At 41.5% G+C, this 250,104-nt stretch overlaps 1 protein-coding gene and 1 long non-coding RNA gene across 5 annotated transcripts; both read right to left on the bottom strand.

The window, feature by feature from the left end:
* Window positions 1-11,775: 11,775 nt before the first annotated feature.
* On the bottom strand, window positions 11,776-215,406 carry KANK1 (KN motif and ankyrin repeat domains 1). 4 transcript variants are annotated; one of them, XM_047767722.1, is made up of 13 exons: window positions 215,354-215,406; window positions 144,091-144,216; window positions 74,231-74,350; window positions 38,668-41,340; window positions 25,215-25,412; window positions 24,444-24,552; window positions 23,046-23,288; window positions 21,302-21,389; window positions 18,832-19,051; window positions 16,346-16,488; window positions 15,542-15,742; window positions 13,366-13,464; window positions 11,776-12,805 (listed from the first exon to the last, which is right to left on the bottom strand). In XM_047767722.1, the coding sequence occupies exons 3-13, from the start codon at window positions 74,265-74,267 to the stop codon at window positions 12,743-12,745; spliced, it is 4,074 nt and encodes a 1,357-aa protein (XP_047623678.1). In that variant the 5' UTR covers window positions 74,268-74,350; window positions 144,091-144,216; window positions 215,354-215,406; the 3' UTR covers window positions 11,776-12,742. The 4 variants fall into 4 exon arrangements, with proteins under 4 accessions (XP_047623678.1, XP_047623679.1, XP_047623682.1 ...); XM_047767723.1 differs by lacking the exon at window positions 23,046-23,288; XM_047767726.1 differs by lacking the exons at window positions 74,231-74,350; window positions 144,091-144,216; window positions 215,354-215,406 and adding an exon at window positions 63,547-63,847.
* Window positions 215,407-219,967: 4,561 nt separating this feature from the next.
* Window positions 219,968-242,097, bottom strand: LOC125120037 (uncharacterized). Its single transcript, XR_007133235.1, has 3 exons — window positions 241,103-242,097; window positions 237,990-238,104; window positions 219,968-220,444 (listed from the first exon to the last, which is right to left on the bottom strand). It is a non-coding gene; the product is annotated as an uncharacterized LOC125120037 (long non-coding RNA).
* Between the last annotated feature and the right edge of the window lie 8,007 nt (window positions 242,098-250,104).

Raw genomic sequence — 250,104 nt, forward strand, 5'->3', positions numbered from 1 at the left:
ACTTTCCCTCTAGCACATTCATGCCCTTTGTTTCCTTCATGATACAGCTCTGGATAAATCTTCCCAGCCTTCCTACCTTCCCTTGGCTCTACCTTCGGGTGTCCTTTTTCAGGTGCCTGTTGCACTGTAACTCGCTTTAAAAAAAAAAAATTGTGTGTAGCTGTTTGTTACCTATGTTGTTACCTTTCGGACAAGGAAGGACTGTACCCTCTCCAGCTTTTGTGCTACCCTTTCCCCACCTCCAAGTCCCTAACTCAGAATGAGTCGAAATGGGTGAATGAAGATGATTCCTCGCAGGATTCCTTGCCTTGAGGAACCACGACTATGGGGACTCATTTGCATGATGTCTGGACTTGCATTTTGCAAACTTTTAAAACTTCTACTCTATTACAAACACATATTACCTTGTGAGCCAGCACCTCCCCTACAAATATATATGTAAAATTCATGAAATTATAGGTACTATTACTATTCATGGTACAATCTGAGATTTCTGACTTTTTTTTGCGTTTTAGGGCCTCACTTCCATAGGGCATATGGAAGTTTCTAATTAGGGATCAAATCAGAGCTGCAGCTGCCAACCTACACCACAGTTCATGGCAACAATGGATCTTTAACCCACTGAGTGGGGCCATGGATTGAACTCACGTCCTTAAGCATACGAATCGGGTTTGTTTCCGCTGAGACACCAAGGGAACTCCTGATTTATCTGATTTTAAAAGTGCTTATTATTGCGCTGATTTTACAACCCCTGAATGGTCTAAAAAACATTGAGGGTTTTTTTAGTGGCTTATGCTTGGGTGTCCACTAGAGGGAGCTGATAGGTCAGGTTGCACAGAGCAATTAAGCTTGGTGGGCTCAGACCAAGTGGAGGGATCAGTCTTGGCCTTGCTGGGGACCTCAGGATGTCTCCACAAGCTCTCACACCCCTTAACAAGGCCCCTCACAGAGGGACTAACAGTGCTCATTCAAGTTTCATTTAATTGAACAAACATCTACTTTGTTGATTTAGCTGCATGAACTTTTCCTTGTTCCCACTCTCCGGGGTGTGTCATTTAAACGTGCTGCATGCTGGTTGTCAGATTTCTGGCTTGGCACTCAGATCTCCTTCCTCCTGGAGCAGCACAGAGCTTCTCTCTTCCCTTTTTGCACAGCTGCCCTTCAGATGTGTCACTATCTTGAGACTTGCCATGAACACCCTGTCTCACTGTGCGGGTTCTAAACCACACCCTGTGCCAGACACCCTCCCCTCACTCAGCACATGAGGCTTGTTCTGCTCACCATTTTGGTTGTAGGGAAAGTGGAGTCCCTAGAAGGAAACTAAAGAAGCAGAGAAGCCTGGCCCTGGTGATCCTAGAACCCACACACAGAGAAAATCTCTCTGGTACCTGAGGACACCCAGCTTTGCTTGGGCTCTCTCCCTGATACAGATGTAAGAAGATGTCCATTTTGCTCCAGCACAGCTTCCGTGTCTGTCTGCAGCATCTGGTCTGAAGCCATGGGCCAGCAAGGGTTCAGCCTTCCTCTGGGAGCATCAGGAGGGTCAGGCCTCAGGCAGGTTAGCAGCATCATCTCCAGTACTTCTCACAGTGTTTGATAGTTAACATGGTTCTTATTCTTGTTCTTCCTATTAGGATGTGTCTCATGCTTGACTGGTGATGGCAGCAGTCTGCTTCACCTTCTCAGTGGCACCAGGAATGAATGCCTCAGTATTTTGAGAAGACTCAGAAGACCGCTTATATCCAGAGCAAGCCAGAAGGGTTAAAATCCAGTTAAGCAATGAGGAATTCCTTTCACTTCATTAGCAAGTGGTAAAGCTCTGCTCTGCCAACTGGCTCATCCCCAACCTCACTATTCACCCCCTGGGTGGCACAACCCGTGTCCATGCTCCATGTGACATGTCAGGCTATGGTCAGCTCTCAAAGAGTGTGGGGGATGCCTGTGAGTGCTCAGAGACTGGGCCAGATTTACTTGGTAAGGCTGCTTCAGAGCAATTTCATGGACAAGAATTCAGAAATGATTATGGCGCCTTTCCCCATTAGCCATAGGAAGAAGTCGTGGCCTGGGGTGAGAACGCTTGCCAGTGAAGCGCTGAAGGGGACTCCAATGTGACCGGTGCCAATCCCCTCTCAGATTCTGCCAGGAGGAAATCAAAGGCTGTGGAGATCAAATCCTCTCCTGCTTTCTGATGCTCGCTCCTCAGTAAAAACAATCTAGTTGCTCCCTTAATTGTTTCACCCTGATTCTTTTCAAAAATATTTACCCCTAGCACCCAAGACTCTTTTCTGACAACACTCTTTCCTTCCAGCTGCTTTTGGGCTGCCCCGCCCACACCACGATTTCCAACATGCTACAATTATCTGTCCCCTGCTGAAGTTCACAGTCGCTGGATGCTAAGTGGCAGATAACTCTAGTTACGGCTCCCCTGTGGCAACGATCTGGGTAGTGATGATGATATGCTGAGCACTGACATACGGCCTCCACCATGAAAACTTTCTGCAAGTATCAGCCACAAAAAAAGACCCGATTTACCACCTCACCCCTTTACCTCAGGTATTTAAGGAGGGTAACAGAAGTATGTCTCTTAGGCAACCCCCAAATCCTGTCCACAAATATTACCGGGGGAGGATCTCACCTTGAAAGATTTATTGCATTTTATGGCTCCAAAGCCAAACACGCGTGGCTTTTTGCTTCTTCTCACAAAAGAGGCAGGAATTGTTTTTCAATCTCCTTGAATCTGGGCTGGTGTTGTGACTTTCTTAGGCTGAAAGAATGCCATGGAAATGATGACATGTCAATTCTGACCCTAAGCTTCAAGAAGGCTTGTCTACTTATTCTTCTTGAATCTTTGTTGCAGCCTTTAGACCATGCTTGGGCAATCCAACTGGAAGTTCAGAGGCATGTAGAACAGACCTTAATTGTTTCAGTTGTCCTGCCAAAGCCAGCCTCGATCATCTGACAGCAGGGGGTCAAGGTCGGCAGAACCACCTCAGTGACTGCTTGGACATGTGAGCGGGAACTAACTGATTATTGCTTAGGCCACTGATGCTCTAAGGGCTGTGTGTTAAACAGCATTTTCACAGCCATAGATAACTGATTCATCCACTTAGAAATTACAGAGTGGGGAGTTCCCGTCGTGGCGCAGTGGTTAACGAATCCGACTAGGAACCATGAGGTTGCAGGTTCGGTCCCTGCCCTTGCTCAGTGGGTGAACGATCCGGCGTTGCCGTGAGCTGTGGTGTAGGTTGCAGACGCGGCTCGGATCCTGCGTTGCTGTGGCTCTGGCGTAGGCCGGTGGCTACAGCTCCTATTCGACTCCTAGCCTGGGAACCTCCATATGCCGCGGGAGCGGCCCAGGAAATAGCAACAACAACAACAACAACAAAAAAAGGCAAAAGACAAAAAAAAAAAAGAAATTACAGAGTGATGGACCCCTTGAAGAATTAGTAGAAGCAACTTTCACCTCCAAATAAAAAGGGTTCCTGTAGATCGCTTCTTTATTTGCACTGATTGCCTAGAGGTGAATATCTTTTATTGGTTGTCAACTTTAGATGAATTTACTATATTTGTGGAAGCCAGAGAATGAACACAAGCAGTAAAAAAGTCATCCTTTATTAGGCATCAAATAAGCAGAGGTGGAGAAGTAAAGAGTGACACCTTTCTATATTTCCTTAGACTTCAGACAACATGGGATCTCCTTACCCAAATGGGGTGGAATGTTTATAGCAGTTAGTAATTCTCATGTTGACATCTACATGCTAAGGTCAGCATATGTACAGATCACTGAAAAGTAATCTTTGTAAGCCATTGGTGGGTAATGACTGTGCTTAGCTTCTAATTTCAGGGTGGATTAGAAGCACGTATAAGAATCTGACCAAACATTCATGAATCCAAGTCTGCTGTGCTCTAGCAAATTGTAGGCTTACTGGCCTCCTGAGCTGGGGTCCCAACACTCTGGCACATGAAGATAAATAGAAGTACTCTGTCCAACCTTTCTAAACATCACACAGACCAGAACATATAGCAGGGTTTTTAAGATAGACACCAAGCTTCTGGCTATTTGATCATACTTTTGGTCATATATTCTGACATTGATGGAGTGAGGCATATGGAGGAACTTCATTAATATTCTTTGGTCATTCAAGGCCTGCCATCAGTCATTGTCACCAAGTGTACTTTCTGAGAGTGAGTCTTGTCTCTCAGAGATTAATTTATAGATGGGGAGGATATAAACAAGTTGCCCCCAGTTTCTCAATGAAACACTGATTTTTCCTCCCTCTTCTTACTCATCTTCGGTCTATGACCCCGGAGCTATGAACAGGCACTGTGTGCGTTTAGGCAGGGAGATCCCTCAAGTAGGTTCCTGGTACCATGGGCCCTTGTGGTCGTCCCTCACAGATGCCTCTGTCTCTCAGACCTTGGTGTGAATGTCTAGGCCACTGTCCGGGCTCTGTAAAGGGAATCCGTTGTATGTTTCTGCCCAGTGGCATAATCAGAACAGAGATGGAATTCAGAGGCAGCAGCTGACAGAGGGCAACGCAGCACACTGGCTCCTCCATGCCTGGCTGAGGTTTTGGGAGGAGATGACGGTTTTTCAATGAGCATTCATGAGGGAGTGAGCCAACACAAAGAGACACTCAGTGGCATTAGCATAAATAAAGATTTCTTTCTAAGCATAATGTGTGGGTCATTTTTCTTACAAGACTGCTGTGATTCAAGTCAAGTCCTCTGACTAAATTCTAAAACCCAATTCTGGATGAATACAGGGTTTGTAAACACTTGATATTATGACACAAGCTGAAGAAACAAAAAGTTGCCATTAGACCATCACAGGTTTATAGAATTCAGTTTTTAAATTGGGGAGCAAAGGTTCCACAGGGAACAGGCTAACTTGTAAGGCTTAGTCACTGGAAATGGCAAACAAAGAAAAACCCACAAAGATTAAAGAGCACAGACACTTAGAATTCCCATCCAGGAGGTATTGTGGCTGAGACAAGGCAAAGTACACTCATAATACTCCTTCCCTGAGCAGTGTTTTCAAAGTGTGGTCTCCAGACCAGCAGCATCAGCACCACTCAGGAACCTGGAAATGCCAATTTGGGGGCCACTATAAGACAACTGTATCAGAAACTCTGGGTGAGGCCCAGCAATCCGTGTGGTCACAATCCCTCCTGGGGATTCTGAGGTGTGCTCAAGTTTAAGAACAAGTTTATAAAATACAATCTGTCTCACGAGATACATAGGAAAGGGCTTTCCTGCCCAAAGAGGTTGAGCCCTTAACACCTGAAGGTACTAAGTAGTGGATTACCTTCTCTCCCATGCATCTAGGGTGGTATTGGTACTTACCATCCTTGAGGAAACTAAGAATCACTCAAATAATTTTCTGTGTTCTGCGGCTGATCTCCAATGACAGTGTCCTGGCTGTCCATACATCAGCTACTAAGCCACTGGGCTAGAGCAGCTCCCACTTCCTGGAACCAATTTATCAATAAAGAAAACCTAAGTCATGCTGTGGTAACAAATCACAATCAAACTTACCTATCTTAGTGTAATAAAGGTTTATTTCTTGCTCATAATACACCTGTAACACAGGTGGACAACAGAACTCTACCCCACAGTCCCTTGGGGACCCAGGCCGACTTCCATTTCAACATTTGATTCCACGATCAACATGGAATAGGGGTGGGTGGGGGACATGGTGCATTGCACACTGTTTTTTTTTTTTTGCTTTCCAGGGCCACAGGTGTGGCATATGTAAGTTCCCAGGCTAGGGGTGGAATTGAGCTGCAGCTGCTGGCCTACACCACAGCCATAGCCACTCGGGATCTGAGCTGCTTCTGTGACCTACACCACAGCTCACGGCAATGCTGGATCCCTGATCCACTGAGCAAGGCCAGGGATTGAACCTGCATCCTCATGGATACTAGTCAGATTCGTTTCCGCTGAGCCATGGTAGGAACTCCCCGCGCACTGGCTGTTAAAGCTCCCATCTAGAATGGATATATGTCCTGTCACTTCCACTGATGCTTCAGAGACAAAGTAAGTCACATGGTCAAGCCTAACTTTCAAAGTGGGCAGGTACGCAGAAGAAGAATCACGAGGATCTGAAAACTCCTATCCCAAGTTATGTTTTGGCCACAATACCCATTGTGTGCAAAGCTGTATATTAACACCAAAGAACTGGTAGGGCTTAGAGTTCCCAATTTTCCCTTCACTATCTCTTTGTTCCTACTGACCTTCAAATCAACAAAGTCTACACATTTTTCCAAGCTTCCCCCCCCCTTTTCTTTTTTAGCTGCCCCATGGCCTATGGAGTTCCCAGATGAAGGATCAGATCCAAGCCACAGTTACAACCTACACTGTAGCTATGGCAATGCTGGGCCAGGGATCAAACCTACATCTCAGCACTGCAGAGACACTGTCGATCCAGTTGTGCCACAGTGGGAACTCTCCCAAGAAGATCTTCTTTCATCAAATGTTTTCAATTTTTAATGAAAAAATACTGAAGTTAGTATACCCAGGGCAAGTGGCCCAATCATGAGTATACAAAGTCTGACAAATGACCACAAAATGAACATAACAGTGCAGCTTCCTCAAGGCTAGGAGAGAGACAGGGTGTAGTGGGATGGGTCAGGGGTGAACTCTCTGAACTCTCAGGGACTCACCCTAATTAACGAATATTGCTTTTAGTACCTGTTTATTTAAGCACACTCAGTATTTCATAACAGAGTGGATGGAATCAGAGCCAGAATCTCCTTGTTGCCTGACACAGAAGTAAGTGGCTCGCCCAGCTGGCATGGGTCTGCGATGGTCAACCTTCACAATGCTGAGCTGCCTGACACCACGTGTGGCTCAGGTGTGTTCTCACCTCTTACAGCCTCACCCTGCCAAGTGGTGCTGGGGCTGGGTTAACTGGATCTTTCTGGGTTGGGGAATGGGGAACAAATGTAAAAGCTTCTACCAGATACCACACTGGCAATTGGTCTTAAGAATACTTGTTTTTTGGTTTGTTTTTCATTTTTGGCTGCTCCTCGACATATGGAACTCCTGAGCCAGGGATCGGATCCGAGCCACACTTTCAACCCAAGCTGCAACTGCAGCAACACTGGATCCTTAACCCACTGTGCCGGGCCAGAGATCAAACCTGTATCCCAGTGCTCCCAAGATGCTGCCAATCCTGCTGCGCCACAGTGGGAGCTCCAAAAATATTTCTTTTGCAGCTTCCATTATCTGAAAATCAGGGATAAGGGTCCCATTTGCTCGCCTATGAAATAATCAATGGTCTTAATGGAGAAGCAGTGGGCAACTGGTCTCCTAAAATGTCAGTGCTTCCCCAAACGACCTCAAAATTAGACATATCTGAACAAACATGCGCCCATAAAATGTGGTATTTTGCTTTCCAGCTTCTCTAGAAAACCCTCGCCAGAACTCAGTCCAGACATTTTAGGGACACCATTCAAGGGCTGGCTAACTCCATCTTTCACACTCACAGAGCTGACTGTGATGTCCCCACTCCTCCCCACAGAATACGGCCATGACTTCATGGGGAGGACAGGCACGTGTGTTCAGCTCTGGACACTATGACCAGCTGTTCAGCTGTATATCCCTGGTGGTAATCATCTTCATCAAAATGTACTTTAAACATATTTTTATGATCCACCTTCTTCTAAATTACAGTTATGCTGTATAAGAATAGAGTAAACATATGATCAGTAATTTCCTTATGGCAGAAAGTAGCACCAAATTGTGGCTGGCTAAGGCCCAGGGCTTTAGAAGAGTTGTGCTTTTAGCAAAAAAGAAAACAGAAAACGGTCTTTATTCCAAAGCCAAAGCAACAGGTCATGACCTTCTTCTTCCTGTGCAGTCATAGTCTTGCTTCATGAGGAAGTGGGGAAGGAAATGATTAACTTAGGAAAACACTCCAAGAGCTGCCTGCTCAACCACTGCCACTTACCTTTGGAGCCACCCCTCCTCCATCCCCTAAACACAGAAATTATCCAGGGTGGCCATGGTCCCTTGCCTTCTGGAAATGACTACTCCAGGAGATGCAGAACTGTCACCAAACATGGAAAACTGCCACACAGGGGATATATACACCAAAGATAAAAGATTTAATGCAGTGTTCTTGTATTGCTATAGCTCTCCCCACGCCACCTGACTTGTCTGGAAAAGAACAGAGGGGTTGCATCTCATTATTCATAATCCAGGAATAATAACATTCTCAGTGTGAACCAAAGGCCACATTAAGAAATACCTGGGATGCGGAGTTCCCGTCTTGGCGCAGTGGTTAACGAATCCGACTAGGAACCATGAGGTTGCGGGTTCGATCCCTGGCCTTGCTCAGTGGGTTAAAGATCTGGTGTCACCGTGAGCTGTGGTGTAGGTCGCAGACGTGGCTTGGATCCCACACTGCTGTGGCTCTGGCGTAGGTCGGCGGCTACAGCTCTGATTGGACCCCTAGCCTGGGAACCTCCATATGCCGAGGGTGCGGCCCTAGAAAAGGCCAAAAAAAAAAAAAAAGAAAAAAAAGAAATATATAAAAAAGAAATATCTGGGATGCTTGTTAACAATGCAGAGTCCCACACCTAAGGAATCAGAATCCTCAGGGTGGGGCCCAGAATTTGCATTTTTCACCAGCTCCATCGGGAAATTCCTTTGCACACTATGAAGGGGAAAGCTCACACACACAAAAAATTATCTCTATGTTCAGCAGGCTTCCCCCACCCCAAAAGGACCCATTAGGACTTAAAGAAATGTTATGCTACTTTCTCTGAGGGAAAAATAGCAGTTGTCTTACTTGACTCTATTTGCAAGGCTGTTACATATCTGCAGTATTTCATGGTCACAAAAGTCTGGGGTAAAATTGTTCTCATTAGTGTATCGGTATCTTACAGTAAGAGGCCCAATACTTCATGTATCTGGGGACCAGTGTTAGAAACAAGGTCCCCTCCCTCATAGTAAGTACAGGATTTAGTCCACTTAGTCATAACGGTGGCAGGACAAGTCATTTTTTTTTTTTCCTAAGCCCTTGAAATTTTATTATTATTTTTTAATAGTTATTTCCCCAATACAATTTTTTTTCCTATTGTACAGCATGGTGACCTGGTTACCCCTACAAGTACACACTCTATTTTCTCACATTATCATGCTCCATCATAAATGACTAGACATAGTTCCCAGTGCTACACAGCAGGATCTCATTGCTAATCCATTCCAAAGGCAGTAGTTTGTATCTATTAACCCCAAGCTCCCCAACCACCCCCACTCCCTCCCCGTTGGCAACCACAAGTCTCTTCCCCAAGTCCATGATTTTCTTTTCTGTGGAAAGGTTCATTTGTGCCTTATATTAGATTCCAGATATAAGTGATATCATATGGTATTTGTCTTTCTCTTTCTGATTTATTTCCCTCAGGATGAGAGTCTCTAGTTCCATCCATGTTGCTGCAAATGGCATTCTTTCTTTTTTTATGGCTGAGTAGTATTCCTGTGTGTGTGTGTGTGTGTGTGTACACACACACACATCTTCCTAATCCAGTCGTCTGTTAATGGACATTTGGGTTGTTTCCATGTCTTGACTATTATGAATAGAGCTGCAACGAACATGCGGGTGCATGTATCTTTTTAAAGGAAAGTTTTGTCCAGATATATGCCCAAGAGTGGGATTGCTGGGTCATACGGTAGTTGTATATATAGTTTTCTGAGGTACCTCCATACTGATCTCCATAGTGGTTGTACTAGCTTACATTCCCTTTTCTCCACACCCCCTCTAGCATTTGTTATTTGTGGACTTAATAATGATGGCCATTCTGACTGGTGTGAGGTGGTATCTCGTGGTAGTTTTGATTTGCATTTCTCTAATACTCAGGGATGCTGAGCAATTTTTCATGTGCTTGTTGGCCATCTGCGCATCTTCCTTGGAAAAATGTCTATGCAGGTCTTTTGCCTATTTTTCCATTGGGTTGTTGGCTTTTTTGCTGTTGAGTTGTGTAAGTTGCTTGTATATTCTAGAGATTAAGCCCTTGTCAGTTGCATCATTTAAAACTATCTTCTCCCATTCTGTAAGTTGTCTTTTTGTTTTCTTTTTGGTTTCCTTTGCTGTGCAAAAGTTTTACTTTCAAAGTTGTCTCAAAATTCCCATTGTTCTATTCCTCTTGTCTTGGGGTAAATTCTGGCCTTTAAGTTCTAAACTTTCAGGACAAGGATGTGTGGGAAATTGGCTGTCAGGTAAAGGTTTAGGTTTCTCCTCACTTAAGCTGGAAGATAAACTTAGGAGTCTCCAGTCCCATGCTGGCCTCACTTGGGGACCTTGCCCAAGCATCCTGCCACAAATCCCTTTATGGACTGGTGCCTCAATAAATCGCAGCTGTACCAATGGGGAGAGTCAGGCTGGTTTATATAGTGTGCCAAGATCCCAAGATAAAAAGCATTCTAAGTGCCCAGAGTTAGCAGAGCAAACAGGGCACAAGCCAGCATATGTTACCCAGGAGTTCGCTCCTTCAATATCTCATTCCACAATAAAATAAGCACTCATATATCTTTTGTAAAACTTAGTACAAGAAATCTGAAATGCAGCCCACAGATGTAGAAATTCCTTTCTTCCTGCATGGACAATATGAATGCCTTCCTTTCTCAAATGGAACAATGAAAATTCCCAGGACTGCAAGCCACCTAGGATACAGCCCTCCCTGCTCAAAAGGCATGTCATGCCATTAAGGTGCAGAAAACTCACAGCCCACTTTTCTTCAAACACAAACTCTTCTACTTGAATTTATTGTGCTATTTCTCTGAAGGAACTTGGGTTTGAATAACTACGAGAAATGAAATTTAGCTCAAATCCCAGAGCTAGCAGACTTGTCCTGGGAGGGAAAGAGACACTCATGAGACCAGGAAGCTGTAACCTCACTTTCACGGTTCAAGGAAGAACACAGCCCCTCTGCCCCAGAGACCTCTCTGCCCCAGAGGCCCCGACACAGTACTGGGGGAGCATCTGTTACTGCCCCAGGGGGGGCCTGAATTACAGCACTCTTTCCTCAGTTTCTGTAAGTTCTCTAATACGCAAAGCTCTAAGCCCATGACACAGGGGTTCCTGTGCCAACACTGTGATGACTGTTGGGAAAATCTATTCTCTGGCCTTTTTCTTGAGTTCCATAATGAATGAATAAATGAAAGAAGGAAGGAGAGGAAAAAAGGAAAGAAAGGTTTACAAAAAGCATCAGTGACATTTCTCCAATGCACCCAGCTTTCACAAACAGCCTGGTTAAAATTCACCACCAGCAACCATGCCAAAACAACCAGTTTGCATTTTGACTGCCATGCTTCTTCATTTTATGAGATGGACTCAATCGAAAACAGGTGCTGTTGGTCCAACAGCATGCTGAAATACAGTCTGTCCAGCTTCATCTTTCCTTTCTCATCACTGTAGGTTTCAACCAGTCATCCAGAAGCTGTCCCGGCCCCGAACCCCCATTTAAACCCAAAGACCACACCTTAGAAGAGTCAGCTCACTGGAGCTAACTTGGAGGTTACCTGTCTGATGAACTGTTTGCCTAATGAGGTCTTAAATTTCAGGCTCACGATGTGCAACCTAAGTAATGAGCAGAGCTGGAAACAGAGTAGTGCTTTCAGAAGTAAGTCTCCTCTTGCTGGAACCCAAGATTATCGGACCAGGCACCCACACTCCCTGCATGCTCCATCCATCAGCTTTTGCTGCCCCTGCTCTAAGGCAATAGGATTGGGGCAGACAGCTGTCAGAGGGGAAGCAGGGACAAGCAAAAGTGCTTAATGAAATTTTATTTTGAAAATATGGCAAGAGTCTAAGGCACTTCAAACATTTAAATACATATAAGACCAAAGTAAATGTGACGTGGGATAAAGGAGTCCATAAATATGTGGAGAACTATACTATGTTTCTCTAGAGGCAAATATGTAGCCAATTCCTCTAACACAATTCAACCTTTATCATTAGATACACAGTTGTGCAATTATTAATAAAAATATGGTAATGTTACAGGTCATTCTTCATGTATTTAATTATTATGGAATATAAAAGTTGAAAATACTGTGTCAATTTTATATAGATACCCTTTATATAAAAAGTCACATAATACACCCACCTAGATAAAACCAACTGAAAAGACTTCCTTTTTTAAGTTTTATACTGTCTGAGAGTTCCATCTTTTATTTTTAAACCAGAAACCTACCAGCCCAGGCCCAATTCACTGATGATCAAAGTCATCTCCACTTCCTTACTTGAAAATAATAAAGACAAAAGAGAAAGCAACAAAACCATCCTGGAATGGAATTTTCAAAGAGTTTTCCAATGGTTCCACATTTAGTAAATATAAATATTTGTGAGAACATTTAAAAACACCATGTCAATGAGAACCTGACACTTCTCAGCAGCGGTGGGGGTGTGGGGTGGAGAGGAGAGAAGGAATAGAAGTTGCCCACTCAGGTCAGGTTACAACTTCCTACAACTGTACATAACGGAGCAGGAGCAGAGACTTGACAGCAAGTGTGCCCTACAGAGGGAAGATGGCCAGAAGGGAGGTGGTGTGTGCCCAGCCAGCAATCTCCTGCTGGCTCAGCTTCCACTGTGACAGCTCTAGCCTTCAGCCCTTGGCTTTATGTGTTGTTTGCTGGTAAGCTCAGGCACCATATACATTCAGTATCTGTCACCCCAACAGGAACAATTAGCAGCTAAACGGTGGTGGCATATAAATGGACGGCTATTTGCACACAATCAATCAAATGAACCTCGGTGGGTGGGACCAGGAGATGTCTTCCTTCCAAGCCTTGGGGTGCCCTAGAGACCAGGAAAGGAAAAAAATGGGGTTAATGACTGACCTCAGGCAGATATGTCCTCTGTGATAAAGGAACTCCATCTACCATAGCTGATTTCCACCCTGAGCCAGAGCAAGGGGAGCCAGAATGCAGAACATAGGTCCACAAGTGGGAGTAGCCCTGGAGCCAGCTGGACTCTGAGGGCCACGTCCAGCTGGCCTGGGAGGCTGACTTGGGCTAAGAGTGGACTCTGGGACCACAGGCTGCTGCTCACTGTCGGAGGAAAAATGCCAGGAGGCGATGTGTATTCAAAGGCTCAGGATGTGCCATTTGGATAATTCTGTCCAGAATAAATCCTTCATGTGAGGATGTGAGGCCCAGCAGGCATCCTGCCTCTGCTATGCTAACCTTAGCACTCCTGTTCTTCTGGGTGGGGCAAAAGTGAAGAACCCTTAAGTTCTATGCCAAAACTGTTCAGAATAACCACAAAAACCTGCACCTCCTTCAACTCCCCGAGGAAGGGGGTTTCACTAATCTGGTGGCTTTGGGTCTGTTTACAAATGCCAGGTGCACCGCACTGACCGGAGACTGGGCTTTCGCGAAGTTGACGTGGGCGTACAGCAGAACGGCAATGTCCTTGTGTCCTGCTTCCAGGGCTATTGAGAGCGCGGTGCTGCCATCCTTAGGAGGAGATGAAAAGAACAAGCCAGACTGGGTTTCTCCAACTTCCAGGCAGACAAAAGGTAACAACACAATACCTTCCAGTAGCTGATAAGATTCCACAATCTAGCCGTTTGTTCAGTCCTTTAGGACCCTATTTTGGACCTCGAGGTGCTAAGCCTGAAGGACACAAGGATGACAGAGGGCCAGCCCCAGCCTGCCCTGGGTCAAGAGGAGAATCACCCCATTGTCTTTGTTGCTGCCTCACTATGCTTGGTGTGAGCCTATGCACTGAGGAGCCACAAAAACAGGCTGTGCTTGAAGATGCTCATGCTACCATCCTGCCCACCAGCAGGGGGCAGCAGGCGACAGTGGGGGTAGAAACACTTTTTTTTTCCTTATAATTACAAATGAGCAGTCATGTAGCCTGGTGTATGTTTTGACGACCTGCAATTTGCCAAAGATCTCGACCTTCCTCTTGGGGAGGGAAGTGATACTTCCGCCTTGACCACCCTTGAAGAATGTTAGGCGTTCACATCTATCCATAAGCACTGAATGAATCCTGCTGCCTTGCAGAAAAGTATCTTATGGAAATATGAGGGGAAATGCTAAATATGGGAAAGAAACTTTTTCAGATAAATGCTTGGTTTCCAATAAAATGCAAGAATTTACATGGATGTAAGATTCATTAAGACAAAAAATAGCATGTTGTGCATCCACTATATCTCAATCAAAAGTAATAATATTTTTTAAAAGAGACAAAAAAACCAAGAACAATGTATTTTGTCTAGTTTTAGAATAAGGGTTTCCTTCTAGTCACCAGCAGCAGGAAACAATCTGTGTGTGATTTGAACCTGATGGTCTTCCCTCCCACTCTGAACTCTGGGAGTCACCTTTCTTCCGGAAGCCAGCTGGATGCCCTCCTGCTCCTTTACAGATAAGGAAGTGGACAGTAGGCCAAGGGGACCAGATTTCTGGAAGTGACTATGGCTCAATGGCCTCTTACTGCTAGATCTAAAGCTGTTCTTTGCTGAGAGCAGAAGTGAAAGCAAACAAACAAACACATGGCACAGGAAACCCAGACTGTTCTTAAGCAAAGACAGGTTGGAAGCTGGCCCTCTGCCACAGCAGAAGAGAACGGAATATGGTACAACCACAGCTCCTAGGCTACTAAGGGTGGGGATGGGGTCACTGCAACTGCAGAAGCCAGTCAGTCCTTCATGCCAGTAAATACCTGTACTGATTTGCTCTTCCTACTGGCGTGGGCCCACTGGGATCTGAAGTTTAGTGCAAAGGAGGATGCTTCCCCTCTAACCTTTTAGTGTTTTGGAATGATGGAAGCTGTTCTGGTCCACACCTATGCCCTACAGAGATAAATTTTCAAAAGCAGAACCAACCCAGCCAGACCTCTGGGACCTTTGGATTTTGAACCACGTCACTACCCAAAGGTTAGTTCCTGTGCCCTGGCTTATCAAGACCCATCCCCTTTGGTTTGGAGATAGCCAGAGCAGCAGCTTTCCTTAGAGTGTTGTCTAGTCAAGGGGTTATCTGGGGCTGGGACAGCCTGGGAAGTGGAAGAGGAAGGAGAGTAGAGTGATGATGGGCACAGCCCGAGAAGCAATGGGATGATGTGCCTAAAAGAAGCCAAGATAGTCCAGACGCCCTAGCTGATGAAATGTCACAGATTATTCTGATGGGCCCACATGAAGGGTTTCCAAAGGGACCAGGGGCCTCACCCTTTCTCCCTAATTATTGTACCCAGAAGTTGCTGACACTGAATTTCACTGTCTTGCAAATCTGTTTATCCCCTTCAGTACCTGTTCTCATACATGGCATCACCTTCTTCCTTTTATGATTTTAGGATGAGACCTATTTATTTCCCACCCTTCACTCTAGTTCATGGGAGTATTATTTGGCACACAGTAAATGCTGTCAAGTTGGGCTGTGAAGGTAAGTGGCCTGGATGGCAGTGCAAATTCTTGAGGAAAATAAAGAAGTATCTGCTCTCTCCCTGTCAAGCGGGACTCACAGAAACCATCCCCTCCAACCCTGGGCTCCTGCAGGCCCCTAGCACAGAGGCCCAACAGAGACAGCTTACGTTGTCCTCCAGGTGGCCATTGCAGCCCGGCTGGGCCAGCAGCAGCTTGACAATCTCCACGTGGCCATGCTCACTAGCACACATCAGGGCGGTGGAACCCTCGTCATCCTGGATGTTGACGTCAGCCCCACAGGCCAGCAGGCCCTTCACCATATCTATCCGCCCATGACTGACTGCCAGCATGAGGGCTGTCTGTCCTGCCTGTGGGAAGAAACAACAGAGGACTTCAAAAGCACATGCTGGGCTGGCAGGGTGACCTGCAGTGGGGGCTGGGCCAGGGGAAGGGAGGAAGGAGAGTAATGACAGAAGAAAACGTGGACAGGGAACTACTTGGGGCTGGGTGATGGCAGGCATTGAGAAATGAGTTTCTCATGAGCAGGGCTAACCAGCAAGTCAGCAAAGTAATGAGTCAATTTTTCCCTTTAGCTTGGAGGATCTGGAACATATGGAGCAGGAAAGTTCAGAAAATGGTCACAACGGTGAACACATCTGGATGAGGGGCACTGTGCCTGGTATGAAGATACAACACACAGAGGCAGTCCGGAAGCAGTAGCCACCAGGAAGACTGGGGGCGGGGGTGTTCCCTGCCACTTACACTGCCCTACGGTATACACTCCTCCAAACAGAGGCAAGGCAAGGAGAAGGAGGGAGACACTGCCAATGTGAAGTTAAGCCACTGTTCCACTGGTGTGTCCGGTCACCCAGGACCCACGGGCAGCTGCTTATGATGGCAGCGTGGCGGGGGTACCTGTGCAGGTCAGAGCCAAGTTGGCCAGCACATGCCCTGCAAGCACGCACACTCACCTGGCTGGCTTTGGCGTTCACGTCCCCACAGCCAAAGAGTTCTTCCACAACTTGCATGTCCTTCTCTGCTTCCACGGCGGCGAGGGCTGCCAGCATGATGGGGGTGTACCCTGCCTTGTTCTGGTGATCCACGTTACACACATCTGCAAAGACATGCGTCTCTTTAGGGAGGTGCCATCTCCTCACGGCATCAGGTGTGTCCGTGAACTGAAGGGATGGGGTGAGGAAAAGCCCCGTGAAATGGTCTCAGGTTGTCAAAGTCCCAGAAGGGAATGGGAGGGGTGTTTTCATACCAAACCAAAGAAAATATTTTTTTCTACTTCATGAGAAATGAGAGCAAGGTTTTACAGCACCTCTTCTTTGTGACTGGTGGTTGAATCACAACAGCTTGGAGGTCCGGGGCAGGGGGGCTGTTCTAAGTAATAGTTGCTTTGAAGAATAAACAATAATGTGTGTCTAGAAAATCACCGTTTTGAAATGAAGGAGGTGGTGAGAGCTACAAAGGAAAGGAGGATTTGTAAAGAGTTATGCAGGGAACACTGAAGATGGCGTTTCCCACTCATAAACCACTGCTCACTCTGAGACCCTGAGTCTGCTGCTCTGACTCGTCTGGGGCCCTTGGGAGTAGAATGCCAGTCACATGACACCCAGCTCCAGGAACTGGTCTGAGAGCAACTGCAGTTCTGTCCCTCAGAAACTGCCAGGGACTCCCAGACCCAATAAACCAGCCCTTTTCTAGTCCTAAAATTCTTCAGCAGTCTTCAGGGCCTAAATTATCCTCTAGGCATTCAAAAATTCCTCCAGAACTTTCCAATAAAATGAAAGGAATGGAGACTGCAGGAAAGAAGCTTTTTATGTGTAAGCAGATAGGATTAAAATGCTTACACCGTTTCCATCCTCAGGGGTGAGAAGAGAAGGCCACTGTGGAAACTGCTCCTGAGTGCTAAAACAGCTGCACACTAGGGGTACAATGGCATTTACAACAGTGCATATTGTTTGATGTACAAAAGGAAAAAAAAAAGCTGTCTGGTGGAGAAGCAGGTGAGCAGATATGCTCTTTGAGGCTTCTAGGTTATCTTTGGCATTCGGTTCTTTGCCGAGGCTGCTAATATCCTAGATTCACAAACTTGCTTCATGCAGCTATAATCTCAGTCTATAATGGGGAGCAGTAGCAAGTGAAGTAAATCCAGAAATGTAATTAACCAAAGGCATCCAACAATCATTTGATCATTAAAATCATTGAGTTTACTAAAATAGCTTGTCCATGCCAATTTTCCAAGGATAGATGAAAACTGTTACTTTCAGGATCAGTCCTGAAATCTTGTCCTTAGCTTTCCTGGACAGTATCCACTTTTCTCTTTAAACAGTAACTCAGGCTGACGGTATCACCAGCTCTGTTTATAGTCTGGAAAGTCTGAAGGGAAGGAGGCTTGGAATTCCTTTCTTTAAGATGGAAACAGTTTTATCCTAACATGGCCTCTAACTGGGAGTAAGCAAACTTCGGGAAAAAAAAGTATGTTTGCTTTCTCTGCATTAACCCAACACTCCCAAAACAGAGCAGAGAAAAACCGGACAGTTGGGTCAAGAAGTGGTATGGAAAAACTGGACAATTTTTTGCATTTTCTAAATCAGATGTTTACATTGTGTTCTCGTTAATTAGACCAGAGTACTATGAATTCTGTACCAGTCTCATAAAGTAAAAATACGTATTTCAAAATAAATAAAAGTGATTTAGGGACTAAGTGTATCACTGGCGGTTCCATCTGAACAAAAAGCTAAAAGCTCACTATTTCTCAAGGAGGCCCTTCTATGTACCAGCCCCTTGCTCCGTGTTTAATGCATTCATTGACTATATACTGGACTGGCAAGTTTCAATTATAACCAAGGATGTCCACTGTTCTCATAACTATGGTTCAGATGTAAGAACAACACTTTTTCTGTTTCTCTATGCTGACTCCCCAGGAACAGGGTAAATTTGGGTGGGAATAGTGGTGACTCTACCACAGTGTTACAGTGGCTTTGCCTGGTCCTCATATGGACCAACTGTGCAGCTCTGCAAGGCAGCTGGTGGAGGGGACTTGGTGCAAGGACAAACAAAGCAGACCACAAACACTAGAGCTACGCCTCTGGTCCAAGGGGTAGAATTCCGCCTGAACCCACCAAGCCTGCACGATTCAGCTCCGGAGGGAATGTGCGTCACCGTTTGTTACCAGGGATACACCTCACTTGAACGCAGTTGAATCACAGCCAAGACTATCCTCAACACCTCCTTGCAAGACAGATCTGGAAACGGTGTCACCCAGTTCCGTTTAAACGTCAAGCCTCCTATGAGTGACTCAAGAACACGATTGCTGCCACATCATGGGGACAAGCAATGAGAAGGATTTTAGGAGGGTCCCTGAACTGAGGAGTGGGCCAACCAGCTCCCTGGAGATGAGTCACAGCCTCGAGCACCGTGAGAGTGGAGACCGGGACCACCAACGCACCAGCATCCAAGAGCAGCTTGACGATCTCAAAGTTGGAGTGGGACACGCTGTAGTGGAGGGCGGTGTTGCCATTGCCATCTGCCATGTTGATGATGTGGCGGAGAACATCTGGGGAGATGGCCTCGAAGGCGGCGATGTAGTCCCCCACCATGGCCGGGATGGCTGACTTCTGACTGGACACACGGAACCACTCATGCTGGAGAGTGTTCAGACAGAACCTCTGCCAAAACACCAAGCAATCAGCCATGAGTTCTTCTATTTATAGACCCTTCTGAGGCCTCGTTGAAGGCCCAGGAAACCAGGCCTTTTATAGTCAAAGTGCATGCAGTAAGAATTCACTCTTAAAAAACAACTAATGAAACCCAGAGCCCTCAGAGAAGCCTCAAACTCCACACTGAAATATCCCTCCTGATTTTAAAACACTCGTGTATTCTAACTTCTATAAACAGGACATATAGCACTGTGCAAGAGTCATACCACTGCCAGAGGTTTCAATTCTGGCTCTGCTAATGATGAGCTGTACAATGCTCTGGAAGATACTTATTATGTACCCCAGTTTCCTCATCTGCAAAATGGGGATAATGAAAATACCCTCCCTTTACAGTGTTTGTGATGAAGACAAATTAGGCAATACATGTGCACCACGTAGGCACATACTGAAGACCGGGGCCACCAACGCACCAGCATCCAAGAGCAGCTTGATGATCTCAAGGTATAATAATACTGAATTATTATTATGTAGGTATGCTAGCCTTTAAATGATTTTCACAGTACTCAGGACATGAGAAATTACTTAATACACTTAATTGTGCTGCTTCCTTCCTATCCAGACAAACCTCAACTTCTTCAACATTTCCACAGCACTAGGTTGGGAGACATACCCATGTAGGTGACCCAATTTCTACTCCAAGTTCGGGTTAAACCTAGTGGGAAATATTAACACTGCAATGACCTTTCCCGGTTTTACTATTGTGACCAAGGCATAGACAGGCACTCAGTCTATACTGATGGAGTTCAATATGTAGTTTCATGTCCCTCCAGGCCAGGGATTTCATTTAGTATTTTCTTCTGTAAACATCATGGTCATGCTCCTTTTTTAGCACAGTATTTGAATGTCAAGACTCAGCTGACTCTGATAAATTTGTTCCTATAGCCATATAAACAAATATGAGAAGACAGCTTAATTTTTAAAAAAAAGAAGCTATGTAATAAGGTAATATGATTTATCCAGGATAAACAAAACATGGACCAGTATCTAAGGTAAGTAAATTCTAATTCCAGCACTAACTAGTAGTTGACCCTCCAGAGAAGACTTATAATCTTTAGGGCCTCAGTTAAAACAGGAGGGACCAGAATAGACTGGCTTCATGGACACACGCCCCCACACTCCTCATGCTGATGACAACCACCACCAATTACTCCTCAGACTGTGTTTGCTGTATGAGGAAAACTACTTGCCTTTCCAGCATTAAATAATTCCATAGTCCCTTCTAGTCCTAACATTTTGGTGATATAACATTGTAATCTTGTGAGACCTATGAATGAACTTTCTCACTAGCTGTGGAATTAAGTTATTCAGCATAAAACTAGAAATCAGCAGAACCTGTAAACCAACTGTAATGGAAAAAAAATAAAAAATCATTAAAAAAGAAAAAAAACCTTCATAGTAAAGCTATTGCTAACATGCAAAGATGTGAATGTACGTTAATATCTAAAATAACATGGGATGCTACACTTTCTCAATGCACTGAATAGAGCTGTCAAGGAGAAGATCTGTCAGACCTGGGAAAGAAGCCACCTATCTAAATGTCACCAATAAATGGAATAGTGAAAGACTTGGTGATGACATCAGATTCACCATTGCCATGGAAACATTTAACGGTCCTATGTTGTGCTATTCATGTCACCTAAGGCAACTATCAACTTCTTTGCTGTTTGCTTCTGAATCTCTCAAACTGTGAGAAGATGACAAGTGCAGTTATTTCTAGGTTTAAAAATAGTGACTGCCTGCATTCCACATCAGAACATAATATGTAGTTTCATAACTGAAAGGAATGCTGACCTCAGCCCAGATAGGTTTCTTTTTAAAAACATAGGCTAACTTAAAAAACAAAAAATTCCCGGATTCTGCTCCCTGGATCACAAAGTTCTGCAAGCAGCAGAAGATGTAGAAAGATAATGAATGATTGAAATTAGCCCTCCTTTCCACAGGCAAGTAGATGCCTTGCAGATGCTCAACCCCCAAGGAAGTACAGGGTGGATAAAGGGTGTCTGAAGTCGGATCCAGGGAAGCATTCATGGTGTGGTCCAGCGAGCAGGACAGAGGAGGTTCTCTCTGCCCACACACGCTAGGAATAGTTTGGGGAAAAGCATGCAGACAACAATAGCTCAAGCACAGGCTAGAGATGCCTTAACAATGGTGTCCACTCAGGCACTCTGCACAGGGACAGTGTCTGTAGGTCAGACTTACCATATCCTTGCTGGTCAAAGCTTTGGGGTCATTTATATTATTTTTCAGTAAGTTGCATGCAGACAACATCTTTTCACTTAATTCATATCTAAAAGGGGGGAAAAAAAAAAAGAAAGAAAGCTCATGACTGGCCACAAAGGGAAAGGCATGTTTACCTCAAACTCTATCATCCTTTACAAGCCAAGAGGCTCTAAGTCAACCTCGGCAGGTGGTGGTGGTGCTAGGTACTTGCCTGGTGAAATCCAGGCAGCTGAGGATTGATGCTACCATATAGAGTCAAGGCCTCCAGCCAGAACTCAGGTCTATTCATGAGAGGAGATTTTGGCTCTACCACTTTAGCCCATGTGACCACCTCATGGAATAACATGTGGATATTTTCCACTCTTTTTGTTCTAAGGTTTTTTTTTTTTTTTTTTTTGCTTTTTTTTAAAGGCTGCACCTGTGGCATATGGAGGTTCCCAGGCTAGGGGTCGAATTGGAGACTGTAGCTGGTGGACTACACCACAGCTGCAGGAACACCAGATCCAAGCTGTGTCTGTGACCAACACCACAACTCATGGCAACACTGGATCCCCCAACCCACTGAGTGAGGCCAGGGATCAAATCTGCATCCTCATAAATACTAGTCAGGTTTGTTGTCACTGAGCCACAAAGGGAACTCCCTGTTCTAAGTTCTTAAAAATATTTCTACTGTTGAGGGGTTGAGGAGGTCAGAATTACCCCATACCTGTTATGCTATTAAAACCACATCTGAAATCACATTTGGTGACTCAGGAAGTGTTTGTTTAACTGACATGAAAATATAAGCTTAAAAGTCAGATGACATATGGCAGATAAATTATACTTTAATAAAGCTGTTAAAAAACCAACAGATGTCAAGATATTAAACCATTTGAAAATACTTGGAAATATAAACTAAAGATACTTACCTTGTGCTAATGCAGTTAAACATTCATTTGCCAAATTAAATAGAGATGACTTTTCTGAAATGTTTTATTTATACTTCATATGGTTGAAAAACTATACTGAAATTCCATCTGTTCTACTCTCTCCTGTTTTATAAGCATTGACTCCATATTTGCTAAGTCTTTAAGACTGACTACATTTTTAGGTACGTCATTCAGCCAACCAAAGTGTTTATTTGATATTTCAGCTGCTGTTTATGATGGTCCCAAATCCACTCTTGTGGTGTTTCTAGTCACTCAGTGAGCAACAAAATATGGGCACATGACTGATTACATCATTCTTACAGTTAAATGTGGTCTTCAGTTGAGGCCAAAAACAGTTCCTCTCACACACAATGATCCTATAATAACAGTACTGACACCTGTAGGAGGATAAATGGCTAATGGTAAAATCTAAAACTTTAAAATGTGAAATGTGCTATTCACAAAAACTTCTAACAGGCCTTTAGGTTCAAACAATGGCAACTTTTGTGGTGCTTAATAGTTATGCAGATGGTGACTCCACGTAAAAAATTAGATTGCAAATCGTTAAAGAAACAAACGTGAACAGATAGCAAGCCCTTCTTTTTGCTACCCATAAGAGATCTAGTTCCACACTAGCACTTCTTAGCATCATGACAAGATATACATACCTCTGAGGAACAGGTAAAGTTTAGCTCTCCTTTGGAAATCAGAAAAGACCAAACTAAGATACAAGTGTACAATCTCCTAACCAGTCAATTCTACTGCCAAAGTACATCAAACGTGGGAAGGGGGAGGGAAGGGGGGGTGTACCACACCTCTCTCTGATTTCCACCTTCTCAGGTTCACATTCTGGAACCTGCATTTCATCTTCCACCCTGGTGGACTTGAAACCTTCCACATTAACTGCACGCTGCCCTTCCGCCATTCCCCGAGTGACTCCGTCCTCCTCTTCCTCCTCCTCTTCCTCAGGAGGACAGTCAGGGACATCACACTCGTCATCTGACTCGGAAGAAGAGCTTTCCTCTGAGCTGGAATCATCACTTGAAGTTGTTTCATACCTAGGTGGCAATTGGGAGTTCAGGAGATGCGAGGTGTGCCCGTAAAGACTCAGGGACAGAAATTGTTATGAAGGGAAAGCTGTTAACTGACCCTAGAAATTTCACCAGTGGTTTTAACCCTATACTTAGAAGTTTGTTGTAAGATCTATAGAGAAGTCTGGTGGTTTTAATGGGTCTCACTTAAAAAGGATAACCTAGGTTGTCAATTGGTAACCTCGTAGAAAAAAAAAATATGTATGTAGGTACATAGAACCTCTGGCTTAGTATAAATCAAAGGAAACTTATATTATGGAAACCAGGTCTGCAGTTGTTCATTTTTCCTATTCCTTTTCTTCCCCCTTTTTCATTCTTCCTATTTTGATCTATTAACTCTCCTAGGGTCAAGACAAACAGATTATGTAAGTAACCAACAGTTCCTCTGGTACATAGCCTCCAAAATGTGGGACACATTATCCAATAAAATTTTAAAGATTTGGTAAACAGGCACCACTGAGTTAAATCATCATGGTATACTTTACTATAGATATTATCTCAACTAACTGCTCTACAGCCTTCTTGGCGAGGCCAGGTGTCAATTAATAGATTTACTGCTTTGATTCAACTGTAGGAGGATGAACAGGCTTAACCATTTACCTGGGCCAATTAAAAGAGAAGGAATACACATTCTATTTAGAAAGTAAAGAACTGATGGCATGGTGAGGTTACTCTTCAGGTAAAAGACCTTACTATTTGGTTTGTCAACATGGAGAGCTAAGCAAAAACAACCCATTGTGAAGGAATGGATGGCTACCCCTGGCCCATGGAATGATGCTCTCAGTCTCTTTGTGGCTGAGGTCTGACACAGCTTAAGGACCAGCTGTCCAACAGTGCAGGGAGCCTGCCGTCTCCTGCTTTTGTTGAAGGCCATTTGTTTTAGATCAGAGGTGAGAAGATGTAAACTACTCAGCTTCATCAGGTATCCTTTCGAGAGAGAAATATCCTCAAAGACAGCAAGAAGAGAGGAGAGAAGCCCAAATGCACCTTTCTGAGGAGGCAATCTTCGGTTACCCAGATGCGGCAGCAACCCAGACTAGGCATCTTTAAATATGACTTGAGTAGGCAGGAAGCAAAGGAAACAGACCATGTATAAACATGAGTACCACCATCTGTCCTTACCCTCCATTAATGCCAACAAACTGAAGATTCTTTTTCGCTCCATTTGAATCTTTGTTGGCATCTTTCTTCTTCATGATGGACTTCAGTGTACTTTCGTTATTTGTACATACTGTGGAAAAGTGAATCACGGTGGTCAAAATTAATATAACTCATACCCATAGAAGTGAACAGATACTCTTTCTTAATCTACATTTTTTTATTCATGTAAATATAAATCCTGGCATGTATATATGAGAAATTTTCTCAAAATCCATTGGAAGTTGTGTGTATGCAAAAAAAAAAAAATTCAAAGTCCTATTAATAATGTCTGTTAAATGGAAAAAAAATCCATTAGTCCTTCCAGACACAAAAAAAGCAGGGACAACTACCATCTATAATCAGGCTTTACTGTTTATAAAGTAATGTCATGTCTCACTTGTTCCTCAAAAACCATCTAGGCACTACAATAGGGATTATCATTAATCTTTTTTTTTTTTTTTCCATTGAGATAACCTGGAAAAAATTTATGCTTGCCAGACTGTGAAAAAGTGAAATGCTGTTCAAAATATTTTATAATTTGCAACATCAGGTGAGTTTTCTTAAGGGGACTTCATGGCTTTCTTTGATAATCAAAGTTATTACAGGCCTACCTTCCTAACAACCGTGTAATCATTCTTCCAGGACAATTTATAAGGCACACTGGTATTAGACTGGAAGGTATTAGACTGGAAGGCTGACAACTCTGGTCCTAGAATCCTGATGCTGAGAAAGGCTGTGAGTGGAGAAAATTACCATAGAGGCCAGCGGCTATCTGGTCATCTGTCAGGTTCACTGCAGACAACGTGGTTTCCTGAGGGGGGAAGGTATCCTGGCCGCTGATGGGCTTCCCTTCCGTGGTCCCCACCTCTTGCTCATGCTGGGATGTCTGGGGGTTTAATGGTCCTCTTGATTGAAGGCTTCCACACTTACAGGTATATTCCAAATTACTGCCTATCAGGAAGGAGAAGGGTGTAGAAGTATATGATGCTAGAACCAAATACAATGGACTAAACGGTTTAAAAAAAAAAAAAAGTTGCCTGCAACTCATTTTCTCAAGTTCTTTTCTGGTGTTTTCTTTTTGAATACGTGGCACTACTATCCAAAGCCGTCCAAAATAAAACACACAAGGCCTTCTTGACTCTAATCCCTTCCCTTTATGACCCCATTTGAAGGGGTCATTCTAACTCCACAGTGCCTCTCTTCCCTCTGTTCTGGTGCCACCACCGAGCTTGGTCTGGGCCACCAGCGTAGCATCCTGTCTGCCCCTTTCTCTTCACCATTTCACCCTCTCCCACGGTGCTGCAGAACAGAACACCCACTCAGCTCAAATCCCATCCTTAACTCCAGCTAAAACAAAACCTCAAAAACCTAAAAAGTTCCCCACCACTCTGGTAACGTAGCCTATGCCGCTCAGCCAGATACGTTACACCACCTGCCATGTGGCACCAACTTATCTCCCCAAGTTTATCTGCCACTACACCTGTGGTCCTTTTTGGGGTGGGGACTGCATCCAATATGTGGAACCCACACTGTAGAAAGTGGGGTCTCCTCTTCTAATAGCATGTCCACCCCGCTTACCCTCCTCACCCTCCCACCACTCCTCTTCTGAGCCTTCTCTCATCTCCCTACCTGAAATCCACTCTCCTTTCTTTGAAAGCTCACAGCCCATCTTTAAGACTCTCTTACAAGATCTATAGTACAAAGTGCTAGCTGATTTTTGTGATTCTCTTAGATTCCTTTCTTGTCCATAAACATTTTGAGGGCACCACACATTTCTAATTGACTTTGTTTCTCTCACATCTTAGATACTGCTTTTGCATACATTAGGTACTTAATAGGTCCTCACTGATAAGGCAGAAAAATTCCATTAAGTAGTATATGATAATGCATATAACAGAATTTTCAATGTGGTTGATATGGAAAGACCTTTATACTCTATGGTTAAATGAGAAAAACATAAAATTCTATGTATGGTATGATTCTATATGTACATATACATATATACATACATTACATATATGCTATCTGGAAGCTATGGTAATTTAAACTGTTCTCTGTATTTGCCATTTTTTTCCTATAGCGAATATTAACTGTTCAAAATCGCTTAAAAGGAATTAAAAAATTCTTTGACTTAGCAATTTGCTTTCTAGAAGTTTTACCTTAAGGATGCACAAAAAGATATAAAAGGAGGTTCACTGTTTTCATGTGTAAAAAAAGAGGCAAATACCACAGAGTGCCAACAAGAAACTGGTGAAATAAGCTCTGGTACACTTACACAAAATAATTTAATTTGGCCATTAGAAATGTTGATATAGGTTATAATTACATATATATATAATGTGAGTACTCTATTTATTAACATTGAAAAATGAGCATAATGTGTTGTGAGTTTTTAAAATAGAAAATAAACCTATTTTTTAAAATAATTATAGTGCTAAGTTTACGTATCTGTTAAGGATATAAAATAAAGCTGTTTAACAATGTTTTCCTAAAGCTAGAGAATTACAGGTTGTTATATTTTTTCTTGTGTATCTATTATTTCCTAAATTATGTATTATAAACATAATAATACAAATAAAAAATTTAAATCTACCCACAATGCCATGTGATAAGAATTTGATCACAACTTTCTTTTAAAGTAAAGCTTTGAAATCCATTATATTTTGAGAAGAAAATGAATTCAAGTACTGATTGTATTTTGAGGCAATCAGAAGTAAAAGATGATAAACTCAAAAACTGTTCTCTTCAAGTCCATTGTTTATAAGCATCGCCTGGGATGTTTGCTAAAATGAAGATTTCCAGGCACTTGCTGACAGAAAATCATTTTGAGGGTCTGGGTTGGGGGCCCAGTGATGTGCATTTCTGACACCCCTCACTGACTCCCGTATACAAGACTCTGGTGCAGATGACCCACTTTGGAAACTACCGGTTTAAAATAACGAAATAACTACTGGTTTAAAAAAGGACTTTTCTTGTGGCTAATAGCATAACTACTTGGCATTGCTTCTAGAGTGGCTGTGGTTTGACCCCTAGCTTGAGAACTTCCATATACCACAGAAAAAGAATAAAAAAAAAAAAAATCACACCCACACCCACACACACACACCCCCCCCCCACACACACACAAAAGGTGAATGGAGGCAAAAAGTTCAAAGTGAGGCATCAGACATCATTTAAATTTTAATGTATTTCCAAGCTAAGGCTTTTGAAGGCCAAGGACATGCCTGAGGTCACAAAGCTGGACTGGAACATACCTTTCCTAATTCCGTGAATGGTACTTTGTCCACTAATCAACAGCACAGCACTCCCTCCTCTGGATCTTTAGCTACCGGAACTGCTGGGTGATTCCTTCACAAAACCACTGCCCTCCTCAGCACACACAGAAAGTACTGAATGCAGCCCTCCAAATAACCTTCAATGCCCCCATGACCTGCTGTGACCCCTAATAGCAAATAGGAAGCATCTCAAGTGCCTTGGCCTTACTTTAAGTAAACAAAGCAGGGCATTTGTCTTCATTCCTTCTTCTCTAGCTCCATTCATCATTATGTTGAAATTACTGCAGTAACCTCCAAAGAGTCTCAATAGTTAATCACTCCAAGTGCCAGAACACTTCCTAGAAAACACTTTCCCTAAGCACTTTCCATTCAAGAACCAATTGTGATTTTTTAAAATGCAAATACAGTAATAGTTTTTATTGTTATTGAACAGTTAAACATCCACAAAAGTAGATGAGTATAATAAATCCCTCTGTTCCCATCACTGGCTTTTCAATAATGATCACCAATCTGGTTTCACCTATACTTTCTCCACCCACTCACACTTGGATTAGTTTGAAGCAAAAGCTAGAGATACTATCATTTCATCCATAAATATTTTAGTGTATATTCTTAAAACAAAGAACTCTAAAAATAATTACAAATTGGAGTTCCCATCGTGGCACAGTGGTTAACAAATCTGACTAGGAACCATGAGGTTTCGGGTTCGATCCCAGCCTCACCCAGTGGGTTAAGGATCTGGCGTTGCTGTGAGCTGTGGTGTAGGTTGCAGACAAGGCTTGGATCCCACGTTGCTGTGGCTCTGGCTTAGGCCAGCGGCTACAGCTCTGATTAGACCCCTAGCCTGGGAACCTCCATATGCCGCTGGAGTGGCCCTAGAAAAGGCAAGACAAAAAAAAAAATTTACAAATCTAACACTATCGAAGCTTAAAAAAGATAATTTAAAATTATTGCTTATCTGGTCAGTATTCAAATTTCTCCAACTATCTCTTAAGAATTTTTAAGAGTGTTTGAATCAGAACCCTAATCTTATGTTTCCATTTGTTGCTACAGTTTTAAGTTATTTATTTATTTATTTGTTTTTTAGGGCCGATCCCATGGCATATAGAGTTCCCAGGCTAGGGGTTGGAGAGGAGCTACAACTGCCGGCCTATGCCACAGCCACAGCTGTGTCTGCGATGCACACCACAGCTCACGGCAACGCTGGAGCGGGGCTAGGGATTGAACTCCCATCCTCATGTATACTAATTGGATTCATTTCCACTGAACCATGACAGATTTACTCTACGTTTTATGTCTTAATCCAAAGGTTCTCTTTCCTTATAAAAAGAGCTTTAAAAGATAATTTTAAATTGAAACATAATTTATAAAGAATAAAATGAATAGACTTTAAGTGCAGAATTTGATGAAATTTGGTAAATGTACACATCTGTTAGCACCTCCTAATTCAGATAAAGTATTTCTAATGACCCAGTAAATCCACACTCTCCACCTCCTGCCCTTTTCTTTCTTTCTTTAGGTTTTTATTTTTTCTATTATAGTTTATTTACATTGTTCTGTCAATTTCTGTGTACCTTTTCTTTTTCTTTTTTTTGCTTTTTAGGGCCGCACCCATGGCATATGGAGGTGCCCAGCCTAGGGGTTGAATCAGAGCTGTAGCTGCAGGCCTATGCGACAGCCACAGCAACATGGGTTCTGAGCCACATCTGCAATCTACACCAAAGCTCATGGCAACGTCAGATCCCTGACCCATTGAACAAGGCCAGGGATCGAACCCACATCCACATGGATGCTAGTTGGATTCATTTCCACTGCACCACAACAGGAACTCCCCTCCTGCCCTTCTCAAGATAATCTCCCCACCAGAGGCAATCATTCTTCTTCCCCAAAACTTAGTTTTATAAATTAGGGCTTTTTAAAGCTTCTCTCACCAAGGTCCACTCTCTCAAGCAGGCATGTGAGGGTCCTTCATAGGGACAGGATTGCTTCTTCTTGCCTTGGGTAGTGCTCAAATACTTCTACTCTCTACTGACTCAGAGTGGGTTGGTGACTTAATTGCTCTCACCACTATGCCTGTCTTACGAGACTGTCCTATAGGCCTAGAATTCCAGCTTCCTTTATAACAGTAGAATTCTACCCATTCTCAAGGCGTGGCACCATTTCTATTTACTCTGTGGTATTTTTATATGATACCAATTCCCCCTCACTGTTCCGCAGCACTCAATGAACAGGCCAGAATATACTCTCCCCTCCACTGGGTCTCATGTGTGTCCCCTCTGTGAGGATATAAGCTCTTGGACCCTCCGTGCTACATTCTTTTTTCTTTTTTTTTTTAAGGGCCACACTTGAGGCACATGGACATTCCCTTCCCAGGCTAGGGGTCAAATTAGAGTTACAGCTGCCAGCCATGGCCACAGCAACACAGGATCTGAGCCCATGCCTGCAACCTACACCACAGCTCATGGCAATGACGGATCCTGACCCACTGAGTGAGGCTAGGGATCAGGCCCCACATCCTCATGGATCCTAGTCGGGTTCGTTTCCGCTGTGTCACAAAGGGAACTCCCCCATGCTACAGTTTTATCTGGAGTCATTCTCAGTGCTCTGATCAGTGTTGGACAGTGGAAAGCCTTCAGTAAGTGCCTGTGTAACTCCATAGAAAGTCACAGGGATTCTGTCAAGACTAACCAGCAAGGCAAAGAACAATTCCAAATGTTAGGCTCGTTCTCATTCAATGTATCAGAGGGAATTTGTCACCTTTATTGCCAGAAAATGTCTTTTGGATGGTGGTGAAATTTTGACTGCTCTTGAGTGACCCAGAAACAACTGTCTGAACTTGATAAAGACCCACTATGGTTAGAGGGCACACATAAGATGACACATGCACCAGCCTAAGCCTCCGACAAGTGACAGCTGTGTTCAAGGGAAACACAGGCAAAGTGCAGTCAAGAAAGCCAGAAATAAAATGGCCAACAAGGGAGTTCCTCTTATGGTGCAGCAGAAATGAATCTGACTAGTAACCATGAGGTTTTGGGTTTGATCCCTGGCCATGCTCAGAGGGCTAAGGATCCGGTGTTGCCATGAGCTGCGGTGTACGTTGCAGACACGGATCCCACATTGCTGGGGCACAGACCAGCAGCTGTAGCTCCAATTAGACCCCTATCCTGGGAACCTTCATATGCCTAAAAACAAAACAAAACAAAAATGGCCAACACAATTCAAAAGTCTCAATCCTGGCTGCCCTTTAGAGCGACCTGAGTTGGGGGGTGATGCTTTCAAATACAGATATAATAAACAATCCGCAGGTGGGACCAAGTATTAGTAGTTTTTAAAAGCTCTGCAAGCGATTCTAATATGCTGGGATGAAGAACCAGTGAATTAAATTAACCCATCAAAAATTTGCTGAAAACAATGTAAAACTTGACTGCCATAAAAAAGAGTTTAGACTTCCCTCTGATTTCACTCCATCAACTGGCACCATGTGAATTAATTATTAGGAATTTACTGGTAGTTTGGTTAGCAGCCCTAGACCACTAATGGCAGAAATCCTTAACAAACAGTAAATGCTCCACAAACAATAAGCATAAAAATAAGAATAATCACCAAACACCTTCAGGATTCTGGCACTCTGCTCAAAAGTCCCACCTGGGGGGCAATGGTTTCTGAAGGCACCACTGGGGAGAGAGTAATGGGGGAGTGGGCAACTGTGCAGTCTTCCAACATTAATTCAAACTTACAATGACCATAAATGCCAATAAAGCATGAGCTTTATTTTACGACTTGACCAGATTAGTGATACTAAAAGACAGCAAATGATAGAAATCTCAGTGTTCTGGAAAATAAGAGCACCCTTGAAGTATTACTTCTAATTCTAAAGTACATTGAGCATTTAATATATGGATAATTATACTGCTAGCTAAGGCAAACTATAATGAAAAATAACTTAAAAGGAAAATCTCATGTGTTTGACTTTAGAAATGTTAAAGGAAAAACATGATAAAGCAAACTAGTTTATATTTAAAAAAAAAAAAAAATCAGGGAGTTCCCGTCATGGCACAGCCGAAATGAATCCGACTAGGAACCACGAGGTTGCGGGTTTGATCCCTGGCCTTGCTCAGTGGGTTAAGGATCTGGCGTTGCTGTGAGCTGTGGTGTAGGTTGCAGACGTGGATTGGATCTGGCTTTGCTGTGGCTCTGGCCTAGGCCAGCGGCTACAACTCCGATTAGACCCCTAGCCTGGGAACCTCCATATTCCATGGATGCGGCCCTAAAAAGACAAAAAAAAAAAAAAAAAGAAGTCAATGAAAAATAGAGCTGGAGTTTTCAAAGAGATCACCTTCTCCAGTTTCCTCCGTGATACTTATCCATCCAGAATGGGTATTAGTTGTTGGTATATAGTGATGTGTTTCTAAATTTGTCAGAAAATAGACTTTTAAAAAAATTGATTAAAATGGATTTTAAAAGTTGTTCTGTTTATGTACCACAACTCTTGTGGCATGTTAACTCATATTTTTATATATAATGCCAGTGCTTTCTGAAAACACAGTGATGAACAGTGTGGCCAGCTAATTAACTATGTTGTGACAAATTTTCAGTTAAACATTGACTTTTATCTTGAAAGAACATCTAGCTTACTTGTCAAAAAAAGGTAGGACTGAAATTTCTGAGTCATAATGGAGACCATTCAATCATTCAGGCATTTTCCCAAAGTATATAAGATCAAAGGGGTCCAAAGTATATAAAACTACTTCTAGTTTTTCCATAAGGAAAAGGGCTTGAGCACAAGTTCACCCCTTTCAGCCCACATGCTGGTTTGGGGAACAGATAGAGATTATTCATAAAGGATCATCTTCTTTATTTGTATATATTACTTTTAGGGGCAAAGTATACAGCTTTGATGGAGGAGAGAGGACAATCCCTGTCTGTTTGTAGGCTCACCTCTCAGAACCCTGCCTGAATATCAATGCATGTGGCCACCAACATCAAGTCACTAAATGGTAAGAGCCACGGTGTAATAATTTCTAGGGCCATTTTACTATTTCCCTGGGAACATAGCAGACAGCTGTCCTGAATGTATCTAAAGTGTACTTAGAAATTAAAATGCTAGTGTGGATTAAGAATCAGATTCTCCCTCACCCAAACCCCACCCACATTTAATTATACACCATCCCAGGACTTGACCCAGAAAACCCGCACTGACAGGCTGCATAAACTCAACTTGGGCTAAGCAGATATGCTCTGCGTTCTTCCAGATAAAGCTAAGGTTGTCCTCTCCACGCTGAGCTCGTCTCCTCCCTAAATGTAAGAAAGCTTAGACTGCAGCTGAATTCTTCAAGCACTTTTATTTTCATATTATTTAGTGGCTAATATATACCCTCATAGGTTACCATTCATACTTCTGGTATATGTGTCTTGGCTTCCCAACTGGACTGCAAATTTTTCAGGGCTTATACCATTTTATACCTCTGTTTCGCACCCACACTTTGCATATAGTTGACAATGAATGCATAGCTATTAAGGGACCTGAAGAGAGACGGGGAAAGAGCAGACTTTAAACGTCTTTACTGAGGTATGAACGACTCGCTGACTGTAGGAAAAACAGTTGTAACCATCTTTCGATACCAACAATTCCCTTTATTGTTTATGACTGGACATCCAGAAACTGAAAGCCATTTCTGTCCTCAAAAACCACCCATCTCCATGCCTTCTCCAGAAATACTTTAGAGATTCATTCAAAGTGTCAAAGTAAACTTGCATCTTTCCCCAAAGTACAGACATTTATTTTACAACACTCATTTAAAATGATAAAGCATTGGTTTAAAAAGGAAGATTTTCAAACAAGATTTTCATTCAACTGAAGGGCTCGCAAAGGTGGTGGACAGATTTTAAATCTTTGTAAAAGATGTTCCTCAGGGCTGAAGTGTTTTCCCCCAAGGTCTGGAACAGATGCCCCAGGTCTGTAATCAGTCTCTGAGGATCAACTATATTTTTTGAGAATCCTATAAAAAATGTGCACTTCCTTCACAAAAATTCCAAACAGAAAACGGTCCATGAAGCTGTGGAGCCCAGGTGAATAAGACTTGCTTCGAGGCTGTTTATTCCAACACTATTTCCTTGAAACAGGGCCTGAGAGTGCCTATTAAGTGGTTGGTGGTAGCAGTGGGTGGCAGCAGAAAACCCATGACTTGTGGAAAAGTTTCCCAGATGAATCTGATGGGCAGCCTGGTTAAGAGTTACTTTTATAGAATAATTCTGCTGAAAGGACCCTAAGCAAGACAAATCTAATCCCACCCTCTCATGACACAGGAGGACACAGCAGCCCAAACTCCCCTAAAGTGTTACAGCAAGTTCCTGGGCAGCCAGTACGGGAAGTCAGCATTTCTAACCTCCTGGTCAACAGACTTTCAATGACTTCATGCCATCATATACTCCAGGGTTCCACAAACATTTGGTTTGGATTATTCGATGCTCTTGTAGCACTTATTGAAAGAAAAATTTTGAATTTAATAAAAGGTACTAGGACAAGTAAACAGTATATGATTTGAACTAAGAAAACAAACTAGAAATGGTATTTTGTAGCAAGGACTCTTTTCCCTGCTTTTGCTTTGACTCGGACCTCTGTCTACAAAATTGCTTTCACAGTCATGGGAATGACTTCAAGTTCATAAATTTTTTTAAGCAAACCCAAGACAAGAGTGCAAATATGGAAGCTGATTTAAAAAGCAGTTCTTTTATTTGAGTATGAGTGATGAGTTTTATATAAATCATGTGGCAGGCAGTTAAGTTCCACTGTTACAGATAGTTTTGTTTGTTATTTGCTCAGAGACAGTTATATATTTTTAGAGTGTTTGTAATGGCAAATCATTTGTCTAGAATTTTCTCTCTCCTCTGTCCTCTTTCCAGAGGGGAAAAGGAAAAGAAAAAAAGAAATATTGATCCACTCCTCAAACCAAAACAATCCAACTGATTTACAGAAAGAATAAACATTTCTATCCCCGAGGTTTCTGTGAGGACAGAAACTTACTTCCTCTTAATTTTTTAAGTCAATGAAGAAAATATTAAATATATGAAATTACCAGGAATTAAAAAGTACTTGACAGATCACCTTTGGTCTCCACCAAACTCCAGCTGCATCACAACTCTGACATTATCTCTCTCTTTTTTTTTTGTCTTCTTTTTGCCATTTCTTGGGCTGCTCCTGCGGCATATGGAGGTTCCCAGGCTAGGGGTCGAATCGCAGCTATAGCCGCTGGCCTACGACAGAGCCACAGCAATGCAGGATCCGAGCCACGTCTGCAACCTACACCACAGCTCACAGCAACGCTGGATCCTTAACCCACTGAGCAAGGCCAGGGATCGAACCTGCAACCTCATGGTTCCCAGTCAGATTCGTTAACCACTGCGCTACCACGGGAATTCCGTGACATTATCTCTTACGTTCTGAAAAAATGTTTGTGATGTTTCACGGGAAAAAAACATAGGAGAGTAAGTATGATTCAAAATATTGTCCAAAAAGAATGTCTCTGAAATATAGCCCCTCACATTCATACATACCAAACACACAAGGGGTCACACCATGAGCACATGAGGGGGGCTCTCAGAATTTTATGTTCTTATGAACTATTAATTTGTTATGAGCATGTATTCCAGTTACAACAACAAGAAACTGAAAAGAGGTGTTAGGTATTATTATTATTATGCTGCTAAAAATAATGCTCTTTTGCATACTAAAAAGTGATACCCTCAAATCTTCAACCCTAGGAAGAGTGACGAGAATTCTCTGGGTTGAGTACTAACACACACCTAATTTAATTTGAGGTGTGGTTTTCAGCTTTGACACAGATTCCCAAAGAATCTGAATTGAAAATTTATTCTACTCCTTTTGTGCTTTCCCATTTTTATCTTTGTATTTCTTTACCTTGACAAAACTGTTAGCTAGGGAGGTGTAATAATTAGGTGGTGGGGGAAGCCAGAGTCATGAAGATAAAAATTTGCATTAAAAACACAAAACTGGAGTTCCCGCTGTGGCTCAGTGAGTTAAGAACTTGACTAGTAAATCCATGAGGATGTGGGTTATATCCCTGGCGTTGCTGTGAGCTGTGGTGTAGGTTGCAGACATGGCTCAGATTCTGTGTGGCTGTGGCAGCAGCTGCAGTTGTAATTCAACCCCTAGCCTGGGAACTTCCATATGCCCTGGGTGTGGCGCAGAAAAAAAAAAAAAAAAAAAAAAAAAAGCAAACACACACAACTCCCTGTGGCATTTTTGTCTGGCAATTTGCTCTAGATCTACAGCTCCATTTCTTGCAGTATGAAAAACAGTTAACAGCAATGACAGCCAGCATTTTTTGAGCATTTATACTCTGTGCTGCAGATTATTCCAAATGCTTTACTCACATTAACTCACAAAATCTTCCTTTCAACCCTGTGAGGGAACAAAGACAACCTGTCCTAGTGCCAGAGAAGGAATTCGAACCCAGAATACCGACCTAGTCTGGTGCCCAAACTTAAATTTTTAAACTAAAATACTAGGTTCACATAAGGGATCATGTATATGCTCTTTTTGGTGACGTCGAATTCACACTTCCTACCATTTGATTTGGGGAAGAAAGTCTGAAATGAATACCTTCCCAGACTGCACTTCCTTTCGGCACACACACAAGTGTATTCTAGATTGTATGTGAGCACTCTTCCTCACTGCACAGCGTGCGCAGTGAGCCGGAGTGCCTTCTGACACATCTTCACCCCTTACAGCCCACAGAGGTTGACAGTCTTTACTGTATGAAGCTACTTCCCTTTCCAGCCCATAGAAAAGACACCAGATCACACAAGTTCAATGCCCTGGGTTGAGTTCCTAACCTAATTCCTTCACTAGAACTTTAAAGCAAAATACAAATATGATGAGAATTACAGGGATACGTTAAAGTTGTTCTTGCAAGCCCTGAGAGGGAGCTGCCACTATGATCAAATAAGTGCTACGAAAAATATTTATACTTTTGTCCATGAATACCGTAGGTCTTGTTCATTTTAGCTGATGAATTAGGTGTTCATTTGCAGGGTCAGATCTGAACAGTGATGTCTGGAATGTCAGTGTGACTGGAAATAGACCAAAAAACATTGTAACACAGCCAGGCAAAACCTCATCCCTGGTCTTGATGCTCAGGGTGTCAGGCGGAATTACTCCAAGGGCACAGCTGAATATTTTTGGCAAGAATGTGAAATAGAAACCCTGGTTTGGGGAGGAGGGAGGAAGACTGACAGGAAAATGCTCTTACAACGGATGATCCACAGGACCATCTGTGTCTGGAGGTATTTAAGACTTTCGTTTTGACTTCAACATCTGACATCATGATGTTTAAAAAGAAGTGGAAAGACATATTATTAGTTACTTAAGACCCTGCATCAGTCCATACAAACCTTTTAATCCTCTTTACTCTAAAATGACTCCCCTGTACATTTATTAGACTCCTTTGATTCCAAAAGGCAAAAATCTGTCACACATCAGCTGTCACGCTCATGTTCATTTTTTTCTTCCACAACAAGCCATCTGTTCCACAGCACAGTTACTAAAAACTAACACTAATTCAGGTTTGCAGGTGAAACCGTGGAATATATAAAAATAATCTATTTGTCTTTTTTTTTTTTTTAAACCATTGCCCTTTTGGCTATCTGTAAAGGGAAACAAAGTAGTTGAAATTTTTGTTTGTTCACTTAAAGCCTCTATGGTATGTTTTCAGATGAAATTAAATTTAATGCATACTATACCAATCATGTGAAACATTTTAATTCATCTTAGGTGTAGCATTTGGTCAGAGTAGAGAGTTTTTAGTAGCTTTCCAAACCTCATAGTTCCTTACATCAACAAAAGAAACGGCACTGGACACGCTAGAAGCACCACCTCAAGGATGACAAAAGCCACTCTGCTCACTGCAGGTTAAGGATGAACACACTGACAACCTGACAGGATGAACATCCTCTGAATGCCCATTTCACAATGAAGTATAAAGAAAGGTGACCCTCCTTCCTCAGGTGGAAAGCCAGGAATGGAATCCAATTGTAGGATAATATGCTCAATAGAACCACATGCAACTGATAACAAGGGAACTCATTTTAGTGAGGCTCTTGGGAAACGGCACGTGTCACCAAATTTTCTACGTTAATTTTTCCATTATTTGTCTCAATTTCAAGAAAAGCAGGGGTGAACAGGAATCCCAATGAATAAGGGAAAATAGAAGAAAATTTAAAATGTAAGCACCTAACAAAATGAACAGTGGGAAAGAGCTCCCTTCCCTCAGAGCTCTGGCTCAGGGACCCTAATCAGAGAGGCCTTCCTGGACCACACCATCTCCAACAGGCCCCACCTTTCCACCACCACCCACTGTTCCTCGCAGTGGTGTTCTCCTCACAGCATACATCACCTCCTGACATTTTAGGTACACTGTTTACTGTCTGTGCCCCAACTGGAATGTAAGCACCATGAGAACAGGCACCTATACTTATGCTTGAAACGGAGCAGGAATTTAATCATTAGTTGCTGAGCTAACTGATTAGAAACACTCCTACCAGTATTCTGATTGATAATATACTGGTCATTGTGGTTACAAACAGTGCAGCAATTTTTTTTGCAGGCCTTCCTGTAAAAAATGAGCAGGTAAATAACTGAAAGAATCTACTGAAGCAGCAGCCCCAGAAAACAGTTCCAACACTAGTTTCTTCTATGAGCCTTAGTCCCTAGCCAGCACCAATGAAACTATCAGACAATGAGAATCAGGCAAACTACTTATGGATTTAGAGTCTTAGTTTTCGCCTACCCATTACCATTCTAGAGCTTTCTCCAGGGCTCCAGAAAAATGGCTCCAGGGGTTTGAAAACAATCTCTACCTCCTAGATTTCCACTGGGCCCATCCTTCCTCACCCTCAGGAGTGCCACCTACCTGTGACCTTACCCAGGCTGGTTTTCAGGAAGTCAGGGGGCCTGAGCTCTTCAGCGCTTGCAGATTTCATGACAGAGTTGATGGATGACAGGGTGCTGATGAGCTGGGAGTTGAGGGAGCCAATCTGCGAGTGAGGTTCCCCAAAAGCCTCTGCCAATTCACTATAGTTCTCAGCCAGCAACGCCTGCTGTTCTGCCAGCAACTTCTGGACACGTTCGATGTAATGATCCAAGCCTGTCCCCGTTCCCGGCAGAGCCTGGGGCTGGAAGCTCTCCACCAACTCTCCTACAGGTTCATCCCCAACACCTACACTCCTCCGGCCGCCTGTCAGCCGCACCGTCAACTGGGGAGGACCACAAGCTATGGTCCTCATTTTGAGACCAACTAGGTAGTTGTCGTTAATACTGATCTGCCCCACGCCAGACTCTTTGGTCTTTACAGCTGACGGTCTGTCAAACCCAGCATTGCCAGACAGCACCGTTCCAACTCCAATGGACCGTGTCTTGGCGGAGCTGATGTCCTTGACGCGGCCTTCTCCGATGGCCACCGTCCGCATCTCCACAGTCCAGGTGCTGGTCTGCTTGTCTAAGGTGCTGAGGGAAGTGTTGGTGCAGGAATCTATAAGGGTGGCCGTCTCAGTGTTGGTGAACTGGTTCACCTGTTCTAGAGCTGTACTGGTGTGCTGGCTCATAGTACGAGGCACTGCCATGACAGCAGCCTCCACCTGGCTGACAGCCTCCGTGTTCACACTCCGGGAGGTGCACTCCTTTGGAGAGGAGACAGTCACATCGACGGAACAGTCTCCACAGCCGATGGAGCGCACTTCTTTGAGATTCAGGTTGGTCTTGAGGAGTGCCAGGTCGTTCACGGACTCCTCTGTGTTGCTGCCTGTTTCACAGACACTGATGTCCACACCCACGCTCTTGTCGCACATCTCCACAGACCGCCCAGAACATCGGTCCTGCGTTTCCACCCTTTCCTTAACAATCCACCAACTCATGGGCAGCTCAGGCCCCACCACTTTATCCTCACAATCGGGCTGGCAGGAGATGCCCAAGCTATTTGTCTGTATGCAGGTCCCCACACATGTGTCAACCACGTCCACGTGACTGCCAGCCATCTGGTCTCTCGTCAGTACCACCGCCTCCACCATCTTGCTGAAAACAAGTGGCTGGGCCATCACGGCTTTGTCAACTTTTTTCCTCGATCCAGCAGCTTGCAGCTCTTGCTTGAGTTTAGTCATCTCCCGGTCATGGGTGGTTTCTTTCAGCTGCACTTCCAGGCGGTAGATCTTTTCCTTTAAGGCTTCTATGGTTTGCTGCTGTAGCTCAATTTCCTTGTCAGCTTCAGTGGTCACTCCAAGCATGGCCTCTGTCACGCTGACCCCAGAATTCCTTGTCTCGGTGACTGTCCCTACAGAGGCATCCTTACAAGACCTGGCACCCCTGTGATACACGACAATGTCGTCCATGTTCTCGTTGGCGCCCACAGCCACAGACCGGCACTCTCGAGGTCGACACTCCCCGTTCTCCCTGACCTCTGAGGAAGCCTCATAGCTGCTATCCTGGATCTTCTGCTCCAGGGCTTGCATGTCTGCTGTGAGCTGCCGGAACTCCTTTATCCTCTGTGTGCTCTGCTCCACACTCTCCATCTCTTCCTCCTCATAGTCAATGTATAACTCCCCACCACTTCTCCTGGTCCTGGAGAGCTGTTCTAGCTGGGATGCGTTCCCAGCACTGTAGGAACGCTTTCTCACACCACAGACATCATTCTGGGATGCAGCTCTTTGGTTTTTCAGCTGTGAAGCCAACTGCCTTTTCTCCTCTTGCAAGACAGAGATCTTTACCTGGAGCACGGGGATGGTTCGCACCTGCTCTTCTAGCTCCTTCAGGCGTTTCAGGGCAATGGCCATCTGCTCACGGATGTGCTGCAGGTGCATGGGGCTCACGTTGGTCACTGGAGTGGAGATCCCTGAGCTCAGAGGGCTGTGGCGGATGGAGCTCCCCATGGAGGAAGTGGTGGCAGGAGCTGGGGCATAGCCACCATAATCCCCGTTGCCTTGGTATCCGTTCTGAAGCTGGTACACGTTGTTATTGTGGTTTCCAGAACCCATAAAGGAGGAGAGGGAGCTCGTGGAGCCCATGCCTCCGAAACTGGCCAGCCTGGGCCTTCGGAACTCACCAGGTGCCACCTGCATGGTGACTCTCTCCTGTTCAAGTCTTCTCCGGGTCTCCATCAGAGTCTTGGTGACATGAAGGTTGTGCTTTGGGAGTTGTGGCGAGGGTGGTGGCAGTTGTCGACTTTCTGGGATGGTAAGAAAAGTGGGTGAGGTTTCCAGAGGGGCAAGTGGCCTTGGGACTGGAGTTGATGTAACTTGGCTTCTGGCTAGGAGGAAGCTGGGGCACTGCTTGTTGTCATCACTGTTGGACGATGAGAGGGATTCCGTGGAAGTCCATACACCTTGCTGACTAGGTGTGGCCCTGATTTCTGGGCATGGCACTGATGGCTTTCGTCTCTTCTGGATGTTCACTTTCCTGATGGTGTTTCCTTTCTGTATGTCATCTACGTATTTGAGGAAATCTAAGTCTAGTTGATAACCATAGGGAGTCTCCACAAAATAAGGATCTTTCTGTTCCCTGCCATGATCTCCATTCAGAACGTCATCTGCTTTTCCTAAGAGAGAGAGAAGAAAATATTAACATCATCTGTTTTTCCTAAGAAATAGAGTATTATAATGTCACACATAATGGTAAAAACTAATATTTGTGTATGTTGCAGTGTGATGAGCAGATTTATGACATACAAGTTTACAACCTATGTTCTAATCCTGAATCTACAACTTAGCAACTGTGTGGGAGAGTTAATACACTTCTAGGAACTTCAGTTTCCCCTGAGTAAAAATGGAAATACAAGCATTTAAATCAAAACGTTGTTAGATGAATGCAAAGAGAAAATGATTTTTAAGAGACAGACATATAATAATTCCATACTAAATACTTCATTTTTTAAAAGAATGCATGAAAAAGACTTGAAAGCATTTTCAAATAGATAATTTCTTTTGTTGTCTACAGTCCCTTGAAGTGTAGATAACAGTCATTAGGATTCTTTTTTCATAAAGTGTACTCTGAGGCACAAAAAACAAAAAGTTTTAAAATAACACACCAAGTCAGCGCAGGTCCAGGAAGCCTGGACAGGAGTTCTCCCACCTACTGCTCTTTGGCAGACCACCCAGCCTCTTCTTTTGGCCACCTCGAGACATATGGAGTTCCTGGACCAGGGATCAGATCTGAGTCACAGTTGTGACCTATACCACAGTTGTGGCAACACCAGATCCTTAAGCCACTGTGCCAGCCTGGGATTGATCTGTGTCCCAGCACTCTGGAGACGCCACTGATCCCCTTGTGCCTCAGTGGGAACGCCCACCCAGGCTTTCTAAATGGGGGGGAGACACCAGCTGGAAGACAGACTTCAACTATACTTTGTGTCCCCCCTCTCCTTTTTTTTTTTGGCTTTTTTAGGGCTGCACCCATGGATATGGAGGTTCCTAGGCTAGGGGTTAAACTGAAGCTAAGGCTGCTGGCCTATGCCACAGCCATAGCAACGGCAGATCTGAGCTGCATATGCGACCCACACCACAGCTCACGGCAACACCAGATCCTTAACCCACTGAGCAAGGCCAGGGATGGAACCTGCAACCTCACAGTTCCTAGTCAGATTCTTTTCTGCTGCGCCACAACGGGAACTCGTGTGTCTTCCCTTTTAAAAACAAAACCAAACTCTATCCCACCAGAGGAAAACTGTTCCCCTCTTTGACTTCTGGACAAAACATTCACTATTCCAAGAATACCATTTTGCATCTCTGATGGATCCAAACAGATGCAAAGGAGAATGAAAATAAAGGCAAACCTATCCTCCAAATACTGGATCATGTGGCATTCAGTAAATGCTACTTTTGACTAAACCAAACATTTAGAAAAGGAAACAAGAACCTTTTAAGGCACAGATCTTGCTGCTGACCTGAGTTGTGCATTTCAATTTGAAAACCAAAGTCATTTTTGTTTGTTTAAATTGTAGGATTAAGTAATGTGTTTTCCTAGAGTCATAATAACAAGTCTGCATTTGGGAGCTATGCTAAGAACCCCTAAGTAATAAGGGAAAATGCAAGCTATCTGTACCCCTGCCACTATCCTAGGTATAAAAACCCACCTGATTGCTGTCAAGGTCCAGGTCCTTCCAGCAATTTTGGCTGCTGGCTTGTGCTTCCCACCCTCAACAGTGCTAAATGCAACACGTGATAGTGTGAACACTGAGTAAATCTTTCGCCTCCATCCCCCCTCTTCCCTCCAAAATGTTGGAAAGAAAAGTACAAAAAAAAAAAAAAGCCAAGTAGAGGAATAAAAAGGTTATGTATTCATCATGTCCTCATTTAAAACATTAAATCATTCTAGCTGTTAGAATTTGGGCACTAGATTTCAATTCTAAACCACGTGGGAAAAGAATTCTATTTCAAAGAGGTGCTCAGCACCACTCATTTTCTAGTCTAAGGGCGAGCCGATGAGCGCTGCACAAAAACTTGTGCTCATGGTAACAGAACGTGTCCTCCCTTCTTTCCTTTTAACTCCACAAGGACAACACACTCACTCAAAATATGCGGCCAGACCTGTTTCCAGTGCTGTCTGAAATTCCACAAGCAAAGGAAAACTGCAGCTTTCACCCGTGCGGGTTGATTCTATGCTGGGTCGATCAAATCCTCCCGGCCAGTGTTCCAGTCGCCTGCCTGCTGGCGCACGCCTCGGGGATCAGTCCTGCCCGAGGCCCCGCCACCCGCCCGCCACCCCCGGCCGGACACCTACCTTGCGCCCGCAGTATACCCTTCCGCCCTCCCCGTTGCCTGCACTCCAGCTCCCGGGCCCAGGCTCTCTACCTCCGCAGGGAAGGAGGTTGGACATTCGGGGAAACTTGGCCGGCAGCCACGCACACACGCCATAGGCTGGGTCCTCACCAATGAGGTCTCCGCCACGCTGACCCCACCCCCGCACACTCAGCCGCTAGGCATCTCCCGCTTTCTGCCTGCAAACAGGAAGCCGGGAGCTTTTGAAAATGTGTGTTCTTCTTGCCAGTTTTGCCAGGAGTCAAAATAAAGCCAGCAGTTTAAACGTCTCCACAGAGAGGCTCTGTGTTTGCTGCACCAGTCCCTTCTTCATGAAAGAGTGTGTGTTCTCGTGTGGAAACTAAGCGGCCTCAGCCCCTGGTCACCTGAGGAAGTTGGAGGCACAATCCACCCCTCTGTTCCCCGCAGGTTCTCACAGCCCTGCCGCATGGGTTCCAGAGCAGGCAGGAAACTTTCCCAGTTCGGCTCAAAACCAGCAAGGAGTTGTCCTTTAATAGGAATCTCAGCCGAGCCTTTGCCATTAACGACGATTTCTTTAAAAAATTTTTGTTGAGAAGCACCTTTTTCCAGTTACAAAAGTAGTACATGCGTGTTAAAAATCACTATGCTGCACACCTGAAACTAACATACTATAAAGCAACTACAAATTTTAAGAAAGAATGTTATGTACAGATCATTTAAAGAAAAAAAATATACTCCCATCTCACCATCTAGTGGCAATTGTTAATATTTTGGTGTAGCTCTTAGGTTTTTCTGCGTATTTTCCCGCTTAGGCATTTTCAGTGGGAAAGGTTAATTTTAGTTTATTTATCTTCAAAAATTTTTTAAAGAATGCATTAACAACAGGATTTAAAACGCAAATAAAACACATCACATTTTTCAGTGAAACTCCACTGGCCCATCTTTAGTTATTTCTGAAGTTCACAAAAGGCACAGGTCATGCTGAATTATTCTAAAGTGAACTCTGGACTTTTAAATCTGGGAATCTGGAGAGGTTAGAATTTAACTATGGTAAGCTTGATTATTTCCTAATATCACTTGAATCACACTGTCCTAAGAACTTCTAACTGAAATTTCATTCTAACTAAAAAAGCAAGATACTTTCTCAATGTGTCATTTTTATAATTATCCACAGTACAAATTATTCTACAGCTAAATTAGTGTCATAATTATTTTATCTTTGGTTTCTAGGGTACCTTTATATACACTGACACAAATAAGGCACTTATAGGGCCCTGACTTTTATACATGTTTGTCTTTCCTCTTTATACTAGACTGTATCTTGAGAGCAACTAATTTAATTTTCAAAAGTCCCTTCTTTGCTCTCCCTCCCAAACACACACGAGTTAACAAGATGCTGTGAACAAAGATGTTTTAAAATGTTTACTAAAGGAATAACAATACACAGTATGTACATAAAACTTTGAAAAATATCTAGGAGTTCCTGTTGTGGCTTATAAGGTTAAGGATCCAACACTGTCTCTATGAGGATGCGGGTTCAATCCCTGGCCTTGTCTAGTAGGTTAAGGATCCAGTGTTGCCACAAGCTGTGGTGAAGACCACAGCTGCAGCTCTAATTCGACCCCGCCCAGGAACTTCCATGTGCCACAGGTGTGGCCACACAAAGGAAAAAAAAAAAAAAGTATATATATATATATATATATATATATAAAGAAAAACATCTAAATATTCTGTAGACTGAAGTTGCTTATTCTATATTAGCATTTCTTACATAATGCTATTTCAGTGATTATCTTTATATTACATAATAGGTGATTTTAATGTTCTTTACATTTTTATAAATTTTACAATATGTAGATAATCATCTTTAAAAAATAGGATTACAGGAAGTCACTGTTTTGCAAGAAAAAAGAATGTACTGAAATAAACTCCAAGAAAGCTTATTTGACAGGGAGATGGATGGGGCAGCCATAGCAACTATATGTTCCTCAGTATATGTTACCATGTTCCTCCACCTCATAGAACTCCCTATATTTAACTTGGCAAATATAAACCCCATAACTTCCCAGCCTACTTTGCCTTTTGTATAGCCATAAGCAGATATGTCATGCAGCAACCCTCTCCCTTAAAAGACAGGAATAGTTGTTTGACATCCTTTCTTGCTTGTTCCTTCCTCCATCCTGCTGCCTGGAATACAGATGTGATGACTGGAACACGAGCTGCTATCTTGGACTGTGAAATCACACTTAAGGATGGAGGAACAGATATTAGAAGGAACCTGGAACTCTAAGAGCTTTGTGGATCAGAGAATTACACTATTCCTGGAAAGCCTACTTCTACATATCTGTGTAAATAAGAGAGAAACTTCTATTTTGCTTAGCTAATGTTTATTTTGGGTCTCTGTTACTTGGAGCTAAACTGAATTCTAGTAGATACACCACTCTCTTCCCAGTGTCGTCTTCTCCCCAACAAAAAATATTAAGACCAGATCTTGTAAAGAAAAATGTTTAATGATAACAAGGACATGTTATATTAAAACCTTTTTATTACAAAAAAAGTTGATAAATTCAAGAATACTTAAGGAAGCATAAAAACAATAGTTAAAAAAATCTTTAAGTGTCTTATAAAGGAGACTCTTAACTGCCTAAAAGGCCTTTTTGGACTAAAGAGCTATGCCTGCTTATACAAAGCCAAAATCCACTGGTTATATCTGCAACTGGAATCTGGAAAGTAACAGCTCTCAATGAAATAGTCTGGAATCAGAGGCCTGTCCCTGGTGTTTACAAGAATTTTCTGAATGTCTGGAAATCCAGTGGTAGAGATTGTTCCTGGCACCACCTCTACCTTCATCATATAGCATTTATTGAAAGCTTAATTGGGTGCAGAAAATGGTCCTAGTCAGTGGAAAGAGTAGGAGGAATTTATAAGAAATAAAACGAGGTACAGTCTAGCTATGAAATAAATGCCAAACACCCTAATCGTAACACTAATTTGGGTCAGCTACAAAGGCATATTATTGACAAGAACAATCTGATGGTATATGAATAAATGATCAAAACAGGATGGAGTTAACCAGGAGATGAGGTTTGGAGACAAGGTAAGTGATCACAGAGTGAAATGGAAAGAGAGGTAGATGGTGGAGAAGAGTGAGGGCAGAGCCTGCTGGTGCAGCTCAAGGAAAGACAAGATTAGGAGAAGGAGGATGACTGGGGACAGAAGAGGACACCAGACTGGGTCCTGGAACAGAAGAATCTTGTCCACTTAGTCACTGACAGACTGCATGCAGGTCCTGTGCTTGTGGCTAAGAGGCTCAACAAGGATCATCTTGACAGCTGTGTGCAGATTAGTCCGAGGTAGGGAAAGAGAGTAAATTCAAGGGGACAAGTTAAAATGTAATAAAACCCAAGTGTGACGTGAAGACCAAATTAAAAAATTATTCCTATATTTAATGTATATTTATAATCAATATTGATTTTTGAAAAACAATCTTAGGGGAGTTCCCACTGTAGCTCAGCAGTAACAAACCCAAATAACATCCATGAGGTTGTGGGTTCAACCCCTGGCCCTGCTCAGTGGGTTAAGGCGCAGGCGTTGCCGTGAACTGTGTGTGGTGACCACACACACGGATCAGATCTGGCATTGCTGTGGCATAGGCCTGCAGGTGTAGTTTTGATTTGACCCACAGCCTGGGAACTTCCATATGCCATGGGTGTGGCCCAAAAAATAAAAATAAAAAACAATCTTACTAATACCTTCTCTTCCTCCCTGACCCCCTTCACTTACTATTTTCTAGATACTATTCTAGGAGCTGGAGACGCAATGTGAACAAAGGAGACAAAGCTGCTGTTCCCACAACACTCTCAATCTATGGGGACGGGGGCGGGGGGGAGGTAAGTTGTGCATGGAACAATAAATAAAATGCAAGGCAGAAGTGAAGCAAAGAGGTAGAACTCCCAGAATTTATACCAATGTTCAAGCTGAGGGGACAAGCTTCTAACAGTGGTCCACATGGCTTCACAGGTTGCTATCATCTCTGGGCCAACCTACTTCCTGAACACCAGGGGTCAGAGTCCCTCTTCCCTCTCCTCTTTTGCAACCAGGTTTGTACAGTTTGCAATTTGGGGTAACCAAACACCAAATGTGACAGCACTAACTAGAGATAACCCAAGCCCAGACCAAATTCCCATGGGTTTGGGGAAAAGCTGAAATCAACAAAGTGACAGTGATTCTACTCTTTATTTGCATATTTGCAACATATAAAACAAGTGCTCTGTGGAGTTCCTGTGGTGGCTCAGTGGTAATTAACCCAACTAGGATCCATGAGGCAGGTTTGATTCCTGGCCTCTCTCCGTGGGCTAAGGATCCGGCATTGTCGTGAGCTGTGGTATAGGTCACAGACTCAGCTAGGATCCCAGGTTGCTGTGGCTGTGCCTGTGCCTGTGGTGTAGGCCGGCAGCTACAGCTCTGGCTTGACCCTTAGCCTGGAAATTTCCACATGCTGCGGGTGCAGCCCTAAAAGGCAAAACAAAACAAAAAACAAGTGCTCTGTGACAATGCTAGTGAACAATCTGAAATTTTCCTTATAATTTTGCTGCATTAACAAAGTGAAATGGAGATGTGGATATTTCAAAGACCATTTCATTTAGATTTATAAAATATTATATGGTTTTTAACTTTTCAAGGAAACAACTTGATGTCCCAATAATATTTGGTTTGGAGAAATAAAAAAAATTAATGTACTGGCCAGGAGATAGAAGATTAGATAGTAAGAAACTAGTCTGGGAATACTAACCTGCTAGTGTTGCTTCTCACCTGAGGGTGATTTTGCCCTCAGGGGATATTTGGCAAAGTCTGGGGACATTTTTGGTTATCATGACTAGAAGAAGGGGTGCTATTGGCATCTAGTGGGCAGAGGCCAGGGATGCTGCTCGGCATCCTACAATGCACACAGCACGGTCTCAGCTTCCCCAACAAAGAATTATCCAGTCTGAAATGTCAATACAGCTGGCCCTCTGTATCTGCAGACGCAGAACCCACAGATACAGAGGGTCAACTGTACTTATGTCATTTTATATAAGGGACTTGAGTATCCATGGATTTTGATATCCCTGGGGGTCCTGGAAGCAATGCCCCGTGGATACTGATGGCAGACTGTGGTATTCAGGTAGAGGCTACCTATGCTAAAGGCAGTGAGCTAAGCTTCACATATAACAACTGAGAATTTGGCCATGTAAGCTGTGGTCTTCACGTCTTCTGATTCTCAGTAGGACCACAGCATCATGCATAAGTAACAGGGTGATAAACATGCCACTTTTGAGTCAGAAAACACTAAATACCTTTCTACAACCCCTACCAGAGTGAGGCATTCTTTAATATGAGCAAAACACACTGCAAGTTTCTGAAATAATGTGTCCTGGTGGACTTTTAAGTGGGCAAAATTTTGATATTATTACCCTATTAATTAGGATACAATGACCTCTTTGTTCTGGTTTCACTACTGCATACTCTAGGCCAATTACTGACTAATGGCGCCATGAAAAATAACTGTGCTCATGTGCCACGACTTCTACACACACTTCACGTGTTTATCTTCACCAGATAGTCTACCTGACTATTGAAACTGAGAAACTCTGATTCCCATTACTGCATTGTCCCCTCTCACATGAAGCATGAAGATTTTGCTGGAAGAACTGAGTCAGACCCCAAGAAACACATAATTAAACACAGATTCCCATATTTAAAAGCGGCAGAGCACAAGAAGCATCCTGCTGTTAGAAGCAGTTTAAAAGAGTCAACATCAGCCATGGCTGACAGGCAGGGAAGAAAAGCAGTAGGATCAACTCAGAGATGAACTTCAGGAGAGATTAGTTCTCATGAAGTTAATTACTCAGAGTATGAAAGTGAGTTAGCAAGTCAACTTTTCCCAGCATGGAGCAGGGGATGAAGAAGACAATCAAGTGGAACAGGTCCTTCTGAACAGGTTTGACAGGAAAGTTCTCCTGAAGACACTATGCATTAAGACTGAGACCCAAGGAGTGCCTATACCAAATCTACATGGGAAACCCCATGTGTTAGAGAACACACCATCAAAAGGATAACAGTGTGTTTTCCAAGAATGTATAGGAGATGAGACTTTTCTCTCGCTCTTTCATTTACCAAAGAGTTATTTTTAAACCTGCTCTTTCCCCCTCCCAGATAAGAAATCCATCCAATCATTCATTCAAAAGATGAGCAGCTCTGAGATGTTAAGGCCTGTTCTACAAGGCCTGGTCTGTGGAGTTTATACTACCCATCCAATTTCACCTAGACTTCTTTTCAGGTTGCAGCTGTTTTAAATAGCTACCCAAATACTTTGTGCAAATAAAATGACAACATGAAAGAAAGCAAAAGTCCATGCCAGAGGTTCATGGGAAATACCAGGACAACTGACACGTCATATGAAGCATAACTCAATTTTATAGGCTTGGTTTGTTTATGTGGCTAAGTTACAATACGGTGTTTCTCATATCCGAAACTCTTCGTAACGCCTTTTGGCTTCTCTCCCTAAATCTTCAGATTTCCTCTCACAGCTGATTTTATCTCTGCTTTTTTAACGTCCCCAAAGACATCAGTCTACACACCACCCCTATGCCTCCCACTGTCTCCCATCACTGATGCTTTTCATACTGGCCCCACGTTCTAGGTCTTCCTGTTCCCACTCCCCAGAGAGGGAATGGTGACCTAGGGAAGGTGCAATTGTCAGACTGAAAGATGGATTTATTCTTTCATTCAGTAAGTATTTATTAGGAACCTACCATGTGGCAAAAACTGCTGGGAGCAAAGCAAAATGGAAAGAGAGCCTACCTGGGTAAAAACACTTGTGAACTACAGGAGACAAAGGAGGCATAAATAAATGACAACTGTGCTAAGTGCTGTGAGAATAAAATACAGGAGGTATACTAGGACAGAGCAGGGACCCCAGTTGGGCTGGGCGTAGGGCGTGTCCTCGCAGGGTGCTGCATTTGAGGAGTCTAGTGGGACAGGTGTGTGTGTGTGTGTCTGTGTGTATAGAGGAGGGTGTTTGGTGGGGAGACTGGGATGGGAGAAATTCTAGGCAGAAAAAAACAGGATAGGCAAAACCTGTCACTTTTAGGAACTGAAAAGAACTTTAAGTGATAAAGAAAACCCAAAGTGAGGCAGAGAGGGGTCCAAGCCCCAGTCACACAAGCCCTGGGAATCAGGTTTGTGGTTCTCAAATGCATCAGCAAGCAGCTATTCAGGAGTTTAAACACGGGAGTGAAATGGTAAGATTTGCATCTCGGCAAGACTGTTCTGGCTGGATACTGGAGCATGTATTAACATTCTCTTCAGCGTCCTCCGTTAGGTTTTCCATGCATTGTTCTAGCCCCCCTCAAATTTTTCTTGTGGTACTGCACATTCCTTTGCATCGTGTGAGTTTTATTACTTCAGCTAGACAATAAGCACCAAAACAGTGCTAAAACCACCAGAACTTAGAGCCTGCTTGCATTTGGGGGCTGCCTGTGGCCTACATCTTCCCCTTAAACTGATCAGGAGGAAACTGAGAAGGCCACATCTCAGCTCCTCTGGGCTGAGCTAGAGACTGGGGGTTTTTGTACTCATCCTCTGGGGCTCTATCCATGACCTCATTCTGCAAAAAAAAAAAAAAAAAAGAAAAGAAAAGAAAAGAAAAAAAAAAGGAAAATATTTTTCTTTAAACCAATGGATGACTTACTGCAGAGAAAAATGAAGGGATTTCCTTTGCAGAAGGTCATTAAAGTATGATAAATCTAATCTGGGAGGGACAGGTGTGGCATGAGTGAGGACAGGAAGAAAGAAGAGAGGAGATTTTAGAAGAGTGCCAATTCTGGTTTAGCAAGTTGAGACGCAGAATGCAAACATGCTCCCTACTTGAAACTAGAATGGATATGGCAGGGACTGAAAATGTCTGTGAAACAAGGACAATGTTGACCCTGGCAGCCCAGCAAGTATCTGTGGACAAGAGAGGAAAAGACGGGTGGTGTGCCATTGCCAACCCTTAGTGCTCCCAGCCCCTATTTCTCTGCCCATGCTGACCAGGGCCGAGTCACCCAAGGGAAGACTAAATAAGGCAGGGGATATGGTCTGGGAGAACATAAGCAACACACTCTGAAAATTTAAGACTTTGACCCATTACATGCTCTCTGACAAGCTGAATTTCAGATGGGCATGCCTCTCGTCACCTGAGTGTTTCTGTCCGTCTGCCTGACAAAAATCTTGCTCAGGTGACCCCTATTGCCTAAGGTGCATACAACATCTAGAACTCAGATACTAGGTACTACCTACAAGTTATTCATCTAAGTTGTCAGCACATATTAGATTAGCTATTTAAGAACAGGGTGAGGGGTCTATGTGGCTCAAAAACTCTCTTCTGGGTTCCACTGTCCAAACCTAGGATAACTTACGGCATCAAAATAATATGATTAATGTTACTAGCAGATTAAAATCTACTGAATAAAATCAGGTATTTGTGAGTCTACAATGCTATAAGAAATATACAGGAGAATGGATATATGTATATGTATAACATTTACTTTGCTGTACACCTGAAACTAACACAATTTTGTAAGTAAAGTATACTCCAATAAAATTTAAAAAAAAAGAAATACAGGAGAGTATCAATCTTTATTTCAATAAAGAAAGAAAGAATTATGGATCTAGAAAATCATCATTTAAAAACTATCATAACAGTAGTTGATTCAGGCAGGAATCATCAATGGATGCTAAGCCTAGTGTGCAGAGACTTCCTACTAAAGAACAGGAAGTGTGTTCTTTAGTAGGTGTGTCATCAGAACACCTCCCACCAAATACTTATCAGTCACAAAGATAAAAATGGTGATGCTGCAGTGCAGAAAGCCGACCGAGAACTGTGGGGACCAGGTGGTCAAGGCTACCATCAAATGCCCCTGAGGTCATGCCCTGAGAAGAGCACGGAATTATCTATGTGAGGTTTCTGCCTAGAAGGCTTGGCCTGAATCTGAGAATGTCAATTGATCCTACCTGAAAGATATCCTACAGAATGATGGGTCTCTCTTTTTAAAACTATTAATGTAATCAAAGAAAGGAAAGGCTGAGAACTGTTCCAGATTGAAGGAGACCAAAGACACATGACAAATGCATGTCTCCACACACACACACATGCACACACTCATGCAGAAAGAGACAGAGCAACTATGATAAAATATTAACCCCTGGGGAATCTAAAGCAGGAATGAAAGTTCTTTTGTAAATTATTCTACATTTAAAATTACTGGGGTTCCCGTCATGGCTCAGTGGTTAACGAATCCATCTAGGAACCATGACGTTGTGAGAGTTCGATCCCTGGCCTCGCTCAGTGGGTTAAGGATCCGGCATTGCCGTGAACTATGGTGTAGGTCACAGACGTGGCTCGGATCCTGCGGTGCTGTGGCTCTGGCATAGGCTAGCGGCTAGAGCTCCGATTAGACCCCTAGCCTGGGAACCTCCATATGCTGCGAGTACGGCCCTGAAAAAAAGACAAAAATAAAAAAATAAAAAATAAAACAAATTAAAAAATAAGATTATTTCAAAATACATTATATAGATATAGATGATAATAACACTCCTTTACATGAGCCACCAGTGTCTCTGGGGTATATGAGAGCAGTCAGCCAGTCACCAGGGAGCACAGCCAACACTCCACTGTTGCTCCTATGCAAATAAAGTGGCCTGCTTTTTATCAGGGGTAATGTCTCTGCTCTCCAATATGACATATTCTTTGAGGAATTTTACATTTGTTTGAGGTATCCCTGGAAACCTGCAGAGCTTCTCAATTATTAATCTTGCATATTGGTTGCCAGGAGCCCCATTATAGAAAATAAAGTCCAGAAGTTCCTTTCTGTGGCATTAAAAGTCTTCAAAAATTTTGGGCATTCCTGTCATGGCTCAGTGGTTGACAAACCCAACTAGTATCCATGAGGATGCGGGTTTGATCCCTGGCCTTGCTCAGTGGGTTAAGGATCTGGCATTGCTGTGACTGTGGTGTAGGCTGGCAGCTACAGCTCCGAATGGACTCCTAGCCTGGGAACCTCCATATGCCATGCCTCGGGTTTGGCCCTAAAGAATGACACAAGAAAAAAAAAAATCAAACAAGTTTGCTAAATTCTTGAGATTTTGGCATCTGCTGGATGAGGATGATGCTGGCCAGGCTGGCAAGGGACATACAGGGGTATGTGTGTGTACCCTGGGGCTCAGGTGAGTCGAGTACAGGTGCTGGTTCTGTGTACAAGAAGACCTAGTCCGGCATCAGTTATGCATAGGAAGGAGGTAAAATAGAACAAAAGCAAAAGCAGAGAGACATCCCCAATCTTTAAAAGTATATTACGACCAAGTTAAAATATATCCTTCTCACAATGAGAGGACAAAGGTGGGCACTGATCAGTCTGAACAATCTCATCCTTCTACCTCTACTGACGTGCCATGAGTGGAGCTTTCTTTTTTTCTTTTTATGGCTGCACCTGCAGCACATGACAGTTCCCAGGCTATGGATCGAGTCAAAGCTACAGCTGCAGGCCTATGCCACGGTCACAGCAACGTGGGATCCAAGCCATGTCTCTGACCTACACCACAGCTCACGACAACAGCGGATCCTTAACCCACAGAGCCAGGGCAGGGATCAAACCCACATCCTCATGAATATTAGTCAGGTTTGTAACCTGCTGAACTACAACAGGAATTCCCAAGAGTGGAGCTTTCTTTAACATACTGTGCAGAGACGTGTGCTTTAGAGCCACTGAATGCATTTCCATGCAGCCATCCAGAATGGTTTGCCTAAACTGGGGGGACAGTGTAACTTTCTCTAAAACAAGTACAGCAACCATAAATATTTCCTAGTTCACAGTCATGCAACAGGCAGCAAGGGTCTAGAATCACACACCCAGAGACAAGGTTTGTACACATAAAATGAGGGGGTTGGTGGCACTCGATGATTTCCAAAGAGTGTATCCAGACTATGACTCTTCCACTACATTTCACACAAAATTTCATAACATCACATGCTATGTGACCAGTGAAGAAACAAATTAATTGGAGGAGCTGTCAGATCAGATGAGCTCCAGCAGACAGAACCTGGGCCTTGCTCTCTGCCCACTCCATGTGGCAGCATGTTCCAGCTTCATCATAACAAATGGCACAAACGAACATCCCCAAATGCAGCCTCCCTCTAAGATACATCAGTCCCACCCTGGGCAGGTCTTAGGTGTCCGGAAGCCAAGCTTCTAGAGAGCGGTGAGAGAGGAGGCAGTGGAAAGGGCTGCAGTTCCTGGGAGTGGAAAGGGCGATGTCTTAATAAAGGCCACACTGTAGTAAGGAGACATGTGACATTACAGAGGCCCGGGGATCACACAGTGACCCTCTTCTCCAGCACTCAGTGTCAACTGTAAGATGCAGTGACTCCACCCGAAATCTGTCTTGTAACAGTCAAGACCCCACGGGCACTTCAGCACTGGCTCTCACCAACCTCGGTGGTGCCGCTTTCTAATGTCCCGGCTAATTTTTTTTTTTTTTTTTTTGTCTTTTTGCTATTTCTTTGGGCCGCTCCCACGGCATATGGAGATTCCCAGGCTAGGGGTTGAATCGGAGCTGTAGCCACCGGCCTACACCAGAGCCACAGCAACGCGGGATCCGAGCCGCGTCTGCAACCTACACCACAGCTCACGGCAACGCCGGATCGTTAACCCACTGAGCAAGGGCAGGGACCGAACCCGCAACCTCATGGTTCCTAGTCGGATTCGTTAGCCACTGCGCCACGACGGGAACTCCCCCTGTCCTGTCTAATTCAAAGACTGAATGCTGAACGAGAGCCTAAATGTGTCAGGCATGCACAGAAGGGAACTAGCTTGGGGACTAAATGCTGTTTTCCAAACCTTCCTCAAAAAATAACAGTTGCTCTAAGTGTGCATAGGAAATATGCCAGTTCAAAGGGTTATTTTGTGAAAAGCAGAGAAGTAGCATAAGCTAGGACTTTGGGACAGAAAGGGCTCTTCTAACAGAACATTACAGGATTTTTTTCTTTTGGGTGAGGGTGGGGGGCTATAGTAATCGTATGAATCCCAGGCCTGATTTTGCTTTACAGTATTTACTTAAGAAAAAGAAACTGGCTTTTAGGCACACTGAGCAGCTCCCCAGTTAGAAAAACAGAGCTGCAAACAAATGACCAAAAATGGATTTACCAACAAGAAAGGAGATTCTGGGATTTAAGAGAGCCATAAACTCGAAAACTCAAACTTTAGCATATACATACAACCTCTCGCTCCCTTGACAATGACGTCTTTATGCTAGAGTCGCAACTAAAGCTGACACTGTCACTGAACCAAAAATCCAGGACTGAGTTATTCTTTCCAGCCTGTAAGAAAAGCAAATATTTTTCATAACATACAGAGCTTGAGTTTATATTTCGCCACCCCCACCCAAACGTCACACTCTCATCTATTTTTCTTTTTTTGGGCTTTCTTACTTACCCACCCAGAAACAAAATAACTGTGATTTTCAGCGAGCAGGAAGCCAAGTCTCGGCCCGCTTCCCGCAGCATTAAAGGGCCTGCACACATTCGCAGGCAAAGAGCCCAGGAGCTGCTGCAGAGCATTTATTTATACCCATTTGGAATTTCCTGACCAACTAACGGCCTGCTGGCCACAGGAGTTTAATTCCAGGACTATTGGCGGGGTCAATGAGACAGCAAAAACTACGGAGAATGAAACTGCTAGAAAGGATCTTAACACGGAGGTGAAGACAGACCTCCCCTAGACCCAGTTTCTCAAACAATCTATGCCCAGATTTCTTAGACACATGAAATGCTAACCTAGAAATGCAGCTGTAAACCTGCTAATTCTTGGAAGAACACAGAGAGGGAGCAAATGTTTCCTTATTCTTCCTGCTGACTTCTTTGCTCCCCCAAACCCTCCACTGCTGGCTGAGAAAAGCTCCCTGTTACACTCTAAGCCATAGCACAGGGATGACCTATGAAGGAAATGATTCAGTGTTATGCTGGGCCGGAGGCGAGTGATTCCTTTTCTTGGTTTCTTCTTATTTACTGCAAAATGTAATTTGAAGGCTAAAAACACTCCCATTTGTAAACCACAGACCCAAACCTTTTTTTTTTCTTCTTCCCAGAGTTCCTTAAACATTTTATCCCAAGTAGATCATGTGACTTTCAAAAACACAGAATTAGCTCCCAAACAAGTGCATTCTGTTTTAGAGGGATAACATCTTTGCGCAACTTTATGCTTCTATTTTAAAAATTTAGTAACAATGATACGTCCCTCTAATGGTTTTAATTTCTCACCTAAAACAAGAGGAGGAAAAAAAGGTTCTGTAAAACCTGTTCTTCCCCTGTGGGGAATATATTGGGTAGATGTGACTGACTCCAGTGGAACAAGATTTATTGAATTCTTATCTACAGGGCAAACAAGCAAAGCCAGTTTTAAACAGTAAAATGGAGATTAACAAAGATTAGGGATAACTTTAAATGGCCTGCTTTGTAAAATTTCAAACAAGGGACAGCTACATGGAAAGCAGCAGTGTTTCCCAAGAATCCCCTGGTTTTGTAGAGTCTGACTAGTTCGCCTTAGTGCTGGCATATGCCCTGCCTCGCTCCACTTACCTTTTCATTTTGTCCTCTGCTCTACACTGCTGAATGCTTTAGAAGGAACTATCTTTGAAACAGACATTTTCCTATGTGAAGCTACATGATTAAATTGTCAAGACAATGTGGAATTCTTTGGGGCTTGTTTTATACCAAAGAAATAAACTGCTTTTTTTTTTTTTTTTTTTTTTTTTAGGGCTGCACCCACGGCATATGGAAATTCCCAGGCTAGGGGTCTAACTGGAGCTATAGCTGCTGGCCTACACCACAGCCACAGCAATGTGGGATCTGAGCTGCATCTTCGACCTAAGCTACAGCTCACAGAAACACCGGATCCCAGGGACTGAACCTGCAACCTCATGGTTCCTAGTCAGATTCATTTCCGCTGTGCCACAAAGGGAACTCCATAAATAAACTGATTCAAAGGGAAGTAACAAACTAATCTGAAGTGCCAAAAACTTCACTTTCTCAAGTGAGATACAGAGTTTGAAAAATTCCAAATAATTTACTCACTACCACCTACATTAGATAAGAGATCTGAGTTAGAATGTTTTTTTCCCTTGTTTGGGGATTAAAAAAAAAAACCTTTATGGAGATATTTAGGTACCATAAAATATACTCATTTTAAGTGTACAGTTTGAGTTTTAATGTCTACAGTTGTGCATCCACAATCCACTTTTAGAAAACATCCATCATTCTAAAAATTCCATTGAGCTTCTTTTATCATTTGCTTTCAAGGGAGAAATTCTTTTCTCTGTATATTCAAAAAAATTCTGGTTATTATTTAGCCCTATTATGATATTGCGAACCAAGTATCAATATCAAAAGACTTGTTCTTAATGATTAAAGTGAGGAAAGCATATGAATGTAGTGTTCCTTAATCCTGATAAAAAGTACAACAAATATATTTTATAAAATTGTGTTCTGGTAAGACTATATAGCTTATTCTGTAAAGCAGTTGAAAGTAATTTTTTTTTTTTTTTTTTTTTTGCTTTTTAGGGCCATACCCGCAGCATATGGAGGATCCCAGGCTAGGAGTCAAATTGGAGCTACGGCTGCCAGCCTACGCCACAGCCACAGCAATGCAGGATCCGAGCCATGTCTGCAACTTACAACACAGGTCACAGCAACGCCAGATCCTTAACCCACTGAGCAAAGCCAGGGATTGAACCTGCAACCTCACAGTTCCTAGTCGGATTCGTTTCTGCTGTGACACGACGGGAACTCCGGTAATTCTTTTTTACGTGTGCTTCTATGAAGGCAAGATCTTAAAGGAAAAATCATTTACTCAAATAAATTTCTAGTCCTTTATCAAGGATGACAAGGGTTGGGATGAGAGAAGAAGTAAAAATAGGAGCTCCTTCTGCCTGGAAAGTGTCAGTCACAAAGGTTCCCACTGGGAGGAGAAAGACACCTGTCTGCCTTTACTCTTCATTAATTTATATCAAAATCTACTGCCAAATGAGATCTGGGAGGATGAAGATGTACTGAAGGCTTTTCCTCTGATAGGTGGGGAGTAGATAGGAAAGGTGACTCCCCATGAGAAGAGAAATGGTCTGGAAACAAAGGCTTCTGTGACACCAGGCTGGTGGACAGTGCACCACAGTCCTCTCTAGGACAGGGGCTGCAGGACTTTGAGACTGCAACCAAGCTATCTGAACCCACAATTCTCCTGATGCTTACGCAACAGGGTAACTCCATCAAGACGCTTTCCTCAGCTGGCCTAAACCCTAGTCTAGAAATTAAAGTTTTATAAAGTGGTTAAATGATGTAGTGAGTGGTAACAGTGAATTACATTATGGACTTCTTAAGGTGCATATTTCCTGACATACCCTGAATTTACCTTCCTTTCCCAGTGTGCTCCTCTTCTCCTTGTACCAATTTCTTTACACCCCTCCAGTCTCAAAGATACAGCACAGTCACATCTGAGTTATCAGTCTCACAATGGCCTCCTTGCCTTCATCTCTCCCTACTATCCACTGCACACCATTCTTTGGGACTGTCCTGTTCCGAGCGCTTCATGCATTTAATCTTCAAAACAACCCTGTGAGTTACATATGATTACTGGACTTTAGGGATGAAGCTTATGTCATCTATGCTGCTGCTGCTCTACTGCTACTGCTTTCAACAGCTATGTTAATACTACACAGCAATGGAAAACTGCTCACCAGGTATATTCTTCCAGGTAGCCCTTAAAGCTCAAAGAAAGTTGGGGAGGGGAAGGGAGCTGACATTTCTCAACGATGGGGAGGAGAAAGAGCATGCTACTTCAGTGCTTTTGCTTCTACCATTTCTTCTCCTCTGGTGTCCCCGCTCAACCTTTGCAGACAAAATTGTTCCAGTCTGCAAGGACCAGATAAAATAACAGTTCTGTCAGAAGCTGCCCCTTATCCTTCCTCTGGGCACCTCTTCCATCCAGGCTCTCAGTGCAGCGTGTCTCCCCTCTGTCTGATTTTTGCACATATCTGACATCCCTACAAACTTAGAGGAGCCCTGTCCTCTTCACCTCAACAAGCCCTGTGCCCCCACCCCCACACGTGCTCAGGGCCCATTCACTCATTGTGATTCCCTCCAGAGGAGCCACACTCCAAGTGTTTGTTTCCCTTTCAAGAGCTTTATGAAAATGTCAAGGACTCTGAGCCCATGCCCTCATTTTACAGCTGAGGCAGGACTGGACCAGAGGGGTGGTGGTGCTACCATCACCTTTGCCATTCAAGGGGAAGATGCCAAGGCTGGGACCTGCCAGATCAGTATCCCCATGCCACAACGTCCCCACCCTGCTGCACAATCATACCACCTAGGGCTCTTTCCGAAAATGCTGAGTCACCCCCCTCCATTCCAACCCCAGTGAGTCAGAATCTCCTGGGGTGGGGACAGGGACATCAGCATTTTTCAAAGCTTCCCAGGTGAGTTTATGCCACATCCAGGGATGAGAACCTCAGCTCCAAACCAAGCAAAATCTGCAACTCTAAGGGTGTTCTTCATTTTGGTTTAAAGGAAACTGACAGCCAAACTGGGGCAGCCCCTTAGGCAGTTCAAGAGTGGCCTCAAAGTGTTGATCTTAAGTTCAAAAACCTTTAGAGTTCAGGTTAATAATGGAAAAGAAGGGGTTCAGAGGGATTTTGGGGAGACCAGAAGGCACCTGTCCTCTACAGCTGACTGTGACCCTGTGGAAATACATCCCCAGTGATCCACATCTTCTGACTTTCTGAGAGAAGCTGAAGAAATTAGTATTTTCTGTATGAAATTACCTAATGTAAAAAGCTTGGCAATTAATTCAAATTAAAACAAAACTTTGGGTGGTTGGTCAGTCAAAGAAAACTGACACACTCTCAAGACTCAGTATGACACCAAGCTAGGACTTCATGGTATCCATTTGGGATCCAGTTTCTTTCCTGTTTCTATCCTTTTCCTTTTCCCATTTTCCAGGTGGCTAACTCTCCCCCTCCCCATTTAAAATTGCTAGAATCCTTGTTGAAACAAATTGAAGACAAAGACAACAGCCAAAACAATAGCCTAGGATCCCTACTGCCATTTCTCTCACAGGTAATCTTAATGTGCAAAACCCTACCTGTAAGTCTTCATCTTAAAAAGAGACAGGTGGAGGAGTTCCCACGGTGTCTCAGCAGTGAGGAACCTGACTGGGATCTATGAGGATGTGGGTTTGATCCCTGGCCTCATTCAGTGGGTTACACCACAGCTCCCAGAGTTGCCATGAGCTGTGGTGCAGGTGGCAGACACGGCTCAGATCTTGCACTGCTGTGTCTGTGGCATAGGCCCACAGCTGCAGCTCCAATTCAGCCCCTAGGCTGGGAATTTCCATATGCCTGGTGCGGCCCTTTAAAAAAAAGAGAGAGAGAGAGAAAGACAGGTTGAAAGCAGGTTGGTCTGCTCATGGAGGGTATGCTCTATTTCTGCTGTGTTTTGAGACTTCCCCTCAACCCCTAAAGGATTCAAATACCTCATCATGCTAGGTTACCAATCCTTTCCTCTCAGACTTGTGATGGAAGGTGACACCAAAAGCTGGGTGTCTAAGAACTGCAGGGAGAGAGAAAAATGGGTGCAATTCCTGTGCTCACCACCAGGGCTCCTTCTCCATCCACCTCCCTCACAGTCCTAAGGGCTGACAGGACTGGAAGGGGATTACAAGGACAGGACAGGTCGGGCAAGGGCTTACAGCTCTTTCTCATCATGTTAGGCGTGGACAGCATTGGGTGCTGGAAGGTGACTCCTCCTTTACCTCCTTGGATTAGGAAGATCTGCACCTAAAACTTAATACTAGGGGAGATTGTCCAAGGAGAGGCCACAACATGAAATTTCAGGGCGTGCCTCAGCGGGGGTGTGAGATTCCAGTTGGGAGCATGAAATTAGGAAGAGGAGGCTAATGAAGGATGAGCCTAAGTTAAAAGGCCAGAAAGAACCCTCTTTCTTTGTTAAATCTTACTCAACAAAGTGCATTTCCCCAAACACATTTAAGGCTCCGTCCCATTAAGGAGTCACAGTGAATTTCTACACATCGGGCTTTCCTTATGGTCTGGGTTTTCTCATGATTATTACACTAGAGACTTTCTCACAATATATTTTCATCTGACATTTGAAATCAACACTTTAAAAAGCCAAATGACAGAATGAATTGCGGCAGGAAACAAAGGGAATTAAAACTTTAAATGAGATTACCACAGAGACCATAAAGGCTGTATGTGATGACACAAGAAAGAGTTTATTTTCTCCCATCTGAAAGGGGTGACAGATCTGTAGAGACGTCCCCCCAAAAAAACTGTGGGAGAGAGGGAAGGTAGACCAACAACCATGCTCCTGCATTGGAGGGTATCAGCTTGGGTTCTCATCCAGTTTCCACCAGTTCACCAAACCAGATAAAAAGCATGGGGCCTGATTGGAGCTCCACCTCCTCTCTCTGCTTGGGTTGTTAATAAGCAGAGAAGTGAGCAAAGAGGCCATGGGAGCTAGAAAGTACTTTCCAAAAGGCTTCTGACAATACTTCTCCCTGGCTAACCACAATGTACCTGGTCTCCTCTCCCCAGAACCCAGGACGTTTAACAGACAATAACATTTTAAGCCTACCTTAAAGACAGAGAAAAAACAGATACTACAACTGCCACTTGGTTGTGAAATAAGAGGACAAAGAAAGCAAGGGAGTGTGTGTGACAGAGTGAAAGCTACCTCTTCATGTAGGGAAAATATCCAGGTGAACAGGCTGGGAAAAAAATTGCCAAGGGTATGACAACTTAAGATTAGCCCCTGGCAGGGCTCAATTCAACCCCACAGATTCCTAAGCAGGTACTGTCCCAGTATCTTGCTCTGTATCAGATGCCCGACGTTCTGATAGCACCAAGGAGATGTGCTATAAACATTTGTTCATTGAACAGTGAGTCTGTTGGTTATGCTGGATACTACACAAGCCATGATGGGCATACCAAGATGAAGATGACATGAATCCTGTCTCTTTACACCTCAGAGCTTAACAGATTAGTGTGACACACAGCCACAACTCTTACATGAAAGCAAGTGAGAGCAACTATTTAACAGAATACAAAGCTCTGTGGAAGAAGGGGCAAATTCCCATTGGCAGTACCTGAGAACACTGGTTGAGAGACGTAAGAGAGGAAGCAGGACTTGATGCATAAGAAGGGCTCATATAAACAGATATGGGAAAGACATCAGGTCAAGAGAACAGTATTTTGGGCAGAGCCACTAAGAGGCGATGGGGCGGGTAGAACTAGGGAGCAGGAGCTGGGGTGGTGGAGAAGCCTCCCAATTCTTTCACAACTCTTGGGACAGAGCTGATCTCTTACTACCTGGAGCCATGGAGGGCTGGCAAGGCCAACCATGATTTTAGCAAGCATCACAACTGAAAAAATAGAAATAGATTGTGATTTCTGTCAAAATAAGGCCAAAAACAAAAGCTCAGAGTAAAAAGCAGAAAATAGAGATTAAAGTTAGTGAAAGCTAAAATGTTTGGAGAGAGAGAAAACATAACAAAAGTACAGAAAGCTCAATGATCTTTAATCTTGCCAGCCTTCCTCAGCAAAACAAAAATTACCAAGTAATGACAATAAGGCAAAAACAGACCAAATTCAACAGAACCTCAGGTTTAGTCCTTACATAAAGAAGGGAAACAGCTGCCCTGCTGCCAAATAAATTTTTATTTTGCCCTTTAAAAGTGAGGTACTGAATGAATGAACTCACTGAATTGCATTATTCCTGAATTTTGTATGGTTCCTTCTGATAGTCCAAAAGCCACACCCTGATTTAAATTCACCACTATTTGGAAAGCCTACTTTTTTTTTTTTAATCATCAAAGTGTCCAGAGGAGAGAAAACCAAATGAAAATGCCCCGGAAGAAAAGCCCCCAGCTCTAAACCCCCTTTACCTTTCTGGAAGCTTTCCTGTCTTGGGGTTCTTCATTTAAAACCGGTATCTTGAGGAGGTGTTAGTTTCATCAGCTGTTTTCTAGAGCCCACATAATGTCCCAGCACCCCCTTCAGAAAATCCACAGGTCCTTGGCTGCGTGTGTGAGACGCATGGGCGTGTAGAAGGCAAAGCTCCGGGCCTGCTGGGATTCCTTACAGGACAGGCTGACAGGTAACCAACCACACAGCTTCTGCTATGATTTGACCATTTCCCCTCACACCACCAAACAGCTGTCCCCGCGGCAGATCTGAAAGCTGTGTAAAGCGTGGTGCTAATGGAAAAATTGGGTGGCAAAGGGCTTCAGTGTTTTGCAATTTTTTCCTGTAAGCTGCATTGTTGGAATGGTTTAACATGCAAACCATTCCCTCCCTCCCCTTCTGGCCTCCAGACTTCCAGGTCTCCACCCTGCTGTGCTATAAAAATCAGTACATCATCGGGCTGACTCACCACCTGAAGAGGTGGAGTACTAGCTAGGGGACTTGCAGCATTAAGCCAGCAGGTACTTCTGCCTCCTCTGCCAGGACATGGGAAGAAAAATAAGTTTTTGTCCTCCCAGTTGGAGGGAACATGCCAAATGGGCTGCCTCGGAAAACATTTCCTGCTTTGAATAAAGCAAGCCAGTCCATCAATGTGAAATACTATGGAAAAGGTAATAAACCAGCCATCCCTTGGTGGGTATAGTGACTTAGATGAGGGGGAATACTGGGAACAGAGGAAGAGTGAACTTTTTTCTGTTCTTTTTTTCTTTTCTTTTTTTTTTTTTTAGTTAGAAGAAAGTAGGAAATGATGTACATGATGAATGTTTTAAAGCTATTACACAGTTGAGCTTATGAATTATTAGAAATATCATCTCTCTCTCCATCTTTTCTATTTCTTTTTTTTTTTTTCCTGTCTTCTTAGGTCCATACTCATGGCACACGGAGGTTCCCAGGCTAGGGGTCAAATCAGAGCTACAGCTGCCGGTCTACACCATAACCACAGCAATGCAGAATTCAAGCAGCATCTGCAACCTACTCTGCAGCTCACAGCAATGATGGATCCTTAACCACTGATCGAGACCAGGTATCGAACCTGCAACCTCATGGTTACTTAGTTGGTTCCCACTGCACCACAACGAGAACTCCCTCCATCTTTTCTATTTCTAATCTGGAACTATTCTCCCCTCGTCTTCTAGGAGATCCTTAAATGTGCTTGCTGAACAGAAACACTTGAAATGCCTTGGCCTAACAGCTGGTTCAAGAAAAAGGCTACTCACAAAGTGGGAAGGGAAAGGAAATTAGGCAGGATAAGCTGAATCAATGTTTTCACAAAATTATTTGCAAAGCTGATGGAATTCATCAACTAAGCTAAATATTGAGACTAAATTCAGAAAATCCCATGCCTTTCACTTGATTCTATCTAACAAAGATCATGTCCAAAATGCAAAAGATGCCTCCAAGAAAGAACTGTGCCAAATCATTAAAATCACAAAAAAGGAGCCAAGATAAACTTGGTACTTGTGACAATTAATAGCAAATTGCTTCCATAAACTATTGCTCTAGTACCGGCTCCTTTAAATAAAGGTTTATATGGTAGAATGTAGCCATGTCCACAACCTCTGATCCCGCTGAGAGAAATGTCATGGACAAGTCATGCAAATATGGCTTGTCACAAACGAGACAAAGTAAGAGTACAAAGATTTAACTTTCAGGCTAAAAACAAATCCCATGAATACAACAATGTGCCTCTTGGCCCAGTTCTCTCTCATGTCTCTAGTTTTGCTATTCATTCTGTCATGTAGAAAGGCCTGGTGAATGTTACAGACTATTATTTAATCTGAATTTTCAGCTATGGCTTTCTCTAAGACCTACTAGAATTAGAAATCTGGTCACTGTAAAAAAAATTCCTTAAAATAGCTACATGCTTATTTTTAAGTTATGAGATCACTTGTCCATATGGAACTACCAGCTGAGATCACTAATGCTATATATACACATGGGCTGCATATTTTAAACACTTCTCTTGTTTTCAGACTTCACAATGAACTTCAGCCCAAAAGCGGAACCAGGCTTATCCTAAAACATGAACATACTTTTCCAAAAGTATATGGAAATGAGTAAATCAGTTACAGCACACTCCAGAAATATCTAACAGGGCAGCCAAGACAGGAAAGAGAGAATCATTATTTTATTATCATTATTATTTTTTGACTTAGAACTTCTACAACTGTTTGAATGAATCTTATCAAGTCTGATTTCCTGGTTGGACTTTCTTTGAGGTTTTCAGACTTTTAGAAAAATCTACTCTAGGCCATTTTTAAATATGTTGCCAGAAAAGAGCAAGGATGTATTATCTTTGTGAGTTTGAGAACTATGGTAATTATAGAAAAGGATCCCAAAGCAGAGACTGTGAGTTTTAGTCACTCATTTTCCTCCAAGCCCATTCAAACTTTTCTCAGAAATTACACAGAGGAGATGAACAGGAATTATCCGGGACACAGGAAGAAGGAAGCTAATGGGCTCTATTAGCCCACCCAAAGTTTTTCCAGAAAGAGGGGAAGTGCATAATCAGAAACAAATGCCAATACTCACGATGGAAGTCTGCGGCTGAGCAGGGAACAGACTGTTCAGACCCTTGCAGGAAGGGCTGTTATAGTCCTTTGCCTCACCATGCAGTCTCAGAAGGATGGCAACAGCTTAAGTCCCTAACATAGCAAATCTTCCTGTTCAGTTTTTATTTTGTGCTTTTTCTTTTTTGTTGGCACCCACAGAGTATTTGGGCAGAAATGGACAAGTGAAGGGTATTCTTGCCCAGCATCCGGGACACGCGGGAACCCGGATTCTACCCTCCCTCCACCCAAGTAGGCTGGTACTCCCTTGGAGATAAGTCATCCTTCCCGGGCTTAGCTGGAGAGCTAATCGCCCGTCTGAAATCTGATGCTTAACCCATTAGGACTTGCTCAGGGTTTGAAGCAAAAAGCTTACAAGGTGAAGCTGGCTACAGGTTAAAACCAAAGCCTTGAAAGTTTGTAAAACAGGCAAGCCCTGACAAGGGAGCCACTCTTCAGAACCTCTTGGGGGCTGGATGAATTCTGGGGTTCTGATTAACCAGACAAGCAAGACTCCAAAACCCAGGGTCTCCTGTTTGTGGGTGGTCTTGGCATTTTAACGGTTATGAAATTCAAATGTAAATATTTCTTACTTAAAAAATAACTATCTTCTCAAACACCATCACTGCAAGAAAATAAACTATTTCATTTATAAACTTCAGTGTGAAATTAGCCTTCAATAAACCAGCTTCATTTAAAGTTGAAATGCATAATCTAATTAAATCTAGTTATTAAACACATCAAATAATAGGATGAAACTGCATGATATACTAAAAATACATTATATATTCATATATATGTATACACACACACATACATGGAATTAGAATATATTTGTTAATTTGGCTCTGTGAAACAATTCACACCAAGAAAAAAAAATAACCCTGTTGAGAAGGTCATGTTATTTGTAATCATTCTACTTTTGGGTCTTATGCAGTTTTCTGAAATATTTACTTTCTTCTTGATCGGTTTAATTACAACATTTCTGAATTTTAATGGCAACAGAATGCCTTGAACAAAGGAAAAAGACTCAATATTCGACCTCTGGCTTAGCCTTGATGGCAAGTTGTATTCTGCCATCCGCAAGTAAGGAAGGGAGGTTGAACAGGAGAAATTCAAAAAGACCCTTGCTAGCTCTTACCTACATTTTTATGTTAGCCAACTAACATAGCACTTATGGGAAAATGCAAAGCACAAATAGGAACACACATTTAATCCTCTTGCAGAATGCATCAGGAGACCCTGGAAGGTCACAGCGGGTATCCATGAATTAAAGCAGCCCCAGTTTCTAATCAGCTCACCCTCTGCCTTTGCAGTAATGCAAATGCAGAGGTCAGGTCTAAGACTCACCATCATGAACATACCACCTCTGCCATGCTCCATGACCCTCTTTGCAGATGCTCAGAAAACACCAGGCTGGCTCCAGCCAGACCAGTCAGTGCAAACTGGTCTTGTACTTGACAAACAGCACGTAATTCCTGCTGTCAGGCTAACCGCAGTGGGCTCAGAGTTCTGTTTGAGAAATGCTCCTGCCCAGAAAAAATATTTACACAACAGAGAGTGGGCTGCACTACACTGCAGCCTTCTACCTGCTCTGCCACGAGTCTTTGGCTCTGTCTGATTGACCAGGTCTTATCAGTGGCCTTTGTACCTCATTTAAGATCAGCATGGAGACAAAACCTGTAGCCAAATAACTGACAAGGGTAACAAGATGTTATGAAAGTTATTATATGAATTTAAAATGACAACCAAATATTTAATGTAGTTCAATAAGCATATTAAATGAGTAAAGATGTATTTGTCTGGAAAAATATATGTATATTTAGGCTATGAAAAAGAACAGCCAGAGGGGGAAAAACTACAATGAACTAGCAAAGGCAAGTATTAGAAATGAAATAGTGATGGCAAGCATAAAAAGTCACTCCCTAATGCTCATATATCTATTTCATTTAACTGTCAGACACGAGGCAGTAATTCAATTCTTTTCCCAACATCATAGCATCCAACAGAGCCTGGCACAAAACACCTGAGCAGGTGTTTATTAGGTCACGATAGAGACAGCAGAACAAGAAGGATGGTGATTTCCCCTGATATCTGACCAGCACTTTCAGTCTTAAAAAGCATTTTTACGGTTATTGTTTTATATTTTCTTCACAACAATCCTGTGAAGAAGGTAGGACAGGTATTATTATCTCTATCTGACATATAACCCACTTGTTAATTTGGCTTCTAAAGAAACTCTAAGCTCTAATTAAAGTTTCACAATATTAATTAGTGTTTACAGAGGTATCAATCAGTGCACCCAGTTTACAACATGATGCAGAAACTTGGGAAAAAGCAAACTATCCCTATCCCTAAATTCTGCAGAAATACAGCAATTTTCCTAACCAGTGACCCCAATTTATTTCCTACATAGCTATATAAAAAAAAGAGAACAGTCAGTTATGAGCAATTTATGATGCTTGCTACATTAACAAATGACATTAGGGCACTCTTATTTAGTAAGACCATAATAAAATGTTTTAAATTAATGAAAACAAAACTGGACCAGTCAACAGAAGCAGGATGAAGGATCTGTGAAAAAGATAAAACGGTGACAAACAATGGATAATGAGGGGATGGGCAAAAAGAAGGAAGATTCAATCTGGAAGGAGTTCAAAGGGAAGGCTGCCAGATTTAGCAAATAAAAATAGGGGACATCCAATTAAACTTGAATTTCAAATAAACAAAGAATACTTTTATGGTATAAGAATGACCTCTATTTTATCTAGATACTCTGTTCACAAGACTTCGACTTCACTAGAATGTAAGATCCTTGAAAGCAGGGATTTTTGTCTGTGTTGTTCACTGTCTATTCCCAATGTGCTTGGCACGTTGCAGGTGCTCAGTAATATCTGCCCTGTACTAGTAAAGTTTATTTCTTAAGCTTAGATGGCATGTACATGGGTGCTTATACTATAACCTTTATATATTTTGTATGTCTGAAATGTATAGTAACAAATTTTACAAATTACAGCATTAACTAACTGTTCTTATTTTAAAATCAGTACCTTTTACCCAAGCTAGCTAAAGGACTTAATGGGGAAGTCGGAGTGTAAAAGGACTTGTGAATGCTCCTTTACCCAGTTTAAACTCTAAACAGGGATATGAATATGTGGTGATCAGTCTTCAGATATGTTTTGCAGCCAAGAGCACAGTTTAATTAGGCGGTTCTTTTCTTGCCTATTTTCTTTGGCATCTGCTTATTCCTAAAACCATGAAAAACGTTTCTTGTGCCAGGGCCCTGACTCCACCATCAGGTATGATTGCTTTTCAGGTTCAATGGAGCCCAAAGCAGTGATTTTTCAGGGAGTGAGGGAGGGGTAGGGAGACCCCTTTTGGGCATAATACATCTAGGGGAAGTATAGTTTAAAAAAGCATATTTAACATTATACTTTATTTTTGGAAAATTAAAAAAACCCATATAATTTATTCCACATTTAAAACTTTAGTTACTAAACTATCCAAATAATGTAGCTTTTTCTCATGGGAAAGATCAGTAATTAGCCTTCGTTAGCTGCCATAAAGCCTTCTTTATCCCATCTTAAGCCATGCCTATAAATGCTCTCCTGTTAATTACATTTCAAAAAGTATATTTATAACTTGCACACTTTTGCACTGAGATTGGCTTTTTTGTTTTAAACAATGGGCAACTATTTGTTTTATAATACAGAATGACAAAAATATATATATATAATGAATATTTGTATAATTTCAGCCACATGAAATATATAAAATTTAAAGGCTATATATGGAAAATTAGCAAAACACTTATTTTTGGGTGGTTGGAGTACCAGTAATTCTTTATTTTTTGGAAAATGCTAAACTTCTATATTACAAAATTTTCTCTAATAAGTATCTTACATATGTATATATATACATGTATATATATTATATAATGTATATATTTATGTCTGTATATATACACATGTATTTATACACATATATGCATATATAAAATTAAAGTAATTCTACATGACTGAGCCTCTAATCAGATTTACTTACAGGCTTACAGAGGTCACGGTGACTAGAGTAAACAAAAACCTTCCTTTTCCTGGTCCAGACACCTGTCTGCAATAACAATTCATACTCTGACACCCCAGAAGTCACAAATCAGAGGGCTTTTCTTTTGCTTTCAGACTCCGTGCTCAGACCTGTTAGGCAAGACACCAGGTGAGGAAGAAAGGTTCTAACTGTATCATCAGACTTCAGGAACAAAGAGAAAAGGGATACTTGAGGACAAGTCAAGTTGGAAAAGGAATGAGGGGCACTTGGGGTATCTAAACCCTTGCAGAGCCAAGGAAGGGTTCCAAGGCACCAAGGACTTCAAGCCCCCCTTCCTGTGGGTGTGTGATAGGAATTGAGGGCAGGAAAGGGAAGGGAGATCATAGCATCAGAGGAGATTGAAACCTGCCACAACACTCAAGAAATTTCACCATGTTTCAGTCTCTCCCCTTATAAAATATTTGATATTATCAAATATTACAAGAAAGTAATAATCCTGACTTCCTCCTTCACTGAAGAAAGTTAGTGAGCCATCATATAGGGATGAAAGTGGTGGTGATAATCGTATGATACTCTCATAGGATTACTGTGATGACTAAGTATGACGATGCAGGAAGGCATCTTGGTAATAGTAAGTGTTCATTAAATGTTAGGTACTGTCATTCATATTCTATTCCTGACAGCAGACCTGAGCAGAATATATAAATGTCCAGAGAAGCTGAACAGGAGAAAGGACAGGAAAAAGAAGGAACAGAGTAAGTAAGGTCAGTTGTCCCAGAATAAACTACTGGGTTTATCTGGTTTGGTCTGAGGGAGGCTATAGCATCTTGCTAGAGATGATGTCTGCAGCTGGGATTGCTGAAAATGGAGAAAGTCATGCATGGACTGGGTGAGCCCACGACAGAGGTTTGTTTTCAGCTGCTGTTGTTATACAGTTTACGCAGCACATGTATGCATGTTCCTGGTGCTCTCATTGGTTCTAATCCTGCAGGTGGGTGTATTTACTGATATTTTACACATGGAAGAATAGTCCTGACCCATAATTCATGGTTAGTGCTGGAGCTGGGACCCTAATTCAGGTCTCCTGACTTCAATCCCACATTCTCTCCATTATCCAGTGCTCAGAGCCAGCAGAGCAAGGACTTTGGAATCAAGGGCTCCATGAGAATTCCCACACACAATTACTGCTTACAAACATTATCCTATTCAGCAGGTAACTCAAAAGAGTAATGAACACTTGGAGTACAATTTTGGACAGGTTGTCATTTCCTATCATATACTGTCTCAGATTTTCTCTGCATTTGTTCTACAAGTGTCTCCAAAATCTTAATAAGCAATATTAGAATAGATATGCATACTATATAGGTCTCTAACATAACCAAAGTAGGAATTAGAATACAAGTCTTGGAAGTTCCCATGTGAAATAGGGGGTTAAGAATCCAAATTGGAAAGGAAGAAGTAAAACTATCACTATTTGCAGATGACATGACACTATACCTAGAGAATCCTAAAGACTCTACCAGAAAACTGTAAGAGCTCATCAATGAATTTGGCAAAGTCACAGGATACAAAATTAATATACAGAAATGGACTGCATTTCTATATACTAACAATGAAAGATGAGAAAGAGAAGTTAGGGAAGCAATCTCATTTACCACTGCATCCAAAACAATGAAATACTTAGGAGTAAACCTACCTAAAGAAACAAAAGACCTGTACTCAGAAAATTATAAGACACCGATGAAAGAAATCAAAGATAACACAAATAGATGGAAAGACATAACATGCTCTTGGATTGGAAGAATCAGTCTTACCAAAATGACTATACTACTCAAGGCAATCTACAGATTCAATGCAATCCCTATCATTACCAAGGACATTTTTGACAGAACTCAAACAAAATATTTTAAAGTTTGTTTGGAAGCACAAAAGACCCAGAATAGCCAAAGAGACATCCTTAAAAAGAAAAATGGAGCTGGAGGAATCAGGCTCCTGGACTTCAGACTATACTACAAAGAAACAGTCATCAAAACCGTATGGTACTGGCACAAAGACAGACATATAGATCAGCAGAACAGGAGAGAAATCACAGAATTAAACCCACGCACCTATAGCCAACTAATCTATGACAAAAGAGGCAAGAATATACAATGGAGAAAGGACAGCTTGTTCAATAAGTGGTGCTGGGAAAACTGGACAGCCACATGGAAAAGAATGAAATTAGAACACTCCCTAACACCATACACAAAAATAAACTCCAAATGGATTAAAGACCTAGACATAAGACTCTTAGAGGAAAACATAGGCCAAACAGTCTCCAACATAAACGACAGCAACATCTTCTCAGATCCACCTCTTAGAGTAATGACAGTAACAAAAACAAACAAATGGGACTTAATTAAACTTAAAAGTTTCTGCACAGCAAAGGAAACCCTAAACAAAACGAAGAGACAACCCACAGAATGGGAGAAAATATTTGCAAATGAATCGACTGACAAAGGACTAATCACCAAAATTTATAAACACCTTCTGTAGCTCAATACCAAAAAAACAAACAACCCCATCAAAAAATGGGCAAAAGATCTCAACAGACAATTCTCCAAAGAGGACATACAGATGGCCAAAAAAACACACGAAAAGATGTTCAGCGTCACTCCTTATTAGAGAAATGCAAATCAAAACCACTCTGAGGTACCACCTTACACCAGCCAGAATGGCCATCATCAAAAAGTCTACAAACAATAAGTGCTGGAAAGGGTGTGGAGAAAAAGGAACCCTAGTACACTGTTGGTGCAACCACTGTGGAAAACAGTATGGCGATTCCTCAGAAAACTAAAAATAGAACTACCATTGGATCCAGCAATCCCACTCCTGGGCATCTATCCAGAGAAAACCAGGACTCACAAAGACACATGTACTCCGATGTTCACTGCAGCACTATTTGCAATAGCCAAGACATGGAAACAACCTAAATGCCCATTGACAGAGGAGTGGATCAAGAAGATGTGGTACATATACACAATGGAATATTACTCCGCCATTAAGAGGAAAGAAATACCGGCATTTTTAGCAACATGGATGGACCTAGAAATTATCATGCTGAGTGAAATCAGTCAGACAATGAGACACCAACATCAAATGCTTTCACTGACATGTAGAATCTGAAAAATGGACACAATGAACTTCTTTGCAGAACAGATACTGACTCACAGACTTTGAAAAACTTATGGTTTCCAAAGGAGACAGTTTGGGGGGTGGGGGGATGTGCTGGGGGTGTGGGATGGAAATCCTATAAAATTGGATTGGGATGATCATTGTACAACTATAAATGTAATAAATTGAGTAATAATAATAAAAAAAAGAATCCAGTGTTGCTGCAGCTGCAGCACAGGTTGCAACTGCAGTGTAGGTTCAACCTCTGTCCTAGGAACATCTACATGATACAGGTGCGGCAAAAAAAAAAAAAAAAAGAATACGTCTTTATGATTCACAATATGGCTTGTTGCATATTCTTTTCTCTGAGAAAGTTACTTTAGTGAATAACCTTTCTTCTTCCCTCTCTTTCCCACTGTTGAGCAAAGTTAAAAGCTGCTTGGGAGTGGATACAAGGAATTGATTTTAAGCATTTAAACTCATTTCCTTTCTCATGGTTTAATCCCTCATAAAGAAGTGCAAGAGGAGTATATATTATATCTGCATCAGCATTCAGGATTTTACATTTATCTTTTAACACTCCAATAAAATTGACTTAGGTAATAATTTACCTAACTGATTTTTGTACATAAAGACTACGAAGATTAAAAACAAACAAAAAAAAGAGGACTCTAAAGATTAAAGCAAATTTTCTAAGAGATTAAAACAAAACTTCAATGGACAGAAAAATGCTTTGAAATCCTGGTTATCTAGAGGCAACTTGCTATTATTTATCCATTATTAAAAAAGAAATAAATGACTTTGAGCAAAGACAAACAGATAGACACATACACACACACATTCCAGAGCATGGAGTTACCTGAGGCACAGCCGTTAACCTTTGTGGTGTGAGCCATGTTGGCTTGAATCCAATGACAGATCCAGAAAGGAGTGAGGAGTCATGCAAATTTTATGCATCAAGTTCCCAAACGCATTCAACCTGAAACAATAAAGAGAGCCCCATCAAAATGGGTCATTTAAAAATATGTACAACATTAAATCTTAGGCCTCTGTTTACAAAAACGACTGCTAACAGAGAGAGCAAATTGGAAGTGGGGGGAGACAGCCTGTGGATTTAGGGGGTGACTACCTTGGACCTGGCCACTTGGTGTTAAGAGAGGGACACGCCCCCAGATGGTACACCTGTGGACAGGCGTTGAAAGCAGGGCTCCAGGAACAATACTCCTATGGGAGACAGAACTGCTCCAGAAACGTGACTTGTTAAGGAAGGTGGCCTTCAAAGACAAATGTGTATCAGTCTGTAGCATTTCATAAAGTATTCTGAGTTTTTAAATTTATCGTTCTTTCCAGATATTGGTTCAAAAGTTTCATTTACTCAATTACAATTTCAAAGCAGTTGTTGCACCAAATGTTCATGTTTTTTATTTTTTAATTAAAAATTTTTTTTTGCTTTTTAGGGCTGCAACTGCGGCATATGCAAGTTCCCAGGCTAGGGGTTGAATCGGAGCTACAGCTGCTGTCCTACACCACAGCCACAGCAATACAGGATCTGAGCTGTGTTTGGGACCTACACCACAGCTCACGGCAACACCGGATCTTTAACCCACTGAGCAAGGCCAGGGATCAAACCTGAATCCTTATGGATCCTAGTCAGGTTCATTACCCCTGAGCCAAGACAGGAACTCCTGTTCATATTTTTTAAAAGACTGACTTCATGTGAATTCTTTTGCAATATCTCAAGTTTTTCACTGAACAGTCTTAAAACATAAATCTGATCCAGACAGCCCCCCCTTTTATTTTATTTTATTTTATTTATGTATTTATTTATCTTTTTAGGGCTGCACATGCAGTATAAGGAAGTTCTCAGGCTAGGGGTTGAATTGAAGCTGTAGCTGCTGGCCTAGGCCACAGCAGCCAGATCCGAGCTCTATCTGTGACCTCCATCACAGCTGATGGCAACGTCAGATGCTTAACTCACTGAGTGGAGCCAGGGATCAAACCAGAGTCCTCCTGGACACTAGTCAGGTTTATCACCACTGAACCACAACAGGAACTCCCAAACAGTCCCTTTCTTTAAAAAAAATCTTCAATATCTCCCATTTTTCTGTTGGATAAACTTCAAATGACATAGCATGACATATGGTTTTGAAAGATTAGGGGTTTCATTAGGTAACATATTTCTTACTTTATATTGATTCTCTAATTAAAAATTAACTGAGATTATTACAAGATGACATTCCACCATCACAAAATTTAAAGTAAAAAAAACAGGAAAAAAGGCAGAAAAAAAACCCACTGCTCCAAACTTTGCTTCTTCAAAATGCCTTTTGAAAAATGCTGACAAGGAAAGCAAACAATAGTACAGACAGAAATATTCCATTTTTCCAATGTGTCTAAATTCTCACTCTACACCAACAAAATCCAAAGAAATGGAGCTTTACAAATTCCAAGATGAGAAATAGTGTTAATTCAGAAAACCACATGAGTTCCCACCAAGAGGAAGATGCTAACATAGTAACATATCCATTTACCCTGGATTCTAATGCTGCATTGACATGATTTAAAAGCTTTTAATAATACAGCAAAATTCTCAAAGTACATTAATACAAAAATTGTATTCTGCCATAACCTAACCTTGTTAAAAATATGTATGTACATATTTACACATCTGGTCAAAAAATGAGAACTAAATACACCAAAATGTTCATTGTGGTTGTCCTTCAGTGATGCAGTTATGGATGTTTTTAGCTCCTTCATTACTTTCATAATAATAATTATTAGAAAAAGAAACATATACTTCCTGTCAACTTTGGTTTTATTTGCTTTAAAACGCACTGGAGAAAGAAAAAATATTTTTAAAATTCTCTGTAAAAGGAAACTATCAGGCCACGGTCATGGAGATTATAAGTCAGAAATATAAGCAAATAAAAAAGGAAGGAAGAGGAACCGGCTGATTGCTTTGATCACAACAGAGTAAGAATTTCTTGCTGCTTAGCGAGGGAAATTTTCTTCAGTGTTTGAATGGGTTTGCACTATGGTTCAAAGCTAACTACTGCAGCTCAGTGCAGATTCTAAAGGACCAGTTTTCCACAGGCTGCTTCTGAAAGGCATGCTTCTTTGCATGGCTTTTCCAGCTACAGTGACTACTGCTCAGCTTACCCGCAGAGACCTGATTCTCAACCTCCCACGGAAGGCCTCCCAGCTCCCTACTGGTCCCCAGTTTCTGTTTGGCAGCATACCAGGAGGACGGGATGGCTCTAATTTCTCTGACTCCGTGGCAATCACCTGACATTTTGTTGGAAACAGACACTGTTTCAGGTCCATAGCACTGAACTTAGTAAGAGCTAGCCGAATCAAAAGGCAGGCTTTAGGGATATAGTGAGCGTTATGTCTAACAAATGTAACTTGGTTAAGAAAAAAAGCTGGGGACTGGGAAAACTGATGAAGAAGGAGAGAGGTGACAAGGGGGCAAAAGAAAGAAGCCCAGCTTCTAGAATTATTTAACCAATTATACTTTTAAAATCCAACAACAATAAAACCTAAGCAAAAACTGTTTACTGGCCCCCATCTAGCACTATATGTTTGTATTCTTGCTTCACAATGGCTTGTAAATACCATCATTTAAACCCCTGAGGGCAAACAGAAGACAAGAAGAAACAAGCTGCTTGTGTTATGGGTGAATGAAGTATGTGTCAAGGTATCTGGATGGAGATGTGCCCAGAATCTTCCTAGTCAAGCTTCATAAACTTCAGTCCAAGGTCCTCATCTATTATTGAACCTCTTTTACTTGGCAGAAGATCTTTACCTCAGATCCAAATTGGTATCTCCTACCCTCCCCCAAACTGAATAATAAAATCAAAATGAGGAGGAAGCCTAAAATTAGGAAGCACAGTCATATCACTGGTAAAATACCAAGACATGCCTGTCACTGGGTGTGGATTCTGGCAGTATCTGTGCAAAAACAACAGTTTTATGTTGTGTATCGATTTTTCCCAGTTATTGTTCATGCCTGACAGGTGGCCTCAAACTGTGAGGACTCAGTCTTCTTGATGATATGCAGATTCTTATGTCATTGCATTGTATAAAACAGAAAAGGTCTGGTGGTGATCCATTCTCTATTGCAAATCAATAAACTGCTTCTTTTCCCTGTCAGAGAAGATTGCAAACTAGTAAATCTTAAGTGTACAATGGTGGCTTAGTTTTGCTTGCTAAGAAAAAGCACTTCTTTGAAAGGATTTCGGAAAATACATTAATAGAGAAAATAAAGAATTTATCTTCTTGTCTATTTCAAGAGACTGATCTGCATGGAAGAACATTTTAGCAGCTCCCAAATATAGTGCAGAGAATAATATAGACACTGCATGAATTAATCCCATAGATACATCAGCTTAATACAAAACAGCTATGAAAAAGAGCTCACTAGGTCTTTTCTCAGAACACATTGATGAAAACAAATAACTGAAACTAAAATCTGATGTGCACTCTAGGCCATCACTGCCAAGCAATCAAAAGCCTCTGCCTTGATTGGAACCAAGATAATAATGGTGACAATATGGATGGGATGACAATGTTGGTGATAGCTAGTGTTTATAGAGCACTCAACTGCTATTAGTTACTGAAATCTAAAATGTCACCTACTCTAAGATGCACTGTTATTTTAAGTATCACTGATTTTAAAAAAGATGTTAATTAAATAGTAATAAAGTGCTTCTTAAAATTACATTGATTGTACGATACATTCTCACTTCAGAAATGTTAAAATGTGCATCTTGGAATTGGCAAAATTATGTCACCTTCAAGGCACTTTTAAAACCACTTAATTCAACGTCACAAGAACTCTGTGAAGTACTAAAATTCTCTCTTCCCATTTTACAGATAGGAAACTGAGGGACTGGGAGATTAAGAATTTGCTGAGGTCATACACTGATGAGGGAAAGAGCTACATTTAAAGCTAAGCAATTCAGCTCTCTAGCTTATGTTCCAGGTCCTGCAATTAGTGATTTAGAATGAGGACACTATTGTTTAATAAATAAGAACTTACAGGCATAAGTGAGCGAGGTCCCTTTCAAAGGGTCACCTAAGGGATGTATATGCTTATTGCAAGGGTTCTTTGCTCAAATCCATTTTAGGTAGAAAGTTATGTTTCAGAATTTCATGTAATATTGGGTTTAAAGCAATTGTTCTTCCCACTTTCTTCCTTGAGATGACATTTTTAGAGCTTGAGGAGGTGCTCATACAAGACACGGGGAGAATCTCGGCACTTATCCATCACTCTCTTCCCAACTCCACAGGATATTAATCAGCTTGATTATCAACCTTGCTCCTTAGACTTTGTCATGAATGTCACCTGACTCTTTCAAAAAATTTAGTACTGAAAACTTTTTCTGCCACTGAGGACAGGTGGGAGACTCTGAATGGAACTGAAGCAGTCTCCAAAATGGACAGCAATAGGACAGTGTAACTGGAACAAGAACACTGCGGCTCAAAATGACAATTATGAAAAGGGAAACAAAATTCTGATGCGCAAGTTCTGGAATGTCTTTTATAACATACAGTATTTCCTCTTTGCTTAATTAAAATTTAAAAAGCAGTATAAAGAACTTGACTTAAAACGTGAAAAAGAAAAAACGTGCACAAAATTATCATGTACTATCTCATAATCCTAATATTGTCACTGTTTACCACCTGAGGCTATTTCTTTTCAATACAATGCCTATATGTATATTTTAGTTACCTTAACAAGTTTTAAAAACCTACAACATCCTAGGATTGGTACCATCTACTATTTTGTTTCTATTTTACAGACATAAGATAAAGTATTAGGCTATTCCCAGAAGCTTACACACCAGTGCTGGAAGCAGACAGAGACACAGTTACAGGAGAAAGCACTAGAACAGCAGTATATGCACTGCTCCACTCCAATTCACAGTAAGGTAGTTTTACTTTGCTCCAAACGGGTGAGAGTAGCTGAAAATGCATTGACAAGAAGTCAGCTGACCTGAGTCTTAAAGGATGAATGTTTTTCAGGGCAAGAAAGGTGGAAGGGCATTCTGCACATGCAGAGGCAGGAGACAAGAAAGTGCTTGGCAAGTAGCACTGAGGCTAGGGTTTATAGGAAGGCATAGTTGTAAATGAAGGGACCTGCCTGAGAGAAGAATGACACAAGGAGACCAGGAAGTAAAGAGAAATCTAAAGGAAGCAGATTCTACCAAAACCAAACTGAAAAACATACATGTACACGGACACAGAAATATCTTTCCCTATAAAAAAAATGTGAAGCTCATTTCTTTCTTTAAATAAGTCAGTCTTTCAGTCATCCAAAAATCTGTTTATTGTATACCATCTATGATTGTCCACATAGTTCTGTCAAGAATTTAATTAAAAGTATGTTTGAGTGCAAACCCTGGCCACAATCCATCATGAGATTATCTTCCAGTGATTTCTAATATTGGATCCTACCACAGGATTGTGGGGTAATGTTTACTGGGCCTTGGTTATTTTGCAACCAAATTACCCAATTATGACCTAACCTTAGCTGGCCTCCCCAAATATAGGTGATAATTTTCCTGGTATGAGTGGGTCTATAGGTGGAAGGAAATCTCAATTATCAATCAAGAATTAAATTAGAATCTTACCTGAATTTATAATATAGAAAAAAGGTTGGGATTTTCCCATTAGAAAAATTTTACCTATATTTATTCAGTTATATTTGCAAACTTATTCCATGGGGTAACATATTTAAGAGGCTGTGGGAGGTACTTCTATCACGGGAACAAATTAAAATGCAGAAAATAAAGAGAAAACATGGAAAAACAAACAATAAATTCATTCATTCAACCAATGAGTATCCGTGATTTGCCAGGCACTGTTTTTGGCACTAAAGATGCAGCAATGAACATGGCAGACACTTTCCACTCCCACATGCTCCCCAAATAATCTAACTAGAGATCTGTGCTTTGGGCCTAAAAATAATTTAGGTTCATAAGGTTTCTTAATAGATTAGCTGTTCTAAATGACAATTCCTTATCTTTTGTGCCTTATTTGAAAAGAGTTCCTATGGGTACCCAAGTGGGTGTGGATACATCCAGCCCTCTCAAAGACCCTCCCCGCCCACCCACATCCACTCTACATCATGGAAGTACATCGGTGTCTTTCCAAGAGTGTGCATCAGGCAATGCCACCATGAAGAGGTTAAAACCATCTTGGAATCTGCAAACGCTTTCAGAACCCTGCATGGCTCTGCTCCATCTGGGTTGCTAGGAACCACCCAGCTTCCTCAACACTTACAAAACAACTGATGCTGGCAAATTTTATTTCTAGGAAATTTTCTGTGATGAAAGTTAATCAGATCGTAAACTAGGCTGAAACCAGGTAATCTTCTGCAAAAAAAAGAGGTAAAAGACAGTCTGCAAAAGAGCAGATTAATGAAAATTAGAATTACTAAAGTTTTTTAAGTTTACCACTTTTACATTTTATGTTGACTTTGGAAGAAAGTAATGTTATGATGCAGCATAGGCACATGAAATAGTATTTCCTGACTTGCGTTGGTTTGCCTCTAATGGGTTTAGGGAAAACAGGCCACAGCAGAAACCTGAAACTTGATTTTACAACTATGTCTGTAGTAGACAAGTCTTGCTCTTACTTAGCAAGCATCTCTCCTGGTCATAGTTTATGAGATAAAATATCAGTGATTTTGCCTATTCAAATATAAAGGAACCAAATCAGCCACAGATGTAAGAGAATTCGTTTGGTATAGTTTGAAAGGCTTTTTGTTCCATTTCCTGTTGAAACTACTTTAAATGTACAGTTCTCATTATTTTAGCGCTGTAGAGACATTTTCCCTTTAGTTCCTCCATGACTGGATTCTTGTGATAGTCTCTGTGATTAACTCTTAAACTGTTAATAACAAGTTCAAGGGTGCCTGGGCCAAGTAAAGGCGGATCTTGACACTTCTTAGGTTCTTAACCTCCAAAGAATGGGTCTCAAACTGTTGTTTGCAGACCAGCAGTATCAGCAGATCTTCAGGGAACTTCTCAGAAATGCAAAATATCAGGCCACCCTAGCCCTATTGAATCAGGAACTCTGGGGGTGGTCCCCAGCAGTTTGGTTTTTAACAAGCCTTCAAGATGACTCCAGTACAGGCCAAAGGTTCTCAAAATCACTGCCTTAAAAGATGGGATAATGGGGGGAAAATTATGTCCCCAAGGCTGCAAAAGCCAGGAATGTCCTCTGATTTTAAGAAAATTTATTACCCAGTAATTTAGAAGACATCCCCCATAATGCCTGACCATTTTCCATTCACTTATTCAAAAAAAGACTGTGAGGGAGTTCCTGTGGTGGCTCAATGGAAATGAATCTGACTAGCATCCATGAGGACGCAGGTTTGATCCCTGGCCTCGTTCAGTGGGTTAAGGATCCAGTGTTGCCATGAGCTGGGGTGTAGGTCGCAGACTTGGCTGAGATACAGCATTGCTGTGGCTGTGGTGAAGGCTGGCAGCTGTAGCTCCAGTGAGACCCCGAGTCTGGAAACCTCCATATGTCATGTGCGCCACCCTAAAAAGCAAAAATAAATAAATAAATAAATAAAGGGACCTTCATCAAAATTCGAAGTGTTTTTTTTCCTTACTTTTATTAATTAAAAGAATGTCCCAAAGGCTTTGGGGCAGGAAAATTTTTATCTGTTGAGTTTATTAAGAGAGGGAAAAAGCAAACTGGGCTGAGAGGAAGAGTGAGCAAACGCTAGATTATGAGATTTGCTGGGCCTTGTTGGTCATAGTAAAGAAAATGAGCTTTATTCTAAGTGCTGAGTAAAGTCATGAGGGTTTTAAAGCCAACGAGTAACATAAATAATCTTATTTTAAGTGGTTTGCTTAGGCTTTTAATCATCTTTAAGGAAAGGAAGGTTGGGGCTTCTTTAGCTATATTATTATGGGGAAAGGACACTGGACCTCCCGGAAATGGTTTATTCAGATAAGCCCTTTGATTTTACTTTTCGAAAAAATTTACTTTCTACTCTTTAGCACAGAAAGGCTCAGCTGTGCCAACCAAACAGAAACTTGCCAGATGTGCTCATGTTTTCCCCAGAAGACACAAGTTCTTAAAGAGAAACTTAAAAGAGGTCAAGTGCCTAGCTCAGGAGGTAGTTTATAATTTGCTGCCTGATAGAAATTCCCAAAACGTTAAACTCTGTTTTCAATATAGCATATGTATGTCAAATGAAAATGGTTATAGGAAAAGCTATAACCAGAATCCAAATCCAGCAGTTTAAAAAGACAGAACGTTCCACTGTACCCCAACCATATTCAAGTTCAAGCTGCCCTTAACATGTCATACAAGCTATTCCAGTCCTGAATGCTGCTTTACTCAGTTAAAACAAATCTTGTTTATGCTTTTATTTTTTTAATACAGACTCAGAACATTCTCTGCTATTTTACTGTCTTGGGCTTTCCAGCTGGGACACGCACACTGCTTTCATGACTGTGCAAAAATCCAGCTGATATTCCTCTACCCACGCTAGGGGCCAAACACTAGGAAAGGGGGTGGTGGCATTGGCTTCTGCCTTGGAGATTTTGTGTTAAGATGGGAAATGACTGAGAACACTCGTTTCCTGCTGGCATCCCACTCCACTGAGGGATGCTTTGGATAAGAGCAATATGGTGACAACTAGGTCACGCCCAGGAGGGAAATTTGACCCCTGGTCAGCATGGGAACGGAGGACCCCTAGGGTCATTCCCACCAATTTCAAATGGGCAAAGTCCACAGAAGTGTCCTCTGAGGGCCATCAATCAGCCAACACTGCTGCCATGTTCAGCTGGGAAATCCAACAGGCCGAGAGAAGCTGCTGTTGCAGCTTGAACTGAAATCCCTCCCTCCTCACTCAAGGTGCCTATTCCTTGCCCCACTTTTTCCTTCTCCCTTCTAAAAATCTCTGACAGTAATGTTTCAACTCTACTACGCTAGGAAAAGTGCCAGAGCATGGAACATGTCAGAGAGAAGGCTCTACCCCTCACCCAGACAGAAAGGTTGAGCTCAAGCCAGAACAGAGGCTGAAGCCATGTCCCAAGAGGACTGGCTCAGAGAGCACACAGTCTGGAAGCACTATGGAGCCAAATGCCATCAGCTCCTGAAGTGAAGGCCTCAGGGCATTACTGAACGTCCAGGCTGGGCAGTAACGACTAGTGGACAGGGTCTGAGGCGATGAGGAAGCTACAGGGCAAGATCCCCCTTCAGAAAGACAGCAAAGACTGAGATCCAGACATAAGGGGAAAAAGGCCTGTTAGTACAAGTCCATGATACTAAGGCAAAACTAACTTACCAACATTTATTTGAAACTATAGTTGGAGGTATGGAGAAGCAAAAGTAAAAATTTCTAGCCATCAAGGGAAGATAAATGTTCATTAACGGCAAAATATCTACTATTTCTGGTTTAAAATGTCTAACTGACATCTATGCTTTTATTCATTCCATAATTTTTTTTAAAAAAAAATAAAATTTTCATGGCTGGGCATTTACAACTGTTGGTTAAGCCCCTTGCTCCTCCAAGTGTGGTACCCAGGTCAATAGCGGCATCTGTGAGACTTAAGAAAGTAGAATCTTGGGCCCGACTATAGACACACTGAATCACAATCTGCATCCCAAGAAGAAGCCCAGGTGATGAGTACACAGGTTGAAGTGGGAGAGGCACTGGCTTAGTCTTGTTTTCCCCATCAGGCCTTATGCTTCTCAACAGGTTATCTTCTATCCTGAGGGACCCATAGCAGTGGTTTACAACCTCGGTGGATCACTGGAATTACTGGCCAGGTCCAAGCACAGACCAATGAAATTACTCTCTGGGGTTGGGACCCAGGCAGAAGTTTGTTTTGGCCTCATCTACAGCATGTGGAAGTTCCCAAGCAGGGATCAAACCCATGCCACAGCAGCGACCCAAGCTGCTGTAGTGACAATGCCAGATCTTTAACCTTCTGTGCCACAGGAGAACTCCAGAAGTATTTTTTAAGGCTCCATTAGAAGATTCCAATGGCTATGTTTGAGTCATTGGTCTATTCCAGGGGTTCTCAGAGTGTGATCCCTGGATAAACCACATTACCACGGAACTTGACAGAAATACATTTCTTTCTTCCTTCCCCACTTCCCTCCTTTCAGCCTTCTCTCCCTGCCCCTACCCCCTACCCCCACCCCCAACACACACACACACACACACACACACACCCAGACTGAGACTATGCTTATAAAAAGAGAAATTGGTAAAACCTCAGAAAGTTCTCAGAAGGCAAACCTTCTGGTACCTCTTTAACACAATTTATTTAGCACCTAAAATAAAAATATTTATATTTTATAAATAAGGCCTAAAACTCATTTTGCAATGAAAATGAAAGCCTGGTAGAGACATGCCTAGGGACTAAGGGAGTCATTGGGTCAAAGCGTGCATGGGTGAGGAGACTGTGAGTCAGAGTGGTAGGTAAATTCTACTGTTCCATGGTGATTGCAGGGTTTACCTGATAGCAATAGCGTTTCCCCAAATCTGATAATGCAGCATCCCAAGACTCTCCCCAGAGATTCTGAGTCAGTGAGTCTGGTACGGAGTTGGAATTTATATTTTTTCACATTTATCTCCAAGTGATTCTTGTTATCAGAAAAGTTTGGAAAACACACTGCCTTATAGGACCTCTACTCCCTAGGTCACTGTTTCTCAAAGTGTGGCCCTGGACCAGTTGTGCCAGGATCACCTGGGAACTAGAAATACATATCCCTGGGTCCCACCCTGAACCAATGAATCAGAAACCCCTCAGGTGGGCCCAGTGGTCAGTGTGTTCATAGGTCCTCCAGCCAATTTGAAAACCAGGGCACTAGATTATTTCCAAAACTCACTTACATTTTAAGTGGAAATGACCTGCTCTTATTCAAACATCTAGCTTTTGGTGAGAAGTATAAAGAAATCCTGGCCTCATCCTGGGCCTCACCTGGTCTTTCTTATGGAAGGAACCGTCCTCTTGCAAAGAACAGTGTGAAAGAACACACTAAAGACACTCTTTGGTTGTAATCATAAATTACTTGCATGGATGGAACAGAGTAGAGCACACTGCCAAGATGAAAGCAGTTGCACCAGTATGGTAGGAATTTTATTTAGAAATATCATAAACTTTTACTTTTATTGATAAGTTAATCTAACAGCAATAGGAAACAAAGACAACATTAATGTGATGTCTAATGTGATGAGGTGTCTGGATCTTCCCAGTTCCTGTCCTTTCTCTCTCCCCATAGTACTGTTTTGTCAAGAAATCTTTACCACAATGGTATGAAAATCAGTGCATAGTTTCAGTCTGTCCAAATGCAACACAATTACTTGAAAACACAAGGAATACAAGACAAAGAACATTCACAACAGTGACAGGTTTCAGAGGGTTCCTGAACCCTCCCCCAATAAAATGCAAAGTTTTGTGGCCTCTAGCAAACCCATATTGTTAAAGAGAGATTTTTCTGCTTTATGAGGTATCCCAAAGAGGCCAGGACCCAAGCAAAGTCAGGAACCTCAGAATTTTCCCATATTTCACAGGACACAGATCCGGAAAAAGGCCTAACAATTTAATGTTTTAATTTGATAGAGAAAACCCAGTCCCTTATCTGGAAATCTCTTCTTCTCTGGTGTTTAAGGCCGCTTGTGAGAACTGTCATCCATAACAGCAGAATTCAGTGAAAAGCAAAAGAGCCGCCCAAGACTAAGAGTCTGGGAATTGCATTTTCATTGCAACTTGGCCTGGAACTACCTCCAGGGCTCTGGGAAAGTTCCTTAAACACTCTGGGCCCCTAGTTCTTCATAGCTGGACTAGGACAGCCCTAATGACACCACCAGGCCTGACAGACATTCAGCAAGTCTGTTCTTCTAAATCCTGGGCTCAAGGGGCAGATGAGGCTCCCTGGTGCTAATGTTGCCCAATAGAGGAAGACCATAAGGGACCTTGAGTAAGGTCAGCAGGACAGAGATGGTGCCTCACAAGTCCCAAAAGCACCTCCTGGCACAGCACTGACCAGTCAGAGAGTTCCCACCACTCACATCAAAGACACACTGAAAGAGCCGGGCTCTTGCTTCTCCTCCAACTCAGCTCCCAGAGTGGCTGCTTTTTTGCTGAACCTTCCAAATTATCTTTCCCCTCTCCATATAACTACTAAATTTTCAACAATAAAAGAAGTGTAAAGAGAGAAAGTGAAAAGTCAGCTATAATTCCACTAATGCTGACAATTTTGTAGGCAGCTTCCCAAATCTTCCCCGTGCTTATATACACGTGTACCCATATAAATATCTTCCAAATGTTATTAACACTATAGTCATTGTTTTAATACCTACATCTGTTCTTTTAATGTGTGCATAGTGTTCCCTTTCATATTTGTGCTTTATTTCATTTGACCTCTGTTTATTATTGAATATTTAGATTCTTTCCAATGTTTTCATATTATAAACTCTTTGAGAAACATACTTTTACATAAAGCTTTGTGTACTTGTCCAATAATTTGCTGTGGAAGAATTACAAAAAGTGGATTTATGAGATGAAAAGACAGTTTGATTGCAAATCAACTATACTTCAACTAAAAAAAAAAAAAGATAGAGTCTGCACATTCTGATGGATACTGTCAGGTTGCCCCGCAGAAAGGTGCCAATTTAAACTCTCCCCAAAACCCCATGGGAGCGCCAATGAAACTGGACTCCTGTGCCTTCTTTCATTGTTTTTACTATAGCAAACACGCCCTCAAGACAATGTATCTCTTTGAACATAATTAATATGTTTTCACTAAATTTGAACTTAATAATAGCAATTTTAGTTGCTCAACATGGGATTCTATGTTCATTCCTTCATCTTTGGCTCAGAGTAATTTATATTGCATAAAACTCAACTCCTGGAAGGACAAATACCATGTGGTATCATTTATATGTGGAATCTAAAACATAGCACAAATGAACCTATCTACAAAAGAGGAACAGACTCATAGACATGGGGAACAGACTTATGGTTACCAAGGGGAAGGGAGGATGGAGTGGGGTGGACTGGGAGCTTGGGGTTAGTAGATGTAAACTATGACAATTACAATGGATAAGCAATGAGGCCCTACTGTATAGCATGGTATCCAATTTCCTGAGATAGACTATGATGGAAAATAATATTTAAAAAAGAATGTGTATATATATACATATACACATACATATATATACATCCATACACACACAGACATATATATGACTGAGTCACTTTGCTGTACAGCAGAAATTGGCACATTATAGATCAACTATACTTTAATTTTAAAATATATATTTAGGAGTTCCCATCGTGGCTCAGTGGTTAACAAACTCGACTAGCATCCATGAGGACACAGGTTTGATTCCTGGCCTGGCTCAGTGGGTTAAGGATCCGGTGCTGCTGTGAGCCGTGGTGTAGGCCAGCAGCTACAGCTCCGATTGGACCCCTAGCCTGGGAACCTCCATATGCCGCAGGTGCAGCCCTAGAAAGACAAATAAAACATTGTTTCTGGTTAAGTTTATAGAAAAAAAACCACTTCTCTTTTGCAAAAGTCTGAGGATGAGTAACCCCTGACTGACTCAGAGTACTTCTTGACCTACTGCATGATAGGAGGCTTGATGTGTAACCAACTAGTCAGAACAGAGACATGAATAAATTCCAGACTTCTGTTCTAAGAGGAAGGGGTGATGGGGTTGAGAGAACACTTAGTGGAGTACTCACAGCTAGATCCAAAGTACCTTCTGGAACAAGCACTCCCTCATTCTCTCAGAAGTGGTATCTAATGCAACCCACCCCACCACCGCCAAAAAAAAAAACCCAAGCAGATGCTTAAGGAGAATGCTGCAAACTACTGAAGAGAGTTCTGTAAGGCCAGAGTCCTTAAATTAGCATTAGAGAAGCGGAAATCAAAAAAATTTTTGAAGCCATGGAAAAAGGTAATTTTTTTAGAAGAAAGAGAACCAAGAACACAGGGGAATATATAAAATTCATATATTCTAACAATACTTATTTGGGAGGTGCCCTTAGAGAAATAAAACCATACTCTTAAAGACATGTTTTACAACTGAAAAGGGTGAAAACCACCTAAGTCCAAATCCTTCTTTTATAGATGAAGGACATTTTGTAAAACAACAGAGGTTAAATAGCCGGAGCATAGTCACACAAAGTAGTTAGTAGCAGTCTCTCTCTTTATTTAGAACTATGACGAGAGGAAGGCACATCACAGCTTTTTTCCTAGGATGGAAGCAGGCAGGAATGGAACTTCTGAACTTCCTCTAACTTCCTATTTATTTTCTTAATATTTTGCTCCTGACTCCTTCCCTCATAACCCTTGATAGATGGAAAAGGAGCCACTTACTGGAACTCCAAGTCCATGAACTGTATATTTCTTTTTTCTTCTCATTAGTAGGAACTTGGGCCTCTGTAGGGGACACCTTAAGATTTTTAAGGGAAACAGTATTTAAGCCCTAAGTGTGCCTCATTCTTATCTCTCATTAAAATAAAGCAACTCCTGAGAGCAAAGAGTCTCTTCTGCCTGTGTCACTGTGACTTGCCTGCGGTGCAAGAGTGACATCCAGAGTCAAAACCTATCAAAGCACTCATTTCCTGACAACTCCCTAGACAGGCAGTGGCCTGAGGTCCAGCAGCAACCAGCATCCCCTGGAGCTGGTCACAAATGTAGAATCTTAGGCCCTCAGCCCAGATCTACTGTCCCAGAATCTGCACTTCAACAAGAGCTCCACATTAAAGTGTGAGAAGCACTGTTTTAAGGGAGATCTTTACACTACTTTTGCCTTTCTATTAGGTAAAATGGGGATAGCAGTAAAATGACCCATTCCACTGATTTTTCCTTATTTTGCAATGAACTTTTTTTCAAACTGCTGTACTCTGAAAATACTGGGACTGCATATGCTAAGACATTAAGGTATCCTCTTGATTTTTTTTTAATTGAAGTATAGCTGATTTGCAATGTTGAGTTAGTTTCAGGTGTATGTGGCAAAGTGAGTATAGGTGATTGATTATAAGATTACAAGATACTGAATATAGTTCCCTGTGCTATTCAGTAAGTCTATGTTGTCTACCTTCCCTTGACCTTTATAAAATATTTCATATTAATGCTGGCAGGAAAGAAAATTTTCATTCCATTATATTGGGGATTGTGAGCAGACACACAAAGCAGCACCCTCCTCCTGGCAGAATTCTCTCTCTTTTTTGGAACTTTCACTTCTGCCTTCTCATTCCAAAAGGGGGAAGAGGCTGTGGGAGAGGTGCTGCAATGCAGGCCCGTCCCTCTAAGCTGCATCTTACTCATCCCCTTTCGTCATATCATGGGAGCTACACAGGTGGGAAGGGGCGATAGATGTGTTTTACAACCCCCTTGGTTGGCTGCCATAGGTGAATGATGGCCAAAAACAGGATCAATACCATTGTAATGCATATGCTCACACTGAATGAAAACCTGGAGGGGCCCTTAGAAGGAAAGTCAGCCTTCAAGCTCCAGCAAACCATGCTCCAGTGAGAACCTTTCAAGGGCCAAAGCTATTGTTTTGAGTCAGGGTGAACAAACATACGCTCTAGTCTTAACAGCTCATTAGAACCCTGCTGTGATGTGACCTGATAATCAGACGCAATACACTGACTTAAATCTCTAAATTGCATTTCCTGATATTACTGGACCAAATCCATACTCTGTAAGTCAGTTCAGTAGCTGAAGTCAGTTACCACAGATCTTTAAAATTTCTCTAATTTGCTGGCTCCTCATTTCCTTTTATGTTGAGCTGGGATGGCCATACAACTCAGGGTCCGGACTGGGACATTTTTGAGAATGCTAAAATGCTAAGTAGATGGGATGTTGGGACAACAGATATAAACTAGGACTGTCCCAGGCAAACTGGGACATATAATCTCTCTACCTTTAAAGAATTAAAACAAAAAAGGAAAGAGAGGGGAATTTATTAATAATAAATAGAAACATTAGGAGATTGCTATAAAGACACTCTAGAAACTAACCATAAAACAGGCATCTTACGTATATCCCAATGCCACGAGGCTCAATTCTTTCTTATTAAGGAGATCCAGTAAAAATGTACTGTGTGCACGAACGAAGACTGAAGTAATGTGTGATGTCAAAGTAAGTTGTGCTCTTCCCAGCATCATCACCACTCAGCATAAATGCCAATAAAACAATTCCTAGAATTCGAGGCTTCTAACAATACAACACCAACATTCTCTTGAAAACTGCATTTGACACTGACATGTGTTAGTCCCCCCCTTTACCCAGAGTCTCATAACTGGGTTATCTAAATGGCTTCAGGATTAAAATTCTCCCAGCTTCTATTTTAAACCAAACATGACAACTGACATGTCCTCGGCTTTACAATTTTACAATGTTTTCACTGCATTATCTTAACAAAGTTTCCAAATAGCTTCCTGAGATAGTGTCTCCCCTTCCCCTGTGACAGAAAAGGAGATTAAGGTTCAGAGAAGTGTGCTGTGTGCATGACTCTGCAACATCACTTTCTGGGCTGCTCTTCCAAACGGGGCTTTAAGCTTTGCAAGTGCAACAAGTATGTCACTCTATTCTTCTGAGTACCCAGCCTTCAGTGCCTAAGACAGCCAGTGCTCACAATTATTTTTAATTAATTAAAACTATTTTGTGAGTGACTGAAAAAATTCCACAAGAGGAACTAGTACATTTCTATCCCTGTGTCTATGATTTCACTTTATGAGCTCAAGAAAGCAAATCTTCTGCATATATGGAATTTTAAAAAAAATTAATGAAATGATCCTACTAAATACAGATGAAAGAAACAAGTAATTCACTACTGTGCAGCTAAGGCAGTTTAAAGGAGAAGGAACACGCAGAAATAGTGATCTCTAATAGGTAGTAGATTAGCTGGGTGAGGTGTGTATGAAAGCAGAAGGTTAAAATGTACTAAATCCACTATATCCTTTAGTTTCACCCCGACTTCCTTGGACTTCCATATCAGCTCTGTGGACACTTTCCCCAAACTACCCACTGAAGGCCTTGGATTGGGGCTGGTGTTACATGTCTCCTCTATTTATAAGTATGGGCCCAAAGAAGTGAGGTGGCTCAGTGTCGCCTTTAGCATTTGTTCTTCTGAGTCAACAAGGAGAAGGTAACTTGGAACACTTCATGAGACCCTGGCAAGAACTTTTGCTCCTGATACTTCCCGTTCAGGGCTTCTCCTCACGTGACACCGCAGGTACACACAACTCTATTGAGTTTTCTCCTCAAGACCATTCCCTTAAAGCAAGCTGGAATGATTTTTTCTTTTTATTAAAGAGTGAATTAAATACACATTTACTGGGGAAAGAGTATAGACACCAAAACATTACACCTTTTTTTGGTGGTTTTCACTAGTGTGAGACCTGGTCAGTGCCAAAGATAAACAATGTTAATAGAGTGATGGAAAGGCAGAGAAAAAAACCAAAGAAGTATAAAGTGGTAGTCTTTTTAAATGTAAGCTTCTCTAATTGCTTATTTGTCATATTTCATAAATATAACAAAAGTATAGTACAGCATACTTATTTATAATGCCAGGAATTATAATAAAATATCAATATGTGATAATGACATAGTTTTCTAGCCGCTCTGTTTGGAAAACTGAGAACGGAAAATAACCCAACAGATGAACTTAAAAAAAAAAAAAAATCTGTAAACTTAGCTCATACAGAAATCCCAAACCCATGGCCAATTTACTCTTTTTCCTCAAATGGTTCAATTAAATTTGGTTGTTTGGGGTACTCTCCCACCATAGCCCTGGACAGACTATGGTCATGAGGATTGCTTAAGAAAGTCAAAGTAACTCAAAGGCGACTTCCTATAGTAAGGGAAGAGATTTTAAAATGATGCTTAAAAAGCAGAAGTGCTACAGTACATAGCCCTATAAGCTGTAGGTTTCCTGGCAACACTGTTGTTATTATAGGTACAGACCTAACTTTCTACAAGAACCTTAGATAGTGCTGAAAGTATTATTTAAGAAAGTTTGTAAGAAATGCTCTAAGTTCTATGGCTAGGTTTTTCCATTTAAAAAATTAAGGTATAATTCATATGCAATAAAATTCATTCTAAATTTTTAGTATACAGATTTGTAAATTTGGACAAACATGCAGTCAAAACCTCTGCCACAATCAAGATGTAGGATAGTCCTCCCCCAACAAATTCCTCTGTACCCCTCCCTCCTTTGTTCAGAAACCTTCCTTCTACCCCTGTTCTCCAGCAACAACTGATCTGTTTTTAAGTTCCTATAGTTTTGGCTTCTCTAGAATGTCATATAAACGGAATTGTGCATTATTTTTTTTAAAAAAAATCTGTAAGGATATCATCAATTTTGGAATATTTTCAAACCAAAATGGTTCAAGTGAGAAAGGGACAGAGAAGCCATAACTAGAGGAATAACTCCTGTGCACTTGGAAAGCTCAGCTATCCAGAATAGCACATTAGCTGATGGAGAAATAACAACTGATATTTTTACTACCATTTATTTTTAAATATTTTAAAAGTGTTTTTAAATGATGACTGGTGATATTTATATTTTTCCAAAGGTCTGTGTGACTGTCAAATAGGTATCCTAAACAAACTTAGGAAAAGATATAAGTAAAACAAAGGATCAAGCAATGACTGTATTTGATGCTGCCCTGTTCTGAACTGTGAGCTCCAGGGACCTACTACCATGCTTTGGTCTTCTTGTTATTGTTGCATATAGCCTAGTCTAGGGCTGAGCACGTGGTAAACATTCAATAAATGCTTGTTGAAAAAAATTTCATTTTGTGGCTGGGCCAGATCACTAAGGCCAAAAATGCAATTCGTGGTCAAATCACAAAATAATTTAATACTTGACCTTATTTTGTTGCATAGACCAATGTGTATATTATTAGACACTATATTATTTAGACATTAGAGATTTCATTTCTTAAAAATGTGACATCTTCTATTTCACCGACTATTAACTTAAGGCCTAATTCTTAAACTCCTAACAATTTCAGAGTAGTCCTTTTTACCCAAGTTAATGGTAATGCTTCTTCTCAAAATAGCAGTACATACACAAAAATCATAGGTACTTGCCATCGTGACTAAAACCACATGATGATAAAAATTGGAGGCTTTAACTACTTTCCCAGAAGATAACATACAGCTTAGTCTCCAGACCTACCAGGCCGGAACCTGCCATACTTCTGTTACTGAGCCTAGTTCTTTCTGTGGCACAGTGGGTTAAGAATCTAGCTGCAGCAGCTCCAGGTTGCTGAGGAGGCATGGGTTCGATCCCTGGCCCTTTACAGTGGGTTAAAGGATCCAGTATTGCCACAGCTGAGGTGTAGGTTGAAGCTGCAGCTCCAATCCAATCTCTGGCATAGTCAGTTCAGGCATTTACAAACAAACATACAAACAAAAAAAACAAAAACACCTTCTGTTACAGAGGTTAAAAAGACTGACCTGGAGTTCCTGCTAAGGCACAGTGGGTTAAGAATCTGACTGAGGCAGCTCGGGTCTCTGCAAAAGTGTAGGTTTTATCCCCAGCCCCCCAGGGTGGGTGAAAAGATCTGGTATTGCTATAGCCATGGCTCATATTCAATCCCTGGCCCAGAAACTTCTATATGCTGCAGGTGCAGCCATAAAATTAAAAAAAAAAAAAAAAAAAAAAAAGGGCTGGCCTTACCACAGACACCAAATGGAGAAGAACCAATGCAATCATGGTAAAGAATGATGCATGCTTTATTTAATGACATACCACAGACTGAACTAAAATACACAATTTCACACATGCAAAACAAATCAAAGCTAAGCCTACTTCACTTACGTTAAAATACTTTGCTTTAAAGCCAAATTCACATAGGAGAAGCCCCCTAGAATTTGAACCCAAATTCTGAGTGGCCAATAAACTAAACAAACAAAAAAAATGTATTGCAAAAAGGATCTTATGGTACAATACTGAGTTAACTAATACTGAGAAATAGAAAAGAGTTAAGTAATATTGAGAATTATATTAAAGAATTAATACCAAGAATTGTTTTTAAAGAGAAAAGAGCAGATCTTAAAACAGCTGCAGTAAAAGTTAGTTTTCAAATAGAAATTTGAAGGCAGTGGCTTTGAAGTCTGTAAAAGTTACAGATCTTTTCACCAGAAAATGCAGGTATATACACACATAGGCACATAAATCTAAAAAAGTTTTCAAAAAGAGATAGAAGTAGAGGACTGTCACCCCACCCTCAACAGATTCATGGTTCATAACTTTTAAAGTATCTTTCCAAATTGGGATCTAACCAGATACTTAAAAATGACCTTCAATTTGGTATTTTTATATATTTCCAAACAGACTTTCCTCTTTTTTTTGTTTATAAAAAGGTTCCTCTTTTTTGTTTTGTTTATAAAAAGGTTCATAACATATTAAGTATGGAGCTATAAAAGAGGAAGAAAATGATAAATTTATTCAGTTGTAAATGTGCATTGAAAAAATCTAGAACACCAGGGATATTAACCCTCATCATTACTCCAACACCAGCTTATGAGAGAGAGAGGCTGCCAAGGAAAGGCACAAAAAATAAAACTCTCAGTATACCAAAAGGAGCACTAACTCTCTTCCATCTATAGCAGAAGCTCATCAGATGGAGGAGAAAAAAAAAGGGTAGCAAGTACCTATGTACTGTGAAGGACATTAAGAGAAATTAATTTGCTTTTAGAAATTCAAATACATCTCAAAGAAGAACTACCTGCCACATAAGTTCTTATCTAGCTTAAATTTTTCTCCCCCTAGATCCTGCTGAATAGCATTGAGAACTTTGTCTAGATACTCATGTTGCAACAGAAGAAAGGCTGGGGGGAAAATGTAATTGTAATGTATACATGTAAGGATAACCTGACCCCCTTGCTGTACAGTGGGAAAATTTTAAAAAAATTATAAAAATAAAAATAAAAAATTTTCTTCCCCTCAAAGATGGCAAATTCTATCAGTTGGTCATTCATGGAGATGCAAACCATCTCTCAATTCTGGTGGCTGAATGTGCCTATGAGTAAGGAATTTCAGTTAGGAAATTTACAAAAGTAAAGCTCAAGCACTGCTGAGATTAGAAAAACCAAATACTTGCTCAAAACCAGAACTGCCACTAAATTCCACTCTCCTTTCCAATCCCCAGTTTGCTGAAACGTTTATCAATTCAGAGAAGTGACTGCAAAAATAATGCCTATTTTTTAAGGTTAGAGGCTAAGGAATGCTACCGGCAGAGAAAGGTTGTTCTCTCCCACTATTTTTGTAAAGCACAAATGCAGTAGCTTGAGGAAGTCTCCTTCCTGTGCCCCAATGTTCACTACAGCACAATTTACAACACCCAAGACATGGAAGCAGCCTAGATGTTCATCAACAGGGGAATGGACAAAGAAGATACGGTATATATGTACAGTAGAATATTACTGAGCCATTAAAAAAATGCCATTTGCAGCAACATGGATGGACCTAGAGATTACCATACCAAGTGAGAAAGACAAATATCATATGAGATCACCTATAAGTGGAATCTAATTTTAAAAATGACACAAAAAAACCTTAGTTGTGAAACAGAAACAAAGATTTCAAAACCAAACTTATGACTACCAAAGGGGAAATGTTGGGGGAAGGATAAATTAGGAGGTTGGAAATATCATATACAAACTAGTATATATAAAACAGCTAAGTTACAAGGACCTACTGTATAGCACAAGGAGGTCTACTCAATACTCTATAATAACCTATTATGGGAAAGGAATCTGAGAAAGAATGGACATATGTATACGCACAACAGATTCACTTTGCTGTACACCTGAAATTAACACAACATTGTAAGTCAACTATACTCTAAACAGATCTTAAAAAAATATATATATTTTTAAAGGATGTCTCCTTCCAGGTTCCTTAACTGCCAGGTCATTTGACATAAAATTATTTGGAATCCCAAATGCTTAGAACACCCTCAAAAAAGTCCCAAACAAAATCTTTCACATCATCATTGTACAGTGATAATACACAACAAGGATATCTGGTGGTGTCTGAAGGAAAAGGAAGACCTGGGAACAGCAGGCCTGAGAAAAAAACAGGGTGGAGAAAAGGAGAGCTATTCCAGTTCACCAGTTAAATTCTTTTCTGATGAAAGTGAAATTAAGGAGTTGCTGGAGAAGTGGGATAAGGTAGAAATTCTCCAAAAGGGGTGCATAACTAGATGAAATAAGGTACTAAATAAAATATTCCTGAAAGATGTAAATTTTTTGGCCAGGGTACTTGAGGAGGGCTGGGGATGTCTGAAGTGACTTGGTAAAGAGAGAGAGCAGCTTTCTGGTTCTAAAGGGAGGTGGACATTCCATCAGGGCTTACAAAAGAGGAAGAGGCTGATGAGCAACACTCAGGATTTGGGTAAAACCCTCTTGATGGAAAATGACTGAACTCCACGACATCCTCACTACTGCCCTGAATACTGTGGAGCAGACGGGAAATGAGAAAATGCTTATGATCCAGGAGTTCCCGTCGTGGCGAAGTGGTTAACGAATCCGACTAGGAACCATGAGGTTGCGGGTTCGGTCCCTGCCCTTGCTCAGTGGGTTAACGATCCGGCGTTGCCGTGAGCTGTGGTGTAGGTTGCAGACGCGGCTCAGATCCCGTGTTGCTGTGGCTCTGGCGTAGGCCGGTGGCTACAGCTCCGATTCGACCCCTAGCCTGGGAACCTCCATATGCCGCGGGAGCGGCCCAAGAAATAGCAACAACAACAATAACAACAACAAAAAAAAAGACAAAAAAGAAAAAAAAAAAAAAGAAAATGCTTATGATCCAGGTGGGTATGGGCAAGAGGGAAGGCAGATGCTAGACACAAAGAAATAAGCACCTACCCTGCATGTTAGACATGCAAATGATGAGAAACAAGAAGACATGGCAGCAAACTGGACAAGAACCCTGAAAAGGTTGAAATTATTCTGATAATTCTCACCAAGAACAGTTTGGCATATGGATATCTAAGAGCAGAGTCTTACTGGCTCCTGAGCAACTCCTAGATACCATTTTATGAAAACAGATTGGGCCCTACTTCAGACCATTTGACACTAAACATGATGCTTGGATATGCATATTTTTTAAAAGCTCCTTCAATAATTGTGGTGTACTCTGAGGACTGAAAGCATTATAAAAATAATCAAACGAAGAACATCTGAAGCCTATAAGTACCATGCAAAAACTGAGTTTGATTCCTTATAAAAAGGGATTGGAGGAATGAAGGGAGAATATTAATAGATTGTGAGCTCCATTTTTACTTTTTCTTGTTCAACTAATATGGACTTAGGACGTTTCTAATCACAGAAGGGATGGGTATTCTATTTTAAGGACTTGCTCTAGTCTTAAAGGGACTTACTATAAATAAGATGTAAGAACATTTCCTTCTGTGAGTTATACTGGTGCTAACATTTTGGGGAAAGGGTTTGCACAAATAAAGTCAGATCTATGGTTCTCTGAAAAGTACACCAGGGAATAGACAGAGCACAGACATGCCCAAGGACCTCTGAATCACACCAGAGAGATGTGTCCTTCACACAAGTGCTAAATGAACAGAACAGAGGGTGAGCAAGGACAGTTCCGTGGAGCAGAGGGAATCTGGGTGGGGATTTAGGAGAATGGGGTACCTAGGATCTGGAGTGACACAGAGGAGTTTTGGTGACAGGCTTTGTAAGGGCCACCACGGGGTGGGAGTGGGGAGGAGGGACATACAGTGAGAAAGAGGGAAGGCCTATAGTCCTGATGGCTGACTCTCTATCTCTGTTCTACCTAGGTTGGTTACCACAGTAACCTCATTCCCCTCAGCAGTGATTGGTGTAGGAAAGGACATGTGACTCTGTTCTGGTCTGTGAGATGTAAGAAGACACTCTCTAGGTCACTTCTGGAAGAAGTTTCCTCAGTCTTAAAAGAGATACACACTGCCTAGTCTGAACGTGATGCGTGGCACTTCTGCAAGCCATTATGCCACCATGCACAGGATGCACTAGCCGATGGTGACTAGCAGAGTGAAGTGACAGTAATAACCTGGGTTTGGGGGGAGCTCTCGCTGTGGCGCAGTAGAAAGGAATCCGACTAGTATCCATGAAGATTCGGGTTCAATCCTTTGCCTCACTCAGTGGGTCAGGGACTCAAGTGTTGCCGTGAGCTGTGGTGTAGGTCGCAGACTTGGCTTGGCTCCCATGTTGCTGTGGCTGTGGTACAGGCCAGCAGCTGCAGCTCCCATTAGACCCCTAGCCTGGGAACTTCCATATGCCACAGGTGAGCCCTTTAAAAAAAAAAAAAAAAAAAGTAATAACATGGGCTTTTGATACAACTGGGGCACTGAACCAAACTTAAAAGCTGCTCTCTGGACTTAAGGTATGAAAAAGATTATTATTATTTTTTTGTGTAAGGTGATCTGATTTGGGGTTTTCTTGGGTTTTTATTTGCACCTGAAACATATTCAAATATTTACAACAGAAAGATGAGTTGGAATGAATTCCTGAGGGCTCTTAGACCAGGTTCAGCCATATGGATTTTGCATTATGGGTAAAGAGAATTCATTAATTAGGAGTCTCATAAGAGTGGAATTATTGGTAGTAACCTGAATGGCAGGAAAAATAGCATTATAAGTCTTATTGCTTATTACTATCCATGAAATCTTTCATTCCCTAATTTTTCTTATGGGTCATGAGAAATATTAATATTTTTTAACTTTCTTAGAAAAGTTAAAATTGGGCAGAAAATGGCATAGAAGCTCATAATATGTGGAGGGAAAAGCCCATTTTGCCTCAGCCTGTTTGCTTTGGCAGCTACAAAATTATTAAAAGCCCCATCCAAAATGGAAGGATTTGTGAGTTCCCTTTGTGGCTCAGCAGTTAACAAACCCAACAAGGATCCTTGAGGATGCGGGTTCAATCCCTGCCCTCGCTCAGTGGGTTGAGGATCTGGCGTTGCCATGAGTTGTGGTATAGGTCGCAGATGTGGCTTGAATCCCACATTGCTGTGACTGTGGTGTAGGCTTACAGCTGTAGCTCTCATTCGATCCCTAGCCTGGGAACTTCCATATGCCATGGGTGTGGCCCTAAAAAGGAAAAAGAAAAAAAAAAAAAAGGAAGGATTTGTTTTGTGCCTTAAAGGTTGCCAAACCTGCATGTGAAAATAAAAGTTGTAAAACAACAACAAAAACCCAAGCTGCTTTATTTTGCATGAAACCCCATCTGTACCAGTTATAGTACATGTAGCAAGTAATTATCTTCTCCATGATCCCAATAATTATCTTCTCTAACCAGTTTTAAAATATTTCCCATTCAACTTTCCTTTTGAGATTAACAATACAATTGCCAAACCACTGATTCCTTTAACCACTGATTCTCCTAGAACCCCCAAGGAAGGCACGGTTATCCAGACAAATAATTACATGCTGTGAGTGTATCTTCCCAGAGATCAAAGTCTTGGACTATGGAATTTCAGTAATATTTTTGGCCAAGAAAATCTAGAAAAGCTGGCTGCTATCTGATGTTAAAGGGAAACATGACCTCAACAGAAGTTCAATGCTACTTGCTAAGGCTGGACCAATGACTAACTAGTCATCCAAAATTGAGGGCCACATGTCCCCTCCTTTTCATTCAAATCTTTATTAAGTGACTATTAAGGTACTGGTCCTAGGGAGACAGGGATCAATGACATGGCCTTTGAACTCATAAAACTTTCTTTGATGGAGGTAAGTTAATGTAACACACTTTAATTTAACTGTGTATTAAAGACTTATCCTATTATGTGAGCTGAGAGGCACGGAAACATAAAGGAACAGCAGATAACCCAAAATGGGATATAGGCAAGGGTTTTCAGAGGACATCACTCTTGAGGTGAGTTTTACAGATGAGTAAGTTGGCCCTGAAGGGGAGGATGGGTAGTTTTCCAAGAAGACATACAGCAGATATAACAGCAAGAAGATGCCACAGGATGGGGTGTGTTTGAGGGAGCTGCAGGAAAGCAAATATGCAAGGGCTGGATGATTAAGGGCTTTGTATGCTAAGCTAAGGAGTTTGGATTTTATTTTGAAAGCAGTGAGAGTCACTGAAAGTCACCTGAGCTCCAAAGCCACAGAATAGGGTTAGTTCCTGGGAATTACTATTCTGGCTGATGGGAGGAAAATGACTTGGTGAGTGCAGGGGGAATGTGAGAGCAAGGAGACATCTTGGGAATCTTTGCATCATGTAAGTGTTTTAGCAGTGAGGGACCTGAAGGGACAGATACAGAGCCTAGCATCGTGGGATGGCTGAGCTCAAAGGTACAGATGAAGGTCCTCTGAGGGATAGCAAAAGATCTTGAATCTGGGGGTGTACCACCTTGGGAACCATGGGACTGTCATGGTAAGACTACTCAGGGGGAAGCCCCATAAATTCTGGGGTGCTAAAGAGGCCATAAAGCGTCGCATAGGCTTCATAACTTTCATAGATATTTCTGTTTGCTAAGCAGAGACTGTACTGTATATTTAACCAGTTTTAAACTCAATTTGTGAATTCAAGCCCTTTGTCTCAAGAGTAAAGTTAGAAAATATTTGCGGTGTGTGGGTAATGTTAACCCTGAACAGAAACTAGCAACAACAGTTATATATCCTCCTTGAACTGCTTATACCAAGACTTCTTTTCCACCAGCCAGTCATACCGTGACCCTGCCTTTTTGTTCAGAAATCCTCCACTAATCAGGTTTGACTAAGCTTCTGCAACCTCTTTCACGTCACTTATTCATCTTCCACCTAAACCTCATCTATGCTTTTGATTAATTACCTTTTTTCCTATCAATATCCCCACTGTTCTTAAAATAGGCACTAGTATTCCACTGAGAGATGAGCTACTATACTGTTTAGCACAGGGTCTGAGATATTGAGGGCAGGAAGTAAGTTATTATTATTGTCTGCAGTTTACTGCACTTTCCTCTCCCTCAACATAGGCCTTGTGAATCCCTTAGGCCAATTCCCTCCACTTTGTTACACCCATTCTCTCTATATAGGAATAGAAGGTATGGTGTATTCAACACATTTGCACTATAGATGGCAGCTCTGAAACACTGTAGCTGAGTGAGAATAGAGTAGTACTGTACCCAACCTTCACTAGGAGAAGGGAAAAGAATCGGGTAGCATTTGTTATTTATATTTCCTTCACAGACCAATGCATTTCCTCTCAGACAATGTGTTTGGATGTTTATAATTTGTTTGTGTATGATGTGCCTTATAGAAGGCACAAGGATAGTTAAGTTACTGAATCAGAAAATGTCATTGCTTTTCCTACCAACTCATCTAAACAAATGGTCACTGACTTTTTACAGCTTGTTTCTTTATTACATGTAGAAATATTTATTAACATTGTATTTCTGTTGCATGCCTGCAACCAAATTTGGCAGTTGTCAGGAAGTGTGGGGAAAGGAAAGCGACTGGTGATACACTGTGGCTATTATCTTTTAACAGGTGAGCAAGCAACACCCACTCATTCCTTGGAAGTCAGAAAATAAGGCAATACCAACAGCCATCCAAAGCTACTCTCACCACATAAGGCCACATTTCATCAAATCTGAGATGTCACCATCACAGGATGGACAATATTTTATGTCACCCACTATGAAATCAAAAGTACTAAAGTGAGAAGGTGAAAAGAGGAGCCCACCATGAAGCTGAGGCACCAAAAAGCCACAGAGATGAGGCTGCCACACAGAAAGAGATGGCAATGAGATGCTGGAAGTGGGTAGAGCCAAGAAGGCCACTCCTGAGGATATGAACCACAGGCCAGAACTTGGGTGGGTTGCATCTTGAATTCCCACCACCAGTGTGGTCTAAACACCTTCAGGCAGGGACTCATGCTTGGTCTCAGCTTGGTAGTGCCCCCGTGACTGGCAGAGGCAAACTCTCAGAAAGAAGTGAATCTCAAAGGCAATTGCATCCCAATTTAAAATATGTTAGTGCATAAAAATATGAGCACTGGGGAACAGAAATATAAGAATCCTCAGCCACTGTGAAGCCCATCCCAGGAATTACTAAGTCTGGAGCTGAGAATAAAAAAACCCAGGAAGAGGGCAGGATAGAAACCAAAGTTCAAAAAGCCATACAGGGATCCAGCAGGTAACCAACTGCAGGGAATGAAAGCACATGGAGGGACAGGGAGGGCACCCAGGATTCTGAAGCCAGGAGCAGGTCTGGACCAGTGGGCTGGGCCTGGGGCTAAGTCTCTCTGCACCTGTTTTTCTGGCTTCAAGAGCCAGGACAGAACCTCTCTCAGCTTCAATTCCTTATTGACAAAATGCAGAAAATGGTTTCTCTAGAATTATTTAGGAAGTAGAACAAGAAACTGTATTTTAAAAGTGTTTCATTTACTATTAAAAAACAACAACAACTAGGAGTTCCCGTTGTGGTTTAGAGGAAACGAATCTGACTAGTATCCATAAGAATGCAGGTTCAATCCCTGGCCTCGCTCAGCAGGTTAAGTGGGTTACCAAGAGCAAAGGCAGCAAAGAGATGGTGTTGCTATGGCTGTGGCTGCTGTGGCTGTGGTGTAGGCCAGTGGCTGTAGCTCCAATTTGATCCCTAGCCTGGGAACCTCCATATACCACAGGTGCGGCCCTAAAAGCCAAACCCTCCCCCCCAAAAAACAAAAAATACCTGTGCCAGTAAAAATTATACTTATTACCTCCCCCCTCCTTTTTTTTTTGCTTTTTAGGGCTGCACCTGCAGCATATGGAAGTTTCCAGGCTAGGAGTCAAATCAGAGCTGCAACTGCCAGCTTATGCCACAGCCACAGCAATGCCAGGTCTGAGCCGTATCTGTGACCCACACCACTGCTCATGGCAATGCTAGATCCTTAACCCACTGAGCTAGGCCAGGGATTGAACCTGTGTCCTCATGGATACTAGTCAGGTTCATTACCACTGAGACACAATGGGAACTCCACACTTACTATACTTGACATAAATATTCTAAATGCTCCGTTAGTCAGATCTTGTGATTTTTATTTTTAATATAATTTTCATTTAGCAGAGAGACGTGCTTAAGTCAAGCACATGATAAATCCTTATTAAGTAAATAAAAACCTCTAACTTTGGCCCCAATCCTACTCAGCCCTAAATTCCTGAGGGCTGCCAGCAAAAGCTAAAAACAGAAAGGGGAGAAAAGACAAATTCCTCCTCTAGTCCATAATGTGCTTATGCTTAAACAAGTAGACAGGTTCCATACAACCACCCTTGGTCTCCCTAAATCGCACCTACAACAAAACCAAGACACTAGCTGAAATGACATGTTTTTACAGCAACAGATTGAAGGAAGATCATAGGGGGCAACTTCACAAGGGATTCAAACAGGACAAAATAGGGAAACTTCAAAATGGGAAGGTTATTCCTAAATGTCCATTGACAGATGAATGGATTAAGATGTGGTACATATACACAAAGGAAAATTAGTCATGAAAAAGAATGAAAGGCAGCAGCACAGATACAACTAGGGATTCTCATACTAAGTGAAGTACATCAGAGAGAGAAAGACAATCACTATACAATATCACTTATATAAGGACTCTAAAATATGGCACAAATGAACTTATCTTCAAAACAGAAATAGACTCACAGACATAGAGAATAGATATGTGGTTGCCAAGGGGGAGTTGGGAGAGGGGACAGGGATGGACTGGAAGTTTGGGGTTGGTAGATGCAAACTATTACATTTAGAATGGATAAACAAAACATCCTACTGAATAATACAGGGAAATATATCCCATCTCCTGGGATAGATCATAATGGAAAATAATATGAAAAAAAAGAATGCTATATATTTACATAGCACATATACATATATATGACTGAGTCACTTTGCTGTATAGCAGAAACTGGCACAACATTGTAAATCTACTCTAACAAAGAAAAAAAAAGGAAGAAAAAAAAATGGGAGTGTTCATTACTGGCAAAAAGAACTTGGCCATCATGAAAGAGCATCTTTGGCAGAAGAGACCAATGTCTAGATCTCTTGCAATATCCTGGCATCTGCCTGTCAAGCTTATTAACAGAGATCAATAGGCAGTGCTTCCCAGGGTACACATTAGAACAGGGAGAGGAGAGAAGGTATCAGGCTAGGAGTAAGAATTTGGGGGTCAGAGATGAAGTCTTCCATTTCCAACCTGTGTGGTCCTGGGTATTCTAAAGGGACAATGTGGAGGAGGGGAAACAAGAGAGAAGGGAGACTTGAGTTTATCCAGGCTCTGTCCTCATTGATCACGTGATTCTGGACTTGCCCATAATATGAGGAGCAGGATAGGATGATTTGAGGCACAATCTGTCTCTCACATTTCATGATTTTAGATATTTAAGGATGGCAGTGGTTAATGATTCTCTATTGCCCACCCCACATTTTGGCTGGGAATAAGGAATGGACTCTACAGAGAGAATAAATCAAATAAGTAAGAATGAATAAAGACAAAGATGGCTACATTGAACAGAAGGAACATGTTGGAAAGAGAAGGCACTGGGAAACAATACACATAGAGAGCATAGGAGTACACATAGAGAACACAAGAAATCAAAGAGGTGGTCCAGAAAGTTGAAGGAGATGTCGGGAAGTTTCTAAAGTAATTTAAGGATAAGCCTAAGAGGCCTGAGATGAAAATAATAATTTGGGGCAATGGAGAGTGGTTGAAATTGGGAAATGAACTGAGTGATGGGAGAGAGGAGCAGTCGAGAAAGAGGGCCAAACTCTTGAGTCTCCAAATATACAGTGTCCCCCAAGCCAACCCCCACAGGAGACTGATCTTTTATCTTCTTCTTTTCGGGGCTGCACCTATGGCACAGGGAAGTTCCCAGGCCAGGGGTCTATGCCACAGCCACAGCAACACCGGATCTGAGCCCATATCAATGACCTATGCCTAATGTGCCAGACGCTTCATCCACTGAGAGAGGCCAGGGATCTAATCTGCATTTTCACAGAGACAATGTCGGGTCCTAAATCTGCTGAGCTGCAAGGGGAACTCGGAGACTGATCATTTTAAAGTTTTGGTCCATGTTTGACAGAATACGCCTGAAACTTACCATCCTTTTTATTCCACATACTTGTTTGAGTAACTCTATTTCACTCTATTTCAGAATATTTCTACAGGAGCTATTTTAGTTAACAAATCAGGGAAAGGTAGAGACCTGTCTAAAATATTCATTTTTTAAAAGTGATTAAACAATTTTGAGTTTTAATCTTTTGTCCACATTCTATACAGAAGCAGGTATGTAGAAATATAGAACATTTAACAATGGGTAACTAATCAGAAGACTAAACACATGTTTCCCGCAGATGAAAAGAGAAAAGATAAACAAAAACATGGAGGCCTGAGATTTTCCCCAAAGTAAACATTTTTTTTTTTTTCTGGGAAACTTAGATATAAGGTTTATTTTACCTCAGTCAGGCTGTCAGCCAGCATTTTTGTTGGACTCAGGTTCTTAAAGATTTAAATGTTTCCTATTCTCAACCTTTGGCTTACAGCTAAATACTTAATGGTTCTTATCTGGGGGCCCTACTTGATAAAAACTTGGGAAAATGTACTAAAAATATGTCTTAACAAATCTTTCTCACACAGTAGTGGTCTAGTTCCTTCTTGAGGAAATCTGCCTCTAATTACTAATCTGTAGGAATTTGCTACTGAAGAAGAAACACCCCTGTAGGCTTATGGGGTCTGTCCTAGTATTAACAGTCCTAATTGCTGAATACACTTTGTAGTACCTTTTAGACCACAGATTATCTTACAAATGCCAATTTCTTTGACACTTATGGTAGGTTGCATTGCTATTTTATAATTTATAATTAAGGAACAAAATAGTTAAATAGCTGGCTAAAGGACATAAAGAAAGTCCATGTCAAGACATAAGCTTTAAACTAAAGTCTATCTGGGTCACCTTCTACTTAGAGACAGGTTCTCTTTGGTGGTTTAGTGAGTAAGTTTTGTGTTGTTCTTTTAAGCTGCATTTTTACAAGAGATATTAGTTCGTTGTTGAGTGCACTTTTTAGGATACTTCTACGCAGCTCTCCAAGTATGCAGCTTTCTCAATTTATTTGAAATTTAAGTAATCATTTATGCATTTATCATTTGCTCCCACTGGATTTGAAGCTTCTTCTGGGGCAGGACCCAAGCCTTATTTATCCTTGAAGCCTTTCACCATACCTACAGTGGTGCCCCATCATAGAGCCGGAGAGGGGCATGAAGTGATGAAGTACACGGCTTTTTTTTTGGCTCAAAGGGAACTCTTTCATAGAAACTGAAAACACAAGTCATCAATTCCAAATTAACTTCATCAGATTTCTCGAACTTGTCTATTGACCCATATCAGACTACTCCCTTATTCCCTTCTTCTTTCCATCCCTTATAAAGTGCCAAGACACAAAAGCTCTAGAAGCAAACTGTGTCATAAAAAATATACTCAGAGTTCCCATTGTGGCTCAGTGGTTAACAAATCTGACTAGGAACCATGAAGTTGCGGGTTCGATCCCTGGCCTTGCTCAGTGGGTTAAGGATCTGGCGTTGCCGTGAGCTGTGGTGTAGGTTACAGACATGACTCGGATCCTGCGTTGCTGTGGCTCTGGCGTAGGCCAGCAGCTACAGCTCCAATTCGACCCCTAGCCTGGGAACATCCACATGCTGCGGGAGCGGCCCAAGAAATGGCAAAAAGATAAAAAAAAAAAGCTCAATCTATAAGCTTAAGGAAGGGATGAAAATGATTTTAATGAAAAACACTTCATACATATTTTTAAAAAGGAAAATGAGAAAATTTCAATTTTGAATATCATGATTCAGCATTTCTCTGAACATCATGCAGGATTTGCATTCTCTCTCTCCCTTTCCTAATAAGCAGCTTATGTACAAGCCACCAAGGACGTAGAGCAGTACAGAAGCCCAAAGACGCCCATTACACAGTCTGAGCTCTGTCAACAAGAATCTATGAATAAATAAGCATTTGTACTTGGGCAAACCACTTACCTTTTTATAAAAATATATTCTTTTTTTTTAACTCAAAGAACTATTAAGGAAATCAGTACTTCAATCTACATGATGATTCAAAACATGAAATTTTATATAGAATTGTATAGCTGCATAATGAGAATGAGTAGGAGGAGAGGTTTTTACCACTAACATGTTACTGTCCAAAACTAACTATTCAAAAAAACTCAAACAGGAACTAGAGATTCTCATACTAAGTGAAGTAAGTCAGAAAGAAAAAGACAAATAGCATATGATATCACCTATGTCTGGAAACTAATACGTGGCACAAATGACCCTATCTACAGGAAAAAAAAAAAAAAACCCTCAAGGACATGGAGAACAGACTTGTGGTTGCCAAGGGGGAGGGCTAGGGCTAGGGAAAGGGATGGGCTGGGGGTTTGGGGTAAGTAGACGCAAACAACTGCATTTGGAGTGGATTAGCAATGAGATTCTGCTGTATAGGACAAGGAACCATATCTAGCCACTTGTGGTGGAACATGATGGAGGATAATGTGAGAAAAAGAAAGCGTGACTGGGTCACTTTGCTGTTCTGAAATTGACAGAACATTGTAAATCAACGGTAATAAAATTTTTTTTTAATTGGGGGAAATGGGTTTTGGACAAATAATTTCATGACAGTAAAAAAAAAAAAAAAAAAAAGGCTGATAGACTCCATGGGAATATGGACTTACACTTGGTTTGCTCAAATGTGTAAGTGACAGAGCTTCAGTAATCATGAAGAGCCTCTGGGGTCTGCTAAACTCTCAGACACAGGGCTTTGAGGCTAGGAGTCCTGAGTTTAATTCTCAGCTCCACCACTAATTGATGTGGGACTTTGGTCAACTAATTTAATTTCCCCGAGGTTTCCTTATCTGCAAGAGGGACTACAAAGCACACCATGCAAGGTGATGCTATAATGTGAACTTGTACACACAGCACCAAGCACACAGGGGATGTTAGTAGAGACTTGCACACAAGCAGAAGCATTTATAACACCATGTGGTAAACGGATGTCTACCCCTCTGCATTCTGGGCTGTGTATAAGCTCCTGGACAGCAAGCATCTAGGGACCTAGTCTAGCTCCCCATTCAGGAGACTGTGATTCTACAGGTCTGGGGTAAGACCCAGTCAAGTGTATTTTAAAGCCAAGATTTAGACACACTAACCTAATCCAATATGGTAATCCCTGTGCTCCTTAGAACTAAAGAGGCAAGTTGTTAACAAGTCTGTTCACGTTTCCCTTCTGGTGAGGGGGAACAATCAATAAATTAGGCTACTTTTTACTGGGTACAGCATTGTGCAAAGCCCTGTTACATGTGCTAAGATGATTCCATGGATGCTATCTATGTATGACTGGGAAAAGATAAAACCACCTAGAAAACCTCTTCCAGAAATCTTTCTAATCTTCTCTTGCAGACTCTCCCTCCAAACAGTTAAGAAGCTCCAACACTGGCTGCAGGAGCTTTGGAATGTTCAAAAAGCAAATGAACCCAACAGTTTTTAGCTGTAATTTGCCTGTCTTATCCGAGAGAGCTTGTCATTTATTCTCATCATAGGTTTCCTAAGGCATTTTTGGGAATTTGTTCTCGTATTCTTGTTCTCTATCTCTTTCCACAAGAGGCTTAAGCAACACCAGAGGTCCCCAGACCAGTCAAAGAGATCTGCACAGCATTTGGGCTCCTTCATCCCTCCACCTGAGCTGTATCCTCTCTGCTGGCAAGGGTACAGCCTGCATGTTAGGGTCAACAGCAAGATGCCACAATAGGTCGGAGAGTGAGCAGGCAGGGCTGGAAAGCGGGATTTGAGCTGTACTTGTGTTAGTCTCTGCTAACACGGAGAAGGCAACCCATGCTCGTAAAGAAAGAAATGGAAAGAGGAAACCAACACTGGCTGGAGGATGTCTATGGGAAAGGAAGCAATAGATTATCATGGAGTTCCAGATTTTCATCCCAGGTTCCGTGAAGATTTAAGAATAGCGTAGATTCACCAGTATGAACTGATTGGGGTTTAAGGCTTTGAGACTTCTCTCTCTCTCTCTTTTTCCCCCAATAATGGACCACATGCCTAAAAAAGCCCCTGTGTGGACTGAGATTCTTTTTTGATGTGTTGGCTTAAGAATCTCCATACTTATCAGGTCGGTATGGCACTCAACCCTGACTCAAGCACACATGAGGGCTTTTCTCAATACTGGTTTGACTACAGTCACTACTTCATAAAACTCACATATAATGATCTGATTTTGGCAGAGCTAATATAAATGGTTCAAAATTATTAATTTACCTTTGATCACACTTAATATCCATTCAGCCTGCTAACATATTACCTGGTAGCCATCAACTGTTCAATTACTCTTACCAGGTAAGGCCCCAAAGTAAAATTCTTAGCTAAATACATCAGTTTCTCCAAAGGCTAAACATGGATTTTAGATAAGGAGCCTGAAAACCAAGGAAAGGCAATTAAATAACTTAGATTTCTGGTAGTGAGCATTCTGAAAACATTTCAGTGGCTTAGTCCTTAAATGAAAATTTAGATAGGCCCAAAGGAAGAAAACAAATCAGAGAATTTGACCCAAGAATATTAACCCTGATAAATCAAATGATTACCACTTTCCAATTTGGAATAAGATCAACAAACTGGTACCTTATATTCAGGTCAAGAATAAAATTGTCAACTGAAGTCAACTTTAGGCAACTGAAGCTGTCTGAAGTTACTGAAAATGGAAATACCACTTTTTATTCCTTCAAACTTTATATTGCTGATTGTACTCTATCCCAACATTTTCAAAATTAAAATTTTTTCCCCTTTTCTCACAAAGTATTACCAATTTCTCATACTGACCCATGAAATTAGGTTTTAGGTGATGGGTTGTTAAAGCGTTAATGTCCCATTCCAAGGAAGGGTGGGAAAGAATAGGATGTGGTTAATTACACTGAGTAACATGGAATAAGGGCATTTCAGAAGACACCAGTGGCTGAACAAAGTCTTGTGGCTTGCCTCGACCTGAACTAGACAACTGAGAATGTAACAAAAGAATTTAAACTAGTTAAATAAACTTGAAGCAACACTTCCACCTGAGGAAAATCTAGATTTTAAAGTATTTTTAAATTGCAGAAAATTACTAATATTTTAATTAACTTTAACATTTTTATATGGGAATATATATAACCCCCCTGAAAATTACAGTAATGCTAACTTGAGGAAATCTGTGTTCTGTAATCTGTATGCACCTAACAATTTGAAGGCAAAATTACATGTGGATCACCAAATATCTTTATTTACTCTATCCCTAGCTGAATGCTAGAAAGATATTATGATTATAGAGCTAGAAAGCTTTTATGATTATATATCATGCAATTCTAAAAAGAATAGCATATTTAGCTCTTCTGATCTTATGTCAGGTCTTATCTGTGTAAATATTTACACATTTTCAAAGGTTAAAGCAACTGGACCAACCCAAATCTGATGCTATGCAAAGGGTAAATTACCTATAGCATCTATCCGGAGGAAGAAGTTGCTAGGATACCAGTTCACTTTGAAGCCACAGCTTTGATTTCATTCTACCTGTTCTTTCCTGCCTCACTTTCCACTCAACTAGATAAAGATTAAACATTGAGATATCTCTAAGTACTGTACAGCTTGAAAAGTAACATTTATAAACACATTCTTGAGCCTACAAGATACCTACCCCAAGCCCTGCAATCTCTCTTATTCCTTTAAGACAAGTATGGTCTCTGAAGAAAGAACAGAAGATTCTGCCCTATGAGGGGGCTTTTAAATAACCTATGTGCTTCATTTTTTTGTCTTTTTAGGGCCGCACCAGCAGCATATGGAGGTTCCCAGGCTAGGGGTCAAACTGGAGCTGTAGCTGCCGACCTACACCACAGCCACAGCAACACAGGATCTGAGCTAAGTCTTAGACCTACACCACAGCTCACAGCAAAGCCGGATCCTTAACCCACTGAGAGAGGCCAGGGATCGAATCCGCAACCTCATAGTTCCTAGTCAGATTTGTTTCCACTGCGCCACGACAGGAACTCTTATCCTGTGCTTCTTTAAAAAGAGTGGTTTTTACTAGAGTTGGTGCAGAATTAGACAAATAGGTCAACGGTTGAGAGGAGATAGATGAAAACAGATTTATATACATATGGAAATATATAAGATGAAAAAGTAACCTTTAAAATCAGTAAGTAGGGAGTTCCCATGGTGGCTCAGTGGTTAACAAACCCAACTAGTATCCATGAGGACACAGGTTCCAACCCTGGCCTTGCTCAGTAGTGGGTTAAAGATCCAGCGTTGCTGTGAGCTACGGTGTAGATCGCAGACTTGGCTCAGGATCCCCAGTTGCTGTGGCTGTGGCATAGGCCAGCAGCTATAGCTCCAATTGGACCCCTAGCTTGGGAACCTCCACATGCCATGGGTGCAGCCCTAAAATGACCAAAAAAAAAAAAATTAAAATCAGTAAGCAAAACAAAGACTTCAACAAGTTTTGCTATCATAATTGGCCATATATTTAGAAAAAAATATATATCTAACAAAAAAATCCATATGGATTTAAAAAGAAAAAAAAAAAAAAGAGTGGCTTGTGCTTAGTTTCAGCATGTAGTGTTTTCTCCTAAGGGTGCTGTGGATTTTCATCAACAGATAGAATATAAGTTCAGAAAATGTTAAATCTCCATTTAAAAACATTTTCTTAATCCTCAAGGTATCCAAATAAGCAAGTTTAGCCATTAATTCCCTACTTTTCTCTTCCAGCAAGTTAATCCTGTTTTAAGGTTGCAGGTAAGTTTGTTCAAACTACTAGAAGCAGCAGATTGCACTTGGGATAATAGGGTGGAGCCAGTTTTGCCTTGGGACAGGCAGGAGATATTAGGAGCCAGAAGAGAAAAGTTCCTCCCCACCCAGCATGCACAAGCTTTGCTATGGAATCAAAGCATCTCTTCCCAGGTGACAAATTTGAGTGTTATGGTTGGAGATTTTTTAAAAATTGAGCAAACTCTCTTACTCATTTAAAAAATTATTTCATGGATGTGAATGTCAATTAGGTATCTAAGAGTGAACATGTTTTTTTAAAACTGCAGTATTTGCTTTAAAATTATGTACTTTGTGAATCAATTATGATAAAAGATTTTTTAAATTATGTCCTCATAAATATTTTGACAATGAGACAATATTCCTTTCTTGCATTAAAAATGTAATTTGGAACTGCGAACACTCTATCTTTGTCAATGAATGCCAGCTTTTCACTACATGGGGTCTAGATCTAATTTATTCTTGGAAATATTGTTCTTAATCCAAAGGAAGCTAAACTCTACCGGTAGTATTAGCAGCAATAATCTTCAGGATGAAGTCTTGTGTGCAGGGTGGATAATAGGAGGCAGGTGGACCAAAGGTATTTCTTTGGTAACTGCCCACCATCCAGAGGGTGGTTCCACAAATGTGTTGACTGACAACAACCAAGGATTCATTTCTTCCTCCAGTCTGCCCACACCCTCTTTCTGTAAGATAATTCGGTCTATAAATATGCGTTTTCTTTTTGACAAAAGTGATAAGCCTTAAGTGGAGCCTACTCTTGAGAGAAACCTGAGCAGGAAAGAGGAAAACAAAGCAAGAAATTCAAAGTGGGTATAGGTGTGTGTCAGGAACTGGCCCACTGATCTGGGTTTCTGCCAAAGAAGATAGGTGCCGAGCGTCACCCTATCTGCCTAAATTGACGGTGGGAAAAATTCAGCCCGGAAAGCAATTTCTCCTACCAGCCCATTTTGCAAATGCCTCCTCCCACAGCCAGATAAAAGAAGAGTAGCTGGCTCCTTATCACCATCAAGTAGCTGTAAAGGTGATACTACTGGGCTCTTCCTGCCAGGCAGGCTTCTGGCCAAGAGCAAAAGTCAGAGATATACCCGGGTAAGGAAGAGCTGCTCTTTTTAAAAAAAAGTCAGTAAGAAAGGAAAACCAGAATATTAGACATTTGCCATCCTTCATTCCTTTTTCTTTTCCTCCAACTGATCCCATTTTCCTTTTGAAAACAAAAGACATGTCTGGTTTTGAAATATAAATGTTTAGCACAAGGCCAACAAGTGGCAGTTGTTGAATACACATTGTTAAATAAAGCCAGTGAAAATAATGTTGGGCCACAGTAAAATAACTTTAAATATAGCTCAAAGATATCATCAACTCTTTATCATACTTTATTAGTCATTATAGTATATTCTGCACAAGAATGAAAAAAAAAAAAACAACACCCGACTGACCCACTATTCATTTATAATACTATAGTTTGAAAAAGTACAAAAGAACTACTCTCCCTCAGAATATTAAGATCTTCTAAGGTAGGAACTGTATTTTTAGGCAGGTGGTAGATTACATTACTGCTTACCAAAATTTCCCTCCCTTTCCTAAGCGGGAGTTACAGACCACGTCCCATGCTGAACTCAAGCGTGGCCATAGGATTTGGTTTGGGCAATGACAACATATCACTTCCAGAAGGAAGACTGAAGAGCTAGCACAGAATTTTACCTTTCTCTCTTATCCTCTTTTGCTCTGAGAAGTAGCAATGATGCAGACAGGCTGTTGCATTAAAAGGTGAAGGTCAACACAGAGCAGAGCTGCAGCTGATCTACAAGGGACATGTAGAACAACTGAGAAATCAATCCTTGTTTTGAAAGCCACTGAGATTTGGGGTCCTGTAGTATAAATGCTATCTTAAGTGATAGAGTATCTTACCTAGGGACCTAATAAAGCTTGAGTGGATGTTTGGATAGATGAATGATGATAGGAAGTATTCAGAAATTCACTGGTGAAATTTAGCAGGTATAAATATAAATATAATCAAATCAGGTATGAATATAATCAAATATTTCTTCAGAGGGTATGGAGCCAAGCAACTTTTAGGTTAAATGACAGTTCAGAGAAATAGCAAGCAAAATAAAGGTTTTGTACATTAAAATAAAGACCTGAGTTACACAATTTGATAGCAACTTAATCAGGTTCTCAAATGTCTACTCTTAACAACCAGCACAAAACCTGCCATCTTCAATCCAGTTGCTCCAGACTATAACTAGCCTCTGAGGAGTCACTGAGGTGATTGCCAAAATAGCTTCTCTGTAGGCCTTATGGATACACATCTTATAACAAAGTAGTTCTAGGTATTAGACCAAAGTTAAAATCCTAGTAACCCAAATAAGTTCTCAAGATTACCTAAACGTTAAAATTCCATCTTGTTGATTGATATCCTTTATCATTAAATAGCATTTCTTAATTGAGCTTCAGTAAGGGGTATGTTTCCAGGCTGATGCTGGATGGGTGCAGAAAAGTCCCAGCTGGTCCTTAATAGGGGAGACTTCCTTTAGGCTTTTGTGGCTTAAGAGACTTGTCTGGGTGGGCAAATGCCACTGACTCAGGTGCAGAGCATATGTTATCAGGTGGCATCACCTCTGGACTTTGGCACACCAAGGACCAGAAGTAGTCCAGCATCCTTCCACCTGGATTCAGCACCTGTTGTCCCTCTTCTACCTTTCATCACCCATGAATCTTTTGTTGGATCAGATGCCACTTGGGATCCCCTCTTCTGTCTTTAGACATCAAAGGGAAGACATAACATATGCTCCTAATGTCTTAGACATACTTCATGGTGACCCAACCTATATAAAGAAGCTGATGTTAATTGTACTGATGCAAAGACCAACCAGGGAAAGTAAACTGGGAACACAACCATTAACCAAATCTTTACCAAGAGGATACACTATGGACTGGCCCTGTGCTCCATACCAAGAGGACAAACAGGAATCCTAGAGTCCATAACTTAAGATCAAGTGGATTTCTTAGTGTAGTTGACAAAAAAAAGAAAAAGAGAAAGAAACAAAATGACTCCTTTTCTTCTCACCTAGCACAATTTAGAAATGAATTGCAGGAGTTCCAGCCGTGGCTCAGTGGTTAACGAACCAGACTAGTATCCATGAGGACGGAAGTTCGATCCCTGGCCCCACTCAGTGGGTTAAGGAGCTATGAGCTGCAGTATAGATCAAAGATCTGGCAGCTGGGATCTGGCATTGCTGTGGCTGTGGCGTAGGCCAGCAGCTGCAGCTCTGATTTGAACCCAAGCCTGGGAAACTTCCATATGCCATGGGTGTGGTGCTAAAAAGACAGACAGACAGAAAGAAAAATGAATAGCATGTGGGTCCACAAATCATAACTCAGGGGCAGGTGGAATCAGTAAAGGATAGAGAACATAGGCTCCTCCCACCCAAGGAAATGGTTAAGGGAGGGAAAAAGGGAAGTCTAGCAAAAAGGAAGAAAATATGATGCCAGAAGGACTAAAATGGCAAAGCATACAATTCATCCCCAAACTACTTGTATATTAACAGTTTCACTTAAAATGCAAACAAAAGGCTCTTTATAGTTTTCAAGAAAATGACACTAAGAGTCACACATGTAAAAAAACTACTGTAACTTTAAAAGGGGGAGGGGGAAGCAGGGTGGAGGAGAATGAACTATCTGTATGATGTGTAGGTTAAACAGAAAGACAGTTAAGGAGTCCAGGAAAAAGTATAGGATAAGGCTATACAAAAAGTATACCATAAAATTACATATGTACAATTTTACACTATGTAAAACTTACGTTTATGTAGAATTAATCAGAATCACAACCCATAAATAAATGCAAATAATTAAAAGTTTAAAGTAACAGGGTTGTGATTTTTTTAAATATGAAGTTATTAATACACATTTCTTTAAAAGATTATGCCCATTACATTCCACAAGTTCCTTTACTTACACCAAAACCTCTAATCCAGCAGTTCTCAACTCAGGGTAATACCTACCTCCCCTCCTTGGCCGCCTTAAGGAGGCACATAGGAATTTGTGTCACAATGACTAAGGGTCATTTTTGGTGTTTCGTGGACAAAGGCCAGGGATGCACACGGGAAAGCTGCACGCAATGAAGAGCTGCCCTACTCACAACACCAGCAGCACTGCTGTCAATAAAATGCCAGTAGGAATAGGACAAAGATCCATTTTTTTAAAGATCTCTCAAGTGCTACCCAAGACATACCATAAAAATCCTAAAATTCAACCATTAAGATTTTAAAATAAATCTAACTTTCTCACTAAAAAAACAAACAAACAAAAAAACTCTCAAAAAGAATGTAGTCTCTCTTCAAAGATGGAAATAGGCAAAAAATTTTACATAAATAGGAAAAAATTAAATCACCTTTTTTCCCGAGAGAGATTACATTGCTTGGATGCTAGAAATGATAACTGAGCAAATACTGAAGGTCTAAAAATTATCTCCACTTATTAAACACATTTTTGTACCTTATCAGTTCACTATTACCCCTCAGCTGGTCCAGGACCACTGTTAGTCACTACTGTCCATTTGTTTCTTGTGAAAAGTGCCTGTTCAGTGCCACCCAGACATACGTGCAGCTACTAAGGACAGCGCCTTCTCTCTGGTCCCAAAGAAAAGGAGAGGAGGAAATGGAAAAGCCACTCTTTCATGTGAGATATAGAAATACAATCCTTCATGTTCAATTAAACGGTTTTCCTACTTTTCTGCATGTTCAGTACTTAAAAGACATGAGCTCACATTTAACTTCCCAAAAGGCTGCTGATACTGCCATCTAGTGAATGAAGTCCTTTTTATACCAGAATGACAAAAAATATAAGTGTTCATGGGCCTATCATTTCTAAAGTAGAGTTCAGAGAATATTTGTCCTGTTATAATCTCACTGGTAGTATCACTTATTTCACATTTTAGAAAGAGAGAAAAAGACACTAAAATAAAGTTCATGGTCTATGTATTATTCTTTGTATCATCAGCACAGCAGGGGCATACAAGCAAACTCTACTTCCCTGTCTAGCATGGAAGCCCTGCTCTGCTTCCAGCAATGACGGTTAGGGCTGGAATCAGCATGTTTTTGACAGCATAGCCCTTTGTCCCTGTGTGGTGAGTACTTATGCTTTCCCTGAATGACTAGCTTATTGAATCTTAAAGACCTTGTGAACTATGGATCTGGTCACAATTCTCTCCTTGCCTTGGCTACTAGAGAGCATGAAGCTAAATCAGTGGCTTATTTCCAATGTCTTTACAAGCCCTGACACCATACATGCTCTATCTTCACTTCTCATTTCCTCTTCTGGCTCTCTCCCCCTCTCCCAATATCCTCACCCACTGATTATTAATTTTACTCTGCATACCCATTTAAGCCATCATAAATGTTTTTCTGAAAGACTGGGTACCTACAAGCAAAACCCATTCCTATCATTTGCTGTGTGTATGATGCCACTACTGGGGCCCTGATCACATAACCATAAGCATATGGAAGGCAAGTGTCACAGGCCATGGCGATTCCTGCCTTGTATGACTCTTGGGTCCCCCTTTCCACTCATTAACTCATGCGAAGAATAGCTGATGGTCAAAAGTAGGGTTCAGAAATATTTCTCACTTATAATCACTGTCTTCTTCACATTCTAGTATGGCCTTATAAGATGTCATGAAGGTTAAATTCATCCTTAGGATATCAGGTTAAAGTCCTGCAGCTTCTTCAACTGAAGATCCTGCTTTTTCATTTTCAAGCTGACAAATCCACTGAGTCTTGTTGGCCACAGGTCTTATGGCCTGTCCCATTTCTAAATAAGTGGTCCATGTAGTCCAAGTTATAAAAATTTTTCATATAACAGGTTTTCTTTAAAAAAAATAAAGTCTTATTCAAAGGCAGAATAGAAACTCTTACAGCAACAGGCATGAAGACAACAATACTGAAATCCCAAAGGCTTTCCCTTTTCCCTCCAGAAACACATGGGCCAATGCTGGATACCTCCTCACCACTTTAGCACACATCATGCTTATCTGATAAGTCCTGCCTACATTGAACTGAATTCAGTCAGTGCCGCTGAGACAATGACGCCAACAGAGAGTTCATCACTGGGACACCTCAGACTTCGTATCAAAATTCCCTTTCTTATCTCTAGTAATTAGCTATTTTTTAAAAATATAGACTATAAAAATTATATTCTCCGAGTTCCCTGGTAGCCTAGCAAGTTAAGGATCTGGCATTGCCTACTGCTATGGTTCGGGTTGTGGCTAGGGCGGGAATTCGATCTCTGGCCCGGGAACTTCCACATGCTGCAGACATGGCCAAAAAAAAAAAAATTATATTCTCAATCCTATTCCTAGGAGTCACGATATCTGGTTCTATATTTTCTCCAAAACTTCCAAAAGTACGAAATAACTAATATTTTCCAATTAGCAAATCAGAGGGTAGAAAGTGTGTGTGGGTGGTGTGGGAGGCATTACAGAGAATATGTTTATGATTATGCAAATAAAAGCTGATTTTATTTTAAAACATTGCATTTTATATGCAATGCACAGACATGTGCATACAAAATTTGATGGTCAAGGTGATGAAGATAACTGAAAAATTGCTAGGAAAATAAATTATCAAAAAATGCCTGGGACAATAAACAATGGTATCATCTAATCTAAAGGTCAGAGAATTAGTACCCAAGGTTCTGAATTTCAGACACACTCCTATCTAATGAGATAGACACTCTTTTATTAAAAAGTGAAGAGAAGCACAATTCCCCGGTAGCTTCTTTGGAATTCGGCTTCTTTGTAGGGAGCAAATACTAAGATGTGGCTAAAAAGCATGACAGACAGAGGAAATAGGCCTCATAATTTTTATTTAAATTTCAGTCATCACCTGAGGCCTCCACCTCTCCCCACCTATGTCTGAGGCAGAATCCTGGAGATAAATCTAGACATCCAGTTTTACAAACAGAGTCAGTGAGGAACCTGGCCCAGAAAGCAGGACTCTCCATTCAGTGAGACAACTATCTGCGACTTACTAAAAGATTACTTAGTTTGCCAATTGTTTTTACAGGTAAGAAGCTTAGATTGGGCACAATACTAGCAAATGGAATGCTGGGGACTGACACCTAGCATCACCAAAGGCCAAAAATCACGTGCACATCAGGCCAAACTCTTCTATGGGAGTGAGGATGGAGACAGGACTGGGAGGCAGAGTGATATGGTAACCTAATTATACTCAGGCCAGAGAAGCGAAGTGAGTACATACAGGACACCAAAGACATCTTTCAGGGAAAAATAATTCAAATTAATTTAAGGAAACAACCAAATGGGAGAATACCACTGCATTATTCTTTTATGGGTTCATGGGAGAAAGTAAGAGTTCTGCAAAGAGTGGTCTTATGTATTAGCTAATTTCCCTTTGCTCAGCCAAAATTCCCAGAAAGTGAGAAAGACCACCAACCTGACTTCTGATTAGGGTCTAGAGATGAAATCCAATAGATACTCAGGTCACAGACATGCAGCCAAAAAGCACGCCCTTCCTTTAGCACCCTTGAACTGTCTCCACTGGCCTTCCTGGCTTTCTGAGCCTAGTCAACACTCTAGGGCCTGGAGTACACAAGTCCTCTTTTATCTACAAGGATTCCTCAATGACCCTTAAACTCAGGAAAGCTGGGGCCTGCTGGTTCCAGTCCCTTCTTGATCAGAGTCAAGGGGGCATGGACATCACTTAACATGACCTGATACAGGAGACTGCACTTTGTCACACCAGCTGCTCCAGCAAACCAACACTGAATACCTCCTCTACATCTTGTCCAAAGAAGGAAATGCTTGTATTCCAGTTTTCACATCATACAACTAAACCAGTACTTTATTTTTTTAAAGTACACAGTACACCATCACCAATTCCATATCAATCCACTCATTGCAATTATCCTTCCTCGTTCTATATCACCTCGGCTTAAGGGCCCACGTGGAGAGAAGGACAGGTGCCACAGAGAATTTGTATTTAATATACTTCTATATCACCCTAATTTATTAAGATGATCATGTATTATTTTTAAAATCTAAAAAGTCTTTGATAAATACAAACTCTTTCACCAAATCAAAACATGTTTGTTATTATTGTGAATTTATCCCAATATTTTGACCTCATTATTTTTGTGAATTTATCCCAAAGAAATAACTTATTTAGATTATTTAGAAGATTTCACTGCAATGATGTCCAGAGTAGCAAAGAATTACACACAATTCTTCATTTTTTAACTTTAGAAAGATGGTTTATAGATCATGGTACATTAATGTGATTAAATATTATTTATCATTATAATTATAAAGCCTTTGTAAATAAATGGAAACTGTAACAACTTAGTCAAAAGTAGTATCTCTAATAAATTACATAACTAAAATGCCAACTAAAATATGTAGGAAAGATGAAAATGTGTTATGTTAGAGTGGTAGAATTTACATGCAGTTGGTTTTTTTGTTGTTGTTTTTTTAATTTTTTTATTTTTCCACTGTACAGCAAGGGGGTCACGTTATCCTTACATGTATACATTACAATTACATCAGTTTTTTTTTGTTTTTTTTTTTTTTGTCTTTTTGCTATTTCTTGGGCCGCTCCCACGGCATATGGAGGTTCCCAGGCTAGGGGTCCAATCGGAGCTGTAGCCACCAGCCTACGCCAGAGCCACAGCAACGCGGGATCCGAGCCGCGTCTGCAACCTACACCACAGCTCACGGCAATGCCGGATCATTAACCCACTGAGCAAGGGCAGGGACTGAACCCACAACCTCATGGTTCCTAGTCAGATTCGTTAACCACTGCGTCACAACGGGAACTCCCAGTTGTTTATTTTTTAACAAATAAATATAATATACTTACTAACAAGTGGTTGAAGGAAAATTAATTTTGCCACATTTCCAAACTAATAAGATTCTGACCTACCTCTCCTTTACTTAGAGTTAACTTTATTGGAATTTACAAATGTTCCTGTATTTTACTGATGTTCATTAAAGGAGACGAAAGGAGTATCAATGGGTTAAAAGGTAAAATATGGTAGCAGGATCAAGGTCTACTGGATCTGTTTTAAAAGGACTTAAGGTAGCAAGCAAAAGGTTAAGGAATTCCTCAAGAATTTACAATGACTCTTAAACCCAGGAAAGCTGGGGCTTGCTGGTTCCAGCCCCACCTTGATCAGAGTCAAGGGGGCATGGACATCACTTAACATGACCTGACACAGGAGACTGCATTTTGTCCATGTAACATATAAGCCATAAACCTATCAAAGTACTTTCTAAATTACCAAATTACTTGTGGCATCACAGTGACGTCAAATGATCGGTTTAACATGGTAAATTCTTTCTAGTCCAAGCCAACTGCTATATGTGTGGACAGTCTTAAAATTTTTTATTGTATCAACTAACTTTTCAAAGGATTAGGGGACAAGTTTTCTTCTCTTTGGGTTCTCAGAACATAAAGATTCCCAACGATCTTTCAAAAGCTCAAGTCCCAATGGATAGCTGGGCAAGAAAGGACAGTAGGAGGCCAGCGGTGACTCAGAAAGTTAACAAGAAGTCTGAGTGCATGCTCTTGTGTTAGCTCCCATGCTTCCATCCAAGAAAATGCTGTATCAAAACGATGTGTATGAATGCATCCATTATGCATTATCACCACTGGCTTCTCCCACTCAAGTCTCTCTACAGGCTTAGCTCACCTCCCTTGGAGACAATCTGGACCATCAACTGGGGTGGAGGCTCTTAAGTAACTTTATGAGTTGGCTTCATCTAGGTAGCTTCTCAGGTGTAGTTCGACTACCACACCCTAAAAACTGACAACATTTTGTGAACAATTTGTCAAGTCTGTTTATCCCCTCGGCTTGAAGACAGACCGACCAAATCAGCCTGGGTGATGACCACACTATCCCTGAAGTAGAGACTGTAGATAAAGACCACCCTTGTAAACTTCAACTCTCTCTATAGTTTCCACATTCAAATACCCTCAAGTTAACCATCCTCATCTCATATGCTCTCAAACAGCAACATTTTTTCCCTCCCCATCCTTCCCTTCCCTTTCCTTCTGCTTCTCCCCCTTCCCTCCCTCCCTTCTTTCCTTTCTTCCTTCCACACCGCAGCATATACACTTTTTTTTTCTTTCCACTTTTTAGAACTGCACCCATGGCATATGGAAGTTCTCAGGCTAGGGGTCGAATCAGCTACAGCTACCAGCCACAGCAATGCGGGATCCAAGCCGCACCTGCAACCTACACCACAGCTCACGGCAATGTCGGATCCCTGACCCACTGAGCAAGGAACCCACATCCTCAGAGATATTAGTCAGATTCATTTCTGCTGCGCCACAGTGGGAACTCCTCACACTGCAGCATATAGAAGATCCCAGGCCAGGGGTCAAATTCGAGCTGCACTTGTGATATACTCCACACCTGAAGCAATGCCAGATCCTTAATCCACTGCACAGGCTGGGGATCCAATCTATGCTTCAGCAGTGACCTAAGCTGCTGCAGAGATACCAACACATACTTAACCCACTATGCCACAGTGGGACCTCCACATTTTTCTAATATTGGTCAATAGATATTTTTTAAAAGCAAAAATATTTCTTTTAGGTCTTTAGGAGAATACACAAATTATTAATAAAGGAGAACTGGTCTACTGTCACACTGAATATGATACACAACAAATGAAATCATTAACGTTACAATTCTGAAAGTTTTATACCTTTTCCTTCAAAGATCCCACAGTAATGAATACATCTCTCCCTCCCTCCCTCCCTCTCTCTCTCTCTCTCTCTCTCTCTCTCTCTCTCTCTCTCTCACACACACACACACAGATTTTTCAAAAAGAAAAACAAATGATATACACCATAGACCAGTAGGTTAGGGTAGCAGAGACATGAAAGAGGGTTGCTATGGTGCTTCCTCTTAGGGATCAGCATAAATTCAACACCATGTCCATTCCAATGTTTTTTCTTTGCCTAAAAATCCTTGCCACCTTACCATGATTTTCACTCCCAGCACAGTAAGTTGGGAGAACAAAGAAAGGGAGAATAAGTTACAGAGGTTCTTAGAGCTCTGAAGGTAAATGTTTCTAGAACTCTACTTCTAGGTTGAGTGAAGAAAACAAGGCTGCCCTCCTGGACTGGGGTGTGGCAAGTATGTGCAGCTGATCCTAGAACTGGGTGGAATCTGGAATCTGCACAAGAACCAACAAGCTCACAGGAGAAGCACTGACTGAACCTGTGTTTAGCAGCCTTAACCATCTGTTTTCAAGTGGATTATGATTTGCAAAATTGAGCCTTAGTGCCATCCTGAATGACCCAACAGCAGCAATGGAATTGAGGAAGGTAAAAGAGGGTGTCATTTACAATGACCAGTCTAAGAGCCAGTTTTAAAGAATGACCCATGAAAACTCATAAATTGCAATTTAAGCCCAGGCCCCTAAGTTTCCCCAAAGTGTTTGGATAAAACACTTAAAAATAAAACTCTCAATAGACGACTACACTTCTCCAGTTTATTCTTAGTTCTTTAAAAACAACCCAAATTGCCTGTATTATCTCATCCAAATCCACTAAAATATAAACACCACGAAAACAGGGACTTTGTGTCCTTTGCTGTGTATGTAGTAGTGAGAACAGTGCCTGATACACAGCAGGGGCTCAAGATATATCTGTAGAGAGGATGAATACACTTTAAAGAGCTCACTAGTTCTGGTCCTCCTTTTCAGAGGACCTTTTCAGGTCCTCTGGGAGCAGTAGTCCTATGGGAGCAGTGCCTTATATTGCATATTATTATTATTTTTAAAGTATAGTTGATTTATGATGTTTCCTCAAGTTCTATTGTACAGCAAAGTGACCCAATCACACACATCTCCCTGTGCTGTACAGTAAGGCCCCATGGCCCATCCATTCAAAATGTAACAGTCTGTATCCAAAAAACCCAACCATCCCACTCCCTCTCCTTCCCCCCACCCCGCCCCGGGGAATCCCAAGTCTGCTCTCCTTGGGCATGATCTGTTTCTGCATGTTTTATTTTAAAATTTAAAAAATGTTACCTATATTATATATATAAATCATATATAATTTACATTGCAATCAATACTATATGTAGTAGGAGATGGCTCCATGGGTTTTTCTCCCGCTATGGTCTTTTAAAGAAGAAAACACGCTCATCTTAATTGATGAAATAGGTTGCATGGTGAAACCCAGCCCCAGAACACAGTGTGTGGCTGAGCTTGTCTAACCACCACCCACTAAGGGAAAGGAATCGGGACAAAGGGCCAGCATTCAACACAGACCTGGCACTCCCCCCACATGCCATTAAAAATATGGAAACAAGTTCATCCTGGAACCATTCTCTTTCCCATCTTGGTCACTGCCTAACCCATGCTAAAATCATTCTCAACAGGTACTCACCCACTTAGAGAAGCACACTGCACACCATTCTGGGTACAACGGCTTCCCTGCATATGCTGTTCATCTCATCATATTTCAAAAACACTAAGGAAGATTGAGCCACCAGGGAGGTCTCCTTTCCTAGCCCCTTCTTTGCCCTGTAGCTATGCTCAACATCACTAGCCTGGACCAATCTATTCACTCCTGGGTAAATGTGATAATGCAAAACAAAACAAAACAAAACAAAAAAACCCAACCAGAATATTTTTATGGCATGTCATTTTTTGGTTTCCCCACCTCTTCAGCTGCAGGGAAGGTGTGTAGGGGTAGGGGTGTGTGTGTGTGTTTATTTATTCAATTTATTTATTTATGGTCTTTAACTTCTTTCTGCCTTTACCCAGACTGATCACCCTGCGTACCAGAGGAGGGCTTCTTTGGTTCTGCTCCACCTCTTTAAAACCCAGTGTAAACAAACAAACAAACAAAAAACCAGTGTAGACATTTCCTCCTCCAGAAAGATTTCTTTGATTCCCTCCACCAGTGATAAATGCCCCTTCCCTGTGCCTTCATAGTGCCCTATGCACAACTTCAAGGAGCACAGGGCACTATGTCGAGGTTTTGTTTTTATTGTTGTCATTGTTTTGGTTCTTTCTTCAATTACTCCATTAGTTTCTTTGGGAAATGGAGTCTTCTATTTCTTTATTCCAGCATTAACCCATCTAGCACTTAATAATTACCTAAAAATCCTTGATCCATGCATGGATGAGCTAGAGTTTGCTTCTACATATGATGTTGACAAATATCCTATATTTTAGGAAAAACGGCCATACTTACATGCCTCCCTTTCATCATTGGGAAATCAGATATTATCTCCCTCTTAAGATTGTCTAAGAGTTCCCATTGTGGCTCAGTGGGTTAAGAACTAGACACAGTGTCCGTGAGGATGTGGGTTCAAATCCTGGCCTCACTCAGTGGGTTAAGGATCCAGCCAGCATTGTTGCAACCTGCAGTGTAGGTTGCAGTGCAGCATGGATCCACTGTTGCTATGGCTCAGGCATAAGCTAGTAACCACACCTCTGATTAGACCCCTAGCCCAAGAACTTCCATACACCACACATGTGGCCCTAAAAATAAATTAAAAAAAAAAGATTGGTCTATAGAATCAGTGTTAGGGAAGATCAAAGATGACTGGCAAATAGGAGGAGTTAAGCCTCTAGCTGCATACTTCCTATATCTAGCATCTCTTTGAAAACATTTTTACCATACACTTGTAGTACATATGCTATTTTACACATATTTAAGACACATTTCAACAGCAAGATATCTTGTGGTGAAATGTATTTTAAGTTCTAGCAGATAGGCCTGATGTGCTCCAGCCGCAAGATTCTGAAATTGCTTACTTCACTGCTTGGAGTTCAATGTTCCCAACTTTGCCATTCTTACTGCTACTTATTCTTCAAGACCCCAAATCAAATGTCACTCCCCAGGCAGCTTTGCTTGATCACTCCAGACACAAAGCATCCCTCATCCCTTCCATCTCCTTTAACACTTTCTTCCTCCTTCATCTCATTCACCACTGCATCTGATGTCACACATGGCTGTGAGTGTATACGCAGATGAGCAATAACTACCACAAGAATGGCCCTTTCTAGATAGCCCTTGGTATTATAATAGAGAAAAACTAGAAACAGACTGAATATCCAACATCAGGAGGGCAGCTCAGCAAGAACCATGGCACATCAACACAATAGGATACTATGTTCCTAATAAAAAAGTGACCATTATATGACACCTGTCCATTCATGAAAACATTCATATAAAACAATGCTGTGTGGCCCAATTTTTTGAAAATTTCTGAATGCACATTTACAAGACAATTTTAAAGTTAATAAGCCTGATAACAATTCACTTTTTTTTGGCTTACATTCATAGTATATCACATGACACCCATCTTAAATTCTCCCGCATTTAATACATAGCTAGAGTAGCCTCACTTCCTTAGAAATCACCAAAAAGCATCCCCAGTGACCAATGACTAGGAATCCTCTCTTTTTTTTTTTTTTGTCTTTTTAGGGCCACACCTGTGGCATATGGAAATTTCCAGGCCAGGGGTCAAATCAGAGCTGCAGCTGCTGGGCTACACCACAGGCACAGCAACACTGGATCGAAGCTGCATCTGCAACCAATGCTACAGCTCACAGCAATACCACATCTTTTTTTTTTTTTTGTCTTTTTGCTATTTCTTTGGGCCGCTCCCGCGGCATATGGAGGTTCCCAGGCTAGGGGTCGAATCGGAGCTGTAGCCACCAGCCTATGCCAGAGCCACAGCAACGCGGGATCCGAGCCGCGTCTGCAACCTATACCACAGCTCACGGCAACGCTGGATCGTTAACCCACTGAGCAAGGGCAGGGACCGAACCCGCAACCTCATGGTTCCTAGTCGGATTCGTTAACCACTGCGCCACGACGGGAACTCCGCAATACCATATCCTTAACCCACCGAGTGAGGCTAGGGATCAAACCCTCATCCTCATGGATAATAGTTGGGTTCATAACCCACTGAGCTGCAACGGGAACTTCAGAATCCTCTTAAATGCTTTAACATTGCTTCAAGGCCAACTTTTCAACAATTTAGAAAAGCTTTATATGCCATTCCATACCTGCTGTGAAACCTATCTGAAACCATCAAATCAAATCACACAAAAAAGCTACCCCAAACCTGACCTCTGTACCTCTGGGTGTGTCAGAGCAAGGGATTCAGTGAGTAGGAGTGTTAGGCCAAATCCCAGAGAACAAACAAAACAAACGGGGAAGGATGAGAACCCAGAGGGTTGGGGGAGGGTTATCTGGAGCCCTTCCCTCCCAGGGCCAACAAGCAGCAAGGAGGGCAGGTCTCATTCTCCTTCACACAGCCCTGAACTCTTCACTGCACTGGGTCACTGAGTCCGAAGGTTCTAAAATAAGGGAATTCTAATAACCAGAGATGTCCCATGTATTTGACTTCAGTGAGTCAAACTCCAGTGTGTTCTTGTGCCAATTCTTCCCAATTTTTAAGAGGGCTCTGCAAATGGCACATACTCAATTATCACAATCTTTTTCCTGCTATTTCATTTTCTAGTCTCTTCCTTAAGTGTCACTTATGATACAAGGCGGCAATAAGGTACTTCTTATGACCAATAAAAAACATACCAGAACTAACTGCTTCTTACCAACATGGCAGTGTCTTCAACAGTTTGTTACTACAATGACAAGAACTTTCTCTGAAAGATTATGTGTCAGTGGGTGGTTCTGTTATCCACCTCAGGTGCAGGTACAGTAAACACCAAATGCTCTGACAATTAGTTTTCCATCTCTCAGTATACGTATCACTTACATGAAAGTCACATGATTGTTTTATACACAAACCCAACAGCTAGAGAGAGTCTTTTAGTGTGTAAGTTACTTGTGATTGCTGTGTTCACAACATCCTCCAATTCTTTTCTTAGCCTACGAAGGGACTACATAAGCTGGATAGCTCCTTTACATCCCAAATCACCCACTCCAGCAAAACCCTTTTATATCTTAAGCCCAACACCTATGACCCCACTTGTCCAGAACCTATAAGGAGGGTTATTAATTATGAAAATCCATCCTCCTCCTTTGCTCAAGACTACCTTCTTCCAAAGGAAGATCTCATCAGAGCCCAGTATCAGATGCTCACATCTTAGCCATTTAGGAAAGGTAAATGTAAGCGGGGCTGGAGTTAGGGCTTTTGATTTATCCCAGATAAGTTCCCAACTGCATCATTCTGCCGGGCTTCCTGAATTCAAACTCCATACAACACTGCTGGGTGCAGGGTGAAGCCAGGGGCATTCGTACTAAAAGTCAAGATGGTCATAAATGATTCATGCTTACAGTCTACACACAGTCATGCTGAGTGCTTCATCTTCTCTGCCTTACATCCAACACTTTTCCAGTCTGAAGTCTGAAGTTTCTACTCATAGGAAAGCAAGAAAGCCTAAGAGAAAAGTTATATCCAGTTTCAAGAAAAGATGTGATGGTACCATCTGGGAGCAATATACCTTTCCTCATATCTAATATTTTATGTCTAGAAACCAAAGGCCTGATAATATCTAAACTAAAATAACAACAACAAAATACCACCAACATTAAAAAATCATTTAAAAACACTCTGAAGTATTTTAAATTTAAAAATACTTCGACAGAAAGGCAATCTCAAAGGCATTCTCATCTCTACCAACATGAGGATAGCCACAGTACATACTATGTGGAATGAGCAATTAATTCAAAATTCAGACAGTTCTCTGGGTTATTAGCCATGCAAGCTTGGATAGGTCAATTAACCTGCCAAATACTGGGTTCTGTTTCTAAAAACTTAGGAGGTTTCTATTAGGATTAAATGATATGGAATCTGCAAACTGCCCAACACCATGTCCTGCACACAGTGCCCGTTTAGTGAATGATTACTACTAGCTTCATTGTCATTATTTACTATGTCTCCAAGAAAGGGATGGAATAAAGAACTCAATCAGGAGTTCCTATTGTGGTGCAGTGGAAACAAATCCGACTAGGAACCACGAGGTTGCAGGTTTGATCCCTACCTTTGCTCAGTGGGTTAAGGATCCAGCATTGCCGTGAGCTGTGGTGTAGGTCAAAGACGCAGCTTGGATCTGGCATTGCTGTGGCTCTGGTGTAGGCCAGCAGCTACAGCTCGGATTGGACCCCTTAGCCTGGGAACCTCCCTATGCTGCAGGTGCAGCCCTAGAAAAGACAAAAAAAAAAAAAAAAAGCTACTTCAAGCTCTTCAAGATCACTTATCGCTGCAAAGATAATTTACATATTTAAATGTCAGAGTCAGCCAGGTGTATCCTCAAAACATTACAACACAAGGCTTTATTTATCAGCTAGGAATTATACCATACTATACCTAACCCCACTCCAAACTACCAGAAGTAGGAAGAATATGAAAATTTCTCACAAAATGCCCAAGTTAAGAGGAAAATATCTCTAAAAATACTCATCTTTTAAAATTCTGACATAAAGTTGCTTCTTACTGAAAAAGGAACAAGAGACCCTTTCTCCATATAAAAGAAACAGCTGGTAAACCACAAGAATGAGTTTTGAAATAAAGCAAAATACTTGGGAAGATCATTATCACTGTAGATGTTACAATTTGTAACCATTATAATTCCAGCCATCACACACAAAACATGCCTTGAATTCATGCTTTGTTTGCACAGAAACTGTTGGGCAAAAGAGTTGAGATATATTAACAGAAACATAAAACATTTCAGAGGAAAAGGGGAGACACACTTGAATCTCATCTAGGCAAGATTTATTTTGCAGGAATTAAAAGCAGCAGTCCAAAGAAATGACACTGGATCTATACGGAAAAGAGGTTCTCAATGCTCATAGCTAATAAAAATATGTTATCAATGTCCTCTGTAAGACTTCATAAATAAAGTTATAAGGAAATAAATGATTTATCAAAAATTCTGTGCCCTGCAATAATCTAAACAAAAAATGAAATTATTTTATTATAGGATGATCAATCTAGACTTACACTGAGTAAAAATGCTCTAAAAGGAATACTTCAGGTAATAGTTATCTTCTGTAACTAACAGAGGACCAAAAGTTATTCTGATTACTATAAAACATGGAATGGGCTAAAAATGAGTCAAAAATCTGTGAAAGGTTATTAAAAGAATGTTAGGGATATCTGGATGCTAACACTAGCCTTTGAATGTGAAAGCATTTTTCCACAAAAAAGTTAACCCATTCCATTTATAATCAAAATACCTACTTGTCTATAAGTCTATGTGCACTGATTTCAACAACCCACCATTAAGTGGCCCTATCAAAATGTTTTTGCATTAAAATGGTTTACAACTCAGCAGTATCAAAAGTTGCAGGCCTGCTACACCCATACTCAGAGAGAAGAGTCCACATTTAAAAAACATACTTATATGTGGTTTTCAAGTTTTGAGTTTTTAAAATTTTTATTTTATATTTTGGCCAAACTCATAGCATGTGCAAGTTCCTAGGCCAGGAATCAAATCTATGTCATAGCCTCGACCCAAGCTGCTGCTGTGACGATGCTAGATCCTCAACCTGCTGCACCACAAGGGAACTCCAAGCCCATTTTAAAACACCCCAGCTGCAATGTGCACACCTAATGCAGATACTGATTTCCAAACATCATTCCCCTATAAAAGGACCTAGGCTTCTTTAAGAAGTGTTTGATTCCAGAGCTAGGAAAATATAAGATAAGCCTGGAGTACCTGGAAATGTCACAAAGTAAAGAAGTGCTTGAAAAAGGTAGGAACATGTGAAAAGAACATTAGAGCCAATCTGAAGGAAGACCCAATAGCCAAAGGTGGAACAATGTGAGCAGCAAAATGACAGTACTGGATTAGAACCCACAGAACAAAGTAACTGTCCATGAGTCCATACCGAGACACACACACACACACACACACACACACACACACACACTTCCTTAAGTAAGAATTCCAGTCAATAAATAAGCATATAAGTAATAAATGAGACAAAAATCACTCGTAGGCAAATAGTATAATAATAATTATTGCAGGCAAGATCTACCAATGGATGCTAAAATCAGTGAGTGAAAGTTTGTGGAGAAATAGGATATTTGCATAGTCTCAAAGTATTTCCTCCCAAGATATTTATTTATAAATCACAAAGGGAATAACAGTCACTTTATATTGACAAGAAATACTACCTGAATCAAATGATTAAGATTAGCATCATCAGTAATAGGATAAACCAGTTGTAAGAGAAATCATGTAACCACTCACTAAAAAACTGCATCACCACTTTAGTCATATTCCTCTCCAAAATGCATGTATAACCTCAAAGTAAATATCAGAAAACCACAAATTCAGTCACTGAACAAAATAACTGACCAGTATTGTTCAAAAGTAACAAGGTCATAAAAGACAAGAAAAGACTGAAGAACTGTCACAATGTGTAGAACTCTAAACAGACAAGACAACTAAATGCAACGTGGATCCTGGAACAGGAAAAGGACAGTAGTGGAGAACTGAATAGAAACCTAATAAGATCTGTAGTTGAGCTAAAAGTATCATACAATTTATATTTCCTGATACTGATAAGAAAAGTATGGTTACATAAGATGTTAAGATCAGGGGAATCTGGCTGAAGGGTATATATGAACTCTGTACTATCTTTTGCAACTTTTCTTCAAGTTTACAATTATTTCAAAATAAGAAGTTTAGAAAAATGGATGGATAAAGAAAGCAATTGTGGATATCCTTATTCCTCACTTTCAGCTGGTGTTCTGTTCTTTGAGTATTTTATGAAAGCACCTTTCTCTGCTTTATTTAGTTAACCAAGGACGAACATAGAAAGGTATGAGATGACACTCAGACACAAAGAATATCATAGTGACCACCCCCCTAAATGAATGTGGCCTGCTTTCTGGAGTTTAGCTAAACTTTCCAGTTAGTGCTGAACAAAACAAAGTCTTTAACTTTAGAACATGTTACCAAATACCCAAACCGGTCTTTCTTGGACGGTGCTAAACAAAAGAACACTGGGTGTTTACAGAATCCATCAACAAGCAAAAGATCTTTTGGCATAAAATCCAAAGCTATTTAAGAATGACTGGCAGCAGTGGGTGGGTGGGTGGGGGATAATGAAAGATCTCTTAGAGGTAGGGTATACAAAGACAAGAGAGAGAAAAGTCCAAGAGGTACCTGTGTGTTACTACTTGCTTCCTCAACCAACAACAGTAAGTGGAACCAATGAAGCATTTTGAAACACATTGTTTACATAGCTCACAAACATACCCAAAAGAATTTTATTACTTATATTCTATTTAGAGTAATACATTTGTTACTACCTTTCATAGAGATAAAAAGAGTTAGTCACACCCTTCTTTTCTCCTTTTTTCCCAAGCATTTTACTACTCATTGAGGTGTTCTAAGATAATAGCGGGTATCACCTATGACCACCGTAAGCAGGAACATAAAAAGATCTCCTACTACCCACCAAAAGATAATAGGTGCACATTTTTTGCCTAAGCAATTTTACTTTCAAGATTTTAAAGACATGCTGATACAAGCATACATTGATGAAGGTACAGGATCATTAACTGTTGCAATGTTTATAACAGAAAAAAACTGAAGGTATACTAAATGCTCAATAAAAGAAAACTGTTAAAATAATATATTTGTAAAAAAGAGTACTCTGCAGAATTTAAGAGGAATAAGCTAAGATGAATAATTAAATAAAAATAAGTAATCTGTAATTATATAAATTATATAATCTATAATTAAATAAAAATAAGTTAAAATGCAGACAAAGTAAATGTTGAGTCTACCCAAAGGAAGAAAGTATATTTGTACATATATGTATAGAAAATAGATGGAAGGAAAAAAAAAAGGAGTTCCCGTGGTGGCTCAGTGGTTAACGACTCCAACTAGGTACCATGAGGTTGCAAGTTCAATCCCTGGCCTTGCTCAGTGGGTTGGGGATCCGGAGTTGCCATGAGCTGTGGTGTAGGTTGCAGATGTGGCTTGGATCCCACATTGCTATGGCTCTGGCATAGGCCGGTGGCTGTAGCTCCAATTAGACCCCTAGCCTGGGAACCTCCAAATGACACAGGTGTGGCCCTAGGGAAAAAAAAAAAAAAGACAAAAATATATGGAAGGATATATGTCAAACTTAAGAGGAGCCATTCTAGGAAATATCTGGAGAGACAGTGGGGTTCTTAACTAATTTAAAAAAAAACAGTAGAGATTTTTTTAACTTTAAATTAAAAAAAAATAATAAAAATAATATATAAGCAGGTGTGTTTCTATACACCAAAAATGAATAATCTGAAAAAAAAATCAAGAAATCAATTTGATTTATAATTGTATCCAAAGAATAAAAAACCTAAGAATAAATTTAATGAAGACAAAAGACTTGTTGAAAACTACAAAACTTTGCTGAAAGAAATTACATAAGACCTAAATAAATGGAAAGACTACCATGTTCATGAATTAGACGACTTAACATTAAGATGCCAATACTACCCCAAATCAGCTATAGATTCAATGCAATCCCTACCAAAATTCCAACAGTTTTTATTTTGCAGAAATGGAAAAGCTGCTGCTTAAATTCATATGGAAATACAAGGGGGCACTAAACTGTGAAGAAGGATACTGAAAAAGAAAAACAAAGTTGGAAGACACATTTCCCAATGTCAAAACTTACTAAAAAAGCTACAGCAATCAAAACAGTGTAGTACTAGCAAAGAGTAGACATAGAGATCAATAGAATAGAACTAAGGGTGCAGAAATAAATGCTCACATACATGATCAATTAACTATTAAAAAGAGTGCAAATACCAGTGAGAGACAATCTCTTCAATAAATGGTGCTAGTACAACCAGATAGCCACATGTAAAGAATGCAATTGGACCCCAACCTCATACCAAATGAAAAGTTAACTCAAGATGGATTAATGTACTAAGTATAGAGACAAGAGCATAAAGTCCTTAGAAGAAAAGATAAGGGGAAATCTTCCTGTCTTTGGATTAGGAAGCAATGGATTATTAGATGTGACACTAAAAGCATGTGCAACAAAAGCAAAAAGATCACTCAAACTTCATCAAAATCAAAAACTTCTGTGGAAAGTACATTATCAAGAAGGTACCTAAAGAATAGGAAAAATATTTGTAAATCATAATCTGAAAAGGGTCTAATATCCAGAATATATAAAGGACTCTTACAACTCAACAACAACAAAAAAAGGTAAACAACACAATTTTAACTGGGCAAAGGACTCTGTGACTAGATATTCCTCAAAAAAAGATATGCAAATGGCCAATAAGCACATGAACAGATGGCCAACATCATTAGTCATTAGGGAAATGCAAATCAAAACCATGAAGAGATACCACTTCATACTCAGAAAAAGAAATACTCGGTTTTTTTTGTTTTTTTTAAGGAAGAAAGGTGTTGGCAAAGATGTGGAAAAATCGGAAATGTTATGCATCATTGGTGGGAATGTAAATGGTTCAGATGCTACGGAAAACAGTTTAGCAGTTTCTCAAAAAAGAATTACCATGTGATCCAGCATTCTACCTCTAGGTATATACCCAAACAATTGAAAACAGGGACTTAAGTACTTGTGCATCCATATCGACAGGAATTTTATTCACAATAACCAAAAGGTGGGAAAAAATGTCTATCAGTGAATGAACAAACAAATTGTGGCATATCCGTACAATAGTATGTTACTCAGCCATAAGATGGTATAATATGGATGAATCTCAAAAACATGCTAAGTGAAAAAAACCCAGACACACAAGATCAGGTATTATTTGATTCCATTTATATGATATATCCAGAATCAGTGAATTAATAGAGACAAAGTATGTAAGTGGTTGCCAGGGGCAGTGGAAGGAAGGAATAGGGAGTTACCACGTAATGTGTACAGAGTTTTCTGAAATGTTTTGGAACTAGAAAAGGTGGCTACTGCACAACACCACGAATATAATAAATGCCATTGAATTGCTCATTTTTATTTTATTTTTTGCTTTTTAGGGCTGCACCTGCGGCATATGGAAGTTCCCAGGCTAGGGGTCCAATCAGAGCTGCAGCTGCCAGCCTACACCACAGCCACAGCAACACAGGATCCAAGCCTCATCTGTAACCTACACCACAGCTCACAGCAATGCCAGATCCCTGATCCACTTTGTGAGGCCAGGGATCAAGCCTGTATTCTCATGGATACTAGTCAGATTCGTTTCCACCGTGCCACAGCAGGAACTCCTGAATTGCTCATTTTTAAATTATTCATTTTTTTGTTGTGGGAGTTTCATCTCATTAACAATAAAACAATTGAAAAAATAATATAAGACTAAAACACTAATCACCATGAGTTATTTTATCATAGAATAGTAAGGACATAGAAAAGTGAAAACTGTGAGTGGATGAGCATGTTCTGCATCCAGATGCCTCTGTGTAGAAGATGGTAGATAGAAGACTGTTACCAGGGGAAAAGAAAACACACTAAAAACCAGAGACTGTAGGTAAGCACTGTCCCAGGGGCAGCAAAATGATCCTCTGCTGAGACACAGGCTGGTGCAGATTAGGATAAGGGCTCAGAGAACCAAAGGCCCCTCCTGCCTTTAGTCTCCTTTGTCTCCAATCTATCTACTGTGATGGACATCTAAGGAAGCTTCACACCCTCCTGTACAGGTGAGGACACTTGAACCATGGCTCATACATAGGACCCTGGGTAGGAATCTGGAAAAGACTGACCGGTTTGGTATAAAAGCTGCTTGTCAGAAAAAAAAAAAAAAAAGAGTTCCTGTCACAGCTCAGTGGAAACGAACCTGACTAGTATCCATGAGGATGCAGGTTTGATCCCTGGCCTCGCTTGGTGGGTTAAGGATCCAGAGTTGCTGTGAGCTGTGGTGTAGGTGGCAGACTCGGCTCAGATCTGGCATTGCTGTGGCTGGTAGCTACAGCTCCAATTTGACCCCTAGCTTGGGAATCTCCATATGCTAAGAGTGCAGCCCTAAAAAGCAAAACAAAAAAACAAAAAAACAAAAACAAAAACAAAACCAAAAAAAACCAAAACTAAAAAAAGCTTCTTGTTACCATTTTAACAAGCTTTAAAAATTAGCATTTCTCCTATCCTCTCAGCATGATTTTTCTCCTTTAATCTATTTGGAAGCATTCCTAAAGCAGCAGTACAATCACTTAGCAGTTGATTCTTTGGTTTCTGTTCCTTCTTTTTTTTTTTTTGGCCATGCCCACAGTTGGGGATTGACCCTGTGCCACAGCAATGACAATGCCAGGTGCTTAACTGCTAGGCCCACCAGGGAACACCCTGGTTCTTGCTCTTTTTTTTAAATGAGAAGTTGGGGATTAGGGATGCTCCTGAAAAGGCATGAAGGTATCTCTTTCAGAGTGCTTTCAGGGCAATAGACATTCATATCAGAAAAAGCATTATCCTTTTAGCTACTTGTTTTCTGGGTCACATAAATTAACTCTTAGCTAATCTTTCTCAAAAGGCACCAACAATTGCATTTTACTTTAAGCTATTTCCTTTGTCCATTTCATTGTTATGATTGGGAAACAAGAGAACCTCAAATTAAAGGCAGCTTTCCAAAACTCTTAAAATTAAACTGTTTCTATAACAAGAAAGAGTGATATGAAGAACTTTATATCTTTATTTGTTAATTCTCTTGATTGGAATAAGCAGATCATCATCAATACAAAGTTGCTAAATCAAAAGAATTTCTTTTATATGTTAGAGGAGGCTGGAATAAGAGTGACAGGGAATCCTAATTCTCCAGATTTTTATGTTCACTTCTTTCAAAATTTTCCTCATTTTAAATGTCAATATTAACATTGCTAATGGCATTTTTAAAATTCTAGAAACTAAAAGTTAAAATCCCATTCAATATATTTGAATATTCAAAAATATCTACACTTGTAGATTTGACTTAATGCTCTACTTCATTTCACTGAATCTTAAGATCTTTTATAAAATATACACAATTCCAAGCTTATTAACAATTTAAGATTTTAAAGTGATTCTGCTTCTCTTGAATCCTTGGCAGGGCTAGTTCCTATCATTTCATCAAGAGTTCTTGAAATGAGAACTCTATCTTAGGGTGGAGGATTTAGAGACTTACAAAGTCAAAAAGAAATCATAACTCCTACATTTTTAATCATCCATCCTCCTGGTGTATGATTTACCCCAATAATTCCCACAAGAAAATGAAGAAAGTTTTGAAGAACGAGTTATTCTCAATGTAAATCTCCAGTCAGCCTCTGTCAATCATTTTAGCCTTTCCCCCTGGTTAGCCTTTCTCCAACTCCTGCCAGAAAACTACACTACGATTTAATTGCTTTGTGACTTCACATTTTATTAAGAGGCAGAAAAACATAAAGAGCTAAAACAAGGAGATAAGCCCATTGCCATAAATTGTCCCCTTAAGCAATGAAACTTGCCTCTCTAGTGTAATAAGGTGGGCACTGCAGAAAAACCCCGATGGGTGCAATTCTGCGTAAGTCCAGAGCCCCCATCGCTTTCAGAAACCCTTACAGTTCTCTGGATTGCAGTGCCATAGATCAGAACCTGGGGCAGTGAACGGCATGCTCTCGAATGCCAGTGTGAAGGACAGAACCTGGTGAGTCACTCTGCTTTGCACCTTAGTCCACCCCACATTTCAAATTTATCTTCTATTCTCATGGACCCCCCCCCCAAAAAAAGAGGCAAAAGAGAATGACAGGAGACAGAGAGAAAGTTGCAAAAAATTCTGTAACCTGATGGTACCCCATCTACCATCCTGTTTCCCTGGAAATCAAACTACTTGTTATATATAACCCAGTGAAACACTTCACTAAAATGTTCACCCTCATGAACTTGGAAGGATTTTCTCCTTTCCTACTCTGATGCTTCCCTTATAAGTTCCCATTCTTTCTTCTGTAGTGAGATGGAAATCATTATTCCTGAATATGCCCAAGCCCCTGCCCTCTGGAAGATTACATCAAGTGATTCCCACAAACTAAGCAGGGCTTGATGTTCAAAGTCCTGGGAAAATATCAACGAGTAACTTCTCTAAGATGCTGCCAGCCAGAAAACAAAGGCTTCAAGTGTTCTTTAAAGCCCACTGATGGGTATAAGCAAGTGAGTTTAAAACACCATTCGGAAAAAGCATTCAAATATTTGAGTGTGTTGGGGGGGTGGGGCAAAAAAGTCTAATATAATTATTAAACATAAAGAAATCTGAAAGGATATACAATAAAGTCAATGGTGGTTATTTTAAGGTATAGGATCAGAAGAGTGGGATGCAAGAGTCAATCTTTTCTGTATACATGTTTCATGACATGAATATGTGAAAACGGATGTATTATTTTTGTAATTAATTTAAAAGCTAAAATATGGAGAAGAATGATGATTAATTTTCCCAAACCAAATATCAGAATACATGTTATACAAAAGCATTTTCAGCCCTCATTAAATGCAAGAGGGAGTTATGGAAAAGTAATTTAGTCATTGAAAAGTTGAAGTTTTCAGATTTCAATAGTTCCCCCCACCCGTAAAGGCAAACACAATATCTAAAGCATCGTTGACAAAATTTCTAGCAGGTTTCCTAACATTAGCTATTGAGTAAATAGAACAAGTCCCTGAATTGCCCCACATGTATGTATGTGTGTTCATGCATACACACACACACACATGTGTGTGAACAAGCCCATGTTCCAAGCAAAGAAACAAAACTCATCATGTCTTCCTTCCTCCTGGAAGCTCAGCCAGCTGTGGTAGGTGATCCCAGGAACATCTTCCCCGGTACTGCACCAGCACCATCATGAGGAATGTGGCTCAATCAGTGAACAGTTTCTGCATTTACGTTTTGCAAAAGAACTACCCAAGGAGAGAACAACAAGCAAAAGAAACCAAAACAACCGCGGAGTCCCTAAGGGACTGTAATTTGGGTTGGAGCTCTCTTTAAAAGAATTACAAAAAGTGTAACTGACTACTCATTTGGGAAAAAAATTTTCATTCATATCTCAAATCATACTTGCAACTATGTTTCATACAGATGAAGTATTCTAAAATGTGAAACAAAGCTATAAAACTACCATAAGAAAATAAAGGTAGATTTCTATGCAATCTTGTTAGAGATGTTGCTATTCATTCTACAAACACTGCGCGAAGTGTTAGTGACCTAGCTATAGACCACACAGGCATAATCCCTGTCCCTACAAGGTAGAGAAGGAAACAGGAAAAAAAAAATTAAAAATAATTGCATATTCATACATGCTCAAAGGGGAAAAAAACCCTAGGATTATGAGATAGACACTAATAGAGGGAAAAAACCAATGTTGGACAGGAAGGCACTCTGAGATGAAATTTAAGGTGAAGCTGAAGGGTGAGGACCATGATAACAGCTCACCACTCACATGTACTCTGTGAATAGGATAGCGCTCCAAGAACTATGCATGAACTAACCCACTCAATCCTCTCAACAACCCGAATTAGGTATTGTTACAATGTTGGTTTCCATGTTACAGGTGAAGAAGAAGTGAAGTAACTTGCCCAAGGACACACAGCTAGTGAAGAAGGAAGCCAGGTGGACACAAGCAGCTCGCTCAGAGCTCTCTCTAGGGAACTGGCTCTCTGAATAAGGAGTCCAGTCATAAGAAGGGCATATGAGCATATGTGTGCATGTGTGTGAGCAAGCACATGTTCCAAGCAAAGGAACAAGCACCTGCAGAATCCTGGGAGCAGGAAAGAGGTTGACACGTTCCATGAATTGAAAGGTAGCCAGTGAGGCTGGAACATAGTGTTCTGTGGAACAGAGGTGAGGTTGGGGAGTAGGCAAAGCCTGACTGTGCTGGGCCTTGCATGCCGTGGTAAGGAAGATGCCATGACTGGCTTAGGCAAGGGTGTGCCAACTTGTGATTATACTTCAAAGAGATCACTCTGCTATGTGAAGAAGAGACTTTGGGGGAAATAATACCAAGGCATTCCTGCTTCCTAGTTAGTCCATGTGGAACAACAGAATAAAGATTCGACCACCTAAAATTAAATACTTACTTTTAAAAATACTCTACAAAATTCAAAGGAAAAGGACATAAGTATCTATAATATTTTTATAACACAAGATAGTTTATAGCAAAAACACTCTTGCAAATCAGTAACAAAAGCAAACGTCCCTTTGGAGAAATGGGGAAAGAATATGAACAGAATATTCACAAAGGAAGATAAACGAATGGCTTATAAACATATGATAAATGTTCATTTGTGCATAAAACTGAACAGCTTTTTTTAATTCTATGCTCTAATGTCAAGAGTGTGGGAAAAGAAAACATTTGCATACTGTCAGTGGGATTGTAAATTGGTTGTTTTTCAAGTAATACAGACCGAAAACCTCTTTCTGATTTTTATATTAAGAATAATTAAGAATAGCCCCAAAATAATAGTTAAGAGGATATGCATGGACATACAGGTCTAGAGGGAGATTTGTTAAGTACATACATTGCTAAACTAGACTCACTATCTACCTTTAATCATTATGCAGCAATGACACACAGGGAGAAGTTTACAATGTATCAACTGAAAAAACTAGATTATATTTAAAAATCTTATTTAAGCATATAAACATAGGAAAACCTCCGGAAGAATATTAGCAGTGATGTGTAAAGGCGGTCATAGATAGGAGATCAGCGTAAACTGGATTTGAAAAAGAACAGTTTGGTAGGAGTTCCCATCATGTCTCAGTGGTTAATGAATCTGACTAGCATCCAGGAGGACACAGGTTCAATCCCCGGCCTTGCTCAGTGGGTTAAGGATCCAGTGTTGCTGGGAGCTGTGGTGTAGGAAGCAGATGCAACTTGGATCCAGCGTTGCTGTGGCTGTGGCATGCACTGGTAGCTACAGCTCCGATTCGACCCCTAGCCTGGGAACCTCCATATGCCGTAGGTGTGGTCCTAAAGCCAAAAAAAAAAAAAAAAAAGAAGAAGAAGAAAAAAAGAAAATGGCTTGATAGAAAGTGACTACTTGGGAGACATCTATCTAATCTAACTCCTCATTTCACACATTAAGAAACCATCAAATCTCCCTACTTCACCTACCTGATTTGATGGTGAGCACAGTCCTTAACAAAGGTTTCTAGAACCAAAAACTGAACTAGCGCTTCTTGTTTCTCTGCCGATTAACACACCTGACACCACCAACAAGTGTGTATACATGTTATCACTACGGCCTTAACTTCTGAGCAAGGGTAACCAAGGACTAGAGCACAGCCTGGCAGCCACTGTGGTATTTGGAAACAAGATGATTATTGTAGAGTGTGATTTCTTCTCATTCCACAGGCAACATAGGGATTTCCCTTTCCTAATGTTACCCTTAGCTTCCTTTCCTCCTCTCCCCTCGATGCAAAGATGGAGCACCCTCTCTCCATCTCCTCAGCCAGCCCTATGGGTTCTACAGTCCTGGACCCTTCAGTTGCCCCTCTCTTTCTGATCTCACTCCCTCTTCCCTTCTAGCCACCTCCCCACTGGGTCCCTGCCTTCTTGTCAATATGTCCAAGTTCTTATCCCAACTCTGCTGCCTTCTCCCGGACAGCAACCCTCTTCGCTCCTACCTGTACCTTCCTTTCCACACCTGGGTATCTATACCTGTGCCTATCATTATGTCATGAAGCATCAAGAGCAAGGATTTGTACTCAGACGGTCTAGACTACACAGCTCTCCACTGACCAGGTCCACTACTTTCAGGGAACAAGTCACTTCATTCCAAGCGAATTTCCTCCTCCATGAAACGAAGTTAATAATATCTGCTCCACCTCCCTCACAGCTCTACTGTGAGGATCAAGTGAGATAATGTGTGTGAGAGTGCTCTGTGAGGCTACAAAATACTTTAACATTCTAATTATTCCTGTTTCTACTCTCGCCTCAGTATCCTGACCTCACAGCACCAAATGAGGCGGGGAAGGTTGTTCATGACCTTCAGGCTGTTAACATGTCAGATCACAATGTCAGCACCAGTAGTTTCTTCTGTGAATTACTAATTTGGAATTAATCAGATTTAATTTACAAGTACAGTTGACCCTTGAACTCTGGGGAAGTGAGGGGTACCAACCTTCTATGCAGTTGAAAATCTATAGTTGGCCAGTATCCAGGGTTCTGTGTCCACAGATTGAACCAGCCACAGGTGGTGTAGAAATGTACTATTTACTATTGAAAACAATCTGTGTATAAGTGGACTGGTGCAGTTCAAACCCATGTTGTTCAAGGCTCAACTGCATATAACCTAAGGTTTTTTAATTATATGAGCATGGACTTCTGGAAGACAATAGAAGTAGCCAATAATTATTAAGCACATCATGCATTTGTTCTAAAATACGTTACATCAACTATCACCTAGCACCATCTACAGGAAAGGCTTTATTGTTATTTCCATTTTAATGATGGGGAAACTGAGGCAGAGCAGCATTGCCATAATTGAACACAGGCATCTAGCTCAAGAGCCCATGCTCTTACCCACTGTCCTGCAATTCCTTTAGTGACAAAGTGATGTCTACAGTGGAGAGAGAGAAACCGGTCAGAGGCTGTAGCTCTAAGGATTAGAGGCAAGAAGATGGACCTGATAAAGGACACCTGGAATCTTTTAAAAAGACCAAAAAAAGTATCCATTTGCCAATTCCTAACATTGAAGGCTTAAGGTCATCAGGCATTTCTATATATTGCTAGTGGGAATATCAACTGGCACAACCTTTTGAGAAGGCAATTAGCAGAGTGCATCAAAAACTTGAAGGAGACATTCCACTACTGTGGCTGACTCAGCATTGCCACATGCAGCAAACCACCCTAGGGAGATAATCATAGGTGTGCACGAAAGATGTTATTACAATGTTGTTTCTAAAACTAAAATAAAAACCGATAAATGCCCAACAAAATAAAGAGACAGTGTAGAGAAACCACTGTATACCCATATAAATGAATACCACGCATTTATTATAAATGATGCTGCAGGAAAAAAGGAGTAAGTGCTTTGTCAAGGAAAAGATGTATGTTAAAAAGCCTACTGGGAGTTCCTGCATGGCTCAACAGGTTAAGGATCTGTTGTTGTGACGGCAGTGGCTCAGGTTGCTGCTGTGGCTCAGGTTCACCCCTGGTCCAGGAATTTCCTCATGCCGAGGGTGCGGCCAAAAAAAACTTATTGGTATGGGCTTTGGCATGGGACTGGTTCAAGTTTTGAGTGGGTTTACCAGCTGGTGAGCCTGGGTGAGATATTTAATTTTTCTGAGCCTCAATTTTCTTATGTACAGATGGGGATAAGAAAAGCACCAACCTCACAGGACTGTGAGAATTAGTAAATTAGTGTATGTAAAGTGCTTGGTACAGAGTCTGGCAAGGAACAAGCACATCATAAATGTTTCTTGTTTGCAAAAATCTAGCAAGTTAACACAAATGACACACGCACACCCCATTACAAATATCTGTAAAACAAATATTACAATTATGTAGCAAAATTTTAATACTGGTTATCTCTGAAAGTGGAATAACAAATTTTTTCTTTCAAATTTTCTAAATTTTCTGTATTTGAATAAAGCCAGCAATATATTAAAATTTAAGTATCTTCATTTTTTCAAGTAGCTTTAATAATAAATACTCCTTTCAACCTATTAAGTTTCTCTACTATAATCCAGTCTGTGCATATAGTGTTTAAGGAAATGGGGTACTTTTATTGATTTAATCTGAAGAGTAATGCATTTTCCCCTTTATTCTTCAAGAGTCAAACAGCTTGCTCATATTTCATGACCTAAGAGTCTTTCCTGCACTCATATATTTTCAGATTAAGAGCACTCTGAAGGGATTATTAGAGCATCAAAGGTAGAGGAAAAGAGTAGATTAATGTCTCTTAAAAAGCAAAGTTAAAGAAGACAGACATGATAACTTCATGATAGTTGTATGGGGGGAAAAGTATACCTTACCTCAAGTATGTAAGGGCAGAAATTACTGCAATAAATATTTCAACTCCTTGGATGATTTCCTAGTGTGGTTAAAAGATGGAAGTAATTCAATAGTTCAGCAGTCCATCCAGTATAGTGACAATCATTCTGAAAGAAAAAAAGAGTCTCATGAGGGAAATGTGATGGGGCAATACTCCTTTCCAGCAGGAGAGGGGAATCAATTATTAGAGACAGCTAAACAGTTTGAAATCAAAGTATGGTTAAGGGGTGGAAGGGGCAGGCCCGAATAAAAAAGAACCTAGGATATCATGCAAATATGAGTCTTCTCTGCTTTGGTAACAGCTAGTGGTTAACATATGGAGTATCTCACCATCAGCTGAAAGAAAAGGACTAGTTTCCTCACAGCCCTTCCTTCCCCTCCACTTCCATCACTGCTTGTCATGCCTCCGTCATTATGTACACAGCTCAGCTCATGAAGACCATCAATTTTTATATTTTGATATCATTTTCATTTCAGAATCAGACCCGCCCACAAGAAATACATGGCCTTCCTCTTTAACTCCACTGAGGGTTTTCTCTGTGAATGGCACTTCTTCTGGATTAAAACTTTGGGACTGTTTGCACCTCCTCCCTCTTCATCACTAACAATATCAAGATCAGTCCACCACCATTTGCCCTTGAATGTCCTACTGCTCTCAACCTTTTTTCACTCCCATGCCTCCAACTAGTACCAAATTCTTTGACACTGAACCTGTTTGTAACAGCATTCTCTACCCTGGCCTCTCTTCCTATCCACTCACTGGTCACTTCCTATCCACTCTGTCTTGCAAAGCAATTGCTTTCACCTGTTACCTGGGTAACTTGCATAGTCCCCTGTCTCCTTGGTTTCAGTTTCCTTGACTGTAAAATACAGAATTGATTTCAGTTTTCTCTCTCCATCCTCGTTGTGCTTTGAAGTCAGATGCCCCTGGGCTTGAATCCTGGTTCTGGCACACTACAGAACTCATACAAATTGTATTTCCTCAGATCTCATTTGACATTTATAAAATGGGAATAATATTATCTGCCTCTAAGGTTGCTGTAAGAATAAGAATGATAAGATCTTGCGCCTAACATACAGCGTGTACAACTAATATTAGTCATCCCCATCCTACCATAAGGGATAACGTCAACTCTGAAGTTGCCTTCCAAATCTAGCATTCTCCTATATCCGTATCCATGGTGGTAACACATTTCTCTTCTATCAAACACAACCTCTTTTGCCGACTCTCAGGTTCTTCCACAATCTAGCTCTACTTTATCTTACCTTCCTCTAGCTTCTAACAAACACCTCCTGTCTTAGGTAAGTCTAATCTGTCTCAAAGAACACATACTCCTCCACCCTGCTCTTGCAACTCTCATTCCTTATGCAATATACAGCTTTTCTTATCCCCTCTGTTAAGGCCAATCATGAATCCACAGAGTGGGTGATCCTACCCCCCCTAGTTAATTTAACCCTCACACAGTGTCTCAATGGTATTGGCTACTGTTTCAAGTTTATTAAACTTAGCTCTCCAGCTGGAGAGGGACTATTCTGATTATGTTAAGTTAGGGTTTTGTTTGTTTGTTTGTTTATGCAAAGGTTCCCACAAGGAGCTTATTCCATCATCAGCAAGTAGACCATTCATTGACAATCCAGGGCCTTCTGGTGCACAGGAGATGACCTCTAAGTATTTCTATGTCTAGATTTTGTGGTAAAGCGAACATGTTCTAATTCCAAAAAACATTTTATGATCAAACTTCCAGCAGCAACAGGGATGACACATATTAGGGAAAGGCTGGTTGCTAGACTATGCCTCAAAAACAGAAAAGAGTTGGAGTCCCATGACTTAAGTGAAGGTCCTAAGGGGAATGAGTAGAAAATAAAGAGAAGGTTCAAAGGAGATGGAGAAAAAAGAACCAGTGAAGGAGACACTAACAGAGTGGTTACAGAGGTGGGAAAATAACCATGAGGGTATAGAGGCATATCAGCCCAAAGAAAGATGAGTGACTTCAACTGCTGTAGCTGGGAACTAACAAGATGTCACTGGATGCAACAATTAGTAGGGAGGTCACTGGTGGACCCCTAAGGACACTTCTGAATAAGGCTGGTCCAGGATGCAGACTGCAGGGGACTGACTGAGAAGAAACTGAAAGGGCAAACAGTGATGAGCAGATAATTCCTATCAAGAATTGTAGTTATCAAGTCAAAGGGTTTGTGCTGGTCATCTTCTACCCTGAGGTTTACTTAACAGCCCAATAAAAACACCTTACCTCATTCTTATTCCTGTTTCTTTCCTCTCTCTCTCTCCTCACACCACCCTTGTGTGCCTGGCTTTGGTTCTCTAAAAGACCTTACAAAACTATTGAACAGCTATATGCTATCAAGTCTGAACATTTAAATTATATTCTCCCACTTTAGGTAAATGATAGTTACTCTGTAACAAAGCAAAAGAAAAAAGACACTGAAATGTATCAGATTAACAAAGCAAAAGTCCAGACTCAGGTTGGATACCATATTACTACCTCTGGGTAACCTACATGATGTATGCTAAATTGTCAAAAAGATAACTTTAAAAAATAGTTTTTCTTCCTTCATAGTAGTACTGAAAGTTTAGAAAAATCAAATATAAATAAAGAACAAAATTTAAACACCATTAGCATTTTTTGAATCTCCTTCCACTTTGTTATGAATGCAGCACATATTCATAAACATAACAAATGTGTAGGCATATATGATTTTTATTAAAAGTGAATCACAGGCATTATTTGTAACCTGCTTTTGCCATTTATTTTGATGGGAGTGCTGTGTCACTTATTAGTCTTCTATGCCTTTATTTTTAATGGCTGGATAATAATCAATTATAATAAATAGCACCGAAGCATTTATTTCCAATTTCTGATCATGTAGATAATGCTGACATGGTTAGTCTCAAACACGTATTTGCTAGGATAGAGTCAGGTGTCAAACGTATGAAGAAATATATGGATTTGATATTGTTCATAAGTTGCCCTACAAGTCTATGCTCTGTAGGGCCGGAGTGGTATCTAAGTGGTATACTTCTCCACACTCCCTCTAAAACTGGGTAGTATTAATTTTTCCTATCTTACAGATTTTTAAAGTTCATTTTTTAGCTTATCTCTGAGGTTGAAGATATTTTGCTTTTTCTGCTGCAGTGTTCTTATTAATTTGTAGCAACTCTTTTTCTATAAAGGATATTATTTACTTGGTACCCAAATAATGCAGGAAGGTGGTATATTAACTGGGAACCTTCAGTCACAAGGAACAATATCAATTCAAGCCAATTAGAGCCAAGAAGGCTCTTCATTAAAGGATACTTTGTATGAACTTTGACATGATGGCAAACAGTTTCAACTTTTAATTTTATCTCTAAATTGGAAATACCACTACTTCACTGGTCTATGTCAAGAATTTAAAAAAAAAATGCAGGTAAGGTTATGAATGGAAGTGATTATTATTAAAGCAACCAAAAACTTAAAAAGCAAAAAAAAAAAAAGTTCGAAGGCTCTTAGTAAGCTCTTACTAAGGCACTTACCAAAGTACCTTACAATGAGGCCATTAGGCAGGTGTTATCATTCCTCTTTTACAGATGAGACATAATAGGCACCCATAGCTAGTAAAGTTATAATTAGATTTTTATGTTACAAATGAGCTCTGCATTGATCCTAAAAAAAGAGTTGGGAATTTCTCTTGTGGCTGAACGGGTTAAGGATCCAGTGTTGTCACTGCTATGGCTCAGGCCACTGCTGTAATTTGAGTTTGACCCCTGGCCTGGAAACTTCTGCATGCCATAGGCATAGCCAAACGACAAAAAGAAAGAAAGAAAGAAAGAAAAGACATGGTAAGATAATGATTCTCAGCTGTGTTTTTAGTAACATTTCTTTCTTAAAAGTCATTCCAGGGACTACTCCAACCTCTCTACCAACAGTAAACCAGGTTACTAGCTTCTGCACCATCTATTTTTCTAAATTTCTCCTCCCTCCTCCATGATGTGCCTTGACTCTTAAGTGCCATTCTAGCAACAAGATAAACATTTCTGTTTAGGAACCAAGGCCACTTCATCAGTCACTACAAACTAAACCCCATGAGAGACACTTTTCTAACATTCCAACTATCCTTAAGGGTCCTTCACTGCTTATATGTTAGTGATGTCTGTAGTAACAGCATAACACCTGGACCTACGCTTTTGTCAGGGGTGAAGCAGCACTGTGCTGTATAAATATTTCATGTACAGCCTGTTCTGAAATTCCAGAAGAAGAGGCATTCACAGACCCTATGTAATATGCTGGGTGCCTAAGAACGCATTGCCATCTTCTATAGCAAGCATTCCCCTTGATTTAATCCTAAATACATTCCTCCAAAATGTTTTTATCTTTTAATGCATGAGTTGCGCTGTGGCCAAGGCAGCATCTAAAATAATGGCAAAAGGAAAGCAGCTGATCACTGAAATTGGATGCACTCACAATCAGTCTAGTCACTGAGAATTCCAAGGGCAAACGCGCCTTGTGTGAGCCAGGTTAGATAAGTATCTCTGCAGGAATATTAATAGAACTAAATTATCCATGGCCAGAAAAGGGAAAATGGAATCTTTCCCCATACTTTTATAAATTCAACAAAGATTTACAGAAGTGCTTAGGAATTTGAAGGCTACTCTTCTGGAGTGGACAGATTTACAAACTGGCTGTGGAAACAGCCAAACAACAAATGCTTCAAACCCCTGCCAGTCTGGAGCTGGTAGAACCTCCCACAAATCAGCTGCCATCAGGAAGAGCAGGTGATGTCTTACAGTGGGGCTCTGACCACAGGCACCTGCCACTGGATGACTGCAGAGGACAGAGCCCACCTCACCACCTGCTGCAGCCAGCACAGGGAAAGTTATTGCTTCTGGGGCATGACGCTTCCTCAAGGGTTTTCTCTCTGAACTTTCCTCACTTACATGGGGAGAGCGCTCTGGTTTCTCTGCTTCAGGGAGGCTGTGGGTGGACTTCCCTAAAGAGAAAAGGGTTTGAGAAGAAAGAAATACCATCACCACCACCACCCTTGTCCCTGGCAGCACCCTCAGATATGCCAGAGCCTCAGGAGAATGGCCAGATGCTGAGCCTGGTCTCCCAGCTGAGACAAAGCACCCTCCCCAGCCTCAAACATGGCTCTCAGCAGGGACCAGTGTGAACAGATGAACCAGGATGCTTTCCTGACCTCATGACATGCAGTAACAGTCTGGAATTTTGGCACAACCCTGGGAGGGTAATGAGGGAAAGAGACCAAAGCCTAACCGAGGTTACCTTTCCTGCCACCCCAGGGGAGTAGAAGCTTAGGGTCAAATCTAAAGCAATTTAGGAAAATGCAGTATTTCTTATACTCCTGAGTTTGTGGACTAAGAGTCATTCTCTCTCTTTTTTTTTTTTTGTCTTTTTGCCTTTTCTAGGGCCACTCCCGCGGCATATGGAGGTTCCCAGGCTAGGGATCTAATCGGAGCTGTGGCCGCTGGCCTACGCCAGAGCCACAGCAACGCGGGATCCGAGCCGTGTCTGCAACCTATACCACAGGTCATGGCAATGCCGGATCCTTAACCCACTGAGCAAGGGCAGGGACCGAACCCGCAACCTCATGGTTCCTAGTCAGATTCGTTAACCACTGTGCCATGATGGGAACTCCAAGTCATTCTCAATTCAAATGAACAACTGAGTGAGCTAATGAAGGAAGAAGGGTTAATAACTAATAACCTATATATTTTCCTGACATTATTAGTTTAACTTCATTGGCTTCCATCAGGAGATCAGAATGCTATTCAGAATAAAGAATGCTTTTAGAGCAGAGATTCACAAGGCTTTTGCATTACGCTGGCATTTCACCAAGAACATCCAGCCTCACTCATCACCACTGCTGGTTAAAGGGTCTGCACTAACAGAGATGTGCGTCTCCAGAGGCATCTACAGCTGACAGTCATGAGGTCTCATAGGATGGAGCCACTATGGAAAATTTACCACATTGCATAACCCTAATTCAGAGTCTGGCCCAAGGTTTTTCAGGTCCAACATCCAGACTTTCTTGGAGCCAAAGATGATTACTTTCTCTGTGAAGGGTTAATGAATAAACCCACAGCAACATGTTAATGGTATGTGTGTGGGGGAATGCTTTTGTCCCCTCTATGCAAACTACTCCCTTCTTTGGAATTTTCTGATCCAGACACGGGTCAGAGGTGGGCCTCCCATGCTGCTTCCCAATGCACACACACTTCACCAGCCACAGCTCAGCGGCCCCCTTAAAGACATCAGACCCATGCTGGGCAAGACTTCTCCCCTCGGGCTTAGAAATGGGGGCTGAGGAACTGCCAGCTGGGCTCTGGATGTAGGTGGACCTGTGAACAGCACTGCAGACAGCGCTGATCTGCGGCAGAAAGGTGAGAGCAGTTGGGCCAACACAGAGTCCCTCAAATTCCATGTGCTTTCCTGTGTCTGATTCTAGGTTTTCTCTGAGGATCCTGGATTCTTTGAAGTACTTCAGTATCCTGGTAAAATGCTCTTTTAGTTGGTTTTATTCCTTGTAGCCAAAGATCCCCAACTGAATACCATTCTTTCCCTGTTACCATGTTACCAAGCTAACAATGGGGTGCACGGGGTGAGCACTGAGACCAGAGGGAAGCAGACCAGGGTAGGGGTCTAGGGGGAAGGGGGGATAGCACAGTCCAGGCCCTCACCTGGAAACACCTCCACAATGGCTAGATCTCTCAGCCCTCCATTTCACTGTGCCTCCCCTGCCAAACTCTGCCTCACTGAAACCCATTTTTCTAGGCTTGCAGGTTGAACACTCTACTTGAATATATTCAGAATTCTCTTGTGGCATAGTGGGTTAAGATTCCGGCTCAAGTCACTGCTTTGTCACGGGTTCGACCCCTGGCCCAGAAACTTCCACATGCTGTGTGTGCATCCCAGTCCCTCAAATATATTTAAGCCTGTATACAGTCAATTTCTCCTCCTGTTTTCAGCTGTGGACATTAAATCAAGTTATAATAGTAAAACTGTGAGAGTTACGAGTGTGCTCTGCTCTCCAATCTAGGAGTGTGCCCACTCCAATCTAGGCTTGTTGTTTTTTTTTTTTTTTTTTTTTTTTTGACTTTTTAGGGCTGCATCCAAGGCATACGAAGTTCCTAGGCTATGGGTCGAATGAGAGCTGTAGCTGCTGACCTACACCATAGCCACAGCAATGCAGGATCCGAGCTGAGCCTGCGACCTACACCACAGCTCACAGCAACGCTGGATCCTCAACCCACTGAGCAAGGCCAGGGATGGAACTTGTGTCCTCATGGATGCTAGTCAGATTCGTTTCTGCTGAGCCACAATGGGAATTCCTAGGCTTGATATCTTAAAGATAGAATTTTTTTATTTGAAATGGATCTACATTTCAAATAAATGTTAAAGATTAATATTATATATAGGTGGGAGAAAAACAGTTGTCAGAATATTATCAGTTTTCTGCAGAACTGGTAGGGTCTGGAATAATTGCTCCCAATAACATCTAAGTACAATTTCTTGAAATGGTAAAGAATAGTCCTAAAATAGGGGCATATTATTTTCAATTGTCATCCATGATTCTTCCCTTAAGAACTTGCATGATGTTTTGACAATTTATAAATCTAGCTATTTATACATCCATGTATGTATTTTTTTGGCCACACCCTCAGCATGTGGAAGTTCCTGGGCCAGGGGTCCAAACCCAAGCCACAGCAGTGATCCAGGCCACTGTAGTGACAATGCCAGATTCTTAACCTGCTGCACCACTAGGAAACCCTTATGTTTGTATTTTTTTTATTTTTTGTCTTTTTTTTTTTTTTTTGCTATTTCTTGGGCCGCTCCCGTGGCATATGGAGGTTCCCAGGCTAGGGGTTGAATCGGAGCTGTAGCCACCGGCCTACGCCAGAGCCACAGCAACGCGGGATCCGAGCCACGTCTGCAACCTACACCACAGGTCATGGCAACGCCGGATTGTTAACCCACTGAGCAAGGGCAAGGACAGAACCCGCAACCTCATGGTTCCTAGTCGGATTCGTTAACCACTGCGCCACGACGGGAACTCCTGTATTTTTTTTAAATCAACAGTAAGATATACTCTTAACTTTGATATAGTAAACTAGATATGTATATTAAAAGTAATATAGTATAGAAGGTTCAAGAAAAAAAGCTTTTCTCTTTTCGAATTAACCAATCAGAAATGAAATATCTGACTGCTATCCATGTAAACTGTATTGCTAATATATGTAAAATTTTATACTCCATTGCTTAACAAAAGACAAAAAAAAAAGTCACACATGAGAGACTGCCTATGGAGTAAGGAGCATTCAGTCATCCACAGCAACTTCCTTACTTGCTATCTAGATACATACAATAGGAAGACTATTTCTAATTAAAGCAAAGAAAGCAAAAGTCTAATGCAGTTTTCTTTCATGATCAGATGAGAAATTGATTTCCTCTCTGATGGGGTTATCACTTGGCTCAGTTCTGCCCTTTAAACCAAGATGGAAAGCTCTATACACTCCAACATTTCTCTTTTCTCTTTCAGTTCTCTCTGGAGGAAGTGAACATGTCTGGATGTGATCTGGAAACAAGGTGGCAGGGAGGCCCCACGCTTGCTGAACTCTGAGCGAGGGGAAGGATGTGTGAGGAGGTAACCATCAAGAGGCCGCTCTGTCAGGTGTTGTGAAGGATGACATACCAATCTCCAGTGTGCCTTTATCCCCAAAGTTTAAATACGAAACATCTTTCAACCGCTGTTTACCAAGCACCTTACCTTAGGTACAGGGAATATAATGCTGTATAAGAAAGATAAGGTCCCTCCTCCCCTGCCCCAACATGCCTGAAGCAAAAGGACTGCTCCAGGTTTAGCAGCACTGAGCACCAAGAAGCTTTCCAGTTCTCAAACATAAACTGCATGTCCTATGCACCAATGCACAGCCCCCAAAGTGCAACGGCTGTTAATTCTCAGCAATCATCAAAGAACCAAAGCAAAGGGCTGGGACTGAGATTACAACTGGAAGATGATGAACACATGAGGTACAAAGACATACAAAAGGCACACACATGGCTGGGTGAGGACTGAAAGCAGGAGACCTTGTGGAAAGCCACCACGCTGCCCACACAGCAGGGGCAACCCAACCCAAGTATCAGTTCCTCTTCCACCTCCTTACCTATCTTCTCTCAGCACTTTGCAATGTCAGGTTCCAATGGCCTGTTAAGGTTGTCTACACTGGGGCCTCCAAGGAGGCTGCCCCCCTGCTTCTCCCCTGAGCAACCCCAAGCCTTTAATTATAGAAAGAGTCCATCAAACCAAGGGTTCTTAAATTTTAGAGTATATCACAAGTATGAGAAGGGCCTTTTAAAAACACAAACTGCTGAACTCCTATACCTCCTGAAATTAAATTCAGTAGATTTGGGATAAACCCTAAGTATCTAATAAGCTCTCAGGACAATGTGAACGATTCTGGCTCAGGATTATATTTTGAGAATCATTTGTTAAACTTATTCCTTGCTATTAACCAGAACACTATCTTCTCTAATTAATTTATTACATAAAACAGAAGTCTCTTCTTAAGACAAACTATATAGATTTTACCATCAATCATGAGACTCACCTCAGGCAAGAACTGTACTTTATGCTTTAACTCTTCATGCGTACATTGAATATCAGCTATTGCCTTGTCTTTTAGAGTATTGACTGCTCCCCACCCCCTCTTTGGCTGCACCCATGGCACATGTAAGTTCCCAGGCCAGGGATCAAACCCAAGCCATAGCTGCAACTACACCAATGCAGTGCAGGATCCTTAACCCACTGCATTAGGACAGGTATTGAACTGGCAACACCACAGAGATGTGCTGGGTCATTAACCCACCGCAACACAGAGGGAACTCCAACTGCTTTAACTGAAGTCATTTCTAACACTTAAGGCAAAAGTGTTTGTCATTCACCAACAGATGAGAGAAATCTTTATCCTTGAAAAAAGACAAAGCCTAGCAAATGTGAGCTTTCTCAAAACTCAGAATCATCTGAGAAGATATTTTTGATTCTTCCTCCTGCAAAAACAAAATTTCAATCAAGTTCCACTGTGTGCAGAAAGAGAGCAAATACACACAGGTTTCAATTTTTAAAATACATTTACTTAGAAAAGAGAGTGCTTTCAATAAAGAATTACAAGATATGAAAGCTTCTTTCCACTGAGAATAGGATGAAATAGGTATTCATTTCAATTCTAACAATCATATAAAAGCCAGACTTCAGTCTTGGGAAGAAAGAGTAGGAACTGAGGCCCATTTCCCCTGAGTGCCCCAGTCAACTGGGTCAGGCATAAGTACGCCAAGGAAATGTTCTCTCAAACCTCATTAATTATCAGAGCCCAGGCTCTGGGATTTCAGCACCGACAGCTGGCGCCCTGCCCACTCACCCTCCTGCTCCTTAGCCACTATGGAATGTTACAGGCACAGAACCTCTGTCACCTTTCCCAAGAGAAGAGTGGGTCTGAGGTGGGCCTTTCAACTATTTGCAGCCCAAGAGCCAGGGTGAGGTGCTGCTAGTGATGCATCAGTGATTCCTACTTCTGTAGGACAAGATGACTCCTTTTACTTCAAGACAAACCCAGTGATCCCGGCAAACACCCTGGAAGCCCAGAGCAGACGTGGATGGGCTCAGATCCATTAATCTCCCTGCCTGACCCCTATAAGCAACCCCTTACATTTCTACTCTGAGCCTCTAACTAGGGCTAATAAAATTACAAAAATAAGAAGTACATTGTTCCCATACAGTCAATATTAAACTATAAACATACAGCAGATATAATCTAATAAAAACATATTATACATAGTAAACATATTATAAACATATTAGACATATTAAACATGTTAGTCTAATCTTCTAATTAAAATTTTTCAAAATGTGTACATATTGCCATTACCTTGAAATGTAGCAAGACTGACCTCCCTGATTCATTCTGACCACAAGAGATAATTCCACAGTCTTTTCATTCAGAATTTTTAAAGCAAACATCAATTAATCTCAGAGGAATGGGTAGAGAACACTGTTACCCATTTTAACATTTTCTTTAAAAATAAAAAAACAATGTCTTTGACTTCTATAATCATTGCTACCCTCGCCACCTTTCTTTTTTCATTAATAAGGACTTCTGTTACTTCTGGCTTAAAGGAAAAAAAAAATTCCAATTTTTTCTTTTGCCCCCCCCCCCTTTTTTTATTTAGGGCAACACCTGCATCACATGGAAGTTCCCAGGCTAGGGGTCAAATCAGAGTTATAGCTGCCGGCCTATGCCACAGCCATAGCAATGCCACACCCAAGGCACATCTTCGACCCACATTACGGCTCACACCAATGCCGGATCCTTAACCCACTGAGTGAGGCCAGGGATCAAACCTGCATCCTTATGGATACTAGGGTTCATTACCACTGAGCCATGATGGGAACTCCCCAATTTTTATTCCTTAGATAAATTTAGAGACCAGTAAGGCATAACTTTTAGATCTAGGTTCTCCACGTGTTCAAATGACCTTTTCTTTGATTGTAAAGACTGTCCTTTGTAACGGCATGAACTCATTTACGATGTAAAGGTGGTACCTGGCCAATTACAGCAGCACCTCAGCATTATGAATTTTGTAAGTCAGACTCCCTACCACCCTGCCAGTAATTAAAATTTATTAGTTCAAATATTTTTCTCAAAACTTGCTGAAAAGATAGGTTCCTGCTAAACCTAACCTCTACTATATTAGGTCATATATTATAGTAATGTTTGGTAAGATTGCAAGGTATGAGAAAGTAAGTCCTGAAGAAATCTGCCACTTGTTCTAGCCCAACAAGAAATTATATTTCAGAAATATTCTAAAGATAGAAAGATGGAAATATCATTCTGCCAAAAATAGCTAATGTTGCCTCATCAGTTAAAATGTAATGATGCAAAGAATGCACTGGCATATGAAAAATTCCTGCTTCACATATATGTCCTTATAAATAAGTTTTAATCACTGTTTATTACAAATACAAGCTAGAGACATTTAAATGGAGGGAAAACACTCACTTTCCAGCTCCAACTTGTTTTCAACTGAAATACCTGAAAAAAAGAAAATGGAAAATTCCTGTGTCCTCCCAGCTACCTCTTGGGTGGAACAGCTGACACATATGCCCAGTTACAATGGTCCCAAGTTGGTCTGTACAAAGACCCAAAGTAAACTGGGAAGAACATGTTTGGTGAATTTAGGACTTAATTTTATCAGAGAAGAAGCTGAAAGACAAAATCTGAATCTTTACCAGACACTTATTAAGCATTTTCCTATAAAATTTTCCATATTTCCTTCTTCCTGAAGAACTCAGGCATTGCATTTTAAACAAAATTAGTTGCACTGAATTAATCACACTCTATATTTCTAAGTTTCTCAGCTGAGACAATATGCTCCAATGGCATTTCAGCATTTATTCAAAAGGCAAACTTGTGTTCAGTCTATAGATATAAATTTATCTGAGGTCATAAATGCCTGGGGACCATATCTTGGTCATTGTCTTCTTGTTAAAATGTGTTCTTGTATATTTTTTTATTTAAAAGCAAAGCATAGCTATTTCCTTACCTACTTCAAAAAAAAAAGCAACCTACTTTGTTAAAGGACATGTAATCTTATTTGCTACATTTTAAGCAATGCATTCCTAAGGCTTTTTATTATTTTTCCAGTGTAGGTGTGTTCAGAATTTTCATTTAGGGCTCCAACCTTAGAAAAAAACCATTAACACATGTTGCCAAAGGAACACTGTGTAACTTCTGCATTGCCACAACCTCTAACAATTGTCAACAATCCCTCCTGCAAAGTTTTCCTGGCTTTTCTCTGGCTCTGGGCTCTGGCCTGTACATAGCTGTATCAAGTGTCACTGTTTGCCTTGGTAACAATGCCTTTTCTTGTGGAGAAGACACATGACCCACCCTGTCATACAAAACACCCCACAGCAGAGTTGGCCTGGAATGGAGCACCATAGCTAGGTAGCACTGGAACCATCCATTCCACCTCAGGGGCTTAGTCTACAGGGAGACGGCACTCACAGCATGGAAGCAGAAAAAAATCAATTAAAAAAAATTAGAATAATTTTCCTATTTATCTCAGCATATTTTCCATTCCACTTCTCCAGAGGGAGTCACTTAATCTGTTTCTTAAGTCCATGATATAATAATCTGTGTGAATATAACTGTTTAAATATATGTATTTTATTCTGTAAAAAAAATTAAAATTAAAAAAAGAAATTTGGCAAATGCATTAAAGGTATTTAGAGTGTTGCTTTTTTTTAAATTTACACACACACACACATACACACAAGTAATTTCTAACCCATTCATTTCACTTCTAATAACATACATAAGGAAACAACATTCAAAAAAATCCCACAGATTTAGGCACAAATACATTCACTGTCCCACTACTGTAACAGCAACAAGTAAGAAACTTAAATTATTGTTAAACTATTATGCAGACATTAAACATGTTTATGAAGTCTCAGGAAGAACAGGAGTTTTAAATAATGCTCAGTTTCCACAATAAATACTGTGAAGCAGGATGTGTCCAGATTTTATCAACAGCATTAAGGAAATTATTTCTGCCTTTTATGATGATGAAAGTTCCTCTAACAGATTAACTTTCTAGTCAGAGTACCTCAGGGACTAGGTCTAGGTCACAGCTTAGGTTTCTAGGGACTTGAGTCCTGATTTCTTTCCACAACACAGTCTGTATACCCAGCTGGGCCCACTGGGTAAAAATGCAGCCACATAGTAAGACTCAGTTATCTCAAAACTGTTAACTATGATAGGAAAACAAGCCAAGGCTTCATATGCAGGGCATGCTAAGGACATCATATTTTCATAGTAGTGAAAATACGGTATAAATTTTTTTTTTTTTTTGCTATTTCTTTGGGCCGCTTCCACGGCATATGGAGGTTCCCAGGCTAGGGGTTGAATCGGAGCTGTAGCCACCTGGCCTACGCCAGAGCCACAGCAACGCAGGATCCGAGCTGCGTCTGCAACCTACACCACAGCTCACGGCAACGCCGGATCGTCAACCCACTGAGCAAGGGCAGGGACCGAACCCGCAACCTCATGGTTCCTAGTCGGATTCGTTAACCACTGCGCCACGACAGGAACTCCCGGTATAAATTTTTTTTAATGTTTTTTATTTTTTCCATTATAGCTGGTTTACAGTGTTCTGTCAATTTTCTACTGTACAGCAAAGCGACCCAGTCACACATACATATATACATTCTTTTTCTCACATTATCCTCCATCATGCTCCACCATAAGTGACTAGATATAGTTTCTAGGGCTACACAGCAGGATCTCATTGCTTATCCATTCCAAAGGCATCTATTGTACAAACTTTTTAAGTTAAGTCTAAGTTAACTCTACAGAGGTACATCTTTCCCATAAGTATATATGTGTATGCATTATGTAAATATATGATGAATTCAATATATTCTGCAGAATAAGAATAGACCATACTCTAAGCACAAAACACCACAGAAATAAACAGGCATTTAAACAAAACCCCAGTACATGAGAAAAAAGAAACTATTCTCCTAAATAATTATTGTTTTGAAGATATAAATCCTGAAATGAGACTGTTTTGAAAATAACAGAATGACTAAGGGTGAGAAGGACGTAGGATGAATAAAAACAGAAATCCTACATTTCGAATTTTATGGAATCTGTTCAAGGTCAGCAGAGAGATAAGTGCAAGCCCTAAGTAATCAAAATAACTGAATTACATTTATAAATGAGGGAAAACAACTCACTTGTCAAAAAAAAAAATACAACAATTACTACAAGATACCTCAGCAACAATGAATGCATTAGACAATAGAAAAGGCAAAAATGATAAATCCAAGAGCATGTTTAAAAATCCCATCAAAGAGGTAAATCTCTTGTAAGTCTATGTAAAAGTGATCACAATTAGAATTAATACTATGACACACCAAGGGGATATAGGGAAGACAATGACAAATAATACAGAGGTACAAAGATGTGCTTTTCAAAATGTGGTTGACACAGTGGAGGGGCACCAGGAGAACGGCAGAGAGTGTCAAGCAGTTGCAAACAATTGGTGTCAGACAGACTGAGATCTCTGCCTTAACAAGCTCCCAACACCCCTCAGAGTGGAGTGGATCCAGAATGGAATGCCAGAGCTGGGTAAAGGAGCACTGGAACTATCCATCCCACCCGCAGGGGCCAGGTCTGCAGGGAGACAGGCACTCACTGCCACGGCAGTGGACAATGGGTCCCATTTTTTAAAGAAATCAATTGGGCAAAATGTATCAAGGGCCTTTTAAAGTGGTTAGTTTTAAAAATAAATGTTTCTAACTTTTGACCCTGTAATTTTGCTTCTAATAATACGCACTAAGTAAATAATGTTTAAAAATAAGACGACCCACAGATTTAGGCACAAATACATTCACTGTCCCACTATTACAACAGCAATAAGTCAGAAACTTAAATTATTATTAAATTATTATGCAGACTTTAACATAGTCATGGTAATACTGTTAAGATGAGAAGATGCTTCATTTATAAAGTTAAGTGAAAATGGGAATGAAGCTGAAGAGATTACACAAAAATACATATAAATGACTGGAAAGAAAATACATCAGCACTTTAATAGCGGTTGTTCTTGGTCGAAAATCAGTCTTAAGAAACTGATTTTTAAAACCTCTGAGGCGTAAATGTGGTGAGAATGAATAAGATAAATGTATGTTAAAATGCTTACCATCATACCTGCATAGAGTTCATTAGAAATATAAGCTATCCTCACACAGGATCACCTTCTACCTCTCACCTGAGGAGACAGTAACTTAGTCAAATGACTTAACTTCTGATTTTTGTTTTCCTGTCTGTAAAGTGGGAACAATCACATACCTGATAAGGGCACAAAGATTAAGTGAAACAGAGAATATAAAGTACTGAACTAAAGCATTCAATAAATCTAAATACTCTTTCTCTCTTTTTGGAACACTATAAACTTTGCTCATGCTGGACCATTTTGAAACAATTTAAAAAATGAACTCCAAATTCTATAACACTTGGCCACTGAAAGTTAGAAAACATATGCAGGAACAGACTCAAATGAGGAGGTCTGACTCTCACAAATTCAAGCACTGCTCCAGGTGTCGAACAAGCTTTAAAATGGGGCAGCACTCAACTGATGTTCTCCAAGGAAGGGACCAAGAATGCTGCTTTTCAAAAGAAAACATTCTCATGGATGTATAAATAGGTTTCACATTCCCAAACTCAGCTTGACTTACATGGCACTTCCAAACTAGGAAATGCTGCAAAATTATCCTCATTGGCTCCAATCTAGGCAGAAGGGACTCAGAAGAAATGAGTTGCATTCTGTAGGGAAAAAAAACCTTTAAACCCCTACCTGCATGAGGCTGAATGGCAGGAATCATGAAACCATTCTTTCTCAATCCAAGAATTACAGGTTAAGTTTTAAAGATGGAGCTGCTGTCATTTTCTCCCCACTAGTAACTAGACAGGAAAGGTGGATGGATGGATGGATGGATAGGTGGATGAATGGGGAGGAACTTTACAGGACTAAATAATCTCCAGCTCTCTGGTTTACTTAAGTTCCACAAACTTTGTCTAATATGTCTAGTGATCTTCAAAAGAATATAGGCATGGATTTCAAAGGAAAAACAGAGAAAGTCAGATTTTGGTGTCTCTTTTAGAACATTAGACACTGTTAAGTAAGGGTGAGGCCAGTCCCCACCATAGCCTCATCAGGTCCTATTTCAGTGACGCTATCCCCTTCACATGCCTTGCTGCCTGAGCAGCCACGTCTGTGCCAAGTGACTTTGTCTCCCACTTGCTGAAGCCATCTGTGGCAAACAGAGTGACTAAGAGAAGCCAAAAACAATTCCAGCAAAGAAATTCACGTGAGTTAACCTAACATGACTAGGTGAACTAGCTAAAGGAGAGTGTGAATCTCAGGAATTTGAATTAAGCGTAGAGAATAGGCAGATAACAGTGAGGACATATGCTGAAAAGATAGCAAGAAGTGGGAAGGGAACCATGAAAAGCCAGAGCTGGGTGCAAGCCCAGATCATGAGGGGGCCAAAAGCAGGAATTAGAAGAAATAAGAATACAGTATACATATTTATTTATTTATACTTATTTATTTTTAGGGCCACACCAGTGGCATATGGAAGTTCCCAGGCTAGGGGTTGAATCAGAGCTGTAGCTGCTGGCCTAGACCACAGCCACAGCAACAAAGGATCCCAGCAACACAGGATCCACAGCTCACGGCAACACTGGATCCTTAACGCACTGAGCAAGGCCAGCGATTGAACCCATGTCCTCATGGATACTAGTCGGGTTTGTTATCCCTGAGCCCCAACAGAAACTCCTGAACTAGATGTTAGTTAATATTAATATGAAGCCACCCAGGTTATCAACACATTTTAAAAACACTGCCTTCCTTGGAGTTCCCGTCATGGCTCAGCAGAAACAAATCTGACTAGTATCCATGAGGATGCAGGTTAGATCCCTGGCCTCGCCCAGTGAGTTAAGGGTCCAAACTTACCTTGAGGCATGGTACAAGTCACAGATGAGGCTCGGATCTGGCATCGCTATGGCTGTGGCATAGGCTGGTGGCTACAGCTCCGATTTGACCCCTAGCTTGGGAACCTCCATGGGCTGTGGGTGTGGCCCTAAAAAGCCAAAAGAATAAAAAAATTAAAAATACAAATAAACAGAACTCTGCCTTCCACCTTTCTTATTTTAACATTGCTATTATGTGTGTTTTATACCATCAGAATAAAACAATCTGAGCATGTTTCCTCAATACAGGCATATATTAGTATATAATTGATAAATAAGAGTCTATTTGGAGGACATGTGCTCGAACTGTTTTGTATGAATAGAGAATTCTAGTCAAAAAAGTTTAAAGACTTCTACTCTGACAGAGAACATGCATATTTTATGACACAGAGTGTCAGAGATGAGAAGTCAGGATGCCAAGGAATGAGTAAAACTTAACACTCTGCCCTCTAGGAGCTTAGTAACCATGATATGTTAAGAGAACCTGTTACTTTCACCAGGTGTCCAACCAATACTTGTTTAGCACCTATGAGTACCCTGCACTAGACCAGGTGTTTTATATTACTTGTAGTGATCAAACAAGCCATGAGGGCTTGAAGTGATTTTGTGGGGTCAGGGTCCCTCAACTTTTCCGGGCCAACTAATTTGTGATTCCGATGGAAGAAAAAGTAAGGGGGGAGGGAGAACCTCTCCAAACAAAGCACACCTCAACAGATACTTCTGGATTCAGTTTCACTGACACTTCTTACCTAAAGCCCAAGGATTGGACACTGGTGGTTCTACTGCCTGTTTGAAAATATAAAAACATATGTACAATCATGTAATCCTAAAACGAAAGATTATATGTTTCAACAATGCAAAGCACTTATGAGGTTTATTCAAAGGCCTATCTTTTCAATAACATCACATTATTAGTGGCAATGAGAGCGGTCCCATCAGAAATAAAACAGCACGGTCATTCTCAAACACAATGCATGGAACTGACACAGACAGAATATCACTCCAGTTACACAATAGCTATTCAAAGCTCTCAATTAATGGACATTCACAGTTTGACTGAACACAATGCACAAAGAATAGAAACAGAGGTGAAGTTGCCACATTAGGGGCATGGATAACAGAAGTAGCTTCCTGGAGACTTCAGTGAGGGCTATATATAAAGCAAACAAAATTAATTTCTATTAATGGTCAGTAAATAAAAATAAATTCTGACAAAATATTTCAGCAGTTTGCTTGAAATGGTTCTATACAACAGAGCTATCCTTACAGGCTTTTTCATGTCTTCTCTTAAACAGCCAAAAAAACAAAACAAGTGCCAGCTGAAATCCTTTTTCCATGAAATTAGAAGTCACCTGAAATAGTGGCATCTGGCTGTCAGATTGATTTGAGAATCACTGGACCTCAGTTTTCCCATTTGTAAGACATGAATAACAGCATTTGTTCCAAAAAGATGAAGAGCAAATGTTTTCAAGGAAAAAAAATGTTGCTCTATGCCAGTTCAGCCTAATTCCACAAACACTGTCTTGAGTTCATTCAATAAAACTTTAGTGAGTCCCAACTCTAAGCCAAACATTAAAAAGATGCAACATAGCAAACTCAGACCCCATTTCCTCCTTTTTTTTTTTTTTTTTTGGTTTTTACGGCCACACCTGCAGCATGTGGAGGTTCCCAGGCTAAGGGACGAATCTGAGCTGCATCTGCCAGCCTACACCATTGCCACAGCAGTGAGGGATCCAAGCCAAGTCTGCGACCTACACCACAGCTCACAGCAACGCCGGATCCTAACCCAATGAGTGAGGCCAGGGATTGGACCTGCATCCTCATGGATACCAGTCGGGTTCGTTAACCAGCAGGCCACGATGGGAACTCCTGATTCCATTTCTTCCTTGATGAAGTTACTAGCTCCATCATTCATTAGATTTAGGCTGAAAGTTCCTAATATGACAGCTAATATTTGTATAGCATTTCACAAATTATAAAGTACTATCCTATATATCATTTCATGTAATCTTCATACTAAAACTTTGAGAATTGATAATTAGTCATCTCATTTTACAGGTTAAGAGACCAAGGCTTAAGACTTCAAATGGCTTACCGCAGCAGTGAAGCTTGGAATCCACTGCCCTGATGCATCAATATACATACCACTCTCATCTCACTGAAGTTGGGTTTTAATAGGCGCCGCTGTGGGGTGGACCGCCATAGGATTCTCCTTCGCCGCACACATGTGGACTCCTGAAGGGTGGGGCACCACTTGCTCAGGCTACAGGAGACTGAGTGCTTCTGTGAGAGCTATGGATGGCTGGGCACCTCTTCTGGGGGCTAAGGGCAGCTGGGGGGCTATGTGCTACACGGTGCCTCTTGCATGACTTATAGGTGGCAGGGACAAACCACAGCAGTCAACTCAGAAACCAGAGGGAGGCGTGGGCTGCCACCACTAAGGGTCTGTGAACACACTCCACCTGCAGCCCCAGTCATCACAGAGGTGGGCTTTAAAAAAGAGGGCACTGCAACTGAGCACCACCCATTGTTGTTCCCACTCCCCTGGGAACACACACACCCTGCTACTGCCACTGCCAAATGCTCCATGCAGCACCCACACATGCTTGATCACTGTCACTTCCCGGGATCCTACAGCTAGGAGCAGCCTGTGCAGCACCTCCTGCACATGCTGAATTATTTTGAGCTCTCTATTAAGAACATGATCTAAAGCAGCTGTTTTGCCTGTTTCCCTCCTCCCAGAAGCAAAGGTTACCTGGACCTAGTAGTGAGTAGAAGATGCAATTCACTTAGTTTGGAAAAGCCCAACTTAATAAGTTATAAAATAGTTAATTTGGAGTTCCTGTTGTAGTTCAGCAGGTTAAGAACCTGACTAGTAGCCACAAGGATGCAGGTTTGATCCCTGGCCTCGCTCCAGGGATTAAAGATTAAGGTTAGGGATACAGTGTTGCCACAAGCTGAGGTGTAGGTTGCAGATGTGGCTGGGATTTGGCATTGTAGGCCACAGCCACTGCAGCTCCGATTCAACCCCTAGCCTGGGAACTTCCATATACCTCAGGTGCAACCCTAAAAAAAAGACCAGAAGAAAAGGTTAATTTGCCAACTATTAATCAGACATGGGGTCTCAGGGCCCAGGTGCAGCTGGAGCTACATCTTCCTTCATTGGCTGATTGCTAAAGTCCTTTTTGATTGCAGAAATCTACATTATTTTCCTTACATACTCTTAAAACTGAGTTTGCTACAATAGTATAACTGACACTATAAGACTCAAACATCACATCTTTATATAAAATCATCTGGTCCTTCATGGTATTTTGGAAGGGATCTTAGATCATGATTCAACATACAAGCCACTGCCAAAATCCCTTCTACAACATCTCTGACTTGGGGATAATCCAATTCTTTAATATGTCCAGTTCTACTGGTAAGACAACTTGGCAAAAAGTATCCAAAGCATTAAAAAAAAAAAAAAAAAGGAGTTTCCTGGTGGCCTAGCAGTTAAGGATTCAGTGTTGTCGCAGCTATGGCTCATTTTGATCCCAGGCCTGGGAACTTCTGCGTGCTGCAGGCAAAGCCAAAAAAAGGCTAACTTTGACCCAGCTATCCCACTCCTGAGAATTTGTCCTACGGAAATAACCTGACAAGCGCACAGTGATGAGAATATCTCAAAGATGTTCATGGTAATGTTGGTGTTCACGATATTAAAAAACTGGAGACAATCAAAATGATTATTGGTAAACAATGGCTTAATAAAATAAGGGTGCGTTCATACAATGGAATGCTATGCTGCCACTGGAAATATAATATAGATAAATAAAACATGAAATGATACATATGCTGTATTCAGTGGAAAAAGTAATTACTAAATAGTACATATACAATACCCATTTTATATGTGTATACAAAGAAAAAATCTTGATTATCTATCCCAAACTTCTATTCTGAGAACCTAAATTGAGTCACTAGAGATGCATGCTTTTTTTTTTTTTATCCTTTGTTTGTCCCAATTTTCCTACATGGACTGGGGATTTTTGTAAATAGAAGAAATAAAATTTCTTAGAAGGAAAAATGTAAGTTCTAATTCTGCTTCCTGAAATTGAAAATTAACTTTGCTCTCCTTTCCAAACAAAAGCCCTCCAACTGTTCCTAGTAGGGCATAGTTTCTAGTCCATTTACCCCCCTGGTTTGCCCTCTCAAAATGTGGGGCTCAGAACTAAAAACGAGCCTTCAGAGGCAGCCTGATCAAGGCAGAGAACAAGAGGATAATTATCTCCTTTGTCCAGAGAACGGTGACATTAATGCCATTGGCGATGGCCAACCATGTCAAAGGATTGGCTAAAACCTTAAATCTCTGTAACAAGAGCTGCTATTGATGCAGGTCTCTCCAATCCACAGGCACACAACTCCCCCCCACCCCACCCCCCTCCTAGGTATCAGGAAGTTGTATTCAGAAGCTTAGTGGTGTATTTCTTCATGCTGACTGTCCTCAGTTTTAAGGAGCTTTTTGCTATCATCATTTCTGCAATTCCATTGGTTAACTTCCCTCCCAACACTGGAACAGACACAAATTTGATTCACCGTTCTTTATCAAAGATAATTTTCATAAATCCAAAACATCGTACCATTTTGGAAGGGCTATTTAGACCATTGTATTTTATAATAATTTTAAATATTTTATAGTAAAACAAATATAGCTAAGTTAAAATATGAAATACAAAGTGGATTCATCTTTGTGCAAAGACAGGACACCAGAGAGGAGGAGCCCTTTCAAGGAAAAGAACTGAATTGGAAGGCTAGCCTACAAAATTAAAAAAATAACAAGTAAAACTTAAAGAGTTCTGGAAAATCATGAAACAGGGAACTAGCCAGAGAGAAAGCACCAAAGAGGCTAAGAACTTAGTTTGAGTAAGGAGAGTAAATAGATAAATGATCTAATTATCTTAATGGAACAAGGACATTAAATTTTTAAAACTCCCACTTCGGATCAATGGAGTAATGAAAAAAAAACAGCTATTAAGAAGGAAAATCTGGGAGCTCCCTTCGTGGCTCAGCAGAAACGAAATCTGACTAGTATCCAAGATGACGCAGGTTAGATCTCTGGCCTCACTCAGCAGATTAAGGATCGTGAGCTGTGGTAGAGGTCACAGATGGGCTTGGATCTGGCGTTGCCTCAGCTGTGGTATAAGCCAGTGGCCACAGCTTCGATTCCTGGGAATCTCCATATGCCACGAGTGTGGCCCTCAAAAGAAAAAAAAAAAAAGAAAAAGTCTGGAGTTTTCTTGTGGAACAGGGGGTTAACAATGCAGTGGCTTGGGTCACTGCTGTGGCAAGAGTTCAATCCCTGGCCCAGGAATTTCCAAATGTCGCTGGTGTGGCAAAAAACAAACAAACCAAAAACCTTATAGACATTGTTTCTCATTTATTTCACTTTCCAAACCTCAGTTTTGTAAGTACCTTTTTATACGTTGGGGCACCTTAACAATTATACTATTACTTTAAGATGATCTTGGGTTTATATTTTATCTCATCAGAGACCAAAATGAAATAAGAAACCTAAAACACTATATAAGGTAAATTACACTGATGCAACTGATTATTTCTATCTCTTGGATTCTTATCCAGATCACTCAACATATTCAGAATCCTTACCTTATTTTTCTAGCAAAAAGAAAATGACTATGGTTGTGTAATCTATGAGGATGACAGCTAATATTATAGATTACTAAACCAGGCACTTTGTAACCACATGAAGTTGGCAACATTATACCACAGATGTGGAAACTGAGACTTCATGATTAAGTGAAACTGTCAGGGTCACATTTACTAAGTGACAGCACTGATAATCTAAAACAGGCCTGGCTGACCCTAGCTTAGACTCAACCCACACTCAATCAGAGAAGAGTACAATTAAGATACCAAGGTTCCCACCAGATGATTCCCTGGGAATAACTAAATGCATGTTGAACTTCTCTTTGTGCAGCAGATATATACCTATAGGCACAAACAAGGGAATTTTCTATATTGGCAATATGAGTTCCTTCATTAAAAAATAAGAAAATTAAACAAGATAAACTAAGAAATAAATTCTAGTACATCTCAGTTTTTTATAGGCTAGTACATTCTCAGAAGTGGCCCCAAATTTCCCCTCCACCTTAAAATAAGATTTCCAAAAATGCCTCTGTAATCAGTTACAACTTTTTAGTTTCCTCCCCCAAACTAAGCCAAAAAAGACTCATAGAAAGAAGAAACAAAAACGGCAATGTACCCTCCCAACACTTTAAATATTTTAATTAGAATGGTAAGATTAAAAAGGAATTATAAGTACAGCTGAAAAAATTTAATGATTACTTTAAATATGACCAGTGATGTTTGTCTACACACAAATTAATGATGTTGTTATAGCACCATGAAGGTTAAAAGTTTTGTTTTGTCTTTTTTTTAAAAGGGGTTGTCAGCATCTTCATCATCACTAAAAGGTAATTTTAGCATTTCAAAGGAATTTTTTCCTAATTGTATTTTGAGAAAGCCATCTTCAAAAAACATTTATTCACTGGGCACCTACAGATTCTGTTAAATCAAATATTTCATATTCCAGTACAAGTCTGGACGCATCAAATCTGAAAGAATTTCTTAAGGCTTTCTAAACCAGCCTATGTGATTTAATGTCCAACGAAAGAGAAATCTTAAAACTTTTGGGTTATTGCAGCTAATTCTCAGTCACTGCAAGGAAAGTTGAAATCCAGCGAAGCTTTTGGTACCAAAAAATACACCAGAGTAAGGACAATCCCCATAATATACAAATCAGAATATTTTACCTAATTGGTTTCTGAATCCTGATTTATGTTTATTCATTTGACTCATTTAATTTAGCAGCATGGGCAATTATGTCACACCAAGCCCAGTGGAAGAGCTCAGTCACTACAGAGGTCACAATGTGTGCATCTGGCACATCCACTTTATGTATCGTCATGACATGGTATCAGGGGAGGAGGCGCAGACGACCTACTGTTTTCCCAATGATGAGGATGACTCCATGCAGTCACTGTACCATCCCTGACCCTGCTGGACATCACGACACCATTCTGCTTTGGGTTGTGGATGTAGTCTGAGAATAGGAAATAGCCTTCTCAGGGGCGAGCTACTGGCCCACCTAATTTATTAGCACTATCACTATCCCCAGACAGTGATGCTCAAAGTGTGGTACCCAGACCAGCAGCATCACATGGGAACTTGCCAGAAATGTAAATCCTCAGACCAGTCTCAGACCTCTTGAGTCAGAAAGTTTGAGGGTGGGGCCCAGCAATCTGAGTTTTAATACAGCCCTTTGGAGATTGAGAGGAGCATTAAAGTCTGAGAACCACTGCTACAAATGGTATTTTTCAAGTGATCCATCATTCATTAGGATGGCCATTATATTTGAGGCTAATGTCCATTTTACCCATTAAGAGTAATGTACTGATCTTCCAATATGCCTATAAAATAAATTCAAATAGAGGGAAGCTTTGACTTTACCAAAAGTTAAGGGTAAAAGTGATGAATGTGATATTTACCAATTAGCTTCATTTTTCCTTATATGGTCTTTGGAACAAAATCCTTACAATAGGTTATAAGAAAATATTTCATTATATTGCTCAAATTTACTCAATACCCTGTTTTCCTCTGGTTCTCAGCATTTGAGATGACTCCCAACGACTGCCTAAATCAAACTTGACTCTGAAACCAGAAATGCATGGGGCTGCAGAGCAAGGACCCTGAGTGGGCCCAAGTTCATCTCAATCTTCACTTCCCATCTGGATGTTCTTGGAAAACTCAGTCACTTTAGGCCTCTTTTTCCACAAATGTAAAATCGAAATTACAACCTTCATCATAGGAAATTAGTGAGACTCAAAGATGTTTAAAGCATATTGCCTGGCACAAGAAGCTCTCAAAGCATGGTGGTAATTTCATTATTAGTTAAACAGAACTTTTCCATTTTAAATATGTCTGAAATGCTTACGTCTCTATGAAGGTAGATGACGTAAACATCTAAATCATTTTCTACAGTAAAGCACCTGACAAATGATTTTTTTAAAGGTAAAAAAAATTATATTTCTTTTTTTTATTTCCCAATACATTTTTTTCTACTTACTGCAACCACATTTCATTAACAAAGGATTCCATGATAAAAAAAAAAATAGCTCATTCTGCAATAAAAGGAGTATACACAATATCTAACCACAAATATCCTGATCAAGAGAAAACATTTCACAATATTTTCTTTAAAGATCCCTAAGCTGTTACAGGGGTAAAAGCCAAGGCATAGTACAGACTTGAGCAGATTAGTCAAGAATGTGATTGGATGTATTAAAGAAATTACATTTTGGCAAGACTGAAGCAGAAGGTGGGCGAAATTCCAAGTTTCTGCTGGTTCATTCAAATGAGTACTCCCCTTCCTTTTTGCAGCTGATAACTTAATATTAAATGCATTTTATATTAAAATTAAAAGAACAAAGAGCCATGTCAAAAGAAACGTTACCTAAGGATCTTTTAAATATGTTCTGGGATGACATGAGCATCATTACCAAGTATTATCTAACAAACAATGCCTTTATCTTTATACGAACTTGGGTTTGAGTCCTGGTTTGGCTGTTCACCAACTAACTTGGGCAAGTCCCTGAGCTTCCTATTTGATCTCTCTTCGTACTTCTATTCTCTTTCTGTCCATTTTTCTACAGCAGTCAAAAGTCCTAATCTGTTCCTCAAGCAGACTAACTACCAACCCACCTCCCCCAACCTCACAGCCTGTGCATATGTTATTTCTACCTCAGAGCATCTACTCCCAATCTCTGCCCGGCCAGTTTCATTAGTAAGGAATGCCTTAACAGCCTAGGCCAGATTACATCCTCCCCTTACACACTCCCTTAACTTATTTTTTGTTAACCCTTGTCATAAGTATAATTTCATTGCTCTTGTGTCATTTTCTACTTAATGTCAGCCTACCCCACTTGACTGCAAGCTCCACTCAAGTAGGGCTCATATTTGCTCACTGCTATAGTTCTAGCACCAAGCACTAGTGAGAATGTTCATTATAAATGTCTCTGGGCACTGCTGCCACAAGCCAGAGTGACCATCTAACTTGGTAAAGTTCAGGGGTAAACACACTTTTGGATCAGTTGGGGTTTCAGATATGCAATATTGCCAGATGAGAAAGTAAATTCTTTTAATATCTTCCTGGTTTCCAAAAACAGTATCAGGTAAAATATGAGAAACAACTTTGGACCTTCTGCATTTAAACAGAGCTAACTTCAAATTCAAAATGGAATTCTGGGACTGACACTTATTAAACAAATAATCTGGAATACTTGATCTGGTACTAAATACCATCATGGGTAACGACTATATCTCCCATCTAGTCAATCTGAATAAAAGATGGACACAGGCAAATCTGTCTGTTTTCCTTTTGTCCCCACAGCCTGCCCTCATTCTTCTCCACTTATCTTTCTGCCTTTGTTGTACCAGGGCAAAGCCCTGGGGGAATACAAAGAATCCTCCTGGTCTCCTTATCACAATCTTGGTTATACGCAGCTATACATGTGGTACCAACCACTAACTACCACCCTCTTCATGCCAGGTTCATGTCTTTCCTTCAATTTTCCACTTTCCTCTCTGGCCCCTCATCCCTTCTCCAGCTTTCCTTTACTCTCTCCCATTCAACTTGCTCAAGATGTGAAACATGGTCATACAGCAAAAAAAAAAAAAAGGGGGGGGTACAACTTAAAGACTTCCTGAAGTTACATTAATTTGGAGAAACTGCTAAACATATGGCAGAAGATTATTCCGTAGTGTGGAAAAAGAAGAAGGGTTAAATAAAGTCAAAAGACAATTCAGGGAAAGAATGGGAAAAGAAAGTGGATAAAAGGGAATGGTGAGGGAGAAAGGACTACAGGGCCTTTTTATAATTAACTCCCAAAGACCTAGAGTTCACAGCCTGTATATCCACCTCTGAGAAAATGTAATCCTATAAAGAGGTCCAGTGTACTTTCTGTCAGTGGTGGGTTTTGATTTTAATTTGTAAAATTAAAGTATAGTTGATTTACAGTGTTGTGCCAATTTCCCCTCTAGAGCATAATGACCCAGTCATTCATATATATATAAATAATCTTCCATCATGTTCTATCATGAAAGATTGGATATAGTTCCCTACACAGTATAGTAGGACCTCATTGCTTATCCATCCTAAATGTTATAGTTTGCATCTACCAACCCCAGACCCAGTGCTATTTTGAAAAAAGAGGGCTTATCTGTTCTTGCTACTCAGGCCAAAGGAATACATTGTTAAAGATCTGCAGTCAGGCTATGTACAGATATGGAGAGGAATGGGTGGCTTGCCCCATATTTTTAAACAATCAGTGTGTTTTGGCATCAAATGGTTATCAAAAAACACACTTAAAGATGGGAGCTTCTCTTTAGGATCACAGTATCTAAAAGATACTACATATTACAACCTCAGAGAGAACATATCACAGATTGTCTATTTATTTATCTCACCTGCAATGTGTTTTTTTTTTTTTTCCCCAAATAGGAACTTATTATTCTGAGCATCTGCATCCAATCCAGTGGTACTGCGACCACTGACATTCCAGACATGCCCACATCAGAGAGCAAGGCCTTGCTCCGAAAGGGCCCAGGGTTATTGTGGAGGGAAAAGAGCAAAGCCCACCAAGGTCGTTTTCCTGAGGGATCCTTCTGACCCCAGGACTTTTTGTGTGCAATCTCCCAACACCAATTAAGGATCACTCTGCCCTCTAGAAGTTATCAGAAGATGAAAGCAGTCCCAGGAAGAGCCCTGTTTGCTTCCTCCAGGCAGACAATAGGCAACCACCTGCTCGGGGATTTATTCACCAGCTTCTGAGTTCCTATGTCATGGAGTCACTGCCGCTTGTGCCCCAGAGGACAAGGAGAAGAAAGAAACAAAGGATCCAGGTGGCTGGAGAGAGGGAGGAGTCAAACCCCCACAAAGCAGCCTGGGGCCTGCGGAAGCCAGGTTGCTCCCTTTTCAAGCTTTGTGCTGAGATAGCTATTTGAGGAAAAGGAAAAGGAAGGAGAAACACTCTTTTATTCTAAGGGAATGAGAAACTGCTAAACATGAAATACAGCCTGTCTTGAAATGGTGTGGAGCTTTCCTCTATCAGTTTAGTTCAATTCTGCCATGAATAACTTTCTGGCAATTTTCTTCACTAGTAAACTCAAATATTTTGAAATGAACTAAGTTGGCCATAGAATCAAAAATGATTGGAGTTCCCGCTGTGGCACGTCGGAAATGAATCCGACTAGGAATCATGAGGTTGTGGGTTCGATCCCTGGCCTCGCTCAATGGGTTAAGGATCTGGCATTGCCATGACCTGTGGTATAGGTCACAGACGCAGCTCAGATCCTGTGTTGTTGTGGCTGTGGTGTGGGCCGACAGCTGTAGCTCTGATTAGACCCCTAGCCTGGGAACCTCCACATGCCACAGGTGTGCCCTAAAAAGAAAAAAGAAAAAAAAAAAAAACCATGATCTTTGGGTACTCAGTGAAGCACTCTTTTCCCACAGGGCTGAGTCAGGGTGTTAGGAAAGTAAATGGCCTCTAGTCACACCCACCAGAGGAAATTAGGTGATGGATCTTGCAGGAATAATAGGCCTGGAAGAAAAACTATCAAAGTAAGAGAGAAAAGAAATAAAATCAGAAGAAAAGATCAAGTGCCCAAAATTCACATACGCCTTCTTCCCCTCTGCTTTTTTTGTGGAAGAAATATAAAATTAAAAAAAAAAAAAGAGTTGAAACTTCTTTGGAATTACTAGTGGAATTTAAATGGAAAAAATTAATTTTACACAATTAATTTATATAATCTCATCTATAACTTTATTCAATAGTTCTTTAACCAGACTATAAAATTCCTGCCATTTATACTTACTTCCCTCCTATTTTATATTTATTGCGTCGACATAAAACGGCCATCATAAAACTTAAAAATCCTGACCAGAAAGAAAGTTTAAATTAAAATTTCAAAAGAAATTTTACCACTCTTATTAACATTTTAGTATATCCATTTGATTCAGTTTTTTAATGCAAATGTATATATATAAATACATATCAATTAGTGGGAGATGTTCGTTTATAAAAATTTCCCCATACTACACTTATTGGATTTTATTCACATAAGTCATGAATATCTGTTTGTTCAAATAAATACATTTGTTTGCATTTTCTTTTCAAACATCCTTGGCAAATACTTTGCTATTTTTTGTTAAGGTAGTCCTAGAAAGCAAACAAGGGCATCTAAACATGCTGCTAAGGGTTTAATAGCCTTGGAAGTATCAAGTTCGTCTGCAGCAATCACAAAATCAGGGATCCACTATATATCATTGACAAAGCTTTAGAAAGCCCTCATTAGTTAATAACTGAATTAAACTGAAAAGGAACTGGGATTCTTCCCTAGAGAATCTTCTGCTGATTGCCTGAAGTGAAAGAAAAAAATTTAATAATCATTTTCACCAAGACTTGCAATATGGTAGAAAGACTGCTAAATATTATGAAGGTGTAGGATTATCTTAATTACTTTCCCTTAATTATTTATCCATAAATAAGTCATCCATAGTCTTTCCTTTATCAAAACCCCAATGGCATTTTTCATAGAACTAGAACAAATAGTACTAAAATTTTTAAGAAAACACAAAAGACCCCAAATAGCTAAAACAATCTTAAGAAAGCACAACAAAGCTGGAAAGAAACACATGCCTTGGTTTCAAACTATACTGCAAAGCTACAGTGATCAAAACAGTATGGTGCGGCCACAGAAACAGACACATAGATCAACGGAACAGAATAGAAAGCCCAGAAATGAGCTCATTCTTATATGAGCAATTAATCTATGACAAAGGAGCCAAGAACATACAGTGGAGAAAAGACAGTCTCTTCAATAAAGGCTGTTGGGAAAACTAGACAGTTTGCCAAAGAATCAAACTGGACTACTATATCATACCATATACAAAAATAAGCTCAAAACAGATTAAAGACTTAAATGTAAGACCTGAAGCCATAAAATGTGTAGAAGAAAACATAGGCTGTACGCTCTTTGAAATGGACCTTAGCAACATTTGTTTGGATATGTCTCCTCGGGTAAGGGAAACAAAAAAATAAACAAATGGAACTTCATGAAACTAAAAAGATTTTGCACAGCAAAGGAAATTATCAATAAAACAAAAAAGGCCACCTGAATGGGAAAAGATATCGCAAAGGATATATACCTAATAAGAGGTTAATATCCAAAATACACAATGAACTTGTACAACCTGACATACCAAAAAAAAAAAAAAAAAGCCAATTAAAAAATGGGCAGAGGACCTTAATATTTTCCAAAGAAAACATACAGATGGCCAAAAGGCATGTGAAAAGATGCTCAACATCACTAATCATCAGTGGAATGCAAATCAAAACCACACCTGTCAGAATGGCTGTTACCAAAAAAAACAACAAATAATAATGTTGGTGAAGATTTGAGAAAGGGGAACCCTTGCGCATTGTTAGTGGAAATGCAAATTGCTGCAGTGAAAACAGTATGGAGGTTCCTCAAAAATTTAAAAACAGAACTACCATATGATTCAGCAATAAATTGTGTATTTATTCAAAGAAAACAAAAACACTAATTAGAAAAGATATGTGCACCCCTATGTTCACTGCAGCATTATTAACAATAGCCAAGATATGGAAGCAATCTAAGTGCCCATCAATGGATGAATAGATAAAGAAAGGAGATGTGTATATGTATATATGTGTGTATATATATATGTATAGGAATATTGCTCAGCCATAAAAAAAGGAATGAAATCTTTCCATTTGCAACAACATGGATGGACCTAGAGGGTATTATGCTAATTGAAATTTAAATCAGAGAAAGACAATTATTTATTATTTCACTTAAGTGTGGTATCTAAAAAACAAATGAACAAATATAACTAAACACAAATAGTCACAGATACAGAGAACAAACATGTGGTTGCCAGAGGGAGGGTGGAATGGGAGATTAAAATGTACAAGCTTTCAGATACAAAATAAATGAGTCACAGGTATAAAATGTACAGTATGGAGAATATAGTCAATAATTGTGTAATGTTGTAATATAGTAAGAGACAACTAGACTTATGGTGATCATTTTGAAAAGTATAGAATATAAAATCACTATGTTGTGTCCCAGGAACTAGCATAGTGATGTAGGTCAATCATACCTCAAAATAAAACAAATTCATAAGAAATCAGATTTGAGGAAATATTCTTTCCTCAAGGAATTATCATAATTATCATAAAGAATTTTTAGTACAGTTAATAAAAGAAATTTAGCCAAAACTAAGACACATAAGAAATAGTTTTCTCAACTATATGTAACCACATGATATTGCAATTATAAAGACAGATTATGAATCTCACATTAGGGAAAACTTTAAAAGCAAGATTAATGTTTATCAGTATTTTCTATAGTCCTGACTAGGGAAAAGTTTTTTAAATGTGATCTCAAACTGTCTTAACTACATGATCAAAGAGTTTACCACAGTGGAAATAAGATTTTATACCAATATTCTTTATTTTTTTATTTTATTTATTTATTTTTTTATACCAATATTCTTTAGCCTAAAACTTTCTATGTCCTGCCCACTACCACCTTCCCCTTTCATAGCATGGACTGGTCCACTACAAATTTAAAAGCTACAGTGTGTTTTACCACAGTGTGATATTCTACACTGAGTTAAGCTATACATACAGATACATAAAAAGCATGGTTATCCCATTTGTATAATGGCGCTCACCATGCAGGAAGAGAATTCTTATCATAAGCCTTATCTTTTAAAATTACATTAAAAAGGAGTTCCCGTCGTGGCGCAGTGGTTAACGAATCCGACTAGGAACCATGAGGTTGCGGGTTCGATCCCTGCCCTTGCTCAGTGGGTGAAGGATCCGGCGTTGCCGTGAGGTGTGGTGTAGGTCGCAGACGCGGCTCGGATCCCGCGTTGCTGTGGCTCTGGCGTAGGCTGGTGGCTACAGCTCCGATTGGACCCCTGGCCTGGGAACCTCCATATGCCGCGGGAGCGGCCCTAGAAAAGACAAAAAAAAAAAAACATTAAAAAAATCAATGTAATAAGAAGGGGGCTAAAATACACCTCTACATACAATAATTAATTCAGAAACATCATGCCCACAACCAAGGCATATCTTATATTCAACATAACCAGCAGCTCATTTTAATCCACCTCTGCAGCCACCATTTTCAAATTAAGATGCTTCCTGTTCTTAATCCATACATTCTTACTGCTTTGCATACTCTTTGCCAAAACTTAGTATTAAGCTTGTTTTCATTCTTTTGAAGCCTTTAGATTTACCCACAGCTGCAGGATAAAATATTCCTGAAGACTGAAAAGGCAACTTAACCTGTCAAATTTACCCAGGACCCTCCAAGTCTTTTCTGTGAACTTAAGTGCTTTCCCACTGACAACATGTTACAGTAGATTTTCTTGTTCATTGGACCCAGGACACTGTCAGCCTCACGTTAGAAGGGTTCGTGATATTTAGCCAGCAAACTTTTGTACTGTGTAACATACAGATTATCAAATTCGCAGCCTGCATGCCTGAGGGATTCTCATGCTGCAATGTGAGAAGGCTGAAAAAGGACACCAAGAAGAGAGAGCTGCTAATTAATTCTTCCCCTCCTCATCAGCCCCAAATGTTTCAAACAAGTGATCTGGGAACAGTTTTGACACTATCAAGATAATGATTTGTTCCCCAAATGCTGGGAGAGCTGCTGCAACCCTATCTGGTGAGAACACTTTGTACTCTCTTCTTCCCAAAGCCAGAGCAAGGCTTGCTTTTAAAGACAAGAAATACTTCCTGTCTTTTTTCCAAGCCTAACAGTCAAAAGGCTGACTGACTGTGCATTAAAACCTTATCAACCTGACACTGAATTATGGCCTCCATGAGATTAGCCAAAACAACATCCGTCTCTGGGTTTTCAAAACAGAATTTCCTGACCAATGGTATTAAAATTCAGATATCTTACAATGTGCCCAGAAAGAGAAATTAGGACACAAGGTTACCTTGCTCTAGAGTATTTATTGTGGGGTGGGTAGTGAAAATGGCTACAGAAGAACAAACAAGTGAAAAGCTACAACCTGCTGAATAAGAATTATAAGGCAGAGAGGCAGGGAGGCCAGATGGAAACTGCCCCAAATGAGACTGTATTAAAGTGTATATGGAATGTTCTCAGTTACCACCTTCCCACATCCTTCCCCTCCTTTTCACAGACAAAGAGCAACACCCAAGTTTTTCAACCTCTGCACAACTGACATGTGGTGTGCACTGTCCTGTGCATTGCAGGGTATTGAGCAGCTCCTCTGGCCTCATCCCACTAGATGATAGTGGCATCCACCCTCCCTGGCTCAGTTGTAACAATCACAACTGTCTTCAGACACTGCCAAATGTCCCCGGGGAGAGCAAAACTGCCCTCTCGCCCACACACTGAACACAGCATCACTAAGGTGGCTCATGGGATGTTAAGTCTCACCCGTGGCCCAGTCACCAAATTCCACACCCTGGGCTGCCTCCACGCACAGGGGCACACACACCTTTTCCTAATACTTTCAAAGGCTCCCCCCCACTCCCTGAGGCCAGCTGAATCAATACAAGCTGTCTCTATTCCTTCACTTCCCACTCATTCCTCTAGACCTTCTACTCTGCACCCAGTGGCAGTCAAGCCTCTGAAACTGTTTCTGCTGCCAAATCCACCAGATAGGACTCAACGCCCATGGCTCCAGAGGATCAGACACCAGCATCTATTCCCTCCCTGAAGTGCACTCTTGGAGGCTTCCTCCCACCTCTATGGCTGTCCTTCCTCAGTCTCCTTTGCAGACCACCCTTCAGGGTTGAGCCCTCAGCCCTCTTCTCCCACTCCACCACCCGACCCCGACTTGGAGTCTTATTATCTCATTGCTGCAATGACCATCCATATAGGGGAGACTCAAAATTCAACTCACTATGCTCTCTTTGCTGAACTTTATATGCAGATTTCCAGCTGACATATCCCTTTGAACATCCTGCAGTCCCTAGAACTCAATCTATCCAAAATTGAGTTCATTATCCTCCTGCACAATCCTCCTAGGGTGCCTCTGAGAAGCAGCCCCACCTCCCAGAAAGCTGGGGACGGCACTTGACTCTTCCCTTCCCACTCCATCAGCTCAGAGCTCCTAATCCTAAATCTCCACTCTGCCCACCATGGTCCAGCCCATGACCCCTGTCCTCATCCAAACTACGACTTCTCCCACCTGGTATCACTGCAGGTGGCTGAGGTCCCTGGCCACTCTCACATCAAGCTGGAGAGAATTTTTCAATGTGTACTTCTAATTACATCACTCACCAGTTTAAAACTCAACAATGACTTCCTACCATCCTTGAGACAAAATTTTAAGTTTCTTAACATGGTCTACCAAGCCCTTTATGACCTTACTGCCCACTCCACATACAGCCCCACACCTAACTCCACCCTCCAATTCAAAATCATAAACTAAACTCTCTTTGGTCTTTTTTTGGTGGGGGAGGGGTTGGTTGGTTTTTTGGTATTTTTTTGTTTTGTTTTGGTTTGGTTTTAGGGCTGCACCTGCAGCATATGGAGATTCTCAGGCTAGGGGCCGAATCAGAGCTGCCGCCACTGGCCTATACCACAGCCCCAGCAACATCAGATCCAAGCCACATCTGCACTCACAGCAACACCTTAACCCACTGAACAAGGCCAGGGATAGAACCCACATCCTCATGGATAGTAGTTGGGTTCATAACCTAAGCCACAATAGGAACACTCTTACTTTTTTTAAAAACTCTCTTTCGGAGTTCCTGTCATGGCACAGTGGAAATAAATCCAACTAGGAACCTTGAGCTTGCAGGTTCAATCCCTGGCCTCGCTCAGTGGGTTAAGGATCTGGCATTGCTATAAGCTGTGGCGTAGGTCACAGATGTGGCTCAGATCTGGTGTTGCTGTGGCTGTGGCACAGGCTGGTGGCAACAGCTCTGATTAGACCCCTAGCCTGAGAACGTCCATATGCCACAAGTGTGGCCCTCAAGACAAAAGACAAAAAAATAAAAATAAAAAAAACTCTCTTTGGTTCTGAACACAGGATGCTCTCCTCCTCTACCTGAACAGTCTCTTGCCCGAATCTATCACTTCACCTGGCTAACTCCACCTCACCCAACAGGTTTTAGCCTCAACTTCTCTGACCCCCACCTCCCACTAATGTTTCCACTTTTATGTGCCCATAATAGCCCACACTTCCCCTATCAGAGCCCTTACTCTGCTTACTTGCCTGACTGCGCAGCTAAACATACTGGATCTCTTTTCACCACCCATCAGCTTCAACCTCACTTATTCCTCCACACAGTGTGGGCCGGGCTCTCTGCTAATTACTCATCTCAAATCTGTCATGATTCATCATCAAAAGCCTCAGTAGTGGAGTTCCCGTCGTGGTGCAGTGGTTAACGAATCCGACTAGGAACCATGAGGTTGCGGGTTCGGTCCCTGCCCTTGCTCAGTGGGTTAACAATCCGGCGTTGCCGTGAGCTGTGGTGTAGGTTGCAGACGCGGCTCGGATCCCGAGTTGCTGTGGCTCTGGTGTAGGCCGGTGGCTGCAGCTCCGATTCGACCCCTAGCCTGGGAACCTCCATATGCCGTGGGAGCGGCCCAAGAAATAGCAACAACAACAACAACAGCAACAACAACAACAAAAAAAGACAAAAAAAAAAGCCTCAGTAGTAAAACTACACAACATCCCTCTCTGCAGCAGACCCTATAGTGATATCAACATACATATATGAAATGGGACTAGGCCTCAAGAAAAATATCAAGGCGGGGAAAAAGCATAACATGAAATGTTCTATTGACTAAGTAATGGGTCTACAAATACAATTTAGTACAGGCAGCCTGAGAAAACAAGCAGTTAGGAGATGCAAAATGGAGAAATTATCAGGGTGAAGCAGAGATAGTCTGGACCCTCCTTCTAGAGAGAAGGAAGGATTTGGACTCAGATTTTGAAGTTGGTGAGGGGCAAACTGATAGGCACAGAAACTAACTAGATAAATGTCCAATTTTGCAATGATCAACAACTTTTTAAAATCAGTTGGATTTACCATTTTCAAATGAAAACTTTGTAAACTGCCTCTCGCTAGTTTTCTGGTGGCAGTCACAGCACAACATGGAATAGTCACTCTTTGATGGAAAGAGAACCATGAGTCACGATAGAGATCTGTGCTGACTCTTGTTCCATAAAAGGACAAGGAGCAGCAAGTCTAATTTTCTCAAGTTACATACAATTGGATAAAAATACTCATAAATAGGTTGGCTGAAAATTAACTTTTTTTTTTTTTGTCTTTTTGCCTTTTCTAAAGGCCGCTTCTGCGGCACATGGAGGTTCCCAGGCTAGGGGTCAAATCGGAGCTGTAGCCACCGGCCTACACCACAGCCACAGCAACGCGAGATCCGAGCTGCATCTGCAACCTACACCACACCTCACGGCAACGCCGGAACCTCAACCCACTGAGCAAGGCCAGGAATCGAACCCACAACCTCATGGTTCCTAGTCGGATTTGTTAACCACTGAGCCACAACAGGAACTCCTGAAAATTAACTTCTTAGTTACCTCACACTGCAGTTTTGTATGTGGCATTTAAAAGTGGAAAAATTTCAACCAATAACCTTTACAGATATCATTTATGAAACAAGACATCTTCCATATATTCTTGATGTGATTCTTATATCCATTCTGGGAGGAGTATTATGTCCATTTTACAAATGGGAAACTGACGCTCTGATCAGGAGAGACAGAATTCTCTGTTAAATCTGACTTTCCACCCTATGTTCTAGGCTGACTCTCAAAACAATTAACTGAGGAAGTTTCCCTGTGGCACAGGGGGTTAAGGATCCAGTGCTGCTGCAGCTGTGATCCAGATCACAACTGCGAGGTGGGGTCAATCCTCCTGGCCTGGGAACTTCCACATGCTGTGGGTGCAGTCAAAAACAAAAACAAGCAAGCAACTGAGGAAGAAATGGATTTGTCAAATAGCACTCAGTGGCAGAAACCCACCTGTTTGAAGGGACCTTTGCAGGTATCTATAATTAAGTCAGGAATGTTCCAACTTAAAAGAGTTGCTGTCAGTTTACTTTTTAAAATGGTACTGCCCTAAGGCAAAACATGCCTTTTAGGTACTTCTTTTCTTTTTTTTAAGGGCCGCATCCACGGCACATGGAAGTTCCCAGTCTAGGGGTCAAGCCAAATTGGAGCTACAGCTGCTGGCCTACACCACAGCCAAAGCAACTTGGGGTCTAAGCCTTGTCTTCAACCTACACCACAGCTTACAGCAACACCGGATCCTTAACCCACTGAGTGAGGCCAGGGATCGAACCTACATCCTCATGGCTCCTAGCTGGGTTCGTTAACTGCTGAGCCACAATAGGAACTCCCTCTCTTAGGTACTTCAGATTGTTTTGTCAATCATGGAGTAAATTTTACTGAAAAGCTGTAAGTTTTCCTTCCCAAGAGCTCAGAATTTCCAACCCAGAATGCTACAGAATTTGTGCCTCTCCTTTATATGCAACTTTAAAAGAAAAAGGGCCCTAGGCTCCTTAGATTTTGAACATGGTCTCCTACTCAGTTGCCTGGGAAAAGAAGACATTTATTGAGCACATTTTACATGCCAAACATGTTGCAAAACCGTGTTTCTTAAATTCAATCATCCTAAACGAGGTGCTATTGTTACCTCCGTTTTAGAGATGGAAAAGCAGAAGCTGAGAGATGCCCAAAGCCTTGTTTTTTTCACTTTTCATACCATGCAGATTTTGCCACTATCTGTTTTGTCAATGTTGCTCCCAATACTCTGCTCTGAGACAAAAAACTGTGAGTAGAGGGGCGTTCCCTGGTTAAGGATCCAAAGTCACTGTGGTTGTTCAAGTTCAATCCTTGGCCTGGAATTTCCGGATGCCAAAGATGTGGCTGAAACAAAAAACAAAAAAGTGTGGGAGTAAGAAATCAACTTAACAGACTAATGTTTCAGCCTAGTAAAGGCGAGATGCTGTGTTGAGTGACAAATTAAAAGGACTATAAACTTCAAAGAAATTAGGTCAATGCACAGTGTTAAAGACACAGCCAAATCAGTAAAAAACTGAAAATGATCCTTCTAAAGGTTTCTCAAGCCTCACCACTACTGAGAGTTTGGGCGGAATAACTGTAGTGAGGGGCTGTCCTGTACATTGCAGGGTGTGTACCAGCATCCCTGGCCTCTACCCACTAGATGCCAGTAGCTCCCTTCCTCTGAATCATGAAAATCAAAAATGTTTCAGACCTTGACAAATGCCCCTGTGAAGCAAAATCACTCCCCTAAGACCCCTTGAGAACCTCTGCTCTAAATGAGGTAGGTACTGAAATCCAGGGAAATAATTGGCTACTGCAGGGCCTTACCTTCCTCAAGTGTTAAGTCCTCAGAGCTCTTTTTTTTTTTTTTTGTATTTTTAGGGCCACACCCTCGGCATATGGAGATTCCCAGGCTAGGGGTCTAATCGGAGCTGTAGCCACTGGCCTACGCCACAGTCACAGCAACACCAGATTCAAGCCGTGTCTGCAACCTATACTGCAGCTCATTGCAACGCCGGATCCTTAACCCACTGAGCGAGGCCAGGGATCAAACCTGCATCCTCATGGATACTAGTCAGATTCATTTCCACTGAGCCACGACGGGAACTCCCCTCAGAGCTCTTTATCAACATATTAAGATACTTATCAATCAAATGCAGAATTATAATCTTAAACTCCCTCCAAATTACTCCTTCATCAAGGACAATAGTATCACTTAAGAGACAATGTTTACATTCTCCTAGACCTGTGGTTTGTTGAAAAATTAATTTATCCCAACCATGTTTTGATCTTCTAGAAAATTATTTCCTGAAACAAGGTTTAACTTGTGAGGGCTCTACAGGCTAAACAGCTGCCAGAGGGGAAGTGGCATCAAATTCCAGGTGGCAAGTGGAGAGGGGGGCTCCCCGGCTCCCCAAGGGTACCCTGCTCAGTAACACACCAAATGCCACTGAGGGGGTCCAATTTTCCCATCAAAGAATAGAAGTTCAAACTACAATGCAGCTGAGCTTTGTCTTCAAAGAAGAAAGAGCCTTTTAGGAGGTGGGTCAATTTTATATACCAGCACTAGTATTTCCACTATCAAAGGCTTTTTGTTGTTGTTTTAGTTTCAGTTCTTAATTTCACAATAAGGAAGACAGTCAAAACCCAAGTGGGGAGTTCTCACAGTAGCAAAATGGGTAAGGAATCTGACTGCAGCAGCTCAGGTGGCTTCAGAGGCTTGGGTTTGATCCTTGGCCTTGCACAGTAGGTTAAAGGATCTGATGTTGCCACAACTATGGCACAGGGTGCAGTTGCAGCTGGAATTCAGTCTCAGGCTGGAAACTTCCATATGCCGTGGGTGCAGCCATAAAAAAAGACAAACAAAAAACCCCAAGTAGTTTCCTTTGATCCCTCATTTTCACTCAAAGAGGAAGAGGAAGCTTCCAGTCTTCCAACAGCTTTTGCTCATCTCACACCTGTCCTGCAAGGTGCATGCTGCCAGCCAGACAAACTCATGAACCCTGAATAAAATGCCTGTATTAGAAACTACATGCTTGACCTATAGGAAAGCCAGCTACAAACTAAGATCAAAGAGTTAATTGTTATGCATTCATACCTTGCCTTCTAGGCTAGGCAGGATAATGCGCTCCACCCTCAAAGACATCCAAGTCCTAATTTCCAAACCTAAGACTATGTTACATTACATGGCAAAAAGGACTCTGAAGATGTGGCTACAGTTAAAGAGATCTGAGATGAGATCTGCCCGGGTTATCCAGATGGGTCCAATGTAATCATGAGTCCCTGAAAGCAGAGTACCTTTTCTGGCTATGGTCAGAGAGAGGATAATAGAAGAAGTAGCAGCAGGAAAAATTCAAAGCATGAAAGGGATGCAACTCACTGATGGTGGCTTTGAAGATGGAGGAAGGGAGTCATGAGCCAAGAATGCAGGTGCCTCCAGAAGCTGAAAACAACCGATTCTTTCCCAGAACCAGCCCTGCCCAGCCCCCTGATTTGATTTCAGTGAGACCTGTGTTGACCTTGTGACCTACAGAACTGTAAGAGGAGACTGGTGTTGTTTTAAGCACTAAATTTGCAGATTTTGTTACAGCACGAATAAAAAAACCAGTGCAGATCATGGTATCTGGATGTGGGATGCCACCATAACAGATTCCAAGACGTGGACATGGTGTTAGAAGTGGGTAGCGAGTGGGGCCTGGAAGGCTTTGGAGGAAGATGGTAGAGAAAGTCCAGATTGCCTTGAAAAAACCTATTCACAGGTATACGGGCGTTGAGGACTGCTGGGGAGGACATGGACAGAAATGAAGAGTGTGGGAGAGAAAACATAAATCGCCTTAGAGCATACACGTAAATGATCGAAAGCAGAGGAAATCACAAACACTACTGTTCTGCCACCGTGCCTTCTGTGAGCTCAGAAAGTAAAGCCCCAAAGTGGGGGAAGGCCCCTGACAAAGCAGGGGACACTCCTACCACCCAGTAGCTTCACTGTACAGACTGTCTCACTTTGCAATGAGCAAAGCTGCCCTTCTGGGAACGCTGCTACCTCCCAACACGTGACCCAGGTAAACAACCTTTCTGACCTACATGCACAGATGATGGTAGCACCCATCTCAAAGGACTATTCTGGGGATTAGATGAGGTCATGCATAGAAAACCAAGCACATAGTAGGAACTCAAAAGTGTGGGCTACTATTTTTCTGACCCAGTCTAGAAGGAAAAATGACTGGACAGGAATATCCTCCCTTTCTCCCACAGGAAAGCATTTGCTGAATCATCCCTAGGGAATCTTGAGGGACTAAGCATAATAGAAGAAAAGAGGAGCAAACTTGGATGTTGAAGAAGCCAGCACTCTATAAATCAAAGGCAAAGTTGGGGACTCGGTGGAGCTATTTCTTTTGGACAAGGACAAGGGACAGACAGACTGAGGGCTGGGGAAGCTGCCCAAGGCAACAGAGAAAGACAAAAAAAGGAGGTTGTGTTGTTCCTCTGGATGACTCTATTACTGGAAACTTGCCAGCTGCAGTTTGAGAACACTGGGCAGAGATACTGTGCCACTGCCAGTGCCAACTTGGACAGGAAGTGATGTGGCTGGGTCCCACGGTCGAGAAGCCAGCAGGAGGGGGTGAAGGGGGCACCCTCAAAGAAAGACATCATTTTTAATTCTCCAGCAAGGCTTCCTACCTCAGCCTCCCCCTCCCCCGCCTCCACTCATCTCCATCCATGGAATTACAAAACAAAAATTAAAAGACCACAATTGTTCCTATATGCATAAGACCAAGCAAAAGTCTACAGAAACTCACAGAATTTTCTACGTAAGACAGCTTTTCTCACTGTAAAAATTTTTTACTTTTGGAGCTTTCATAAGGTTTTTGGGACAAGACATCACTGGGAAGAAAAAAGGCACTAAAAGCATTTGAATATTCTTTCTGTATCTTTACATCAGTACCCTTGACTATAAATTACAGTTGTGCATTCCCCAAGATTAACAGCCAATAGTTAAATGTCAGCCAGCAGGCTACTGCATAACTGAGAGGAAAAAATCACCTTAGAAATTATAAAACCAAATGACAAAGAATTAAACCATTCTCCACCAGTATGTTTATAAGACAAATACATCTGCTAACACAGTCAGCATTCTCTGCTTAAGAGCAGCATTTTCCCCCTTTCTTTCTTTCAAGAAAATCTCCTAGTGCCTGCTGAGAAAACGTCACATCTTACATTACTTTGTTGGCAGTAAAATCTGTAGCCTCCCTGGCAATGTGATTAAGGCACACATTTTTATGAGCAAAAGCACATGTACCCCCTGAACACAATAATGCTTTCAAATAAAAGAACAAGTTTCAAAAGTTCTTCCAACAAGCCCACTGTTTTGGATTCACAAGCTGGGAAAACGTACATTTCTGCATTACATTTTCTGAATTTCCACAAGTTGGGTAGGTCTAAAGGCTCATTCTTCACACTCCTACTATTATTATTCATGCCCTTTCCCAGTAAACCCAGATAGGGAGTTATCAAGGCAGCTGTATTATTTGGGTGCATATGACAAGAGAACTGGATCTTATTCCTGCCTACCCCCTTTTCTGTTCCCCGTGCTGCAAACCTCCACTAACCCTTGTGGGTAAAAAAAAAGTGGTAAAGGGACTGAGCGACATATTCTTTCCCTTATCTCAATTCAAATCTGCAGTCTGGAAATGTCAGCTAGTCAATCTCCAGATCCTCCTAAAAGGAAGATGTGAAGGCCTAGTGATTGTAATTGTGATTGTGTGTGTGTCTTTTGTCCTTTTTAGGGCTGCACCTGCGGCATATAGAGGTTCCTAGGCTAGGGGTCTAATTGGAGCTGTAGCTGCCAGCCTATGCCACAGCCACGCCAGATCCGAGCCGCGTCTGCAACCTATACCACAGCTCACAACACCACCAGATCCTTAACCCACTGAGTGAGGCCAGGGATTGAACCCAAAACCTCCTGCTTCCTAGCCGGATTCATTTCTGCTGCGCCACAACAGGAACTCCTGAACGCCTAGTGATTTTGTTTTGCTTCTCATAAACATGGAACAGGGGAGGTATGGCTGTGAGACAGTTAGATAATGGACTTAGCTACTGAAAAGTTCCAGACTACATTTTGAAGAGGAAAACAACATGATGCTAGGAAATGTTCCAAGCTCACATGACCTTTGTATCTGCCTCACTCTATCAGGAACTAGAAATGCCACCCTGGTTTTGATCGACTCTGCCAAAATCCAGCCTCTGTTGTCCCTGACTTCTCACTAGACAGTGTTTGCCTTCAACCAGGGAAGTCCAGACATCCAAAAATGATTCAGGAAAAATCATCTGGGATCCAAATAAGTCAAATAATTTGAAGTGGAAGATCTTCAGAGTGTTTCAGGATGATAAAAATATATATATTCTTATACAGCTTTCCATTTATATGCCTCTTTCTGGGCAAAAGAGGTTTCATGTAACACTTTAAATGCATTATTATTTCATCTGTTCCTTACAAAGAACCCACTAACAAACTGTCTCCATGTTCATTCTTCAGATGAGGAAGCTGAGGCTTAGAAAGATTAAACCATTTACCTGAAGTCACAAATCAGGAGATCTAAACTCTGAACCCAAATTCATGCTTTCAAACCAGGATTTCTATCTATGATATACTGTGATTAGCAGTAGATTCTAAAAACAGCGATGACTCTTGCAAATTGCCCTGGGGGTTCAACAAATTTTACTGACAGTATTAATGATTATCTCCTTTATTCAACAATCTGTGTCCCTGCATTATGAAACCCTCACACATCTACCTTTGCCTCTGACTGGCAATAAGTCACACCATCTCCTTGGCACTGGCTTCAAAGCAATGCAAATATTCAAAAGCAACTCCCTTTTTTTTATTTTTATTTTTTTTTTGCTATTTCTTGGGCCACTCCCGCGGCATATGGAGGTTCCCAGGCTAGGGGTCGAATCGGAGCTGTAGCCACCGGCCTACACCACAGCCACAGCAACGCGGGATCCGAGCCGCATCTGCAACCTACACTGCAGCTCACGGCAACGCCAGATTGTTAACCCACTGAGCAAGGGCAGGGACCGAACCCGCAACCTCATGGTTCCTAGTCGGATTCGTTAACCACTGCGCCACGATGGGAACTCCATCAACTCCCTCTTTAAAGAGGAACCATAACACAAGACAAAATCTACTTCCAAAACTGCTGTGACCAGCAATTGCATGGTGCTAAATGCACTGCCATCTTCAGAAAGTTACCTCGGGTCTCAGATCACAGCTATCTCCTTACTCCCTCCTGCAGCTGTGTACACAAGGTTTATTATACCACAATGGCCAGTTTTGTTTTCTGGCCAAGAGATAAGATATGCACAGTTGATTGAGATGCTACTGTTGATAAGGATATCTCTGATCTGCTCTCGAAATCTGGAAGTGCATTTCTTCATACTAAACTTCCAAGGTGTTCCAAAACCAGTGATTAAGACTGCATTTTAATCCGCTTAATCAGCTAATTGTATGCTTAAATCAAGCAGTTTGGTGAAGCCTTTCAAATAAGGAATGCTTAGCTTCTGAGTATCAGCTACAATATCTAAACATAAAAATAAAACAGAAAGTAGAATGGTTGTTGACAGGGGATTGGGGAGGGGACAGCAAGGGGTTCATGTTTAATGGACACAGGGTTTCTCTTTGGGAAGAACAAAATATTCTGGAGATGGATGCTGGTGATGGCTGTAGGATGTAAATGTACTTGATACCAAGGAATTGTACACTTAAAAAATGGTAAAAACAACAAACAAACAAGGAAACTTAGGCTACCATTCAAGCGAATGCTTCCTTTTTTGAAACTTCCCATTCACAAAAGTAAATGAGGCCACAACACCTTTTAAAACAAACCACCAGACCCTGAGCCCATTCTAGGCATTGCAGGGAAGACCTTAAACACAAGTTTTAGGTCCAGAGCTCTCCAGTTACTTCTCAATCTATAGATGCTGTCATGTTTAAGTGGAGCCAAAGTTTCCTCAGAGTCTTCTGAGGAGAGGACAGATCACAGAGCTCTAAGCAGCCCAGCCATCATTTTACAAACTTATTATGGACTGAATGTTTGTGTCCCCTCCAAGTTCACATGTTGAAGCCCTCATCTCCATACGATTGTCTCTGAGAGGTCATTCCATTTAGATAAGGTCATGAGGGAAAGCAGCCAAGATGATACTAGTGTCCTTTTAAGAAGAGACCAGAGCCCTTCCTCTCTCCACCCTGTGAGGATAGAGCAGGTAAGTAGCCTTTCACAGAATAGGAAGCTGACTCACCAGAGGCACCTCACTTGGATTTCCCAGCTCCAGAACTGTGAGAAACTGTTAAGTCACCCAGTCTGTAGTATTTTGTTACAGCAGCCAAAGCAAAGATAAGTCTATTTCATAATATATGTGTCCTTGCACTCATAGTCAATTAATGTTTTAAACTTCTTTTTTTTTTTCTTTTTGGTGGGGGAAGGTTACATCCATGGCATGCAGAAGTACCTGGGCTAGGGATTGAACCATCACTCCAGCAGCAACCCTGAGCCGCTGCAGTGACAATGCTAGATCCTTAACCTGCTGAGCCACAACAGAACTCCTTTTTTTTTTTTTGGTCCTTTTAGGGCTGCACCTTCGGCATATGGAAATTCCCAGGCCAGGGGTCAAATCAGAACTGCAATTGCTGGCCAACATCACAGCCATATCAACGTGGGATCTGAGCTGTGTCTACATCCTACACTGCAGCTCATGGCAATGCTGGACCCTTACCCACTGAGTGAGGACAGGGATTGAACCCACATCTTCATGGATACTAGTTGGGTTCCTTACCTCTGAACCACAATAGGAACTCCTATTTTAAACTCATTAAAACAGTTTTTAAAATGCCTCACTCATGAGCGTGGCTTTGGGCCACCACCTAGACCAGTTCTCCTCTCTCTTGCCATTACAATATTAATATGGCAATAGTCTGGCTCACACAGACACATGCACATAGAAGTGGCAACTGTTTTTTCTACTCTATGGGCTACTTGGAAGTAACGCTGAGAAGAGATGCCAAAAGGCTGTCATGATTTAGAATAAAATGGTCTCTGGTTCACTGAGTCTCTTCTTTTCATCTCAAACAAATAAAGGCTTTTCACTGAAGGAAAATCACCATGCTGCTTGCATTCCAGTTGACTACTGATGCTGTATTTTCATCACCTGAGAATGAACTAAAGGTTCATCTCAAATGACTCAGAGTTCCCATAATCAAGTCTTTTCATCCAACTCTCAAACTTTAGAGTTTTGCTGTGCAATGGTTGACCTATCATTTTTTTTCCCCTCCCTCAAGGCTAAATGCTCTGATGTGTAAGCCAATCTTGATTGCAAAGGTGAGTGTTAAGTACTGCTTACCCTTGTTCTGGTGTCTTGTTTCCCCCTCACTGGAAAAAAAAATTAAAAAGCAAACCTTGAGTTAGAAAACTCTGAGCCTTACCTAGGATGGTATACTTCCTTTGCATAACATGATTGGTTTCTTTTAAATTCTGCATAATTCATTTTTTAAATGTCACTGCAAAATTGATGATTAACATCAACAACATAAATTAAAAACCTAGTTTCCCTAACACAAAAATACGTTGGAAAACTTTTAATAGTGTTACAATTAAAACATGCATAGTTCAGCAGATCAATAGAACAAAAATAGACACAAAAACATAAAGAAATTAGTATGTGTTAAGGTGGTATTTTTCAATCGAAAATAAAAATAGATTATTAATAAATAATAATATGCAGCCATCTGAAAAAAGGTAAATTGAGATCCCCACTTCCTAAAATAAATTTATGACAGATTAGTAATTTAAATAGAAAAGTGGAAAAGCACAAAATTATCAGACACAACCCTGGTTAATTAAAAAAATTTTTTTAGAGTGAAGAAAGCCCTTTTCTCTTTATGACATTCAATTCAAAGGCCTTAAAAGAAGCAGTTGGTAAATTCACATACACTGAGAAATGCAACATAATCCAAGTCAAAAGATGAATAATAAACTGGGAACAACTCCAATTCTTACCACAGATAAGGGCCTTATTTCCCTTATGTATAAAGTGACACAACTTTGAAAACAGCCCAATAGCAAAGAATACGGCAGTTCACAGGAAGGTAAATACAAATGACTTTTAGAGACTCATGAAAAGATGCTCGACCTCCTAAGATACATGTAAATTAAAACCACATGAGATACCATTTTTCACTTATCAGATTGGCAAAGACTAAGAAGTTTCATTGGCAAAGACTAAGAAGTTTCATAATATACTGTGTTGGCAAGGATGTAGAAAATGTACTTTCATACCTTGCTGGTGACAGTTTATGTTTTAGCAGAGCTTCTATGGGAGACATTTTGGGCAATATCTATTACAGGTACAAATGTGTACATTACCTTTCAATTGGTAATTCCATATTTAGAACTTTATCACATGTGAGCAAAATAATGTATGTACGAAGTTATTCCCTGAAAATTGTTGCAAATAGCAAAATCAATAGGAAAGAGATTCAACCAAATATGGAGTATCTGTAAAAAGAAATACTATGTTGACCTGAAAAGTATAAAAATTTAGGAGAAACTGTACCTACATGGAGGACTCTTGAGACATGTTTATAAGAATAAAGCACGGTACATAACAGTATGTAAAGTATGCTATTTGTGATTTTAAAAGGGGGGAGGATGTGAAAATACACACACATTCACTTTTTTATATATGAACAAATTATCTCTGGAAGGAAAAACAGCGATTGCCTCTGAAGAAGGTGTGTGTGGCCAGCAGCAGGAATTGGGAGGCTTTGCATTTTGTCCTTTTGCATCTTTAAAATTCTAAACACATACTATCCATTTGAATTTTTGTTTTGTTTTGTTTTGTTTTTTGTCCTTTTGCCTTTTCTAGGGCCACACCTGCGGCATATGGAGGTTCCCAGGCGGGTCTAATCAGAGCTGTAGCCACCAGCCTACGCCAGAGCCACAGCAACGCGGGATCCGAGCCACATCTGCGACCTACACCACAGCTCACGGCAATGCCGGATCCTTAACCCGATGAGTGAGGCCAGGGATCAAACCTGCAACCTTATGATTCGTAGTAGGGTTCGTTAACCACTGCGCCATGACGGAAACTCCTGAAAATTATTTTTTAATTCAGTAAAATGGTTAAAGGTAGAGCTGAGGAAATTCACCAGAAAACAGAATAATAAGACAAAGACCTAGAAAATAGAAGAGAAAAGGTAAGAAAATCAGAGGATTGCTCCAGAAGGGCCAACATTTGAAAATAGGAATTTAATGACGAGCAAAGTCAGAAAGTTATCAAAGATAATTCAAAAAATTTTCCAGGAGTTCCCGTCGTGGCTCAGTGGTTAACAAATCCGACTAGGAACCATGAGGTTGCGGGTTCGGTCCCTGCCCTTGCTCAGTGGGTTAACGATCCGGCGTTGCCATGACCTGTGGTGTAGGTCGCAGATGCGGCTCGGATCCCGCGTTGCTGTGGCTCTGGCGTAGGCCGGTAGCTACAGCTCCGATTCGACCCCTAGCCTGGGAACCTCCATATGCCGTGGGAGCAGCCCAAAGAAATGGCAAAAAGACAAAAAAAAATTTAACTGAAATTTCTAGATCAAGAAGACCACTCTGCATCCAGAAAAATAAATGAAAATAGACCAATTAGAATACTTGGGACAGGAGTTCCCATTGTGGCTCAGTGGTAACGAACCTGACTGCTATCCATGAGGATGCACTCATACCCAGGCCTCGCTCAGTGGGTTAAGGATCCAGTGTCGCCGTGAATAGTGGTGTAGGTGGTGTAGGTCGCAGACTCGGCTTGGATCTGGCATTGCTATGGCTGTAGCTCCGATGAGACCCCCAGCCTGGGAACCTCCACATGCCATGGGTGTGGCCCAAGAAAATACAAAAAGACAAAATATGTATACCTTAATCCCAATTTCTAATTTATCACCTCTCCCCCCACCCCTGGCAGTTTCCCCTTTGGTAACCATAAGTTTGATTTTGAAATCTGTGGATTTGTTTCTCATTTATAAATAAGTTCTCTTGTATCATTTTTTAAATTAGATTCCACACAGAAGTGATCTCATACAGTATTTCTCTTTCTGTGTCTGACTTACTTTACTTAGCATGATAATCTTTAGGTCCATCCATCCATGTTGCTGCATATGGCATTATTTTGTTCTTTTTATGACTGAGTAATATTCCGTGTGTGTGTGTGTGTGTGTGTGTGTGTGTGTGTGTCTAACATTTCTCATACAGCCATATGATATTCAATATAGTCCACACAGGAAAAGCAATGATGGACTAAGCTACACTGCCAACATAATAAAACCCATATTGCAAACAGCACTAAAATGCAGTCCATGTTTTTTAGGTTACTGATGCTGGTACTGCCTGTGATTTGGGTACACAAGCATTAGTTGGCTGAACCATCCTTGGGAGAAATTCTTCAGACACAAGGCCAGAGTGGACACACTCCTTAAAGAGTTTGGGATTTTTCAGGTTTTCTCATTAACTTTGTAATTTTTATAATTTTAAAGTGGCTAAAACCACAAAACAAAATAAGAATTCCCAGTACTGTTGTGTTTTCCAGTACCTCATTCTTTTGAGAGGTAAAGTTAGGGATGTGTGTGAGCTTGTATGCAGAACTTGATTAAAAGCAACTTGAATAGGAAGCTGAACTAATTTGCAAGAACTAATGGCTTTAGGTAATCAGATTTTTAAAACAAACTGAAACTACTGATCCTCTGGGTAACAAATTCAATTTGTTAAAAAACCAGCTGTGTTGTTACTAAGAGTCACTTTTAAATCCCCATTTTTGGTTCTAATGCACAAGCAGCAACCCTGAGAGCAGGGAAACTGGCACAAGCCTTTGAGGCTTTCTCTCCTAGATCACAGTGCTAACATCACTATATGCCTCTTGAATAAAAGTACAACACTTAGAGAATCATTAACTCATATTTAGCCACCTTAGAAATACGAAATTCTGCAGATTTTTTGTAAGCACCTTTGTGGCAGAATTTGCCCAAACTGAAAAAAGTTTTCTCCAAAATTTCAAGCAAATTTTACTTCCACGAAGACACTTAAGCCTATAGTTTTGGATATTCCCTAGAATGACTCTCATCTGAAAAGCATGCATAAGGACATCACTTATGTGTCCAAAAGAATAGCGTCCCATTAATTTAGTCTTTTCTGGTTTTAGCCAACAATTCCTTTTATTGAACTGTGGCAAGAAATGCTTCAAAGGATATTCTGTCAGAAATTAAGGTCTTTGGAGTTCCCGTCATGGTGCAGTGGTTAACGAATCCGACTAGGAACCATGAGATTGTGGGTTCGATCCCTGGCCTTGCTCAGTGGGTTAAGGACCCGGCATTGCAGTGAGCTGTGGTGTAGGTCGCACACGCGGCTTGGATCCTGCATTGCTGTTGCTGTGGCTGTGGCGTAGGCTGGCAGCTACAGCTCCGATTAGACCCCTATCCTGGGAACCTCCATATGCCTCAGGAGCGGCCCTAGAAAAGGCAAAATAAAGACCAAAAAAAAAAAATTAACATCTTTGGGTTTAAAATGGAAGAATTTGGGACTAACTAGCCTAAGCAGTAGAAAGAGTAGTTTATAAGTACATTAATACTTGCATAAGTGTTATTTAACCAAATAAAAGCCTACAGACAGATAGCATATCCAATATTGCTGTTTTAGAACACTGATCAAACCAGTAAGTGGCACTACCTGAAACAATGGTGCCACCCTGGCTGAGGCTCAAAGGAAAACCAGCTATAAGCTAGGACAAACAAATCTCTTTCATAAACTGTGACTTCTCCTTTGTAGAATGGGTATGAATTCTTATACACCATTCACTCCCAAAGGTTACTTGAAGGGTCTAACAATAAAAGGCATAGTTCTTGTCCAAAAGTAAACAAAAAGAACTCCAGAACAACTTTTCACCAAATGAAAGATGGGGGAGGGAATGACTGTATGATTTTATCCACATATTGAAACACAGAATCACTATCAAAGCTGAGCATAAAACTTAGTTCCTAGTATCCTGGAAGCCAAAGCATAAAAGGAAATAGGATTGAGTAGAAATTTCGTGACTCGGGGGATAAGTCCCTGTTTATCAGGAAAATACTCTAAATGCAACAGTGAACTGAAATATACACTTCCTCCTATGAGGGATTCTGAATAAGCAGAGCAAATCCTCATCAGTTATTTATTTACCAAAAATACCTATTAAGTGTCTTCTACATTTCCAGGCTCTTCTCTAGAAGCTTTGATATATATATCAGTTAACAAACCAGATAAGATCCCTACCCTAGGGAAGCCCATATTCTACTGGAGTCAACAGACAACAAACACAGTAGGTAAATTATCTGTTATTATGCTATGGGGGAAAAGTAAAGCAAGAGCTGGGCAAGGGAGATTAGGAGAAGGCAGATTACAATTCTGAACAGACAGTTAAGGTGCTGAGATGGTGACACCTGAGGTCCTGATACCTGGGCCCGGGCAAGGACCCAGCATGAACAAGCACGGTGATGAGAAGAGCAGCCCATGCAAAAGCTCTGAGGGGTAGCACACAGGCAGGCTGACGAAGAGCAAGGGGCCAGTGCCACTGAGCATGAGAGCAGGGCAAGCACAGGAAAGGAAGTTAGAGAGGAACAAGGGATGAACCAGGTCAAGAAAGCCATGGGGTTCACTGTAACAACTTCTCCTCTTAGAGAAATAGGAAGCCAAAAGAGGGTTTGAGCAGAAAAGTGTCACCATCTGACTTCTGTTTTTAAAGGACCGCTGTAGAGAATGGACTGTAAGGGCAGAAGCAGGGAGACCAGTTCTGAGGCTACTGCAGTGATCTAGGTGAGAGATGATGGGGGCAGTGGAAAGGGGGAAGAGGTGACAGATTCTGGATATATTTCTAAGATAGAGTAGCAGAATTTGCTAATGGATTCTAGGTGGAGTGTGAGAGAAAGGAGAACAGAGACAGCCACATGTTGGAGGTTTTCACTATCTATAAAGACAGGGATGGAGGTCCCTGGTGGCCTAGCAATTAAGGATCTGGTGTTGTCATTGCTGGCAAATGCTGTGGCTCAGTTTGAATCCCTGGCAAGGGAATTTCTGCATTCTGTAGGCGTGGCCAAAAAGAAAAAAAATAAGGAAGACTGTGGGAAGAACGAATTTGGGGAAATACCAAGAACTCTGTTTCAGCCTTGCTCTCAGGCATCCTGGTGGGGATACAAGGAGGTAGTGGGACATGTAAGCCTGGGGTTAGGAAAGGAAGCCAGAGGTGGAGAAATAAACGTGAGAATAACTGGAATATCGATAGTACCTAAGATCATGAGAATGGATGAGATGACCAAGGGAGTTAAGTGTCTACAGAGAAGAAAAGATCAAGAACTGAGCCCTAGGACTCCCCAAAAAATCAAAGCTATGAAGAACTAGAGGAAGAAACTGAGAAGGAGTGGCTAGCAAGACAGGAGGAGAAAAAGCAGGTGTAGAAAAAATGTAATATGACCATACTTTATATTATCCATCAATAACAGCAAACGGCATAACATCAAGTCAAAACTTATGGAAGATGCTTCCAAGGAGAAGCTACAGCACAGCAGTCCAGGCATTGAGCTTCTGGCCAATTCTGGCTTGATTACCATGATCTGTCAACACCAAGGGAGGGCAGTGAAGGACAAACTAGGGCAGGTCAAAGGCCAGCAGTCAGGAGTGCACAGGCAGACACACGCTGCTAACCCAAGGAGAATATCAGGGTTTGGAAAATGAGCTGGGTTAGATGCCAAAGTAGCTCATTGGGAAAGACTAATTTCAACCCCCCAAATCAGTGTGTAGTCTCTTCCTGATCTGTCCCTGCAGAAGTGTCCGTTACACTGTTAATTACCTTCTTCCAGTTTAATCCCACTTCTCGGTCCAGGCCTGGAGAGCAGACCCCATGGCACACCAGGAGCAGACCCCATAGCACACCAGGAGCCCCTTCTCATTAGCAAAGAGTTAGATAGAGTCTCTTGTCATGAGCCTAAGGACAAGGGCCAGAGAACCCTGTAATCTCCTGAGCACACACATCTGCTTGTGAGAACCATACAGGAGACAAAGGGAGCACAGAAAGGAATGTTCATGGAATTCCCACTTCAGCTCAGTGGAAACAAATCTGATTAGTATCCATGAGATGCAGGTTTGATCCCTGGCCTCACTCAGTGGGTTAAGGATCCGGCATTACCTTAAGCTCTAGGTTGCAGATGTAGCTCAGATCCTATGTTGCTGTGGCTGTGGTATAGGCTGGCAGCTACAGCTCTGATTTGACCCCTAGCCTGGGAACCTCCATATGCAGCAGGTGCGGCCCTAAAAAGACAAAAAAAAAAAAAAAAAAAGCCCCTCGCACTCCTCCCTCCCCCTTCTTTCTTTGTGTGCTTCCTGTAAGACCCTCTTATAATTTTTAATGCACCAAGGAAGCATAATACATGTGCTATATACAATCTTGTTCCAAAAAGGGCTTCAAGCATCTTTCAAAACTATTTTACCTTAGTTTTTAAAGCAGGAAAAATAATTAAATTCAGAACCAAGGAACATAATAGTGAATGAGGCCTATACTAGTTAGCAAAAAATGACTATCATGAAGTTCTACATGGCTGTTTAACAGTAAGGTATAAACTTGACCACAACAATAAGGAAATCACAACCTCTCACAAGACTCAGTATTCAATCATTTTTCCAAGAAATGTTTCAGCATTGCCTGATAAGGAGGCCTAGGGCAGGTTCCGCCTTGGCCTCAAAAGGAATCACAATGTGTGAGAGTTTCCTATGGGTATTTCTTACACTCTTTACTATCCCTCTATAATGTAAGCTGAGGACATAATATATGCTAATTCAATAAAAGAAATTAGAATGAAAAGAAAGTGCAGCACTCCCAGTCCCCAACATTCTGATGGATGGTCTAAGACCCCTTGGAATTTCACAAATGAGCACTGTTTCTCTGTTTTCATTAACAGCTGGGGCAGGTACGAGCTCCAGCTGAGCCCAGACCACAGCATTTAATGTCACTAAACAAGGGTTGGTCTACCTCCTGCAAAAGTCAGACAAGCCGAAGATATAGCAGCATTCTTATAAAAATTTCAGCCATTATCCAAGACTCTTGCCTAAACAGATGGCCCTCATACAAAGGGGGTGAGGGTGAATGTATAGGAATGACCAAACCTCTGTGGCCCCAAACAGAGTTCTGAGTCTCTCCAACATGCAGAGGGAGATACCAAATCAAGGCACTAAAGTTCTGTATCTTGCAATAAGTGTAATTATAATCTGCCATCTTTCTTTAAATGATTCTGACTTTGCAATTTTTTCTTTAATAAGATAGAACTTTTCCAGTAAGAAAATTAGCAACAGCTCAGCAATTTCATTTTTGAAAGAAAAATACCAGGGTATATTTACTAGGCTCTAATAAATTTTTGTTTCACTGAAAGGCTCCATCTCTATCCTTCTCTTAATAGTACCATCTGCCTTTAATTGGCTGCCAAGACCATATTAATTCATACAATTAAACAAAAAACAGTGACCAATAAAATAGCACTAACACATGGAAAATCAAGAAATAAAAGTCCAGAGAGTAAAGAGTCATTTCTTGATTAAAATACAGATCTAGACCCTTGAAAAACAATGAGTGGAAAGTTACCAAATTATAGGCACAGCTCTGCAGCTCATAAAAGATTAATCATTTCTGTACAAAAACTAGACCCTGTTTTCTATACGTGGGCAGATTTCTGAAGCATAACCTTTTCAAAACAAACCCTGGAACACAGATTTAATCAATTCTAAAAACCGTTTCTGAATCAGCATATAGCCATTAAACATCTCTGAATTAAATATAGTTTTCCACTGTGGTTGATTCAGTTGTTGTTTCAATTATTTGCTGCCCTCCCCATAAGAGGATTATACCTATGTCATGTGACTTACAGTGTCTCCAGATGGAAGAATTAATTATATTTCTCTACCTTTTGGATAGTAGGCTTAGCCATGTGACTGGCTTCAGCAAACTGAATATGAGTAGAAGTAACATATAAGCAGAAGCACTACTAGCCGTGAATGAATCGGTCATTTCCTTTCTTACCCTTGCTCACCCCTATAAGATTCCGTCCCAGACTGGAGTGGATCATTCAGCCTGGATGTAGAGCAAAGATGACACTTGGTGCAGAGCCACGGTCATCACATTTACGTGGACAAGAAATTAAAATATGTTGTTTAAACCACTGAGCATCATTTAGTCAAAACTGAGAAATGAAACCAACATTTCATTTAAAAAAGTTTTAATGCTCAATGGAACACTTAATACCTAAGGCAACATAAAATAAATATGCAGTGAATTTTCATGCTAACCATCTGCATAATGAATATAATAAACTGAAAATAACATCTGCCTTTTTCTAATTAAAGTTTTTACCTTCTAAATATGTGCTTTAGGGGGGAGGGGAAAACTTAAGTTACTTGTTTGACTGACCTTTAGAAGACTTTGTGGAGAACAATAGTAGGTTCAAAGAAGATAAGGTTCAACAGCTCACCCTTCCACAGGCATGAAATTAATCTCTAACTGATGTGAGGATAAAACAAGAATCAAGGTTATAAACTTAACTGGCATACCAGTCTCCAAGCAAAACAAGGAAATGTAACTGCTTGAGATTTTATGGGATGTAGAAATCATTCTTAAAAATCCTAGGTTTGGAGTTCCTGTCATGGCTCAGTGGTTAACGAATGTGACTAGGAACCATGAGGTTGCGGGTTAGATCCTTGGCCTCTCTCAGTAGATTAAGGATCCGGCATTGCTGTGAGCTGTAGTATAGGTCACAGACTCGGCTCGGATCCCACATTGCTGTGGCCCTGGTGTAGGCCAGTGGCTATAGCTGATTAGACCCCTAGCCCAGGAACCTCCATATGTCTCAGGTGTGGCCCTGGAAAAAGACCAAAAAAAGACAAAAAAAAATTTCCTAGATTAGGTTCATTTTCAGTTTTTAGTATTAGTCCCTGCCCAGAAATCTTAACTAATCAGATGTAAGACCTGACGATGCAAATACTTTTTCAAATGATCAATTAAAGTAGAACTTGATTAAAATTACTAGACCTCTCAATTTTTTTTCTAGAAGCCAAGGAATATCCAAAGTTCATACTCCTCTCATAGCTACTCTGATAAAAATATGAATTCATTTAAAAAATGAATTCACTTAAAAACTTAATTTCTGAAGGAAAAAATATTCAACACCACCTCTTGGAAATTCGTGATGAAGTCTTGGTAAGCTAGAAATCCAGAGAATCAGAACTCTTAGTAAATGTTCTGACAACTAAGCTGACACATTGTCATATCCAGAGGTGGTGGTGAGCATCTGTTAAATTGAAAAAAAAAAAAAAAAACACAGGGAGAAAGTGGCTAGTGAAACGTCAAAGGCAATGCTAAAAAAGCCCATTCAGGCATAAACCAAGCTTTATAGGCAATCCACAGTTTACCCAAAGGACTAGGAGAGAAAAAATGCTATGCTCTCTGAAAAAGTCCTAAATCTGGAAGCCCACAGTTCTCACTTCCAGGGTTAGCAAACCCATAATAGATACTCAGAAAGGCTACTTGCATTGCTAAATTCAAATCAAGTTAGGAACAATATTTCCTATAATTTGATACAAAGCATGATTTTGATAAATTATTTCCTAATCCCAAAATAGTGCAAGGTAACAACAGTTTCTCCTACAAATTAGTTTGTGGTAGAAGAGACACAACAAGAAATTAAGTCAAAGATGCTGAGATGTGGTTTGGAAGCAGACATGACAGTCGGATTTGGTTGCAGGGGAAGAAAGAATTTCCTGGAGACTCTTCCTTACTCCAAATAGTGGTTGGAAAAGATGGGAGAAAGCAGACATTCAGCACAATGTGTTTGTTAGGAAGGCAACCATTTTCTTCCCACGTGCATTTCCCTTTTTAGAAAAAAATCCACCAAAATTTAGCCTTGGTTACTGTGTGTCTTCTATATGATCCCAGCCTCTCTGGCCACAGCTGACTGGAGCACATAATGGTTTTGGTTCTAGGGCTAGGAAAAGGAGGCACAGGCTAAGCCAATCAGCAGGGAATGAGAGGGGGCCAAAAAGAATGAACCGTGTGATATAAAAAAGAGTTAGGCTTGAATTGGAAGGTTATGATAAGCAAGAGCTGTGCTACCATTTTCCACCACATGCGAGAATATTCTCTGCTGAAGCAGAGAATAGTGCTCTGTAGAGAAAACCAATTAGTGCAAATGCTAGAGGCAAGATACCATGAGCGTCCAAAAGGAATCATAACTCCTAGCCCTAACTCCCCAGTTCCCAGGAGGAATGCCTGGGCTACCATGTCCTTGGGTTTCAACTGGATTCCTTCCAACAAATTCCTTATTGGGTTGTTTGGTTTGTTTGTTTAGGTCAAATTTCTTATTGTTGATGCTTAAGCCAGTTTAAATGAGTTTCTCTCTTTTTTGCAGTCAATAAGCCTTGTTTGTTTTAACTAGTGGTTTATTTTTAAATACTTGATCTTAAACTGTTTAAATATTAAAGAATAACACACATACAGTAAAGTACATAAATGTTATTTATTATGATGATTTTTTTTTTTAACAAATGAACATATCCATGTCATCACCACCTAGAGCAAAAACAGAGAACATTATCAAGGCCCCAGAAGTGGCCCTATGCACACCTTCCCAGTCAACACATCCCTCTGCCTATTCTGACTTCTGCCACCATCGAGTATTTATGCCTCTTTCTGAGCTTCATATAAATGAAATCATACAATATGTACATTTATTTCTGAATGCTTTTACTCAATATCTTATCTCTGAGAGTCATATCATGTTGTTTTGTGTAGCAGTAAGTTGGTTTTTTTTTAATTGATGTGTAGTATTTCATTGCATAATCATACCACAATTTATTTACCCATTCATGGATATCTGGATTGTTTCTATTATGTTTCTATTTGATAGCGATGGTGTAGGCACAGGTAGTTATAGAAGTCCCAATAAAGGGTAATATTCAAAGAGGGAAACTTAGGGGACATTGGGAGATCACTGTAAGTTAATAAATTGCTCAAGAAAGCCATATGCACAAGGCAGGCTGGCTTCACTAGTGGAGCCTTGAGCATTGCCTCAGGTCACTGGGTGGGGGATGGGATTAGGCCTACATTCATATTCAGACCAAGGGCAAGAGTTTGAGGACCACACTTCTGCGGATGATTTGAATACACACCTTACCCGGATACTAAGGGGGAGCTATTACTTCCAGAAAGGAAGAGGCGGGCCTTTCCAACCCCCAATGCCCTGGAATGTTCAAACTGTAGCCCACGGGCGGATCCTTGGGGCAAAGCTTCCTTGCCTGCCGGCTTGCGTCTCTCACAAGCATTCTATCCAAATAAATCTGTTTCTTGCCTATCACTTTGTCTCTCACTGAATTCCTTCTGCGCAGAGGCACAAAGAACCTGAACCTCAGTAAGTCCAGACATCGGGTGAGTGAAAACGTGGGTTCAAGTCCCAGTCTGGGTTTTGGGCAGGTTCGAGTCCCAACACACTGGTTCAAGTCCCAATCTGGGTTTTGACCGGGTTCAAGTCCCAACACACTGGTTCAAGTCCCAATCTGGGATTTGGCTGGGTTTGAGTCCTGGCATGTGGGTTCAAGTCCCAATCTGTGTTCTGGCTGGATTCAGGCTGTTAATGCTATCAGTTTCATATTATTCTGTTATAAACATTCTTGCAAATGCTTCAGATGCACCTATGCACTCACTTCTGTTGGGTACATACATCTAGGAGTATAATTAGTGAGTCACAGGATGTATGTTGGCTCACTTTTATAGGTAAGTCCAAACAGCTTTCCAAAAGTAGTTAAATTTACATACTCACCAGCAGTATATAAGAGTTTGAGCTTTCCCATATCTCCATTTGGTTATCAGGATTTTTTTTTTTTAATTTTAGTCATTTGGGTGGGTATGTATTGGTATTTTATGATAGCTTTTATTTGCATTTTCCTGATGACTACTGATACTAAATGCTCTCTTGCTCATTTTTACAATTACTGTTTCTCTTTTTCTGACTGATTTGTAGCCATTCTTTACATATTCTGGTCAAGTTTCTTTTTAGGGCCGTACCTGTGGCATATGGATGTTCCCGGGTTAGGAGTCAAATCAGAGCTGCAGATTCCGGCCTACACCACAGCCACAGAGGCAACACCTGGATCTGAGCCACATCTGCGACCTTCATGTCACGGCTTGAGGCAACACCAGATCCTTAACCCACTGAGCAAGGCCAGGGATTGAACAACCATCCTCATGGAGACAGCGTGGAGTTCTTAACCCGCTGAGCCACAGCAGCAACCCCTGATTTGCCTTTTACACTTAATTTGTACCGATGAATCAAAGTTCTTAATTTTAATGAACATGTTGCTATGAGAAATAGATTCAATCCTCCGGGTCCATACAGACACTGATTTAAGGAATGTTAACTAGTTAACTGATCGGGACCCAGACTTTGCATAGGCCCTGAACTATAAATACATCGTCACTACCCTCACATCCCCAAAGCTTTAGATACAAGCAATCACCAACTTAATCAGTAATGTGTCCACAGATAATCATGTGTATTTATGCATCATACCCAGGAAACTTTGTTATAAATCGTGAATGGTTTGCACCACCAGACCTTTGAAGTCCCACAGCATGCTTCCAGCACAGCTCAGCACAACCAACAGCTCTGTAGGGTATCTCCCAGAAGAGATGTTCAAAGCACAAACTATGATCCCAAGAACATATCTCTTCTCTCCCCATCCCAGTGCCCCCAGATAAAAATACCCCAACCTCAAAAGCTTCCCAATAATGACCAGGAATCCCATTATCCTAAATAGCCAGTGAAAGTTTCCTTGGCCTGGGGTAGCAGAAGAAGCAACAGGCTTCTTCAATGATCAGATTTCAAGGAAGCCTGGGTAAGGCTTACACATCTATTTATCTCCCAGATCTTCGCAGCTCCTCTGTGCAATGTCTTTCGTTATCTTCATGTTATAAGCAGAGAAAGATTATTTTGTTCAGCCAAGACTGTATAGGAGCTTGTAGAGAAGGGAGAAGGGTGGTGTTGGGGTTTCCTACTGGACCAAGGTCCCTGAGCCTGCCTCTGCCTTCTTACATGCTCCCAGGGTTCCTTTTCTTTGATCCACTGTGTACCACCTGGGATCACAACCCTTTCTCTGCTTCTCTGGCCATAGGCAAACAAGATAGCTCTTTTGATATTTTTTTTCCCCTAGGGAGACTGACAGACAGGAAATACCACACCCTAGATGTTCCTTCCTTTATCTTAACCTCCTTTCTCCCTCTTCCCACCCTCGCCCACCTCCCACAGCAAGACACACTTAAATGCCATGACATAGTTGTATTACTTTCCTTTTTCAGACACACAGAGCAAACACATGCCTGGCAGGAAGCAGCTGATCTGAACCCCTAACCACTGCCCTACTCTGAATCAGGTCCCTTCAGCATGACCCATCTAAAAATAAAGGTTAAGAAATGAAGAAGAGATGGCAAAGGAAAAGCTGCCCTAGGTCATTGAGAGTCAAGTAGAGAAAAGGAAGTGTTCAGAATGATGCATAGTTCCCATGGATTCAGCACCCCCAGGCTAATATGCGACAAACAGCTTGAAGTCAGGACTCAAACCATTAATGGGTAAATGCAGTTATTTGGTCAACTGGGAAGTGGGGCCAGAGGTTCACAACACCTTTTCTTTGAAAGTTCCCAAGAAAATGATTCATAAACTATATTAACTTCAAGCCCTTGAGCAGAATTTCCTCCTTTTGCTAGCAAAGTTGATAGGGCAGGCAAATGATAGGTTTTTTTCCATTGTACTAAAGCTACTTTATTGAATCTTTCTGGGCTGGCTAAGAGTCCTCAAGGTCTTCTTACTCATTTTTGACTTTAATAGGTGCACCACTGGCACACCCTTCCCAAGAACAGGCAGAACTGAGCCCAGACATAGGAGCACTCTATTCTGAGTGAGAGCTACTCTGGTTCTCTAGAAGGTGTCAAAAACCTCTAGGAGCACAGGGGATTTCACCAAGGAAAAACAAAGTCTTTCCAATTAGCTTTTCCTGGTTTCCAAACAGTAGCCTTTTGTTTCCTGCGGTTGGCTAAAATAAACCTAAAAAAAAAAAGGAAACAAAAAGAAGCAATTCTCTTTTCTATTAGTCTAAAAACTGATTAAAGCTCTTCTGAAAAAAGTAGTCCACTGAGGAAGTTCCCTTGTAAGCACAATGGGTTAAGGATCCGGCACTGCTGCAGCTGTGGTGCAGGTTGCAACTGTGGTGAGGGTTAGATCCTTGGCCCAAGAAAACTTCCACCTGCTGTGGATGTGGCCAGAAAAAGGGAAGGGGAGTCCACTGATTGTGAGGAGAATAACTTCCAGTATTTTCATGGCTTTAAGTTCACACACACAAAAGGTGTGTGTGGTGAGGAGTTCTGGAGAATCAACATCTGACTCAGGTACACACCTGGCAGGTGGGGTAGAATCTTGTCAGGACAAATCTCTTTGTAACCAAAATGTTTAAACTTCAACTGATGGAAGTATGAAATTCCTGATCACCTACAGGACAGGTTACCATTTAGTGGGCACCTAAACCACTATAATAACTGATGAATTGGTACCTTCATGCAGATCTGGCAGCCCAAGCATGCCACTGATGAAATTATACATAGTCATTCAACAAATACTGTTGAATGCCTACAAAGCATAACTTAGTCACTCCTCCCAACCTGGCCACTCCATAAAAAGCCACAGTGCTCCCACCCACCTACATGGCTACCATTCCCAACATGATCAACAGTGCTTAGACATCAGTCTATAGCCACAACTGCTCCCCTTTCCAATCCCCATCCCCCGATAAAAACAAATCAGGGATTCCCCATCATGGCTCAGTGGAAACGAATCTGACTAGCATCCATGAGGATGCAGGTTCGATCCCTGGCCTCACTCAGTGGGTTAATGATCTGGCATTGATGTGAGCTGTGGTATACGTCGCAGACGCAGTTCAGATCTGGTATTGCTGTGGTATAGGCCAGCAGCTGTAGCTCCAATTCGACCCCTAGCCTGGGAGCCTCCATATGCCGTGAGTGTGGCCCTAAAAACCAAAAAACCAAAAAAAAAAAAAAAACATCAGAACACAAGTTCACATAACTTCTTTAGAGGACTAATCTTCAATTCCCTCAACATTAAGAAAAAAATCAAAAAATATAACAAAACGTTCATAGCAGTGAACTATCTGAGTTGTTTCTCCCACCCATTTGTTACTGAAACCCTGCCAGGGCTGAGAAACTTGGAATTGTAGTAAGTAAACCTCAGTTATTTCTCTGCGGGCCTCCTCTCCTTGATAGGGATTCAGCCAACTCTCCTCCCACTACTGAATCACAACTCTGAAAGGAGATCAAAGTGTGATGTTTCTGGAGGCAGAGAAATTTTTTTATGCCCTCAAGGTCAGAAGGCTGGATTCCCCAAATACCCTTCAGGTTATGCCTCCCAGGATTTAACTTCCCACCAAGAAACTGAACAGTACCCACAAATAACTTAAAAGTATGTAAGACCAATGGCATCTATCCCTTGGTCAGAAATACCCCTAGTAATATTTAAAGGAAGAAGGAACTGTACACACTAAGTACAGAGCTAGGTTGCATTTTTAAGAGGCAAGGAATCCTTAAAAAGAAATAACTGAGAAGATAAAATCGACACCTTAAAGAGAAACAGAATTAAAAGGCCAACAGCAAATAAAACAAATTCAAGTCCACCAAATCATATGTTAAGTTTCAACAAAACTACTTATTTCATTTTCTAAGAAATGGCAAAAAAACTTTCAGCACAGATACTGAAGCTTTACAATATCCAACTTGTCCCTGTGTTTTTCCTTTAAAAAAATTACATACCAAAAACTCAAATTTTCTTTTACATTTTCAGGTAACCTAATTCCTGGTCAACTATAGAGCATGACTCAGGCATAAAAATATAAAAAATCACATTTTTTGGAATGGCAAAAATCAATAGATTGATTTAACTAAGTAGAAGAGTTGAAAGAGCAAAACCACAGGAGCAAAAATTTAGTCTTTAAGTATGGTGAATATCTTCATTCTCAGAACTAATAAGAGTTTATTTACAAACTTCCATTCTTTAAACTTTTATTAGTAATAAATCTCGAGAAGCATCTCCCATCAATTAAAAAAAAAACTCACAAGAAATGAATTTTACAACATGGAGAAACAGAAAAGCTAGACTAGTTTAAAAAAATAAACTGATACAAAATTTCAATGAATTCGTGAACTGGTCTACCTTTTCTACCTCACTAGGCTATGCAACAAAAAGAATAAAGCCCTCTTTAAGCCACTTGCCTTCGCTAGTCATCTGGGGAATTCGATTTAACACATTTTTACCTGAACAGCTAAAATAAGACAACAGACATAACAAGCACTGACAAGAATGTAGAACAACTGGAACTCACACACCACTGTTGGAAATAAAGATTAATAAAACCATTCTGGCTGTCTCTCCTACAGCTGAACTGTGTGGCCCCGCAATTCCATTCCTAGACACTTATCTAACAGAAATGTATACATGTTCATGAGCAAACATGCACAAAATTGTTTATAACAGCACTATTCATATAGGCCCTAAACTGGAAACAACCAATGCACATCTCCAGGAGGATGAACAGGGGTATAATCACACAATGGAATACAATACAGCAATGAAAATAAACAACCCATAACATGGATCAATTTTACAACTATGACATGGAGTGAGAGAAGTCAGACACAAGAAAGTACACACTCTGTGATTCTATATATATATATATATATATATATATATATATACACACATAAGGTTCAAAAACTGACTAAAGTAATTGATAATATTAGAAGGATACCCTTTGTGCTAGAGTAGCAAATGAAAGGGAATGTAATACAAAGATGACCAGCTTGGGTCTATGGCTCTATTTGGGGGAAAGAAGATGAAGAAGATTTGACAGAAAAGAAAGTCATAATGTCACATAATAAGGACAATCCCAGCCCCTAAAAAGGGCTACTCTTAAGTAGGTATTTTTATAGGAAAGAGCAGTTCTGTTAAGAGGAATACAAAAGAGAGGGAGGAGGGGGGAAAATGGTAGAGAGTAAGAGAGAGGTGAGGAGAAGGGGGAAGGAAGGAAGGATGGATAAATCCAGACTTGGTTTCTACCTATAGTCCAATAATTTTTTCATATTTTTCCCCAAGGTCAAAGGTGGGGAATTACCAAAAGAAATCTAAATAAATATAGCCCAAAATGAAATGCACACAACAAATTTAAACTCTTGCCTCTAATCAAGCCAAAAATTATATAAATATCAAAAGGAGTTTTAACTGCAATATTCAATAAATGTAAACCAAAAAAATGGAGCTTCTTGAGTGATTCTCAAGGGATTAGATAATTACAAAAAGGTATTAGTATGTCTCCTGAGAGTTAAACTAAGCCCCATTGCTCAATTCCATTAACTAAATGAATTAAGGGGAAAACAAAAAACAAAAAAAAACAAAACCACCCTACAGGGTTTTTGACAGTGTCTGAAATATGTAACTGTTTCCATTAACTGATTGCTTCTGTAACTAGCAGCATGAGGACACTTTTTTCTGACAGGTTCTTCTGCTGTATATACCCACACACAAATACCCAACTCAATAGTGTATCTGCTTTAAGATTCTCCATCAGTGACAACACCATTTGCTTCCAGCATCCATAATTTAAACGCAAAGCTCGAGGAAGGACAAGGCAAACCGGTATCTGAGTTTAGAAGCTAAAGGGAGAAATAAAAACTGCTACATTATATCGCCTGCTCTGCTCAGAGTACATCTCACAGGCAATTCACACCCAGTGGCTGGAGTGTTTTAATAAGAGCCTGGTTGTCAGGCATCCCCATTCAAGACAGTTCTATTGTCCTTCATCATTGCCCTCCCAAACACACACACTCATTTCAACAAATCTGAGCTTTTCACTTTTCCACGGCCTTATCAATTGTGGAACGCTTTATTTAAAATTATAAAGGTAACAACAACAACAAAAAAGAGACAGAAAACTAAAACTAATACGATTAAAAATAACAAGATAGGAGGAGTTCCCATTGTGTCTCAGTGGTTAACAAACCCAACTAGCAACCATGAGGATGCAAGATCGATCCCTGGCCTCGCTAAGTGGGTTAAGGATCCAGCGTTGCCATGAGCTGTGGTGTAGGTAACGGACAGCTCAGATCCTGCATTACTGTGGCTATGGCACAGGCCGGTGGCTACAGCTCCGATTAGACCCCTAGCCTGGGAACCTCCATATGCCATGGGTACAGCCCTAAAAAAAAAAAAAAAAAAAAAAACACACACACACACAAATGAATAGGATAGGAGTTCCTGCTGTGGTGCAGTGGGTTAAGGATCCACCATTGCCATAGCTGCGACCGGTGCCCAGAAACTTTCATGTGCTGTGGGTGTCGTCAAGAAAAAAAAAATAAAAAAAGAGGGGGTATTTAACAAGTATTGAGAGGCAGAGGAGAGAGGAAGAGAAATGGGAGGTAATACAAAATCTCCTTAGCAGGGAGTTAATAGCTATTGTCACATTTGTGAAATCAAGTGTCAACTGTGGCAGTTTAAAAAGAAGGCTGCAAATCTTTTGATACTCTTCCCATCAAATGATGGGTCTATGTCCCCTCCTCTTGAGTCTGAGCAGGCTTTGGGACTGATCCAACCAACAGAGTTGATGAAAGCGAAGTTATGTAACTTCTGAGGCTGTGTCGTAAAAGGCCATGAAGGTTCTGACTGGTTCACTTGAGGCATTCAGAGCTCAGGTTAATTGCTTGTGTCCACCTGGAGGGCGTTTTGGGGTGAGATTAACATTTTATTTGGCGAACCTGGGGTAAAACAGATTGATCTCCTTAATGTGGGTGGGCCTCATCTAATCAGCTGAAGTCCTGAGCAGGACAAAATGTTGGTCTCCCTGAACAAGAGGAAATTCTCCAGAAGACTGCCTTTGGTCTTCATCTGCAACACCAGCTCTCCTGGGTGTCCAGTATCCTGGCCCACATTGCAGATTTTAGACTCACCAACCTCCACAATCATGAGAGCCAATTCCTTACAATCTTTCTATAAACCTATCACATCCTATTAGTTTGTTGCTCTTCAGAACCCTGGGGAAGCTGGTGGCCATTTAGGTGGTGCAACTACCTGTGGCCACTATGCTAAAATTGCCATGTGTGGGCACTCTAGTCAACAGTGAGTGCTGAGACTAGTCTCCCAGACATCCCTGCCAAGGCACAAGGCATGAGAACAGCATTCTGGGACTCTCCAGATCACCTACTCACCAGCTGAGTGCTACACAGAGAACTCAGTCAACACTACAAGAAACAGAAGCAGCCAAGCACTGCCTGAATCCTTAATCTATGGAACCCATAATACCATGAAACAATTGTATAAGCCACTACATTTTAAGGTAATTTGTTCAATGATAGCCACCAAAACAACGAAAACCAGAAATAGTGCATAGTTATCACACCTGAGAAGAGACTATAGCTGAGCTGCGATCAGAGAATAATGGGTTTAAATTTTCATTTTAAACCCTTCTTTGTTGTTTGCATTATTCTTACTGTGTATAAAAATTAATACGGAAATTTAAACAATTAAAAATTAAAGAAACAACTGCACACATGCTTAGCACTTATTATGTACACATGTTCTCTCTATGTTTTAACTCATTTGATCTTCACAATAACCCCATGGGGGGAGTGCTTTTATTAACCCCCTTTTATAGATGGGAAATTGAGGCAAAGAGAGGTTCAATAACTATACAAAAGGTCACACAGCAACAATACCTAAATTCAAACTAGCCAGTCTGGGTCCAGAGCTACAACACTTCCAGAAAGATCACTAGGCAGCCTCAGCAGCCCTGAGCCACTGGACAAAGGGCATAGTCTCAAACTGCCATTCACCTGGGTCTCCAAACATGTGACTGACTGCAATGCTATCATATGTCAAGCACTGCTGGAATGTCTTGCTTCTTCAAAAGCTATGGCCTAAACTGCAATACCTTTTACTCTAATCCCCACCTGTACACATTCTTTAAGGCCCAAATACTATCCAAATCTCTCTACCCAGTGTTAATTTCCCCTACATATCCAATGAGCCATTTATATCAGATATTTCCATCCTTCTGCCTCCAACTCAATTCTGTATCTTTATATCCCCCCACCTCTATGAGCCTTGTGAAGGTCTTAGTGTCTAAATTTCCCCACTAAGGTCTTGCACAAAACAGAAACGTAATTACTATTTATTAAAGTTCACTGTTAACAGGTTTATTCTAAATGGAAGTTGGTGGAGCAAGCTTCACCTTAGAGAAAATTTCACTGAATTTTATTTGAGAGAGAGGAGAGGAGTGAAGAGCAAGCCTACTTCTGAGCACATACCCTATACGAATGTGTAATGTGGATCATGACATGTACTAGATTGTTCAGTCACACTATTTACAATAAAATTTAGGAACAACTCAAATGCCCATGAACCGCAGAATACACAAACTATGGTAAAGTCACACCATGAAATACTGGACAGCAATGATAATGACTGAACTACAGCCACATACAGCAACATGGCTAAACCTCACAAACATAATTTTGAGTAAAGGAAATCAGATATCAAAAAACTAAATAAATAAAAATAAACCTACCATATGATCCCATGTATATAGAGCATGACGACAGGCAAAACTAGTACAATGGAAATTAACACAACCATTGTAAATCAACAATATTTCAATTAAAAAAATTTTTTTAAAAAGTCAAAACTAATCTATAAACCTTGAGAAGAGAAAGTAACTGGAAAAAAGCATGGCAATGCTCTGTTTCTTGATCTCAGTGCTGGTTATAAGTGTATGTTCACTTGGTCAAAATTCATTAAACTGTACACTTAAGATTTCTATGTATGTTATAATTCAACTTTTAAAAATTACTTAAAAAAAAAAAAAAAAAGACCCTTAAGCCGAGCCATCCATGGAACAGGCATAAAACATCCTGTAACATTTGAAACCAACTTGGCTTCATTTGACTGGAGGGCAGAAGTGTGGGGGTTGTTGCGTAATTTGGATAACTTCAACTCTGCTCCCTAAAACATGCACAAATAGTCCAACAAATGCCTAAGTGAAGTGTCTGTAATTTCTCACTAGATCCCCTTTCTGCTTCCGAATCTGCTCACCTTTCTCCACTTTAACAGACCTCAGCTCGCACAAGCACTCCCCGTTCAGCCCTTCTTCAACTCCTTTCCCTAACACATGGAATTTTCCCCAACTAGACCCTTTCCCATCCTCCTTCTACTCCTCCTCCCTGGTCAAGGGGTTAATGCATTAGCTCACAGGACTATCCAAAAGCAGACGCTGATACTCCTGAAATGAACCTAAGTTTTGAATATATCCATTCTAGTGGCCATGTGCCTGTGGTTTCTTTGGGGACAATTTGGATAATTTAAAGCAAAACTATTTTTAAACCTGCAGTCTTTTTCCCTCTAATGCCTTCCCCAAAACACACACACATACAGAAAACAGAACCCAGACTTGCTGAGGTAAGCCTAGAATGGTATGTGGACCTGGCAAATCTAAAGTGCAAAAAGTGCCCCAAAGCACCTATGTGCCCTACCTAGGGGGATACAATGCATTCCTAATTTGCATATTTTTAGAGGAGGCAGTTACTAAAAAACTTCTCTTCCATCCTTAGACCTTGTAATCTCACCAGAGGACAGCCCATTCTTTTTCTTTGCCTTTTCTTTTTTTGTCTTTTTAGGGCTGCACCCTCAGTATGGAGGTTCCCAGGCTAGGGGTCTAATCAGAGCTGTAGTTGCCGGCCTACACCACAACCATAGCTCACCAGATCCAAGCCGCGTGTGTGACCTATACGCACACATCATAGCAATGCTGGATCCTTGACCCACTGAGCGAGGCCAGGGATTGAACCCTCAACCTCACAGTTCCCAGTCGGATTCGTTCCCGCTGAGCCACAAGGGGAACTCCCCATTCTTTTTCTTTTTTCCATCATAAATTTTATTCCCAATGTGGGACAGACTTCTTCCCAAAATGAAACATGTGCTACTCTGGAGAGATCTGGGAGATTCTCCCACCATCTCCAGGGAAGAAGTGAGAAAGGCAGGTTGCTGGGACAGGGAAGGTTTCACAGTTCCCCAGACTACTTTTCCTCCCCTTCTCAACAGTAATAGTTTCTCCCCACTCTTATTCCTTTCATCCATTCATCCTTTATTTAAAAAAAAAAAAAAAAAAAAAAAGCCTTTGCTGGGAAAAATACAAGCCACACCTAAAGTATGAGAGGGGGCAGAGGACAGCCCATTCTTAATTTTTCTTCCACTGCTAATCTCTCAGTCTTCTTATGCAATTTGTTGGGAAAGCTTCACCTTAGAATACTGTTAGAATAAGGGAGAGGAGAGGGAGGCTGGGGGAAGGGGAAGGCTGCTTAATGGGTAGAACGTTACTTTTGTCTGTGATGAAAATGTTCTGGAATTAGATAATAGAAATGACTGGATAACTCTGTGAATATAATTTTTAAAACAACCGAGTTGTACACTTTAAGTGGGTGAATTTATGGCATGTTTATACCTTAACTTTTAAAATAGTATGGGAGTGCCTAATTTTTTGGAGAGAAAGTTGGATGAAAGGAGCAACTAGCAGATGGACAGCTAAGTACCACCTAACTATCAAGTTGAATGAACTCATGAATTAAAAATGAGGAAACTGTCCCCTCATTTCTATCCAGCTCAGAAGTGTATGTGAGGAAAGTCAGAGCAAGAAAGTGCACAATTATAGATCTGGATGATGAACATTTTTAGTCTCAGGGCTCCCGTCATGATATTTTATTTCATTAATTAATTCAACAAGATGAACCTCCGTCGAGACGAGTGCAGAGAGTGAGCGCTGGGGGACGCCATAGATTGTTTTCAACGCTAACTCGCCTAAAGCCTTCATCAAGTCACCCCTGTGCAGCACAGTTCTTGCTGATTTGCAGGACCTACCCGAAAAGTTGCCTCTAAAAGCTCCGCTCGGATCCAGGTGGAAAAGAACGGTTAAGGGGAGGTGGCTGACTTGAGCGCAGGATTCCAGCGTGTTTGCCCAAGGGGCTTGGAAGGACCGGCGGGGGGTGGGGGCGCTGAAGGACAAGTCGGCTTAAGGGCGCTCGCACCCTACCTCGACACGACCTCCAGAACTCCACGGATCCTCCAAAGCCCACGCCGTCCCGGTCAGATACGACCGGCCCCGGAGGCCCAACGCACCCACACCCCTCCCCCACCTCCTGGCCCCTCCAACCCTGGCCGGAGCCATCCCCGAGTCCGCTGAGGGCTACCCGAGGCCACCTGCTGCCCAGAGACAGAGGAAGAAAGGGGTCGACTGCCACTCCCTTCTGCAGAGCGGAGCCGAAAACTTCCCGCGGAGACGCTTCGGAGAGCTCTCTCACCCCATCTCGGACTAATAAAGAGCCCGGGAGCACCCAAGGGCCACGCGTTCGGGCCAGGGAGGCGCCGCACCCTCCCGCCGCCCGGCCCGGACTTCTCCGCTGCCCCCAGCCAGGGGCGCCTCACTCCCCTTCCAGACCAGCCGAGCCCCGTCGCCGCAGGGCGCCAAGCCCTGCCTGCCTCGGGGCCGCAGGAACCTCTCGGACCCAGTTCCTAGACCGCCCTGAGGCCGCCGGGGTTACCCGGGTGAGCAGAAGCCCGTGGGGGCTGCCCTCTACCGCCACTGCCGCCGTGCGCCCTGGCGCGCGCCAAGCTGGCCTCGCTACGAGCAGAGGCCGGCCCCCGGCAATGGTTGGAGCCCAGCGACCCCGCGCCCACCCGCGGGGGAAAGTGGCGCAACGCAGCCCGAGTCCCACTCACCTCCAGTGGATCCTCCCGACCTGCGGCACCCGACCCGCCGCTCGCTGCTTCGCTGGCGACTCCAGGACCTCAGAGGAGGGGGCGGGGCGGGGGGCGGAGCCAGCCCAGACTGGCAAGCGCCAGAATTAAACCTTGAAATCTACTGGACCCACCTGGGCCCCGCTGCCACAGCCGCGGGCAAGGAAGTCAGAGGAGGCTAGGAAGTCTCTGACTCCGGGTGGGATACGGCTGTAGCTGTGTCCAGAGTGCAGGAGGGACAGCTCGAGCCTGGGAAACCCTAGGAGGTTTCCGAGACCTCAAGGAACCCCGACTCTCGGCGGCGCTCTCTTTGTACCCTTGAGCGGGTCGGCGGGCAGACCCCAGTGCGCCTGCGCGTCTCTCCAAATCCCCTGGCCCACGAGGCACCTTCGTGCACCTCTGCCGCCTCACCCCAGCCCGCTGACTTCTGCCAGGCAAGAAGTAGGCAGAGTAGCTCCCTCCCTTCGGGCACGCTTCTGCTGGCAGCGTGTGTTTACTTTTTTCCCCGCGAGGGGTGAAAAATCCATTCCCAGGAAGATCTGCGTCAGTTTGATTCTGTCATTTTAATCGGGAAGAATACCTGGAGGCGCGGGAGACTGGCACGGTAAATACCCCCGCCTAGTCGCTTTAACTGCCCCCTTCCTCCACTCCGCTAAGAAACTGCTGAGTGATTGTTGGTTTGTTTCCGGACCCCTTTTGATTTTTTGCCATTTCTAGGGCCGCTTCTGCGGCATATGGAGGTTCCCAGGCTAGGAGTCAAATCGGAGCGGTAGCTGCTGGCCTACACCAGGGCCACAGCAACGCAGGATCCGAGCCGCGTCTGCAGCCTACACCACAGCTCATGGCAAGGCCAGATTCTTAACTCACTGAACAAGGCCAGGGATCGAACCTGCAACCTCATGGTGCCTAGTCGGATTCGTTAACCACTGAGCCACGACGGGAACTCCCCGGAGCTCTTTTATGAAGGATACTCTAGAACTTGCAGGGATCTGCTTCCCTGCAGGTGCCAGAACGGGACAGTCACTGGTCCGGCCCGAGTAATCCGTGCGTTCATGATGGCTCGGCTGCGGGACGGAGTCCTTGCCGGAAAGGAAAGGATACGCGTCCAGAAGGGCACAGGTGTTCGAGGGACTCCAGAGAAGACGCAGTGCCTGCCTCCGAAGCTCAGACCTAACTAGAAAGTTAGATACTCGATTCAGAGCAACCTCAGTGGGTGCAAGTGAGGCAGTGACTGTCTCAAATTGAAAATGGTTTGAATAAACATGACGGGAAGACCAACTTTACAAATATATATACAATATGTATATTACCCAGACCAGAAACTCTAATGCCAGATCTCCAGTCACTGAATTTCTTAAGGCGAGGGGTGGGAGGCCCTCTCCCTGAGCTCTCCAACAGGCAAGCACCCCAGAGGAGCTTTAGGCACTAACAATATTTTTGCAAGTAGGTTAAAGTGAGAGTCATCAAACCTCACAAGACTCTAGCCTCTGGGGAAAAGAGGCTTTGAAATCAATGCTTTCCTACATGTTCCCAGCAAAGCACATCTGCAAATTCCTGAAACTGATGGCCCCTGCCTGTGAAGAGGATGAGGAAAGGGCAGCTCAAAGATGCACAAAGGCAAGAAATCTCATTTTTTAGTCCCAGCGCCTTTGCCAGTTCAGTGGGTGACAGTAAGCAAACTCCTCCTTCCTGGCCTCAGTTTCTTCATCTGTATAATAGGCTATAGGGATTCAGTAGATCTTCTTCAAATCCCGCCCCCCCAAAATGTCCATAGATTCTATGAAAAGAATACTTATTCCCAAGGAGGCTCCTGCATGCACAAAGTGCCCTCCACCCTTTATTTCTCCTTCCTTACATTTAGTCAGTAAACTTATTTCGTAGGTCCTCAAAAGTAGGCAAGCCTAATCAATCAAAAGTAGGGCAGATTTTGGGTGTTCTTGTAGTGGCTCAGTGGAAACAATCTGACTGGTATCCATGAGGACGCAGGTTCAATCCCTGGCCTCACTTGGTGGGCTAAGGATCCGACGTTGCCATGAGCTATGGTGCAGGATCTGGCCTTGCTGTGGCTATGGCATAGGCCAGCGGCTACAGCTCCGATTTGACTCCTAGTCTGGGAACCTCCATATGCCCTGAGTGCCACTCCAAAAAGACAAAAAAAAAAAAGTAGGGCAGATTCTGAATTTTTAGTGGATTTATATTTGAAATTTTACTTTCTTTTTAGTTATTTTCCTATTGAGATACAGTTCATATAAATTTATTCTTAAAGTGCAAAATTCAGTGATTTTTGAATATATTTACAGCTATACAATCATCACCACTAATTCCAGAACACTTTTAGTATTTCAATAAGAAACCTCATATTATTAGCAGTGTCTCCCCATTCCCCCTGCCTCTTAATCCCAGGCAACCACTAATGCACTTTCTTTCTCTATGGATTTGCCTATTTTGGACATTTCATATAAATAGAGACATGTAACTTGTAGCCTTTGGATCTGGCTTCTTAACATTTATTTGCAGGGTTCTTCCGTGTTTTATGTATCATTCCTTTTTATAGCTATCCACTGTATGGACAATACTACATTTTATTTATCCATTAATTCATTCGTGGGCATTTTGGATTATTTCTACTTCTTGACACTTAAGAATAACACTACTAAGACATTCATCTACAAGTTTTCATGTAAACCTGTCTGTTCATTTCTCTCAGGTGATTAAGTTTTTGAGGAACTAATACACTTTCTAAAGTAGCTGTACTATTTTACATTCCCATTATGAGGGTTCTAATTTCTACAAATCCTTGCTAATAGTTGTTATTGTCATCTTTCTTATTGTATGCATCCTAGGGGATATGAAGTAGTATCTCATAGTTTTAATTTGCATTTACCTAATGACTAATGATGATGAGCACGTTTTCATATGCTTATCGACCATTTTTACATTTTCTTTGGAGAAATGTCTTTTCAAATCCTTTGCTCATTTTTGGGTTATATGTTTCTTATTGTTGGTCTTTCTAAGAGGTCTTTACTTATATCTGGTAAGTTATACTAGTCCTTTATCTGACATATGATTTGTAAATATCTTCTCCCATTCTTTGGTTTGTTTTTTCACTTTCTTAAAAGTGTCCTTTGGGAGTTCCCGTTGTGGCTCAGTGGTTAACAAATCTGACTAGGAACCATGAGGTTTCGGGTTTGATCCCTGGCCTCGATCCTGGTTAAGGATCCAGTGTTGCCATGAGCTATGGTGTAGGTCGAAGACACGGCTCGGATCTGGTGTTGCTGTGGCTGTGGTGCAGGCTGACAGCTACAGCTCCAATTCAACCCCTAGAAAAGCCAAAAAAAAGAAAAAGAAAAAGAAAAAGTGTCCTTTGAAGTACATATGTGTTTTTTTTATTTTTGTTTTTTGTTTTTCTTTTTTCAGGGCCGCACCTGTGGCATATGGAGGTTCCCAGGCTAGGGGTCAAATTGGAGCTACAGCTGCCGGCCTATGTCACAGCCACAGCAACACCAGATCTGAGCTGCATCTTCAACCTACAGCACAGCTCATGGCAACCGTGGATCCTTAACTCACTGAGCGAGGCCAGGGATTGAACCTGCAATCTCATAGTTCCTAGTTGGATTTGTTTCCGCTGCACCATGATGGGAACTCCACATATGTTTTTAATTTGGCAGTTATATATTTTTGCAAAATAACATAAGCTAAGAGAACAGCTAACTCTCAACAATTTCCCAGACTATAAAATCGATGTGTGCCTATTAGAAGAAAAAATGTTTGGAAAAATCTAACAAAGAATAAAGAAAAAATAACAATTGCTTATGGCTCCATCACCTAGATAGTCACTATTAAGATTAAAGCAAATTTCCTTCAGGCCCTTTTTAACACACATTATTTATTTGATATCACCCCAAATGGCATCATGTGGCCCTGCACTTTACACTTGCAGTCATAGCTGAGGACTGTCTTACTGACAGCATCCCCATGTTCAGAACCCCCTCTCCCTCCTTTCCCATCAAAACCAATCTATCCTGTGCCTGTTCCCTCAGGATTCAGTTAAGGTAATTTAGTACATTAATAATAAACATGACCATAAATTATACAAACTTCACACTTAAAGAGCATCTGCCCTGGTTTTGAGATAGATCTTTATCAGACCATTTGCATTGTGGCCCTTCACATAATAGGATTTGTCATCCATATATTAGGAATTGTGTGCAAATAGCAGCAGCCAACTCTTTAACGTAACTGAGCCTCAAGCTCCTTGTCTGGAAGATGGAAGTAATACCTACCATGCCTGTGTCATTGAGTTACAGTAAGGATCAAACCTCACACAGTGATTGGGAGCAAAATGGGCCTTAGGTATGCTGCAGGTAAGAGGCTGGTACCCTGAGTATTCCATACATTCCGGCTCAATAAGGCATATGGCAGCAAGGAGATAAATCAAGAGAGAGTGAAGGAGACACAGGCAAGAGGTCATGAAAGTTGTCCCAGATCTTTGGGACATACTGAATTGGGACAGGCCCTGGAAATAATTTCCTTCCTAATACACTTCTCCTGCCCCCCACCTATTTTTTTCCTTTTTACAGTAGAGGTTATCATTGAGATTTTTTTAAGTTTTTGTCATTCTCAAGTCTTTCATAGCGATGTGAGGGAAGGGGTTTTAGCCATCTTCAGACCAGAGTATTGAAGGGAAGTCAAAGTGACAAGAGTGTATGTGTGTGAGAGAGAGAGAGAGAGAGTGCATGTGCAAACCTGAGCATGACTGAATCTCCCTTTTCAAAGGGAAGGTGAACTGGGGGGCAGGGGGTTATACAGTTGGACAGCTGGATGCACCACCTGCATGTCTTTTTTCCACTGCCAACCTTAGAAGATCTGGATTTTACTAAGGGAAGCTGTGTGTTCCCTCACCCTTGCCCAAGGTCTTCTTGGGCAAGGTCTGCTGCTAAGGAGTCTTCTTTTAAAGGAACATTTATTAATATTACAAAACGCTAGTCTATGACTCACAATCTGGACGGCTTACCAGTGGCTCTGTGGTTTCCGCTTCCAAAAGAGTGCTTTAGCTTCCCTTGTTGGAGAAAGCTAGAATAAGAGAAACAGAAGGGAATGGCTCATATTGCTGCCTCTGCTACATCCTATATCCCAAAGATCATAACTCATATTTCACTTGTTGGCTTGCCATTTGGTTATAAGCATTACAAAGCTTAGCAAATGAATGTTAAGTAATCTAGTTGCTGACTCTTATCAGAAAACAAACACATAAGATAATGATTATCTAAATCTAGAAAGAAAAGACCTAATTATTTCAACCTATAATGATAACCCTACATTTCTGGTTCCTGGAAGTGACTGTTTGAAAGGTAAAGAACACATCAATTCATTTGCTTTCATTGTTTTACAAAGTATATTAGGGTTCAGTCTGCATTAGGCCAAAACCCTGTGTGAATACATTTTATATGTTGCTGAAGGACATAACCCTAGTTTGGGAAACTTGAGCTAAGGATAATTCGTAACCATAATTATAATCCTCATTGTATCATTGTTGCTGCTATAAAATATTTATAGAGTATTCAAAGGTGTGTGACATTCTCCTAGGATGCTAAGTAGAGGGATTATGTGTTCGAGCGTATCCCTACAGAACCGCTATACTTAGAATATTTTTATTTATTTATTTATTTATTTATTTATTTATTTATTTATTTATTTATTTATCTTTTGAGGGCAGCACTTGCAGCATAGAGGTCTGATCCCAGGCTAGGGGTCTGATCGAACCTGAAACCTCATGATTCCTAGTCGGATTCATTTCCACTGAGCCACGATGGGAACTCCAAAACTGCTTTATTTTTATTTATTTATTTTTGTCTTTTGTCTTTTGTCTTCTTAGGGCCGCACCTGGGGCATATGGAGGTTCCCAGGATAGGGGTCTAATTGGAGCTATAGCTGCCAGCCTACACCAGAGTCACAGCAACGCCACATCTGAGCCATGTCTGTGATCTACACCACAGCTCATGGCAATGCCGGATCCTTAACCCACTGAGCGAGGCCAGGGATTGAACCTGCAACCTCATGCTTCCTAGTCGGATTCGTTTCGGCTGCGCCATGATGGGAACTCCAGAACATTTATTTATTTAACAAATATTTATTGAGGGTCTACTGTGCCCAAAGCATTGGGTTAAGCTTTATAAATGACACAAAGATCAAGAATCCCAAGAATCCTGACTACTTGACCTTTTGGGGAATTAATACATACACTAAATTAATGGTGATATAATAGAATTTGGCTTAAAAGATGTAAGTATTAATAATGATAAGTGTTATTATAATTACTATGATATTTATAATAATATATTTATTTATAGTATATAATACACTAATATGGATATTATATAATTTAAAATGTAATTTTAGTAAGTTCTCTTTACGGAGAACTTGCTTCTTCTGTGAGGTAGGCATGATTATTACTGACAATTTGCAGAAATGAAGATGGCTCTCCAGGGAGGTTCACATATCTGCAGGAAACCACAGTGCTAAGTGGTGGAGGCAGATTTGAACCAGGGCTGCAGGAGTGCAGAGACAGAACTCAGCATTGATCATTCCAGCTAGGACAGCATGTGCCTTACCTTGTTTTATTTTGCTTTTTCAATCATGTTAGTGATAGTTTCAGGCTGAGTCATTGTCACTGATGCTTTTTCTCCTTTGGCAAGGACACCCTGACCCAGTGACATTTTGACCTTGACCTCATAGCCCCATTCTTTTACCCAGGAGTTTTCAAACAGCTGAGCTGTCTTTTGAGCCCTGGAGCCTTTTTGTCAGACAAACTTTTAATGAAAGATAGAAATGAAGGTTCTCTGAGTGAAGCTGATAAGGAGAGGAGTCTTCAGGGGTGGTAGGGGCACTGAGAGGGGAGAAGGGAAGGAAGGAGACTGCCCCATATGCAATTGAGGATAAGCATGGTTGAAACTTAAGGAAAGCTGAAATCAATCCAGCCTGGGCTTGTCTTTACCTTTTTTTTTTTTTTTTTGCTTTTTTAGGGCCTTACCTGTGGCATATGGACGTTCCCAGGCTAGGGGTTGAAAAGGAGCTACAGCTGCTGACCTACACCACATCCACAGCAACTCAGGATCTGAGCCACATCTGTGACCTACACCATAGCTCACAGCAATGCCAGCTCCTTAACCCACTGAGTGAGGCTAGGGATTGAACCTGCATCTTCATGGATCCTAGTCAGGTTCATTAACCCCTGAGCCATGAAGGGAACTCCCTTGGCTTGTCTTTAAAGAGTCTTAACTTTTTTTCTTTTGGCCATGCCCTCAGCATGCAGAAGTTCCTGGGCCAGGGGTCAAACCAGAGCCACAGTAGTGATCTGAGCTAGAGCTGTGATGCCAGGTCCTTAACCTGCTAGGCCACTAGGGAACTCCTAGTGTTTTTTTTGTTTTTTTGTTTTGTTTTGTTTTTGATATATGAAGTGTAGCTCTCTTCAATCACAAACTATTTTTTTAATGTTAAAGATGGCTTGCTTTCCTGGTGGTCCTCAAAACCTTGTCAGGAATAAGGGTAAATCACAGCTTAAGCACCAGAACCAACCAAGTTAAAGAAATGATGGCTCCCCACTCTGAAAATCTGGTTACGTAAGAGCCTTTTAATGAATGCTGTATTCAAAAGGAGACCCTGGTATGTATAACATAGTGCTGGATTTCAATAAAGAAGGGCTTAGTCAACTTTTCTCTTCCAGCCACAATTGCAGAGCCTGACAAAGCTAAGCCAAAGGAGGGGAGGAGAATAGTGAAAGGGGAGGAGGCAGACACACAGAGTCTGGGGACAATGGCTTTCATTCAGGGGTATCCTCTCTGAAACCCTGCTTTGAGACTTAGAGTGAAGGTTTTATTGTCTACTGTCATTCCTGTATTTCAGCAGGACACACACCAAATCCTAGAAAGCTATTACCATTATTACCTTCACAAACAGGTTTTGCTCAGCTCCTTTGCACTCGCCATCATAGGCTGGCCTAAAGGGCTACTCACTTATCTAGCCAGTGCTTGTGTCCAGTATCTGAGCATAGTCTCTGTACCTTAGGTGGACTTACCCTCTCTGTGATGTCTTTTATGTATCTAAGAGCAGGGACCTAGTTAATTTAACTCTCAGTACGTGATCCAGCTAATTGGCACCATTTTTATTGTACCAGTTCTTATTTTGTTATTATTTTAAAAAGCAAAACTGGAGTTCCCGTCGTGGCGCAGTGGTTAACGAATCCGACTAGGAACCATGAGGTTGCGGGTTCGGTCCCTGCCCTTGCTCAGTGGGTTAACGATCCAGCGTTGCCATGAGCTGTGGTGTAGGTTGCAGACGCGGCTCAGATCCCGCGTTGCTGTGGCTCTGGCGTAGGCCGGTGGCTACAGCTCCGATTCAACCCCTAGCCTGGGAACCTCCATATGCCGCTGGAGTGGCCCAAGAAATAGCAACAACAATAACAACAACAACAACAACAACAAAAGACAAAAAAAAAGCAAAACTAAGTCAAATATCCTGCCACAGAGAATGTTTGAGATGATGTGACATAGCCACAGGGACGAATGCTATATTAGCCAGGGAAAATAATAAGGATGTTGCAATCTGTTGGTACATGTGAAATGATTCTAAGGGGAAAAAAATTGAATACAAAGAGGAGTGTATACACTGATATATACACTGAAAACCATTACGTAAAAAAAAAAAAAAAAATGGTTGTAGGGAGTTTCCAACATGGCGCAGCAGAAACAAATCCGACTAGGAACCATGAGGTTGTGGGTTCAATTCCTGGCCTTGCTCAGTGGGTTAAGGATCCAGCGTTTCCATGAGCTGTGGTGTAGGTTGCAGATGTGGCTCAGATCTGGCATTGGCTGTGGCTGTGACGTAGGCCAGCATCTGTAGCTCTGATTTTCCCTAGCCTGGGAACCTCCATATGCCAAAAGTGCAGCCCTAAAAAGCAACCAAACAAACAAACAAAAACATAACAAATGGTTATAAACTACCAAGGATCAGTGGTGATCTAAAGTGACAGAAATTTAATTAGGTCTGATAAATTCTGTATTTTCAAAAGTTAATTAAAGCATATGCATATATATGTATGTTTTAATTAACTTTAAAAATATATATATATTGTTTTATTCATTGCCACATAAACAAATAACCCCAAAACTTAGAAGCTTGAGATGACAATTGTTTATCATCTGACACAGTTTCTAAAGGTCAGGAGTCTGGGATCTGCTTAGCTGGATGTTTCTGACTCAGGGTCTCTCCTGAAGTTTCAGTCAAAATTCCAGTGAGAGCTGCTATCATCTGAAGCCTTGACCAGGGTTGATGGGTCTGTTTCTTAAAGGCTCTGACTTGCATGGCTTTTGGCAAAAGGCCTTAGTTCTTTGTCATGTGGAGCTCAGAGGGGAGACACCTTCTCCTAGGGTGCCTCTCCACAGGACTTCTCATGACATGGCAGCTGGTCTACCCCAGAATGAGTGTTGACCGAGAGAGAGAGAGCGAGAGAGAATGACCAAGCTCATGGCTGCAATGATAACCTATTATAACCTAATCTCAAAAGTGGCATGCCATCACTTCTGCCATATTCTTTGGTCCCATAGACCAACCCTGGTGCAATGTGAGAGTAGACTCCACAAGGATATGAATACACTTGAGAGAGAGGGATCTTTGGGATCGGTTTGCAGGTTAGCTCTCCCAACCATTTACAATAATAAGACATTTTTGTGGAGTTCCTGTCGTGGCTCAGTGGTTAATGAATCTGACTAGGAAGAATGAGGTTGCAGGTTCGATCCCTGGCCTTGCTCAGTTTGTTAAGGACCCAGCGTTGCTGTGAGCTGTGGTGTAGGTCACAGACGAGGCTCGGATCCCGCATTGCTGTGGCCCTGGGATAGGCCAGCAGCTTCAGCTCTGATTTGGCCCCTAGCCTGGGAACCTCCATATGCCACAGGAGTGGCCCTAGAAAAGACAAAAAAAAAAAAAGACATTTTTGTGCAAGAGCATGTTTTGGTTATTAAACTTACATTTCAAATGTACTCTGAAATAGATATTTTGAAATATCTAATCCTCTTAATTATACTTTTCAAGAAATAATAAAAGTATTTATTCAGTACTTTTTATGACCCAAGCACTGTGCTAAGCATTTTACACCAATCCTCTCCTAAGACCCTCACAACTCACAAGGAAGCACTTAGTTGCCTCCTTTCACAGAAATGAAACTTGAAGCATAGAGAGGTTAAGTAACTTGCCCTAGTGCATACATCTAACAAGTAAGCAAACCAGAATATAAACTCGGATCTATCAATTAAAGCACAAACATCATCACTAAGCAATATTGATTTTCTCCAGTCATAGTTTTGTAAACTAAATCCTAACCTGGGTGTTCCTATGGTGGCTCACTGGGTTAAGAATCCAACTAGTGTGTATGAGGATGTGGGCTCAATCCCTGGTCTTGCTCAGTGGGTTAAGGATCTGGCATTGCCATGAGCTGTGGTTTAAGTTGCAGGTGCGGCTCAGATCCGGCGTTGCAGTGACTGTGGCATAGGCTGGTGGCTGTAGCTCGATTAGACCCCTAGCCTGGGAATTTCCATGTGCCACAGGTACAGCTCTAAAAAGAAAGAAAAAAAATCCTCACCCACCCCACGCTTTAGAAGTTAAGAACCATCACTCCAGGTAAGTATTGTAGGATTTCCCTGCAGTCACAGAGTAAATTAACTAAGACTCAAAATTGGAAGTTGGGTTCATGGAGTCCTTTATCATGTTTAAGACAAGACTAGTTATTAGTCTTCTTTTCCCCCTCCCCTCTTCCATCTCCACTCCAGCCACACTGGCCTCCTGGCCATTCTTGGAACACTCCAGGCATGCTCCCCTTCAAGTTCTTTGTGCTTGTCCTTCCTCTTCTCGTCCCCCAGAGCAGCATGGCTCCTGCCATCAGCTCCCTTCCTCAAATGTCACCCCCCCCAGAGAAGGCCACTGTTACCACGCTACTTAAAATCACCCGTCCACCCCATCACATAGTCCCATCTTCTTTCCTCTGTTTTCCTTTTCCTATAGCACTTAGCACCATCTATAGCCTACACGATTCACTAATGTAAGATGTTTCTATTTCTCTCCCTATCCCAGAATACAAGCTCCACAAAGGCAAGGATTGGCATCTGTTTTATTCACTGACCACTGCTTTGTTTACTGAGGATCCCAAGCATTTCCAATGGTGTCTGGCACATGGTATATACTCAATAATAAATATGTGTTGGATAACCAATGAAATAACAATGGAGGGCTTGACATATGTAGTTGATAATAGAGTCACTCAGCTAAAAATATAATGGTCAGCTTATTTTCAAGCCATACCTTTTGAAATTTAGTCTTGAAATTATCTACAGATTTTGTCCAAATAACTGTTTCCAGGAGTTCTCTTGTGGCACAGAGAGTTAAGGATCTGGCACTGTCACTATAACAGTTCAGGTCATTGTTGTGGTGCGGGTTTGATCCCTGGCCGGGAACTTGCACATGCGGAGAGTGTGGCTGAAAAAAACCCAAATAAACAAGTAACTGTTTCTAGAGAAAACTGCTTTTTTGTGTGTGTGTGTGCTTTTTAGGGCCACACCTGTGGCATATGGAGGTTCCCAGGCTAGGGGTCTAATCGGAGCTGTAGCCACCAGCCTAAGCCAGAGCCACAACAATATCAGATCTGAGCCGCCTGTAACCTACACCACAGCTCAGGGCAATGCCGGATCCTCAAGCCACTGAACAAGGCCAGGGATCGAACCCAAAACCCTATGATTTCTAGTCGGATTCGTTTCTGCTGCACCATGACAGGAACTCCAAAACTGCTTTATTTTTAATGGACATTGTACATTTGTTGCCATGTGTGTTTTTTAACCAGAGGAGATGTATTAGAAATTTCTAGAAAGAGCAAAAGGTCTAGAAACAGAAGATAATTTCAACCTAGAAAACAGATAAACTAGGTCAGGATTGAAGTATTTCCACTGCCCAAGCAATAGCCCATGCCTCTGTATAGTAACCCTATATAAAAACCTAAGCATGTATTTACCTTTGACATTAGAAAATGTCAGTTAAGCAAATGACATTTCAGAATAAATGAAATGAAAGAACTTCCTTCCTTTATTTATTCTGGATAATCTATTAACATGTTTTGTTCCCCCAGACAGGGACGTATTGTTTGACAGAAGGTCAGCATTCAGTCTAACTTTGTCCAGGTCTACCTAGAACTATTAACTATAATCTTGGTCATTTCCAAATGCCAATTTACTAGTTGACAATAAAGGTCTGATTGATACTGAGTTTTTTTTTTTTTTCTTCAAACCAACTAAACATATCAACTCTAGCAATAACAGCTAAACTTCATAGATACAGATATTTGTCAAGTGCTAGCTATCATGCCTCTATTATCTCTAATACTTTCAGCAATTCTGCAGGACAGATACTATAGTTATGAAGGTCAAAGAAGTTAAGCAATTTGTTAAGATCACACAATTGGGGAAGAGTCTCAAACCAAGGTTATCTGTCTGATTTGCAAATCTGGGCTAGTTTCAAGATGCCACTCTCTGGCCCTATCAGCCTAAATAGTAGCCTTATCTAGTTATCTTTATATAAGTTGTAATAATGAAATATTACAGGCATATATTTATTTTTTTTCACTGTTTATATGAAATTCAAATTTTACTGGATGTCTTGTGCATTTATTTGCTAAATCTGACAACTATGTGGTTATATACATATACATACACACACATACAGATTCTACCCCAAATTGCAAGGATTCTAGAGTGGACCTAGGCCTGTGAATTTTCAAAGTATTATTTGTTCACTAAAATATGTATTTATTGGAGTTCTCATCATGGCTCAGCAGTAACAAATCCAACTAGTATCCATGAGGTTGGAGGTTTGATCCCTGGCCTTTCTCAATGGGTTGTCATGAGCTATAGTATAAGTCACAGGTGCAGCTCGGATCCCACATTGCTGTAGCATAGGTATAGGCGGGCAGCTGCAGGTCCAATTTGACCCCATATGGAACTTGCATATGCCATGGGGTGGCCCTAAAAAGATCCAAAAAAAAAAAAAGTATTTATTGAGTACTTTGGGTACTCACCCTATGCCAAAAAACAAAACCAAAACTCTACGTTTGGGAATCTTCCCAGGTGACTGCACGACTTGCCCCAGTTAAGAAATAATGGGTCAAGCATCCTCATTTTACAGACTGGCGGAACACAGGCCCAGGATGGTGCCACAACAGCTAAAGTTCACTGATGGAAGAGGCATTAGGGATCAAGTCTCCTAACCCCCATCCCACTACTTTAAAAAAATACCTCTTGGAAGTTCCTGTTGTGGTACAGTGGAAACGAACCAGACTAGGATTCACGAAGACAGGGTTTGACCCCTGGCCTTGCTCAGTGGGTTGGGGATCTGGCATTGCCGTGATCTGTGGTGTAGGTCACAGACACAGCTTGGATCCTGTGTTGCTGTGGCTGTGGCGTAGGCCAGCAGCTGTAGCTCCAATTTGACCCTGAGCTTGGGAACTTCCACATGCCATAGGTTTGGCCCTAAAAACAAAACAAAACAAACAAATGAAAAAAAGCTGACTATATGTCCTCAATTCTCCAGAATACTCCCTTTCCAATATTCCATTATCTCTAAAATTAATATCTTTGATATGCAAAATATGATCCCAGAAGCTATACAACCTTAAGATAATACACTTAATAGTGCTTAAAACTCTCTCTTATAACATCAAGATGATAGATGTCAACACACAGCAGTAGCAGAGAATCCTGGCCTCAAATGAAAGTGGCTGTCCTTATTGGTGCTTCACTCTTGACACAGTCTATGTGCAGCATTTTTCATACCATTGACTCATGACTTCTTCCAATATGCTCAGAATAAGACAGGAAAGATGTTACTGTAATTGCTCACATATCCAAGATCAAACAACTCATAAGTGGCCAGAACCACACGCTCATGTGCCCTCGTATTTGTAGGGATTCACGCAGCAGACTGACTAGTTTAGCACTGAGTTTGCAGGATGTTAGTGGCCACACTGGACTGTTTCCTTATAAGATGACTATGAAAGCATGCTGGACAATGGAACAAGAAACCTGGAGATGAGTGCTTCAGAAAATGGGACCTAAGTCTGATGGGAAAGATGTTGACTTCTTGTCAAATTTGCATGAATCCCCAAGGTAGGCACAGCCTTTATCAGGGAGTGAAATGCAAATTCCACAAGAATTATTATTATTATTATTTTTAGGGCCGAACTTGTGGCATGTGGAAGTTCCCAGGCTAGGGGTTGAATCAGAGCTGTAGATGCCGGCCTACACCACAGCCACAGCAATGTAGGATCCAAGCCACATCTGTGACCTACACCACACCTCATGGCAGCAATGGATCCTCAACCCACTGAGCGAGGCCAGGGATCAAACGCGCATCCTTATGGATCCTATTTGGGTTCACTGACCATGACCGCTGAGCCACAAAGGGAACTTCCTCCACAAGAATCAGAAGAATAAAACTGGAAGGGGCTACCGACACCTGTGCCCCCACCCTTTTGTGTGCACCAGGCTACCTTCTGCAATGAGGGTTCACCAGCAGAGGGTATGGAAACCAGCTCTAATCCACTTCCATCATCCAAAGACTGAGACTTGCCCAGGATAATTGTCCAGGCAAGTCTCATCAGTTCCTCCAGTCCACACTCCCATCCTCCAGCACACCCTATACCATTGTTTTCCAGTTACCTACCTGCTCCCTTTCGTTCAATGCTTTCTAGTGCCCTATTGACGACTCACTGATTTTAACAATGCCATTACAACTACGAACAAAGTTCTGTTGCCCCTGGGATCCAAGTCAGTCTTAAGTACTGGTATAGACCCCCTATATTTAAAACCTATATTTGAGGTTTTTGTAAGAGCAACTTCTTAAAATACTCTTGCTGCTTGTAATCCCCACCCTTCCTCCCAACCCTCCTATATGTATCCACCAGATGAATTTTCTAAAGGACAGCCTTTATCCTGTCACTCCACTACATAAAAATAAAAGCCTTCCATGGTAGTACATTAAAAGCAACAATGCTTATTCCCCCCCATAATCTTTGTCCAATCACATGGCTTAGGAAAGGATCAACTGAGACAATGTGTGTGAAGATGTTAAAAAAATAAGTATGTACATACACAGTGGGATACTACTCAGCCGTAAAGTAGAACAAAGTAATGCCATTTGCAGCAACATGGATGCAACTAAAGGTTCTCATACTAAATGAAGTCAGAAAGAGAAAGACAAGGAGTTCCCACTAGTGGCACAGTGGGACCTGTGGCATCTCTGCAGCTCCAGAACATAGGTTTGATCCCCTAACTGGCATAGAGCATTAAAGGATCCATTACTGCTGCAACTGCAGTGTAGGTGGTAACTGTGGCTTGGATCTGATCCCTGACCTAGGAACTCCATATGTTGTGGGGTGGCTGAAAAAGGAAGGAAGAAAGGAGGAAAGGAGAAAGACAAATACCATATGCTATCACTTTATATGTGGGATCTAAAATATGTTACAAATGAACCCATCCACACAACAGAAACAGACTTGCGGACAGGATATAGAGAACAAACTTGTGGTTGCCAAGAGGCAGGAGGAGGGAGTGGGATGGACTGGGAGTTGGGGGTTAGTAGATGCAAACTGTTATATTTAGAATGGATAAGTAATGAGGTCCTGCTGTTAGCACAGGGAACTCTATCCCATCTCTTGGGAAAGAACATGATGGAGGATAACATGAGAAAAAGAAGGTATATGTATGTAAGACTGGGTCACTTTGCTTACAGCAGAAATTGGTACAACACTGTAAATCAATTATACTTTAATAAAACACTTTTAAAAAGAATATAGTATGTTGTATTTATATAGCATTTTAGAGCTTTTGAAGTACTTTACATGTTTCATGTGGTTTCAAGAAATCAAAGAAGGTAGATTGATGTCACTTTTCATGTGTATATTTTGTTTCCAGATGTGGGCTATTAAATTTCAGGTCTTTCACTTTTTTGTCAATCAATATGAAATGTAAACTTCCATGTTAAATTATGATATTAAATATCAATTAAAATTAATAAAACAGACCACTTATTTATTCATCACAAGAAGAACCCAAAATAAGACCTTTACCACAATTAATTCTTATTTGCACTATGTATTGAGAAGGGCAGAACAAGCACAAAAGTTACGGCTCCTTGAAATCAAGTGGATAAAAATAGTTTTATATAATTGAACAGCATATAGAATATGGAAAATATGTGGGGGTTTGTTTGCTTTTAATTTTTATAACAAAAAAAATAAATGAATTCAGAAAAAGGCAGTGCCTCTGAATGAAAAACCAATGTAACTGTGATTGGAAACTGAAGTTAGGTTAGTGTAGCAGTTGGCCTACACCACATCCATAGCAAAATGAGATCCAAGCCACATCTGTGACCTACACCACAGCTCATAGCAATACCGGATCCTTAATTCACTGAGTAAGGGCAGGCATCGAACCTGCATCTTTATGGATACTAGTTGGGTTCATTAACTGCTGAGCCACCACGGGAACTCCAGGTTAAGTTTTTTTTTAAAGTGTAATTGATTTACAATGTTAGGTTAGTTTTTGGTATACCGCAAAGTGATTCAGTTTTACATATATTTATTCTTTTTCATATCCTTTTCCTTTATGGTTTATTACAGGATATTGAATATACAAAGTTAGATTAATTTTAATTTACTAGTGGCAGCATAGAGTGCTGTGGTTAAGAGCAGGGCCTCTGCAGCCAGTGTGCTTGTATGCAAACCCTGCCTCTGCTACTCACTCACAAGCTGTATGACCTTGGACAAGTTACCCAATCTCTTTAGACCTCAGTTTCCTCATCTGTAAAATGAGAATAATAGTAATAGTACTTACCCACAGGTGGTTGTGAAGATTGTGACTTAATATTTGCACAATACTTAGAATAAGTTCTGGCATATATTAAACATCTTATGAGAGGTAATGACTATGATGATAGTGATGATGATGATAATGATAATGATGATTTGAGGAGGAGGAAAGACAGGACCAACTTCAGGGTTACAAAGAGCCCAGGACTTGTTCAGATTCTGCTATGTATCCTGGTTAAACAATTTGCCTTTGCAGGCCTGAATCCTCATTTGCAAAATGGCTCTTAGGTCATAGGTAAAATAATTCTAGAATTACAACAGATCTGAAGATGGGCCTTCTTATCTGAATATCCACCTAATAAAGATTTCAACTTTAGTCATTAGACACTGGTCAATAATTTTTGGAGTCAGTTGAGAGTCTTCCCATCACAAGAGATGGAAAACCTCAAGTCGATGAAAGGGAACTCGTTGGCTTATATGACTGAAAAATCCAAGGGAAAGATTAGCTTCAGGTTGGGCTTGATCAGTCTCAACCAATTACCTCAGGACCCAGTTTCTCACCATCCCTTAATTCTGTCTTGTGCAGTTATTGCTTCGTTTTCAGGTTCTATGTGATGGTACCTTATAGCTCCAAGCTCCTGTCATCATTACTACAAACATGCCCAACCAAAAGGAATGTTGCAACCTCTCCCAACTCCTCAGCTAATGTCTCTTAATGACTAAATGGACATAAGATCTCTGGGGGATTCTAAGGATGATTGTTGGTGGTTAATCTGTACTAAAACAATCATTGAATTGTATACTCCAAAAGGGTGCCTATTATGGTATGTCAGGTATACTTCAATAAAGCTATTAAAAACAGATGTTCTTTGTATCTCTCTGGTTCTGGGAGGGTCACACACACCCATTTCTGAACCTATCACTGGGTCAGAGGAATGTGGTGCTCAGGTTGGCCAGGCCTGAAACACTGCACCCACGCCCTACAGACAAGGATAAAGCTCAGTTCCAAAGCACAGGAACTGAGAGGGAGGAAAGAGTGGTTTCCCAGTGCAAAACCAGATTAATGGATTTTATTCCTTAAGGCCCAAGGACCAAAGTTAATCTAGAAGCAGTCCAGGCTTTCAGGGCCTCTCTGAACTCAAACTTGGGCCTGTCATGAGCCAAACCACAGACATGTGCCTGTCTTGAGAGGCCTAACTTTTGTTTTTCTTGACTTTTCTACGGCAAGTGTTAAGGTAGGATGAACCACACAGACTGGATTCTCACTCTTGGAAAAAAGAAGCAATGTCCCCAGTTAAAACCAGAAAGTCCTTCTGTCCAGGCTCAAACACATCATCATTTTCTGCCACGTTGACCAAGCCTGGGTACTGCCCAGCGCTCATGCGGCCTATGGTGAACCAGAGACGTAGTCCTGTGTCACTTCTCTGTGCCCCACTCAGGAGCCACGCTTCCTGGGAACAACCAGAAACAAATCCCCCACTCCTTTTCTTCCTTTCCTTCTTCTTCTTCTTCTTTTTTTTTTTTTTGTTTGTTATTTAAACCCTTTATCTCACCTCTCACTATCTGTTTCAGACTTGATTCTCAAAGCTTGTGACTGTGGGTCCAAAAGAGGGATGAGGTAATGGATTGGAATGAACTGGACGGCTCTGGTTTAAGTGACTGTCCAGGGCGCAAGGGCAGACAGTGCTTGAGGCTCTTCTTACTTTGTGGAAAAACATCAGAATCCAACAAAAGCCAGCACATCCGGAGTGCTTACTCAGAGTGGAGGCACAGAGCAAGCGTTCTACATCCATTGTTCTTTTAATCCTCACAACAACCTCAAAGAGTAGATAATCTTAGCCACATTTAAATGGGAGCAAACTGGCTCAGAGGAGTGAATTTAGGCCTCACCAGGTAGTCTGAGGAGGGCTGGGGTTGGAATGGGGGCTGTCTGCTTATAAGGTGGACATTTTTAACCACCAGCTGCCTGTCTGCTTCTAACAAGTCTGAATATGATTTGCAGGCCCTTTCCCTGTCTCTGCCAGTGGCCTTGAAACCCTTGGAAGGGGAAGTGGCTGCTCACAGCAGCTCACCTGTGCAAAACCAGTGGGGAACCCCTAAGGGTGCAAATTGACAGCCCACCTGCTGTATATGGGCACAGATAGATCTATTTGGCCAACAGCATATTGTGAGTGTTGTTTTTAACAAACTGGACGACCTTCATGGGGCAGGTGCAATTCACACCTGATTTCAGCACTCTTTATAGCTTTAAACTAGTCACTTCACACCTGTAGGTTAGCTGTCTGGCTCTGAAAGGCATTTGCCTCTGCACCTCTGCAAGAGCCAGCAAGTCAACAGAAGTGCCAGCCCAGGCCCCTACTCTGCCAGCAGGAGGTTGAGTGGAATGCAGAAGGAATCCCTTTTCTGCTTTTATAACAAACTATAAACTTCAGGCGCATTTTGGATCAATGAGGCCTTTAGGGGTAGGACCCAGGACCTAACAACCATCATCGCATGCTGCCACTTTTACCATCTAAACTATTTCTCATTTCAATCCTATAAGGTACAGACTTCTGTAATACCCATTTTACAGGCAAGAACACTAAGGCTCCCACAAGTGCCACAACTGGTCCATGGTGACAGAAATCAGATCCAAGCCCTCCTTCTCAATCACTATTCAGTGCCTGTGTTCTCAATGCCCCCGAGCCTTAGGATCACCTAGAAGGATCTTTTAGGATACCAAAGTCTGATTCAAACACAAACCAATTAAACCCAAATCTCCAGCTACTGGGGCTGAGGCCTCCATAGTGGGTGGAGTTTTATAAGTACCCTAGGTGATTCTATTGTGGTGAGAACATGGCATGATTTGGAGAGCGGCTAATCCAAATTTCCACATCAGTTGGGTGCCTTGTTGGGAGGTGGGGGATACTAACATCAAATGATAGGCTAATAGATGCCTCTGGCAGAAGAGTATGCTTATACATCAACAGGAATAGTCCAAGGACAGGACATTGTATTGTATAATGGTTAACGGTTGTGATCAATTTCCGGAGACAGAAGACTTGGATTGGAATCTGTGCTTCTTCCTCCGTGATTAGATGACTGTGGGCATGCTATTTTACTCCTGTGAGGCTCAGTTCACTCATCACTAAAGAGGGGATAACATGAGGGAAAAGAATGTGAGAAAAAGAATGTGTGTGTGTGTGTGTGTGTGTGTGTGTGTGTATATATGTATGTATGTATGTATGTATGTATGTATGACTTGGTCACTTTGCTGTACGGCAAAAGTTGGCACAACGTTGTAATTCAACCATAATTTAAAAAAAATTTTTTTTTTCTTTTTAGGGCCGCACCCACAGTGTATTGGAGGTTCCCAGACCAGGGATCGAATCAGAGTTATAGCCGCTGGCCTACACCACGGCTCATGGCAATGCCAGATCCTTAACCCACTGAGTGAGGCCAGAGATCGAACCCATGACCTCACGGTTCCTAATCAGATTCGTTTCCACTGCGCCATGACGGTTTTTCCTAATTTTTTTTTTTTTTTAAAGAGGAGATAATGAAGGACCATGCCTTACAGGTTGTTGTGAGGTGATAGATGGCATATACTGAGCTTACCCCAGATTCTGGCACCTTGCGTTCAATTGGTCAGTGTTAGCTACTGCTGGCAATGAATACAGCACCAAGCGCATGCTGCAAACTCCTAAGTCGTTTCAAAGGCAAATTAGCAATGAGATTCTGCTGTGTAGCACTTGGAACTATGTCTAGTCCCTTACAATGGAGCATGATAATATGAGAAAATAGAATGTGTACATGTATGTGTAACTGGGTCACCATGATGTACAGTAGAAAAAAAATGTATTAGGGAAATAACTATTAAAAAATAATAATAATAGAAAAAAAAGATAAAGTCAAGTTCTGGAAATGGTGTCTACCTCCTCACTTCTGATCGGCAGGGATTTAGAGTTACCCTCCTCACTTGAGACCTGAACTCATTTGCCCTTGGTCTAGCATCAGGGGTAACTGTCCACAGGTGGCTGACTAGCAGGCTGTTGCTAGTCTGCAAACAGGCAGTGGGGCTGAGGGTGGAACAGGAATAGGAGGAGGGCTCTAAGGGTTCTGACTGCAGGGGGTGGGGCCGAAGCTAGGGGAACTGGGGCCCTAAGAAAAGCCTTCGGCTCCTGGTGAGGGAGGAGTTGGAGACTGAGGAGCAGCAGACCCACGCTCAGAACAGAACAAGTGGCAGGAAGCCAGTGTGAGGGTCCAGGGAAGAGGTTGGAAGGTCTTTCATTAGGATCCAAGGATCTCCCCACTACCATTTTCCCCTCCTGTCTGTGACCATTCTTTCCTCTTTTTGATACTGTTCTTACCACCTAACAAGCCTATCTTTTAGCTCATTGTTGTTTATCTTTTTACACACAAATCAAGTCTTGGCTATTCTGCGCCTCTTTGAGGACCAATCTAGATGAAAGTGATGCTTCCTCGGAGTGGCCATAGCGCTTTCCATAATTTTGCCTGGAACTGTTAGTTGCCTTTGTATGAGCAATATCTTGTTCAAAAATACTTTTGAGTTTCTGGAGGTGGGAGACCATATTTTATACTACTAGGCAAGCCCTCCTCCTCTTACCACAAAGCTTTATACAAGAGTTCAGCTGTTAAGAGATAAAAGAGCCGTCTCTCCACATACAACACACACATCACAGAACCCAGATGTCAAAGGAGGCTCAGGGATTTTTTTTGTCCAGGAGTAGCCAACTCTCCTCTTGACCCACAGGCTAAATCCTGCAGATATGTGTTATTTGGCCAGGCCAATGCTTTACATTTCACACAATTTATCTGCCTGACCCCTCGGGGTATGTAAGCCTGTGAACCCTAACCCAGGCCCAAATCTCCAAAATTCTTGGATCTTCCCTACAACATCTCTGATATGTGGCTCTCCTGCCTCAGCTTCCAGGTTTCTCCCTAATTAAAAAGCATAACTTAGAGTCGCCAGCTGAAATTAACCTGCTACAAATTAAACTACTTTAAATCCTTTTGGTAGCTCACTGTTTACTGCTACATGCTTTTCCTGATCCCAAGCCTTCCGTCACCAGACCGATAGAGCCTTTGAGACACATTTTCCAGCCTGTTCTTCAGGAAGACATCAGGTAACTTAGAATCACATTAAACTTTGTTCTGCAACTCTGGCCACTGTAAAATGACCTTGGCACATATCCCTCTTCACTCTTGTAGAATATTGGCCGCCAGTGTCTGTTCAACCTTTTGTACTTAATGAGTGAACTTTCTCAATCATCTTGAAATAATCCTATGTTGGTCTACCTCATCTGATTGTGGGTGAGTTGAAAGTCTAGGATGCACCAGCCCTCCAGAAGGCTATTATCTGAGGATAGAATAGATCTAAGTAGATCTTATCTCCTGTAGCCCCCTTACTCCCAGAGGTTTTCACAGCCTCATGCTGTACAGAGGTTAGCTTGTGCCTGAGCGCACAGGAATGCAACCCCAGCAATTATTTACCAGATGGAATGTGTGTGTGTGTGTGTGTGTGTGTTACTCTCTGTCTTAAGGGAACTCAAAGTTTTTGGTTCTAGTTTTGACAGAGTGGATTATAGACCTGTTATAACCTGATGCGTGGGAAGAAAATCCATATATTTCTGTTTTTAGGAAAAATAATCTCTACATGAAGGGCCATCTGGAGAACTAGATGTATAATAAATCACTGTTAACACCAATTATACTTACTGGGAGCCCAGGTATTTTCTTGCAAGTAGAAACAGGAGGATATGGTATCGGCTTCTGAAAACACCGTTGTCATGAACTTCTTTGTGGGAAGAGTCAAAGGTCAGGAAGAAAGCAGCTGTTATAGCAGAGGAAATGGAAAACTATTAGGATTTTTCTCTTTTCCTTCAGCTGTCATCCCCACAAAAATCTAATATGTTTTCATCCTGTGTCGCTTTTCTTACATACTTTCAGAAAGTGTTATCCTTTGCATTTTGTACTGGTCCGTGGATCTTAATCAAGACTCAAGTTTTCAAGTCAATGTCACTTAGTAGCTGAAACACCTTATGCCTCTCCTTCCTACTTGGAAAAAATGGCCATTGAAAATGGGCTTGGGGAGTTCCCATCATGGCTCAGTGGTTAATGAATCCGACTAGGAACCATGAGGTTGGTGGTTCGAGCCCTGGCCTCACTCAGAGGGTTAAGGATCCGACTTTGCCGTGAGCTGTGGTGTAAGTCCCAGACGCGGCTCGTATCCCTTATTGCTGTGGCTCTGGTGAGGCTGGCGGCTACAGCTCTGATTTGACCCCCAGCCTGGGAATCTCCATATGCCAAGGGTGCAGCCTTAGAAAAGACAAAAAGACAAAAAAAAAAAAAGAAAAAAAGAAAAAAATCCATGGCACACATGGATTCCCTTCTTTTGCAAGTAAAAAAATCCCAAAGAGGAGTTCTCATCGTAGTGCAGAAGAAACGAATCTGACTAGGAACCATGAGGTTGTAGATTCAATCCCTGGCCTCATTCAGTGGGTTAAGGATCTGGCGAGGCCATGAGCCGTGGTGTAGGTTGCAGACGCAATACGGATCTGGTGTTGTGTGGCTCTGGCATAGGCCAGCAGCTACAGCTCTGATTAGACCCCTAGCCCGGGAACCTCCATATGCCTTGAGCTCGGCCCTAAAAAGACCAAAAAAAAAAAAAAGTCCCAAAGAAAAGGAAGTCTACACACAAATGATTTTAACTAGCATAATTTCAAACAGCAAAATAATTAAATACAATCTAAATATTAAAGCAATAGGCTGTTTAAATCATTTATTTGTTGTGGATATTACTTACTCTTCTTCCATTAACACATTCCACCTTCTCCCTTACCCCCATTAAATGAGGAAAAAATCAACTCATAAACGGTGTCCTTTCTCTTTCATCACCGTGGTTGGCCCAGGATGCATACATGACCTAATCCAAGTCAAGGATTTTGCCTTAGAGTTTTCTGTTGAAAAGACTTTATCCTCCCTTTTGTTGTCTTATCTCTGTTTGCCATGCCTGTGGCATGTGGAAGTTCCCAGGCCAGGAATGAAACCCATGCCACAGCAGTGGCCTGGGCTGCTGCAGTGACAATGCGGATCCTTAACCCACTGTACCACGAGTGAACACCTATCCTCCCTTTTTGGTGGATTCCCACGTTTGCAGGGGTCATGGCCCCCACAATGTGGAGAACACTGGTGACATCAGGCACCTGGCCCCCAACACTTAGGTCCTCAGGGCTGCCTTGGGTCTTGCAGTTCAGTGAGGAATCTCAGTATATTCTCATTCAATTTTCCTTTTCTTATTCTAGTTCAAGTTGGATTTATGTTATTTGCAACTGCAAGAGTTTTAACTCACAGCTTATGCAGCTATTAACACTGATAATTAGGAGGCATACACAGCAGCATGGAAATAGGATTTTGATGAATTTTACAAATAGCGTCATATAAAATTATGTGAATGATATGATTACAGCTATTTAAAATAATCATGCATATGCAAAACAAGTGGAAAAGAAATACCTTAAAGATGTAGTGGATGTTTAGCATGGTAGACTTATGATTTTTTTTTCCCTTCATGTAATAGGGTAAAAAATTTATCAAACTGCATTCAGTGTGCAAAGTAAATGTGGCTTGTTTTCTACAACTGACCAAATCTTTCTCATTGACTTCCTTCATAGTGACCATCAACTGTATCTTCTCTTAGCCTTTTGGATAGGAAAAAGGTTTTAGTTTAAAGAGTTATTTTGGGAGTTCCCGTCGTGGCACAGTGGTTAACGAATCCGACTAGGAACCATGAGGTTGCGGGTTCAGTCCCTGCCCTTGCTCAGTGGGTTAACGATCCGGCGTTGTCGTGAACTGTGGTGTAGGTTGCAGACGCGGCTTGGATCCCGCGTTGCTGTGGCTCTGGCGTAGGCCGGCAGCTACAGCTCCAATTCGACCCCTAGCTTGGGAACCTCCATATGCCGCGGGAGCAGCCCAAGAAATGGCAAAAAGACAAAATAAATAAATAAAGAGTTGTTTTGTTTTTGTTTTAAGGTAAATAGCTAATCTTGTATTGTTTCCAGCCCTCCTTTCCAAGACAGTGACTTGGTGCCCTGCAAGGGGCAAGTGCTTGAGGCAATGGGAGAAAGTGAGTTTTAGATTTGCACACCTAGAGCTCCTGTCGTGCCTCAGTGGTTAAGGAACCCCACTAGTATCTATGAGGACGTGGGTTCAATGCCTGGCCTCGCTTACGGGTTAAGGATCTGGTGTTGCTGTGAGCTGTGGTGCAGGTCGCAGATGCGGCTCAGATCTGGCACTGCTGTGGCTGTGGCATAGGCCGGTGGCTACAGCTCTGATTTGACCCCTAGCCTGGGAACCTCCATATGCTATGGGTGCTGCCCTAAAAAGACAAAAAAAAAAAGCAAAAATATAGATTTTCACACCTACAATCAGCGTTGGTGTTATGAATATTTGTGCCTCCTGCCCCAAAATCATGTGTTGAAGCCCTAATTCTCCCAATGTGATGCTGTGTGGAAATGGAGCCTTTGAAAGCTAATTAGGGTTAGAGGAGTTCCCAAGTGTGGGGCTAATCCCCACTAATCATAGGATTAGTGGCCTTAAAAGAAAAAGAGAACTTCTCTCTCTCTGCATGCACAAACTTCAGCTCTCATGGGGAATAGAATCAGCTGGTACCTTGATCTTGGACTTCCCAACCTCCAGAACTGTGAGAATCTTAGTGTCTGCTGTGAAAGGCACCCAGTTTATGGTCTTTTGTTATGGCCGTCTTCGCTAAGATGTTTGGTGCTGACATTTTTAGTAACGTCCCTGTATACCTGCCCGTTTGCACTACTGACCTTTGTGCTTGGGCAAACGGTGGCTGTTTCTGGCCCAGTCAGGGGTGGAGGGTCTTCCCTTGTGACTTGATCCCAGCTGCAGATAAAAAATTTAAAATAAGTTGCCTACCACTTCAGTAAACAACAGATGTTACAAGCCATCAAGTCATCAGCCACTATAGCTGCCCCTGCCCGTGGGCCCTGGGGGGAATTCAAGGTAGAGAAAAACAAGATACTGGCCCTACATAGTTAAGATCTATATCTAAGGAATAATTTCAATGCACCCAGACTCTTGCATCTTCCCTTAGAAAAACACTAAAATCATCAACTTGAGATGAGTTTTTTCATTGTTGCTGTTTTGGTAATTAGCAATAGTCTTTTGATATTAAACTACATGTTTGTTTATATTTTTGTTTTTTTTCCCAGCAAAAACTCCTCCCTTACTTGAGAGTAATGCCTCTGAACTGAGAGGCTACCTCCTGGGCTATAGTCCTCAGCAAGTTTCCTAAATAAAACATAATTCACAACTTTTAAATTGTGTATTTTTCTTCAGTGGACGTAGCCACCACCTTGGCTTTGGTGGCCCTGTAGACCACTCTGTGTTTCAGCCACATCCCTCATGTGGTCACTGGTTTAACCGGCCGGCCAGCCCATCCCTGACCATGGCAGGCAACTCTCAACTTGGCCGCATCCACATCCTGGAGGATGTGTGGCAATGTCTTGGTCGCCCTTGTGCTGCTTGGTGCTGAGGATACCCAGGCATCACAGTGGAGGTAACCAGTGTCTGATGAACCCAGATGTGGGACAACTGGAGAAAACTGCATCTTGGTTTACTCCAAATGCTAGCAGGTCCATGCTATACTTTTGTTCTCCTCCCTTGCTACATGCTAGCAGGACCACCTATGTGAGGGGTCCCTGGCTAAGTCTCATGAGGAGCAGGACACTGTTTCCCTGTCCTTTCAGGGCTCCCTTCCATCTGTTTATCTACCACCTGTGATCTCAGGTTTTTTGTTTTTTGTTTTTTAGGGCCGCACCCACGGCATATGGAGGTTCCCAGGCTAGGGGTCTAATCGGAGCCATAGCTGATGGGCTACGCCCCAGCCACAGCAATTCAGGATCTGAGACGCGTCTGTGACCTACATCACAGCTCACAGCAATGCTGGATTCTTAACCCACTGAGCGAGGCCAGGGATTGAACCTGCAACCTCATGGTTCCTAGTCAGATTCATTTCCGCTGCCTTACAATGGGAACTCCCAGTGATCTCAATCTTGAATGGAGAAACCAAGACACACCCGAGTCATTTTTTTCCTCCTCCAACCTCTGTCTTTTTTTCTGGTGCTCTCTTATTTTGGAAAGAAAAACTCATCTTTTCTGTGCAACAAAGACACCTCAGGTGAAACCTCAGTTCTCTGTACCCTTGGCTCAGAACTCAGGTCCAATCTTCTGATCCTTGATATGTTAACAGAAGTGATAGGAATTTAGAAAATCCTTCTCTTTTTCTACAACCTCTGACTTAAAGATTGTTTTTCTAAAAACTCAAATTTGAACGTCAAAAGCTGGACATGTACTTTTTTTCCCTTTGCATTCCTGCTATAAAAATCTCAATCTTCCCCCAGGCATAGAGATATCTCAAAAGGGGAAAAGTCATTCACAGAGTATAAAAGAGAAGAATATATTTTAAATATGTTAACCTTATTACATTTTTTTCAGATATTCCATGATGTCCTTTTACCATCCAAACCTGCCCAAATTGCAAAGTGGAATAATGATAATAACTGTTTATCTAATGCTTAGAGCCAGACAATAACTCTGTAGTTATTAATATCCCTGTTGAACAGATGAGAAACCAGGGACCTAGAAAAGCAGCTTAAACAATAGAAGAGATAATTTGGGGGGGGGGGGAAACTTTAGAAAATACATTTCTACCTTTTTTTGCTTACTTTGGCTCAAAAGCCAAAAAATTTATTCCAATGCAGCAAACCATAAAACTTAAAAAGCCAAAAAAAAAAAAAAGAAACGCATAAGTTGGTGTTTAACACACTGCTTAGAAAATAGCAAGCTCTCAAAAAAGAAGTCAACAGTTATTATTTATTAATGCTATTTCTATTGACATCCCAGGAGATAAGCATCTTTGTATACACAGATGAGAGTCCATTGTGGCCAAAATCTTGGTACAACTAAATATGCCCACAGCTGAGCAAGAAAGTGGATGAAGTGCTTTGGAAAGATAGGTGATCCCGTTTGAGATGGGAATGTAGGGTTGGCCTTTTCCCTTTTTTTTTGGATGGGAATCTGGAAGCCTGGAGCTCTTGCACAGGCTTGGTCAATACTCAGGGGAAGGCATGGAAGTTCCTCTCTACGGTTTAGTTTCTCGCCCAGAAAATGAGGGGTTTGGACATCATCAAGTCATTGCTGAGGTTTCTCCTAATGTTAGGAATCCTGGGCAGATGATATCCTCAGAGATGGGACAATCTAGATGGCCCCAGAGTGCTGCATTGTCATGCAGACACCAATGTCTCTCTGCCTTTTGTCCTCTTCTGATCTCTCTTGTGCTTGACCCCAATTCAAGGGAGGTTAAGATGAAGGAATGTGGTGATAGAGAAATGTGGGGGATGGGCAGCAAGAAGGGACAACAAAATGGCAGGTGATGGAGAGTGTGGGCAAAACATAGAAATTACACACATACACTTTTGGGGAAAAGGCAGGGGAATCAAAGAATGATTGTTTATCTGCTTTTGCTCAGCAAATAAAACAACAGCTGAAATGTATGAAGCCCTTGTTCTAGGTCTGGCACCTTACTGGATGTGTCACATGGGTTATATTCTCTCATTTTATAGACAGGTGAGAACAAAGGCTTACAAAGTTCATCAATTTGCCCAACATGTCTATCTGGGACCATTTGGGCTGCTACAGCAAAGTACCATAGACTAGAAGGCTTAGAAACAACAGAACTAGATTTCTCACAGTTTGGAGGTCAAGGTGCAAGACAGACTAAGTACCTGGTGAAAATTCTCTTCTGGCTGGAGATGGCCTACTTCTCACTGTATCCTCACATTGCAGAAAGAGAGTCAGAGAGCTCTCTGGGGTCCCATTTAAAAGGATACTAAGCCCATGTATGAGGGCTTCACCCTCATGACCTAATCAATTCCCCAAGGTCCTACCTCTGAACACCGTCATATTGGGGGTTGGGGTTTAACATATGAATTTAGGGGGACACAAGCATTCAGTTCACTGCAATCACTAATGAGTAAGAGGCAGGACTAGGACTTGGACCTGAGTGTCTTTGATTCCAGAGCTGTGCTCATCAACACTAGTCCACACTGCTCTCCTCTGTGCTAGGGCATGTCACTATTTCACTTAAGGCTGACTTAGCATTTCATCTTGATCTCATGGCTGACCTAGCATGATGAGTTCACCACCCACAGGCAGACAGTCAGACAGACAGGCACCTACCTACACACTCACTCACCCCTTGATGACACTCAAGAAGGCTCAGCAAAGAAAATTCAAAACCAAGAATAATATAAATAGCAAGTCTTTTTCTGTTAGATGCCATCACATAGGGACAGCTGTTTCAGCTTCTTAATTAACTCTGGCTTAATCTAATGTTGAACTTAACTCTTGTTCCTTTGCTTTCAAGATTATTCCCTGGACACCTTCCCAGACCCTTCTCAGATGACCACAGATGCCTGAGGTTTGTTGGGGAATAATACACCTATAAATAAGTGGTGACTACTCCTAGCTAACCACACCAAATTTTCTTAGTATTATCCCTATCAGAAAACCAGAGTAAGCCTCATTTTATAATACTTCTGGGTCACGAAGGATCATAAGAATAGTGGGAGGAGTTCCCATTGTGGCGCAGTGGAAACAAATCCAACTTAGTAACCATGAGGTTGTGGGTTCCATCCCTGGCCTCGCTCAGTGGGTTAAGGATCCAGCATTGCCGTGAGCTGTGGTGTAGGTCACAGACGAGGCTCAGATCTGGCATTGCTGTGGCTGTGGTATAGGCCAGTAGCTAACAGCTCTGATTCAGCCCCTAGCCTGGGAACCTCCATATGCCTCGGGTGCGGTCCTTAAAAAAAAAAAAAAAAAAAAGCAAGAATTATGGGAGAAGATAGAACTGTGATGTGATGGTGCCCCATTAGGGGTCTTCCAGATGTGATCATTTTCCTACTGTTTCAACTGTGCAATTGATGATGAAACTTGGAAAAGACTGCATCAGATCCCTACCCAAGAATCTCTGAGATCCATACACCTTCCCTGGATCTTTCTATGCTTCATTGTGGGGATATCAGTCAGACCTTGGAGCCATTCGGACTCATGTTCAAACTCTGTCTCTGCCATTTACTAACTGTGGAGTGGTGCGGCCAGTCTCTTACCCCCTGAACCGCAGTGCTCTCTCCTGTCAACAGGAATCACAGCCCAGGTTACTTTGTGGATCAGGTGAGCCCGCATATGCAAAGCACCAGCATAAACCCTGAAGCATATCATAGCTGGTGTTCCGTCACTGTGAATTCTCTTCCCTTCTGTTTCGGTATCTATTACTGTATGACAAACCATCCTGAGGAAGTGGCCCTGAGGATGACGTCATTTGCCATGACAGCTTTAGTGACCTTTACTTGAATAACAGCTGGGTACTTGCTTACAGATGTGCAGTTTGGGTTGGTCTCACCTGGAATCACTCCTGCACCCCTGCATCCTTCAGGAGGCTCTCCTGGTCCCAGAAATTCAAGACGGCTTCACTCCCATGTCGGGCACCATGGCTCGTATGGCTGGAACAGCTAGGACCTGGGCATTGAGCTCCCTTTCCATGAGGTCACTCCTTAAGGGTGGTCAACAGGTCCAGCTTCATAGGGTGTAACATATGCAGTCACATAGCGCCCCACTCCTAGAATGGCCCCTGCTTGGTTTAATGCTCTGTTGCCACTGCCTTGAAATTCTTAGTACTTTTTCAACAAGAGACCCTGCATTTTCATCTTACACTGGGTCCTACAAATTCTGTAGCCATTCCTTAGAGCCATAGCTCTTTCCCCAGGGCCTCTGAGCTCTAAGAGGGTGAAAGCAGCAGCTGGAAATCTTCTTCAGGCCTAGGCCAGAACTCATACAGTATCCCTTCACTGCATTCTATGGACCAAAGCAACTCACAAGGCCATGCTGACTCAAGGGGAGAAGGAGCAAAGTCTCCGTGGCCACCCACCTCGCCTCCATCATTTCCTTCTTGCAGCATTCCCATGAGTAGTCAGGTACCTATAGAGCTCATCTGGTGCTAAGAAGCAGAAACCCACACAAGCTTCCTCATACAAAGAAAGATCAATGGTAGAGTCAGAAATCTCCCAGAAAGGAGGGTAACTACATGGCACAGACGTGGAAATAAAAGTCAGAAAACTCAAGGCCTGAGGCTATGCTTTGCCTCTCAGTCTTCCTGGTTAGTCAGCCATGGCTTGGGGAGAGCAGCAGGAACCTGGTCCATCAGAAGAGACAACTGCTCCTTCTAGGGCCTGTGGGGTGGACAGGCTTTCAGCAGGGGGCTGTGAATACGGTGGGCCTATAACCTGATGGAATGCCTGTCTTTATTTATCAGCTATTTATGAGTGCCTGTAATTATGTACAAGACCATGTCTGGGCCTATGAGGATGTAAATTCGTCCTCAAGGAGCAAGACCCCTTCTTTTTAGTCACATAAGGGCGTTTCTTGCTGCCTCTTATGGAAGTAAAGGGGGTGGGAGGTGGGGATCAGATTACTTTTTCTTGTTCCTTGGGCACAGGGAGTCCGTTCTGGTCTTTGCTGAATGGCTCACATGTCATCAAATGGCAATATCCACCTGCACTGGAGGTTTAGGAAAATGGATTCCTTTACTAGAATGCCAATTTACAGAACAGCGAAGGGAGGAAGGACCAGAAATTATGGCTTTACCTGACTTGACTTTGTCGCACTCTAGGGAAGATGGCAGCTTAGGTTCTCAGAAGGAGAGATTCCTACACGGTTAGCCCCATCTCTCAAACCCTCTCCCCAGTGTGCTCTCCACTCCATCTTTCCCATCCTACCCCCTTACAGTTTCTTCTTTCACACCCTCATCCAGTGTTCTTAGCTCTCTCTCTGGAAACCCCACCTACTTCCCCCCATACATGCTGGTGGGGGATCAGATCCCAGTGCAGTTTTACCACCTGTGAGAGCTGTGGAAGATTTTTCTTATTCACTACCTAAAAAACAAGCAACTTCAACCCAGTGAACCTGAATATTCCCCCGTGACAACAAAATCTCGTTTATGTGAGGAAACAGTTTCTCTATTAATCTAGCTTTGACTACCTCCTTGCAAAACAGTAAACTTGGCATTGTTTAGTTGGAGAATTAAAATGTCCTGGTGTCTAGTTTGTTTATATATTTTTTTTGGGGGGGCCACACCTTTGACATATAGAAGTTCTCAAGCTAGGAGTCAAATCGGAGCTGCAGCTGGAGCCTAGGCCACAGCAATGTCAGTTCTGAGCCTCATCCTCGACCTATGCTGCAGCTTGCGGTAACATCAAATCCTTAACCCACTGAGAAAGGCCAGGGATAGCACTTGCACCCTCACAGACACTATGTCAGGTTCTTAACACCCTGAGACACAAGAGGAACTCCCTGGTGGCCAGTTTACATGGTAAGAATCACCACTACAAGAAAGTCTGTGTGAATTACCCAGGATGACTAGTGTCTACTTTCCTGATCTTCAATCTCTTCACTGATAAAAAGAGGGATAGCTCCAATCCTCAAGGAACTTCCAATTAAGTGGAGGAGACAGTCTTATATTCAGATAAGACCAGAGAGCAAGAGGCCAATGAAGGATGGATGGGAGAGGAAGGATAGTTCTAAGACACAAGTGCGGAATGAGGATCAGCCTGCTGCTAGGTTCCAAGTTGGAAGCTCAGGTGTAGTGGAAGGTGGGGACCCTTTCAAACTTCAACTGTAGCTGTGTGCACACACCTGCCCCCACTGGGGGCGCTCTCTCCGGGTCAGGGTCTGGGTCTAGTTTCCTCACCCGCAGGAAAGCCCGCTGAGCTTGTCCTCCTCACTGTGTGAGCTTTGTCTGGAGATTCAGCGTTTAGGCAGGTGAAAACCAGGCCTCGGCTCGGGGCGGGGTGGGGGTTTCTCTCCGGAGACTTCACCAGACCTTCCCCGACCCTCAACACACACTTCTTCCCACCCTTTCATTCCAAATACACATTTAGCGGCACCTTCCGGGATCCTCCAGTTGGAGAGGGTCCAGGAAGGAGATTTTAGGACTCTGCCCATTTCCCATGATATTACTTTACTCCATTCCCACTTTGACTCTTTATATCCTGCAGCGTCACAATTCCTGAGGAGAAAAGGGCCCCGAGCTTCCCCTCGTTGATGCTGTGCAGCATCTCCCTTTCCCAATTTTCAGCTACTCACTCGCACAATAGTCTGAAGCGCCTTTTCGCTCAGGACGCGAAAAACACCCGATACGAGCGCGCATGCTCATTAAAACCCCAGGCCTGCTTGATTAAGCCGCATTTGATGTGCTGCACTTGCTAGGGTGTCCTGCCCACAGTTCTCCGTAGATTAGGGCCATTGAGTTTCCTAATCAATTACTGGGCTCCATGCAGTCCACTTCAGAAATGTTTTGCTTGATATGCATCCGGAGTCGTTCGCGTTCTAGCTGCAAAGTTGTTGGAGTGGATGGAGTGGAGCAGGCAAAGCTGCCAATCCTCGGCTTCTTAACGAGCAATGTCCGCTCAGTTATTGCTGGACCTGTCATGGCTGCCTAGCCCTCTCTTTCTTTTTACTATCAGGGAAGCTTGCTGCTCAGTAGTTTTTGTTGTTTTTTTCAAGTGGAAGTCGGTGTGCTTTGATACCCTTAGGGAGTGCTTACAGGCTGGGGGACACAGGTAGGCTGTTGGAATCCATGTATTTACCTTCCAGAGGAATGAGCTAGAAACATGCTCCCCTCAAAGAGAAGGGAAGCCATGTCGGATTGGGTTTCGAGGCGCCACTGTGTACACCACTGCTACCGTTTCTTCCTTCTACCCTCAAGGCCCTTGCTGTTGGCCTTGGTCAGACCATGTAAACTGGCACCGCAAGTTGAATAGACCAGGCATTTATTTCCTGTTAAGTCAGGCCGCTGTCCTGCCTGTGCCTTTGGCCTGCTTTTGATAAATGTTCTCAGCAGTGAATGCAACCTGTGGGGCCCTGGCTAAACTTTCTGGAGGTATTAGTTGTAAACAGTGCTTCCTTACACTTGGGGCAGCACGTGGAATTTCCAAAACATGCTCCTGTGCTGTAATTGTCTTGTTGGATTTTCTCAGCAGGAAAATCCTCCTTTAGAAGAAGATGGAGCAACTCATCCGTATTTTTAAAGGAAAAACCCCAGAGCTCAGGGAGATATAGGGATGGGGCCGGAGTTGCAGGACTAGAAAGTGAAAGAAGAAACCAGAGAATGGATGTGTTTATATGTATAACTGAACCACTATGCTGTACAGCAGAAATTATCACAGCATTGTGAATCAACTATACTTCAATAAAACTTTTAAAACATGAAAAAAGAAAAAAGAAAAGAAAAAAGAAACCAGGATTTAGGATCCTTGGTCCAGAACACTTTGGCAGTCACATAATCTTTTTTTTTTTTTTTTTTTAATCTCTCACTAATTACCCTGAGAACCTTATTGGATAACAGATTTTTTTTTTTTTTTTGTCTTTTTAGGGCCGCACCCGAGGCGTATGGAAGTTCCCAGGCTAGGTGTTGAATCGGAACTGCAGCTGCTGGCCTCCATCACAGCCATAGCAAGGCCAGGGATCGAACCCTCAGCCTCGTGAATCCTAGCCGGGTTTGTTACCACCAAGCCACAATGGGAATCCTGATAACAGAACAATTTGTTAAGCCATGTCGTGTTCTCTTGTTGCAAAAAGGAATTAAGGGACAAGAGCGCTGATTTCTCAGCTATATCCTTTAGAGCTCTACCACCTTGCTAATCGGTCCCTCATCCTTGATACCAGTGACTTGCTGTCTTCCAATATGTGAGGA

Source organism: Phacochoerus africanus, chromosome 2 (genome assembly GCF_016906955.1).
Source record: "Phacochoerus africanus isolate WHEZ1 chromosome 2, ROS_Pafr_v1, whole genome shotgun sequence".
Taxonomy (NCBI): domain Eukaryota; kingdom Metazoa; phylum Chordata; class Mammalia; order Artiodactyla; family Suidae; genus Phacochoerus; species Phacochoerus africanus.

Bases quoted from the DNA above. Each gene is read 5' to 3' on its own strand.
- KANK1 (XM_047767722.1), bottom strand. From the start codon at position 74,267: ATGGCTCACACCACAAAGGTTAACGGCTGTGCCTCAG. The intron at 16,489-18,831 runs GTGCGTTGGTGG...ATGTCTTTGCAG, and splicing joins CAAGCTGCTCTTGGATGCTG to ATGTGTGTAACGTGGATCAC. The intron at 15,743-16,345 runs GTGAGTGTGCGT...TTCTTCCCACAG, and splicing joins TGAACGCCAAAGCCAGCCAG to GCAGGACAGACAGCCCTCAT.